Raw genomic sequence first — 288,358 nt, forward strand, 5'->3', positions numbered from 1 at the left:
GTATAGATATTGCATGCATACTGCTCAGAGCCATGGAATACTCAAATGCAAGCTGAATTCAGGAACCTACCTCATAATATTTAGAGTGGAAACGCCAGTATCTTTTTTTAGTTCTGTAAACGCTAATGTTCCATTGCGTACAAAAGGTGAGTTACTGAAAGTAACTCCTGGAATATTGGTAGCACATTGATAAAATTGGTTGCATACTACACTAAATCATATGTTAAGTAAAATAATGTTTACATCATGTTAGCTCACAGTAGTTTTCAGCAAAATTCAAATCTACTATTGAGCTGAAAGCATATTCTATGCATTTTGAGATATGGATGTGTACATAACTACGCAGGGTGAGATGGAACTGTATAGATATTGCAAGTCTTCTACTCAGAGCAATGGAATTGTCAAAGGCAAGCTGAATTCAGGAACCTACCCCACAACATTTAGAGTGGAACAGCCAGTATATTTGTTTATTTCTGTAAACGCTAATGTTCCATTGTGTACAAAAGGTGATGTTACTGGAAGTAACTTGTCCAACATTGGTAGCACACATAAAATTAGTTGCATACTACACTAAATTATATGGTGAGTAAAATAATGTATACATCAAGTTAGATAGTAGTTTTCATCAAATTTGAGCTGAATGCATTACTTTCTATTCTATGTATTTTTAGTTAAGGATATGCACATAAGTAAGGGTGAGCTGGAACTGTATTGATATTGCATGCACACTTTCAGAGACATGGAATACTCAAATGCAAGCTGAATTCAGGAACCTCCCTCATAATATTTAGAGTGGAACAGCCAATATCTTTGTTTAGTTCTGTAAACGCTAATGTTCCATTGCGTACAAAAGGTGAGTTACTGAAAGCAACTCCTGGAAAATTTGTAGCACACTGATAAAATTGGTTGCATACTATTGTAAATCATATGGTAAGTAAAATAATGTTTACATCAAGTTAGCACATACTAGTTTTCAGCAAAATTCAGATCTGCTATTGAGCTAAATGCAGATTCTATGCATTTTGAGATATGGATGTGTACATAACCAGTCAGGGTGATATGGAACTGTATAGATATTGCATTTCTTCTACTCAGAGCCGTGGAATACTCAAATGCAAGCTGAATTCAGGAACCTACCTCATAACATTTAGAGTGGCACAACCAATATCTTTAGTTCTGTAAACGCAAATGTTCCATTGTGTACAAACGGTAATGAAACTGAAAGTCAGCTCTCGGTCATTGGTAGCACACTCATAAAATTGGTTGCATACTACACTAAATCATATGGTAAGTAAAATAATGTTTACAGCAAGTTAGATAGTAGTTTTCAGCAAATTTGAGTTGAATACATTACTTTCTATTCTATGTATTTTTTAGTTAAGGATGTGCACATAAGTAAGGGAACTGTATAGATATTGCATGCACACTGTCAGAGCCATGGAATACTCAAATGCAAGCTGAATTCAGGAACCTCCTTCATAATATTTAGAGTGGAACAGCCAATATCTTTGTTTAGTTCTGTAAACGCAACAGTCCGATTGTGTTCAAAAGGCGATGTTACTGAAAGTAACTCCTGGAATATTAGTAGCACACTGATAAAATTGGTTGAATACAATATGGCAAGAAAAAGAATGTTTACATCATGTTAGCACATACTAGTTTTCAGCAAAATTCAACTCTACACTCTATTAAGCTGAATGCATTACTTTCTAATCTACGTATTTTTAGTTAAGGACGTGCACATAACTAAGGGTGAGCTGGAACTGTATGGATATTGCATGTATACTACTCAGAGCCATGGAATACTCAAATGCAAGCTGAATTCAGGAATCTACCTCGTAACATTTAGCGTGGAAACGCCAGTATCTTTTTTTAGTTCTGTAAACGCAGATGTTCCATTGTGTACAAAAGGTAATGAAACTGAAAGTCACTTCTCGCACACTCATAAAATTGGTTGCATGCTAATCTAATCATCTGGTAAGTAAAATAATAACGTTTACATCAAGTTAGCACATAGTAGTTTTCAGCAAAATTCAACACTACACTCTCTTGAGCTGAATGCATTACTTTCTATTCTATGCATTTTGAGATATGGATGTGTACATAACTACTCAGAGTGAGATGGAAATGTATAGATATTGCATGCATACTGCTCAGAGCCATGGAATACTCAAATGCAAGCTGAATTCAGGAACCTACCTCATAATATTTAGAGTGGAAACGCCAGTATCTTTTTTTAGTTCTGTAAACGCTAATGTTCCATTGCGTACAAAAGGTGAGTTACTGAAAGTAACTCCTGGAATATTGGTAGCACATTGATAAAATTGGTTGCATACTACACTAAATCATATGTTAAGTAAAATAATGTTTACATCATGTTAGCTCACAGTAGTTTTCAGCAAAATTCAAATCTACTATTGAGCTGAAAGCATATTCTATGCATTTTGAGATATGGATGTGTACATAACTACGCAGGGTGAGATGGAACTGTATAGATATTGCATGTCTTCTACTCAGAGCAATGGAATTGTCAAAGGCAAGCTGAATTCAGGAACCTACCCCACAACATTTAGAGTGGAACAGCCAGTATATTTGTTTATTTCTGTAAACGCTAATGTTCCATTGCGTACAAAAGGTGAGTTACTGAAAGCAACTCCTGGAAAATTTGTAGCACACTGGTGTGCTAATGTTCCATTGTGTACAAAAGGTGATGTTACTGGAAGTAACTTGTCCAACATTGGTAGCACACATAAAATTAGTTGCATACTACTGTAAATCATATGGTAAGTAAAATAATGTTTACATCAAGTTAACACATACTAGTTTTCAGCAAAATGCAAATCTACTATTGAGCTGAATGCATATTCTATGCATTTTGAGATATGGATGTGTACATAACCAGTCAGGGTGAGATGGAACTGTATAGATATTGCATTTCTTCTACTCAGAGCCGTGGAATACTCAAATGCAAGCTGAATTCAGGAACCTACCCCACAACATTTAGAGTGGAACAGCCAGTATATTTGTTTATTTCTGTAAACGCTAATGTTCCATTGTGTACAAAAGGTGATGTTACTGGAAGTAACTTGTCCAAAATTGGTAGCACACATAAAATTAGTTGCATACTACTCTAAATTATATGGTGAGTAAAATAATAAGGTTTACATCAAGTTAGCACATAGTAGTTTTCAGCAAAATTTCAATCTACACTCGATTGAGCTGAATGCATTATTTTCTATTCTATGCATATTGAGATATGGATGTGTACATGAGTACTCAGGGTGAGATGGAACTGTATAGATATTGCATGTCTTCTACTCAGAGCAATGGAATACTCAAATGCAAGCTGAATTCAGGAACCTACCTCACAACATCTCGTGTGGAACAGCCAATATCTTTGTTTAGTTCTGTAAACGCAACTGTTCCATTGCGTAGAAAAGGTGAGTTACTTAAAGCAACTCCTAGAAAATTGGTAGCACACTGATAAAATTGGTTTCATACTACTCTAAAGCATATGGTAAGTAAAATAATAAGGTTAACATCAAGTTAGCACATAGTAGTTTTCAGCAAAATTCAACTGTACACACTATTGAGATGAATGCATTACTTTGTATTCTATGCATTTTGGTTAAGGATGTGTACATAACTACTCAGGATCAGCTGGAATTGTATAGATATTGCATGTCTTCTACCCAGAGCAATGGAATAGTGAAAGGCAAGCTGAATTCAGGAACCTCCCTTATAATATTTAGAGTGGAACAGCCAATATCTTTGTTTCTGTAAACGCTAATGTTCCATTGTGTACAAAATTCAACTGCTCACTCTATTGAGCTGAATGCATTACTTTGTATTCTATGCATTTTGGTTAAGGATGTGTACATAACTACTCAGGATCAGCTGGAACTGTGTAGATATTGCATGTCTTCTACTCAGAGCAATGGAATAGTGAAAGGCAAGCTGAATTCAGGAACCTACCTCACAACATCTCTGGAACAGCCAATATCTTTGTTTAGTTCTGTAAACGCAACTGTTCCATTGCGTACAAAAGGTGAGTTACTTAAAGCAACTCCTAGAAAATTGGTAGCACACTGATAAAATTGGTTGCATACTACTCTAAATCATATGGAAAGTAAAATAACATGGTTTACATATAGTAGTTTTCAGCAAAATTCAAATCTACACTCGATTGAGCTGAATGCATCACTTTCTGTACTATGCATTTTGAGATATGGATGTGTACATAACTACTCAGAATCAGCTGGAACTGTGTAGATATTGCATGAATACTGCTCAGAGCCATGGAATACTCAAACGCAAGCTGAATTCAGGAACCTACCTCATAACATTTAGAGTGGAAACGCCAGTATCTTTCTATAGTTCTGTAAACGCAAATGTTCCATTGTGTACAAAAGGTAATGAAACTGAAAGTCACTTCTCGCACACTCATAAAATTGGTTGCATGCTACTCTAATCATCTGGTAAGTAAAATAATGTTTACAACAAGTTAGATAGTAGTTTTCATCAAATTTGAGCTGAATGCATTACTTTCTATTCTATGTATTTTTAGTTAAGGATGTGCACATAAGTAAGGGTGAGCTGGAACTGTATAGATATTGCATGCACACTGTCAGAGCCATGGAATACTCAAATGCAAGCTGAATTCAGGAACCTCCCTCATAATATTTAGAGTGGAACAGCCAATATCTTTGTTTAATTCTGTAAACGCTAATGTTCCATTGAGCACAAAAGGTGATGTTACTGAAAGTAACTCCTGGAATATTGGTAGCACACTGATAAAATTGGTTGAATACTATAAATCATATGGCAAGTAAAATAATGTTTACATGTTAGCACATACTAGTTTTCAGCAAAATTTAGATCTGCTATTGAGCTAAATGCATATTATATGCATTTTGAGATATGGATGTTTACATAACCAGTCAGGGTGAGATGGAACTGTATAGATAGTGCATGTTTCTACTCAGAGCAATGGAATTGTCAAATGCAAGCTGAATTCAGGAACCTCCTTCATAATATTTAGAGTGGAACAGCCAATATCTTTGTTTAGTTCTGTAAACGCTAATGTTCCATTGCGTACAAAAGGTGAGTTACTGAAAGCAACTCCTGGAAAATTTGTAGCACACTGATAAAATTGGTTGCATACTATTGTAAATCATATGGTAAGTAAAATAATGTTTACATCAAGTTAGCACATACTAGTTTTCAGCAAAATTCAGATCTGCTATTGAGCTAAATGCAGATTCTATGCATTTTGAGATATGGATGTGTACATAACCAGTCAGGGTGATATGGAACTGTATAGATATTGCATTTCTTCTACTCAGAGCCGTGGAATACTCAAATGCAAGCTGAATTCAGGAACCTACCTCATAACATTTAGAGTGGCACAACCAATATCTTTAGTTCTGTAAACGCAAATGTTCCATTGTGTACAAACGGTAATGAAACTGAAAGTCAGCTCTCGGTCATTGGTAGCACACTCATAAAATTGGTTGCATACTACACTAAATCATATGGTAAGTAAAATAATGTTTACAGCAAGTTAGATAGTAGTTTTCAGCAAATTTGAGTTGAATACATTACTTTCTATTCTATGTATTTTTTAGTTAAGGATGTGCACATAAGTAAGGGAACTGTATAGATATTGCATGCACACTGTCAGAGCCATGGAATACTCAAATGCAAGCTGAATTCAGGAACCTCCTTCATAATATTTAGAGTGGAACAGCCAATATCTTTGTTTAGTTCTGTAAACGCAACAGTCCGATTGTGTTCAAAAGGCGATGTTACTGAAAGTAACTCTTGGAATATTGGTAGCACACTGATAAAATTGGTTGAATACAATATGGCAAGAAAAAGAATGTTTACATCATGTTAGCACATACTAGTTTTCAGCAAAATTCAACTCTACACTCTATTAAGCTGAATGCATTACTTTCTAATCTACGTATTTTTAGTTAAGGACGTGCACATAACTAAGGGTGAGCTGGAACTGTATGGATATTGCATGTATACTACTCAGAGCCATGGAATACTCAAATGCAAGCTGAATTCAGGAATCTACCTCGTAACATTTAGCGTGGAAACGCCAGTATCTTTTTTTAGTTCTGTAAACGCAGATGTTCCATTGTGTACAAAAGGTAATGAAACTGAAAGTCACTTCTCGCACACTCATAAAATTGGTTGCATGCTAATCTAATCATCTGGTAAGTAAAATAATAACGTTTACATCAAGTTAGCACATAGTAGTTTTCAGCAAAATTCAACACTACACTCTCTTGAGCTGAATGCATTACTTTCTATTCTATGCATTTTGAGATATGGATGTACCGACTAGAGATGGGGCAGTGTTGGATCTCCTGTTAGGGAATGCGATAGGTCAGCTGACAGATGTATGTGTTGGGGAGCACTTCGGGTCCAGTGATCACAATAGCATTAGCTTCAATATAATTATGGAGAAGGACAGGACTGGACCTAGAGTTGAGATTTTTGATTGGAGAAAGGCTAACTTTGAGGAGATGCGCAGGGATTTAGAGAGAGTGGAATGGGTCAAGTTGTTTTATGGGAAGGATGTAATAGAGAAATGGAGGTCATTTAAGGGTGAAATTATGAGGGTACAGAATCTTTATGTTCCTGTTCGGTTGAAAGGAAAGATTAAAGGTTTGAAAGCGCCATGGTTTTCAAGGGATATTAGAAACTTGGTTCGAAAAAAGAGGGATGTCTACAATAGATATAGGCAGCATGGAGTAAAGGAATTGCTCGAGGAATATAAAGAATGTAAAAGGAAACTTAAGAAAGAGATTAGAAAAGCTAAAAGAAGTTACGAGTTTGGTTTGGCAAATAAGGTGGAAGTAAATCCGAAAGGCTTCTACAGTTATATTAAAAGCAAGAGGATAGTGAGGGATAAAATTGGTCCCTTAGAGAATCAGGGTGGTCAGCTATGTGTGGAGCCGAGGGAGATGGGAGAGATTTTGAACGATTTCTTCTCTTCGGTATTCACTAAGGAGAAGGATATCGAATTGTGTAAGGTGTGGGAAACAAGTAAGGAAGTTATGGAACCTATGACAATTAAAGAGGTGGAAGTACTGGCGCTTTTAAGAAATTTAAAAGTGGATAAATCTCCGGGTCCTGACCGGATATTCCCCAGGACCTTGAGGGAAGTTTGTGTAGAGATAGCAGGAGCTCTGACGGAGATCTTTCAGATGTCATTAGAAACAGGGATTGTGCCGGAGGATTGGCGTATTGCTCATGTGGTTCCATTGTTTAAAAAGGGTTCTAGAAGTAAGCCTGGCAATTATAGACCTGTCAGTTTGACATCAGTGGTGGGTAAATTAATGGAAAGTATTCTTAGAGATAGTATTTATAATTATCTGGATAGACAGGATCTGATTAGGAGTAGCCAGCATGGATTTGTGCGTGGAAGGTCATGTTTGACAAACCTTATTGAATTTTTTGAAGTAGTTACGAGGAATGTTGACGAGGGTAAGGCAGTGGATGTAGTCTATATGGACTTCAGCAAGGCCTTTGACAAAGTTCCACATGGAAGGTTAGTTAAGAAGGTTCAGTCGTTAGGTATTAGTGCTGGAGTAATAAAATGGATTCAACAGTGGCTAGATTGGAGATGCCAGAGAGTAGTGGTGGATAATTGTTTATCGGGATGGAGGCCGGTGACTAGCGGGGTGCCTCAGGGATCTGTTTTGGGCCCAATGTTGTTTGTAATATACATAAATGATCTGGATGATGGGGTGGTAAATTGGATTAGTAAGTATGCTGATGATACTAAGGTAGGAGGTGTTGTGGATAATGAGGTGGGTTTTCAAAGCTTGCAGGGAGATTTATGCCGGTTAGAAGAATGGGCTGAACGTTGGCAGATGGAGTTTAATGCTGAGAAGTGTGAGGTTCTACATTTTGGCAGGAATAATCCAAATAGAACATACAGGGTAAATGGTAGGGCATTGAGGAATGCAGTGGAACAGAGAGATCTAGGAATAACAGTGCATAGTTCCCTGAAGGTGGAGTCTCATGTAGATAGGGTGGTGAAGAAGGCTTTTGGAACGCTGGCCTTTATAAATCAGAGCATTGAGTACAGAAGTTGGGATGTAATGTTAAAATTGTACAAGGCATTGGTAAGGCCAAATTTGGAATATTGTGTACAGTTCTGGTCACCGAATTATAGGAAAGATATCAATAAATTAGAGAGAGTGCAGAGACGATTTACTAGGATGTTACCAGGGTTTCAGCACTTAAGTTACAGAGAAAGGTTGAACAAGTTAGGTCTCTATTCATTGGAGCGTAGAAGGTTGAGGGGGGATTTGATCGAGGTATTTAAAATGTTGAGAGGGATAGATAGAGTTGACGTGAATAGGCTGTTTCCATTGAGAGTAGGGGAGATTCAAACGAGAGGACATGATTTGAGAGTTAGGGGGCAAAAGTTTAAGGGAAACACGAGGGGGTATTTCTTTACTCAGAGAGTGATAGCTGTGTGGAATGAGCTTCCTGTAGAAGTAGTAGAGGCCAGATCAGTTGTGTCATTTAAGGTAAAATTGGATAGGTATATGGATAGGAAAGGAGTGGAGGGTTATGGGCTGAGTGCGGGTAGGTGGGACTAGGTGAGATTAAGAGTTCGGCACGGACTAGGAGGGCCGGAATGGCCTGTTTCCGTGCTGTGATTGTTATTATTATTATTATATGATGTGTACATAACTACTCAGAGTGAGATGGAAATGTATAGATATTGCATGCATACTGCTCAGAGCCATGGAATACTCAAATGCAAGCTGAATTCAGGAACCTACCTCATAATATTTAGAGTGGAAACGCCAGTATCTTTTTTTAGTTCTGTAAACGCTAATGTTCCATTGCGTACAAAAGGTGAGTTACTGAAAGTAACTCCTGGAATATTGGTAGCACATTGATAAAATTGGTTGCATACTACACTAAATCATATGTTAAGTAAAATAATGTTTACATCATGTTAGCTCACAGTAGTTTTCAGCAAAATTCAAATCTACTATTGAGCTGAAAGCATATTCTATGCATTTTGAGATATGGATGTGTACATAACTACGCAGGGTGAGATGGAACTGTATAGATATTGCAAGTCTTCTACTCAGAGCAATGGAATTGTCAAAGGCAAGCTGAATTCAGGAACCTACCCCACAACATTTAGAGTGGAACAGCCAGTATATTTGTTTATTTCTGTAAACGCTAATGTTCCATTGTGTACAAAAGGTGATGTTACTGGAAGTAACTTGTCCAACATTGGTAGCACACATAAAATTAGTTGCATACTACACTAAATTATATGGTGAGTAAAATAATGTATACATCAAGTTAGATAGTAGTTTTCATCAAATTTGAGCTGAATGCATTACTTTCTATTCTATGTATTTTTAGTTAAGGATATGCACATAAGTAAGGGTGAGCTGGAACTGTATTGATATTGCATGCACACTTTCAGAGACATGGAATACTCAAATGCAAGCTGAATTCAGGAATCTACCTCGTAACATTTAGCGTGGAAACGCCAGTATCTTTTTTTAGTTCTGTAAACGCAGATGTTCCATTGTGTACAAAAGGTAATGAAACTGAAAGTCACTTCTCGCACACTCATAAAATTGGTTGCATGCTAATCTAATCATCTGGTAAGTAAAATAATAACGTTTACATCAAGTTAGCACATAGTAGTTTTCAGCAAAATTCAAATCTACTATTGAGCTGAAAGCATATTCTATGCATTTTGAGATATGGATGTGTACATAACTACGCAGGGTGAGATGGAACTGTATAGATATTGCATGTCTTCTACTCAGAGCAATGGAATTGTCAAAGGCAAGCTGAATTCAGGAACCTACCCCACAACATTTAGAGTGGAACAGCCAGTATATTTGTTTATTTCTGTAAACGCTAATGTTCCATTGCGTACAAAAGGTGAGTTACTGAAAGCAACTCCTGGAAAATTTGTAGCACACTGGTGTGCTAATGTTCCATTGTGTACAAAAGGTGATGTTACTGGAAGTAACTTGTCCAACATTGGTAGCACACATAAAATTAGTTGCATACTACTGTAAATCATATGGTAAGTAAAATAATGTTTACATCAAGTTAACACATACTAGTTTTCAGCAAAATGCAAATCTACTATTGAGCTGAATGCATATTCTATGCATTTTGAGATATGGATGTGTACATAACCAGTCAGGGTGAGATGGAACTGTATAGATATTGCATTTCTTCTACTCAGAGCCGTGGAATACTCAAATGCAAGCTGAATTCAGGAACCTACCCCACAACATTTAGAGTGGAACAGCCAGTATATTTGTTTATTTCTGTAAACGCTAATGTTCCATTGTGTACAAAAGGTGATGTTACTGGAAGTAACTTGTCCAAAATTGGTAGCACACATAAAATTAGTTGCATACTACTCTAAATTATATGGTGAGTAAAATAATAAGGTTTACATCAAGTTAGCACATAGTAGTTTTCAGCAAAATTTCAATCTACACTCGATTGAGCTGAATGCATTATTTTCTATTCTATGCATATTGAGATATGGATGTGTACATGAGTACTCAGGGTGAGATGGAACTGTATAGATATTGCATGTCTTCTACTCAGAGCAATGGAATACTCAAATGCAAGCTGAATTCAGGAACCTACCTCACAACATCTCGTGTGGAACAGCCAATATCTTTGTTTAGTTCTGTAAACGCAACTGTTCCATTGCGTAGAAAAGGTGAGTTACTTAAAGCAACTCCTAGAAAATTGGTAGCACACTGATAAAATTGGTTTCATACTACTCTAAAGCATATGGTAAGTAAAATAATAAGGTTAACATCAAGTTAGCACATAGTAGTTTTCAGCAAAATTCAACTGTACACACTATTGAGATGAATGCATTACTTTGTATTCTATGCATTTTGGTTAAGGATGTGTACATAACTACTCAGGATCAGCTGGAATTGTATAGATATTGCATGTCTTCTACCCAGAGCAATGGAATAGTGAAAGGCAAGCTGAATTCAGGAACCTCCCTTATAATATTTAGAGTGGAACAGCCAATATCTTTGTTTCTGTAAACGCTAATGTTCCATTGTGTACAAAATTCAACTGCTCACTCTATTGAGCTGAATGCATTACTTTGTATTCTATGCATTTTGGTTAAGGATGTGTACATAACTACTCAGGATCAGCTGGAACTGTGTAGATATTGCATGTCTTCTACTCAGAGCAATGGAATAGTGAAAGGCAAGCTGAATTCAGGAACCTACCTCACAACATCTCTGGAACAGCCAATATCTTTGTTTAGTTCTGTAAACGCAACTGTTCCATTGCGTACAAAAGGTGAGTTACTTAAAGCAACTCCTAGAAAATTGGTAGCACACTGATAAAATTGGTTGCATACTACTCTAAATCATATGGAAAGTAAAATAACATGGTTTACATATAGTAGTTTTCAGCAAAATTCAAATCTACACTCGATTGAGCTGAATGCATCACTTTCTGTACTATGCATTTTGAGATATGGATGTGTACATAACTACTCAGGATCAGCTGGAACTGTGTAGATATTGCATGAATACTGCTCAGAGCCATGGAATACTCAAACGCAAGCTGAATTCAGGAACCTACCTCATAACATTTAGAGTGGAAACGCCAGTATCTTTCTATAGTTCTGTAAACGCAAATGTTCCATTGTGTACAAAAGGTAATGAAACTGAAAGTCACTTCTCGCACACTCATAAAATTGGTTGCATGCTACTCTAATCATCTGGTAAGTAAAATAATGTTTACAACAAGTTAGATAGTAGTTTTCATCAAATTTGAGCTGAATGCATTACTTTCTATTCTATGTATTTTTAGTTAAGGATGTGCACATAAGTAAGGGTGAGCTGGAACTGTATAGATATTGCATGCACACTGTCAGAGCCATGGAATACTCAAATGCAAGCTGAATTCAGGAACCTCCCTCATAATATTTAGAGTGGAACAGCCAATATCTTTGTTTAATTCTGTAAACGCTAATGTTCCATTGAGCACAAAAGGTGATGTTACTGAAAGTAACTCCTGGAATATTGGTAGCACACTGATAAAATTGGTTGAATACAATATGGCAAGAAAAAGAATGTTTACATCATGTTAGCACATACTAGTTTTCAGCAAAATTCAACTCTACACTCTATTAAGCTGAATGCATTACTTTCTAATCTACGTATTTTTAGTTAAGGACGTGCACATAACTAAGGGTGAGCTGGAACTGTATGGATATTGCATGTATACTACTCAGAGCCATGGAATACTCAAATGCAAGCTGAATTCAGGAATCTACCTCGTAACATTTAGCGTGGAAACGCCAGTATCTTTTTTTAGTTCTGTAAACGCAGATGTTCCATTGTGTACAAAAGGTAATGAAACTGAAAGTCACTTCTCGCACACTCATAAAATTGGTTGCATGCTAATCTAATCATCTGGTAAGTAAAATAATAACGTTTACATCAAGTTAGCACATAGTAGTTTTCAGCAAAATTCAACACTACACTCTCTTGAGCTGAATGCATTACTTTCTATTCTATGCATTTTGAGATATGGATGTGTACATAACTACTCAGAGTGAGATGGAAATGTATAGATATTGCATGCATACTGCTCAGAGCCATGGAATACTCAAATGCAAGCTGAATTCAGGAACCTACCTCATAATATTTAGAGTGGAAACGCCAGTATCTTTTTTTAGTTCTGTAAACGCTAATGTTCCATTGCGTACAAAAGGTGAGTTACTGAAAGTAACTCCTGGAATATTGGTAGCACATTGATAAAATTGGTTGCATACTACACTAAATCATATGTTAAGTAAAATAATGTTTACATCATGTTAGCTCACAGTAGTTTTCAGCAAAATTCAAATCTACTATTGAGCTGAAAGCATATTCTATGCATTTTGAGATATGGATGTGTACATAACTACGCAGGGTGAGATGGAACTGTATAGATATTGCAAGTCTTCTACTCAGAGCAATGGAATTGTCAAAGGCAAGCTGAATTCAGGAACCTACCCCACAACATTTAGAGTGGAACAGCCAGTATATTTGTTTATTTCTGTAAACGCTAATGTTCCATTGTGTACAAAAGGTGATGTTACTGGAAGTAACTTGTCCAACATTGGTAGCACACATAAAATTAGTTGCATACTACACTAAATTATATGGTGAGTAAAATAATGTATACATCAAGTTAGATAGTAGTTTTCATCAAATTTGAGCTGAATGCATTACTTTCTATTCTATGTATTTTTAGTTAAGGATATGCACATAAGTAAGGGTGAGCTGGAACTGTATTGATATTGCATGCACACTTTCAGAGACATGGAATACTCAAATGCAAGCTGAATTCAGGAACCTCCCTCATAATATTTAGAGTGGAACAGCCAATATCTTTGTTTAGTTCTGTAAACGCTAATGTTCCATTGCGTACAAAAGGTGAGTTACTGAAAGCAACTCCTGGAAAATTTGTAGCACACTGATAAAATTGGTTGCATACTATTGTAAATCATATGGTAAGTAAAATAATGTTTACATCAAGTTAGCACATACTAGTTTTCAGCAAAATTCAGATCTGCTATTGAGCTAAATGCAGATTCTATGCATTTTGAGATATGGATGTGTACATAACCAGTCAGGGTGATATGGAACTGTATAGATATTGCATTTCTTCTACTCAGAGCCGTGGAATACTCAAATGCAAGCTGAATTCAGGAACCTACCTCATAACATTTAGAGTGGCACAACCAATATCTTTAGTTCTGTAAACGCAAATGTTCCATTGTGTACAAACGGTAATGAAACTGAAAGTCAGCTCTCGGTCATTGGTAGCACACTCATAAAATTGGTTGCATACTACACTAAGTCATATGGTAAGTAAAATAATGTTTACAGCAAGTTAGATAGTAGTTTTCAGCAAATTTGAGTTGAATACATTACTTTCTATTCTATGTATTTTTTAGTTAAGGATGTGCACATAAGTAAGGGAACTGTATAGATATTGCATGCACACTGTCAGAGCCATGGAATACTCAAATGCAAGCTGAATTCAGGAACCTCCTTCATAATATTTAGAGTGGAACAGCCAATATCTTTGTTTAGTTCTGTAAACGCAACAGTCCGATTGTGTTCAAAAGGCGATGTTACTGAAAGTAACTCCTGGAATATTAGTAGCACACTGATAAAATTGGTTGAATACAATATGGCAAGAAAAAGAATGTTTACATCATGTTAGCACATACTAGTTTTCAGCAAAATTCAACTCTACACTCTATTAAGCTGAATGCATTACTTTCTAATCTACGTATTTTTAGTTAAGGACGTGCACATAACTAAGGGTGAGCTGGAACTGTATGGATATTGCATGTATACTACTCAGAGCCATGGAATACTCAAATGCAAGCTGAATTCAGGAATCTACCTCGTAACATTTAGCGTGGAAACGCCAGTATCTTTTTTTAGTTCTGTAAACGCAGATGTTCCATTGTGTACAAAAGGTAATGAAACTGAAAGTCACTTCTCGCACACTCATAAAATTGGTTGCATGCTAATCTAATCATCTGGTAAGTAAAATAATAACGTTTACATCAAGTTAGCACATAGTAGTTTTCAGCAAAATTCAACACTACACTCTCTTGAGCTGAATGCATTACTTTCTATTCTATGCATTTTGAGATATGGATGTGTACATAACTACTCAGAGTGAGATGGAAATGTATAGATATTGCATGCATACTGCTCAGAGCCATGGAATACTCAAATGCAAGCTGAATTCAGGAACCTACCTCATAATATTTAGAGTGGAAACGCCAGTATCTTTTTTTAGTTCTGTAAACGCTAATGTTCCATTGCGTACAAAAGGTGAGTTACTGAAAGTAACTCCTGGAATATTGGTAGCACATTGATAAAATTGGTTGCATACTACACTAAATCATATGTTAAGTAAAATAATGTTTACATCATGTTAGCTCACAGTAGTTTTCAGCAAAATTCAAATCTACTATTGAGCTGAAAGCATATTCTATGCATTTTGAGATATGGATGTGTACATAACTACGCAGGGTGAGATGGAACTGTATAGATATTGCATGTCTTCTACTCAGAGCAATGGAATTGTCAAAGGCAAGCTGAATTCAGGAACCTACCCCACAACATTTAGAGTGGAACAGCCAGTATATTTGTTTATTTCTGTAAACGCTAATGTTCCATTGCGTACAAAAGGTGAGTTACTGAAAGCAACTCCTGGAAAATTTGTAGCACACTGGTGTGCTAATGTTCCATTGTGTACAAAAGGTGATGTTACTGGAAGTAACTTGTCCAACATTGGTAGCACACATAAAATTAGTTGCATACTACTGTAAATCATATGGTAAGTAAAATAATGTTTACATCAAGTTAACACATACTAGTTTTCAGCAAAATGCAAATCTACTATTGAGCTGAATGCATATTCTATGCATTTTGAGATATGGATGTGTACATAACCAGTCAGGGTGAGATGGAACTGTATAGATATTGCATTTCTTCTACTCAGAGCCGTGGAATACTCAAATGCAAGCTGAATTCAGGAACCTACCCCACAACATTTAGAGTGGAACAGCCAGTATATTTGTTTATTTCTGTAAACGCTAATGTTCCATTGTGTACAAAAGGTGATGTTACTGGAAGTAACTTGTCCAAAATTGGTAGCACACATAAAATTAGTTGCATACTACTCTAAATTATATGGTGAGTAAAATAATAAGGTTTACATCAAGTTAGCACATAGTAGTTTTCAGCAAAATTTCAATCTACACTCGATTGAGCTGAATGCATTATTTTCTATTCTATGCATATTGAGATATGGATGTGTACATGAGTACTCAGGGTGAGATGGAACTGTATAGATATTGCATGTCTTCTACTCAGAGCAATGGAATACTCAAATGCAAGCTGAATTCAGGAACCTACCTCACAACATCTCGTGTGGAACAGCCAATATCTTTGTTTAGTTCTGTAAACGCAACTGTTCCATTGCGTAGAAAAGGTGAGTTACTTAAAGCAACTCCTAGAAAATTGGTAGCACACTGATAAAATTGGTTTCATACTACTCTAAAGCATATGGTAAGTAAAATAATAAGGTTAACATCAAGTTAGCACATAGTAGTTTTCAGCAAAATTCAACTGTACACACTATTGAGATGAATGCATTACTTTGTATTCTATGCATTTTGGTTAAGGATGTGTACATAACTACTCAGGATCAGCTGGAATTGTATAGATATTGCATGTCTTCTACCCAGAGCAATGGAATAGTGAAAGGCAAGCTGAATTCAGGAACCTCCCTTATAATATTTAGAGTGGAACAGCCAATATCTTTGTTTCTGTAAACGCTAATGTTCCATTGTGTACAAAATTCAACTGCTCACTCTATTGAGCTGAATGCATTACTTTGTATTCTATGCATTTTGGTTAAGGATGTGTACATAACTACTCAGGATCAGCTGGAACTGTGTAGATATTGCATGTCTTCTACTCAGAGCAATGGAATAGTGAAAGGCAAGCTGAATTCAGGAACCTACCTCACAACATCTCTGGAACAGCCAATATCTTTGTTTAGTTCTGTAAACGCAACTGTTCCATTGCGTACAAAAGGTGAGTTACTTAAAGCAACTCCTAGAAAATTGGTAGCACACTGATAAAATTGGTTGCATACTACTCTAAATCATATGGAAAGTAAAATAACATGGTTTACATATAGTAGTTTTCAGCAAAATTCAAATCTACACTCGATTGAGCTGAATGCATCACTTTCTGTACTATGCATTTTGAGATATGGATGTGTACATAACTACTCAGGATCAGCTGGAACTGTGTAGATATTGCATGAATACTGCTCAGAGCCATGGAATACTCAAATGCAAGCTGAATTCAGGAACCTACCTCATAACTTTTAGAGTGGAAACGCCAGTATCTTTCTATAGTTCTGTAAACGCAAATGTTCCATTGTGTACAAAAGGTAATGAAACTGAAAGTCACTTCTCGCACACTCATAAAATTGGTTGCATGCTACTCTAATCATCTGGTAAGTAAAATAATGTTTACAACAAGTTAGATAGTAGTTTTCATCAAATTTGAGCTGAATGCATTACTTTCTATTCTATGTATTTTTAGTTAAGGATGTGCACATAAGTAAGGGTGAGCTGGAACTGTATAGATATTGCATGCACACTGTCAGAGCCATGGAATACTCAAATGCAAGCTGAATTCAGGAACCTCCCTCATAATATTTAGAGTGGAACAGCCAATATCTTTGTTTAATTCTGTAAACGCTAATGTTCCATTGAGTACAAAAGGTGATGTTACTGAAAGTAACTCCTGGAATATTGGTAGCACACTGATAAAATTGGTTGAATACTATAAATCATATGGCAAGTAAAATAATGTTTACATGTTAGCACATACTAGTTTTCAGCAAAATTTAGATCTGCTATTGAGCTAAATGCATATTCTATGCATTTTGAGATATGGATGTTTACATAACCAGTCAGGGTGAGATGGAACTGTATAGATAGTGCATGTTTCTACTCAGAGCAATGGAATTGTCAAATGCAAGCTGAATTCAGGAACCTCCTTCATAATATTTAGAGTGGAACAGCCAATATCTTTGTTTAGTTCTGTAAACGCTAATGTTCCATTGCGTACAAAAGGTGAGTTACTGAAAGCAACTCCTGGAAAATTTGTAGCACACTGATAAAATTGGTTGCATACTATTGTAAATCATATGGTAAGTAAAATAATGTTTACATCAAGTTAGCACATACTAGTTTTCAGCAAAATTCAGATCTGCTATTGAGCTAAATGCAGATTCTATGCATTTTGAGATATGGATGTGTACATAACCAGTCAGGGTGATATGGAACTGTATAGATATTGCATTTCTTCTACTCAGAGCCGTGGAATACTCAAATGCAAGCTGAATTCAGGAACCTACCTCATAACATTTAGAGTGGCACAACCAATATCTTTAGTTCTGTAAACGCAAATGTTCCATTGTGTACAAACGGTAATGAAACTGAAAGTCAGCTCTCGGTCATTGGTAGCACACTCATAAAATTGGTTGCATACTACACTAAATCATATGGTAAGTAAAATAATGTTTACAGCAAGTTAGATAGTAGTTTTCAGCAAATTTGAGTTGAATACATTACTTTCTATTCTATGTATTTTTTAGTTAAGGATGTGCACATAAGTAAGGGAACTGTATAGATATTGCATGCACACTGTCAGAGCCATGGAATACTCAAATGCAAGCTGAATTCAGGAACCTCCTTCATAATATTTAGAGTGGAACAGCCAATATCTTTGTTTAGTTCTGTAAACGCAACAGTCCGATTGTGTTCAAAAGGCGATGTTACTGAAAGTAACTCCTGGAATATTGGTAGCACACTGATAAAATTGGTTGAATACAATATGGCAAGAAAAAGAATGTTTACATCATGTTAGCACATACTAGTTTTCAGCAAAATTCAACTCTACACTCTATTAAGCTGAATGCATTACTTTCTAATCTACGTATTTTTAGTTAAGGACGTGCACATAACTAAGGGTGAGCTGGAACTGTATGGATATTGCATGTATACTACTCAGAGCCATGGAATACTCAAATGCAAGCTGAATTCAGGAATCTACCTCGTAACATTTAGCGTGGAAACGCCAGTATCTTTTTTTAGTTCTGTAAACGCAGATGTTCCATTGTGTACAAAAGGTAATGAAACTGAAAGTCACTTCTCGCACACTCATAAAATTGGTTGCATGCTAATCTAATCATCTGGTAAGTAAAATAATAACGTTTACATCAAGTTAGCACATAGTAGTTTTCAGCAAAATTCAACACTACACTCTCTTGAGCTGAATGCATTACTTTCTATTCTATGCATTTTGAGATATGGATGTGTACATAACTACTCAGAGTGAGATGGAAATGTATAGATATTGCATGCATACTGCTCAGAGCCATGGAATACTCAAATGCAAGCTGAATTCAGGAACCTACCTCATAATATTTAGAGTGGAAACGCCAGTATCTTTTTTTAGTTCTGTAAACGCTAATGTTCCATTGCGTACAAAAGGTGAGTTACTGAAAGTAACTCCTGGAATATTGGTAGCACATTGATAAAATTGGTTGCATACTACACTAAATCATATGTTAAGTAAAATAATGTTTACATCATGTTAGCTCACAGTAGTTTTCAGCAAAATTCAAATCTACTATTGAGCTGAAAGCATATTCTATGCATTTTGAGATATGGATGTGTACATAACTACGCAGGGTGAGATGGAACTGTATAGATATTGCATGTCTTCTACTCAGAGCAATGGAATTGTCAAAGGCAAGCTGAATTCAGGAACCTACCCCACAACATTTAGAGTGGAACAGCCAGTATATTTGTTTATTTCTGTAAACGCTAATGTTCCATTGCGTACAAAAGGTGAGTTACTGAAAGCAACTCCTGGAAAATTTGTAGCACACTGGTGTGCTAATGTTCCATTGTGTACAAAAGGTGATGTTACTGGAAGTAACTTGTCCAACATTGGTAGCACACATAAAATTAGTTGCATACTACTGTAAATCATATGGTAAGTAAAATAATGTTTACATCAAGTTAACACATACTAGTTTTCAGCAAAATGCAAATCTACTATTGAGCTGAATGCATATTCTATGCATTTTGAGATATGGATGTGTACATAACCAGTCAGGGTGAGATGGAACTGTATAGATATTGCATTTCTTCTACTCAGAGCCGTGGAATACTCAAATGCAAGCTGAATTCAGGAACCTACCCCACAACATTTAGAGTGGAACAGCCAGTATATTTGTTTATTTCTGTAAACGCTAATGTTCCATTGTGTACAAAAGGTGATGTTACTGGAAGTAACTTGTCCAAAATTGGTAGCACACATAAAATTAGTTGCATACTACTCTAAATTATATGGTGAGTAAAATAATAAGGTTTACATCAAGTTAGCACATAGTAGTTTTCAGCAAAATTTCAATCTACACTCGATTGAGCTGAATGCATTATTTTCTATTCTATGCATATTGAGATATGGATGTGTACATGAGTACTCAGGGTGAGATGGAACTGTATAGATATTGCATGTCTTCTACTCAGAGCAATGGAATACTCAAATGCAAGCTGAATTCAGGAACCTACCTCACAACATCTCGTGTGGAACAGCCAATATCTTTGTTTAGTTCTGTAAACGCAACTGTTCCATTGCGTAGAAAAGGTGAGTTACTTAAAGCAACTCCTAGAAAATTGGTAGCACACTGATAAAATTGGTTTCATACTACTCTAAAGCATATGGTAAGTAAAATAATAAGGTTAACATCAAGTTAGCACATAGTAGTTTTCAGCAAAATTCAACTGTACACACTATTGAGATGAATGCATTACTTTGTATTCTATGCATTTTGGTTAAGGATGTGTACATAACTACTCAGGATCAGCTGGAATTGTATAGATATTGCATGTCTTCTACCCAGAGCAATGGAATAGTGAAAGGCAAGCTGAATTCAGGAACCTCCCTTATAATATTTAGAGTGGAACAGCCAATATCTTTGTTTCTGTAAACGCTAAGGTTCCATTGTGTACAAAATTCAACTGCTCACTCTATTGAGCTGAATGCATTACTTTGTATTCTATGCATTTTGGTTAAGGATGTGTACATAACTACTCAGGATCAGCTGGAACTGTGTAGATATTGCATGTCTTCTACTCAGAGCAATGGAATAGTGAAAGGCAAGCTGAATTCAGGAACCTACCTCACAACATCTCTGGAACAGCCAATATCTTTGTTTAGTTCTGTAAACGCAACTGTTCCATTGCGTACAAAAGGTGAGTTACTTAAAGCAACTCCTAGAAAATTGGTAGCACACTGATAAAATTGGTTGCATACTACTCTAAATCATATGGAAAGTAAAATAACATGGTTTACATATAGTAGTTTTCAGCAAAATTCAAATCTACACTCGATTGAGCTGAATGCATCACTTTCTGTACTATGCATTTTGAGATATGGATGTGTACATAACTACTCAGGATCAGCTGGAACTGTGTAGATATTGCATGAATACTGCTCAGAGCCATGGAATACTCAAACGCAAGCTGAATTCAGGAACCTACCTCATAACATTTAGAGTGGAAACGCCAGTATCTTTCTATAGTTCTGTAAACGCAAATGTTCCATTGTGTACAAAAGGTAATGAAACTGAAAGTCACTTCTCGCACACTCATAAAATTGGTTGCATGCTATTCTAATCATCTGGTAAGTAAAATAATGTTTACAACAAGTTAGATAGTAGTTTTCAGCAAATTTGAGCTGAATGCATTACTTTCTATTCTATGTATTTTTAGTTAAGGATGTGCACATAAGTAAGGGTGAGCTGGAACTGTATAGATATTGCATGCACACTGTCAGAGCCATGGAATACTCAAATGCAAGCTGAATTCAGGAACCTCCCTCATAATATTTAGAGTGGAACAGCCAATATCTTTGTTTAATTCTGTAAACGCTAATGTTCCATTGAGTACAAAAGGTGATGTTACTGAAAGTAACTCCTGGAATATTGGTAGCACACTGATAAAATTGGTTGAATACTATAAATCATATGGCAAGTAAAATAATGTTTACATGTTAGCACATACTAGTTTTCAGCAAAATTTAGATCTGCTATTGAGCTAAATGCATATTCTATGCATTTTGAGATATGGATGTTTACATAACCAGTCAGGGTGAGATGGAACTGTATAGATAGTGCATGTTTCTACTCAGAGCAATGGAATTGTCAAATGCAAGCTGAATTCAGGAACCTCCTTCATAATATTTAGAGTGGAACAGCCAATATCTTTGTTTAGTTCTGTAAACGCTAATGTTCCATTGCGTACAAAAGGTGAGTTACTGAAAGCAACTCCTGGAAAATTTGTAGCACACTGATAAAATTGGTTGCATACTATTGTAAATCATATGGTAAGTAAAATAATGTTTACATCAAGTTAGCACATACTAGTTTTCAGCAAAATTCAGATCTGCTATTGAGCTAAATGCAGATTCTATGCATTTTGAGATATGGATGTGTACATAACCAGTCAGGGTGATATGGAACTGTATAGATATTGCATTTCTTCTACTCAGAGCCGTGGAATACTCAAATGCAAGCTGAATTCAGGAACCTACCTCATAACATTTAGAGTGGCACAACCAATATCTTTAGTTCTGTAAACGCAAATGTTCCATTGTGTACAAACGGTAATGAAACTGAAAGTCAGCTCTCGGTCATTGGTAGCACACTCATAAAATTGGTTGCATACTACACTAAATCATATGGTAAGTAAAATAATGTTTACAGCAAGTTAGATAGTAGTTTTCAGCAAATTTGAGTTGAATACATTACTTTCTATTCTATGTATTTTTTAGTTAAGGATGTGCACATAAGTAAGGGAACTGTATAGATATTGCATGCACACTGTCAGAGCCATGGAATACTCAAATGCAAGCTGAATTCAGGAACCTACCTCACAACATCTCGAGTGGAACAGCCAATATCTTTGTTTAGTTCTGTAAACGCAACTGTTCCATTGCGTAGAAAAGGTGAGTTACTTAAAGCAACTCCTAGAAAATTGGTAGCACACTGATAAAATTGGTTTCATACTACTCTAAAGCATATGGTAAGTAAAATAATAAGGTTAACATCAAGTTAGCACATAGTAGTTTTCAGCAAAATTCAACTGTACACACTATTGAGATGAATGCATTACTTTGTATTCTATGCATTTTGGTTAAGGATGTGTACATAACTACTCAGGATCAGCTGGAATTGTATAGATATTGCATGTCTTCTACCCAGAGCAATGGAATAGTGAAAGGCAAGCTGAATTCAGGAACCTCCCTTATAATATTTAGAGTGGAACAGCCAATATCTTTGTTTCTGTAAACGCTAAGGTTCCATTGTGTACAAAATTCAACTGCTCACTCTATTGAGCTGAATGCATTACTTTGTATTCTATGCATTTTGGTTAAGGATGTGTACATAACTACTCAGGATCAGCTGGAACTGTGTAGATATTGCATGTCTTCTACTCAGAGCAATGGAATAGTGAAAGGCAAGCTGAATTCAGGAACCTACCTCACAACATCTCTGGAACAGCCAATATCTTTGTTTAGTTCTGTAAACGCAACTGTTCCATTGCGTACAAAAGGTGAGTTACTTAAAGCAACTCCTAGAAAATTGGTAGCACACTGATAAAATTGGTTGCATACTACTCTAAATCATATGGAAAGTAAAATAACATGGTTTACATATAGTAGTTTTCAGCAAAATTCAAATCTACACTCGATTGAGCTGAATGCATCACTTTCTGTACTATGCATTTTGAGATATGGATGTGTACATAACTACTCAGGATCAGCTGGAACTGTGTAGATATTGCATGAATACTGCTCAGAGCCATGGAATACTCAAACGCAAGCTGAATTCAGGAACCTACCTCATAACATTTAGAGTGGAAACGCCAGTATCTTTCTATAGTTCTGTAAACGCAAATGTTCCATTGTGTACAAAAGGTAATGAAACTGAAAGTCACTTCTCGCACACTCATAAAATTGGTTGCATGCTACTCTAATCATCTGGTAAGTAAAATAATGTTTACAACAAGTTAGATAGTAGTTTTCAGCAAATTTGAGCTGAATGCATTACTTTCTATTCTATGTATTTTTAGTTAAGGATGTGCACATAAGTAAGGGTGAGCTGGAACTGTATAGATATTGCATGCACACTGTCAGAGCCATGGAATACTCAAATGCAAGCTGAATTCAGGAACCTCCCTCATAATATTTAGAGTGGAACAGCCAATATCTTTGTTTAATTCTGTAAACGCTAATGTTCCATTGAGTACAAAAGGTGATGTTACTGAAAGTAACTCCTGGAATATTGGTAGCACACTGATAAAATTGGTTGAATACTATAAATCATATGGCAAGTAAAATAATGTTTACATGTTAGCACATACTAGTTTTCAGCAAAATTTAGATCTGCTATTGAGCTAAATGCATATTCTATGCATTTTGAGATATGGATGTTTACATAACCAGTCAGGGTGAGATGGAACTGTATAGATAGTGCATGTTTCTACTCAGAGCAATGGAATTGTCAAATGCAAGCTGAATTCAGGAACCTCCTTCATAATATTTAGAGTGGAACAGCCAATATCTTTGTTTAGTTCTGTAAACGCTAATGTTCCATTGCGTACAAAAGGTGAGTTACTGAAAGCAACTCCTGGAAAATTTGTAGCACACTGATAAAATTGGTTGCATACTATTGTAAATCATATGGTAAGTAAAATAATGTTTACATCAAGTTAGCACATACTAGTTTTCAGCAAAATTCAGATCTGCTATTGAGCTAAATGCAGATTCTATGCATTTTGAGATATGGATGTGTACATAACCAGTCAGGGTGATATGGAACTGTATAGATATTGCATTTCTTCTACTCAGAGCCGTGGAATACTCAAATGCAAGCTGAATTCAGGAACCTACCTCATAACATTTAGAGTGGCACAACCAATATCTTTAGTTCTGTAAACGCAAATGTTCCATTGTGTACAAACGGTAATGAAACTGAAAGTCAGCTCTCGGTCATTGGTAGCACACTCATAAAATTGGTTGCATACTACACTAAATCATATGGTAAGTAAAATAATGTTTACAGCAAGTTAGATAGTAGTTTTCAGCAAATTTGAGTTGAATACATTACTTTCTATTCTATGTATTTTTTAGTTAAGGATGTGCACATAAGTAAGGGAACTGTATAGATATTGCATGCACACTGTCAGAGCCATGGAATACTCAAATGCAAGCTGAATTCAGGAACCTACCTCACAACATCTCGAGTGGAACAGCCAATATCTTTGTTTAGTTCTGTAAACGCAACTGTTCCATTGCGTAGAAAAGGTGAGTTACTTAAAGCAACTCCTAGAAAATTGGTAGCACACTGATAAAATTGGTTTCATACTACTCTAAAGCATATGGTAAGTAAAATAATAAGGTTAACATCAAGTTAGCACATAGTAGTTTTCAGCAAAATTCAACTGTACACACTATTGAGATGAATGCATTACTTTGTATTCTATGCATTTTGGTTAAGGATGTGTACATAACTACTCAGGATCAGCTGGAATTGTATAGATATTGCATGTCTTCTACCCAGAGCAATGGAATAGTGAAAGGCAAGCTGAATTCAGGAACCTCCCTTATAATATTTAGAGTGGAACAGCCAATATCTTTGTTTCTGTAAACGCTAAGGTTCCATTGTGTACAAAATTCAACTGCTCACTCTATTGAGCTGAATGCATTACTTTGTATTCTATGCATTTTGGTTAAGGATGTGTACATAACTACTCAGGATCAGCTGGAACTGTGTAGATATTGCATGTCTTCTACTCAGAGCAATGGAATAGTGAAAGGCAAGCTGAATTCAGGAACCTACCTCACAACATCTCTGGAACAGCCAATATCTTTGTTTAGTTCTGTAAACGCAACTGTTCCATTGCGTACAAAAGGTGAGTTACTTAAAGCAACTCCTAGAAAATTGGTAGCACACTGATAAAATTGGTTGCATACTACTCTAAATCATATGGAAAGTAAAATAACATGGTTTACATATAGTAGTTTTCAGCAAAATTCAAATCTACACTCGATTGAGCTGAATGCATCACTTTCTGTACTATGCATTTTGAGATATGGATGTGTACATAACTACTCAGGATCAGCTGGAACTGTGTAGATATTGCATGAATACTGCTCAGAGCCATGGAATACTCAAACGCAAGCTGAATTCAGGAACCTACCTCATAACATTTAGAGTGGAAACGCCAGTATCTTTCTATAGTTCTGTAAACGCAAATGTTCCATTGTGTACAAAAGGTAATGAAACTGAAAGTCACTTCTCGCACACTCATAAAATTGGTTGCATGCTACTCTAATCATCTGGTAAGTAAAATAATGTTTACAACAAGTTAGATAGTAGTTTTCAGCAAATTTGAGCTGAATGCATTACTTTCTATTCTATGTATTTTTAGTTAAGGATGTGCACATAAGTAAGGGTGAGCTGGAACTGTATAGATATTGCATGCACACTGTCAGAGCCATGGAATACTCAAATGCAAGCTGAATTCAGGAACCTCCCTCATAATATTTAGAGTGGAACAGCCAATATCTTTGTTTAATTCTGTAAACGCTAATGTTCCATTGAGTACAAAAGGTGATGTTACTGAAAGTAACTCCTGGAATATTGGTAGCACACTGATAAAATTGGTTGAATACTATAAATCATATGGCAAGTAAAATAATGTTTACATGTTAGCACATACTAGTTTTCAGCAAAATTTAGATCTGCTATTGAGCTAAATGCATATTCTATGCATTTTGAGATATGGATGTTTACATAACCAGTCAGGGTGAGATGGAACTGTATAGATAGTGCATGTTTCTACTCAGAGCAATGGAATTGTCAAATGCAAGCTGAATTCAGGAACCTCCTTCATAATATTTAGAGTGGAACAGCCAATATCTTTGTTTAGTTCTGTAAACGCTAATGTTCCATTGCGTACAAAAGGTGAGTTACTGAAAGCAACTCCTGGAAAATTTGTAGCACACTGATAAAATTGGTTGCATACTATTGTAAATCATATGGTAAGTAAAATAATGTTTACATCAAGTTAGCACATACTAGTTTTCAGCAAAATTCAGATCTGCTATTGAGCTAAATGCAGATTCTATGCATTTTGAGATATGGATGTGTACATAACCAGTCAGGGTGATATGGAACTGTATAGATATTGCATTTCTTCTACTCAGAGCCGTGGAATACTCAAATGCAAGCTGAATTCAGGAACCTACCTCATAACATTTAGAGTGGCACAACCAATATCTTTAGTTCTGTAAACGCAAATGTTCCATTGTGTACAAACGGTAATGAAACTGAAAGTCAGCTCTCGGTCATTGGTAGCACACTCATAAAATTGGTTGCATACTACACTAAATCATATGGTAAGTAAAATAATGTTTACAGCAAGTTAGATAGTAGTTTTCAGCAAATTTGAGTTGAATACATTACTTTCTATTCTATGTATTTTTTAGTTAAGGATGTGCACATAAGTAAGGGAACTGTATAGATATTGCATGCACACTGTCAGAGCCATGGAATACTCAAATGCAAGCTGAATTCAGGAACCTCCTTCATAATATTTAGAGTGGAACAGCCAATATCTTTGTTTAGTTCTGTAAACGCAACAGTCCGATTGTGTTCAAAAGGCGATGTTACTGAAAGTAACTCCTGGAATATTGGTAGCACACTGATAAAATTGGTTGAATACAATATGGCAAGAAAAAGAATGTTTACATCATGTTAGCAGATACTAGTTTTCAGCAAAATTCAACTCTACACTCTATTAAGCTGAATGCATTACTTTCTAATCTACGTATTTTTAGTTAAGGACGTGCACATAACTAAGGGTGAGCTGGAACTGTATGGATATTGCATGTATACTACTCAGAGCCATGGAATACTCAAATGCAAGCTGAATTCAGGAATCTACCTCGTAACATTTAGCGTGGAAACGCCAGTATCTTTTTTTAGTTCTGTAAACGCAGATGTTCCATTGTGTACAAAAGGTAATGAAACTGAAAGTCACTTCTCGCACACTCATAAAATTGGTTGCATGCTAATCTAATCATCTGGTAAGTAAAATAATAACGTTTACATCAAGTTAGCACATAGTAGTTTTCAGCAAAATTCAACACTACACTCTCTTGAGCTGAATGCATTACTTTCTATACTATGCATTTTGAGATATGGATGTGTACATAACTACTCAGAGTGAGATGGAAATGTATAGATATTGCATGCATACTGCTCAGAGCCATGGAATACTCAAATGCAAGCTGAATTCAGGAACCTACCTCATAATATTTAGAGTGGAAACGCCAGTATCTTTTTTTAGTTCTGTAAACGCTAATGTTCCATTGCGTACAAAAGGTGAGTTACTGAAAGTAACTCCTGGAATATTGGTAGCACATTGATAAAATTGGTTGCATACTACACTAAATCATATGTTAAGTAAAATAATGTTTACATCATGTTAGCTCACAGTAGTTTTCAGCAAAATTCAAATCTACTATTGAGCTGAAAGCATATTCTATGCATTTTGAGATATGGATGTGTACATAACTACGCAGGGTGAGATGGAACTGTATAGATATTGCATGTCTTCTACTCAGAGCAATGGAATTGTCAAAGGCAAGCTGAATTCAGGAACCTACCCCACAACATTTAGAGTGGAACAGCCAGTATATTTGTTTATTTCTGTAAACGCTAATGTTCCATTGCGTACAAAAGGTGAGTTACTGAAAGCAACTCCTGGAAAATTTGTAGCACACTGGTGTGCTAATGTTCCATTGTGTACAAAAGGTGATGTTACTGGAAGTAACTTGTCCAACATTGGTAGCACACATAAAATTAGTTGCATACTACTGTAAATCATATGGTAAGTAAAATAATGTTTACATCAAGTTAACACATACTAGTTTTCAGCAAAATGCAAATCTACTATTGAGCTGAATGCATATTCTATGCATTTTGAGATATGGATGTGTACATAACCAGTCAGGGTGAGATGGAACTGTATAGATATTGCATTTCTTCTACTCAGAGCCGTGGAATACTCAAATGCAAGCTGAATTCAGGAACCTACCCCACAACATTTAGAGTGGAACAGCCAGTATATTTGTTTATTTCTGTAAACGCTAATGTTCCATTGTGTACAAAAGGTGATGTTACTGGAAGTAACTTGTCCAAAATTGGTAGCACACATAAAATTAGTTGCATACTACTCTAAATTATATGGTGAGTAAAATAATAAGGTTTACATCAAGTTAGCACATAGTAGTTTTCAGCAAAATTTCAATCTACACTCGATTGAGCTGAATGCATTATTTTCTATTCTATGCATATTGAGATATGGATGTGTACATGAGTACTCAGGGTGAGATGGAACTGTATAGATATTGCATGTCTTCTACTCAGAGCAATGGAATACTCAAATGCAAGCTGAATTCAGGAACCTCCCTCATAATATTTAGAGTGGAACAGCCAATATCTTTGTTTAGTTCTGTAAACGCTAATGTTCCATTGCGTACAAAAGGTGAGTTACTGAAAGCAACTCCTGGAAAATTTGTAGCACACTGATAAAATTGGTTGCATACTATTGTAAATCATATGGTAAGTAAAATAATGTTTACATCAAGTTAGCACATACTAGTTTTCAGCAAAATTCAGATCTGCTATTGAGCTAAATGCAGATTCTATGCATTTTGAGATATGGATGTGTACATAACCAGTCAGGGTGATATGGAACTGTATAGATATTGCATTTCTTCTACTCAGAGCCGTGGAATACTCAAATGCAAGCTGAATTCAGGAACCTACCTCATAACATTTAGAGTGGCACAACCAATATCTTTAGTTCTGTAAACGCAAATGTTCCATTGTGTACAAACGGTAATGAAACTGAAAGTCAGCTCTCGGTCATTGGTAGCACACTCATAAAATTGGTTGCATACTACACTAAATCATATGGTAAGTAAAATAATGTTTACAGCAAGTTAGATAGTAGTTTTCAGCAAATTTGAGTTGAATACATTACTTTCTATTCTATGTATTTTTTTGTTAAGGATGTGCACATAAGTAAGGGAACTGTATAGATATTGCATGCACACTGTCAGAGCCATGGAATACTCAAATGCAAGCTGAATTCAGGAACCTACCTCACAACATCTCGAGTGGAACAGCCAATATCTTTGTTTAGTTCTGTAAACGCAACTGTTCCATTGCGTAGAAAAGGTGAGTTACTTAAAGCAACTCCTAGAAAATTGGTAGCACACTGATAAAATTGGTTTCATACTACTCTAAAGCATATGGTAAGTAAAATAATAAGGTTAACATCAAGTTAGCACATAGTAGTTTTCAGCAAAATTCAACTGTACACACTATTGAGATGAATGCATTACTTTGTATTCTATGCATTTTGGTTAAGGATGTGTACATAACTACTCAGGATCAGCTGGAATTGTATAGATATTGCATGTCTTCTACCCAGAGCAATGGAATAGTGAAAGGCAAGCTGAATTCAGGAACCTCCCTTATAATATTTAGAGTGGAACAGCCAATATCTTTGTTTCTGTAAACGCTAAGGTTCCATTGTGTACAAAATTCAACTGCTCACTCTATTGAGCTGAATGCATTACTTTGTATTCTATGCATTTTGGTTAAGGATGTGTACATAACTACTCAGGATCAGCTGGAACTGTGTAGATATTGCATGTCTTCTACTCAGAGCAATGGAATAGTGAAAGGCAAGCTGAATTCAGGAACCTACCTCACAACATCTCTGGAACAGCCAATATCTTTGTTTAGTTCTGTAAACGCAACTGTTCCATTGCGTACAAAAGGTGAGTTACTTAAAGCAACTCCTAGAAAATTGGTAGCACACTGATAAAATTGGTTGCATACTACTCTAAATCATATGGAAAGTAAAATAACATGGTTTACATATAGTAGTTTTCAGCAAAATTCAAATCTACACTCGATTGAGCTGAATGCATCACTTTCTGTACTATGCATTTTGAGATATGGATGTGTACATAACTACTCAGGATCAGCTGGAACTGTGTAGATATTGCATGAATACTGCTCAGAGCCATGGAATACTCAAACGCAAGCTGAATTCAGGAACCTACCTCATAACATTTAGAGTGGAAACGCCAGTATCTTTCTATAGTTCTGTAAACGCAAATGTTCCATTGTGTACAAAAGGTAATGAAACTGAAAGTCACTTCTCGCACACTCATAAAATTGGTTGCATGCTATTCTAATCATCTGGTAAGTAAAATAATGTTTACAACAAGTTAGATAGTAGTTTTCAGCAAATTTGAGCTGAATGCATTACTTTCTATTCTATGTATTTTTAGTTAAGGATGTGCACATAAGTAAGGGTGAGCTGGAACTGTATAGATATTGCATGCACACTGTCAGAGCCATGGAATACTCAAATGCAAGCTGAATTCAGGAACCTCCCTCATAATATTTAGAGTGGAACAGCCAATATCTTTGTTTAATTCTGTAAACGCTAATGTTCCATTGAGTACAAAAGGTGATGTTACTGAAAGTAACTCCTGGAATATTGGTAGCACACTGATAAAATTGGTTGAATACTATAAATCATATGGCAAGTAAAATAATGTTTACATGTTAGCACATACTAGTTTTCAGCAAAATTTAGATCTGCTATTGAGCTAAATGCATATTCTATGCATTTTGAGATATGGATGTTTACATAACCAGTCAGGGTGAGATGGAACTGTATAGATAGTGCATGTTTCTACTCAGAGCAATGGAATTGTCAAATGCAAGCTGAATTCAGGAACCTCCTTCATAATATTTAGAGTGGAACAGCCAATATCTTTGTTTAGTTCTGTAAACGCTAATGTTCCATTGCGTACAAAAGGTGAGTTACTGAAAGCAACTCCTGGAAAATTTGTAGCACACTGATAAAATTGGTTGCATACTATTGTAAATCATATGGTAAGTAAAATAATGTTTACATCAAGTTAGCACATACTAGTTTTCAGCAAAATTCAGATCTGCTATTGAGCTAAATGCAGATTCTATGCATTTTGAGATATGGATGTGTACATAACCAGTCAGGGTGATATGGAACTGTATAGATATTGCATTTCTTCTACTCAGAGCCGTGGAATACTCAAATGCAAGCTGAATTCAGGAACCTACCTCATAACATTTAGAGTGGCACAACCAATATCTTTAGTTCTGTAAACGCAAATGTTCCATTGTGTACAAACGGTAATGAAACTGAAAGTCAGCTCTCGGTCATTGGTAGCACACTCATAAAATTGGTTGCATACTACACTAAATCATATGGTAAGTAAAATAATGTTTACAGCAAGTTAGATAGTAGTTTTCAGCAAATTTGAGTTGAATACATTACTTTCTATTCTATGTATTTTTTAGTTAAGGATGTGCACATAAGTAAGGGAACTGTATAGATATTGCATGCACACTGTCAGAGCCATGGAATACTCAAATGCAAGCTGAATTCAGGAACCTACCTCACAACATCTCGTGTGGAACAGCCAATATCTTTGTTTAGTTCTGTAAACGCAACTGTTCCATTGCGTAGAAAAGGTGAGTTACTTAAAGCAACTCCTAGAAAATTGGTAGCACACTGATAAAATTGGTTTCATACTACTCTAAAGCATATGGTAAGTAAAATAATAAGGTTAACATCAAGTTAGCACATAGTAGTTTTCAGCAAAATTCAACTGTACACACTATTGAGATGAATGCATTACTTTGTATTCTATGCATTTTGGTTAAGGATGTGTACATAACTACTCAGGATCAGCTGGAATTGTATAGATATTGCATGTCTTCTACCCAGAGCAATGGAATAGTGAAAGGCAAGCTGAATTCAGGAACCTCCCTTATAATATTTAGAGTGGAACAGCCAATATCTTTGTTTCTGTAAACGCTAAGGTTCCATTGTGTACAAAATTCAACTGCTCACTCTATTGAGCTGAATGCATTACTTTGTATTCTATGCATTTTGGTTAAGGATGTGTACATAACTACTCAGGATCAGCTGGAACTGTGTAGATATTGCATGTCTTCTACTCAGAGCAATGGAATAGTGAAAGGCAAGCTGAATTCAGGAACCTACCTCACAACATCTCTGGAACAGCCAATATCTTTGTTTAGTTCTGTAAACGCAACTGTTCCATTGCGTACAAAAGGTGAGTTACTTAAAGCAACTCCTAGAAAATTGGTAGCACACTGATAAAATTGGTTGCATACTACTCTAAATCATATGGAAAGTAAAATAACATGGTTTACATATAGTAGTTTTCAGCAAAATTCAAATCTACACTCGATTGAGCTGAATGCATCACTTTCTGTACTATGCATTTTGAGATATGGATGTGTACATAACTACTCAGGATCAGCTGGAACTGTGTAGATATTGCATGAATACTGCTCAGAGCCATGGAATACTCAAACGCAAGCTGAATTCAGGAACCTACCTCATAACATTTAGAGTGGAAACGCCAGTATCTTTCTATAGTTCTGTAAACGCAAATGTTCCATTGTGTACAAAAGGTAATGAAACTGAAAGTCACTTCTCGCACACTCATAAAATTGGTTGCATGCTACTCTAATCATCTGGTAAGTAAAATAATGTTTACAACAAGTTAGATAGTAGTTTTCAGCAAATTTGAGCTGAATGCATTACTTTCTATTCTATGTATTTTTAGTTAAGGATGTGCACATAAGTAAGGGTGAGCTGGAACTGTATAGATATTGCATGCACACTGTCAGAGCCATGGAATACTCAAATGCAAGCTGAATTCAGGAACCTCCCTCATAATATTTAGAGTGGAACAGCCAATATCTTTGTTTAATTCTGTAAACGCTAATGTTCCATTGAGTACAAAAGGTGATGTTACTGAAAGTAACTCCTGGAATATTGGTAGCACACTGATAAAATTGGTTGAATACTATAAATCATATGGCAAGTAAAATAATGTTTACATGTTAGCACATACTAGTTTTCAGCAAAATTTAGATCTGCTATTGAGCTAAATGCATATTCTATGCATTTTGAGATATGGATGTTTACATAACCAGTCAGGGTGATATGGAACTGTATAGATATTGCATTTCTTCTACTCAGAGCCGTGGAATACTCAAATGCAAGCTGAATTCAGGAACCTACCTCATAACATTTAGAGTGGCACAACCAATATCTTTAGTTCTGTAAACGCAAATGTTCCATTGTGTACAAACGGTAATGAAACTGAAAGTCAGCTCTCGGTCATTGGTAGCACACTCATAAAATTGGTTGCATACTACACTAAATCATATGGTAAGTAAAATAATGTTTACAGCAAGTTAGATAGTAGTTTTCAGCAAATTTGAGTTGAATACATTACTTTCTATTCTATGTATTTTTTAGTTAAGGATGTGCACATAAGTAAGGGAACTGTATAGATATTGCATGCACACTGTCAGAGCCATGGAATACTCAAATGCAAGCTGAATTCAGGAACCTACCTCACAACATCTCGAGTGGAACAGCCAATATCTTTGTTTAGTTCTGTAAACGCAACTGTTCCATTGCGTAGAAAAGGTGAGTTACTTAAAGCAACTCCTAGAAAATTGGTAGCACACTGATAAAATTGGTTTCATACTACTCTAAAGCATATGGTAAGTAAAATAATAAGGTTAACATCAAGTTAGCACATAGTAGTTTTCAGCAAAATTCAACTGTACACACTATTGAGATGAATGCATTACTTTGTATTCTATGCATTTTGGTTAAGGATGTGTACATAACTACTCAGGATCAGCTGGAATTGTATAGATATTGCATGTCTTCTACCCAGAGCAATTGAATAGTGAAAGGCAAGCTGAATTCAGGAACCTCCCTTATAATATTTAGAGTGGAACAGCCAATATCTTTGTTTCTGTAAACGCTAAGGTTCCATTGTGTACAAAATTCAACTGCTCACTCTATTGAGCTGAATGCATTACTTTGTATTCTATGCATTTTGGTTAAGGATGTGTACATAACTACTCAGGATCAGCTGGAACTGTGTAGATATTGCATGTCTTCTACTCAGAGCAATGGAATAGTGAAAGGCAAGCTGAATTCAGGAACCTACCTCACAACATCTCTGGAACAGCCAATATCTTTGTTTAGTTCTGTAAACGCAACTGTTCCATTGCGTACAAAAGGTGAGTTACTTAAAGCAACTCCTAGAAAATTGGTAGCACACTGATAAAATTGGTTGCATACTACTCTAAATCATATGGAAAGTAAAATAACATGGTTTACATATAGTAGTTTTCAGCAAAATTCAAATCTACACTCGATTGAGCTGAATGCATCACTTTCTGTACTATGCATTTTGAGATATGGATGTGTACATAACTACTCAGGATCAGCTGGAACTGTGTAGATATTGCATGAATACTGCTCAGAGCCATGGAATACTCAAACGCAAGCTGAATTCAGGAACCTACCTCATAACATTTAGAGTGGAAACGCCAGTATCTTTCTATAGTTCTGTAAACGCAAATGTTCCATTGTGTACAAAAGGTAATGAAACTGAAAGTCACTTCTCGCACACTCATAAAATTGGTTGCATGCTACTCTAATCATCTGGTAAGTAAAATAATGTTTACAACAAGTTAGATAGTAGTTTTCAGCAAATTTGAGCTGAATGCATTACTTTCTATTCTATGTATTTTTAGTTAAGGATGTGCACATAAGTAAGGGTGAGCTGGAACTGTATAGATATTGCATGCACACTGTCAGAGCCATGGAATACTCAAATGCAAGCTGAATTCAGGAACCTCCCTCATAATATTTAGAGTGGAACAGCCAATATCTTTGTTTAATTCTGTAAACGCTAATGTTCCATTGAGTACAAAAGGTGATGTTACTGAAAGTAACTCCTGGAATATTGGTAGCACACTGATAAAATTGGTTGAATACTATAAATCATATGGCAAGTAAAATAATGTTTACATGTTAGCACATACTAGTTTTCAGCAAAATTTAGATCTGCTATTGAGCTAAATGCATATTCTATGCATTTTGAGATATGGATGTTTACATAACCAGTCAGGGTGAGATGGAACTGTATAGATAGTGCATGTTTCTACTCAGAGCAATGGAATTGTCAAATGCAAGCTGAATTCAGGAACCTCCCTCATAATATTTAGAGTGGAACAGCCAATATCTTTGTTTAGTTCTGTAAACGCTAATGTTCCATTGCGTACAAAAGGTGAGTTACTGAAAGCAACTCCTGGAAAATTTGTAGCACACTGATAAAATTGGTTGCATACTATTGTAAATCATATGGTAAGTAAAATAATGTTTACATCAAGTTAGCACATACTAGTTTTCAGCAAAATTCAGATCTGCTATTGAGCTAAATGCAGATTCTATGCATTTTGAGATATGGATGTGTACATAACCAGTCAGGGTGATATGGAACTGTATAGATATTGCATTTCTTCTACTCAGAGCCGTGGAATACTCAAATGCAAGCTGAATTCAGGAACCTACCTCATAACATTTAGAGTGGCACAACCAATATCTTTAGTTCTGTAAACGCAAATGTTCCATTGTGTACAAACGGTAATGAAACTGAAAGTCAGCTCTCGGTCATTGGTAGCACACTCATAAAATTGGTTGCATACTACACTAAATCATATGGTAAGTAAAATAATGTTTACAGCAAGTTAGATAGTAGTTTTCAGCAAATTTGAGTTGAATACATTACTTTCTATTCTATGTATTTTTTAGTTAAGGATGTGCACATAAGTAAGGGAACTGTATAGATATTGCATGCACACTGTCAGAGCCATGGAATACTCAAATGCAAGCTGAATTCAGGAACCTACCTCACAACATCTCGAGTGGAACAGCCAATATCTTTGTTTAGTTCTGTAAACGCAACTGTTCCATTGCGTAGAAAAGGTGAGTTACTTAAAGCAACTCCTAGAAAATTGGTAGCACACTGATAAAATTGGTTTCATACTACTCTAAAGCATATGGTAAGTAAAATAATAAGGTTAACATCAAGTTAGCACATAGTAGTTTTCAGCAAAATTCAACTGTACACACTATTGAGATGAATGCATTACTTTGTATTCTATGCATTTTGGTTAAGGATGTGTACATAACTACTCAGGATCAGCTGGAATTGTATAGATATTGCATGTCTTCTACCCAGAGCAATGGAATAGTGAAAGGCAAGCTGAATTCAGGAACCTCCCTTATAATATTTAGAGTGGAACAGCCAATATCTTTGTTTCTGTAAACGCTAAGGTTCCATTGTGTACAAAATTCAACTGCTCACTCTATTGAGCTGAATGCATTACTTTGTATTCTATGCATTTTGGTTAAGGATGTGTACATAACTACTCAGGATCAGCTGGAACTGTGTAGATATTGCATGTCTTCTACTCAGAGCAATGGAATAGTGAAAGGCAAGCTGAATTCAGGAACCTACCTCACAACATCTCTGGAACAGCCAATATCTTTGTTTAGTTCTGTAAACGCAACTGTTCCATTGCGTACAAAAGGTGAGTTACTTAAAGCAACTCCTAGAAAATTGGTAGCACACTGATAAAATTGGTTGCATACTACTCTAAATCATATGGAAAGTAAAATAACATGGTTTACATATAGTAGTTTTCAGCAAAATTCAAATCTACACTCGATTGAGCTGAATGCATCACTTTCTGTACTATGCATTTTGAGATATGGATGTGTACATAACTACTCAGGATCAGCTGGAACTGTGTAGATATTGCATGAATACTGCTCAGAGCCATGGAATACTCAAACGCAAGCTGAATTCAGGAACCTACCTCATAACATTTAGAGTGGAAACGCCAGTATCTTTCTATAGTTCTGTAAACGCAAATGTTCCATTGTGTACAAAAGGTAATGAAACTGAAAGTCACTTCTCGCACACTCATAAAATTGGTTGCATGCTACTCTAATCATCTGGTAAGTAAAATAATGTTTACAACAAGTTAGATAGTAGTTTTCAGCAAATTTGAGCTGAATGCATTACTTTCTATTCTATGTATTTTTAGTTAAGGATGTGCACATAAGTAAGGGTGAGCTGGAACTGTATAGATATTGCATGCACACTGTCAGAGCCATGGAATACTCAAATGCAAGCTGAATTCAGGAACCTCCCTCATAATATTTAGAGTGGAACAGCCAATATCTTTGTTTAATTCTGTAAACGCTAATGTTCCATTGAGTACAAAAGGTGATGTTACTGAAAGTAACTCCTGGAATATTGGTAGCACACTGATAAAATTGGTTGAATACTATAAATCATATGGCAAGTAAAATAATGTTTACATGTTAGCACATACTAGTTTTCAGCAAAATTTAGATCTGCTATTGAGCTAAATGCATATTCTATGCATTTTGAGATATGGATGTTTACATAACCAGTCAGGGTGAGATGGAACTGTATAGATAGTGCATGTTTCTACTCAGAGCAATGGAATTGTCAAATGCAAGCTGAATTCAGGAACCTCCTTCATAATATTTAGAGTGGAACAGCCAATATCTTTGTTTAGTTCTGTAAACGCTAATGTTCCATTGCGTACAAAAGGTGAGTTACTGAAAGCAACTCCTGGAAAATTTGTAGCACACTGATAAAATTGGTTGCATACTATTGTAAATCATATGGTAAGTAAAATAATGTTTACATCAAGTTAGCACATAGTAGTTTTCAGCAAAATTCAACACTACACTCTCTTGAGCTGAATGCATTACTTTCTATACTATGCATTTTGAGATATGGATGTGTACATAACTACTCAGAGTGAGATGGAAATGTATAGATATTGCATGCATACTGCTCAGAGCCATGGAATACTCAAATGCAAGCTGAATTCAGGAACCTACCTCATAATATTTAGAGTGGAAACGCCAGTATCTTTTTTTAGTTCTGTAAACGCTAATGTTCCATTGCGTACAAAAGGTGAGTTACTGAAAGTAACTCCTGGAATATTGGTAGCACATTGATAAAATTGGTTGCATACTACACTAAATCATATGTTAAGTAAAATAATGTTTACATCATGTTAGCTCACAGTAGTTTTCAGCAAAATTCAAATCTACTATTGAGCTGAAAGCATATTCTATGCATTTTGAGATATGGATGTGTACATAACTACGCAGGGTGAGATGGAACTGTATAGATATTGCATGTCTTCTACTCAGAGCAATGGAATTGTCAAAGGCAAGCTGAATTCAGGAACCTACCCCACAACATTTAGAGTGGAACAGCCAGTATATTTGTTTATTTCTGTAAACGCTAATGTTCCATTGCGTACAAAAGGTGAGTTACTGAAAGCAACTCCTGGAAAATTTGTAGCACACTGGTGTGCTAATGTTCCATTGTGTACAAAAGGTGATGTTACTGGAAGTAACTTGTCCAACATTGGTAGCACACATAAAATTAGTTGCATACTACTGTAAATCATATGGTAAGTAAAATAATGTTTACATCAAGTTAACACATACTAGTTTTCAGCAAAATGCAAATCTACTATTGAGCTGAATGCATATTCTATGCATTTTGAGATATGGATGTGTACATAACCAGTCAGGGTGAGATGGAACTGTATAGATATTGCATTTCTTCTACTCAGAGCCGTGGAATACTCAAATGCAAGCTGAATTCAGGAACCTACCCCACAACATTTAGAGTGGAACAGCCAGTATATTTGTTTATTTCTGTAAACGCTAATGTTCCATTGTGTACAAAAGGTGATGTTACTGGAAGTAACTTGTCCAAAATTGGTAGCACACATAAAATTAGTTGCATACTACTCTAAATTATATGGTGAGTAAAATAATAAGGTTTACATCAAGTTAGCACATAGTAGTTTTCAGCAAAATTTCAATCTACACTCGATTGAGCTGAATGCATTATTTTCTATTCTATGCATATTGAGATATGGATGTGTACATGAGTACTCAGGGTGAGATGGAACTGTATAGATATTGCATGTCTTCTACTCAGAGCAATGGAATACTCAAATGCAAGCTGAATTCAGGAACCTCCCTCATAATATTTAGAGTGGAACAGCCAATATCTTTGTTTAGTTCTGTAAACGCTAATGTTCCATTGCGTACAAAAGGTGAGTTACTGAAAGCAACTCCTGGAAAATTTGTAGCACACTGATAAAATTGGTTGCATACTATTGTAAATCATATGGTAAGTAAAATAATGTTTACATCAAGTTAGCACATACTAGTTTTCAGCAAAATTCAGATCTGCTATTGAGCTAAATGCAGATTCTATGCATTTTGAGATATGGATGTGTACATAACCAGTCAGGGTGATATGGAACTGTATAGATATTGCATTTCTTCTACTCAGAGCCGTGGAATACTCAAATGCAAGCTGAATTCAGGAACCTACCTCATAACATTTAGAGTGGCACAACCAATATCTTTAGTTCTGTAAACGCAAATGTTCCATTGTGTACAAACGGTAATGAAACTGAAAGTCAGCTCTCGGTCATTGGTAGCACACTCATAAAATTGGTTGCATACTACACTAAATCATATGGTAAGTAAAATAATGTTTACAGCAAGTTAGATAGTAGTTTTCAGCAAATTTGAGTTGAATACATTACTTTCTATTCTATGTATTTTTTTGTTAAGGATGTGCACATAAGTAAGGGAACTGTATAGATATTGCATGCACACTGTCAGAGCCATGGAATACTCAAATGCAAGCTGAATTCAGGAACCTACCTCACAACATCTCGAGTGGAACAGCCAATATCTTTGTTTAGTTCTGTAAACGCAACTGTTCCATTGCGTAGAAAAGGTGAGTTACTTAAAGCAACTCCTAGAAAATTGGTAGCACACTGATAAAATTGGTTTCATACTACTCTAAAGCATATGGTAAGTAAAATAATAAGGTTAACATCAAGTTAGCACATAGTAGTTTTCAGCAAAATTCAACTGTACACACTATTGAGATGAATGCATTACTTTGTATTCTATGCATTTTGGTTAAGGATGTGTACATAACTACTCAGGATCAGCTGGAATTGTATAGATATTGCATGTCTTCTACCCAGAGCAATGGAATAGTGAAAGGCAAGCTGAATTCAGGAACCTCCCTTATAATATTTAGAGTGGAACAGCCAATATCTTTGTTTCTGTAAACGCTAAGGTTCCATTGTGTACAAAATTCAACTGCTCACTCTATTGAGCTGAATGCATTACTTTGTATTCTATGCATTTTGGTTAAGGATGTGTACATAACTACTCAGGATCAGCTGGAACTGTGTAGATATTGCATGTCTTCTACTCAGAGCAATGGAATAGTGAAAGGCAAGCTGAATTCAGGAACCTACCTCACAACATCTCTGGAACAGCCAATATCTTTGTTTAGTTCTGTAAACGCAACTGTTCCATTGCGTACAAAAGGTGAGTTACTTAAAGCAACTCCTAGAAAATTGGTAGCACACTGATAAAATTGGTTGCATACTACTCTAAATCATATGGAAAGTAAAATAACATGGTTTACATATAGTAGTTTTCAGCAAAATTCAAATCTACACTCGATTGAGCTGAATGCATCACTTTCTGTACTATGCATTTTGAGATATGGATGTGTACATAACTACTCAGGATCAGCTGGAACTGTGTAGATATTGCATGAATACTGCTCAGAGCCATGGAATACTCAAACGCAAGCTGAATTCAGGAACCTACCTCATAACATTTAGAGTGGAAACGCCAGTATCTTTCTATAGTTCTGTAAACGCAAATGTTCCATTGTGTACAAAAGGTAATGAAACTGAAAGTCACTTCTCGCACACTCATAAAATTGGTTGCATGCTATTCTAATCATCTGGTAAGTAAAATAATGTTTACAACAAGTTAGATAGTAGTTTTCAGCAAATTTGAGCTGAATGCATTACTTTCTATTCTATGTATTTTTAGTTAAGGATGTGCACATAAGTAAGGGTGAGCTGGAACTGTATAGATATTGCATGCACACTGTCAGAGCCATGGAATACTCAAATGCAAGCTGAATTCAGGAACCTCCCTCATAATATTTAGAGTGGAACAGCCAATATCTTTGTTTAATTCTGTAAACGCTAATGTTCCATTGAGTACAAAAGGTGATGTTACTGAAAGTAACTCCTGGAATATTGGTAGCACACTGATAAAATTGGTTGAATACTATAAATCATATGGCAAGTAAAATAATGTTTACATGTTAGCACATACTAGTTTTCAGCAAAATTTAGATCTGCTATTGAGCTAAATGCATATTCTATGCATTTTGAGATATGGATGTTTACATAACCAGTCAGGGTGAGATGGAACTGTATAGATAGTGCATGTTTCTACTCAGAGCAATGGAATTGTCAAATGCAAGCTGAATTCAGGAACCTCCTTCATAATATTTAGAGTGGAACAGCCAATATCTTTGTTTAGTTCTGTAAACGCTAATGTTCCATTGCGTACAAAAGGTGAGTTACTGAAAGCAACTCCTGGAAAATTTGTAGCACACTGATAAAATTGGTTGCATACTATTGTAAATCATATGGTAAGTAAAATAATGTTTACATCAAGTTAGCACATACTAGTTTTCAGCAAAATTCAGATCTGCTATTGAGCTAAATGCAGATTCTATGCATTTTGAGATATGGATGTGTACATAACCAGTCAGGGTGATATGGAACTGTATAGATATTGCATTTCTTCTACTCAGAGCCGTGGAATACTCAAATGCAAGCTGAATTCAGGAACCTACCTCATAACATTTAGAGTGGCACAACCAATATCTTTAGTTCTGTAAACGCAAATGTTCCATTGTGTACAAACGGTAATGAAACTGAAAGTCAGCTCTCGGTCATTGGTAGCACACTCATAAAATTGGTTGCATACTACACTAAATCATATGGTAAGTAAAATAATGTTTACAGCAAGTTAGATAGTAGTTTTCAGCAAATTTGAGTTGAATACATTACTTTCTATTCTATGTATTTTTTAGTTAAGGATGTGCACATAAGTAAGGGAACTGTATAGATATTGCATGCACACTGTCAGAGCCATGGAATACTCAAATGCAAGCTGAATTCAGGAACCTACCTCACAACATCTCGTGTGGAACAGCCAATATCTTTGTTTAGTTCTGTAAACGCAACTGTTCCATTGCGTAGAAAAGGTGAGTTACTTAAAGCAACTCCTAGAAAATTGGTAGCACACTGATAAAATTGGTTTCATACTACTCTAAAGCATATGGTAAGTAAAATAATAAGGTTAACATCAAGTTAGCACATAGTAGTTTTCAGCAAAATTCAACTGTACACACTATTGAGATGAATGCATTACTTTGTATTCTATGCATTTTGGTTAAGGATGTGTACATAACTACTCAGGATCAGCTGGAATTGTATAGATATTGCATGTCTTCTACCCAGAGCAATGGAATAGTGAAAGGCAAGCTGAATTCAGGAACCTCCCTTATAATATTTAGAGTGGAACAGCCAATATCTTTGTTTCTGTAAACGCTAAGGTTCCATTGTGTACAAAATTCAACTGCTCACTCTATTGAGCTGAATGCATTACTTTGTATTCTATGCATTTTGGTTAAGGATGTGTACATAACTACTCAGGATCAGCTGGAACTGTGTAGATATTGCATGTCTTCTACTCAGAGCAATGGAATAGTGAAAGGCAAGCTGAATTCAGGAACCTACCTCACAACATCTCTGGAACAGCCAATATCTTTGTTTAGTTCTGTAAACGCAACTGTTCCATTGCGTACAAAAGGTGAGTTACTTAAAGCAACTCCTAGAAAATTGGTAGCACACTGATAAAATTGGTTGCATACTACTCTAAATCATATGGAAAGTAAAATAACATGGTTTACATATAGTAGTTTTCAGCAAAATTCAAATCTACACTCGATTGAGCTGAATGCATCACTTTCTGTACTATGCATTTTGAGATATGGATGTGTACATAACTACTCAGGATCAGCTGGAACTGTGTAGATATTGCATGAATACTGCTCAGAGCCATGGAATACTCAAACGCAAGCTGAATTCAGGAACCTACCTCATAACATTTAGAGTGGAAACGCCAGTATCTTTCTATAGTTCTGTAAACGCAAATGTTCCATTGTGTACAAAAGGTAATGAAACTGAAAGTCACTTCTCGCACACTCATAAAATTGGTTGCATGCTACTCTAATCATCTGGTAAGTAAAATAATGTTTACAACAAGTTAGATAGTAGTTTTCAGCAAATTTGAGCTGAATGCATTACTTTCTATTCTATGTATTTTTAGTTAAGGATGTGCACATAAGTAAGGGTGAGCTGGAACTGTATAGATATTGCATGCACACTGTCAGAGCCATGGAATACTCAAATGCAAGCTGAATTCAGGAACCTCCCTCATAATATTTAGAGTGGAACAGCCAATATCTTTGTTTAATTCTGTAAACGCTAATGTTCCATTGAGTACAAAAGGTGATGTTACTGAAAGTAACTCCTGGAATATTGGTAGCACACTGATAAAATTGGTTGAATACTATAAATCATATGGCAAGTAAAATAATGTTTACATGTTAGCACATACTAGTTTTCAGCAAAATTTAGATCTGCTATTGAGCTAAATGCATATTCTATGCATTTTGAGATATGGATGTTTACATAACCAGTCAGGGTGATATGGAACTGTATAGATATTGCATTTCTTCTACTCAGAGCCGTGGAATACTCAAATGCAAGCTGAATTCAGGAACCTACCTCATAACATTTAGAGTGGCACAACCAATATCTTTAGTTCTGTAAACGCAAATGTTCCATTGTGTACAAACGGTAATGAAACTGAAAGTCAGCTCTCGGTCATTGGTAGCACACTCATAAAATTGGTTGCATACTACACTAAATCATATGGTAAGTAAAATAATGTTTACAGCAAGTTAGATAGTAGTTTTCAGCAAATTTGAGTTGAATACATTACTTTCTATTCTATGTATTTTTTAGTTAAGGATGTGCACATAAGTAAGGGAACTGTATAGATATTGCATGCACACTGTCAGAGCCATGGAATACTCAAATGCAAGCTGAATTCAGGAACCTACCTCACAACATCTCGAGTGGAACAGCCAATATCTTTGTTTAGTTCTGTAAACGCAACTGTTCCATTGCGTAGAAAAGGTGAGTTACTTAAAGCAACTCCTAGAAAATTGGTAGCACACTGATAAAATTGGTTTCATACTACTCTAAAGCATATGGTAAGTAAAATAATAAGGTTAACATCAAGTTAGCACATAGTAGTTTTCAGCAAAATTCAACTGTACACACTATTGAGATGAATGCATTACTTTGTATTCTATGCATTTTGGTTAAGGATGTGTACATAACTACTCAGGATCAGCTGGAATTGTATAGATATTGCATGTCTTCTACCCAGAGCAATTGAATAGTGAAAGGCAAGCTGAATTCAGGAACCTCCCTTATAATATTTAGAGTGGAACAGCCAATATCTTTGTTTCTGTAAACGCTAAGGTTCCATTGTGTACAAAATTCAACTGCTCACTCTATTGAGCTGAATGCATTACTTTGTATTCTATGCATTTTGGTTAAGGATGTGTACATAACTACTCAGGATCAGCTGGAACTGTGTAGATATTGCATGTCTTCTACTCAGAGCAATGGAATAGTGAAAGGCAAGCTGAATTCAGGAACCTACCTCACAACATCTCTGGAACAGCCAATATCTTTGTTTAGTTCTGTAAACGCAACTGTTCCATTGCGTACAAAAGGTGAGTTACTTAAAGCAACTCCTAGAAAATTGGTAGCACACTGATAAAATTGGTTGCATACTACTCTAAATCATATGGAAAGTAAAATAACATGGTTTACATATAGTAGTTTTCAGCAAAATTCAAATCTACACTCGATTGAGCTGAATGCATCACTTTCTGTACTATGCATTTTGAGATATGGATGTGTACATAACTACTCAGGATCAGCTGGAACTGTGTAGATATTGCATGAATACTGCTCAGAGCCATGGAATACTCAAACGCAAGCTGAATTCAGGAACCTACCTCATAACATTTAGAGTGGAAACGCCAGTATCTTTCTATAGTTCTGTAAACGCAAATGTTCCATTGTGTACAAAAGGTAATGAAACTGAAAGTCACTTCTCGCACACTCATAAAATTGGTTGCATGCTACTCTAATCATCTGGTAAGTAAAATAATGTTTACAACAAGTTAGATAGTAGTTTTCAGCAAATTTGAGCTGAATGCATTACTTTCTATTCTATGTATTTTTAGTTAAGGATGTGCACATAAGTAAGGGTGAGCTGGAACTGTATAGATATTGCATGCACACTGTCAGAGCCATGGAATACTCAAATGCAAGCTGAATTCAGGAACCTCCCTCATAATATTTAGAGTGGAACAGCCAATATCTTTGTTTAATTCTGTAAACGCTAATGTTCCATTGAGTACAAAAGGTGATGTTACTGAAAGTAACTCCTGGAATATTGGTAGCACACTGATAAAATTGGTTGAATACTATAAATCATATGGCAAGTAAAATAATGTTTACATGTTAGCACATACTAGTTTTCAGCAAAATTTAGATCTGCTATTGAGCTAAATGCATATTCTATGCATTTTGAGATATGGATGTTTACATAACCAGTCAGGGTGAGATGGAACTGTATAGATAGTGCATGTTTCTACTCAGAGCAATGGAATTGTCAAATGCAAGCTGAATTCAGGAACCTCCTTCATAATATTTAGAGTGGAACAGCCAATATCTTTGTTTAGTTCTGTAAACGCTAATGTTCCATTGCGTACAAAAGGTGAGTTACTGAAAGCAACTCCTGGAAAATTTGTAGCACACTGATAAAATTGGTTGCATACTATTGTAAATCATATGGTAAGTAAAATAATGTTTACATCAAGTTAGCACATACTAGTTTTCAGCAAAATTCAGATCTGCTATTGAGCTAAATGCAGATTCTATGCATTTTGAGATATGGATGTGTACATAACCAGTCAGGGTGATATGGAACTGTATAGATATTGCATTTCTTCTACTCAGAGCCGTGGAATACTCAAATGCAAGCTGAATTCAGGAACCTACCTCATAACATTTAGAGTGGCACAACCAATATCTTTAGTTCTGTAAACGCAAATGTTCCATTGTGTACAAACGGTAATGAAACTGAAAGTCAGCTCTCGGTCATTGGTAGCACACTCATAAAATTGGTTGCATACTACACTAAATCATATGGTAAGTAAAATAATGTTTACAGCAAGTTAGATAGTAGTTTTCAGCAAATTTGAGTTGAATACATTACTTTCTATTCTATGTATTTTTTAGTTAAGGATGTGCACATAAGTAAGGGAACTGTATAGATATTGCATGCACACTGTCAGAGCCATGGAATACTCAAATGCAAGCTGAATTCAGGAACCTACCTCACAACATCTCGAGTGGAACAGCCAATATCTTTGTTTAGTTCTGTAAACGCAACTGTTCCATTGCGTAGAAAAGGTGAGTTACTTAAAGCAACTCCTAGAAAATTGGTAGCACACTGATAAAATTGGTTTCATACTACTCTAAAGCATATGGTAAGTAAAATAATAAGGTTAACATCAAGTTAGCACATAGTAGTTTTCAGCAAAATTCAACTGTACACACTATTGAGATGAATGCATTACTTTGTATTCTATGCATTTTGGTTAAGGATGTGTACATAACTACTCAGGATCAGCTGGAATTGTATAGATATTGCATGTCTTCTACCCAGAGCAATGGAATAGTGAAAGGCAAGCTGAATTCAGGAACCTCCCTTATAATATTTAGAGTGGAACAGCCAATATCTTTGTTTCTGTAAACGCTAAGGTTCCATTGTGTACAAAATTCAACTGCTCACTCTATTGAGCTGAATGCATTACTTTGTATTCTATGCATTTTGGTTAAGGATGTGTACATAACTACTCAGGATCAGCTGGAACTGTGTAGATATTGCATGTCTTCTACTCAGAGCAATGGAATAGTGAAAGGCAAGCTGAATTCAGGAACCTACCTCACAACATCTCTGGAACAGCCAATATCTTTGTTTAGTTCTGTAAACGCAACTGTTCCATTGCGTACAAAAGGTGAGTTACTTAAAGCAACTCCTAGAAAATTGGTAGCACACTGATAAAATTGGTTGCATACTACTCTAAATCATATGGAAAGTAAAATAACATGGTTTACATATAGTAGTTTTCAGCAAAATTCAAATCTACACTCGATTGAGCTGAATGCATCACTTTCTGTACTATGCATTTTGAGATATGGATGTGTACATAACTACTCAGGATCAGCTGGAACTGTGTAGATATTGCATGAATACTGCTCAGAGCCATGGAATACTCAAACGCAAGCTGAATTCAGGAACCTACCTCATAACATTTAGAGTGGAAACGCCAGTATCTTTCTATAGTTCTGTAAACGCAAATGTTCCATTGTGTACAAAAGGTAATGAAACTGAAAGTCACTTCTCGCACACTCATAAAATTGGTTGCATGCTACTCTAATCATCTGGTAAGTAAAATAATGTTTACAACAAGTTAGATAGTAGTTTTCAGCAAATTTGAGCTGAATGCATTACTTTCTATTCTATGTATTTTTAGTTAAGGATGTGCACATAAGTAAGGGTGAGCTGGAACTGTATAGATATTGCATGCACACTGTCAGAGCCATGGAATACTCAAATGCAAGCTGAATTCAGGAACCTCCCTCATAATATTTAGAGTGGAACAGCCAATATCTTTGTTTAATTCTGTAAACGCTAATGTTCCATTGAGTACAAAAGGTGATGTTACTGAAAGTAACTCCTGGAATATTGGTAGCACACTGATAAAATTGGTTGAATACTATAAATCATATGGCAAGTAAAATAATGTTTACATGTTAGCACATACTAGTTTTCAGCAAAATTTAGATCTGCTATTGAGCTAAATGCATATTCTATGCATTTTGAGATATGGATGTTTACATAACCAGTCAGGGTGAGATGGAACTGTATAGATAGTGCATGTTTCTACTCAGAGCAATGGAATTGTCAAATGCAAGCTGAATTCAGGAACCTCCTTCATAATATTTAGAGTGGAACAGCCAATATCTTTGTTTAGTTCTGTAAACGCTAATGTTCCATTGCGTACAAAAGGTGAGTTACTGAAAGCAACTCCTGGAAAATTTGTAGCACACTGATAAAATTGGTTGCATACTATTGTAAATCATATGGTAAGTAAAATAATGTTTACATCAAGTTAGCACATACTAGTTTTCAGCAAAATTCAGATCTGCTATTGAGCTAAATGCAGATTCTATGCATTTTGAGATATGGATGTGTACATAACCAGTCAGGGTGATATGGAACTGTATAGATATTGCATTTCTTCTACTCAGAGCCGTGGAATACTCAAATGCAAGCTGAATTCAGGAACCTACCTCATAACATTTAGAGTGGCACAACCAATATCTTTAGTTCTGTAAACGCAAATGTTCCATTGTGTACAAACGGTAATGAAACTGAAAGTCAGCTCTCGGTCATTGGTAGCACACTCATAAAATTGGTTGCATACTACACTAAATCATATGGTAAGTAAAATAATGTTTACAGCAAGTTAGATAGTAGTTTTCAGCAAATTTGAGTTGAATACATTACTTTCTATTCTATGTATTTTTTAGTTAAGGATGTGCACATAAGTAAGGGAACTGTATAGATATTGCATGCACACTGTCAGAGCCATGGAATACTCAAATGCAAGCTGAATTCAGGAACCTCCTTCATAATATTTAGAGTGGAACAGCCAATATCTTTGTTTAGTTCTGTAAACGCAACAGTCCGATTGTGTTCAAAAGGCGATGTTACTGAAAGTAACTCCTGGAATATTGGTAGCACACTGATAAAATTGGTTGAATACAATATGGCAAGAAAAAGAATGTTTACATCATGTTAGCAGATACTAGTTTTCAGCAAAATTCAACTCTACACTCTATTAAGCTGAATGCATTACTTTCTAATCTACGTATTTTTAGTTAAGGACGTGCACATAACTAAGGGTGAGCTGGAACTGTATGGATATTGCATGTATACTACTCAGAGCCATGGAATACTCAAATGCAAGCTGAATTCAGGAATCTACCTCGTAACATTTAGCGTGGAAACGCCAGTATCTTTTTTTAGTTCTGTAAACGCAGATGTTCCATTGTGTACAAAAGGTAATGAAACTGAAAGTCACTTCTCGCACACTCATAAAATTGGTTGCATGCTAATCTAATCATCTGGTAAGTAAAATAATAACGTTTACATCAAGTTAGCACATAGTAGTTTTCAGCAAAATTCAACACTACACTCTCTTGAGCTGAATGCATTACTTTCTATACTATGCATTTTGAGATATGGATGTGTACATAACTACTCAGAGTGAGATGGAAATGTATAGATATTGCATGCATACTGCTCAGAGCCATGGAATACTCAAATGCAAGCTGAATTCAGGAACCTACCTCATAATATTTAGAGTGGAAACGCCAGTATCTTTTTTTAGTTCTGTAAACGCTAATGTTCCATTGCGTACAAAAGGTGAGTTACTGAAAGTAACTCCTGGAATATTGGTAGCACATTGATAAAATTGGTTGCATACTACACTAAATCATATGTTAAGTAAAATAATGTTTACATCATGTTAGCTCACAGTAGTTTTCAGCAAAATTCAAATCTACTATTGAGCTGAAAGCATATTCTATGCATTTTGAGATATGGATGTGTACATAACTACGCAGGGTGAGATGGAACTGTATAGATATTGCATGTCTTCTACTCAGAGCAATGGAATTGTCAAAGGCAAGCTGAATTCAGGAACCTACCCCACAACATTTAGAGTGGAACAGCCAGTATATTTGTTTATTTCTGTAAACGCTAATGTTCCATTGCGTACAAAAGGTGAGTTACTGAAAGCAACTCCTGGAAAATTTGTAGCACACTGGTGTGCTAATGTTCCATTGTGTACAAAAGGTGATGTTACTGGAAGTAACTTGTCCAACATTGGTAGCACACATAAAATTAGTTGCATACTACTGTAAATCATATGGTAAGTAAAATAATGTTTACATCAAGTTAACACATACTAGTTTTCAGCAAAATGCAAATCTACTATTGAGCTGAATGCATATTCTATGCATTTTGAGATATGGATGTGTACATAACCAGTCAGGGTGAGATGGAACTGTATAGATATTGCATTTCTTCTACTCAGAGCCGTGGAATACTCAAATGCAAGCTGAATTCAGGAACCTACCCCACAACATTTAGAGTGGAACAGCCAGTATATTTGTTTATTTCTGTAAACGCTAATGTTCCATTGTGTACAAAAGGTGATGTTACTGGAAGTAACTTGTCCAAAATTGGTAGCACACATAAAATTAGTTGCATACTACTCTAAATTATATGGTGAGTAAAATAATAAGGTTTACATCAAGTTAGCACATAGTAGTTTTCAGCAAAATTTCAATCTACACTCGATTGAGCTGAATGCATTATTTTCTATTCTATGCATATTGAGATATGGATGTGTACATGAGTACTCAGGGTGAGATGGAACTGTATAGATATTGCATGTCTTCTACTCAGAGCAATGGAATACTCAAATGCAAGCTGAATTCAGGAACCTCCCTCATAATATTTAGAGTGGAACAGCCAATATCTTTGTTTAGTTCTGTAAACGCTAATGTTCCATTGCGTACAAAAGGTGAGTTACTGAAAGCAACTCCTGGAAAATTTGTAGCACACTGATAAAATTGGTTGCATACTATTGTAAATCATATGGTAAGTAAAATAATGTTTACATCAAGTTAGCACATACTAGTTTTCAGCAAAATTCAGATCTGCTATTGAGCTAAATGCAGATTCTATGCATTTTGAGATATGGATGTGTACATAACCAGTCAGGGTGATATGGAACTGTATAGATATTGCATTTCTTCTACTCAGAGCCGTGGAATACTCAAATGCAAGCTGAATTCAGGAACCTACCTCATAACATTTAGAGTGGCACAACCAATATCTTTAGTTCTGTAAACGCAAATGTTCCATTGTGTACAAACGGTAATGAAACTGAAAGTCAGCTCTCGGTCATTGGTAGCACACTCATAAAATTGGTTGCATACTACACTAAATCATATGGTAAGTAAAATAATGTTTACAGCAAGTTAGATAGTAGTTTTCAGCAAATTTGAGTTGAATACATTACTTTCTATTCTATGTATTTTTTAGTTAAGGATGTGCACATAAGTAAGGGAACTGTATAGATATTGCATGCACACTGTCAGAGCCATGGAATACTCAAATGCAAGCTGAATTCAGGAACCTACCTCACAACATCTCGAGTGGAACAGCCAATATCTTTGTTTAGTTCTGTAAACGCAACTGTTCCATTGCGTAGAAAAGGTGAGTTACTTAAAGCAACTTCTAGAAAATTGGTAGCACACTGATAAAATTGGTTTCATACTACTCTAAAGCATATGGTAAGTAAAATAATAAGGTTAACATCAAGTTAGCACATAGTAGTTTTCAGCAAAATTCAACTGTACACACTATTGAGATGAATGCATTACTTTGTATTCTATGCATTTTGGTTAAGGATGTGTACATAACTACTCAGGATCAGCTGGAATTGTATAGATATTGCATGTCTTCTACCCAGAGCAATGGAATAGTGAAAGGCAAGCTGAATTCAGGAACCTCCCTTATAATATTTAGAGTGGAACAGCCAATATCTTTGTTTCTGTAAACGCTAAGGTTCCATTGTGTACAAAATTCAACTGCTCACTCTATTGAGCTGAATGCATTACTTTGTATTCTATGCATTTTGGTTAAGGATGTGTACATAACTACTCAGGATCAGCTGGAACTGTGTAGATATTGCATGTCTTCTACTCAGAGCAATGGAATAGTGAAAGGCAAGCTGAATTCAGGAACCTACCTCACAACATCTCTGGAACAGCCAATATCTTTGTTTAGTTCTGTAAACGCAACTGTTCCATTGCGTACAAAAGGTGAGTTACTTAAAGCAACTCCTAGAAAATTGGTAGCACACTGATAAAATTGGTTGCATACTACTCTAAATCATATGGAAAGTAAAATAACATGGTTTACATATAGTAGTTTTCAGCAAAATTCAAATCTACACTCGATTGAGCTGAATGCATCACTTTCTGTACTATGCATTTTGAGATATGGATGTGTACATAACTACTCAGGATCAGCTGGAACTGTGTAGATATTGCATGAATACTGCTCAGAGCCATGGAATACTCAAACGCAAGCTGAATTCAGGAACCTACCTCATAACATTTAGAGTGGAAACGCCAGTATCTTTCTATAGTTCTGTAAACGCAAATGTTCCATTGTGTACAAAAGGTAATGAAACTGAAAGTCACTTCTCGCACACTCATAAAATTGGTTGCATGCTACTCTAATCATCTGGTAAGTAAAATAATGTTTACAACAAGTTAGATAGTAGTTTTCAGCAAATTTGAGCTGAATGCATTACTTTCTATTCTATGTATTTTTAGTTAAGGATGTGCACATAAGTAAGGGTGAGCTGGAACTGTATAGATATTGCATGCACACTGTCAGAGCCATGGAATACTCAAATGCAAGCTGAATTCAGGAACCTCCCTCATAATATTTAGAGTGGAACAGCCAATATCTTTGTTTAATTCTGTAAACGCTAATGTTCCATTGAGTACAAAAGGTGATGTTACTGAAAGTAACTCCTGGAATATTGGTAGCACACTGATAAAATTGGTTGAATACTATAAATCATATGGCAAGTAAAATAATGTTTACATGTTAGCACATACTAGTTTTCAGCAAAATTTAGATCTGCTATTGAGCTAAATGCATATTCTATGCATTTTGAGATATGGATGTTTACATAACCAGTCAGGGTGAGATGGAACTGTATAGATAGTGCATGTTTCTACTCAGAGCAATGGAATTGTCAAATGCAAGCTGAATTCAGGAACCTCCTTCATAATATTTAGAGTGGAACAGCCAATATCTTTGTTTAGTTCTGTAAACGCTAATGTTCCATTGCGTACAAAAGGTGAGTTACTGAAAGCAACTCCTGGAAAATTTGTAGCACACTGATAAAATTGGTTGCATACTATTGTAAATCATATGGTAAGTAAAATAATGTTTACATCAAGTTAGCACATACTAGTTTTCAGCAAAATTCAGATCTGCTATTGAGCTAAATGCAGATTCTATGCATTTTGAGATATGGATGTGTACATAACCAGTCAGGGTGATATGGAACTGTATAGATATTGCATTTCTTCTACTCAGAGCCGTGGAATACTCAAATGCAAGCTGAATTCAGGAACCTACCTCATAACATTTAGAGTGGCACAACCAATATCTTTAGTTCTGTAAACGCAAATGTTCCATTGTGTACAAACGGTAATGAAACTGAAAGTCAGCTCTCGGTCATTGGTAGCACACTCATAAAATTGGTTGCATACTACACTAAATCATATGGTAAGTAAAATAATGTTTACAGCAAGTTAGATAGTAGTTTTCAGCAAATTTGAGTTGAATACATTACTTTCTATTCTATGTATTTTTTAGTTAAGGATGTGCACATAAGTAAGGGAACTGTATAGATATTGCATGCACACTGTCAGAGCCATGGAATACTCAAATGCAAGCTGAATTCAGGAACCTCCTTCATAATATTTAGAGTGGAACAGCCAATATCTTTGTTTAGTTCTGTAAACGCAACAGTCCGATTGTGTTCAAAAGGCGATGTTACTGAAAGTAACTCCTGGAATATTGGTAGCACACTGATAAAATTGGTTGAATACAATATGGCAAGAAAAAGAATGTTTACATCATGTTAGCAGATACTAGTTTTCAGCAAAATTCAACTCTACACTCTATTAAGCTGAATGCATTACTTTCTAATCTACGTATTTTTAGTTAAGGACGTGCACATAACTAAGGGTGAGCTGGAACTGTATGGATATTGCATGTATACTACTCAGAGCCATGGAATACTCAAATGCAAGCTGAATTCAGGAATCTACCTCGTAACATTTAGCGTGGAAACGCCAGTATCTTTTTTTAGTTCTGTAAACGCAGATGTTCCATTGTGTACAAAAGGTAATGAAACTGAAAGTCACTTCTCGCACACTCATAAAATTGGTTGCATGCTAATCTAATCATCTGGTAAGTAAAATAATAACGTTTACATCAAGTTAGCACATAGTAGTTTTCAGCAAAATTCAACACTACACTCTCTTGAGCTGAATGCATTACTTTCTATACTATGCATTTTGAGATATGGATGTGTACATAACTACTCAGAGTGAGATGGAAATGTATAGATATTGCATGCATACTGCTCAGAGCCATGGAATACTCAAATGCAAGCTGAATTCAGGAACCTACCTCATAATATTTAGAGTGGAAACGCCAGTATCTTTTTTTAGTTCTGTAAACGCTAATGTTCCATTGCGTACAAAAGGTGAGTTACTGAAAGTAACTCCTGGAATATTGGTAGCACATTGATAAAATTGGTTGCATACTACACTAAATCATATGTTAAGTAAAATAATGTTTACATCATGTTAGCTCACAGTAGTTTTCAGCAAAATTCAAATCTACTATTGAGCTGAAAGCATATTCTATGCATTTTGAGATATGGATGTGTACATAACTACGCAGGGTGAGATGGAACTGTATAGATATTGCATGTCTTCTACTCAGAGCAATGGAATTGTCAAAGGCAAGCTGAATTCAGGAACCTACCCCACAACATTTAGAGTGGAACAGCCAGTATATTTGTTTATTTCTGTAAACGCTAATGTTCCATTGCGTACAAAAGGTGAGTTACTGAAAGCAACTCCTGGAAAATTTGTAGCACACTGGTGTGCTAATGTTCCATTGTGTACAAAAGGTGATGTTACTGGAAGTAACTTGTCCAACATTGGTAGCACACATAAAATTAGTTGCATACTACTGTAAATCATATGGTAAGTAAAATAATGTTTACATCAAGTTAACACATACTAGTTTTCAGCAAAATGCAAATCTACTATTGAGCTGAATGCATATTCTATGCATTTTGAGATATGGATGTGTACATAACCAGTCAGGGTGAGATGGAACTGTATAGATATTGCATTTCTTCTACTCAGAGCCGTGGCATACTCAAATGCAAGCTGAATTCAGGAACCTACCCCACAACATTTAGAGTGGAACAGCCAGTATATTTGTTTATTTCTGTAAACGCTAATGTTCCATTGTGTACAAAAGGTGATGTTACTGGAAGTAACTTGTCCAAAATTGGTAGCACACATAAAATTAGTTGCATACTACTCTAAATTATATGGTGAGTAAAATAATAAGGTTTACATCAAGTTAGCACATAGTAGTTTTCAGCAAAATTTCAATCTACACTCGATTGAGCTGAATGCATTATTTTCTATTCTATGCATATTGAGATATGGATGTGTACATGAGTACTCAGGGTGAGATGGAACTGTATAGATATTGCATGTCTTCTACTCAGAGCAATGGAATACTCAAATGCAAGCTGAATTCAGGAACCTCCCTTATAATATTTAGAGTGGAACAGCCAATATCTTTGTTTCTGTAAACGCTAATGTTCCATTGTGTACAAAATTCAACTGCTCACTCTATTGAGCTGAATGCATTACTTTGTATTCTATGCATTTTGGTTATGGATGTGTACATAACTACTCAGGATCAGCTGGAACTGTGTAGATATTGCATGTCTTCTACTCAGAGCAATGGAATAGTGAAAGGCAAGCTGAATTCAGGAACCTACCTCACAACATCTCTGGAACAGCCAATATCTTTGTTTAGTTCTGTAAACGCAACTGTTCCATTGCGTACAAAAGGTGAGTTACTTAAAGCAACTCCTAGAAAATTGGTAGCACACTGATAAAATTGGTTGCATACTACTCTAAATCATATGGAAAGTAAAATAACATGGTTTACATATAGTAGTTTTCAGCAAAATTCAAATCTACACTCGATTGAGCTGAATGCATCACTTTCTGTACTATGCATTTTGAGATATGGATGTGTACATAACTACTCAGGATCAGCTGGAATTGCATGAATACTGCTCAGAGCCATGGAATACTCAAACGCAAGCTGAATTCAGGAACCTACCTCATAACATTTAGAGTGGAAACGCCAGTATCTTTCTATAGTTCTGTAAACGCAAATGTTCCATTGTGTACAAAAGGTAATGAAACTGAAAGTCACTTCTCGCACACTCATAAAATTGGTTGCATGCTACTCTAATCATCTGGTAAGTAAAATAATGTTTACAACAAGTTAGATAGTAGTTTTCAGCAAATTTGAGCTGAATGCATTACTTTCTATTCTATGTATTTTTAGTTAAGGATGTGCACATAAGTAAGGGTGAGCTGGAACTGTATAGATATTGCATGCACACTGTCAGAGCCATGGAATACTCAAATGCAAGCTGAATTCAGGAACCTCCCTCATAATATTTAGAGTGGAACAGCCAATATCTTTGTTTAATTCTGTAAACGCTAATGTTCCATTGAGTACAAAAGGTGATGTTACTGAAAGTAACTCCTGGAATATTGGTAGCACACTGATAAAATTGGTTGAATACTATAAATCATATGGCAAGTAAAATAATGTTTACATGTTAGCACATACTAGTTTTCAGCAAAATTTAGATCTGCTATTGAGCTAAATGCATATTCTATGCATTTTGAGATATGGATGTTTACATAACCAGTCAGGGTGAGATGGAACTGTATAGATAGTGCATGTTTCTACTCAGAGCAATGGAATTGTCAAATGCAAGCTGAATTCAGGAACCTCCTTCATAATATTTAGAGTGGAACAGCCAATATCTTTGTTTAGTTCTGTAAACGCTAATGTTCCATTGCGTACAAAAGGTGAGTTACTGAAAGCAACTCCTGGAAAATTTGTAGCACACTGATAAAATTGGTTGCATACTATTGTAAATCATATGGTAAGTAAAATAATGTTTACATCAAGTTAGCACATACTAGTTTTCAGCAAAATTCAGATCTGCTATTGAGCTAAATGCAGATTCTATGCATTTTGAGATATGGATGTGTACATAACCAGTCAGGGTGATATGGAACTGTATAGATATTGCATTTCTTCTACTCAGAGCCGTGGAATACTCAAATGCAAGCTGAATTCAGGAACCTACCTCATAACATTTAGAGTGGCACAACCAATATCTTTAGTTCTGTAAACGCAAATGTTCCATTGTGTACAAACGGTAATGAAACTGAAAGTCAGCTCTCGGTCATTGGTAGCACACTCATAAAATTGGTTGCATACTACACTAAATCATATGGTAAGTAAAATAATGTTTACAGCAAGTTAGATAGTAGTTTTCAGCAAATTTGAGTTGAATACATTACTTTCTATTCTATGTATTTTTTAGTTAAGGATGTGCACATAAGTAAGGGAACTGTATAGATATTGCATGCACACTGTCAGAGCCATGGAATACTCAAATGCAAGCTGAATTCAGGAACCTCCTTCATAATATTTAGAGTGGAACAGCCAATATCTTTGTTTAGTTCTGTAAACGCAACAGTCCGATTGTGTTCAAAAGGCGATGTTACTGAAAGTAACTCCTGGAATATTGGTAGCACACTGATAAAATTGGTTGAATACAATATGGCAAGAAAAAGAATGTTTACATCATGTTAGCACATACTAGTTTTCAGCAAAATTCAACTCTACACTCTATTAAGCTGAATGCATTACTTTCTAATCTACGTATTTTTAGTTAAGGACGTGCACATAACTAAGGGTGAGCTGGAACTGTATGGATATTGCATGTATACTACTCAGAGCCATGGAATACTCAAATGCAAGCTGAATTCAGGAATCTACCTCGTAACATTTAGCGTGGAAACGCCAGTATCTTTTTTTAGTTCTGTAAACGCAGATGTTCCATTGTGTACAAAAGGTAATGAAACTGAAAGTCAGTTCTCGCACACTCATAAAATTGGTTGCATGCTAATCTAATCATCTGGTAAGTAAAATAATAACGTTTACATCAAGTTAGCACATAGTAGTTTTCAGCAAAATTCAACACTACACTCTCTTGAGCTGAATGCATTACTTTCTATTCTATGCATTTTGAGATATGGATGTGTACATAACTACTCAGAGTGAGATGGAAATGTATAGATATTGCATGCATACTGCTCAGAGCCATGGAATACTCAAATGCAAGCTGAATTCAGGAACCTACCTCATAATATTTAGAGTGGAAACGCCAGTATCTTTTTTTAGTTCTGTAAACGCTAATGTTCCATTGCGTACAAAAGGTGAGTTACTGAAAGTAACTCCTGGAATATTGGTAGCACATTGATAAAATTGGTTGCATACTACACTAAATCATATGTTAAGTAAAATAATGTTTACATCATGTTAGCTCACAGTAGTTTTCAGCAAAATTCAAATCTACTATTGAGCTGAAAGCATATTCTATGCATTTTGAGATATGGATGTGTACATAACTACGCAGGGTGAGATGGAACTGTATAGATATTGCATGTCTTCTACTCAGAGCAATGGAATTGTCAAAGGCAAGCTGAATTCAGGAACCTACCTCATAACATTTAGAGTGGAAACGCCAGTATCTTTCTATAGTTCTGTAAACGCAAATGTTCCATTGTGTACAAAAGGTAATGAAACTGAAAGTCACTTCTCGCACACTCATAAAATTGGTTGCATGCTACTCTAATCATCTGGTAAGTAAAATAATGTTTACAACAAGTTAGATAGTAGTTTTCAGCAAATTTGAGCTGAATGCATTACTTTCTATTCTATGTATTTTTAGTTAAGGATGTGCACATAAGTAAGGGTGAGCTGGAACTGTATAGATATTGCATGCACACTGTCAGAGCCATGGAATACTCAAATGCAAGCTGAATTCAGGAACCTCCCTCATAATATTTAGAGTGGAACAGCCAATATCTTTGTTTAATTCTGTAAACGCTAATGTTCCATTGAGTACAAAAGGTGATGTTACTGAAAGTAACTCCTGGAATATTGGTAGCACACTGATAAAATTGGTTGAATACTATAAATCATATGGCAAGTAAAATAATGTTTACATGTTAGCACATACTAGTTTTCAGCAAAATTTAGATCTGCTATTGAGCTAAATGCATATTCTATGCATTTTGAGATATGGATGTTTACATAACCAGTCAGGGTGAGATGGAACTGTATAGATAGTGCATGTTTCTACTCAGAGCAATGGAATTGTCAAATGCAAGCTGAATTCAGGAACCTCCTTCATAATATTTAGAGTGGAACAGCCAATATCTTTGTTTAGTTCTGTAAACGCTAATGTTCCATTGCGTACAAAAGGTGAGTTACTGAAAGCAACTCCTGGAAAATTTGTAGCACACTGATAAAATTGGTTGCATACTATTGTAAATCATATGGTAAGTAAAATAATGTTTACATCAAGTTAGCACATACTAGTTTTCAGCAAAATTCAGATCTGCTATTGAGCTAAATGCAGATTCTATGCATTTTGAGATATGGATGTGTACATAACCAGTCAGGGTGATATGGAACTGTATAGATATTGCATTTCTTCTACTCAGAGCCGTGGAATACTCAAATGCAAGCTGAATTCAGGAACCTACCTCATAACATTTAGAGTGGCACAACCAATATCTTTAGTTCTGTAAACGCAAATGTTCCATTGTGTACAAACGGTAATGAAACTGAAAGTCAGCTCTCGGTCATTGGTAGCACACTCATAAAATTGGTTGCATACTACACTAAATCATATGGTAAGTAAAATAATGTTTACAGCAAGTTAGATAGTAGTTTTCAGCAAATTTGAGTTGAATACATTACTTTCTATTCTATGTATTTTTTAGTTAAGGATGTGCACATAAGTAAGGGAACTGTATAGATATTGCATGCACACTGTCAGAGCCATGGAATACTCAAATGCAAGCTGAATTCAGGAACCTCCTTCATAATATTTAGAGTGGAACAGCCAATATCTTTGTTTAGTTCTGTAAACGCAACAGTCCGATTGTGTTCAAAAGGCGATGTTACTGAAAGTAACTCCTGGAATATTGGTAGCACACTGATAAAATTGGTTGAATACAATATGGCAAGAAAAAGAATGTTTACATCATGTTAGCACATACTAGTTTTCAGCAAAATTCAACTCTACACTCTATTAAGCTGAATGCATTACTTTCTAATCTACGTATTTTTAGTTAAGGACGTGCACATAACTAAGGGTGAGCTGGAACTGTATGGATATTGCATGTATACTACTCAGAGCCATGGAATACTCAAATGCAAGCTGAATTCAGGAATCTACCTCGTAACATTTAGCGTGGAAACGCCAGTATCTTTTTTTAGTTCTGTAAACGCAGATGTTCCATTGTGTACAAAAGGTAATGAAACTGAAAGTCAGTTCTCGCACACTCATAAAATTGGTTGCATGCTAATCTAATCATCTGGTAAGTAAAATAATAACGTTTACATCAAGTTAGCACATAGTAGTTTTCAGCAAAATTCAACACTACACTCTCTTGAGCTGAATGCATTACTTTCTATTCTATGCATTTTGAGATATGGATGTGTACATAACTACTCAGAGTGAGATGGAAATGTATAGATATTGCATGCATACTGCTCAGAGCCATGGAATACTCAAATGCAAGCTGAATTCAGGAACCTACCTCATAATATTTAGAGTGGAAACGCCAGTATCTTTTTTTAGTTCTGTAAACGCTAATGTTCCATTGCGTACAAAAGGTGAGTTACTGAAAGTAACTCCTGGAATATTGGTAGCACATTGATAAAATTGGTTGCATACTACACTAAATCATATGTTAAGTAAAATAATGTTTACATCATGTTAGCTCACAGTAGTTTTCAGCAAAATTCAAATCTACTATTGAGCTGAAAGCATATTCTATGCATTTTGAGATATGGATGTGTACATAACTACGCAGGGTGAGATGGAACTGTATAGATATTGCATGTCTTCTACTCAGAGCAATGGAATTGTCAAAGGCAAGCTGAATTCAGGAACCTACCTCATAACATTTAGAGTGGAAACGCCAGTATCTTTCTATAGTTCTGTAAACGCAAATGTTCCATTGTGTACAAAAGGTAATGAAACTGAAAGTCACTTCTCGCACACTCATAAAATTGGTTGCATGCTACTCTAATCATCTGGTAAGTAAAATAATGTTTACAACAAGTTAGATAGTAGTTTTCAGCAAATTTGAGCTGAATGCATTACTTTCTATTCTATGTATTTTTAGTTAAGGATGTGCACATAAGTAAGGGTGAGCTGGAACTGTATAGATATTGCATGCACACTGTCAGAGCCATGGAATACTCAAATGCAAGCTGAATTCAGGAACCTCCCTCATAATATTTAGAGTGGAACAGCCAATATCTTTGTTTAATTCTGTAAACGCTAATGTTCCATTGAGTACAAAAGGTGATGTTACTGAAAGTAACTCCTGGAATATTGGTAGCACACTGATAAAATTGGTTGAATACTATAAATCATATGGCAAGTAAAATAATGTTTACATGTTAGCACATACTAGTTTTCAGCAAAATTTAGATCTGCTATTGAGCTAAATGCATATTCTATGCATTTTGAGATATGGATGTTTACATAACCAGTCAGGGTGAGATGGAACTGTATAGATAGTGCATGTTTCTACTCAGAGCAATGGAATTGTCAAATGCAAGCTGAATTCAGGAACCTCCTTCATAATATTTAGAGTGGAACAGCCAATATCTTTGTTTAGTTCTGTAAACGCTAATGTTCCATTGCGTACAAAAGGTGAGTTACTGAAAGCAACTCCTGGAAAATTTGTAGCACACTGATAAAATTGGTTGCATACTATTGTAAATCATATGGTAAGTAAAATAATGTTTACATCAAGTTAGCACATACTAGTTTTCAGCAAAATTCAGATCTGCTATTGAGCTAAATGCAGATTCTATGCATTTTGAGATATGGATGTGTACATAACCAGTCAGGGTGATATGGAACTGTATAGATATTGCATTTCTTCTACTCAGAGCCGTGGAATACTCAAATGCAAGCTGAATTCAGGAACCTACCTCATAACATTTAGAGTGGCACAACCAATATCTTTAGTTCTGTAAACGCAAATGTTCCATTGTGTACAAACGGTAATGAAACTGAAAGTCAGCTCTCGGTCATTGGTAGCACACTCATAAAATTGGTTGCATACTACACTAAATCATATGGTAAGTAAAATAATGTTTACAGCAAGTTAGATAGTAGTTTTCAGCAAATTTGAGTTGAATACATTACTTTCTATTCTATGTATTTTTTAGTTAAGGATGTGCACATAAGTAAGGGAACTGTATAGATATTGCATGCACACTGTCAGAGCCATGGAATACTCAAATGCAAGCTGAATTCAGGAACCTCCTTCATAATATTTAGAGTGGAACAGCCAATATCTTTGTTTAGTTCTGTAAACGCAACAGTCCGATTGTGTTCAAAAGGCGATGTTACTGAAAGTAACTCCTGGAATATTGGTAGCACACTGATAAAATTGGTTGAATACAATATGGCAAGAAAAAGAATGTTTACATCATGTTAGCACATACTAGTTTTCAGCAAAATTCAACTCTACACTCTATTAAGCTGAATGCATTACTTTCTAATCTACGTATTTTTAGTTAAGGACGTGCACATAACTAAGGGTGAGCTGGAACTGTATGGATATTGCATGTATACTACTCAGAGCCATGGAATACTCAAATGCAAGCTGAATTCAGGAATCTACCTCGTAACATTTAGCGTGGAAACGCCAGTATCTTTTTTTAGTTCTGTAAACGCAGATGTTCCATTGTGTACAAAAGGTAATGAAACTGAAAGTCACTTCTCGCACACTCATAAAATTGGTTGCATGCTAATCTAATCATCTGGTAAGTAAAATAATAACGTTTACATCAAGTTAGCACATAGTAGTTTTCAGCAAAATTCAACACTACACTCTCTTGAGCTGAATGCATTACTTTCTATTCTATGCATTTTGAGATATGGATGTGTACATAACTACTCAGAGTGAGATGGAAATGTATAGATATTGCATGCATACTGCTCAGAGCCATGGAATACTCAAATGCAAGCTGAATTCAGGAACCTACCTCATAATATTTAGAGTGGAAACGCCAGTATCTTTTTTTAGTTCTGTAAACGCTAATGTTCCATTGCGTACAAAAGGTGAGTTACTGAAAGTAACTCCTGGAATATTGGTAGCACATTGATAAAATTGGTTGCATACTACACTAAATCATATGTTAAGTAAAATAATGTTTACATCATGTTAGCTCACAGTAGTTTTCAGCAAAATTCAAATCTACTATTGAGCTGAAAGCATATTCTATGCATTTTGAGATATGGATGTGTACATAACTACGCAGGGTGAGATGGAACTGTATAGATATTGCATGTCTTCTACTCAGAGCAATGGAATTGTCAAAGGCAAGCTGAATTCAGGAACCTACCTCATAACATTTAGAGTGGAAACGCCAGTATCTTTCTATAGTTCTGTAAACGCAAATGTTCCATTGTGTACAAAAGGTAATGAAACTGAAAGTCACTTCTCGCACACTCATAAAATTGGTTGCATGCTACTCTAATCATCTGGTAAGTAAAATAATGTTTACAACAAGTTAGATAGTAGTTTTCAGCAAATTTGAGCTGAATGCATTACTTTCTATTCTATGTATTTTTAGTTAAGGATGTGCACATAAGTAAGGGTGAGCTGGAACTGTATAGATATTGCATGCACACTGTCAGAGCCATGGAATACTCAAATGCAAGCTGAATTCAGGAACCTCCCTCATAATATTTAGAGTGGAACAGCCAATATCTTTGTTTAATTCTGTAAACGCTAATGTTCCATTGAGTACAAAAGGTGATGTTACTGAAAGTAACTCCTGGAATATTGGTAGCACACTGATAAAATTGGTTGAATACTATAAATCATATGGCAAGTAAAATAATGTTTACATGTTAGCACATACTAGTTTTCAGCAAAATTTAGATCTGCTATTGAGCTAAATGCATATTCTATGCATTTTGAGATATGGATGTTTACATAACCAGTCAGGGTGAGATGGAACTGTATAGATAGTGCATGTTTCTACTCAGAGCAATGGAATTGTCAAATGCAAGCTGAATTCAGGAACCTCCTTCATAATATTTAGAGTGGAACAGCCAATATCTTTGTTTAGTTCTGTAAACGCTAATGTTCCATTGCGTACAAAAGGTGAGTTACTGAAAGCAACTCCTGGAAAATTTGTAGCACACTGATAAAATTGGTTGCATACTATTGTAAATCATATGGTAAGTAAAATAATGTTTACATCAAGTTAGCACATACTAGTTTTCAGCAAAATTCAGATCTGCTATTGAGCTAAATGCAGATTCTATGCATTTTGAGATATGGATGTGTACATAACCAGTCAGGGTGATATGGAACTGTATAGATATTGCATTTCTTCTACTCAGAGCCGTGGAATACTCAAATGCAAGCTGAATTCAGGAACCTACCTCATAACATTTAGAGTGGCACAACCAATATCTTTAGTTCTGTAAACGCAAATGTTCCATTGTGTACAAACGGTAATGAAACTGAAAGTCAGCTCTCGGTCATTGGTAGCACACTCATAAAATTGGTTGCATACTACACTAAATCATATGGTAAGTAAAATAATGTTTACAGCAAGTTAGATAGTAGTTTTCAGCAAATTTGAGTTGAATACATTACTTTCTATTCTATGTATTTTTTAGTTAAGGATGTGCACATAAGTAAGGGAACTGTATAGATATTGCATGCACACTGTCAGAGCCATGGAATACTCAAATGCAAGCTGAATTCAGGAACCTCCTTCATAATATTTAGAGTGGAACAGCCAATATCTTTGTTTAGTTCTGTAAACGCAACAGTCCGATTGTGTTCAAAAGGCGATGTTACTGAAAGTAACTCCTGGAATATTGGTAGCACACTGATAAAATTGGTTGAATACAATATGGCAAGAAAAAGAATGTTTACATCATGTTAGCACATACTAGTTTTCAGCAAAATTCAACTCTACACTCTATTAAGCTGAATGCATTACTTTCTAATCTACGTATTTTTAGTTAAGGACGTGCACATAACTAAGGGTGAGCTGGAACTGTATGGATATTGCATGTATACTACTCAGAGCCATGGAATACTCAAATGCAAGCTGAATTCAGGAATCTACCTCGTAACATTTAGCGTGGAAACGCCAGTATCTTTTTTTAGTTCTGTAAACGCAGATGTTCCATTGTGTACAAAAGGTAATGAAACTGAAAGTCACTTCTCGCACACTCATAAAATTGGTTGCATGCTAATCTAATCATCTGGTAAGTAAAATAATAACGTTTACATCAAGTTAGCACATAGTAGTTTTCAGCAAAATTCAACACTACACTCTCTTGAGCTGAATGCATTACTTTCTATTCTATGCATTTTGAGATATGGATGTGTACATAACTACTCAGAGTGAGATGGAAATGTATAGATATTGCATGCATACTGCTCAGAGCCATGGAATACTCAAATGCAAGCTGAATTCAGGAACCTACCTCATAATATTTAGAGTGGAAACGCCAGTATCTTTTTTTAGTTCTGTAATCGCTAATGTTCCATTGCGTACAAAAGGTGAGTTACTGAAAGTAACTCCTGGAATATTGGTAGCACATTGATAAAATTGGTTGCATACTACACTAAATCATATGTTAAGTAAAATAATGTATACATCATGTTAGCTCACAGTAGTTTTCAGCAAAATTCAAATCTACTATTGAGCTGAAAGCATATTCTATGCATTTTGAGATATGGATGTGTACATAACTACGCAGGGTGAGATGGAACTGTATAGATATTGCATGTCTTCTACTCAGAGCAATGGAATTGTCAAAGGCAAGCTGAATTCAAGAACCTACCCCACAACATTTAGAGTGGAACAGCCAGTATATTTGTTTATTTCTGTAAACGCTAATGTTCCATTGTGTACAAAAGGTGATGTTACTGGAAGTAACTTGTCCAACATTGGTAGCACACATAAAATTAGTTGCATACTACACTAAATTATATGGTGAGTAAAATAAGGTATACATCAAGTTAGATAGTAGTTTTCATCAAATTTGAGCTGAATGCATTACTTTCTATTCTATGTATTTTTAGTTAAGGATATGCACATAAGTAAGGGTGAGCTGGAACTGTATTGATATTGCATGCACACTTTCAGAGACATGGAATACTCAAATGCAAGCTGAATTCAGGAACCTCCCTCATAATATTTAGAGTGGAACAGCCAATATCTTTGTTTAGTTCTGTAAACGCTAATGTTCCATTGCGTACAAAAGGTGAGTTACTGAAAGCAACTCCTGGAAAATTTGTAGCACACTGGTGTGCTAATGTTCCATTGTGTACAAAAGGTGATGTTACTGGAAGTAACTTGTCCAACATTGGTAGCACACATAAAATTAGTTGCATACTACTGTAAATCATATGGTAAGTAAAATAATGTTTACATCAAGTTAACACATACTAGTTTTCAGCAAAATGCAAATCTACTATTGAGCTGAATGCATATTCTATGCATTTTGAGATATGGATGTGTACATAACCAGTCAGGGTGAGATGGAACTGTATAGATATTGCATTTCTTCTACTCAGAGCCGTGGAATACTCAAATGCAAGCTGAATTCAGGAACCTACCCCACAACCTTTAGAGTGGAACAGCCAGTATATTTGTTTATTTCTGTAAACGCTAATGTTCCATTGTGTACAAAAGGTGATGTTACTGGAAGTAACTTGTCCAAAATTGGTAGCACACATAAAATTAGTTGCATACTACTCTAAATTATATGGTGAGTAAAATAATAAGGTTTACATCAAGTTAGCACATAGTAGTTTTCAGCAAAATTTCAATCTACACTCGATTGAGCTGAATGCATTATTTTCTATTCTATGCATATTGAGATATGGATGTGTACATGAGTACTCAGGGTGAGATGGAACTGTATAGATATTGCATGTCTTCTACTCAGAGCAATGGAATACTCAAATGCAAGCTGAATTCAGGAACCTACCTCACAACATCTCGTGTGGAACAGCCAATATCTTTGTTTAGTTCTGTAAACGCAACTGTTCCATTGCGTAGAAAAGGTGAGTTACTTAAAGCAACTCCTAGAAAATTGGTAGCACACTGATAAAATTGGTTTCATACTACTCTAAAGCATATGGTAAGTAAAATAATAAGGTTAACATCAAGTTAGCACATAGTAGTTTTCAGCAAAATTCAACTGTACACACTATTGAGATGAATGCATTACTTTGTATTCTATGCATTTTGGTTAAGGATGTGTACATAACTACTCAGGATCAGCTGGAATTGTATAGATATTCTACCCAGAGCAATGGAATAGTGAAAGGCAAGCTGAATTCAGGAACCTCCCTTATAATATTTAGAGTGGAACAGCCAATATCTTTGTTTCTGTAAACGCTAATGTTCCATTGTGTACAAAATTCAACTGCTCACTCTATTGAGCTGAATGCATTACTTTGTATTCTATGCATTTTGGTTATGGATGTGTACATAACTACTCAGGATCAGCTGGAACTGTGTAGATATTGCATGTCTTCTACTCAGAGCAATGGAATAGTGAAAGGCAAGCTGAATTCAGGAACCTACCTCACAACATCTCTGGAACAGCCAATATCTTTGTTTAGTTCTGTAAACGCAACTGTTCCATTGCGTACAAAAGGTGAGTTACTTAAAGCAACTCCTAGAAAATTGGTAGCACACTGATAAAATTGGTTGCATACTACTCTAAATCATATGGAAAGTAAAATAACATGGTTTACATATAGTAGTTTTCAGCAAAATTCAAATCTACACTCGATTGAGCTGAATGCATCACTTTCTGTACTATGCATTTTGAGATATGGATGTGTACATAACTACTCAGGATCAGCTGGAACTGTGTAGATATTGCATGAATACTGCTCAGAGCCATGGAATACTCAAACGCAAGCTGAATTCAGGAACCTACCTCATAACATTTAGAGTGGAAACGCCAGTATCTTTCTATAGTTCTGTAAACGCAAATGTTCCATTGTGTACAAAAGGTAATGAAACTGAAAGTCACTTCTCGCACACTCATAAAATTGGTTGCATGCTACTCTAATCATCTGGTAAGTAAAATAATGTTTACAACAAGTTAGATAGTAGTTTTCAGCAAATTTGAGCTGAATGCATTACTTTCTATTCTATGTATTTTTAGTTAAGGATGTGCACATAAGTAAGGGTGAGCTGGAACTGTATAGATATTGCATGCACACTGTCAGAGCCATGGAATACTCAAATGCAAGCTGAATTCAGGAACCTCCCTCATAATATTTAGAGTGGAACAGCCAATATCTTTGTTTAATTCTGTAAACGCTAATGTTCCATTGAGTACAAAAGGTGATGTTACTGAAAGTAACTCCTGGAATATTGGTAGCACACTGATAAAATTGGTTGAATACTATAAATCATATGGCAAGTAAAATAATGTTTACATGTTAGCACATACTAGTTTTCAGCAAAATTTAGATCTGCTATTGAGCTAAATGCATATTCTATGCATTTTGAGATATGGATGTTTACATAACCAGTCAGGGTGAGATGGAACTGTATAGATAGTGCATGTTTCTACTCAGAGCAATGGAATTGTCAAATGCAAGCTGAATTCAGGAACCTCCTTCATAATATTTAGAGTGGAACAGCCAATATCTTTGTTTAGTTCTGTAAACGCTAATGTTCCATTGCGTACAAAAGGTGAGTTACTGAAAGCAACTCCTGGAAAATTTGTAGCACACTGATAAAATTGGTTGCATACTATTGTAAATCATATGGTAAGTAAAATAATGTTTACATCAAGTTAGCACATACTAGTTTTCAGCAAAATTCAGATCTGCTATTGAGCTAAATGCAGATTCTATGCATTTTGAGATATGGATGTGTACATAACCAGTCAGGGTGATATGGAACTGTATAGATATTGCATTTCTTCTACTCAGAGCCGTGGAATACTCAAATGCAAGCTGAATTCAGGAACCTACCTCATAACATTTAGAGTGGCACAACCAATATCTTTAGTTCTGTAAACGCAAATGTTCCATTGTGTACAAACGGTAATGAAACTGAAAGTCAGCTCTCGGTCATTGGTAGCACACTCATAAAATTGGTTGCATACTACACTAAATCATATGGTAAGTAAAATAATGTTTACAGCAAGTTAGATAGTAGTTTTCAGCAAATTTGAGTTGAATACATTACTTTCTATTCTATGTATTTTTTAGTTAAGGATGTGCACATAAGTAAGGGAACTGTATAGATATTGCATGCACACTGTCAGAGCCATGGAATACTCAAATGCAAGCTGAATTCAGGAACCTCCCTCATAATATTTAGAGTGGAACAGCCAATATCTTTGTTTAATTCTGTAAACGCTAATGTTCCATTGAGTACAAAAGGTGATGTTACTGAAAGTAACTCCTGGAATATTGGTAGCACACTGATAAAATTGGTTGAATACTATAAATCATATGGCAAGTAAAATAATGTTTACATGTTAGCACATACTAGTTTTCAGCAAAATTTAGATCTGCTATTGAGCTAAATGCATATTCTATGCATTTTGAGATATGGATGTTTACATAACCAGTCAGGGTGAGATGGAACTGTATAGATAGTGCATGTTTCTACTCAGAGCAATGGAATTGTCAAATGCAAGCTGAATTCAGGAACCTCCTTCATAATATTTAGAGTGGAACAGCCAATATCTTTGTTTAGTTCTGTAAACGCTAATGTTCCATTGCGTACAAAAGGTGAGTTACTGAAAGCAACTCCTGGAAAATTTGTAGCACACTGATAAAATTGGTTGCATACTATTGTAAATCATATGGTAAGTAAAATAATGTTTACATCAAGTTAGCACATACTAGTTTTCAGCAAAATTCAGATCTGCTATTGAGCTAAATGCAGATTCTATGCATTTTGAGATATGGATGTGTACATAACCAGTCAGGGTGATATGGAACTGTATAGATATTGCATTTCTTCTACTCAGAGCCGTGGAATACTCAAATGCAAGCTGAATTCAGGAACCTACCTCATAACATTTAGAGTGGCACAACCAATATCTTTAGTTCTGTAAACGCAAATGTTCCATTGTGTACAAACGGTAATGAAACTGAAAGTCAGCTCTCGGTCATTGGTAGCACACTCATAAAATTGGTTGCATACTACACTAAATCATATGGTAAGTAAAATAATGTTTACAGCAAGTTAGATAGTAGTTTTCAGCAAATTTGAGTTGAATACATTACTTTCTATTCTATGTATTTTTTAGTTAAGGATGTGCACATAAGTAAGGGAACTGTATAGATATTGCATGCACACTGTCAGAGCCATGGAATACTCAAATGCAAGCTGAATTCAGGAACCTCCTTCATAATATTTAGAGTGGAACAGCCAATATCTTTGTTTAGTTCTGTAAACGCAACAGTCCGATTGTGTTCAAAAGGCGATGTTACTGAAAGTAACTCCTGGAATATTGGTAGCACACTGATAAAATTGGTTGAATACAATATGGCAAGAAAAAGAATGTTTACATCATGTTAGCACATACTAGTTTTCAGCAAAATTCAACTCTACACTCTATTAAGCTGAATGCATTACTTTCTAATCTACGTATTTTTAGTTAAGGACGTGCACATAACTAAGGGTGAGCTGGAACTGTATGGATATTGCATGTATACTACTCAGAGCCATGGAATACTCAAATGCAAGCTGAATTCAGGAATCTACCTCGTAACATTTAGCGTGGAAACGCCAGTATCTTTTTTTAGTTCTGTAAACGCAGATGTTCCATTGTGTACAAAAGGTAATGAAACTGAAAGTCACTTCTCGCACACTCATAAAATTGGTTGCATGCTAATCTAATCATCTGGTAAGTAAAATAATAACGTTTACATCAAGTTAGCACATAGTAGTTTTCAGCAAAATTCAACACTACACTCTCTTGAGCTGAATGCATTACTTTCTATTCTATGCATTTTGAGATATGGATGTGTACATAACTACTCAGAGTGAGATGGAAATGTATAGATATTGCATGCATACTGCTCAGAGCCATGGAATACTCAAATGCAAGCTGAATTCAGGAACCTACCTCATAATATTTAGAGTGGAAACGCCAGTATCTTTTTTTAGTTCTGTAAACGCTAATGTTCCATTGCGTACAAAAGGTGAGTTACTGAAAGTAACTCCTGGAATATTGGTAGCACATTGATAAAATTGGTTGCATACTACACTAAATCATATGTTAAGTAAAATAATGTTTACATCATGTTAGCTCACAGTAGTTTTCAGCAAAATTCAAATCTACTATTGAGCTGAAAGCATATTCTATGCATTTTGAGATATGGATGTGTACATAACTACGCAGGGTGAGATGGAACTGTATAGATATTGCATGTCTTCTACTCAGAGCAATGGAATTGTCAAAGGCAAGCTGAATTCAGGAACCTACCCCACAACATTTAGAGTGGAACAGCCAGTATATTTGTTTATTTCTGTAAACGCTAATGTTCCATTGTGTACAAAAGGTGATGTTACTGGAAGTAACTTGTCCAACATTGGTAGCACACATAAAATTAGTTGCATACTACACTAAATTATATGGTGAGTAAAATAATGTATACATCAAGTTAGATAGTAGTTTTCATCAAATTTGAGCTGAATGCATTACTTTCTATTCTATGTATTTTTAGTTAAGGATATGCACATAAGTAAGGGTGAGCTGGAACTGTATTGATATTGCATGCACACTTTCAGAGACATGGAATACTCAAATGCAAGCTGAATTCAGGAACCTCCCTCATAATATTTAGAGTGGAACAGCCAATATCTTTGTTTAGTTCTGTAAACGCTAATGTTCCATTGCGTACAAAAGGTGAGTTACTGAAAGCAACTGCTGGAAAATTTGTAGCACACTGATAAAATTGGTTGCATACTACTGTAAATCATATGGTAAGTAAAATAATGTTTACATCAAGTTAACACATACTAGTTTTCAGCAAAATGCAAATCTACTATTGAGCTGAATGCATATTCTATGCATTTTGAGATATGGATGTGTACATAACCAGTCAGGGTGAGATGGAACTGTATAGATATTGCATGTCCTCTACCCAGAGCAATGGAATAGTGAAAGGCAAGCTGAATTCAGGAACCTCCCTTATAATATTTAGAGTGGAACAGCCAATATCTTTGTTTCTGTAAACGCTAATGTTCCATTGTGTACAAAATTCAACTGCTCACTCTATTGAGCTGAATGCATTACTTTGTATTCTATGCATTTTGGTTAAGGATGTGTACATAACTACTCAGGATCAGCTGGAACTGTGTAGATATTGCATGTCTTCTACTCAGAGCAATGGAATAGTGAAAGGCAAGCTGAATTCAGGAACCTACCTCACAACATCTCTGGAACAGCCAATATCTTTGTTTAGTTCTGTAAACGCAACTGTTCCATTGCGTACAAAAGGTGAGTTACTTAAAGCAACTCCTAGAAAATTGGTAGCACACTGATAAAATTGGTTGCATACTACTCTAAATCATATGGAAAGTAAAATAACATGGTTTACATATAGTAGTTTTCAGCAAAATTCAAATCTACACTCGATTGAGCTGAATGCATCACTTTCTGTACTATGCATTTTGAGATATGGATGTGTACATAACTACTCAGGATCAGCTGGAACTGTGTAGATATTGCATGAATACTGCTCAGAGCCATGGAATACTCAAACGCAAGCTGAATTCAGGAACCTACCTCATAACATTTAGAGTGGAAACGCCAGTATCTTTCTATAGTTCTGTAAACGCAAATGTTCCATTGTGTACAAAAGGTAATGAAACTGAAAGTCACTTCTCGCACACTCATAAAATTGGTTGCATGCTACTCTAATCATCTGGTAAGTAAAATAATGTTTACAACAAGTTAGATAGTAGTTTTCAGCAAATTTGAGCTGAATGCATTACTTTCTATTCTATGTATTTTTAGTTAAGGATGTGCACATAAGTAAGGGTGAGCTGGAACTGTATAGATATTGCATGCACACTGTCAGAGCCATGGAATACTCAAATGCAAGCTGAATTCAGGAACCTCCCTCATAATATTTAGAGTGGAACAGCCAATATCTTTGTTTAATTCTGTAAACGCTAATGTTCCATTGAGTACAAAAGGTGATGTTACTGAAAGTAACTCCTGGAATATTGGTAGCACACTGATAAAATTGGTTGAATACTATAAATCATATGGCAAGTAAAATAATGTTTACATGTTAGCACATACTAGTTTTCAGCAAAATTTAGATCTGCTATTGAGCTAAATGCATATTCTATGCATTTTGAGATATGGATGTTTACATAACCAGTCAGGGTGAGATGGAACTGTATAGATAGTGCATGTTTCTACTCAGAGCAATGGAATTGTCAAATGCAAGCTGAATTCAGGAACCTCCTTCATAATATTTAGAGTGGAACAGCCAATATCTTTGTTTAGTTCTGTAAACGCTAATGTTCCATTGCGTACAAAAGGTGAGTTACTGAAAGCATCTCCTGGAAAATTTGTAGCACACTGATAAAATTGGTTGCATACTATTGTAAATCATATGGTAAGTAAAATAATGTTTACATCAAGTTAGCACATACTAGTTTTCAGCAAAATTCAGATCTGCTATTGAGCTAAATGCAGATTCTATGCATTTTGAGATATGGATGTGTACATAACCAGTCAGGGTGATATGGAACTGTATAGATATTGCATTTCTTCTACTCAGAGCCGTGGAATACTCAAATGCAAGCTGAATTCAGGAACCTACCCCACAACATTTAGAGTGGCACAACCAATATCTTTAGTTCTGTAAACGCAAATGTTCCATTGTGTACAAAAGGTGATGTTACTGGAAGTAACTTGTCCAAAATTGGTAGCACACATAAAATTAGTTGCATACTACTCTAAATTATATGGTGAGTAAAATAATAAGGTTTACATCAAGTTAGCACATAGTAGTTTTCAGCAAAATTTCAATCTACACTCGATTGAGCTGAATGCATTATTTTCTATTCTATGCATATTGAGATATGGATGTGTACATGAGTACTCAGGGTGAGATGGAACTGTATAGATATTGCATGTCTTCTACTCAGAGCAATGGAATACTCAAATGCAAGCTGAATTCAGGAACCTACCCCACAACATTTAGAGTGGAACAGCAAGTATATTTGTTTATTTCTGTAAACACTAATGTTCCATTGCGTACAAAAGGTGAGTTACTGAAAGCAACTCCTGGAAAATTTGTAGCACACTGATAAAATTGGTTGCATACTATTGTAAATCATATGGTAAGTAAAATAATGTTTACATCAAGTTAGCACATACTAGTTTTCAGCAAAATTCAGATCTGCTATTGAGCTAAATGCAGATTCTATGCATTTTGAGATATGGATGTGTACATAACCAGTCAGGGTGATATGGAACTGTATAGATATTGCATTTCTTCTACTCAGAGCCGTGGAATACTCAAATGCAAGCTGAATTCAGGAACCTACCTCATAACATTTAGAGTGGCACAACCAATATCTTTAGTTCTGTAAACGCAAATGTTCCATTGTGTACAAACGGTAATGAAACTGAAAGTCAGCTCTCGGTCATTGGTAGCACACTCATAAAATTGGTTGCATACTACACTAAATCATATGGTAAGTAAAATAATGTTTACAGCAAGTTAGATAGTAGTTTTCAGCAAATTTGAGTTGAATACATTACTTTCTATTCTATGTATTTTTTAGTTAAGGATGTGCACATAAGTAAGGGAACTGTATAGATATTGCATGCACACTGTCAGAGCCATGGAATACTCAAATGCAAGCTGAATTCAGGAACCTCCCTCATAATATTTAGAGTGGAACAGCCAATATCTTTGTTTAATTCTGTAAACGCTAATGTTCCATTGAGTACAAAAGGTGATGTTACTGAAAGTAACTCCTGGAATATTGGTAGCACACTGATAAAATTGGTTGAATACTATAAATCATATGGCAAGTAAAATAATGTTTACATGTTAGCACATACTAGTTTTCAGCAAAATTTAGATCTGCTATTGAGCTAAATGCATATTCTATGCATTTTGAGATATGGATGTTTACATAACCAGTCAGGGTGAGATGGAACTGTATAGATAGTGCATGTTTCTACTCAGAGCAATGGAATTGTCAAATGCAAGCTGAATTCAGGAACCTCCTTCATAATATTTAGAGTGGAACAGCCAATATCTTTGTTTAGTTCTGTAAACGCTAATGTTCCATTGCGTACAAAAGGTGAGTTACTGAAAGCAACTCCTGGAAAATTTGTAGCACACTGATAAAATTGGTTGCATACTATTGTAAATCATATGGTAAGTAAAATAATGTTTACATCAAGTTAGCACATACTAGTTTTCAGCAAAATTCAGATCTGCTATTGAGCTAAATGCAGATTCTATGCATTTTGAGATATGGATGTGTACATAACCAGTCAGGGTGATATGGAACTGTATAGATATTGCATTTCTTCTACTCAGAGCCGTGGAATACTCAAATGCAAGCTGAATTCAGGAACCTACCTCATAACATTTAGAGTGGCACAACCAATATCTTTAGTTCTGTAAACGCAAATGTTCCATTGTGTACAAACGGTAATGAAACTGAAAGTCAGCTCTCGGTCATTGGTAGCACACTCATAAAATTGGTTGCATACTACACTAAATCATATGGTAAGTAAAATAATGTTTACAGCAAGTTAGATAGTAGTTTTCAGCAAATTTGAGTTGAATACATTACTTTCTATTCTATGTATTTTTTAGTTAAGGATGTGCACATAAGTAAGGGAACTGTATAGATATTGCATGCACACTGTCAGAGCCATGGAATACTCAAATGCAAGCTGAATTCAGGAACCTCCCTCATAATATTTAGAGTGGAACAGCCAATATCTTTGTTTAATTCTGTAAACGCTAATGTTCCATTGAGTACAAAAGGTGATGTTACTGAAAGTAACTCCTGGAATATTGGTAGCACACTGATAAAATTGGTTGAATACTATAAATCATATGGCAAGTAAAATAATGTTTACATGTTAGCACATACTAGTTTTCAGCAAAATTTAGATCTGCTATTGAGCTAAATGCATATTCTATGCATTTTGAGATATGGATGTTTACATAACCAGTCAGGGTGAGATGGAACTGTATAGATAGTGCATGTTTCTACTCAGAGCAATGGAATTGTCAAATGCAAGCTGAATTCAGGAACCTCCTTCATAATATTTAGAGTGGAACAGCCAATATCTTTGTTTAGTTCTGTAAACGCTAATGTTCCATTGCGTACAAAAGGTGAGTTACTGAAAGCAACTCCTGGAAAATTTGTAGCACACTGATAAAATTGGTTGCATACTATTGTAAATCATATGGTAAGTAAAATAATGTTTACATCAAGTTAGCACATACTAGTTTTCAGCAAAATTCAGATCTGCTATTGAGCTAAATGCAGATTCTATGCATTTTGAGATATGGATGTGTACATAACCAGTCAGGGTGATATGGAACTGTATAGATATTGCATTTCTTCTACTCAGAGCCGTGGAATACTCAAATGCAAGCTGAATTCAGGAACCTACCTCATAACATTTAGAGTGGCACAACCAATATCTTTAGTTCTGTAAACGCAAATGTTCCATTGTGTACAAACGGTAATGAAACTGAAAGTCAGCTCTCGGTCATTGGTAGCACACTCATAAAATTGGTTGCATACTACACTAAATCATATGGTAAGTAAAATAATGTTTACAGCAAGTTAGATAGTAGTTTTCAGCAAATTTGAGTTGAATACATTACTTTCTATTCTATGTATTTTTTAGTTAAGGATGTGCACATAAGTAAGGGAACTGTATAGATATTGCATGCACACTGTCAGAGCCATGGAATACTCAAATGCAAGCTGAATTCAGGAACCTCCTTCATAATATTTAGAGTGGAACAGCCAATATCTTTGTTTAGTTCTGTAAACGCAACAGTCCGATTGTGTTCAAAAGGCGATGTTACTGAAAGTAACTCCTGGAATATTGGTAGCACACTGATAAAATTGGTTGAATACAATATGGCAAGAAAAAGAATGTTTACATCATGTTAGCACATACTAGTTTTCAGCAAAATTCAACTCTACACTCTATTAAGCTGAATGCATTACTTTCTAATCTACGTATTTTTAGTTAAGGACGTGCACATAACTAAGGGTGAGCTGGAACTGTATGGATATTGCATGTATACTACTCAGAGCCATGGAATACTCAAATGCAAGCTGAATTCAGGAATCTACCTCGTAACATTTAGCGTGGAAACGCCAGTATCTTTTTTTAGTTCTGTAAACGCAGATGTTCCATTGTGTACAAAAGGTAATGAAACTGAAAGTCACTTCTCGCACACTCATAAAATTGGTTGCATGCTAATCTAATCATCTGGTAAGTAAAATAATAACGTTTACATCAAGTTAGCACATAGTAGTTTTCAGCAAAATTCAACACTACACTCTCTTGAGCTGAATGCATTACTTTCTATTCTATGCATTTTGAGATATGGATGTGTACATAACTACTCAGAGTGAGATGGAAATGTATAGATATTGCATGCATACTGCTCAGAGCCATGGAATACTCAAATGCAAGCTGAATTCAGGAACCTACCTCATAATATTTAGAGTGGAAACGCCAGTATCTTTTTTTAGTTCTGTAAACGCTAATGTTCCATTGCGTACAAAAGGTGAGTTACTGAAAGTAACTCCTGGAATATTGGTAGCACATTGATAAAATTGGTTGCATACTACACTAAATCATATGTTAAGTAAAATAATGTTTACATCATGTTAGCTCACAGTAGTTTTCAGCAAAATTCAAATCTACTATTGAGCTGAAAGCATATTCTATGCATTTTGAGATATGGATGTGTACATAACTACGCAGGGTGAGATGGAACTGTATAGATATTGCATGTCTTCTACTCAGAGCAATGGAATTGTCAAAGGCAAGCTGAATTCAGGAACCTACCCCACAACATTTAGAGTGGAACAGCCAGTATATTTGTTTATTTCTGTAAACGCTAATGTTCCATTGTGTACAAAAGGTGATGTTACTGGAAGTAACTTGTCCAACATTGGTAGCACACATAAAATTAGTTGCATACTACACTAAATTATATGGTGAGTAAAATAATGTATACATCAAGTTAGATAGTAGTTTTCATCAAATTTGAGCTGAATGCATTACTTTCTATTCTATGTATTTTTAGTTAAGGATATGCACATAAGTAAGGGTGAGCTGGAACTGTATTGATATTGCATGCACACTTTCAGAGACATGGAATACTCAAATGCAAGCTGAATTCAGGAACCTCCCTCATAATATTTAGAGTGGAACAGCCAATATCTTTGTTTAGTTCTGTAAACGCTAATGTTCCATTGCGTACAAAAGGTGAGTTACTGAAAGCAACTGCTGGAAAATTTGTAGCACACTGATAAAATTGGTTGCATACTACTGTAAATCATATGGTAAGTAAAATAATGTTTACATCAAGTTAACACATACTAGTTTTCAGCAAAATGCAAATCTACTATTGAGCTGAATGCATATTCTATGCATTTTGAGATATGGATGTGTACATAACCAGTCAGGGTGAGATGGAACTGTATAGATATTGCATGTCCTCTACCCAGAGCAATGGAATAGTGAAAGGCAAGCTGAATTCAGGAACCTACCCCACAACATTTAGAGTGGAACAGCCAGTATATTTGTTTATTTCTGTAAACGCTAATGTTCCATTGCGTACAAAAGGTGAGTTACTGAAAGCAACTGCTGGAAAATTGGTAGCACACTGATAAAATTGGTTTCATACTACTCTAAAGCATATGGTAAGTAAAATAATAAGGTTAACATCAAGTTAGCACATAGTAGTTTTCAGCAAAATTCAACTGTACACACTATTGAGATGAATGCATTACTTTGTATTCTATGCATTTTGGTTAAGGATGTGTACATAACTACTCAGGATCAGCTGGAATTGTATAGATATTGCATGTCTTCTACCCAGAGCAATGGAATAGTGAAAGGCAAGCTGAATTCAGGAACCTCCCTTATAATATTTAGAGTGGAACAGCCAATATCTTTGTTTCTGTAAACGCTAATGTTCCATTGTGTACAAAATTCAACTGCTCACTCTATTGAGCTGAATGCATTACTTTGTATTCTATGCATTTTGGTTAAGGATGTGTACATAACTACTCAGGATCAGCTGGAACTGTGTAGATATTGCATGTCTTCTACTCAGAGCAATGGAATAGTGAAAGGCAAGCTGAATTCAGGAACCTACCTCACAACATCTCTGGAACAGCCAATATCTTTGTTTAGTTCTGTAAACGCAACTGTTCCATTGCGTACAAAAGGTGAGTTACTTAAAGCAACTCCTAGAAAATTGGTAGCACACTGATAAAATTGGTTGCATACTACTCTAAATCATATGGAAAGTAAAATAACATGGTTTACATATAGTAGTTTTCAGCAAAATTCAAATCTACACTCGATTGAGCTGAATGCATCACTTTCTGTACTATGCATTTTGAGATATGGATGTGTACATAACTACTCAGGATCAGCTGGAACTGTGTAGATATTGCATGAATACTGCTCAGAGCCATGGAATACTCAAACGCAAGCTGAATTCAGGAACCTACCTCATAACATTTAGAGTGGAAACGCCAGTATCTTTCTATAGTTCTGTAAACGCAAATGTTCCATTGTGTACAAAAGGTAATGAAACTGAAAGTCACTTCTCGCACACTCATAAAATTGGTTGCATGCTACTCTAATCATCTGGTAAGTAAAATAATGTTTACAACAAGTTAGATAGTAGTTTTCAGCAAATTTGAGCTGAATGCATTACTTTCTATTCTATGTATTTTTAGTTAAGGATGTGCACATAAGTAAGGGTGAGCTGGAACTGTATAGATATTGCATGCACACTGTCAGAGCCATGGAATACTCAAATGCAAGCTGAATTCAGGAACCTCCCTCATAATATTTAGAGTGGAACAGCCAATATCTTTGTTTAATTCTGTAAACGCTAATGTTCCATTGAGTACAAAAGGTGATGTTACTGAAAGTAACTCCTGGAATATTGGTAGCACACTGATAAAATTGGTTGAATACTATAAATCATATGGCAAGTAAAATAATGTTTACATGTTAGCACATACTAGTTTTCAGCAAAATTTAGATCTGCTATTGAGCTAAATGCATATTCTATGCATTTTGAGATATGGATGTTTACATAACCAGTCAGGGTGAGATGGAACTGTATAGATAGTGCATGTTTCTACTCAGAGCAATGGAATTGTCAAATGCAAGCTGAATTCAGGAACCTCCTTCATAATATTTAGAGTGGAACAGCCAATATCTTTGTTTAGTTCTGTAAACGCTAATGTTCCATTGCGTACAAAAGGTGAGTTACTGAAAGCATCTCCTGGAAAATTTGTAGCACACTGATAAAATTGGTTGCATACTATTGTAAATCATATGGTAAGTAAAATAATGTTTACATCAAGTTAGCACATACTAGTTTTCAGCAAAATTCAGATCTGCTATTGAGCTAAATGCAGATTCTATGCATTTTGAGATATGGATGTGTACATAACCAGTCAGGGTGATATGGAACTGTATAGATATTGCATTTCTTCTACTCAGAGCCGTGGAATACTCAAATGCAAGCTGAATTCAGGAACCTACCCCACAACATTTAGAGTGGCACAACCAATATCTTTAGTTCTGTAAACGCAAATGTTCCATTGTGTACAAAAGGTGATGTTACTGGAAGTAACTTGTCCAAAATTGGTAGCACACATAAAATTAGTTGCATACTACTCTAAATTATATGGTGAGTAAAATAATAAGGTTTACATCAAGTTAGCACATAGTAGTTTTCAGCAAAATTTCAATCTACACTCGATTGAGCTGAATGCATTATTTTCTATTCTATGCATATTGAGATATGGATGTGTACATGAGTACTCAGGGTGAGATGGAACTGTATAGATATTGCATGTCTTCTACTCAGAGCAATGGAATACTCAAATGCAAGCTGAATTCAGGAACCTACCCCACAACATTTAGAGTGGAACAGCAAGTATATTTGTTTATTTCTGTAAACGCTAATGTTCCATTGTGTACAAAAGGTGATGTTACTGGAAGTAACTTGTCCAAAATTGGTAGCACACATAAAATTAGTTGCATACTACTCTAAATTATATGGTGAGTAAAATAATAAGGTTTACATCAAGTTAGCACATAGTAGTTTTCAGCAAAATTTCAATCTACACTCGATTGAGCTGAATGCATCATTTTCTATTCTATGCATATTGAGATATGGATGTGTACATGAGTACTCAGGGTGAGATGGAACTGTATAGATATTGCATGTCTTCTACTCAGAGCAATGGAATACTCAAATGCAAGCTGAATTCAGGAACCTACCTCACAACATCTCGTGTGGAACAGCCAATATCTTTGTTTAGTTCTGTAAACGCAACTGTTCCATTGCGTAGAAAAGGTGAGTTACTTAAAGCAACTCCTAGAAAATTGGTAGCACACTGATAAAATTGGTTTCATACTACTCTAAAGCATATGGTAAGTAAAATAATAAGATTAACATCAAGTTAGCACATAGTAGTTTTCAGCAAAATTCAACTGTACACACTATTGAGATGAATGCATTACTTTGTATTCTATGCAGTTTGGTTAAGGATGTGTACATAACTACTCAGGATCAGCAGGAATTGTATAGATATTGCATGTCTTCTACCCAGAGCAATGGAATAGTGAAAGGCAAGCTGAATTCAGGAACCTCCCTTATAATATTTAGAGTGGAACAGCCAATATCTTTGTTTCTGTAAACGCTAATGTTCCATTGTGTACAAAATTCAACTGCTCACTCTATTGAGCTGAATGCATTACTTTGTATTCTATGCATTTTGGTTAAGGATGTGTACATAACTACTCAGGATCAGCTGGAACTGTGTAGCACACTGATAAAATTGGTTGCATACTACTCTAAATCATATGGAAAGTAAAATAACATGGTTTACATATAGTAGTTTTCAGCAAAATTCAAATCTACACTCGATTGAGCTGAATGCATCACTTTCTGTACTATGCATTTTGAGATATGGATGTGTACATAACTACTCAGGATCAGCTGGAACTGTATAGATATTGCATGAATACTGCTCAGAGCCATGGAATACTCAAACGCAAGCTGAATTCAGGAACCTACCTCATAACATTTAGAGTGGAAACGCCAGTATCTTTCTATAGTTCTGTAAACGCAAATGTTCCATTGTGTACAAAAGGTAATGAAACTGAAAGTCACTTCTCGCACACTCATAAAATTGGTTGCATGCTACTTTAATCATCTGGTAAGTAAAATAATGTTTACAACAAGTTAGATAGTAGTTTTCATCAAATTTGAGCTGAATGCATTACTTTCTATTCTATGTATTTTTAGTTAAGGATATGCACATAACTAAGGGTGAGCTGGAACTGTATAGATATTGCATGCACACTGTCAGAGCCATGGAATACTCAAATGCAAGCTGAATTCAGGAACCTCCCTCATAATATTTAGAGTGGAACAGCCAATATCTTTGTTTAATTCTGTAAACGCTAATGTTCCATTGAGTACAAAAGGTGATGTTACTGAAAGTAACTCCTGGAATATTGGTAGCACACTGATAAAATTGGTTGAATACTATAAATCATATGGCAAGTAAAATAATGTTTACATGTTAGCACATACTAGTTTTCAGCAAAATTTAGATCTGCTATTGAGCTAAATGCATATTCTATGCATTTTGAGATATGGATGTTTACATAACCAGTCAGGGTGAGATGGAACTGTATAGATAGTGCATGTTTCTACTCAGAGCAATGGAATTGTCAAATGCAAGCTGAATTCAGGAACCTCCTTCATAATATTTAGAGTGGAACAGCCAATATCTTTGTTTAGTTCTGTAAACGCTAATGTTCCATTGCGTACAAAAGGTGAGTTACTGAAAGCAACTCCTGGAAAATTTGTAGCACACTGATAAAATTGGTTGCATACTATTGTAAATCATATGGTAAGTAAAATAATGTTTACATCAAGTTAGCACATACTAGTTTTCAGCAAAATTCAGATCTGCTATTGAGCTAAATGCAGATTCTATGCATTTTGAGATATGGATGTGTACATAACCAGTCAGGGTGATATGGAACTGTATAGATATTGCATTTCTTCTACTCAGAGCCGTGGAATACTCAAATGCAAGCTGAATTCAGGAACCTACCTCATAACATTTAGAGTGGCACAACCAATATCTTTAGTTCTGTAAACGCAAATGTTCCATTGTGTACAAACGGTAATGAAACTGAAAGTCAGCTCTCGGTCATTGGTAGCACACTCATAAAATTGGTTGCATACTACACTAAATCATATGGTAAGTAAAATAATGTTTACAGCAAGTTAGATAGTAGTTTTCAGCAAATTTGAGTTGAATACATTACTTTCTATTCTATGTATTTTTTAGTTAAGGATGTGCACATAAGTAAGGGAACTGTATAGATATTGCATGCACACTGTCAGAGCCATGGAATACTCAAATGCAAGCTGAATTCAGGAACCTCCTTCATAATATTTAGAGTGGAACAGCCAATATCTTTGTTTAGTTCTGTAAACGCAACAGTCCGATTGTGTTCAAAAGGCGATGTTACTGAAAGTAACTCCTGGAATATTGGTAGCACACTGATAAAATTGGTTGAATACAATATGGCAAGAAAAAGAATGTTTACATCATGTTAGCACATACTAGTTTTCAGCAAAATTCAACTCTACACTCTATTAAGCTGAATGCATTACTTTCTAATCTACGTATTTTTAGTTAAGGACGTGCACATAACTAAGGGTGAGCTGGAACTGTATGGATATTGCATGTATACTACTCAGAGCCATGGAATACTCAAATGCAAGCTGAATTCAGGAATCTACCTCGTAACATTTAGCGTGGAAACGCCAGTATCTTTTTTTAGTTCTGTAAACGCAGATGTTCCATTGTGTACAAAAGGTAATGAAACTGAAAGTCACTTCTCGCACACTCATAAAATTGGTTGCATGCTAATCTAATCATCTGGTAAGTAAAATAATAACGTTTACATCAAGTTAGCACATAGTAGTTTTCAGCAAAATTCAACACTACACTCTCTTGAGCTGAATGCATTACTTTCTATTCTATGCATTTTGAGATATGGATGTGTACATAACTACTCAGAGTGAGATGGAAATGTATAGATATTGCATGCATACTGCTCAGAGCCATGGAATACTCAAATGCAAGCTGAATTCAGGAACCTACCTCATTATATTTAGAGTGGAAACGCCAGTATCTTTTTTTAGTTCTGTAAACGCTAATGTTCCATTGCGTACAAAAGGTGAGTTACTGAAAGTAACTCCTGGAATATTGGTAGCACATTGATAAAATTGGTTGCATACTACACTAAATCATATGTTAAGTAAAATAATGTTTACATCATGTTAGCTCACAGTAGTTTTCAGCAAAATTCAAATCTACTATTGAGCTGAAAGCATATTCTATGCATTTTGAGATATGGATGTGTACATAACTACGCAGGGTGAGATGGAACTGTATAGATATTGCATGTCTTCTACTCAGAGCAATGGAATTGTCAAAGGCAAGCTGAATTCAGGAACCTACCCCACAACATTTAGAGTGGAACAGCCAGTATATTTGTTTATTTCTGTAAACGCTAATGTTCCATTGTGTACAAAAGGTGATGTTACTGGAAGTAACTTGTCCAACATTGGTAGCACACATAAAATTAGTTGCATACTACACTAAATTATATGGTGAGTAAAATAATGTATACATCAAGTTAGATAGTAGTTTTCATCAAATTTGAGCTGAATGCATTACTTTCTATTCTATGTATTTTTAGTTAAGGATATGCACATAAGTAAGGGTGAGCTGGAACTGTATTGATATTGCATGCACTCTTTCAGAGACATGGAATACTCAAATGCAAGCTGAATTCAGGAACCTCCCTCATAATATTTAGAGTGGAACAGCCAATATCTTTGTTTAGTTCTGTAAACGCTAATGTTCCATTGCGTACAAAAGGTGAGTTACTGAAAGCAACTGCTGGAAAATTTGTAGCACACTGATAAAATTGGTTGCATACTACTGTAAATCATATGGTAAGTAAAATAATGTTTACATCAAGTTAACACATACTAGTTTTCAGCAAAATGCAAATCTACTATTGAGCTGAATGCATATTCTATGCATTTTGAGATATGGATGTGTACATAACCAGTCAGGGTGAGATGGAACTGTATAGATATTGCATTTCTTCTACTCAAATGCAAGCTGAATTCAGGAACCTACCCCACAACATTTAGAGTGGAACAGCCAGTATATTTGTTTATTTCTGTAAACGCTAATGTTCCATTGTGTACAAAAGGTGATGTTACTGGAAGTAACTTGTCCAAAATTGGTAGCACACATAAAATTAGTTGCATACTACTCTAAATTATATGGTGAGTAAAATAATAAGGTTTACATCAAGTTAGCACATAGTAGTTTTCAGCAAAATTTCAATCTACACTCGATTGAGCTGAATGCATTATTTTCTATTCTATGCATATTGAGATATGGATGTGTACATGAGTACTCAGGGTGAGATGGAACTGTATAGATATTGCATGTCTTCTACTCAGAGCAATGGAATACTCAAATGCAAGCTGAATTCAGGAACCTACCTCACAACATCTCGTGTGGAACAGCCAATATCTTTGTTTAGTTCTGTAAACGCAACTGTTCCATTGCGTAGAAAAGGTGAGTTACTTAAAGCAACTCCTAGAAAATTGGTAGCACACTGATAAAATTGGTTTCATACTACTCTAAAGCATATGGTAAGTAAAATAATAAGGTTAACATCAAGTTAGCACATAGTAGTTTTCAGCAAAATTCAACTGTACACACTATTGAGATGAATGCATTACTTTGTATTCTATGCATTTTGGTTAAGGATGTGTACATAACTACTCAGGATCAGCTGGAATTGTATAGATATTGCATGTCTTCTACCCAGAGCAATGGAATAGTGAAAGGCAAGCTGAATTCAGGAACCTCCCTTATAATATTTAGAGTGGAACAGCCAATATCTTTGTTTCTGTAAACGCTAATGTTCCATTGTGTACAAAATTCAACTGCTCACTCTATTGAGCTGAATGCATTACTTTGTATTCTATGCATTTTGGTTAAGGATGTGTACATAACTACTCAGGATCAGCTGGAACTGTGTAGATATTGCATGTCTTCTACTCAGAGCAATGGAATAGTGAAAGGCAAGCTGAATTCAGGAACCTACCTCACAACATCTCTGGAACAGCCAATATCTTTGTTTAGTTCTGTAAACGCAACTGTTCCATTGCGTACAAAAGGTGAGTTACTTAAAGCAACTCCTAGAAAATTGGTAGCACACTGATAAAATTGGTTGCATACTACTCTAAATCATATGGAAAGTAAAATAACATGGTTTACATATAGTAGTTTTCAGCAAAATTCAAATCTACACTCGATTGAGCTGAATGCATCACTTTCTGTACTATGCATTTTGAGATATGGATGTGTACATAACTACTCAGGATCAGCTGGAACTGTGTAGATATTGCATGAATACTGCTCAGAGCCATGGAATACTCAAACGCAAGCTGAATTCAGGAACCTACCTCATAACATTTAGAGTGGAAACGCCAGTATCTTTCTATAGTTCTGTAAACGCAAATGTTCCATTGTGTACAAAAGGTAATGAAACTGAAAGTCACTTCTCGCACACTCATAAAATTGGTTGCATGCTACTTTAATCATCTGGTAAGTAAAATAATGTTTACAACAAGTTAGATAGTAGTTTTCATCAAATTTGAGCTGTATGCATTACTTTCTATTCTATGTATTTTTAGTTAAGGATATGCACATAAGTAAGGGTGAGCTGGAACTGTATAGATATTGCATGCACACTGTCAGAGCCATGGAATACTCAAATGCAAGCTGAATTCAGGAACCTCCCTCATAATATTTAGAGTGGAACAGCCAATATCTTTGTTTAATTCTGTAAACGCTAATGTTCCATTGAGTACAAAAGGTGATGTTACTGAAAGTAACTCCTGGAATATTGGTAGCACACTGATAAAATTGGTTGAATACTATAAATCATATGGCAAGTAAAATAATGTTTACATGTTAGCACATACTAGTTTTCAGCAAAATTTAGATCTGCTATTGAGCTAAATGCATATTCTATGCATTTTGAGATATGGATGTTTACATAACCAGTCAGGGTGAGATGGAACTGTATAGATAGTGCATGTTTCTACTCAGAGCAATGGAATTGTCAAATGCAAGCTGAATTCAGGAACCTCCTTCATAATATTTAGAGTGGAACAGCCAATATCTTTGTTTAGTTCTGTAAACGCTAATGTTCCATTGCGTACAAAAGGTGAGTTACTGAAAGCAACTCCTGGAAAATTTGTAGCACACTGATAAAATTGGTTGCATACTATTGTAAATCATATGGTAAGTAAAATAATGTTTACATCAAGTTAGCACATACTAGTTTTCAGCAAAATTCAGATCTGCTATTGAGCTAAATGCAGATTCTATGCATTTTGAGATATGGATGTGTACATAACCAGTCAGGGTGATATGGAACTGTATAGATATTGCATTTCTTCTACTCAGAGCCGTGGAATACTCAAATGCAAGCTGAATTCAGGAACCTACCTCATAACATTTAGAGTGGCACAACCAATATCTTTAGTTCTGTAAACGCAAATGTTCCATTGTGTACAAACGGTAATGAAACTGAAAGTCAGCTCTCGGTCATTGGTAGCACACTCATAAAATTGGTTGCATACTACACTAAATCATATGGTAAGTAAAATAATGTTTACAGCAAGTTAGATAGTAGTTTTCAGCAAATTTGAGTTGAATACATTACTTTCTATTCTATGTATTTTTTAGTTAAGGATGTGCACATAAGTAAGGGAACTGTATAGATATTGCATGCACACTGTCAGAGCCATGGAATACTCAAATGCAAGCTGAATTCAGGAACCTCCTTCATAATATTTAGAGTGGAACAGCCAATATCTTTGTTTAGTTCTGTAAACGCAACAGTCCGATTGTGTTCAAATGGCGATGTTACTGAAAGTAACTCCTGGAATATTGGTAGCACACTGATAAAATTGGTTGAATACAATATGGCAAGAAAAATAATGTTTACATCATGTTAGCACATACTAGTTTTCAGCAAAATTCAACTCTACACTCTATTAAGCTGAATGCATTACTTTCTAATCTACGTATTTTTAGTTAAGGACGTGCACATAACTAAGGGTGAGCTGGAACTGTATGGATATTGCATGTATACTACTCAGAGCCATGGAATACTCAAATGCAAGCTGAATTCAGGAATCTACCTCGTAACATTTAGAGTGGAAACGCCAGTATCTTTTTTTAGTTCTGTAAACGCAGATGTTCCATTGTGTACAAAAGGTAATGAAACTGAAAGTCACTTCTCGCACACTCATAAAATTGGTTGCATGCTAATCTAATCATCTGGTAAGTAAAATAATAACGTTTACATCAAGTTAGCACATAGTAGTTTTCAGCAAAATTCAACACTACACTCTCTTGAGCTGAATGCATTACTTTCTATTCTATGCATTTTGAGATATGGATGTGTACATAACTACTCAGTGTGAGATGGAAATGTATAGATATTGCATGCATACTGCTCAGAGCCATGGAATACTCAAATGCAAGCTTAATTCAGGAACCTACCTCATAATATTTAGAGTGGAAACGCCAGTATCTTTTTTTAGTTCTGTAAACGCTAATGTTCCATTGCGTACAAAAGGTGAGTTACTGAAAGTAACTCCTGGAATATTGGTAGCACATTGATAAAATTGGTTGCATACTACACTAAATCATATGTTAAGTAAAATAATGTTTACATCATGTTAGCTCACAGTAGTTTTCAGCAAAATTCAGATCTGCTATTGAGCTGAAAGCATATTCTATGCATTTTGAGATATGGATGTGTACATAACTACGCAGGGTGAGATGGAACTGTATAGATATTGCATGTCTTCTACTCAGAGCAATGGAATTGTCAAAGGCAAGCTGAATTCAGGAACCTACCCCACAACATTTAGAGTGGAACAGCCAGTATATTTGTTTATTTCTGTAAACGCTAATGTTCCATTGTGTACAAAAGGTGATGTTACTGGAAGTAACTTGTCCAAAATTGGTAGCACACATAAAATTAGTTGCATGCTACTCTAAATTATATGGTGAGTAAAATAATGTATACATCAAGTTAGATAGTAGTTTTCATCAAATTTGAGCTGAATGCATTACTTTCTATTCTATGTATTTTTAGTTAAGGATATGCACATAAGTAAGGGTGAGCTGGAACTGTATAGATATTGCATGCACACTGTCAGAGCCATGGAATACTCAAATGCAAGCTGAATTCAGGAACCTCCCTCATAATATTTAGAGTGGAACAGCCAATATCTTTGTTTAATTCTGTAAACGCTAATGTTCCATTGAGTACAAAAGGTGATGTTACTGAAAGTAACTCCTGGAATATTGGTAGCACACTGATAAAATTGGTTGAATACTATAAATCATATGGCAAGTAAAATAATGTTTACATGTTAGCACATACTAGTTTTCAGCAAAATTTAGATCTGCTATTGAGCTAAATGCATATTCTATGCATTTTGAGATATGGATGTTTACATAACCAGTCAGGGTGAGATGGAACTGTATAGATAGTGCATGTTTCTACTCAGAGCAATGGAATTGTCAAATGCAAGCTGAATTCAGGAACCTCCTTCATAATATTTAGAGTGGAACAGCCAATATCTTTGTTTAGTTCTGTAAACGCTAATGTTCCATTGCGTACAAAAGGTGAGTTACTGAAAGCAACTCCTGGAAAATTTGTAGCACACTGATAAAATTGGTTGCATACTATTGTAAATCATATGGTAAGTAAAATAATGTTTACATCAAGTTAGCACATACTAGTTTTCAGCAAAATTCAGATCTGCTATTGAGCTAAATGCAGATTCTATGCATTTTGAGATATGGATGTGTACATAACCAGTCAGGGTGATATGGAACTGTATAGATATTGCATTTCTTCTACTCAGAGCCGTGGAATACTCAAATGCAAGCTGAATTCAGGAACCTACCTCATAACATTTAGAGTGGCACAACCAATATCTTTAGTTCTGTAAACGCAAATGTTCCATTGTGTACAAACGGTAATGAAACTGAAAGCTCTCGGTCATTGGTAGCACACTCATAAAATTGGTTGCATACTACACTAAATCATATGGTAAGTAAAATAATGTTTACAGCAAGTTAGATAGTAGTTTTCAGCAAATTTGAGTTGAATACATTACTTTCTATTCTATGTATTTTTTAGTTAAGGATGTGCACATAAGTAAGGGAACTGTATAGATATTGCATGCACACTGTCAGAGCCATGGAATACTCAAATGCAAGCTGAATTCAGGAACCTCCTTCATAATATTTAGAGTGGAACAGCCAATATCTTTGTTTAGTTCTGTAAACGCAACAGTCCGATTGTGTTCAAATGGCGATGTTACTGAAAGTAACTCCTGGAATATTGGTAGCACACTGATAAAATTGGTTGAATACAATATGGCAAGAAAAAGAATGTTTACATCATGTTAGCACATACTAGTTTTCAGCAAAATTCAACTCTACACTCTATTAAGCTGAATGCATTACTTTCTAATCTACGTATTTTTAGTTAAGGACGTGCACATAACTAAGGGTGAGCTGGAACTGTATGGATATTGCATGTATACTACTCAGAGCCATGGAATACTCAAATGCAAGCTGAATTCAGGAATCTACCTCGTAACATTTAGAGTGGAAACGCCAGTATCTTTTTTTAGTTCTGTAAACGCAGATGTTCCATTGTGTACAAAAGGTAATGAAACTGAAAGTCACTTCTCGCACACTCATAAAATTGGTTGCATGCTAATCTAATCATCTGGTAAGTAAAATAATAACGTTTACATCAAGTTAGCACATAGTAGTTTTCAGCAAAATTCAACACTACACTCTCTTGAGCTGAATGCATTACTTTCTATTCTATGCATTTTGAGATATGGATGTGTACATAACTACTCAGTGTGAGATGGAAATGTATAGATATTGCATGCATACTGCTCAGAGCCATGGAATACTCAAATGCAAGCTTAATTCAGGAACCTACCTCATAATATTTAGAGTGGAAACGCCAGTATCTTTTTTTAGTTCTGTAAACGCTAATGTTCCATTGCGTACAAAAGGTGAGTTACTGAAAGTAACTCCTGGAATATTGGTAGCACATTGATAAAATTGGTTGCATACTACACTAAATCATATGTTAAGTAAAATAATGTTTACATCATGTTAGCTCACAGTAGTTTTCAGCAAAATTCAAATCTACTATTGAGCTGAAAGAATATTCTATGCATTTTGAGATATGGATGTGTACATAACTACGTAGGGTGAGATGGAACTGTATAGATATTGCATGTCTTCTACTCAGAGCAATGGAATTGTCAAAGGCAAGCTGAATTCAGGAACCTACCCCACAACATTTAGAGTGGAACAGCCAGTATATTTGTTTATTTCTGTAAACGCTAATGTTCCATTGTGTACAAAAGGTGATGTTACTGGAAGTAACTTGTCCAACATTGGTAGCACACATAAAATTAGTTGCATACTACACTAAATTATATGGTGAGCAAAATAATGTATACATCAAGTTAGATAGTAGTTTTCATCAAATTTGAGCTGAATGCATTACTTTCTATTCTATGTATTTTTAGTTAAGGATATGCACATAAGTAAGGGTGAGCTGGAACTGTATTGATATTGCATGCACTCTTTCAGAGACATGGAATACTCAAATGCAAGCTGAATTCAGGAACCTCCCTCATAATATTTAGAGTGGAACAGCCAATATCTTTGTTTAGTTCTGTAAACGCTAATGTTCCATTGCGTACAAAAGGTGAGTTACTGAAAGCAACTGCTGGAAAATTTGTAGCACACTGATAAAATTGGTTGCATACTACTGTAAATCATATGGTAAGTAAAATAATGTTTACATCAAGTTAACACATACTAGTTTTCAGCAAAATGCAAATCTACTATTGAGCTGAATGCATATTCTATGCATTTTGAGATATGGATGTGTACATAACCAGTCAGGGTGAGATGGAACTGTATAGATATTGCATTTCTTCTACTCAGAGCCGTGGAATACTCAAATGCAAGCTGAATTCAGGAACCTACCCCACAACATTTAGAGTGGAACAGCCAGTATATTTGTTTATTTCTGTAAACGCTAATGTTCCATTGTGTACAAAAGGTGATGTTACTGGAAGTAACTTGTCCAAAATTGGTAGCACACATAAAATTAGTTGCATACTACTCTAAATTATATGGTGAGTAAAATAATAAGGTTTACATCAAGTTAGCACATAGTAGTTTTCAGCAAAATTTCAATCTACACTCGATTGAGCTGAATGCATTATTTTCTATTCTATGCATATTGAGATATGGATGTGTACATGAGTACTCAGGGTGAGATGGAACTGTATAGATATTGCATGTCTTCTACTCAGAGCAATGGAATACTCAAATGCAAGCTGAATTCAGGAACCTACCTCACAACATCTCGTGTGGAACAGCCAATATCTTTGTTTAGTTCTGTAAACGCAACTGTTCCAATGCGTAGAAAAGGTGAGTTACTTAAAGCAACTCCTAGAAAATTGGTAGCACACTGATAAAATTGGTTTCATACTACTCTAAAGCATATGGAAAGTAAAATAACATGGTTTACATATAGTAGTTTTCAGCAAAATTCAAATCTACACTCGATTGAGCTGAATGCATCACTTTCTGTACTATGCATTTTGAGATATGGATGTGTACATAACTACTCAGGATCAGCTGGAACTGTGTAGATATTGCATGAATACTGCTCAGAGCCATGGAATACTCAAACGCAAGCTGAATTCAGGAACCTACCTCATAACATTTAGAGTGGAAACGCCAGTATCTTTCTATAGTTCTGTAAACGCAAATGTTCCATTGTGTACAAAAGGTAATGAAACTGAAAGTCACTTCTCGCACACTCATAAAATTGGTTGCATGCTACTCTAATCATCTGGTAAGTAAAATAATGTTTACAACAAGTTAGATAGTAGTTTTCAGCAAATTTGAGCTGTATGCATTACTTTCTATTCTATGTATTTTTAGTTAAGGATATGCACATAAGTAAGGGTGAGCTGGAACTGTATAGATATTGCATGCACACTGTCAGAGCCATGGAATACTCAAATGCAAGCTGAATTCAGGAACCTCCCTCATAATATTTAGAGTGGAACAGCCAATATCTTTGTTTAATTCTGTAAACGCTAATGTTCCATTGAGTACAAAAGGTGATGTTACTGAAAGTAACTCCTGGAATATTGGTAGCACACTGATAAAATTGGTTGAATACTATAAATCATATGGCAAGTAAAATAATGTTTACATGTTAGCACATACTAGTTTTCAGCAAAATTTAGATCTGCTATTGAGCTAAATGCATATTCTATGCATTTTGAGATATGGATGTTTACATAACCAGTCAGGGTGAGATGGAACTGTATAGATAGTGCATGTTTCTACTCAGAGCAATGGAATTGTCAAATGCAAGCTGAATTCAGGAACCTCCTTCATAATATTTAGAGTGGAACAGCCAATATCTTTGTTTAGTTCTGTAAACGCTAATGTTCCATTGCGTACAAAAGGTGAGTTACTGAAAGCAACTCCTGGAAAATTTGTAGCACACTGATAAAATTGGTTGCATACTATTGTAAATCATATGGTAAGTAAAATAATGTTTACATCAAGTTAGCACATACTAGTTTTCAGCAAAATTCAGATCTGCTATTGAGCTAAATGCAGATTCTATGCATTTTGAGATATGGATGTGTACATAACCAGTCAGGGTGATATGGAACTGTATAGATATTGCATTTCTTCTACTCAGAGCCGTGGAATACTCAAATGCAAGCTGAATTCAGGAACCTACCTCATAACATTTAGAGTGGCACAACCAATATCTTTAGTTCTGTAAACGCAAATGTTCCATTGAGTACAAACGGTAATGAAACTGAAAGTCAGCTCTCGGTCATTGGTAGCACACTCATAAAATTGGTTGCATACTACACTAAATCATATGGTAAGTAAAATAATGTTTACAGCAAGTTAGATAGTAGTTTTCAGCAAATTTGAGTTGAATACATTACTTTCTATTCTATGTATTTTTTAGTTAAGGATGTGCACATAAGTAAGGGAACTGTATAGATATTGCATGCACACTGTCAGAGCCATGGAATACTCAAATGCAAGCTGAATTCAGGAACCTCCTTCATAATATTTAGAGTGGAACAGCCAATATCTTTGTTTAGTTCTGTAAACGCAACAGTCCGATTGTGTTCAAAAGGCGATGTTACTGAAAGTAACTCCTGGAATATTGGTAGCACACTGATAAAATTGGTTGAATACAATATGGCAAGAAAAAGAATGTTTACATCATGTTAGCACATACTAGTTTTCAGCAAAATTCAACTCTACACTCTATTAAGCTGAATGCATTACTTTCTAATCTACGTATTTTTAGTTAAGGACGTGCACATAACTAAGGGTGAGCTGGAACTGTATGGATATTGCATGTATACTACTCAGAGCCATGGAATACTCAAATGCAAGCTGAATTCAGGAATCTACCTCGTAACATTTAGAGTGGAAACGCCAGTATCTTTTTTTAGTTCTGTAAACGCAGATGTTCCATTGTGTACAAAAGGTAATGAAACTGAAAGTCACTTCTCGCACACTCATAAAATTGGTTGCATGCTAATCTAATCATCTGGTAAGTAAAATAATAACGTTTACATCAAGTTAGCACATAGTAGTTTTCAGCAAAATTCAACACTACACTCTCTTGAGCTGAATGCATTACTTTCTATTCTATGCATTTTGAGATATGGATGTGTACATAACTACTCAGTGTGAGATGGAAATGTATAGATATTGCATGCATACTGCTCAGAGCCATGGAATACTCAAATGCAAGCTTAATTCAGGAACCTACCTCATAATATTTAGAGTGGAAACGCCAGTATCTTTTTTTAGTTCTGTAAACGCTAATGTTCCATTGCGTACAAAAGGTGAGTTACTGAAAGTAACTCCTGGAATATTGGTAGCACATTGATAAAATTGGTTGCATACTACACTAAATCATATGTTAAGTAAAATAATGTTTACATCATGTTAGCTCACAGTAGTTTTCAGCAAAATTCAAATCTACTATTGAGCTGAAAGCATATTCTATGCATTTTGAGATATGGATGTGTACATAACTACGCAGGGTGAGATGGAACTGTATAGATATTGCATGTCTTCTACTCAGAGCAATGGAATTGTCAAAGGCAAGCTGAATTCAGGAACCTACCCCACAACATTTAGAGTGGAACAGCCAGTATATTTATTTATTTCTGTAAACGCTAATGTTCCATTGTGTACAAAAGGTGATGTTACTGGAAGTAACTTGTCCAACATTGGTAGCACACATAAAATTAGTTGCATACTACACTAAATTATATGGTGAGTAAAATAATGTATACATCAAGTTAGATAGTAGTTTTCATCAAATTTGAGCTGAATGCATTACTTTCTATTCTATGTATTTTTAGTTAAGGATATGCACATAAGTAAGGGTGAGCTGGAACTGTATTGATATTGCATGCACACTTTCAGAGACATGGAATACTCAAATGCAAGCTGAATTCAGGAACCTCCCTCATAATATTTAGAGTGGAACAGCCAATATCTTTGTTTAGTTCTGTAAACGCTAATGTTCCATTGCGTACAAAAGGTGAGTTACTGAAAGCAACTCCTGGAAAATTTGTAGCACACTGATAAAATTGGTTGCATACTACTGTAAATCATATGGTAAGTAAAATAATGTTTACATCAAGTTAACACATACTAGTTTTCAGCAAAATGCAAATCTACTATTGAGCTGAATGCATATTCTATGCATTTTGAGATATGGATGTGTACATAACCAGTCAGGGTGAGATGGAACTGTATAGATATTGCATTTCTTCTACTCAGAGCCGTGGAATACTCAAATGCAAGCTGAATTCAGGAACCTACCCCACAACATTTAGAGTGGAACAGCCAGTATATTTGTTTATTTCTGTAAACGCTAATGTTCCATTGTGTACAAAAGGTGATGTTACTGGAAGTAACTTGTCCAAAATTGGTAGCACACATAAAATTAGTTGCATACTACTCTAAATTATATGGTGAGTAAAATAATAAGGTTTACATCAAGTTAGCACATAGTAGTTTTCAGCAAAATTTCAATCTACACTCGATTGAGCTGAATGCATTATTTTCTATTCTATGCATATTGAGATATGGATGTGTACATGAGTACTCAGGGTGAGATGGAACTGTATAGATATTGCATGTCTTCTACTCAGAGCAATGGAATACTCAAATGCAAGCTGAATGAAGGAACCTACCTCACAACATCTCGTGTGGAACAGCCAATATCTTTGTTTAGTTCTGTAAACGCAACTGTTCCATTGCGTAGAAAAGGTGAGTTACTTAAAGCAACTCCTAGAAAATTGGTAGCACACTGATAAAATTGGTTTCATACTACTCTAAAGCATATGGTAAGTAAAATAATAAGGTTAACATCAAGTTAGCACATAGTAGTTTTCAGCAAAATTCAACTGTACACACTATTGAGATGAATGCATTACTTTGTATTCTATGCATTTTGGTTAAGGATGTGTACATAACTACTCAGGATCAGCTGGAATTGTATAGATATTGCATGTCTTCTACCCAGAGCAATGGAATAGTGAAAGGCAAGCTGAATTCAGGAACCTCCCTTATAATATTTAGAGTGGAACAGCCAATATCTTTGTTTCTGTAAACGCTAATGTTCCATTGTGTACAAAATTCAACAGCTCACTCTATTGAGCTGAATGCATTACTTTGTATTCTATGTATTTTGGTTAAGGATGTGTACATAACTACTAAGGATCAGCTGGAACTGTGTAGATATTGCATGTCTTCTACTCAGAGCAATGGAATAGTGAAAAGCAAGCTGAATTCAGGAACCTACCTCACAACATCTCTGGAACAGCCAATATCTTTCATTAGTTCTGTAAACGCAACTGTTCCATTGCGTACAAAAGGTGAGTTACTTAAAGCAACTCCTAGAAAATTGGTAGCACACTGATAAAATTGGTTGCATACTACTCTAAATCATATGGAAAGTAAAATAACATGGTTTACATATAGTAGTTTTCAGCAAAATTCAAATCTACACTCGATTGAGCTGAATGCATCACTTTCTGTACTATGCATTTTGAGATATGGATGTGTACATAACTACTCAGGATCAGCTGGAACTGTGTAGATATTGCATGAATACTGCTCAGAGCCATGGAATACTCAAACGCAAGCTGAATTCAGGAACCTACCTCATAACATTTAGAGTGGAAACGCCAGTATCTTTCTATAGTTCTGTAAACGCAAATGTTCCATTGTGTACAAAAGATAATGAAACTGAAAGTCACTTCTCGCACACTCATAAAATTGGTTGCATGCTACTCTAATCATCTGGTAAGTAAAATAATGTTTACAACAAGTTAGATAGTAGTTTTCAGCAAATTTGAGCTGAATGCATTACTTTCTATTCTATGTATTTTTAGTTAAGGATATGCACATAAGTAAGGGTGAGCTGGAACTGTATAGATATTGCTTGCACACTGTCAGAGCCATGGAATACTCAAATGCAAGCTGAATTCAGGAACCTCCCTCATAATATTTAGAGTGGAACAGCCAATATCTTTGTTTAATTCTGTAAACGCTAATGTTCCATTGCGTACAAAAGGTGATGTTACTGAAAGTAACTCCTGGAATATTGGTAGAACACTGATAAAATTGGTTGCATACTACACTAAATCATATGGTATGTAAAATAATGTTTACAGCAAGTTAGATAGTAGTTTTCAGCAAATTTGAGCTGAATACATTACTTTCTATCCTATGTATTTTTTAGTTAAGGATGTGCACATAAGTAAGGGAACTGTATAGATATTGCATGCACACTGTCAGAGCCATGGAATACTCAAAGGCAAGCTGAATTCAGGAACATCCCTCATAATATTTAGAGTGGAACAACCAATATCTTTGTTTAGTTCTGTAAACGCTAATGTTCCATTGCGTACAAAAGGTGAGTTACTGAAAGTAACTCCTCGAATATTGGTAGCACACTGATAAAATTGGTTGCAGACTACACTAAATCATATGTTAAGTAAAATAATGTTTACATCAAGTTAGCACATACTAGTTTTCAGCAAAATTCAGATCTGCTATTGAGCTGAAAGCATATTCTATGCATTTTGAGATATGGATGTGTACATAACTACGCAGGGTGAGATGGAACTGTATAGATATTGCATGTCTTCTACTCAGAGCAATGGAATTGTCAAAGGCAAGCTGAATTCAGGAACCTACCCCACAACATTTAGAGTGGAACAGCCAGTATATTTGTTTATTTCTGTAAACGCTAATGTTCCATTGTGTACAAAAGGTGATGTTACTGGAAGTAACTTGTCCAAAATTGGTAGCACACATAAAATTAGTTGCATGCTACTCTAAATTATATGGTGAGTAAAATAATGTATACATCAAGTTAGATAGTAGTTTTCATCAAATTTGAGCTGAATGCATTACTTTCTATTCTATGTATTTTTAGTTAAGGATATGCACATAAGTAAGGGTGAGCTGGAACTGTATAGATATTGCATGCACACTGTCAGAGCCATGGAATACTCAAATGCAAGCTGAATTCAGGAACCTCCCTCATAATATTTAGAGTGGAACAGCCAATATCTTTGTTTAATTCTGTAAACGCTAATGTTCCATTGAGTACAAAAGGTGATGTTACTGAAAGTAACTCCTGGAATATTGGTAGCACACTGATAAAATTGGTTGAATACTATAAATCATATGGCAAGTAAAATAATGTTTACATGTTAGCACATACTAGTTTTCAGCAAAATTTAGATCTGCTATTGAGCTAAATGCATATTCTATGCATTTTGAGATATGGATGTTTACATAACCAGTCAGGGTGAGATGGAACTGTATAGATAGTGCATGTTTCTACTCAGAGCAATGGAATTGTCAAATGCAAGCTGAATTCAGGAACCTCCTTCATAATATTTAGAGTGGAACAGCCAATATCTTTGTTTAGTTCTGTAAACGCTAATGTTCCATTGCGTACAAAAGGTGAGTTACTGAAAGCAACTCCTGGAAAATTTGTAGCACACTGATAAAATTGGTTGCATACTATTGTAAATCATATGGTAAGTAAAATAATGTTTACATCAAGTTAGCACATACTAGTTTTCAGCAAAATTCAGATCTGCTATTGAGCTAAATGCAGATTCTATGCATTTTGAGATATGGATGTGTACATAACCAGTCAGGGTGATATGGAACTGTATAGATATTGCATTTCTTCTACTCAGAGCCGTGGAATACTCAAATGCAAGCTGAATTCAGGAACCTACCTCATAACATTTAGAGTGGCACAACCAATATCTTTAGTTCTGTAAACGCAAATGTTCCATTGTGTACAAACGGTAATGAAACTGAAAGTCAGCTCTCGGTCATTGGTAGCACACTCATAAAATTGGTTGCATACTACACTAAATCATATGGTAAGTAAAATAATGTTTACAGCAAGTTAGATAGTAGTTTTCAGCAAATTTGAGTTGAATACATTACTTTCTATTCTATGTATTTTTTAGTTAAGGATGTGCACATAAGTAAGGGAACTGTATAGATATTGCATGCACACTGTCAGAGCCATGGAATACTCAAATGCAAGCTGAATTCAGGAACCTCCTTCATAATATTTAGAGTGGAACAGCCAATATCTTTGTTTAGTTCTGTAAACGAAACAGTCCGATTGTGTTCAAATGGCGATGTTACTGAAAGTAACTCCTGGAATATTGGTAGCACACTGATAAAATTGGTTGAATACAATATGGCAAGAAAAAGAATGTTTACATCATGTTAGCACATACTAGTTTTCAGCAAAATTCAACTCTACACTCTATTAAGCTGAATGCATTACTTTCTAATCTACGTATTTTTAGTTAAGGACGTGCACATAACTAAGGGTGAGCTGGAACTGTATGGATATTGCATGTATACTACTCAGAGCCATGGAATACTCAAATGCAAGCTGAATTCAGGAATCTACCTCGTAACATTTAGAGTGGAAACGCCAGTATCTTTTTTTAGTTCTGTAAACGCAGATGTTCCATTGTGTACAAAAGGTAATGAAACTGAAAGTCACTTCTCGCACACTCATAAAATTGGTTGCATGCTAATCTAATCATCTGGTAAGTAAAATAATAACGTTTACATCAAGTTAGCACATAGTAGTTTTCAGCAAAATTCAACACTACACTCTCTTGAGCTGAATGCATTACTTTCTATTCTATGCATTTTGAGATATGGATGTGTACATAACTACTCAGTGTGAGATGGAAATGTATAGATATTGCATGCATACTGCTCAGAGCCATGGAATACTCAAATGCAAGCTTAATTCAGGAACCTACCTCATAATATTTAGAGTGGAAACGCCAGTATCTTTTTTTAGTTCTGTAAACGCTAATGTTCCATTGCGTACAAAAGGTGAGTTACTGAAAGTAACTCCTGGAATATTGGTAGCACATTGATAAAATTGGTTGCATACTACACTAAATCATATGTTAAGTAAAATAATGTTTACATCATGTTAGCTCACAGTAGTTTTCAGCAAAATTCAAATCTACTATTGAGCTGAAAGCATATTCTATGCATTTTGAGATATGGATGTGTACATAACTACGCAGGGTGAGATGGAACTGTATAGATATTGCATGTCTTCTACTCAGAGCAATGGAATTGTCAAAGGCAAGCTGAATTCAGGAACCTACCCCACAACATTTAGAGTGGAACAGCCAGTATATTTGTTTATTTCTGTAAACGCTAATGTTCCATTGTGTACAAAAGGTGATGTTACTGGAAGTAACTTGTCCAACATTGGTAGCACACATAAAATTAGTTGCATACTACACTAAATTATATGGTGAGTAAAATAATGTATACATCAAGTTAGATAGTAGTTTTCATCAAATTTGAGCTGAATGCATTACTTTCTATTCTATGTATTTTTAGTTAAGGATATGCACATAAGTAAGGGTGAGCTGGAACTGTATTGATATTGCATGCACTCTTTCAGAGACATGGAATACTCAAATGCAAGCTGAATTCAGGAACCTCCCTCATAATATTTAGAGTGGAACAGCCAATATCTTTGTTTAGTTCTGTAAACGCTAATGTTCCATTGCGTACAAAAGGTGAGTTACTGAAAGCAACTGCTGGAAAATTTGTAGCACACTGATAAAATTGGTTGCATACTACTGTAAATCATATGGTAAGTAAAATAATGTTTACATCAAGTTAACACATACTAGTTTTCAGCAAAATGCAAATCTACTATTGAGCTGAATGCATATTCTATGCATTTTGAGATATGGATGTGTACATAACCAGTCAGGGTGAGATGGAACTGTATAGATATTGCATTTCTTCTACTCAGAGCCGTGGAATACTCAAATGCAAGCTGAATTCAGGAACCTACCCCACAACATTTAGAGTGGAACAGCCAGTATATTTGTTTATTTCTGTAAACGCTAATGTTCCATTGTGTACAAAAGGTGATGTTACTGGAAGTAACTTGTCCAAAATTGGTAGCACACATAAAATTAGTTGCATACTACTCTAAATTATATGGTGAGTAAAATAATAAGGTTTACATCAAGTTAGCACATAGTAGTTTTCAGCAAAATTTCAATCTACACTCGATTGAGCTGAATGCATTATTTTCTATTCTATGCATATTGAGATATGGATGTGTACATGAGTACTCAGGGTGAGATGGAACTGTATAGATATTGCAAGTCTTCTACTCAGAGCAATGGAATACTCAAATGCAAGCTGAATTCAGGAACCTACCTCACAACATCTCGTGTGGAACAGCCAATATCTTTGTTTAGTTCTGTAAACGCAACTGTTCCATTGCGTAGAAAAGGTGAGTTACTTAAAGCAACTCCTAGAAAATTGGTAGCACACTGATAAAATTGGTTTCATACTACTCTAAAGCATATGGAAAGTAAAATAACATGGTTTACATATAGTAGTTTTCAGCAAAATTCAAATCTACACTCGATTGAGCTGAATGCATCACTTTCTGTACTATGCATTTTGAGATATGGATGTGTACATAACTACTCAGGATCAGCTGGAACTGTGTAGATATTGCATGAATACTGCTCAGAGCCATGGAATACTCAAACGCAAGCTGAATTCAGGAACCTACCTCATAACATTTAGAGTGGAAACGCCAGTATCTTTCTATAGTTCTGTAAACGCAAATGTTCCATTGTGTACAAAAGGTAATGAAACTGAAAGTCACTTCTCGCACACTCATAAAATTGGTTGCATGCTACTCTAATCATCTGGTAAGTAAAATAATGTTTACAACAAGTTAGATAGTAGTTTTCAGCAAATTTGAGCTGTATGCATTACTTTCTATTCTATGTATTTTTAGTTAAGGATATGCACATAAGTAAGGGTGAGCTGGAACTGTATAGATATTGCATGCACACTGTCAGAGCCATGGAATACTCAAATGCAAGCTGAATTCAGGAACCTCCCTCATAATATTTAGAGTGGAACAGCCAATATCTTTGTTTAATTCTGTAAACGCTAATGTTCCATTGAGTACAAAAGGTGATGTTACTGAAAGTAACTCCTGGAATATTGGTAGCACACTGATAAAATTGGTTGAATACTATAAATCATATGGCAAGTAAAATAATGTTTACATGTTAGCACATACTAGTTTTCAGCAAAATTTAGATCTGCTATTGAGCTAAATGCATATTCTATGCATTTTGAGATATGGATGTTTACATAACCAGTCAGGGTGAGATGGAACTGTATAGATAGTGCATGTTTCTACTCAGAGCAATGGAATTGTCAAATGCAAGCTGAATTCAGGAACCTCCTTCATAATATTTAGAGTGGAACAGCCAATATCTTTGTTTAGTTCTGTAAACGCTAATGTTCCATTGCGTACAAAAGGTGAGTTACTGAAAGCAACTCCTGGAAAATTTGTAGCACACTGATAAAATTGGTTGCATACTATTGTAAATCATATGGTAAGTAAAATAATGTTTACATCAAGTTAGCACATACTAGTTTTCAGCAAAATTCAGATCTGCTATTGAGCTAAATGCAGATTCTATGCATTTTGAGATATGGATGTGTACATAACCAGTCAGGGTGATATGGAACTGTATAGATATTGCATTTCTTCTACTCAGAGCCGTGGAATACTCAAATGCAAGCTGAATTCAGGAACCTACCTCATAACATTTAGAGTGGCACAACCAATATCTTTAGTTCTGTAAACGCAAATGTTCCATTGAGTACAAACGGTAATGAAACTGAAAGTCAGCTCTCGGTCATTGGTAGCACACTCATAAAATTGGTTGCATACTACACTAAATCATATGGTAAGTAAAATAATGTTTACAGCAAGTTAGATAGTAGTTTTCAGCAAATTTGAGTTGAATACATTACTTTCTATTCTATGTATTTTTTAGTTAAGGATGTGCACATAAGTAAGGGAACTGTATAGATATTGCATGCACACTGTCAGAGCCATGGAATACTCAAATGCAAGCTGAATTCAGGAACCTCCTTCATAATATTTAGAGTGGAACAGCCAATATCTTTGTTTAGTTCTGTAAACGCAACAGTCCGATTGTGTTCAAAAGGCGATGTTACTGAAAGTAACTCCTGGAATATTGGTAGCACACTGATAAAATTGGTTGAATACAATATGGCAAGAAAAAGAATGTTTACATCATGTTAGCACATACTAGTTTTCAGCAAAATTCAACTCTACACTCTATTAAGCTGAATGCATTACTTTCTAATCTACGTATTTTTAGTTAAGGACGTGCACATAACTAAGGGTGAGCTGGAACTGTATGGATATTGCATGTATACTACTCAGAGCCATGGAATACTCAAATGCAAGCTGAATTCAGGAATCTACCTCGTAACATTTAGAGTGGAAACGCCAGTATCTTTTTTTAGTTCTGTAAACGCAGATGTTCCATTGTGTACAAAAGGTAATGAAACTGAAAGTCACTTCTCGCACACTCATAAAATTGGTTGCATGCTAATCTAATCATCTGGTAAGTAAAATAATAACGTTTACATCAAGTTAGCACATAGTAGTTTTCAGCAAAATTCAACACTACACTCTCTTGAGCTGAATGCATTACTTTCTATTCTATGCATTTTGAGATATGGATGTGTACATAACTACTCAGTGTGAGATGGAAATGTATAGATATTGCATGCATACTGCTCAGAGCCATGGAATACTCAAATGCAAGCTTAATTCAGGAACCTACCTCATAATATTTAGAGTGGAAACGCCAGTATCTTTTTTTAGTTCTGTAAACGCTAATGTTCCATTGCGTACAAAAGGTGAGTTACTGAAAGTAACTCCTGGAATATTGGTAGCACATTGATAAAATTGGTTGCATACTACACTAAATCATATGTTAAGTAAAATAATGTTTACATCATGTTAGCTCACAGTAGTTTTCAGCAAAATTCAAATCTACTATTGAGCTGAAAGCATATTCTATGCATTTTGAGATATGGATGTGTACATAACTACGCAGGGTGAGATGGAACTGTATAGATATTGCATGTCTTCTACTCAGAGCAATGGAATTGTCAAAGGCAAGCTGAATTCAGGAACCTACCCCACAACATTTAGAGTGGAACAGCCAGTATATTTATTTATTTCTGTAAACGCTAATGTTCCATTGTGTACAAAAGGTGATGTTACTGGAAGTAACTTGTCCAACATTGGTAGCACACATAAAATTAGTTGCATACTACTCTAAATTATATGGTGAGTAAAATAATAAGGTTTACATCAAGTTAGCACATAGTAGTTTTCAGCAAAATTTCAATCTACACTCGATTGAGCTGAATGCATTATTTTCTATTCTATGCATATTGAGATATGGATGTGTACATGAGTACTCAGGGTGAGATGGAACTGTATAGATATTGCAAGTCTTCTACTCAGAGCAATGGAATACTCAAATGCAAGCTGAATTCAGGAACCTACCTCACAACATCTCGTGTGGAACAGCCAATATCTTTGTTTAGTTCTGTAAACGCAACTGTTCCATTGCGTAGAAAAGGTGAGTTACTTAAAGCAACTCCTAGAAAATTGGTAGCACACTGATAAAATTGGTTTCATACTACTCTAAAGCATATGGAAAGTAAAATAACATGGTTTACATATAGTAGTTTTCAGCAAAATTCAAATCTACACTCGATTGAGCTGAATGCATCACTTTCTGTACTATGCATTTTGAGATATGGATGTGTACATAACTACTCAGGATCAGCTGGAACTGTGTAGATATTGCATGAATACTGCTCAGAGCCATGGAATACTCAAACGCAAGCTGAATTCAGGAACCTACCTCATAACATTTAGAGTGGAAACGCCAGTATCTTTCTATAGTTCTGTAAACGCAAATGTTCCATTGTGTACAAAAGGTAATGAAACTGAAAGTCACTTCTCGCACACTCATAAAATTGGTTGCATGCTACTCTAATCATCTGGTAAGTAAAATAATGTTTACAACAAGTTAGATAGTAGTTTTCAGCAAATTTGAGCTGTATGCATTACTTTCTATTCTATGTATTTTTAGTTAAGGATATGCACATAAGTAAGGGTGAGCTGGAACTGTATAGATATTGCATGCACACTGTCAGAGCCATGGAATACTCAAATGCAAGCTGAATTCAGGAACCTCCCTCATAATATTTAGAGTGGAACAGCCAATATCTTTGTTTAATTCTGTAAACGCTAATGTTCCATTGAGTACAAAAGGTGATGTTACTGAAAGTAACTCCTGGAATATTGGTAGCACACTGATAAAATTGGTTGAATACTATAAATCATATGGCAAGTAAAATAATGTTTACATGTTAGCACATACTAGTTTTCAGCAAAATTTAGATCTGCTATTGAGCTAAATGCATATTCTATGCATTTTGAGATATGGATGTTTACATAACCAGTCAGGGTGAGATGGAACTGTATAGATAGTGCATGTTTCTACTCAGAGCAATGGAATTGTCAAATGCAAGCTGAATTCAGGAACCTCCTTCATAATATTTAGAGTGGAACAGCCAATATCTTTGTTTAGTTCTGTAAACGCTAATGTTCCATTGCGTACAAAAGGTGAGTTACTGAAAGCAACTCCTGGAAAATTTGTAGCACACTGATAAAATTGGTTGCATACTATTGTAAATCATATGGTAAGTAAAATAATGTTTACATCAAGTTAGCACATACTAGTTTTCAGCAAAATTCAGATCTGCTATTGAGCTAAATGCAGATTCTATGCATTTTGAGATATGGATGTGTACATAACCAGTCAGGGTGATATGGAACTGTATAGATATTGCATTTCTTCTACTCAGAGCCGTGGAATACTCAAATGCAAGCTGAATTCAGGAACCTACCTCATAACATTTAGAGTGGCACAACCAATATCTTTAGTTCTGTAAACGCAAATGTTCCATTGAGTACAAACGGTAATGAAACTGAAAGTCAGCTCTCGGTCATTGGTAGCACACTCATAAAATTGGTTGCATACTACACTAAATCATATGGTAAGTAAAATAATGTTTACAGCAAGTTAGATAGTAGTTTTCAGCAAATTTGAGTTGAATACATTACTTTCTATTCTATGTATTTTTTAGTTAAGGATGTGCACATAAGTAAGGGAACTGTATAGATATTGCATGCACACTGTCAGAGCCATGGAATACTCAAATGCAAGCTGAATTCAGGAACCTCCTTCATAATATTTAGAGTGGAACAGCCAATATCTTTGTTTAGTTCTGTAAACGCAACAGTCCGATTGTGTTCAAAAGGCGATGTTACTGAAAGTAACTCCTGGAATATTGGTAGCACACTGATAAAATTGGTTGAATACAATATGGCAAGAAAAAGAATGTTTACATCATGTTAGCACATACTAGTTTTCAGCAAAATTCAACTCTACACTCTATTAAGCTGAATGCATTACTTTCTAATCTACGTATTTTTAGTTAAGGACGTGCACATAACTAAGGGTGAGCTGGAACTGTATGGATATTGCATGTATACTACTCAGAGCCATGGAATACTCAAATGCAAGCTGAATTCAGGAATCTACCTCGTAACATTTAGAGTGGAAACGCCAGTATCTTTTTTTAGTTCTGTAAACGCAGATGTTCCATTGTGTACAAAAGGTAATGAAACTGAAAGTCACTTCTCGCACACTCATAAAATTGGTTGCATGCTAATCTAATCATCTGGTAAGTAAAATAATAACGTTTACATCAAGTTAGCACATAGTAGTTTTCAGCAAAATTCAACACTACACTCTCTTGAGCTGAATGCATTACTTTCTATTCTATGCATTTTGAGATATGGATGTGTACATAACTACTCAGTGTGAGATGGAAATGTATAGATATTGCATGCATACTGCTCAGAGCCATGGAATACTCAAATGCAAGCTTAATTCAGGAACCTACCTCATAATATTTAGAGTGGAAACGCCAGTATCTTTTTTTAGTTCTGTAAACGCTAATGTTCCATTGCGTACAAAAGGTGAGTTACTGAAAGTAACTCCTGGAATATTGGTAGCACATTGATAAAATTGGTTGCATACTACACTAAATCATATGTTAAGTAAAATAATGTTTACATCATGTTAGCTCACAGTAGTTTTCAGCAAAATTCAAATCTACTATTGAGCTGAAAGCATATTCTATGCATTTTGAGATATGGATGTGTACATAACTACGCAGGGTGAGATGGAACTGTATAGATATTGCATGTCTTCTACTCAGAGCAATGGAATTGTCAAAGGCAAGCTGAATTCAGGAACCTACCCCACAACATTTAGAGTGGAACAGCCAGTATATTTATTTATTTCTGTAAACGCTAATGTTCCATTGTGTACAAAAGGTGATGTTACTGGAAGTAACTTGTCCAACATTGGTAGCACACATAAAATTAGTTGCATACTACTCTAAATTATATGGTGAGTAAAATAATAAGGTTTACATCAAGTTAGCACATAGTAGTTTTCAGCAAAATTTCAATCTACACTCGATTGAGCTGAATGCATTATTTTCTATTCTATGCATATTGAGATATGGATGTGTACATGAGTACTCAGGGTGAGATGGAACTGTATAGATATTGCAAGTCTTCTACTCAGAGCAATGGAATACTCAAATGCAAGCTGAATTCAGGAACCTACCTCACAACATCTCGTGTGGAACAGCCAATATCTTTGTTTAGTTCTGTAAACGCAACTGTTCCATTGCGTAGAAAAGGTGAGTTACTTAAAGCAACTCCTAGAAAATTGGTAGCACACTGATAAAATTGGTTTCATACTACTCTAAAGCATATGGAAAGTAAAATAACATGGTTTACATATAGTAGTTTTCAGCAAAATTCAAATCTACACTCGATTGAGCTGAATGCATCACTTTCTGTACTATGCATTTTGAGATATGGATGTGTACATAACTACTCAGGATCAGCTGGAACTGTGTAGATATTGCATGAATACTGCTCAGAGCCATGGAATACTCAAACGCAAGCTGAATTCAGGAACCTACCTCATAACATTTAGAGTGGAAACGCCAGTATCTTTCTATAGTTCTGTAAACGCAAATGTTCCATTGTGTACAAAAGGTAATGAAACTGAAAGTCACTTCTCGCACACTCATAAAATTGGTTGCATGCTACTCTAATCATCTGGTAAGTAAAATAATGTTTACAACAAGTTAGATAGTAGTTTTCAGCAAATTTGAGCTGTATGCATTACTTTCTATTCTATGTATTTTTAGTTAAGGATATGCACATAAGTAAGGGTGAGCTGGAACTGTATAGATATTGCATGCACACTGTCAGAGCCATGGAATACTCAAATGCAAGCTGAATTCAGGAACCTCCCTCATAATATTTAGAGTGGAACAGCCAATATCTTTGTTTAATTCTGTAAACGCTAATGTTCCATTGAGTACAAAAGGTGATGTTACTGAAAGTAACTCCTGGAATATTGGTAGCACACTGATAAAATTGGTTGAATACTATAAATCATATGGCAAGTAAAATAATGTTTACATGTTAGCACATACTAGTTTTCAGCAAAATTTAGATCTGCTATTGAGCTAAATGCATATTCTATGCATTTTGAGATATGGATGTTTACATAACCAGTCAGGGTGAGATGGAACTGTATAGATAGTGCATGTTTCTACTCAGAGCAATGGAATTGTCAAATGCAAGCTGAATTCAGGAACCTCCTTCATAATATTTAGAGTGGAACAGCCAATATCTTTGTTTAGTTCTGTAAACGCTAATGTTCCATTGCGTACAAAAGGTGAGTTACTGAAAGCAACTCCTGGAAAATTTGTAGCACACTGATAAAATTGGTTGCATACTATTGTAAATCATATGGTAAGTAAAATAATGTTTACATCAAGTTAGCACATACTAGTTTTCAGCAAAATTCAGATCTGCTATTGAGCTAAATGCAGATTCTATGCATTTTGAGATATGGATGTGTACATAACCAGTCAGGGTGATATGGAACTGTATAGATATTGCATTTCTTCTACTCAGAGCCGTGGAATACTCAAATGCAAGCTGAATTCAGGAACCTACCTCATAACATTTAGAGTGGCACAACCAATATCTTTAGTTCTGTAAACGCAAATGTTCCATTGAGTACAAACGGTAATGAAACTGAAAGTCAGCTCTCGGTCATTGGTAGCACACTCATAAAATTGGTTGCATACTACACTAAATCATATGGTAAGTAAAATAATGTTTACAGCAAGTTAGATAGTAGTTTTCAGCAAATTTGAGTTGAATACATTACTTTCTATTCTATGTATTTTTTAGTTAAGGATGTGCACATAAGTAAGGGAACTGTATAGATATTGCATGCACACTGTCAGAGCCATGGAATACTCAAATGCAAGCTGAATTCAGGAACCTCCTTCATAATATTTAGAGTGGAACAGCCAATATCTTTGTTTAGTTCTGTAAACGCAACAGTCCGATTGTGTTCAAAAGGCGATGTTACTGAAAGTAACTCCTGGAATATTGGTAGCACACTGATAAAATTGGTTGAATACAATATGGCAAGAAAAAGAATGTTTACATCATGTTAGCACATACTAGTTTTCAGCAAAATTCAACTCTACACTCTATTAAGCTGAATGCATTACTTTCTAATCTACGTATTTTTAGTTAAGGACGTGCACATAACTAAGGGTGAGCTGGAACTGTATGGATATTGCATGTATACTACTCAGAGCCATGGAATACTCAAATGCAAGCTGAATTCAGGAATCTACCTCGTAACATTTAGAGTGGAAACGCCAGTATCTTTTTTTAGTTCTGTAAACGCAGATGTTCCATTGTGTACAAAAGGTAATGAAACTGAAAGTCACTTCTCGCACACTCATAAAATTGGTTGCATGCTAATCTAATCATCTGGTAAGTAAAATAATAACGTTTACATCAAGTTAGCACATAGTAGTTTTCAGCAAAATTCAACACTACACTCTCTTGAGCTGAATGCATTACTTTCTATTCTATGCATTTTGAGATATGGATGTGTACATAACTACTCAGTGTGAGATGGAAATGTATAGATATTGCATGCATACTGCTCAGAGCCATGGAATACTCAAATGCAAGCTTAATTCAGGAACCTACCTCATAATATTTAGAGTGGAAACGCCAGTATCTTTTTTTAGTTCTGTAAACGCTAATGTTCCATTGCGTACAAAAGGTGAGTTACTGAAAGTAACTCCTGGAATATTGGTAGCACATTGATAAAATTGGTTGCATACTACACTAAATCATATGTTAAGTAAAATAATGTTTACATCATGTTAGCTCACAGTAGTTTTCAGCAAAATTCAAATCTACTATTGAGCTGAAAGCATATTCTATGCATTTTGAGATATGGATGTGTACATAACTACGCAGGGTGAGATGGAACTGTATAGATATTGCATGTCTTCTACTCAGAGCAATGGAATTGTCAAAGGCAAGCTGAATTCAGGAACCTACCCCACAACATTTAGAGTGGAACAGCCAGTATATTTGTTTATTTCTGTAAACGCTAATGTTCCATTGTGTACAAAAGGTGATGTTACTGGAAGTAACTTGTCCAACATTGGTAGCACACATAAAATTAGTTGCATACTACACTAAATTATATGGTGAGTAAAATAATGTATACATCAAGTTAGATAGTAGTTTTCATCAAATTTGAGCTGAATGCATTACTTTCTATTCTATGTATTTTTAGTTAAGGATATGCACATAAGTAAGGGTGAGCTGGAACTGTATTGATATTGCATGCACACTTTCAGAGACATGGAATACTCAAATGCAAGCTGAATTCAGGAACCTCCCTCATAATATTTAGAGTGGAACAGCCAATATCTTTGTTTAGTTCTGTAAACGCTAATGTTCCATTGCGTACAAAAGGTGAGTTACTGAAAGCAACTCCTGGAAAATTTGTAGCACACTGATAAAATTGGTTGCATACTACTGTAAATCATATGGTAAGTAAAATAATGTTTACATCAAGTTAACACATACTAGTTTTCAGCAAAATGCAAATCTACTATTGAGCTGAATGCATATTCTATGCATTTTGAGATATGGATGTGTACATAACCAGTCAGGGTGAGATGGAACTGTATAGATATTGCATTTCTTCTACTCAGAGCCGTGGAATACTCAAATGCAAGCTGAATTCAGGAACCTACCCCACAACATTTAGAGTGGAACAGCCAGTATATTTGTTTATTTCTGTAAACGCTAATGTTCCATTGTGTACAAAAGGTGATGTTACTGGAAGTAACTTGTCCAAAATTGGTAGCACACATAAAATTAGTTGCATACTACTCTAAATTATATGGTGAGTAAAATAATAAGGTTTACATCAAGTTAGCACATAGTAGTTTTCAGCAAAATTTCAATCTACACTCGATTGAGCTGAATGCATTATTTTCTATTCTATGCATATTGAGATATGGATGTGTACATGAGTACTCAGGGTGAGATGGAACTGTATAGATATTGCATGTCTTCTACTCAGAGCAATGGAATACTCAAATGCAAGCTGAATTCAGGAACCTACCTCACAACATCTCGTGTGGAACAGCCAATATCTTTGTTTAGTTCTGTAAACGCAACTGTTCCATTGCGTAGAAAAGGTGAGTTACTTAAAGCAACTCCTAGAAAATTGGTAGCACACTGATAAAATTGGTTTCATACTACTCTAAAGCATATGGTAAGTAAAATAATAAGGTTAACATCAAGTTAGCACATAGTAGTTTTCAGCAAAATTCAACTGTACACACTATTGAGATGAATGCATTACTTTGTATTCTATGCATTTTGGTTAAGGATGTGTACATAACTACTCAGGATCAGCTGGAATTGTATAGATATTGCATGTCTTCTACCCAGAGCAATGGAATAGTGAAAGGCAAGCTGAATTCAGGAACCTCCCTTATAATATTTAGAGTGGAACAGCCAATATCTTTGTTTCTGTAAACGCTAATGTTCCATTGTGTACAAAATTCAACAGCTCACTCTATTGAGCTGAATGCATTACTTTGTATTCTATGTATTTTGGTTAAGGATGTGTACATAACTACTAAGGATCAGCTGGAACTGTGTAGATATTGCATGTCTTCTACTCAGAGCAATGGAATAGTGAAAAGCAAGCTGAATTCAGGAACCTACCTCACAACATCTCTGGAACAGCCAATATCTTTCATTAGTTCTGTAAACGCAACTGTTCCATTGCGTACAAAAGGTGAGTTACTTAAAGCAACTCCTAGAAAATTGGTAGCACACTGATAAAATTGGTTGCATACTACTCTAAATCATATGGAAAGTAAAATAACATGGTTTACATATAGTAGTTTTCAGCAAAATTCAAATCTACACTCGATTGAGCTGAATGCATCACTTTCTGTACTATGCATTTTGAGATATGGATGTGTACATAACTACTCAGGATCAGCTGGAACTGTGTAGATATTGCATGAATACTGCTCAGAGCCATGGAATACTCAAACGCAAGCTGAATTCAGGAACCTACCTCATAACATTTAGAGTGGAAACGCCAGTATCTTTCTATAGTTCTGTAAACGCAAATGTTCCATTGTGTACAAAAGATAATGAAACTGAAAGTCACTTCTCGCACACTCATAAAATTGGTTGCATGCTACTCTAATCATCTGGTAAGTAAAATAATGTTTACAACAAGTTAGATAGTAGTTTTCAGCAAATTTGAGCTGAATGCATTACTTTCTATTCTATGTATTTTTAGTTAAGGATATGCACATAAGTAAGGGTGAGCTGGAACTGTATAGATATTGCTTGCACACTGTCAGAGCCATGGAATACTCAAATGCAAGCTGAATTCAGGAACCTCCCTCATAATATTTAGAGTGGAACAGCCAATATCTTTGTTTAATTCTGTAAACGCTAATGTTCCATTGCGTACAAAAGGTGATGTTACTGAAAGTAACTCCTGGAATATTGGTAGAACACTGATAAAATTGGTTGCATACTACACTAAATCATATGGTATGTAAAATAATGTTTACAGCAAGTTAGATAGTAGTTTTCAGCAAATTTGAGCTGAATACATTACTTTCTATCCTATGTATTTTTTAGTTAAGGATGTGCACATAAGTAAGGGAACTGTATAGATATTGCATGCACACTGTCAGAGCCATGGAATACTCAAAGGCAAGCTGAATTCAGGAACATCCCTCATAATATTTAGAGTGGAACAACCAATATCTTTGTTTAGTTCTGTAAACGCTAATGTTCCATTGCGTACAAAAGGTGAGTTACTGAAAGTAACTCCTCGAATATTGGTAGCACACTGATAAAATTGGTTGCAGACTACACTAAATCATATGTTAAGTAAAATAATGTTTACATCAAGTTAGCACATACTAGTTTTCAGCAAAATTCAGATCTGCTATTGAGCTGAAAGCATATTCTATGCATTTTGAGATATGGATGTGTACATAACTACGCAGGGTGAGATGGAACTGTATAGATATTGCATGTCTTCTACTCAGAGCAATGGAATTGTCAAAGGCAAGCTGAATTCAGGAACCTACCCCACAACATTTAGAGTGGAACAGCCAGTATATTTGTTTATTTCTGTAAACGCTAATGTTCCATTGTGTACAAAAGGTGATGTTACTGGAAGTAACTTGTCCAAAATTGGTAGCACACATAAAATTAGTTGCATGCTACTCTAAATTATATGGTGAGTAAAATAATGTATACATCAAGTTAGATAGTAGTTTTCATCAAATTTGAGCTGAATGCATTACTTTCTATTCTATGTATTTTTAGTTAAGGATATGCACATAAGTAAGGGTGAGCTGGAATTGTATAGATATTGCATGCACACTGTCAGAGACATGGAATACTCAAATGCAAGCTGAATTCAGGAACCTCCCTCATAATATTTAGAGTGGAACAGCCAATATCTTTGTTTAGTTCTGTAAACGCTAATGTTCCATTGAGTACAAAAGGTGATGTTACTGAAAGTAACTCCTGGAATATTGGTAGCACACTGATAAAATTGGTTGAATACTATAAATCATATGGCAAGTAAAATAATGTTTACATGTTAGCACAAACTAGTTTTCAGCAAAATTTAGATCTGCTATTGAGCTAAATGCATATTCTATGCATTTTGAGATATGGATGTTTACATAACCAGTCAGGGTGAGATGGAACTGTATAGATAGTGCATGTTTCTACTCAGAGCAATGGAATTGTCAAATGCAAGCTGAATTCAGGAACCTCCTTCATAATATTTAGAGTGGAACAGCCAATATCTTTGTTTAGTTCTGTAAACGCTAATGTTCCATTGCGTACAAACGGTGAGTTACTGAAAGCAACTCCTGGAAAATTTGTAGCACACTGATAAAATTGGTTGCATACTATTGTAAATCATATGGTAAGTAAAATAATGTTTACATCAAGTTAGCACATACTAGTTTTCAGCAAAATTCAGATCTGCTATTGAGCTAAATGCAGATTCTATGCATTTTGAGATATGGATGTGTACATAACCAGTCAGGGTGATATGGAACTGTATAGATATTGCATTTCTTCTACTCAGAGCCGTGGAATACTCAAATGCAAGCTGAATTCAGGAACCTACCTCATAACATTTAGAGTGGCACAACCAATATCTTTAGTTCTGTAAACGCAAATGTTCCATTGTGTACAAACGGTAATGAAACTGAAAGTCAGCTCTCGGTCATTGGTAGCACACTCATAAAATTGGTTGCATACTACACTAAATCATATGGTAAGTAAAATAATGTTTACAGCAAGTTAGATAGTAGTTTTCAGCAAATTTGAGTTGAATACATTACTTTCTATTCTATGTATTTTTTAGTTAAGGATGTGCACATAAGTAAGGGAACTGTATAGATATTGCATGCACACTGTCAGAGCCATGGAATACTCAAATGCAAGCTGAATTCAGGAACCTCCTTCATAATATTTAGAGTGGAACAGCCAATATCTTTGTTTAGTTCTGTAAACGCAACAGTCCGATTGTGTTCAAAAGGCGATGTTACTGAAAGTAACTCCTGGAATATTGGTAGCACACTGATAAAATTGGTTGAATACAATATGGCAAGAAAAAGAATGTTTACATCATGTTAGCACATACTAGTTTTCAGCAAAATTCAACTCTACACTCTATTAAGCTGAATGCATTACTTTCTAATCTACGTATTTTTAGTTAAGGACGTGCACATAACTAAGGGTGAGCTGGAACTGTATGGATATTGCATGTATACTACTCAGAGCCATGGAATACTCAAATGCAAGCTGAATTCAGGAATCTACCTCGTAACATTTAGAGTGGAAACGCCAGTATCTTTTTTTAGTTCTGTAAACGCAGATGTTCCATTGTGTACAAAAGGTAATGAAACTGAAAGTCACTTCTCGCACACTCATAAAATTGGTTGCATGCTAATCTAATCATCTGGTAAGTAAAATAATAACGTTTACATCAAGTTAGCACATAGTAGTTTTCAGCAAAATTCAACACTACACTCTCTTGAGCTGAATGCATTACTTTCTATTCTATGCATTTTGAGATATGGATGTGTACATAACTACTCAGTGTGAGATGGAAATGTATAGATATTGCATGCATACTGCTCAGAGCCATGGAATACTCAAATGCAAGCTTAATTCAGGAACCTACCTCATAATATTTAGAGTGGAAACACCAGTATCTTTTTTTAGTTCTGTAAACGCTAATGTTCCATTGCGTACAAAAGGTGAGTTACTGAAAGTAACTCCTGGAATATTGGTAGCACATTGATAAAATTGGTTGCATACTACACTAAATCATATGTTAAGTAAAATAATGTTTACATCATGTTAGCTCACAGTAGTTTTCAGCAAAATTCAAATCTACTATTGAGCTGAAAGCATATTCTATGCATTTTGAGATATGGATGTGTACATAACTACGCAGGGTGAGATGGAACTGTATAGATATTGCATGTCTTCTACTCAGAGCAATGGAATTGTCAAAGGCAAGCTGAATTCAGGAACCTACCCCACAACATTTAGAGTGGAACAGCCAGTATATTTGTTTATTTCTGTAAACGCTAATGTTCCATTGTGTACAAAAGGTGATGTTACTGGAAGTAACTTGTCCAACATTGGTAGCACACATAAAATTAGTTGCATACTACACTAAATTATATGGTGAGCAAAATAATGTATACATCAAGTTAGATAGTAGTTTTCATCAAATTTGAGCTGAATGCATTACTTTCTATTCTATGTATTTTTAGTTAAGGATATGCACATAAGTAAGGGTGAGCTGGAACTGTATTGATATTGCATGCACTCTTTCAGAGACATGGAATACTCAAATGCAAGCTGAATTCAGGAACCTCCCTCATAATATTTAGAGTGGAACAGCCAATATCTTTGTTTAGTTCTGTAAACGCTAATGTTCCATTGCGTACAAAAGGTGAGTTACTGAAAGCAACTGCTGGAAAATTTGTAGCACACTGATAAAATTGGTTGCATACTACTGTAAATCATATGGTAAGTAAAATAATGTTTACATCAAGTTAACACATACTAGTTTTCAGCAAAATGCAAATCTACTATTGAGCTGAATGCATATTCTATGCATTTTGAGATATGGATGTGTACATAACCAGTCAGGGTGAGATGGAACTGTATAGATATTGCATTTCTTCTACTCAGAGCCGTGGAATACTCAAATGCAAGCTGAATTCAGGAACCTACCCCACAACATTTAGAGTGGAACAGCCAGTATATTTGTTTATTTCTGTAAACGCTAATGTTCCATTGTGTACAAAAGGTGATGTTACTGGAAGTAACTTGTCCAAAATTGGTAGCACACATAAAATTAGTTGCATACTACTCTAAATTATATGGTGAGTAAAATAATAAGGTTTACATCAAGTTAGCACATAGTAGTTTTCAGCAAAATTTCAATCTACACTCGATTGAGCTGAATGCATTACTTTCTATTCTATGTATTTTTAGTTAAGGATATGCACATAAGTAAGGGTGAGCTGGAATTGTATAGATATTGCATGCACACTGTCAGAGACATGGAATACTCAAATGCAAGCTGAATTCAGGAACCTCCCTCATAATATTTAGAGTGGAACAGCCAATATCTTTGTTTAGTTCTGTAAACGCTAATGTTCCATTGAGTACAAAAGGTGATGTTACTGAAAGTAACTCCTGGAATATTGGTAGCACACTGATAAAATTGGTTGAATACTATAAATCATATGGCAAGTAAAATAATGTTTACATGTTAGCACATACTAGTTTTCAGCAAAATTTAGATCTGCTATTGAGCTAAATGCATATTCTATGCATTTTGAGATATGGATGTTTACATAACCAGTCAGGGTGAGATGGAACTGTATAGATAGTGCATGTTTCTACTCAGAGCAATGGAATTGTCAAATGCAAGCTGAATTCAGGAACCTCCTTCATAATATTTAGAGTGGAACAGCCAATATCTTTGTTTAGTTCTGTAAACGCTAATGTTCCATTGCGTACAAACGGTGAGTTACTGAAAGCAACTCCTGGAAAATTTGTAGCACACTGATAAAATTGGTTGCATACTATTGTAAATCATATGGTAAGTAAAATAATGTTTACATCAAGTTAGCACATACTAGTTTTCAGCAAAATTCAGATCTGCTATTGAGCTAAATGCAGATTCTATGCATTTTGAGATATGGATGTGTACATAACCAGTCAGGGTGATATGGAACTGTATAGATATTGCATTTCTTCTACTCAGAGCCGTGGAATACTCAAATGCAAGCTGAATTCAGGAACCTACCTCATAACATTTAGAGTGGCACAACCAATATCTTTAGTTCTGTAAACGCAAATGTTCCATTGTGTACAAACGGTAATGAAACTGAAAGTCAGCTCTCGGTCATTGGTAGCACACTCATAAAATTGGTTGCATACTACACTAAATCATATGGTAAGTAAAATAATGTTTACAGCAAGTTAGATAGTAGTTTTCAGCAAATTTGAGTTGAATACATTACTTTCTATTCTATGTATTTTTTAGTTAAGGATGTGCACATAAGTAAGGGAACTGTATAGATATTGCATGCACACTGTCAGAGCCATGGAATACTCAAATGCAAGCTGAATTCAGGAACCTCCTTCATAATATTTAGAGTGGAACAGCCAATATCTTTGTTTAGTTCTGTAAACGCAACAGTCCGATTGTGTTCAAAAGGCGATGTTACTGAAAGTAACTCCTGGAATATTGGTAGCACACTGATAAAATTGGTTGAATACAATATGGCAAGAAAAAGAATGTTTACATCATGTTAGCACATACTAGTTTTCAGCAAAATTCAACTCTACACTCTATTAAGCTGAATGCATTACTTTCTAATCTACGTATTTTTAGTTAAGGACGTGCACATAACTAAGGGTGAGCTGGAACTGTATGGATATTGCATGTATACTACTCAGAGCCATGGAATACTCAAATGCAAGCTGAATTCAGGAATCTACCTCGTAACATTTAGAGTGGAAACGCCAGTATCTTTTTTTAGTTCTGTAAACGCAGATGTTCCATTGTGTACAAAAGGTAATGAAACTGAAAGTCACTTCTCGCACACTCATAAAATTGGTTGCATGCTAATCTAATCATCTGGTAAGTAAAATAATAACGTTTACATCAAGTTAGCACATAGTAGTTTTCAGCAAAATTCAACACTACACTCTCTTGAGCTGAATGCATTACTTTCTATTCTATGCATTTTGAGATATGGATGTGTACATAACTACTCAGTGTGAGATGGAAATGTATAGATATTGCATGCATACTGCTCAGAGCCATGGAATACTCAAATGCAAGCTTAATTCAGGAACCTACCTCATAATATTTAGAGTGGAAACACCAGTATCTTTTTTTAGTTCTGTAAACGCTAATGTTCCATTGCGTACAAAAGGTGAGTTACTGAAAGTAACTCCTGGAATATTGGTAGCACATTGATAAAATTGGTTGCATACTACACTAAATCATATGTTAAGTAAAATAATGTTTACATCATGTTAGCTCACAGTAGTTTTCAGCAAAATTCAAATCTACTATTGAGCTGAAAGCATATTCTATGCATTTTGAGATATGGATGTGTACATAACTACGCAGGGTGAGATGGAACTGTATAGATATTGCATGTCTTCTACTCAGAGCAATGGAATTGTCAAAGGCAAGCTGAATTCAGGAACCTACCCCACAACATTTAGAGTGGAACAGCCAGTATATTTGTTTATTTCTGTAAACGCTAATGTTCCATTGTGTACAAAAGGTGATGTTACTGGAAGTAACTTGTCCAACATTGGTAGCACACATAAAATTAGTTGCATACTACACTAAATTATATGGTGAGCAAAATAATGTATACATCAAGTTAGATAGTAGTTTTCATCAAATTTGAGCTGAATGCATTACTTTCTATTCTATGTATTTTTAGTTAAGGATATGCACATAAGTAAGGGTGAGCTGGAACTGTATTGATATTGCATGCACTCTTTCAGAGACATGGAATACTCAAATGCAAGCTGAATTCAGGAACCTCCCTCATAATATTTAGAGTGGAACAGCCAATATCTTTGTTTAGTTCTGTAAACGCTAATGTTCCATTGCGTACAAAAGGTGAGTTACTGAAAGCAACTGCTGGAAAATTTGTAGCACACTGATAAAATTGGTTGCATACTACTGTAAATCATATGGTAAGTAAAATAATGTTTACATCAAGTTAACACATACTAGTTTTCAGCAAAATGCAAATCTACTATTGAGCTGAATGCATATTCTATGCATTTTGAGATATGGATGTGTACATAACCAGTCAGGGTGAGATGGAACTGTATAGATATTGCATTTCTTCTACTCAGAGCCGTGGAATACTCAAATGCAAGCTGAATTCAGGAACCTACCCCACAACATTTAGAGTGGAACAGCCAGTATATTTGTTTATTTCTGTAAACGCTAATGTTCCATTGTGTACAAAAGGTGATGTTACTGGAAGTAACTTGTCCAAAATTGGTAGCACACATAAAATTAGTTGCATACTACTCTAAATTATATGGTGAGTAAAATAATAAGGTTTACATCAAGTTAGCACATAGTAGTTTTCAGCAAAATTTCAATCTACACTCGATTGAGCTGAATGCATTACTTTCTATTCTATGTATTTTTAGTTAAGGATATGCACATAAGTAAGGGTGAGCTGGAATTGTATAGATATTGCATGCACACTGTCAGAGACATGGAATACTCAAATGCAAGCTGAATTCAGGAACCTCCCTCATAATATTTAGAGTGGAACAGCCAATATCTTTGTTTAGTTCTGTAAACGCTAATGTTCCATTGAGTACAAAAGGTGATGTTACTGAAAGTAACTCCTGGAATATTGGTAGCACACTGATAAAATTGGTTGAATACTATAAATCATATGGCAAGTAAAATAATGTTTACATGTTAGCACATACTAGTTTTCAGCAAAATTTAGATCTGCTATTGAGCTAAATGCATATTCTATGCATTTTGAGATATGGATGTTTACATAACCAGTCAGGGTGAGATGGAACTGTATAGATAGTGCATGTTTCTACTCAGAGCAATGGAATTGTCAAATGCAAGCTGAATTCAGGAACCTCCTTCATAATATTTAGAGTGGAACAGCCAATATCTTTGTTTAGTTCTGTAAACGCTAATGTTCCATTGCGTACAAACGGTGAGTTACTGAAAGCAACTCCTGGAAAATTTGTAGCACACTGATAAAATTGGTTGCATACTATTGTAAATCATATGGTAAGTAAAATAATGTTTACATCAAGTTAGCACATACTAGTTTTCAGCAAAATTCAGATCTGCTATTGAGCTAAATGCAGATTCTATGCATTTTGAGATATGGATGTGTACATAACCAGTCAGGGTGATATGGAACTGTATAGATATTGCATTTCTTCTACTCAGAGCCGTGGAATACTCAAATGCAAGCTGAATTCAGGAACCTACCTCATAACATTTAGAGTGGCACAACCAATATCTTTAGTTCTGTAAACGCAAATGTTCCATTGTGTACAAACGGTAATGAAACTGAAAGTCAGCTCTCGGTCATTGGTAGCACACTCATAAAATTGGTTGCATACTACACTAAATCATATGGTAAGTAAAATAATGTTTACAGCAAGTTAGATAGTAGTTTTCAGCAAATTTGAGTTGAATACATTACTTTCTATTCTATGTATTTTTTAGTTAAGGATGTGCACATAAGTAAGGGAACTGTATAGATATTGCATGCACACTGTCAGAGCCATGGAATACTCAAATGCAAGCTGAATTCAGGAACCTCCTTCATAATATTTAGAGTGGAACAGCCAATATCTTTGTTTAGTTCTGTAAACGCAACAGTCCGATTGTGTTCAAAAGGCGATGTTACTGAAAGTAACTCCTGGAATATTGGTAGCACACTGATAAAATTGGTTGAATACAATATGGCAAGAAAAAGAATGTTTACATCATGTTAGCACATACTAGTTTTCAGCAAAATTCAACTCTACACTCTATTAAGCTGAATGCATTACTTTCTAATCTACGTATTTTTAGTTAAGGACGTGCACATAACTAAGGGTGAGCTGGAACTGTATGGATATTGCATGTATACTACTCAGAGCCATGGAATACTCAAATGCAAGCTGAATTCAGGAATCTACCTCGTAACATTTAGAGTGGAAACGCCAGTATCTTTTTTTAGTTCTGTAAACGCAGATGTTCCATTGTGTACAAAAGGTAATGAAACTGAAAGTCACTTCTCGCACACTCATAAAATTGGTTGCATGCTAATCTAATCATCTGGTAAGTAAAATAATAACGTTTACATCAAGTTAGCACATAGTAGTTTTCAGCAAAATTCAACACTACACTCTCTTGAGCTGAATGCATTACTTTCTATTCTATGCATTTTGAGATATGGATGTGTACATAACTACTCAGTGTGAGATGGAAATGTATAGATATTGCATGCATACTGCTCAGAGCCATGGAATACTCAAATGCAAGCTGAATTCAGGAACCTACCTCATAATATTTAGAGTGGAAACGCCAGTATCTTTTTTTAGTTCTGTAAACGCTAATGTTCCATTGCGTACAAAAGGTGAGTTACTGAAAGTAACTCCTGGAATATTGGTAGCACATTGATAAAATTGGTTGCATACTACACTAAATCATATGTTAAGTAAAATAATGTTTACATCATGTTAGCTCACAGTAGTTTTCAGCAAAATTCAAATCTACTATTGAGCTGAAAGCATATTCTATGCATTTTGAGATATGGATGTGTACATAACTACGCAGGGTGAGATGGAACTGTATAGATATTGCATGTCTTCTACTCAGAGCAATGGAATTGTCAAAGGCAAGCTGAATTCAGGAACCTACCCCACAACATTTAGAGTGGAACAGCCAGTATATTTGTTTATTTCTGTAAACGCTAATGTTCCATTGTGTACAAAAGGTGATGTTACTGGAAGTAACTTGTCCAACATTGGTAGCACACATAAAATTAGTTGCATACTACACTAAATTATATGGTGAGCAAAATAATGTATACATCAAGTTAGATAGTAGTTTTCATCAAATTTGAGCTGAATGCATTACTTTCTATTCTATGTATTTTTAGTTAAGGATATGCACATAAGTAAGGGTGAGCTGGAACTGTATTGATATTGCATGCACTCTTTCAGAGACATGGAATACTCAAATGCAAGCTGAATTCAGGAACCTCCCTCATAATATTTAGAGTGGAACAGCCAATATCTTTGTTTAGTTCTGTAAACGCTAATGTTCCATTGCGTACAAAAGGTGAGTTACTGAAAGCAACTGCTGGAAAATTTGTAGCACACTGATAAAATTGGTTGCATACTACTGTAAATCATATGGTAAGTAAAATAATGTTTACATCAAGTTAACACATACTAGTTTTCAGCAAAATGCAAATCTACTATTGAGCTGAATGCATATTCTATGCATTTTGAGATATGGATGTGTACATAACCAGTCAGGGTGAGATGGAACTGTATAGATATTGCATTTCTTCTACTCAGAGCCGTGGAATACTCAAATGCAAGCTGAATTCAGGAACCTACCCCACAACATTTAGAGTGGAACAGCCAGTATATTTGTTTATTTCTGTAAACGCTAATGTTCCATTGTGTACAAAAGGTGATGTTACTGGAAGTAACTTGTCCAAAATTGGTAGCACACATAAAATTAGTTGCATACTACTCTAAATTATATGGTGAGTAAAATAATAAGGTTTACATCAAGTTAGCACATAGTAGTTTTCAGCAAAATTTCAATCTACACTCGATTGAGCTGAATGCATTATTTTCTATTCTATGCATATTGAGATATGGATGTGTACATGAGTACTCAGGGTGAGATGGAACTGTATAGATATTGCATGTCTTCTACTCAGAGCAATGGAATACTCAAATGCAAGCTGAATTCAGGAACCTACCTCACAACATCTCGTGTGGAACAGCCAATATCTTTGTTTAGTTCTGTAAACGCAACTGTTCCATTGCGTAGAAAAGGTGAGTTACTTAATGCAACTCCTAGAAAATTGGTAGCACACTGATAAAATTGGTTTCATACTACTCTAAAGCATATGGTAAGTAAAATAATAAGGTTAACATCAAGTTAGCACATAGTAGTTTTCAGCAAAATTCAACTGTACACACTATTGAGATGAATGCATTACTTTGTATTCTATGCATTTTGGTTAAGGATGTGTACATAACTACTCAGGATCAGCTGGAATTGTATAGATATTGCATGTCTTCTACCCAGAGCAATGGAATAGTGAAAGGCAAGCTGAATTCAGGAACCTCCCTTATAATATTTAGAGTGGAACAGCCAATATCTTTGTTTCTGTAAACGCTAATGTTCCATTGTGTACAAAATTCAACAGCTCACTCTATTGAGCTGAATGCATTACTTTGTATTCTATGTATTTTGGTTAAGGATGTGTACATAACTACTAAGGATCAGCTGGAACTGTGTAGATATTGCATGTCTTCTACTCAGAGCAATGGAATAGTGAAAAGCAAGCTGAATTCAGGAACCTACCTCACAACATCTCTGGAACAGCCAATATCTTTGTTTAGTTCTGTAAACGCAACTGTTCCATTGCGTACAAAAGGTGATGTTACTGAAAGTAACTCCTGGAATATTGGTAGCACACTGATAAAATTGGTTGAATACTATAAATCATATGGCAAGTAAAATAATGTTTACATGTTAGCACATACTAGTTTTCAGCAAAATTTAGATCTGCTATTGAGCTAAATGCATATTCTATGCATTTTGAGATATGGATGTGTACATAAATACGCAGGGTGAGATGGAACTGTATAGATATTGCATGTCTTCTACTCAGAGCAATGGAATTGTCAAAGGCAAGCTGAATTCAGGAACCTACCCCACAACATTTAGAGTGGAACAGCCAGTATATTTGTTTATTTCTGTAAACGCTAATGTTCCATTGTGTACAAAAGGTGATGTTACTGGAAGTAACTTGTCCAACATTGGTAGCACACATAAAATTAGTTGCATACTACACTAAATTATATGGTGAGCAAAATAATGTATACATCAAGTTAGATAGTAGTTTTCATCAAATTTGAGCTGAATGCATTACTTTGTATTCTATGTATTTTGGTTAAGGATCTGTACATAACTACTAAGGATCAGCTGGAACTGTGTAGATATAGCATGTCTTCTACTCAGAGCAATGGAATAGTGAAAAGCAAGCTGAATTCAGGAACCTACCTCACAACATCTCTGGAACAGCCAATATCTTTCATTAGTTCTGTAAACGCAACTGTTCCATTGCGTACAAAAGGTGAGTTACTTAAAGCAACTCCTAGAAAATTGGTAGCACACTGATAAAATTGGTTGCATACTACTCTAAATCATATGGAAAGTAAAATAACATGGTTTACATATAGTAGTTTTCAGCAAAATTCAAATCTACACTCGATTGAGCTGAATGCATCACTTTCTGTACTATGCATTTTGAGATATGGATGTGTACATAACTACTCAGGATCAGCTGGAACTGTGTAGATATTGCATGAATACTGCTCAGAGCCATGGAATACTCAAACGCAAGCTGAATTCAGGAACCTACCTCATAACATTTAGAGTGGAAACGCCAGTATCTTTCTATAGTTCTGTAAACGCAAATGTTCCATTGTGTACAAAAGGTAATGAAACTGAAAGTCACTTCTCGCACACTCATAAAATTGGTTGCATGCTACTCTAATCATCTGGTAAGTAAAATAATGTTTACAACAAGTTAGATAGTAGTTTTCAGCAAATTTGAGCTGTATGCATTACTTTCTATTCTATGTATTTTTAGTTAAGGATATGCACATAAGTAAGGGTGAGCTGGAACTGTATAGATATTGCTTGCACACTGTCAGAGCCATGGAATACTCAAATGCAAGCTGAATTCAGGAACCTCCCTCATAATATTTAGAGTGGAACAGCCAATATCTTTGTTTAATTCTGTAAACGCTAATGTTCCATTGCGTACAAAAGGTGATGTTACTGAAAGTAACTCCTGGAATATTGGTAGAACACTGATAAAATTGGTTGCATACTACACTAAATCATATGGTATCTAAAATAATGTTTACAGCAAGTTAGATAGTAGTTTTCAGCAAATTTGAGCTGAATACATTACTTTCTATCCTATGTATTTTTTAGTTAAGGATGTGCACATAAGTAAGGGAACTGTATAGATATTGCATGCACACTGTCAGAGCCATGGAATACTCAAAGGCAAGCTGAATTCAGGAACATCCCTCATAATATTTAGAGTGGAACAACCAATATCTTTGTTTAGTTCTGTAAACGCTAATGTTCCATTGCGTACAAAAGGTGAGTTACTGAAAGTAACTCCTCGAATATTGGTAGCACACTGATAAAATTGGTTGCATACTACACTAAATCATATGGCAAGTAAAATAATGTTTACATGTTAGCACATACTAGTTTTCAGCAAAATTTAGATCTGCTATTGAGCTAAATGCATATTCTATGCATTTTGAGATATGGATGTGTACATAAATACGCAGGGTGAGATGGAACTGTATAGATATTGCATGTCTTCTACTCAGAGCAATGGAATTGTCAAAGGCAAGCTGAATTCAGGAACCTACCCCACAACATTTAGAGTGGAACAGCCAGTATATTTGTTTATTTCTGTAAACGCTAATGTTCCATTGTGTACAAAAGGTGATGTTACTGGAAGTAACTTGTCCAACATTGGTAGCACACATAAAATTAGTTGCATACTACACTAAATTATATGGTGAGCAAAATAATGTATACATCAAGTTAGATAGTAGTTTTCATCAAATTTGAGCTGAATGCATTACTTTGTATTCTATGTATTTTGGTTAAGGATCTGTACATAACTACTAAGGATCAGCTGGAACTGTGTAGATATAGCATGTCTTCTACTCAGAGCAATGGAATAGTGAAAAGCAAGCTGAATTCAGGAACCTACCTCACAACATCTCTGGAACAGCCAATATCTTTCATTAGTTCTGTAAACGCAACTGTTCCATTGCGTACAAAAGGTGAGTTACTTAAAGCAACTCCTAGAAAATTGGTAGCACACTGATAAAATTGGTTGCATACTACTCTAAATCATATGGAAAGTAAAATAACATGGTTTACATATAGTAGTTTTCAGCAAAATTCAAATCTACACTCGATTGAGCTGAATGCATCACTTTCTGTACTATGCATTTTGAGATATGGATGTGTACATAACTACTCAGGATCAGCTGGAACTGTGTAGATATTGCATGAATACTGCTCAGAGCCATGGAATACTCAAACGCAAGCTGAATTCAGGAACCTACCTCATAACATTTAGAGTGGAAACGCCAGTATCTTTCTATAGTTCTGTAAACGCAAATGTTCCATTGTGTACAAAAGGTAATGAAACTGAAAGTCACTTCTCGCACACTCATAAAATTGGTTGCATGCTACTCTAATCATCTGGTAAGTAAAATAATGTTTACAACAAGTTAGATAGTAGTTTTCAGCAAATTTGAGCTGAATACATTACTTTCTATCCTATGTATTTTTTAGTTAAGGATGTGCACATAAGTAAGGGAACTGTATAGATATTGCATGCACACTGTCAGAGCCATGGAATACTCAAAGGCAAGCTGAATTCAGGAACATCCCTCATAATATTTAGAGTGGAACAACCAATATCTTTGTTTAGTTCTGTAAACGCTAATGTTCCATTGCGTACAAAAGGTGAGTTACTGAAAGTAACTCCTCGAATATTGGTAGCACACTGATAAAATTGGTTGCATACTACACTAAATCATATGTTAAGTAAAATAATGTTTACATCAAGTTAGCACATACTAGTTTTCAGCAAAATTCAGATCTGCTATTGAGCTAAATGCAGATTCTATGCATTTTGAGATATGGATGTGTACATAACTACGCAGGGTGAGATGGAACTGTATAGATATTGCATGTGTTCTACTCAGAGCAATGGAATTGTCAAAGGCAAGCTGAATTCAGGAACCTACCCCACAACATTTAGAGTGGAACAGCCAGTATATTTGTTTATTTCTGTAAACGCTAATGTTCCATTGTGTACAAAAGGTGATGTTACTGGAAGTAACTTGTCCAAAATTGGTAGCACACATAAAATTAGTTGCATGCTACTCTAAATTATATGGTATGTAAAATAATGTTTACAGCAAGTTAGATAGTAGTTTTCAGCAAATTTGAGCTGAATACATTACTTTCTATCCTATGTATTTTTTAGTTAAGGATGTGCACATAAGTAAGGGAACTGTATAGATATTGCATGCACACTGTCAGAGCCATGGAATACTCAAAGGCAAGCTGAATTCAGGAACATCCCTCATAATATTTAGAGTGGAACAACCAATATCTTTGTTTAGTTCTGTAAACGCTAATGTTCCATTGCGTACAAAAGGTGAGTTACTGAAAGTAACTCCTCGAATATTGGTAGCACACTGATAAAATTGGTTGCATACTACACTAAATCATATGTTAAGTAAAATAATGTTTACATCAAGTTAGCACATACTAGTTTTCAGCAAAATTCAGATCTGCTATTGAGCTAAATGCAGATTCTATGCATTTTGAGATATGGATGTGTACATAACTACGCAGGGTGAGATGGAACTGTATAGATATTGCATGTGTTCTACTCAGAGCAATGGAATTGTCAAAGGCAAGCTGAATTCAGGAACCTACCCCACAACATTTAGAGTGGAACAGCCAGTATATTTGTTTATTTCTGTAAACGCTAATGTTCCATTGTGTACAAAAGGTGATGTTACTGGAAGTAACTTGTCCAAAATTGGTAGCACACATAAAATTAGTTGCATGCTACTCTAAATTATATGGTGAGTAAAATAATGTATACATCAAGTTAGATAGTAGTTTTCATCAAATTTGAGCTGAATGCATTACTTTCTATTCTATGTATTTTTAGTTAAGGATATGCACATAAGTAAGGGTGAGCTGGAATTGTATAGATATTGCATGCACACTGTCAGAGACATGGAATACTCAAATGCAAGCTGAATTCAGGAACCTCCCTCATAATATTTAGAGTGGAACAGCCAATATCTTTGTTTAGTTCTGTAAACGCTAATGTTCCATTGAGTACAAAAGGTGATGTTACTGAAAGTAACTCCTGGAATATTGGTAGCACACTGATAAAATTGGTTGAATACTATAAATCATATGGCAAGTAAAATAATGTTTACATGTTAGCACATACTAGTTTTCAGCAAAATTTAGATCTGCTATTGAGCTAAATGCATATTCTATGCATTTTGAGATATGGATGTTTACATAACCAGTCAGGGTGAGATGGAACTGTATAGATAGTGCATGTTTCTACTCAGAGCAATGGAATTGTCAAATGCAAGCTGAATTCAGGAACCTCCTTCATAATATTTAGAGTGGAACAGCCAATATCTTTGTTTAGTTCTGTAAACGCTAATGTTCCATTGCGTACAAACGGTGAGTTACTGAAAGCAACTCCTGGAAAATTTGTAGCACACTGATAAAATTGGTTGCATACTATTGTAAATCATATGGTAAGTAAAATAATGTTTACATCAAGTTAGCACATACTAGTTTTCAGCAAAATTCAGATCTGCTATTGAGCTAAATGCAGATTCTATGCATTTTGAGATATGGATGTGTACATAACCAGTCAGGGTGATATGGAACTGTATAGATATTGCATTTCTTCTACTCAGAGCCGTGGAATACTCAAATGCAAGCTGAATTCAGGAACCTACCTCATAACATTTAGAGTGGCACAACCAATATCTTTAGTTCTGTAAACGCAAATGTTCCATTGTGTACAAACGGTAATGAAACTGAAAGTCAGCTCTCGGTCATTGGTAGCACACTCATAAAATTGGTTGCATACTACACTAAATCATATGGTAAGTAAAATAATGTTTACAGCAAGTTAGATAGTAGTTTTCAGCAAATTTGAGTTGAATACATTACTTTCTATTCTATGTATTTTTTAGTTAAGGATGTGCACATAAGTAAGGGAACTGTATAGATATTGCATGCACACTGTCAGAGCCATGGAATACTCAAATGCAAGCTGAATTCAGGAACCTCCTTCATAATATTTAGAGTGGAACAGCCAATATCTTTGTTTAGTTCTGTAAACGCAACAGTCCGATTGTGTTCAAAAGGCGATGTTACTGAAAGTAACTCCTGGAATATTGGTAGCACACTGATAAAATTGGTTGAATACAATATGGCAAGAAAAAGAATGTTTACATCATGTTAGCACATACTAGTTTTCAGCAAAATTCAACTCTACACTCTATTAAGCTGAATGCATTACTTTCTAATCTACGTATTTTTAGTTAAGGACGTGCACATAACTAAGGGTGAGCTGGAACTGTATGGATATTGCATGTATACTACTCAGAGCCATGGAATACTCAAATGCAAGCTGAATTCAGGAATCTACCTCGTAACATTTAGAGTGGAAACGCCAGTATCTTTTTTTAGTTCTGTAAACGCAGATGTTCCATTGTGTACAAAAGGTGATGTTACTGGAAGTAACTTGTCCAACATTGGTAGCACACATAAAATTGGTTGCATGCTACACTAAATTATATGGTGAGCAAAATAATGTATACATCAAGTTAGATAGTAGTTTTCATCAAATTTGAGCTGAATGCATTACTTTCTATTCTATGTATTTTTAGTTAAGGATATGCACATAAGTAAGGGTGAGCTGGAACTGTATTGATATTGCATGCACTCTTTCAGAGACATGGAATACTCAAATGCAAGCTGAATTCAGGAACCTCCCTCATAATATTTAGAGTGGAACAGCCAATATCTTTGTTTAGTTCTGTAAACGCTAATGTTCCATTGCGTACAAAAGGTGAGTTACTGAAAGCAACTGCTGGAAAATTTGTAGCACACTGATAAAATTGGTTGCATACTACTGTAAATCATATGGTAAGTAAAATAATGTTTACATCAAGTTAACACATACTAGTTTTCAGCAAAATGCAAATCTACTATTGAGCTGAATGCATATTCTATGCATTTTGAGATATGGATGTGTACATAACCAGTCAGGGTGAGATGGAACTGTATAGATATTGCATTTCTTCTACTCAGAGCCGTGGAATACTCAAATGCAAGCTGAATTCAGGAACCTACCCCACAACATTTAGAGTGGAACAGCCAGTATATTTGTTTATTTCTGTAAACGCTAATGTTCCATTGTGTACAAAAGGTGATGTTACTGGAAGTAACTTGTCCAAAATTGGTAGCACACATAAAATTAGTTGCATACTACTCTAAATTATATGGTGAGTAAAATAATAAGGTTTACATCAAGTTAGCACATAGTAGTTTTCAGCAAAATTTCAATCTACACTCGATTGAGCTGAATGTATTATTTTCTATTCTATGCATATTGAGATATGGATGTGTACATGAGTACTCAGGGTGAGATGGAACTGTATAGATATTGCATGTCTTCTACTCAGAGCAATGGAATACTCAAATGCAAGCTGAATTCAGGAACCTACCTCACAACATCTCGTGTGGAACAGCCAATATCTTTGTTTAGTTCTGTAAACGCAACTGTTCCATTGCGTAGAAAAGGTGAGTTACTTAAAGCAACTCCTAGAAAATTGGTAGCACACTGATAAAATTGGTTTCATACTACTCTAAAGCATATGGTAAGTAAAATAATAAGGTTAACATCAAGTTAGCACATAGTAGTTTTCAGCAAAATTCAACTGTACACACTATTGAGATGAATGCATTACTTTGTATTCTATGCATTTTGGTTAAGGATGTGTACATAACTACTCAGGATCAGCTGGAATTGTATAGATATTGCATGTCTTCTACCCAGAGCAATGGAATAGTGAAAGGCAAGCTGAATTCAGGAACCTCCCTTATAATATTTAGAGTGGAACAGCCAATATCTTTGTTTCTGTAAACGCTAATGTTCCATTGTGTACAAAATTCAACTGCTCACTCTATTGAGCTGAATGCATTACTTTGTATTCTATGTATTTTGGTTAAGGATCTGTACATAACTACTAAGGATCAGCTGGAACTGTGTAGATATAGCATGTCTTCTACTCAGAGCAATGGAATAGTGAAAAGCAAGCTGAATTCAGGAACCTACCTCACAACATCTCTGGAACAGCCAATATCTTTCATTAGTTCTGTAAACGCAACTGTTCCATTGCGTACAAAAGGTGAGTTACTTAAAGCAACTCCTAGAAAATTGGTAGCACACTGATAAAATTGGTTGCATACTACTCTAAATCATATGGAAAGTAAAATAACATGGTTTACATATAGTAGTTTTCAGCAAAATTCAAATCTACACTCGATTGAGCTGAATGCATCACTTTCTGTACTATGCATTTTGAGATATGGATGTGTACATAACTACTCAGGATCAGCTGGAACTGTGTAGATATTGCATGAATACTGCTCAGAGCCATGAAATACTCAAACGCAAGCTGAATTCAGGAACCTACCTCATAACATTTAGAGTGGAAACGCCAGTATCTTTCTATAGTTCTGTAAACGCAAATGTTCCATTGTGTACAAAAGGTAATGAAACTGAAAGTCACTTCTCGCACACTCATAAAATTGGTTGCATGCTACTCTAATCATCTGGTAAGTAAAATAATGTTTACAACAAGTTAGATAGTAGTTTTCAGCAAATTTGAGCTGTATGCATTACTTTCTATTCTATGTATTTTTAGTTAAGGATATGCACATAAGTAAGGGTGAGCTGGAACTGTATAGATATTGCTTGCACACTGTCAGAGCCATGGAATACTCAAATGCAAGCTGAATTCAGGAACCTCCCTCATAATATTTAGAGTGGAACAGCCAATATCTTTGTTTAATTCTGTAAACGCTAATGTTCCATTGCGTACAAAAGGTGATGTTACTGAAAGTAACTCCTGGAATATTGGTAGAACACTGATAAAATTGGTTGCATACTACACTAAATCATATGGTATGTAAAATAATGTTTACAGCAAGTTAGATAGTAGTTTTCAGCAAATTTGAGCTGAATACATTACTTTCTATCCTATGTATTTTTTAGTTAAGGATGTGCACATAAGTAAGGGAACTGTATAGATATTGCATGCACACTGTCAGAGCCATGGAATACTCAAAGGCAAGCTGAATTCAGGAACATCCCTCATAATATTTAGAGTGGAACAACCAATATCTTTGTTTAGTTCTGTAAACGCTAATGTTCCATTGCGTACAAAAGGTGAGTTACTGAAAGTAACTCCTCGAATATTGGTAGCACACTGATAAAATTGGTTGCATACTACACTAAATCATATGTTAAGTAAAATAATGTTTACATCAAGTTAGCACATACTAGTTTTCAGCAAAATTCAGATCTGCTATTGAGCTAAATGCAGATTCTATGCATTTTGAGATATGGATGTGTACATAACTACGCAGGGTGAGATGGAACTGTATAGATATTGCATGTGTTCTACTCAGAGCAATGGAATTGTCAAAGGCAAGCTGAATTCAGGAACCTACCCCACAACATTTAGAGTGGAACAGCCAGTATATTTGTTTATTTCTGTAAACGCTAATGTTCCATTGTGTACAAAAGGTGATGTTACTGGAAGTAACTTGTCCAAAATTGGTAGCACACATAAAATTAGTTGCATGCTACTCTAAATTATATGGTATGTAAAATAATGTTTACAGCAAGTTAGATAGTAGTTTTCAGCAAATTTGAGCTGAATACATTACTTTCTATCCTATGTATTTTTTAGTTAAGGATGTGCACATAAGTAAGGGAACTGTATAGATATTGCATGCACACTGTCAGAGCCATGGAATACTCAAAGGCAAGCTGAATTCAGGAACATCCCTCATAATATTTAGAGTGGAACAACCAATATCTTTGTTTAGTTCTGTAAACGCTAATGTTCCATTGCGTACAAAAGGTGAGTTACTGAAAGTAACTCCTGGAATATTGGTAGCACATTGATAAAATTGGTTGCATACTACACTAAATCATATGTTAAGTAAAATAATGTTTACATCATGTTAGCTCACAGTAGTTTTCAGCAAAATTCAAATCTACTATTGAGCTGAAAGCATATTCTATGCATTTTGAGATATGGATGTGTACATAACTACGCAGGGTGAGATGGAACTGTATAGATATTGCATGTCTTCTACTCAGAGCAATGGAATTGTCAAAGGCAAGCTGAATTCAGGAACCTACCCCACAACATTTAGAGTGGAACAGCCAGTATATTTGTTTATTTCTGTAAACGCTAATGTTCCATTGTGTACAAAAGGTGATGTTACTGGAAGTAACTTGTCCAACATTGGTAGCACACATAAAATTAGTTGCATACTACACTAAATTATATGGTGAGCAAAATAATGTATACATCAAGTTAGATAGTAGTTTTCATCAAATTTGAGCTGAATGCATTACTTTCTATTCTATGTATTTTTAGTTAAGGATATGCACATAAGTAAGGGTGAGCTGGAACTGTATTGATATTGCATGCACTCTTTCAGAGACATGGAATACTCAAATGCAAGCTGAATTCAGGAACCTCCCTCATAATATTTAGAGTGGAACAGCCAATATCTTTGTTTAGTTCTGTAAACGCTAATGTTCCATTGCGTACAAAAGGTGAGTTACTGAAAGCAACTGCTGGAAAATTTGTAGCACACTGATAAAATTGGTTGCATACTACTGTAAATCATATGGTAAGTAAAATAATGTTTACATCAAGTTAACACATACTAGTTTTCAGCAAAATGCAAATCTACTATTGAGCTGAATGCATATTCTATGCATTTTGAGATATGGATGTGTACATAACCAGTCAGGGTGAGATGGAACTGTATAGATATTGCATTTCTTCTACTCAGAGCCGTGGAATACTCAAATGCAAGCTGAATTCAGGAACCTACCCCACAACATTTAGAGTGGAACAGCCAGTATATTTGTTTATTTCTGTAAACGCTAATGTTCCATTGTGTACAAAAGGTGATGTTACTGGAAGTAACTTGTCCAAAATTGGTAGCACACATAAAATTAGTTGCATACTACTCTAAATTATATGGTGAGTAAAATAATAAGGTTTACATCAAGTTAGCACATAGTAGTTTTCAGCAAAATTTCAATCTACACTCGATTGAGCTGAATGCATTATTTTCTATTCTATGCATATTGAGATATGGATGTGTACATGAGTACTCAGGGTGAGATGGAACTGTATAGATATTGCATGTCTTCTACTCAGAGCAATGGAATACTCAAATGCAAGCTGAATTCAGGAACCTACCTCACAACATCTCGTGTGGAACAGCCAATATCTTTGTTTAGTTCTGTAAACGCAACTGTTCCATTGCGTAGAAAAGGTGAGTTACTTAAAGCAACTCCTAGAAAATTGGTAGCACACTGATAAAATTGGTTTCATACTACTCTAAAGCATATGGTAAGTAAAATAATAAGGTTAACATCAAGTTAGCACATAGTAGTTTTCAGCAAAATTCAACTGTACACACTATTGAGATGAATGCATTACTTTGTATTCTATGCATTTTGGTTAAGGATGTGTACATAACTACTCAGGATCAGCTGGAATTGTATAGATATTGCATGTCTTCTACCCAGAGCAATGGAATAGTGAAAGGCAAGCTGAATTCAGGAACCTCCCTTATAATATTTAGAGTGGAACAGCCAATATCTTTGTTTCTGTAAACGCTAATGTTCCATTGTGTACAAAATTCAACAGCTCACTCTATTGAGCTGAATGCATTACTTTGTATTCTATGTATTTTGGTTAAGGATGTGTACATAACTACTAAGGATCAGCTGGAACTGTGTAGATATTGCATGTCTTCTACTCAGAGCAATGGAATAGTGAAAAGCAAGCTGAATTCAGGAACCTACCTCACAACATCTCTGGAACAGCCAATATCTTTGTTTAGTTCTGTAAACGCAACTGTTCCATTGCGTACAAAAGGTGATGTTACTGAAAGTAACTCCTGGAATATTGGTAGCACACTGATAAAATTGGTTGAATACTATAAATCATATGGCAAGTAAAATAATGTTTACATGTTAGCACATACTAGTTTTCAGCAAAATTTAGATCTGCTATTGAGCTAAATGCATATTCTATGCATTTTGAGATATGGATGTGTACATAACTACGCAGGGTGAGATGGAACTGTATAGATATTGCATGTCTTCTACTCAGAGCAATGGAATTGTCAAAGGCAAGCTGAATTCAGGAACCTACCCCACAACATTTAGAGTGGAACAGCCAGTATATTTGTTTATTTCTGTAAACGCTAATGTTCCATTGTGTACAAAAGGTGATGTTACTGGAAGTAACTTGTCCAACATTGGTAGCACACATAAAATTAGTTGCATACTACACTAAATTATATGGTGAGCAAAATAATGTATACATCAAGTTAGATAGTAGTTTTCATCAAATTTGAGCTGAATGCATTACTTTGTATTCTATGTATTTTGGTTAAGGATCTGTACATAACTACTAAGGATCAGCTGGAACTGTGTAGATATTGCATGTCTTCTACTCAGAGCAATGGAATAGTGAAAAGCAAGCTGAATTCAGGAACCTACCTCACAACATCTCTGGAACAGCCAATATCTTTCATTAGTTCTGTAAACGCAACTGTTCCATTGCGTACAAAAGGTGAGTTACTTAAAGCAACTCCTAGAAAATTGGTAGCACACTGATAAAATTGGTTGCATACTACTCTAAATCATATGGAAAGTAAAATAACATGGTTTACATATAGTAGTTTTCAGCAAAATTCAAATCTACACTCGATTGAGCTGAATGCATCACTTTCTGTACTATGCATTTTGAGATATGGATGTGTACATAACTACTCAGGATCAGCTGGAACTGTGTAGATATTGCATGAATACTGCTCAGAGCCATGGAATACTCAAACGCAAGCTGAATTCAGGAACCTACCTCATAACATTTAGAGTGGAAACGCCAGTATCTTTCTATAGTTCTGTAAACGCAAATGTTCCATTGTGTACAAAAGGTAATGAAACTGAAAGTCACTTCTCGCACACTCATAAAATTGGTTGCATGCTACTCTAATCATCTGGTAAGTAAAATAATGTTTACAACAAGTTAGATAGTAGTTTTCAGCAAATTTGAGCTGTATGCATTACTTTCTATTCTATGTATTTTTAGTTAAGGATATGCACATAAGTAAGGGTGAGCTGGAACTGTATAGATATTGCTTGCACACTGTCAGAGCCATGGAATACTCAAATGCAAGCTGAATTCAGGAACCTCCCTCATAATATTTAGAGTGGAACAGCCAATATCTTTGTTTAATTCTGTAAACGCTAATGTTCCATTGCGTACAAAAGGTGATGTTACTGAAAGTAACTCCTGGAATATTGGTAGAACACTGATAAAATTGGTTGCATACTACACTAAATCATATGGTATGTAAAATAATGTTTACAGCAAGTTAGATAGTAGTTTTCAGCAAATTTGAGCTGAATACATTACTTTCTATCCTATGTATTTTTTAGTTAAGGATGTGCACATAAGTAAGGGAACTGTATAGATATTGCATGCACACTGTCAGAGCCATGGAATACTCAAAGGCAAGCTGAATTCAGGAACATCCCTCATAATATTTAGAGTGGAACAACCAATATCTTTGTTTAGTTCTGTAAACGCTAATGTTCCATTGCGTACAAAAGGTGAGTTACTGAAAGTAACTCCTCGAATATTGGTAGCACACTGATAAAATTGGTTGCATACTACACTAAATCATATGTTAAGTAAAATAATGTTTACATCAAGTTAGCACATACTAGTTTTCAGCAAAATTCAGATCTGCTATTGAGCTAAATGCAGATTCTATGCATTTTGAGATATGGATGTGTACATAACTACGCAGGGTGAGATGGAACTGTATAGATATTGCATGTGTTCTACTCAGAGCAATGGAATTGTCAAAGGCAAGCTGAATTCAGGAACCTACCCCACAACATTTAGAGTGGAACAGCCAGTATATTTGTTTATTTCTGTAAACGCTAATGTTCCATTGTGTACAAAAGGTGATGTTACTGGAAGTAACTTGTCCAAAATTGGTAGCACACATAAAATTAGTTGCATGCTACTCTAAATTATATGGTATGTAAAATAATGTTTACAGCAAGTTAGATAGTAGTTTTCAGCAAATTTGAGCTGAATACATTACTTTCTATCCTATGTATTTTTTAGTTAAGGATGTGCACATAAGTAAGGGAACTGTATAGATATTGCATGCACACTGTCAGAGCCATGGAATACTCAAAGGCAAGCTGAATTCAGGAACATCCCTCATAATATTTAGAGTGGAACAACCAATATCTTTGTTTAGTTCTGTAAACGCTAATGTTCCATTGCGTACAAAAGGTGAGTTACTGAAAGTAACTCCTCGAATATTGGTAGCACACTGATAAAATTGGTTGCATACTACACTAAATCATATGTTAAGTAAAATAATGTTTACATCAAGTTAGCACATACTAGTTTTCAGCAAAATTCAGATCTGCTATTGAGCTAAATGCAGATTCTATGCATTTTGAGATATGGATGTGTACATAACTACGCAGGGTGAGATGGAACTGTATAGATATTGCATGTGTTCTACTCAGAGCAATGGAATTGTCAAAGGCAAGCTGAATTCAGGAACCTACCCCACAACATTTAGAGTGGAACAGCCAGTATATTTGTTTATTTCTGTAAACGCTAATGTTCCATTGTGTACAAAAGGTGATGTTACTGGAAGTAACTTGTCCAAAATTGGTAGCACACATAAAATTAGTTGCATGCTACTCTAAATTATATGGTGAGTAAAATAATGTATACATCAAGTTAGATAGTAGTTTTCATCAAATTTGAGCTGAATGCATTACTTTCTATTCTATGTATTTTTAGTTAAGGATATGCACATAAGTAAGGGTGAGCTGGAATTGTATAGATATTGCATGCACACTGTCAGAGACATGGAATACTCAAATGCAAGCTGAATTCAGGAACCTCCCTCATAATATTTAGAGTGGAACAGCCAATATCTTTGTTTAGTTCTGTAAACGCTAATGTTCCATTGAGTACAAAAGGTGATGTTACTGAAAGTAACTCCTGGAATATTGGTAGCACACTGATAAAATTGGTTGAATACTATAAATCATATGGCAAGTAAAATAATGTTTACATGTTAGCACATACTAGTTTTCAGCAAAATTTAGATCTGCTATTGAGCTAAATGCATATTCTATGCATTTTGAGATATGGATGTTTACATAACCAGTCAGGGTGAGATGGAACTGTATAGATAGTGCATGTTTCTACTCAGAGCAATGGAATTGTCAAATGCAAGCTGAATTCAGGAACCTCCTTCATAATATTTAGAGTGGAACAGCCAATATCTTTGTTTAGTTCTGTAAACGCTAATGTTCCATTGCGTACAAACGGTGAGTTACTGAAAGCAACTCCTGGAAAATTTGTAGCACACTGATAAAATTGGTTGCATACTATTGTAAATCATATGGTAAGTAAAATAATGTTTACATCAAGTTAGCACATACTAGTTTTCAGCAAAATTCAGATCTGCTATTGAGCTAAATGCAGATTCTATGCATTTTGAGATATGGATGTGTACATAACCAGTCAGGGTGATATGGAACTGTATAGATATTGCATTTCTTCTACTCAGAGCCGTGGAATACTCAAATGCAAGCTGAATTCAGGAACCTACCTCATAACATTTAGAGTGGCACAACCAATATCTTTAGTTCTGTAAACGCAAATGTTCCATTGTGTACAAACGGTAATGAAACTGAAAGTCAGCTCTCGGTCATTGGTAGCACACTCATAAAATTGGTTGCATACTACACTAAATCATATGGTAAGTAAAATAATGTTTACAGCAAGTTAGATAGTAGTTTTCAGCAAATTTGAGTTGAATACATTACTTTCTATTCTATGTATTTTTTAGTTAAGGATGTGCACATAAGTAAGGGAACTGTATAGATATTGCATGCACACTGTCAGAGCCATGGAATACTCAAATGCAAGCTGAATTCAGGAACCTCCTTCATAATATTTAGAGTGGAACAGCCAATATCTTTGTTTAGTTCTGTAAACGCAACAGTCCGATTGTGTTCAAAAGGCGATGTTACTGAAAGTAACTCCTGGAATATTGGTAGCACACTGATAAAATTGGTTGAATACAATATGGCAAGAAAAAGAATGTTTACATCATGTTAGCACATACTAGTTTTCAGCAAAATTCAACTCTACACTCTATTAAGCTGAATGCATTACTTTCTAATCTACGTATTTTTAGTTAAGGACGTGCACATAACTAAGGGTGAGCTGGAACTGTATGGATATTGCATGTATACTACTCAGAGCCATGGAATACTCAAATGCAAGCTGAATTCAGGAATCTACCTCGTAACATTTAGAGTGGAAACGCCAGTATCTTTTTTTAGTTCTGTAAACGCAGATGTTCCATTGTGTACAAAAGGTAATGAAACTGAAAGTCACTTCTCGCACACTCATAAAATTGGTTGCATGCTAATCTAATCATCTGGTAAGTAAAATAATAACGTTTACATCAAGTTAGCACATAGTAGTTTTCAGCAAAATTCAACACTACACTCTCTTGAGCTGAATGCATTACTTTCTATTCTATGCATTTTGAGATATGGATGTGTACATAACTACTCAGTGTGAGATGGAAATGTATAGATATTGCATGCATACTGCTCAGAGCCATGGAATACTCAAATGCAAGCTGAATTCAGGAACCTACCTCATAATATTTAGAGTGGAACAGCCAATATCTTTGTTTAGTTCTGTAAACGCTAATGTTCCATTGAGTACAAAAGGTGATGTTACTGAAAGTAACTCCTGGAATATTGGTAGCACACTGATAAAATTGGTTGAATACTATAAATCATATGGCAAGTAAAATAATGTTTACATGTTAGCACATACTAGTTTTCAGCAAAATTTAGATCTGCTATTGAGCTAAATGCATATTCTATGCATTTTGAGATATGGATGTGTACATAACTACGCAGGGTGAGATGGAACTGTATAGATATTGCATGTCTTCTACTCAGAGCAATGGAATTGTCAAAGGCAAGCTGAATTCAGGAACCTACCCCACAACATTTAGAGTGGAACAGCCAGTATATTTGTTTATTTCTGTAAACGCTAATGTTCCATTGTGTACAAAAGGTGATGTTACTGGAAGTAACTTGTCCAACATTGGTAGCACACATAAAATTAGTTGCATACTACACTAAATTATATGGTGAGCAAAATAATGTATACATCAAGTTAGATAGTAGTTTTCATCAAATTTGAGCTGAATGCATTACTTTGTATTCTATGTATTTTGGTTAAGGATCTGTACATAACTACTAAGGATCAGCTGGAACTGTGTAGATATTGCATGTCTTCTACTCAGAGCAATGGAATAGTGAAAAGCAAGCTGAATTCAGGAACCTACCTCACAACATCTCTGGAACAGCCAATATCTTTCATTAGTTCTGTAAACGCAACTGTTCCATTGCGTACAAAAGGTGAGTTACTTAAAGCAACTCCTAGAAAATTGGTAGCACACTGATAAAATTGGTTGCATACTACTCTAAATCATATGGAAAGTAAAATAACATGGTTTACATATAGTAGTTTTCAGCAAAATTCAAATCTACACTCGATTGAGCTGAATGCATCACTTTCTGTACTATGCATTTTGAGATATGGATGTGTACATAACTACTCAGGATCAGCTGGAACTGTGTAGATATTGCATGAATACTGCTCAGAGCCATGGAATACTCAAACGCAAGCTGAATTCAGGAACCTACCTCATAACATTTAGAGTGGAAACGCCAGTATCTTTCTATAGTTCTGTAAACGCAAATGTTCCATTGTGTACAAAAGGTAATGAAACTGAAAGTCACTTCTCGCACACTCATAAAATTGGTTGCATGCTACTCTAATCATCTGGTAAGTAAAATAATGTTTACAACAAGTTAGATAGTAGTTTTCAGCAAATTTGAGCTGTATGCATTACTTTCTATTCTATGTATTTTTAGTTAAGGATATGCACATAAGTAAGGGTGAGCTGGAACTGTATAGATATTGCTTGCACACTGTCAGAGCCATGGAATACTCAAATGCAAGCTGAATTCAGGAACCTCCCTCATAATATTTAGAGTGGAACAGCCAATATCTTTGTTTAATTCTGTAAACGCTAATGTTCCATTGCGTACAAAAGGTGATGTTACTGAAAGTAACTCCTGGAATATTGGTAGAACACTGATAAAATTGGTTGCATACTACACTAAATCATATGGTATGTAAAATAATGTTTACAGCAAGTTAGATAGTAGTTTTCAGCAAATTTGAGCTGAATACATTACTTTCTATCCTATGTATTTTTTAGTTAAGGATGTGCACATAAGTAAGGGAACTGTATAGATATTGCATGCACACTGTCAGAGCCATGGAATACTCAAAGGCAAGCTGAATTCAGGAACATCCCTCATAATATTTAGAGTGGAACAACCAATATCTTTGTTTAGTTCTGTAAACGCTAATGTTCCATTGCGTACAAAAGGTGAGTTACTGAAAGTAACTCCTCGAATATTGGTAGCACACTGATAAAATTGGTTGCATACTACACTAAATCATATGTTAAGTAAAATAATGTTTACATCAAGTTAGCACATACTAGTTTTCAGCAAAATTCAGATCTGCTATTGAGCTAAATGCAGATTCTATGCATTTTGAGATATGGATGTGTACATAACTACGCAGGGTGAGATGGAACTGTATAGATATTGCATGTGTTCTACTCAGAGCAATGGAATTGTCAAAGGCAAGCTGAATTCAGGAACCTACCCCACAACATTTAGAGTGGAACAGCCAGTATATTTGTTTATTTCTGTAAACGCTAATGTTCCATTGTGTACAAAAGGTGATGTTACTGGAAGTAACTTGTCCAAAATTGGTAGCACACATAAAATTAGTTGCATGCTACTCTAAATTATATGGTATGTAAAATAATGTTTACAGCAAGTTAGATAGTAGTTTTCAGCAAATTTGAGCTGAATACATTACTTTCTATCCTATGTATTTTTTAGTTAAGGATGTGCACATAAGTAAGGGAACTGTATAGATATTGCATGCACACTGTCAGAGCCATGGAATACTCAAAGGCAAGCTGAATTCAGGAACATCCCTCATAATATTTAGAGTGGAACAACCAATATCTTTGTTTAGTTCTGTAAACGCTAATGTTCCATTGCGTACAAAAGGTGAGTTACTGAAAGTAACTCCTCGAATATTGGTAGCACACTGATAAAATTGGTTGCATACTACACTAAATCATATGTTAAGTAAAATAATGTTTACATCAAGTTAGCACATACTAGTTTTCAGCAAAATTCAGATCTGCTATTGAGCTAAATGCAGATTCTATGCATTTTGAGATATGGATGTGTACATAACTACGCAGGGTGAGATGGAACTGTATAGATATTGCATGTGTTCTACTCAGAGCAATGGAATTGTCAAAGGCAAGCTGAATTCAGGAACCTACCCCACAACATTTAGAGTGGAACAGCCAGTATATTTGTTTATTTCTGTAAACGCTAATGTTCCATTGTGTACAAAAGGTGATGTTACTGGAAGTAACTTGTCCAAAATTGGTAGCACACATAAAATTAGTTGCATGCTACTCTAAATTATATGGTGAGTAAAATAATGTATACATCAAGTTAGATAGTAGTTTTCATCAAATTTGAGCTGAATGCATTACTTTCTATTCTATGTATTTTTAGTTAAGGATATGCACATAAGTAAGGGTGAGCTGGAATTGTATAGATATTGCATGCACACTGTCAGAGACATGGAATACTCAAATGCAAGCTGAATTCAGGAACCTCCCTCATAATATTTAGAGTGGAACAGCCAATATCTTTGTTTAGTTCTGTAAACGCTAATGTTCCATTGAGTACAAAAGGTGATGTTACTGAAAGTAACTCCTGGAATATTGGTAGCACACTGATAAAATTGGTTGAATACTATAAATCATATGGCAAGTAAAATAATGTTTACATGTTAGCACATACTAGTTTTCAGCAAAATTTAGATCTGCTATTGAGCTAAATGCATATTCTATGCATTTTGAGATATGGATGTTTACATAACCAGTCAGGGTGAGATGGAACTGTATAGATAGTGCATGTTTCTACTCAGAGCAATGGAATTGTCAAATGCAAGCTGAATTCAGGAACCTCCTTCATAATATTTAGAGTGGAACAGCCAATATCTTTGTTTAGTTCTGTAAACGCTAATGTTCCATTGCGTACAAACGGTGAGTTACTGAAAGCAACTCCTGGAAAATTTGTAGCACACTGATAAAATTGGTTGCATACTATTGTAAATCATATGGTAAGTAAAATAATGTTTACATCAAGTTAGCACATACTAGTTTTCAGCAAAATTCAGATCTGCTATTGAGCTAAATGCAGATTCTATGCATTTTGAGATATGGATGTGTACATAACCAGTCAGGGTGATATGGAACTGTATAGATATTGCATTTCTTCTACTCAGAGCCGTGGAATACTCAAATGCAAGCTGAATTCAGGAACCTACCTCATAACATTTAGAGTGGCACAACCAATATCTTTAGTTCTGTAAACGCAAATGTTCCATTGTGTACAAACGGTAATGAAACTGAAAGTCAGCTCTCGGTCATTGGTAGCACACTCATAAAATTGGTTGCATACTACACTAAATCATATGGTAAGTAAAATAATGTTTACAGCAAGTTAGATAGTAGTTTTCAGCAAATTTGAGTTGAATACATTACTTTCTATTCTATGTATTTTTTAGTTAAGGATGTGCACATAAGTAAGGGAACTGTATAGATATTGCATGCACACTGTCAGAGCCATGGAATACTCAAATGCAAGCTGAATTCAGGAACCTCCTTCATAATATTTAGAGTGGAACAGCCAATATCTTTGTTTAGTTCTGTAAACGCAACAGTCCGATTGTGTTCAAAAGGCGATGTTACTGAAAGTAACTCCTGGAATATTGGTAGCACACTGATAAAATTGGTTGAATACAATATGGCAAGAAAAAGAATGTTTACATCATGTTAGCACATACTAGTTTTCAGCAAAATTCAACTCTACACTCTATTAAGCTGAATGCATTACTTTCTAATCTACGTATTTTTAGTTAAGGACGTGCACATAACTAAGGGTGAGCTGGAACTGTATGGATATTGCATGTATACTACTCAGAGCCATGGAATACTCAAATGCAAGCTGAATTCAGGAATCTACCTCGTAACATTTAGAGTGGAAACGCCAGTATCTTTTTTTAGTTCTGTAAACGCAGATGTTCCATTGTGTACAAAAGGTAATGAAACTGAAAGTCACTTCTCGCACACTCATAAAATTGGTTGCATGCTAATCTAATCATCTGGTAAGTAAAATAATAACGTTTACATCAAGTTAGCACATAGTAGTTTTCAGCAAAATTCAACACTACACTCTCTTGAGCTGAATGCATTACTTTCTATTCTATGCATTTTGAGATATGGATGTGTACATAACTACTCAGTGTGAGATGGAAATGTATAGATATTGCATGCATACTGCTCAGAGCCATGGAATACTCAAATGCAAGCTGAATTCAGGAACCTACCTCATAATATTTAGAGTGGAAACGCCAGTATCTTTTTTTAGTTCTGTAAACGCTAATGTTCCATTGCGTACAAAAGGTGAGTTACTGAAAGTAACTCCTGGAATATTGGTAGCACATTGATAAAATTGGTTGCATACTACACTAAATCATATGTTAAGTAAAATAATGTTTACATCATGTTAGCTCACAGTAGTTTTCAGCAAAATTCAAATCTACTATTGAGCTGAAAGCATATTCTATGCATTTTGAGATATGGATGTGTACATAACTACGCAGGGTGAGATGGAACTGTATAGATATTGCATGTCTTCTACTCAGAGCAATGGAATTGTCAAAGGCAAGCTGAATTCAGGAACCTACCCCACAACATTTAGAGTGGAACAGCCAGTATATTTGTTTATTTCTGTAAACGCTAATGTTCCATTGTGTACAAAAGGTGATGTTACTGGAAGTAACTTGTCCAACATTGGTAGCACACATAAAATTAGTTGCATACTACACTAAATTATATGGTGAGCAAAATAATGTATACATCAAGTTAGATAGTAGTTTTCATCAAATTTGAGCTGAATGCATTACTTTCTATTCTATGTATTTTTAGTTAAGGATATGCACATAAGTAAGGGTGAGCTGGAACTGTATTGATATTGCATGCACTCTTTCAGAGACATGGAATACTCAAATGCAAGCTGAATTCAGGAACCTCCCTCATAATATTTAGAGTGGAACAGCCAATATCTTTGTTTAGTTCTGTAAACGCTAATGTTCCATTGCGTACAAAAGGTGAGTTACTGAAAGCAACTGCTGGAAAATTTGTAGCACACTGATAAAATTGGTTGCATACTACTGTAAATCATATGGTAAGTAAAATAATGTTTACATCAAGTTAACACATACTAGTTTTCAGCAAAATGCAAATCTACTATTGAGCTGAATGCATATTCTATGCATTTTGAGATATGGATGTGTACATAACCAGTCAGGGTGAGATGGAACTGTATAGATATTGCATTTCTTCTACTCAGAGCCGTGGAATACTCAAATGCAAGCTGAATTCAGGAACCTACCCCACAACATTTAGAGTGGAACAGCCAGTATATTTGTTTATTTCTGTAAACGCTAATGTTCCATTGTGTACAAAAGGTGATGTTACTGGAAGTAACTTGTCCAAAATTGGTAGCACACATAAAATTAGTTGCATACTACTCTAAATTATATGGTGAGTAAAATAATAAGGTTTACATCAAGTTAGCACATAGTAGTTTTCAGCAAAATTTCAATCTACACTCGATTGAGCTGAATGCATTATTTTCTATTCTATGCATATTGAGATATGGATGTGTACATGAGTACTCAGGGTGAGATGGAACTGTATAGATATTGCATGTCTTCTACTCAGAGCAATGGAATACTCAAATGCAAGCTGAATTCAGGAACCTACCTCACAACATCTCGTGTGGAACAGCCAATATCTTTGTTTAGTTCTGTAAACGCAACTGTTCCATTGCGTAGAAAAGGTGAGTTACTTAAAGCAACTCCTAGAAAATTGGTAGCACACTGATAAAATTGGTTTCATACTACTCTAAAGCATATGGTAAGTAAAATAATAAGGTTAACATCAAGTTAGCACATAGTAGTTTTCAGCAAAATTCAACTGTACACACTATTGAGATGAATGCATTACTTTGTATTCTATGCATTTTGGTTAAGGATGTGTACATAACTACTCAGGATCAGCTGGAATTGTATAGATATTGCATGTCTTCTACCCAGAGCAATGGAATAGTGAAAGGCAAGCTGAATTCAGGAACCTCCCTTATAATATTTAGAGTGGAACAGCCAATATCTTTGTTTCTGTAAACGCTAATGTTCCATTGTGTACAAAATTCAACTGCTCACTCTATTGAGCTGAATGCATTACTTTGTATTCTATGTATTTTGGTTAAGGATCTGTACATAACTACTAAGGATCAGCTGGAACTGTGTAGATATAGCATGTCTTCTACTCAGAGCAATGGAATAGTGAAAAGCAAGCTGAATTCAGGAACCTACCTCACAACATCTCTGGAACAGCCAATATCTTTCATTAGTTCTGTAAACGCAACTGTTCCATTGCGTACAAAAGGTGAGTTACTTAAAGCAACTCCTAGAAAATTGGTAGCACACTGATAAAATTGGTTGCATACTACTCTAAATCATATGGAAAGTAAAATAACATGGTTTACATATAGTAGTTTTCAGCAAAATTCAAATCTACACTCGATTGAGCTGAATGCATCACTTTCTGTACTATGCATTTTGAGATATGGATGTGTACATAACTACTCAGGATCAGCTGGAACTGTGTAGATATTGCATGAATACTGCTCAGAGCCATGAAATACTCAAACGCAAGCTGAATTCAGGAACCTACCTCATAACATTTAGAGTGGAAACGCCAGTATCTTTCTATAGTTCTGTAAACGCAAATGTTCCATTGTGTACAAAAGGTAATGAAACTGAAAGTCACTTCTCGCACACTCATAAAATTGGTTGCATGCTACTCTAATCATCTGGTAAGTAAAATAATGTTTACAACAAGTTAGATAGTAGTTTTCAGCAAATTTGAGCTGTATGCATTACTTTCTATTCTATGTATTTTTAGTTAAGGATATGCACATAAGTAAGGGTGAGCTGGAACTGTATAGATATTGCTTGCACACTGTCAGAGCCATGGAATACTCAAATGCAAGCTGAATTCAGGAACCTCCCTCATAATATTTAGAGTGGAACAGCCAATATCTTTGTTTAATTCTGTAAACGCTAATGTTCCATTGCGTACAAAAGGTGATGTTACTGAAAGTAACTCCTGGAATATTGGTAGAACACTGATAAAATTGGTTGCATACTACACTAAATCATATGGTATGTAAAATAATGTTTACAGCAAGTTAGATAGTAGTTTTCAGCAAATTTGAGCTGAATACATTACTTTCTATCCTATGTATTTTTTAGTTAAGGATGTGCACATAAGTAAGGGAACTGTATAGATATTGCATGCACACTGTCAGAGCCATGGAATACTCAAAGGCAAGCTGAATTCAGGAACATCCCTCATAATATTTAGAGTGGAACAACCAATATCTTTGTTTAGTTCTGTAAACGCTAATGTTCCATTGCGTACAAAAGGTGAGTTACTGAAAGTAACTCCTCGAATATTGGTAGCACACTGATAAAATTGGTTGCATACTACACTAAATCATATGTTAAGTAAAATAATGTTTACATCAAGTTAGCACATACTAGTTTTCAGCAAAATTCAGATCTGCTATTGAGCTAAATGCAGATTCTATGCATTTTGAGATATGGATGTGTACATAACTACGCAGGGTGAGATGGAACTGTATAGATATTGCATGTGTTCTACTCAGAGCAATGGAATTGTCAAAGGCAAGCTGAATTCAGGAACCTACCCCACAACATTTAGAGTGGAACAGCCAGTATATTTGTTTATTTCTGTAAACGCTAATGTTCCATTGTGTACAAAAGGTGATGTTACTAGAAGTAACTTGTCCAAAATTGGTAGCACACATAAAATTAGTTGCATGCTACTCTAAATTATATGGTATGTAAAATAATGTTTACAGCAAGTTAGATAGTAGTTTTCAGCAAATTTGAGCTGAATACATTACTTTCTATCCTATGTATTTTTTAGTTAAGGATGTGCACATAAGTAAGGGAACTGTATAGATATTGCATGCACACTGTCAGAGCCATGGAATACTCAAAGGCAAGCTGAATTCAGGAACATCCCTCATAATATTTAGAGTGGAACAACCAATATCTTTGTTTAGTTCTGTAAACGCTAATGTTCCATTGCGTACAAAAGGTGAGTTACTGAAAGTAACTCCTCGAATATTGGTAGCACACTGATAAAATTGGTTGCATACTACACTAAATCATATGTTAAGTAAAATAATGTTTACATCAAGTTAGCACATACTAGTTTTCAGCAAAATTCAGATCTGCTATTGAGCTAAATGCAGATTCTATGCATTTTGAGATATGGATGTGTACATAACTACGCAGGGTGAGATGGAACTGTATAGATATTGCATGTGTTCTACTCAGAGCAATGGAATTGTCAAAGGCAAGCTGAATTCAGGAACCTACCCCACAACATTTAGAGTGGAACAGCCAGTATATTTGTTTATTTCTGTAAACGCTAATGTTCCATTGTGTACAAAAGGTGATGTTACTGGAAGTAACTTGTCCAAAATTGGTAGCACACATAAAATTAGTTGCATGCTACTCTAAATTATATGGTGAGTAAAATAATGTATACATCAAGTTAGATAGTAGTTTTCATCAAATTTGAGCTGAATGCATTACTTTCTATTCTATGTATTTTTAGTTAAGGATATGCACATAAGTAAGGGTGAGCTGGAATTGTATAGATATTGCATGCACACTGTCAGAGACATGGAATACTCAAATGCAAGCTGAATTCAGGAACCTCCCTCATAATATTTAGAGTGGAACAGCCAATATCTTTGTTTAGTTCTGTAAACGCTAATGTTCCATTGAGTACAAAAGGTGATGTTACTGAAAGTAACTCCTGGAATATTGGTAGCACACTGATAAAATTGGTTGAATACTATAAATCATATGGCAAGTAAAATAATGTTTACATGTTAGCACATACTAGTTTTCAGCAAAATTTAGATCTGCTATTGAGCTAAATGCATATTCTATGCATTTTGAGATATGGATGTTTACATAACCAGTCAGGGTGAGATGGAACTGTATAGATAGTGCATGTTTCTACTCAGAGCAATGGAATTGTCAAATGCAAGCTGAATTCAGGAACCTCCTTCATAATATTTAGAGTGGAACAGCCAATATCTTTGTTTAGTTCTGTAAACGCTAATGTTCCATTGCGTACAAACGGTGAGTTACTGAAAGCAACTCCTGGAAAATTTGTAGCACACTGATAAAATTGGTTGCATACTATTGTAAATCATATGGTAAGTAAAATAATGTTTACATCAAGTTAGCACATACTAGATTTCAGCAAAATTCAGATCTGCTATTGAGCTAAATGCAGATTCTATGCATTTTGAGATATGGATGTGTACATAACCAGTCAGGGTGATATGGAACTGTATAGATATTGCATTTCTTCTACTCAGAGCCGTGGAATACTCAAATGCAAGCTGAATTCAGGAACCTACCTCATAACATTTAGAGTGGCACAACCAATATCTTTAGTTCTGTAAACGCAAATGTTCCATTGTGTACAAACGGTAATGAAACTGAAAGTCAGCTCTCGGTCATTGGTAGCACACTCATAAAATTGGTTGCATACTACACTAAATCATATGGTAAGTAAAATAATGTTTACAGCAAGTTAGATAGTAGTTTTCAGCAAATTTGAGTTGAATACATTACTTTCTATTCTATGTATTTTTTAGTTAAGGATGTGCACATAAGTAAGGGAACTGTATAGATATTGCATGCACACTGTCAGAGCCATGGAATACTCAAATGCAAGCTGAATTCAGGAACCTCCTTCATAATATTTAGAGTGGAACAGCCAATATCTTTGTTTAGTTCTGTAAACGCTAATGTTCCATTGCGTACAAAAGGTGAGTTACTGAAAGCAACTCCTGGAAAATTTGTAGCACACTGATAAAATTGGTTGCATACTATTGTAAATCATATGGTAAGTAAAATGATGTTCATATCAAGTTAGCACATACTAGTTTTCAGCAAAATTCAGATCTGCTATTGAGCTAAATGCAGATTCTATGCATTTTGAGATATGGATGTGTACATAACCAGTCAGGCTGATATGGAACTGTATAGATATTGCATTTCTTCTACTCAGAGCCGTGGAATACTCAAAGGCAAGCTGAATTCAGGAACCTACCCCACAACATTTAGAGTGGAACAGCCAGTATATTTGTTTATTTCTGTAAACGCTAATGTTCCATTGTGTACAAAAGGTGATGTTACTGGAAGTAACTTGTCCAAAATTGGTAGCACACATAAAATTAGTTGCATACTACTCTAAATTATATGGTGAGTAAAATAATAAGGTTTACATCAAGTTAGCACATAGTAGTTTTCAGCAAAACTTCAATCTACACTCGATTGAGCTGAATGCATTATTTTCTATTCTATGCATATTGAGATATGGATGTGTACATGAGTACTCAGGGTGAGATGGAACTGTATAGATATTGCATGTCTTCTACTCAGAGCAATGGAATACTCAAATGCAAGCTGAATTCAGGAACCTACCTCACAACATCTCGTGTGGAACAGCCAATATCTTTGTTTAGTTCTGTAAACGCAACTGTTCCATTGCGTAGAAAAGGTGAGTTACTTAAAGCAACTCCTAGAAAATTGGTAGCACACTGATAAAATTGGTTTCATACTACTCTAAAGCATATGGTAAGTAAAATAATAAGGTTAACATCAAGTTAGCACATAGTAGTTTTCAGCAAAATTCAACTGTACACACTATTGAGATGAATGCATTACTTTGTATTCTATGCATTTTGGTTAAGGATGTGTACATAACTACTCAGGATCAGCTGGAACTGTGTAGATATTGCATGTCTTCTACCCAGAGCAATGGAATAGTGAAAGGCAAGCTGAATTCAGGAACCTCCCTTATAATATTTAGAGTGGAACAGCCAATATCTTTGTTTCTGTAAACGCTAATGTTCCATTGTGTACAAAATTCAACTGCTCACTCTATTGAGCTGAATGCATTACTTTGTATTCTATGTATTTTGGTTAAGGATCTGTACATAACTACTCAGGATCAGCTGGAACTGTGTAGATATTGCATGTCTTCTACTCAGAGCAATGGAATAGTGAAAAGCAAGCTGAATTCAGGAACCTACCTCACAACATCTCTGGAACAGCCAATATCTTTCATTAGTTCTGTAAACGCAACTGTTCCATTGCGTACAAAAGGTGAGTTACTTAAAGCAACTCCTAGAAAATTGGTAGCACACTGATAAAATTGGTTGCATACTACTCTAAATCATATGGAAAGTAAAATAACATGGTTTACATATAGTAGTTTTCAGCAAAATTCAAATCTACACTCGATTGAGCTGAATGCATCACTTTCTGTACTATGCATTTTGAGATATGGATGTGTACATAACTACTCAGGATCAGCTGGAACTGTGTAGATATTGCATGAATACTGCTCAGAGCCATGGAATACTCAAACGCAAGCTGAATTCAGGAACCTACCTCATAACATTTAGAGTGGAAACGCCAGTATCTTTCTATAGTTCTGTAAACGCAAATGTTCCATTGTGTACAAAAGATAATGAAACTGAAAGTCACTTCTCGCACACTCATAAAATTGGTTGCATGCTACTCTAATCATCTGGTAAGTAAAATAATGTTTACAACAAGTTAGATAGTAGTTTTCAGCAAATTTGAGCTGAATGCATTACTTTCTATTCTATGTATTTTTAGTTAAGGATATGCACATAAGTAAGGGTGAGCTGGAACTGTATAGATATTGCTTGCACACTGTCAGAGCCATGGAATACTCAAATGCAAGCTGAATTCAGGAACCTCCCTCATAATATTTAGAGTGGAACAGCCAATATCTTTGTTTAATTCTGTAAACGCTAATGTTCCATTGCGTACAAAAGGTGATGTTACTGAAAGTAACTCCTGGAATATTGGTAGAACACTGATAAAATTGGTTGCATACTACACTAAATCATATGGTATGTAAAGTAATGTTTACAGCAAGTTAGATAGTAGTTTTCAGCAAATTTGAGCTGAATACATTACTTTCTATCCTATGTATTTTTTAGTTAAGGATGTGCACATAAGTAAGGGAACTGTATAGATATTGCATGCACACTGTCAGAGCCATGGAATACTCAAAGGCAAGCTGAATTCATGAACATCCCTCATAATATTTAGAGTGGAACAACCAATATCTTTGTTTAGTTCTGTAAACGCTAATGTTCCATTGCGTACAAAAGGTGAGTTACTGAAAGTAACTCCTCGAATATTGGTAGCACACTGATAAAATTGGTTGCATACTACACTAAATCATATGTTAAGTAAAATAATGTTTACATCAAGTTAGCACATACTAGTTTTCAGCAAAATTCAGATCTGCGATTGAGCTAAATGCAGATTCTATGCATTTTGAGATATGGATGTGTACATAACTACGCAGGGTGAGATGGAACTGTATAGATATTGCATGTGTTCTACTCAGAGCAATGGAATTGTCAAAGGCAAGCTGAATTCAGGAACCTACCCCACAACATTTAGAGTGGAACAGCCAGTATATTTGTTTATTTCTGTAAACGCTAATGTTCCATTGTGTACAAAAGGTGATGTTACTGGAAGTAACTTGTCCAAAATTGGTAGCACACATAAAATTAGTTGCATGCTACTCTAAATTATATGGTGAGTAAAATAATGTATACATCAAGTTAGATAGTAGTTTTCATCAAATTTGAGCTGAATGCATTACTTTCTATTCTATGTATTTTTAGCTAAGGATGTGCACATAAGTAATGGTGAGCTGGAACTGTATAGATATTGCATGCACACTGTCAGAGCCATGGAATACTCAAATGCAAGCTGAATTCAGGAACCTCCCTCATAATATTTAGAGTGGAACAGCCAATATCTTTGTTTAGTTCTGTAAACGCTAATGTTCCATTGAGTACAAAAGGTGATGTTACTGAAAGTAACTCCTGGAATATTGGTAGCACACTGATAAAATTGGTTGAATACTATAAATCATATGGCAAGTAAAATAATGTTTACATGTTAGCACATACTAGTTTTCAGCAAAATTTAGATCTGCTATTGAGCTAAATGCATATTCTATGCATTTTGAGATATGGATGTTTACATAACCAGTCAGGGTGAGATGGAACTGTATAGATAGTGCATGTTTCTACTCAGAGCAATGGAATTGTCAAATGCAAGCTGAATTCAGGAACCTCCTTCATAATATTTAGAGTGGAACAGCCAATATCTTTGTTTAGTTCTGTAAACGCTAATGTTCCATTGCGTACAAACGGTGAGTTACTGAAAGCAACTCCTGGAAAATTTGTAGCACACTGATAAAATTGGTTGCATACTATTGTAAATCATATGGTAAGTAAAATAATGTTTACATCAAGTTAGCACATACTAGTTTTCAGCAAAATTCAGATCTGCTATTGAGCTAAATGCAGATTCTATGCATTTTGAGATATGGATGTGTACATAACCAGTCAGGGTGATATGGAACTGTATAGATATTGCATTTCTTCTACTCAGAGCCGTGGAATACTCAAATGCAAGCTGAATTCAGGAACCTACCTCATAACATTTAGAGTGGCACAACCAATATCTTTAGTTCTGTAAACGCAAATGTTCCATTGTGTACAAACGGTAATGAAACTGAAAGTCAGCTCTCGGTCATTGGTAGCACACTCATAAAATTGGTTGCATACTACACTAAATCATATGGTAAGTAAAATAATGTTTACAGCAAGTTAGATAGTAGTTTTCAGCAAATTTGAGTTGAATACATTACTTTCTATTCTATGTATTTTTTAGTTAAGGATGTGCACATAAGTAAGGGAACTGTATAGATATTGCATGCACACTGTCAGAGCCATGGAATACTCAAATGCAAGCTGAATTCAGGAACCTCCTTCATAATATTTAGAGTGGAACAGCCAATATCTTTGTTTAGTTCTGTAAACGCTAATGTTCCATTGCGTACAAAAGGTGAGTTACTGAAAGCAACTCCTGGAAAATTTGTAGCACACTGATAAAATTGGTTGCATACTATTGTAAATCATATGGTAAGTAAAATGATGTTCATATCAAGTTAGCACATACTAGTTTTCAGCAAAATTCAGATCTGCTATTGAGCTAAATGCAGATTCTATGCATTTTGAGATATGGATGTGTACATAACCAGTCAGGCTGATATGGAACTGTATAGATATTGCATTTCTTCTACTCAGAGCCGTGGAATACTCAAATGCAAGCTGAATTCAGGAACCTACCTCATAACATTTAGAGTGGCACAACCAATATCTTTAGTTCTGTAAACGCAAATGTTCCATTGTGTACAAACGGTAATGAAACTGAAAGTCAGCTCTCGGTCATTGGTAGCACACTCATAAAATTGGTTGCATACTACACTAAATCATATGGTAAGTAAAATAATGTTTACAGCAAGTTAGATAGTAGTTTTCAGCAAATTTGAGTTGAATACATTACTTTCTATTCTATGTATTTTTTAGTTAAGGATGTGCACATAAGTAAGGGAACTGTATAGATATTGCATGCACACTGTCAGAGCCATGGAATACTCAAATGCAAGCTGAATTCAGGAAACTCCTTCATAATATTTAGAGTGGAAACGCCAGTATCTTTTTTTAGTTCTGTAAACGCTAATGTTCCATTGCGTACAAAAGGTGAGTTACTGAAAGTAACTCCTGGAATATTGGTAGCACATTGATAAAATTGGTTGCATACTACACTAAATCATATGTTAAGTAAAATAATGTTTACATCATGTTAGCTCACAGTAGTTTTCAGCAAAATTCAAATCTACTATTGAGCTGAAAGCATATTCTATGCATTTTGAGATATGGATGTGTACATAACTACGCAGGGTGAGATGGAACTGTATAGATATTGCATGTCTTCTACTCAGAGCAATGGAATTGTCAAAGGCAAGCTGAATTCAGGAACCTACACCACAACATTTAGAGTGGAACAGCCAGTATATTTGTTTATTTCTGTAAACGCTAATGTTCCATTGTGTACAAAAGGTGATGTTACTGGAAGTAACTTGTCCAACATTGGTAGCACACATAAAATTAGTTGCATACTACACTAAATTATATGGTGAGTAAAATAATGTATACATCAAGTTAGATAGTAGTTTTCATCAAATTTGAGCTGAATGCATTACTTTCTATTCTATGTATTTTTAGTTAAGGATATGCACTATCCTTAAGGGTGAGCTGGAACTGTATTGATATTGCATGCACACTTTCAGAGACATGGAATACTCAAATGCAAGCTGAATTCAGGAACCTCCCTCATAATATTTAGAGTGGAACAGCCAATATCTTTGTTTAGTTCTGTAAACGCTAATGTTCCATTGCGTACAAAAGGTGAGTTACTGAAAGCAACTCCTGGAAAATTTGTAGCACACTGATAAAATTGGTTGCATACTACTGTAAATCATATGGTAAGTAAAATAATGTTTACATCAAGTTAACACATACTAGTTTTCAGCAAAATGCAAATCTACTATTGAGCTGAATGCATATTCTATGCATTTTGAGATATGGATGTGTACATAACCAGTCAGGGTGAGATGGAACTGTATAGATATTGCATTTCTTCTACTCAGAGCCGTGGAATACTCAAATGCAAGCTGAATTCAGGAACCTACCCCACAACATTTAGAGTGGAACAGCCAGTATATTTGTTTATTTCTGTAAACGCTAATGTTCCATTGTGTACAAAAGGTGATGTTACTGGAAGTAACTTGTCCAAAATTGGTAGCACACATAAAATTAGTTGCATACTACTCTAAATTATATGGTGAGTAAAATAATAAGGTTTACATCAAGTTAGCACATAGTAGTTTTCAGCAAAATTTCAATCTACACTCGATTGAGCTGAATGCATTATTTTCTATTCTATGCATATTGAGATATGGATGTGTACATGAGTACTCAGGGTGAGATGGAACTGTATAGATATTGCATTTCTTCTACTCAGAGCCGTGGAATACTCAAATGCAAGCTGAATTCAGGAACCTACCTCATAACATTTAGAGTGGCACAACCAATATCTTTAGTTCTGTAAACGCAAATGTTCCATTGTGTACAAACGGTAATGAAACTGAAAGTCAGCTCTCGGTCATTGGTAGCACACTCATAAAATTGGTTGCATACTACACTAAATCATATGGTGAGTAAAATAATGTTTACAGCAAATTAGATAGTAATTTTCATCAAATTTGAGCTGAATGCATTACTTTCTATTCTATGTATTTTTAGTTAAGGATATGCACATAAGTAAGGGTGAGCTGGAACTGTATTGATATTGCATGAATACTGCTCAGAGCCATGGAATACACAAACGCAAGCTGAATTCAGGAACCTACCTCATAACATTTAGAGTGGAAACGCCAGTATCTTTCTATAGTTCTGTAAACGCAAATGTTCCATTGTGTACAAAAGGTAATGAAACTGAAAGTCACTTCTCGCAAACTCATAAAATTGGTTGCATGCTACTCTAATCATCTGGTAAGTAAAATAATGTTTACATCAAGTTAGATAGTAGTTTTCAGCAAATTTGAGCTGAATGCATTACTTTCTATTCTATGTATTTTTAGTTAAGGATGTGCACATAAGTAAGGGTGAGCGTTCCCTAAACGCTAATGTTCCATTGTGTACAAAAGGTGATGTTACAGGAAGTAAATTGTCGAACATTGATAGCACACTCAAATTGGTTGCATACTACTCTAAATCATATGGTAAGTAAAATAATAAGGTTTACATCAAGTTAGCACATAGTAGTTTTCAGCATAATTCAAATCTACACTATTGAGCTGAATGCATTACTTTCTATTCTATGCATTTTGAGTTAAGGATGTGTGCATCACTACTCGCGGTGAGTTGGAACTGTATAGATATTGCATGCATACTGTCAGAGCCATGGAATACTCAAATGCAAGCTGAATTCAGGAACCTCCCTCATAATATTTAGAGTGGAACAGCCAATATCTTTGTTTATTTCTGTAAACACTAATGTTCCATTGTGTACAAAAGGTGATGTTACTGGAAGTAACGTCCAAAATTGGTAGCACACATAAAATTAGTTGCATGCTACACTAAATTATATGGTGAGTAAAATAATGTATACATCAAGTTAGATAGTAGTTTTCATCAAATTTGAGCTGAATGCATTACTTTCTATTCAATGTATTTTTAGTTAAGGATATGCACATAAGTAAGGGTGAGCTGGAACTGTATTGATATTGCATGCACACTTTCAGAGACATGGAATACTCAAATGCAAGCTGAATTCAGGAACCTCCCTCATAATATTTAGAGTGGAACAGCCAATATCTTTGTTTAGTTCTGTAAACGCTAATGTTCCATTGCGTACAAAAGGTGAGTTACTGAAAGCAACTGCTGGAAAATTTGTAGCACACTGATAAAATTGGTTGCATACTACTGTAAATCATATGGTAAGTAAAATAATGTTTACATCAAGTTAACACATACTAGTTTTCAGCAAAATGCAAATCTACTATTGAGCTGAATGCATATTCTATGCATTTTGAGATATGGATGTGTACATAACCAGTCAGGGTGAGATGGAACTGTATAGATATTGCATGTCTTCTACTCAGAGCCGTGGAATACTCAAATGCAAGCTGAATTCAGGAACCTACCTCACAACATCTCGAGTGGAACAGCCAATATCTTTGTTTAGTTCTGTAAACGCAACTGTTCCATTGCGTAGAAAAGGTGAGTTACTTAAAGCAACTCCTACAAAATTGGTAGCACACTGATAAAATTGGTTTCATACTACTCTAAAGCATATGGTAAGTAAAATAATAAGGTTAACATCAAGTTAGCACATAGTAGTTTTCAGCAAAATTCAACTGTACACACTATTGAGATGAATGCATTACTTTGTATTCTATGCATTTTGGTTAAGGATGTGTACATAACTACTCAGGATCAGCTGGAATTGTATAGATATTGCATGTCTTCTACCCAGAGCAATGGAATAGTGAAAGGCAAGCTGAATTCAGGAACCTCCCTTATAATATTTAGAGTGGAACAGCCAATATCTTTGTTTCTGTAAACGCTAATGTTCCATTGTGTACAAAATTCAACTGTTCACTCCATTGAGCTGAATGCATTACTTTGTATTCTATGCATTTTGGTTAAGCATGTGTAAATAACTACTCAGGATCAGCTGGAACTGTGTAGATATTGCATGTCTTCTACTCAGAGCAATGGAATAGTGAAAGGCAAGCTGAATTCAGGAACCTACCTCACAACATCTCTGGAACAGCCAATATCTTTGTTTAGTTCTGTAAACGCAACTGTTCCATTGCGTACAAAAGGTGAGTTACTTAAAGCAACTCCTAGAAAATTGGTAGCACACTGATAAAATTGGTTGCATACTACTCTAAATCATATGGAAAGTAAAATAACATGCATCACTTTCTGTACTATGCATTTTGAGATATGGATGTGTACATAACTACTCAGGATCAGCTGGAACTGTGTAGATATTGCATGAATACTGCTCAGAGCCATGGAATACACAAACGCAAGCTGAATTCAGGAACCTACCTCATAACATTTAGAGTGGAAACGCCAGTATCTTTCTATAGTTCTGTAAACGCAAATGTTCCATTGTGTACAAAAGGTAATGAAACTGAAAGTCACTTCTCGCAAACTCATAAAATTGGTTGCATGCTACTCTAATCATCTGGTAAGTAAAATAATGTTTACATCAAGTTAGATAGTAGTTTTCAGCAAATTTGAGCTGAATGCATTACTTTCTATTCTATGTATGTTTAGTTAAGGATGTGCACATAAGTAAGGGTGAGCGTTCCCTAAACGCTAATGTTCCATTGTGTACAAAAGGTGATGTTACAGGAAGTAAATTGTCGAACATTGATAGCACACTCAAATTGGTTGCATACTACTCTAAATCATATGGTAAGTAAAATAATAAGGTTTACATCAAGTTAGCACATAGTAGTTTTCAGCATAATTCAAATCTACACTATTGAGCTGAATGCATTACTTTCTATTCTATGCATTTTGAGTTAAGGATGTGTGCATCACTACTCGCGGTGAGTTGGAACTGTATAGATATTGCATGCATACTGTCAGAGCCATGGAATACTCAAATGCAAGCTGAATTCAGGAACCTCCCTCATAATATTTAGAGTGGAACAGCCAATATCTTTGTTTATTTCTGTAAACACTAATGTTCCATTGTGTACAAAAGGTGATGTTACTGGAAGTAACGTCCAAAATTGGTAGCACACATAAAATTAGTTGCATGCTACACTAAATTATATGGTGAGTAAAATAATGTATACATCAAGTTAGATAGTAGTTTTCATCAAATTTGAGCTGAATGCATTACTTTCTATTCTATGTATTTTTAGTTAAGGATATGCACATAAGTAAGGGTGAGCTGGAACTGTATTGATATTGCATGCACACTTTCAGAGACATGGAATACTCAAATGCAAGCTGAATTCAGGAACCTCCCTCATAATATTTAGAGTGGAACAGCCAATATCTTTGTTTAGTTCTGTAAACGCTAATGTTCCATTGCGTACAAAAGGTGAGTTACTGAAAGCAACTGCTGGAAAATTTGTAGCACACTGATAAAATTGGTTGCATACTACTGTAAATCATATGGTAAGTAAAATAATGTTTACATCAAGTTAACACATACTAGTTTTCAGCAAAATGCAAATCTACTATTGAGCTGAATGCATATTCTATGCATTTTGAGATATGGATGTGTACATAACCAGTCAGGGTGAGATGGAACTGTATAGATATTGCATGTCTTCTACTCAGAGCCGTGGAATACTCAAATGCAAGCTGAATTCAGGAACCTACCTCACAACATCTCGAGTGGAACAGCCAATATCTTTGTTTAGTTCTGTAAACGCAACTGTTCCATTGCGTAGAAAAGGTGAGTTACTTAAAGCAACTCCTACAAAATTGGTAGCACACTGATAAAATTGGTTTCATACTACTCTAAAGCATATGGTAAGTAAAATAATAAGGTTAACATCAAGTTAGCACATAGTAGTTTTCAGCAAAATTCAACTGTACACACTATTGAGATGAATGCATTACTTTGTATTCTATGCATTTTGGTTAAGGATGTGTACATAACTACTCAGGATCAGCTGGAATTGTATAGATATTGCATGTCTTCTACCCAGAGCAATGGAATAGTGAAAGGCAAGCTGAATTCAGGAACCTCCCTTATAATATTTAGAGTGGAACAGCCAATATCTTTGTTTCTGTAAACGCTAATGTTCCATTGTGTACAAAATTCAACTGTTCACTCCATTGAGCTGAATGCATTACTTTGTATTCTATGCATTTTGGTTAAGCATGTGTAAATAACTACTCAGGATCAGCTGGAACTGTGTAGATATTGCATGTCTTCTACTCAGAGCAATGGAATAGTGAAAGGCAAGCTGAATTCAGGAACCTACCTCACAACATCTCTGGAACAGCCAATATCTTTGTTTAGTTCTGTAAACGCAACTGTTCCATTGCGTACAAAAGGTGAGTTACTTAAAGCAACTCCTAGAAAATTGGTAGCACACTGATAAAATTGGTTGCATACTACTCTAAATCATATGGAAAGTAAAATAACATGCATCACTTTCTGTACTATGCATTTTGAGATATGGATGTGTACATAACTACTCAGGATCAGCTGGAACTGTGTAGATATTGCATGAATACTGCTCAGAGCCATGGAATACACAAACGCAAGCTGAATTCAGGAACCTACCTCATAACATTTAGAGTGGAAACGCCAGTATCTTTCTATAGTTCTGTAAACGCAAATGTTCCATTGTGTACAAAAGGTAATGAAACTGAAAGTCACTTCTCGCAAACTCATAAAATTGGTTGCATGCTACTCTAATCATCTGGTAAGTAAAATAATGTTTACATCAAGTTAGATAGTAGTTTTCAGCAAATTTGAGCTGAATGCATTACTTTCTATTCTATGTATGTTTAGTTAAGGATGTGCACATAAGTAAGGGTGAGCGTTCCCTAAACGCTAATGTTCCATTGTGTACAAAAGGTGATGTTACAGGAAGTAAATTGTCGAACATTGATAGCACACTCAAATTGGTTGCATACTACTCTAAATCATATGGTAAGTAAAATAATAAGGTTTACATCAAGTTAGCACATAGTAGTTTTCAGCATAATTCAAATCTACACTATTGAGCTGAATGCATTACTTTCTATTCTATGCATTTTGAGTTAAGGATGTGTGCATCACTACTCGCGGTGAGTTGGAACTGTATAGATATTGCATGCATACTGTCAGAGCCATGGAATACTCAAATGCAAGCTGAATTCAGGAACCTCCCTCATAATATTTAGAGTGGAACAGCCAATATCTTTGTTTATTTCTGTAAACACTAATGTTCCATTGTGTACAAAAGGTGATGTTACTGGAAGTAACGTCCAAAATTGGTAGCACACATAAAATTAGTTGCATGCTACACTAAATTATATGGTGAGTAAAATAATGTATACATCAAGTTAGATAGTAGTTTTCATCAAATTTGAGCTGAATGCATTACTTTCTATTCTATGTATTTTTAGTTAAGGATATGCACATAAGTAAGGGTGAGCTGGAACTGTATTGATATTGCATGCACACTTTCAGAGACATGGAATACTCAAATGCAAGCTGAATTCAGGAACCTCCCTCATAATATTTAGAGTGGAACAGCCAATATCTTTGTTTAGTTCTGTAAACGCTAATGTTCCATTGCGTACAAAAGGTGAGTTACTGAAAGCAACTGCTGGAAAATTTGTAGCACACTGATAAAATTGGTTGCATACTACTGTAAATCATATGGTAAGTAAAATAATGTTTACATCAAGTTAACACATACTAGTTTTCAGCAAAATGCAAATCTACTATTGAGCTGAATGCATATTCTATGCATTTTGAGATATGGATGTGTACATAACCAGTCAGGGTGAGATGGAACTGTATAGATATTGCATTTCTTCTACTCAGAGCCGTGGAATACTCAAATGCAAGCTGAATTCAGGAACCTACCTCACAACATCTCGAGTGGAACAGCCAATATCTTTGTTTAGTTCTGTAAACGCAACTGTTCCATTGCGTAGAAAAGGTGAGTTACTTAAAGCAACTCCTAGAAAATTGGTAGCACACTGATAAAATTGGTTTCATACTACTCTAAAGCATATGGTAAGTAAAATAATAAGGTTAACATCAAGTTAGCACATAGTAGTTTTCAGCAAAATTCAACTGTACACACTATTGAGATGAATGCATTACTTTGTATTCTATGCATTTTGGTTAAGGATGTGTACATAACTACTCAGGATCAGCTGGAATTGTATAGATATTGCATGTCTTCTACCCAGAGCAATGGAATAGTGAAAGGCAAGCTGAATTCAGGAACCTACCTCACAACATCTCTGGAACAGCCAATATCTTTGTTTAGTTCTGTAAACGCAACTGTTCCATTGCGTACAAAAGGTGAGTTACTTAAAGCAACTCCTAGAAAATTGGTAGCACACTGATAAAATTGGTTGCATACTACTCTAAATCATATGGAAAGTAAAATAACATGGTTTACATATAGTAGTTTTCAGCAAAATTCAAATCTACACTCGATTGAGCTGAATAAATCACTTTCTGTACTATGCATTTTGAGATATGGATGTGTACATAACTACTCAGGATCAGCTGGAACTGTGTAGATATTACATGAATACTGCTCAGAGCCATGGAATACTGAAACGCAAGCTGAATTCAGGAACCTACCTCATAACATTTAGAGTGGAAACGCCAGTATCTTTCTATAGTTCTGTAAACGCAAATGTTCCATTGTGTACAAAAGGTAATGAAACTGAAAGTCACTTCTCGCACACTCATAAAATTGGTTGCATGCTACTCTAATCATCTGGTAAGTAAAATAATGTTTACATCAAGTTAGATAGTAGTTTTCAGCAAATTTGAGCTGAATGCATTACTTTCTATTCTATGTATTTTTAGTTAAGGATGTGCACATAAGTAAGGGTGAGCTGGAACAGTATATATATTGCATGCACACTGTCAGAGCCATGGAATACTCAAATGCAAGCTGAACTCAGGAACCTACCTCATAACATTTAGCGTGGAACAGCTAATGTCTTTGATTAGTTCCCTAAACGCTAATGTTCCATTGTGTACAAAAGGTGATGTTACAGGAAGTAAATTGTCGAACATTGATAGCACACTCAAATTGGTTGCATACTACTCTAAATCATATGGTAAGTAAAATAATAAGGTTTACATCAAGTTAGCACATAGTAGTTTTCAGCATAATTCAAATCTACACTATTGAGCTGAATGCATTACTTTCTATTCTATGCATTTTGAGTTAAGGATGTGTGCATCACTATTCGCGGTGAGTTGGAACTGTATAGATATTGCATGCATACTGTCAGAGCCATGGAATACTCAAATGCAAGCTGAATTCAGGAACCTCCCTCATAATATTTAGAGTGGAACAGCCAATATCTTTGTTTATTTCTGTAAACACTAATGTTCCATTGTGTACAAAAGGTGATGTTACTGGAAGTAACTTGTCCAAAATTGGTAGCACACATAAAATTAGTTGCATGCTACTCTAAATTATATGGTGAGTAAAATAATGTATACATCAAGTTAGATAGTAGTTTTCATCAAATTTGAGCTGAATGCATTACTTTCTATTCTACGTATTTTTAGTTAAGGATATGCACATAAGTAAGGGTGAGCTGGAACTGTATAGATATTGCATGCACACTGTCAGAGACATGGAATACTCAAATGCAAGCTGAATTCAGGAACCTCCCTCATAATATTTAGAGTGGAACAGCCAATATCTTTGTTTAGTTCTGTAAACGCTAATGTTCCATTGCGTACAAAAGGTGATGTTACTGAAAGTAACTCCTCGAATATTGGTAGCACACTGATAAAATTGGTTGCATACTACACTAAATCATATGTTAAGTAAAATAATGTTTACATCAAGTTAGCGCACAGTAGTTTTCAGCAAAATTCAAATCTACTATTGAGCTGAATGCATATTCTATGCATTTTGAGATATGGATGTGTACATAACTACGCAGGGTGAGATGGAACTGTATAGATATTGCATGTGTTCTACTCAGAGCAATGGAATTGTCAAAGGCAAGCTGAATTCAGGAACCTACCCCACAACATTTAGAGTGGAACAGCCAGTATATTTGTTTATTTCTGTAAACGCTAATGTTCCATTGTGTACAAAAGGTGATGTTACTGGAAGTAACTTGTCCAAAATTGGTAGCACACATAAAATTAGTTGCATGCTACTCTAAATTATATGGTGAGTAAAATAATGTATACATCAAGTTAGATAGTAGTTTTCATCAAATTTGAGCTGAATGCATTACTTTCTATTCTATGTATTTTTAGTTAAGGATATGCACATAAGTAAGGGTGAGCTGGAACTGTATAGATATTGCATGCACACTGTCAGAGACATGGAATACTCAAATGCAAGCTGAATTCAGGAACCTCCCTCATAATATTTAGAGTGGAACAGCCAATATCTTTGTTTAGTTCTGTAAACGCTAATGTTCCATTGAGTACAAAAGGTGATGTTACTGAAAGTAACTCCTGGAATATTGGTAGCACACTGATAAAATTGGTTGAATACTATAAATCATATGGCAAGTAAAATAATGTTTACATGTTAGCACATACTAGTTTTCAGCAAAATATAGATCTGCTATTGAGCTAAATGCATATTCTATGCATTTTGAGATATGGATGTTTACATAACCAGTCAGGGTGAGATGGAACTGTATAGATAGTGCATGTTTCTACTCAGAGCAATGGAATTGTCAAATGCAAGCTGCATTCAGGAACCTCCTTCATAATATTTAGAGTGGAACAGCCAATATCTTTGTTTAGTTCTGTAAACGCTAATGTTCCATTCCGTACAAAAGGTGAGTTACTGAAAGCAACTCCTGGAAAATTTGTAGCACACTGATAAAATTGGTTGCATACTATTGTAAATCATATGGTAAGTAAAATAATGTTTACATCAAGTTAGCACATACTAGTTTTCAGCAAAATTCAGATCTGCTATTGAGCTAAATGCAGATTCTATGCATTTTGGTTAAGGATGTGTACATAACTACTCAGGATCAGCTGGAATTGTATAGATATTGCATGTCTTCTACCCAGAGCAATGGAATAGTGAAAGGCAAGCTGAATTCAGGAACCTACCTCACAACATCTCTGGAACAGCCAATATCTTTGTTTAGTTCTGTAAACGCAACTGTTCCATTGCGTACAAAAGGTGAGTTACTTAAAGCAACTCCTAGAAAATTGGTAGCACACTGATAAAATTGGTTGCATACTACTCTAAATCATATGGAAAGTAAAATAACATGGTTTACATATAGTAGTTTTCAGCAAAATTCAAATCTACACTCGATTGAGCTGAATGCACTTTCTGTACTATGCATTTTGAGATATGGATGTGTACATAACTACTCAGGATCAGCTGGAACTGTGTAGATATTGCATGAATACTGCTCAGAGCCATGGAATACTCAAACGCAAGCTGAATTCAGGAACCTACCTCATAACATTTAGAGTGGAAACGCCAGTATCTTTCTATAGTTCTGTAAACGCAGATGCTCCATTGTGTACAAAAGGTAATGAAACTGAAAGTCAGTTCTCGCACACTCATAAAATTGGTTGCATGCTAATCTAATCATCTGGTAAGTAAAATAATAACGTTTACATCAAGTTAGCACATAGTAGTTTTCAGCAAAATTCAACACTACACTCTCTTGAGCTGAATGCATTACTTTCTATTCTATGCATTTTGAGATATGGATGTGTACATAACTACTCAGTGTGAGATGGAAATGTATAGATATTGCATGCATACTGCTCAGAGCCATGGAATACTCAAATGCAAGCTGAATTCAGGAACTTACCTCATAACATTTAGAGTGGTACAGCCAATATCTTTGTTTAGTTCTGTAAAGGCAAATGTTCCATTGTGTACAAACGGTAATGAAACTGAAAGTCAGCTCTCGATCATTGGTAGCACACTTATAAAATTGGTTGCATACTGTTCTAAATCATCTGGTAAGTAAAATAATAAGGTTTACATCAAGTTAGCACATAGTAGTTTTCAGCAAAATTCAACTCTACACTCTGAGCTGAATGCATTACTTTCTATTCTATGCATTTTGAGTTAAGGATGTGTGCCTCACTACTCAGTGTGAGATGGAAATGTATAGATATTGCATGCATACTGCTCAGAGCCATGGAATACTCAAACGCAAGCTGAATTCAGGAACCTACCTCATAACATTTAGAGTGGAAACGCCAGTATCTTTCTATAGTTCTGTAAACGCAAATGTTCCATTGTGTACAAAAGGTAATGAAACTGAAAGTCACTTCTCGCACACTCATAAAATTGGTTGCATGCTACTCTAATCATCTGGTAAGTAAAATAATGTTTACATCAAGTTAGATAGTAGTTTTCAGCAAATTTGAGCTGAATGCATTACTTTCTATTCTATGTATTTTTAGTTAAGGATGTGCACATAAGTAAGGGTGAGCTGGAACAGTATATATATTGCATGCACACTGTCAGAGCCATGGAATACTCAAATGCAAGCTGAACTCAGGAACCTACCTCATAACATTTAGCGTGGAACAGCTAATGTCTTTGATTAGTTCCCTAAACGCTAATGTTCCATTGTGTACAAAAGGTGATGTTACAGGAAGTAAATTGTCGAACATTGATAGCACACTCAAATTGGTTGCATACTACTCTAAATCATATGGTAAGTAAAATAATAAGGTTTACATCAAGTTAGCACATAGTAGTTTTCAGCATAATTCAAATCTACACTATTGAGCTGAATGCATTACTTTCTATTCTATGCATTTTGAGTTAAGGATGTGTGCATCACTATTCGCGGTGAGTTGGAACTGTATAGATATTGCATGCATACTGTCAGAGCCATGGAATACTCAAATGCAAGCTGAATTCAGGAACCTCCCTCATAATATTTAGAGTGGAACAGCCAATATCTTTGTTTATTTCTGTAAACACTAATGTTCCATTGTGTACAAAAGGTGATGTTACTGGAAGTAACTTGTCCAAAATTGGTAGCACACATAAAATTAGTTGCATGCTACTCTAAATTATATGGTGAGTAAAATAATGTATACATCAAGTTAGATAGTAGTTTTCATCAAATTTGAGCTGAATGCATTACTTTCTATTCTACGTATTTTTAGTTAAGGATATGCACATAAGTAAGGGTGAGCTGGAACTGTATAGATATTGCATGCACACTGTCAGAGACATGGAATACTCAAATGCAAGCTGAATTCAGGAACCTCCCTCATAATATTTAGAGTGGAACAGCCAATATCTTTGTTTAGTTCTGTAAACGCTAATGTTCCATTGCGTACAAAAGGTGATGTTACTGAAAGTAACTCCTCGAATATTGGTAGCACACTGATAAAATTGGTTGCATACTACACTAAATCATATGTTAAGTAAAATAATGTTTACATCAAGTTAGCGCACAGTAGTTTTCAGCAAAATTCAAATCTACTATTGAGCTGAATGCATATTCTATGCATTTTGAGATATGGATGTGTACATAACTACGCAGGGTGAGATGGAACTGTATAGATATTGCATGTCTTCTACTCAGAGCAATGGAATTGTCAAAGGCAAGCTGAATTCAGGAACCTACCTCACAACATTTAGAGTGGAACAGCCAGTATATTTGTTTATTTCTGTAAACGCTAATGTTCCATTGTGTACAAAAGGTGATGTTACTGGAAGTAACTTGTCCAATATTGGTAGCACACATAAAATTAGTTGCATCCTACACTAAATTATATGGTGAGTAAAATAATGTATACATCAAGTTAGATAGTAGTTTTCATCAAATTTGAGCTGAATGCATTACTTTCTATTCTATGTATTTTTAGTTAAGGATATGCACATAAGTAAGGGTGAGCTGGAACTGTATAGATATTGCATGCACACTGTCAGAGCCATGGAATACTCAAATGCAAGCTGAATTCAGGAAACTACCTCACAACAGCCAATATCTTTGTTTAGTTCTGTAAACGCAACAGTCCCATTGTGTTCAAAAGGCGATGTTACTGAAAGTAACTCCTGGAATATTGGTAGCACACTGATAAAATTGGTTGAATACAATATGGCAAGAAAAAGAATGTTTACATCATGTTAGCACATAGTAGTTTTCAGCAAAATTCAACTCTACACTCTATTAAGCTGAATGCATTACTTTCTAATCTACGTATTTTTAGTTAAGGACGTGCACATAACTAATGGTGAGCTGGAACTGTATGGATATTGCATGTATACTACTCAGAGCCATGGAATACTCAAATGCAAGCTGAATTCAGGAACCAACCTCAACTTTTAGAGTGGAACAGCCAATATCTTTGTTTAGTTCTGTAAACGCTAATGTTCCTTTGTGTACAAAAGGTGATTTTACTGGAAGTGACTTGTCGAACATTGGTAGCACACTCATAAAATTGGTTGCATACTGTTCTAAATCATATGGTAAGTAAAATAATAAGGTTTACATCAAGTTAGCACATAGTAGTTTTCAGCAAAATTCAACACTACACTCTCTTGAGCTGAATGCATTACTTTCTATTCTATGCATTTTGAGTTAAGGATGTGTGCCTCACTACTCAGGGTGAGCTGGAACTGTATAGATATTGCATCAATACTGCTCAGAGCCATGGAATACTCAAACGCAAGCTGAATTCAGGAACCTACCTCATAACATTTAGAGTGGAAACGCCAGTATCTTTCTATAGTTCTGTAAACGCAAATGTTCCATTGTGTACAAAAGGTAATGAAACTGAAAGTCACTTCTCGCACACTCATAAAATTGGTTGCATGCTACTCTAATCATCTGGTAAGTAAAATAATGTTTACATCAAGTTAGATAGTAGTTGTCATCAAATTTGAGCTGAATGCATTACTTTCTATTCTATGTATTTTTAGTTAAGGATGTGCACATAAGTAAGGGTGAGCTGGAACAGTATATATATTGCATGCACACTGTCAGAGCCATGGAATACTCAAATGCAAGCTGAATTCAGGAACCTACCTCATAACATTTAGCGTGGAACAGCTAATGTCTTTGATTAGTTCCCTAAACGCTAATGTTCCATTGTGTACAAAAGGTGATGTTACAGGAAGTAAATTGTCGAACATTGATAGCACACTCAAATTGGTTGCATACTACTCTAAATCATATGGTAAGTAAAATAATAAGGTTTACATCAAGTTAGCACATAGTAGTTTTCAGCATAATTCAAATCTACACTATTGAGCTGAATGCATTACTTTCTATTCTATGCATTTTGAGTTAAGGATGTGTGCATCACTACTCGGGGTGAGTTGGAACTGTATAGATATTGCATGCATACTGTCAGAGCCATGGAATACTCAAATGCAAGCTGAATTCAGGAACCAACCTCATAACATTTAGAGTGGTACAGCCAATATCTTTGTTTAGTTCTGTAAAGGCAAATGTTCCATTGTGTACAAACGGTAATGAAACTGAAAGTCAGTTCTCGATCATTGGTAGCACACTTATAAAATTGGTTGCATACTGTTCTAAATCATCTGGTAAGTAAAATAATAAGGTTTACATCAAGTTAGCACATAGTAGTTTTCAGCAAAATTCAAATCTACACTATTGAGCTGAATGCATTACTTTCTATTCTATGCATTTTGAGTTAAGGATGTGTGCCTCACTACTCAGGGTGAGCTGGAACTGTATAGATATTGCATGAATACTGCTCAGAGCCATGGAATACTCAAATGCAAGCTGAATTCAGGAACCTACCTCATAACATTTAGAGTGGAAACGCCAGTATCTTTTTTTAGTTCTGTAAACGCAGATGCTCCATTGTGTACAAAAGGTAATGAAACTGAAAGTCAGTTCTCGCACACTCATAAAATTGGTTGCATGCTAATCTAATCATCTGGTAAGTAAAATAATAACGTTTACATCAAGTTAGCACATAGTAGTTTTCAGCAAAATTCAACACTACACTCTCTTGAGCTGAATGCATTACTTTCTATTCTATGCATTTTGAGATATGGATGTGTACATAACTACTCAGTGTGAGATGGAAATGTATAGATATTGCATGCATACTGCTCAGAGCCATGGAATACTCAAACGCAAGCTGAATTCAGGAACCTACCTCATAACATTTAGAGTGGAAACGCCAGTATCTTTCTATAGTTCTGTAAACGCAAATGTTCCATTGTGTACAAAAGGTAATGAAACTGAAAGTCACTTCTCGCACACTCATAAAATTGGTTGCATGCTACTCTAATCATCTGGTAAGTAAAATAATGTTTACATCAAGTTAGATAGTAGTTTTCAGCAAATTTGAGCTGAATGCATTACTTTCTATTCTATGTATTTTTAGTTAAGGATATGCACATAAGTAAGGGTGAGCTGGAACTGTATAGATATTGCATGCACACTTTCAGAGACATGGAATACTCAAATGCAAGCTGAATTCAGGAACCTCCCTCATAATATTTAGAGTGGAACAGCCAATATCTTTGTTTAGTTCTGTAAACGCTAATGTTCCATTGCGTACAAAAGGTGATGTTACTGAAAGTAACTCCTGGAATATTGGTAGCACACTGATAAAATTGGTTGCATACTACACTAAATCATATGGTAAGTAAAATAATGTTTACAGCAAGTTAGATAGTAGTTTTCAGCAAATTTGAGCTGAATACATTACTTTCTATCCTATGTATTTTTTAGTTAAGGATGTGCACATAAGTAAGGGAACTGTATAGATATTGCATGCACACTGTCAGAGCCATGGAATACTCAAAGGCAAGCTGAATTCAGGAACATCCCTCATAATATTTAGAGTGGAACAACCAATATCTTTGTTTAGTTCTGTAAACGCTAATGTTCCATTGCGTACAAAAGGTGAGTTACTGAAAGTAACTCCTCGAATATTGGTAGCACACTGATAAAATTGGTTGCATACTACACTAAATCATATGTTAAGTAAAATAATGTTTACATCAAGTTAGCGCACAGTAGTTTTCAGCAAAATTCAAATCTACTATTGAGCTGAATGCATATTCTATGCATTTTGAGATATGGATGTGTACATAACTACGCAGGGTGAGATGGAACTGTATAGATATTGCATGTGTTCTACTCAGAGCAATGGAATTGTCAAAGGCAAGCTGAATTCAGGAACCTACCCCACAACATTTAGAGTGGAACAGCCAGTATATTTGTTTATTTCTGTAAACGCTAATGTTCCATTGTGTACAAAAGGTGATGTTACTGGAAGTAACTTGTCCAAAATTGGTAGCACACATAAAATTAGTTGCATGCTACTCTAAATTATATGGTGAGTAAAATAATGTATACATCAAGTTAGATAGTAGTTTTCATCAAATTTGAGCTGAATGCATTACTTTCTATTCTATGTATTTTTAGTTAAGGATATGCACATAAGTAAGGGTGAGCTGGAACTGTATAGATATTGCATGCACACTGTCAGAGACATGGAATACTCAAATGCAAGCTGAATTCAGGAACCTCCCTCATAATATTTAGAGTGGAACAGCCAATATCTTTGTTTAGTTCTGTAAACGCAGATGCTCCATTGTGTACAAAAGGTAATGAAACTGAAAGTCAGTTCTCGCACACTCATAAAATTGGTTGCATGCTAATCTAATCATCTGGTAAGTAAAATAATAACGTTTACATCAAGTTAGCACATAGTAGTTTTCAGCAAAATTCAACACTACACTCTCTTGAGCTGAATGCATTACTTTCTATTCTATGCATTTTGAGATATGGATGTGTACATAACTACTCAGTGTGAGATGGAAATGTATAGATATTGCATGCATACTGCTCAGAGCCATGGAATACTCAAATGCAAGCTGAATTCAGGAACTTACCTCATAACATTTAGAGTGGTACAGCCAATATCTTTGTTTAGTTCTGTAAAGGCAAATGTTCCATTGTGTACAAACGGTAATGAAACTGAAAGTCAGCTCTCGATCATTGGTAGCACACTTATAAAATTGGTTGCATACTGTTCTAAATCATCTGGTAAGTAAAATAATAAGGTTTACATCAAGTTAGCACATAGTAGTTTTCAGCAAAATTCAACTCTACACTCTGAGCTGAATGCATTACTTTCTATTCTATGCATTTTGAGTTAAGGATGTGTGCCTCACTACTCAGTGTGAGATGGAAATGTATAGATATTGCATGCATACTGCTCAGAGCCATGGAATACTCAAACGCAAGCTGAATTCAGGAACCTACCTCATAACATTTAGAGTGGAAACGCCTGTATCCTTTTTTAGTTCTGTAAACGCAGATGTTCCATTGTGTACAAAAGGTAATGAAACTGAAAGTCACTTCTCGCACACTCATAAAATTGGTTGCATACTACACTAAATCATATGGTGAGTAAAATAATGTTTACAGCAACTTAGTAGTTTTCATCAAATTTGAGCTGAATGCATTACTTTCTATTCTATGTATTTTTAGTTAAGGATATGCACATAAGTAAGGGTGAGCTGGAACTGTATTGATATTGCATGCTCACTTTCAGAGACATGGAATACTCAAATGCAAGCTGAATTCAGGAACCTCCCTCATAATATTTAGAGTGGAACAGCCAATATCTTTGTTTAGTTCTGTAAACGCTAATGTTCCATTGAGTACAAAAGGTGATGTTACTGAAAGTAACTCCTGGAATATTGGTAGCACACTGATAAAATTGGTTGAATACTATAAATCATATGGCAAGTAAAATAATGTTTACATGTTAGCACATACTAGTTTTCAGCAAAATATAGATCTGCTATTGAGCTAAATGCATATTATATGCATTTTGAGATATGGATGTTTACATAACCAGTCAGGGTGAGATGGAACTGTATAGATAGTGCATGTTTCTACTCAGAGCAATGGAATTGTCAAATGCAAGCTGAATTCAGGAACCTCCTTCATAATATTTAGAGTGGAACAGCCAATATCTTTGTTTAGTTCTGTAAACGCTAATGTTCCATTCCGTACAAAAGGTGAGTTACTGAAAGCAACTCCTGGAAAATTTGTAGCACACTGATAAAATTGGTTGCATACTATTGTAAATCATATGGTAAGTAAAATAATGTTTACATCAAGTTAGCACATACTAGTTTTCAGCAAAATTCAGATCTGCTATTGAGCTAAATGCAGATTCTATGCATTTTGGTTAAGGATGTGTACATAACTACTCAGGATCAGCTGGAATTGTATAGATATTGCATGTCTTCTACCCAGAGCAATGGAATAGTGAAAGGCAAGCTGAATTCAGGAACCTACCTCACAACATCTCTGGAACAGCCAATATCTTTGTTTAGTTCTGTAAACGCAACTGTTCCATTGCGTACAAAAGGTGAGTTACTTAAAGCAACTGCTAGAAAATTGGTAGCACACTGATAAAATTGGTTGCATACTACTCTAAATCATATGGAAAGTAAAATAACATGGTTTACATATAGTAGTTTTCAGCAAAATTCAAATCTACACTCGATTGAGCTGAATGCACTTTCTGTACTATGCATTTTGAGATATGGATGTGTACATAACTACTCAGGATCAGCTGGAACTGTGTAGATATTGCATGAATACTGCTCAGAGCCATGGAATACTCAAACGCAAGCTGAATTCAGGAACCTACCTCATAACATTTAGAGTGGAAACGCCAGTATCTTTCTATAGTTCTGTAAACGCAGATGCTCCATTGTGTACAAAAGGTAATGAAACTGAAAGTCAGTTCTCGCACACTCATAAAATTGGTTGCATGCTAATCTAATCATCTGGTAAGTAAAATAATAACGTTTACATCAAGTTAGCACATAGTAGTTTTCAGCAAAATTCAACACTACACTCTCTTGAGCTGAATGCATTACTTTCTATTCTATGCATTTTGAGATATGGATGTGTACATAACTACTCAGTGTGAGATGGAAATGTATAGATATTGCATGCATACTGCTCAGAGCCATGGAATACTCAAATGCAAGCTGAATTCAGGAACTTACCTCATAACATTTAGAGTGGTACAGCCAATATCTTTGTTTAGTTCTGTAAAGGCAAATGTTCCATTGTGTACAAACGGTAATGAAACTGAAAGTCAGCTCTCGATCATTGGTAGCACACTTATAAAATTGGTTGCATACTGTTCTAAATCATCTGGTAAGTAAAATAATAAGGTTTACATCAAGTTAGCACATAGTAGTTTTCAGCAAAATTCAACTCTACACTCTGAGCTGAATGCATTACTTTCTATTCTATGCATTTTGAGTTAAGGATGTGTGCCTCACTACTCAGTGTGAGATGGAAATGTATAGATATTGCATGCATACTGCTCAGAGCCATGGAATACTCAAACGCAAGCTGAATTCAGGAACCTACCTCATAACATTTAGAGTGGAAACGCCAGTATCCTTTTTTAGTTCTGTAAACGCAGATGTTCCATTGTGTACAAAAGGTAATGAAACTGAAAGTCACTTCTCGCACACTCATAAAATTGGTTGCATACTACACTAAATCATATGGTGAGTAAAATAATGTTTACAGCAACTTAGATAGTAGTTTTCATCAAATTTGAGCTGAATGCATTACTTTCTATTCTATGTATTTTTAGTTAAGGATATGCACATAAGTAAGGGTGAGCTGAACTGTATTGATATTGCATGCACACTTTCAGAGACATGGAATACTCAAATGCAAGCTGAATTCAGGAACCTACCTCACAACATCTCGAGTGGAACAGCCAATATCTTTGTTTAGTTCTGTAAACGCAACTGTTCCATTGCGTAGAAAAGGTGAGTTACTTAAAAGCAACTCCTAGAAAATTGGTAGCACACTGATAAAATTGGTTTCATACTACTCTAAAGCATATGGTAAGTAAAATAATAAGGTTAACATCAAGTTAGCACATAGTAGTTTTCAGCAAAATTCAACTGTACACACTATTGAGATGAATGCATTACTTTGTATTCTATGCATTTTGGTTAAGGATGTGTACATAACTACTCAGGATCAGCTGGAATTGTATAGATATTGCATGTCTTCTACCCAGAGCAATGGAATAGTGAAAGGCAAGCTGAATTCAGGAACCTCCCTTATAATATTTAGAGTGGAACAGCCAGTATCTTTGTTTCTGTAAACGCTAATGTTCCATTGTGTACAAAATTCAACTGTTCACTCCATTGAGCTGAATGCATTACTTTGTATTCTATGCATTTTGGTTAAGGATGTGTACATAACTACTCAGGATCAGCTGGAACTGTGTAGATATTGCATGTCTTCTACTCAGAGCAATGGAATAGTGAAAGGCAAGCTGAATTCAGGAACCTACCTCACAACATCTCTGGAACAGCCAATATCTTTGTTTAGTTCTGTAAACGCAACTGTTCCATTGCGTACAAAAGGTGAGTTACTTAAAGCAACTCCTAGAAAATTGGTAGCACACTGATAAAATTGGTTGCATACTACTCTAAATCATATGGAAAGTAAAATAACATGGTTTACATATAGTAGTTTTCAGCAAAATTCAAATCTACACTCGATTGAGCTGAATGCATCACTTTCTGTACTATGCATTTTGAGATATGGATGTGTACATAACTACTCAGGATCAGCTGGAACTGTGTAGATATTGCATGAATACTGCTCAGAGCCATGGAATACTCAAACGCAAGCTGAATTCAGGAACCTACCTCATAACATTTAGAGTGGAAACGCCAGTATCTTTTTTTAGTTCTGTAAACGCAGATGCTCCATTGTGTACAAAAGGTAATGAAACTGAAAGTCAGTTCTCGCACACTCATAAAATTGGTTGCATGCTAATCTAATCATCTGGTAAGTAAAATAATAACGTTTACATCAAGTTAGCACATAGTAGTTTTCAGCAAAATTCAACACTACACTCTCTTGAGCTGAATGCATTACTTTCTATTCTATGCATTTTGAGATATGGATGTGTACATAACTACTCAGTGTGAGATGGAAATGTATAGATATTGCATGCATACTGCTCAGAGCCATGGAATACTCAAATGCAAGCTGAATTCAGGAACTTACCTCATAACATTTAGAGTGGTACAGCCAATATCTTTGTTTAGTTCTGTAAAGGCAAATGTTCCATTGTGTACAAACGGTAATGAAACTGAAAGTCAGCTCTCGATCATTGGTAGCACACTTATAAAATTGGTTGCATACTGTTCTAAATCATCTGGTAAGTAAAATAATAAGGTTTACATCAAGTTAGCACATAGTAGTTTTCAGCAAAATTCAACTCTACACTCTGAGCTGAATGCATTACTTTCTATTCTATGCATTTTGAGTTAAGGATGTGTGCCTCACTACTCAGTGTGAGATGGAAATGTATAGATATTGCATGCATACTGCTCAGAGCCATGGAATACTCAAATGCAAGCTGAATTCAGGAACTTACCTCATAACATTTAGAGTGGTACAGCCAATATCTTTGTTTAGTTCTGTAAAGGCAAATGTTCCATTGTGTACAAACGGTAATGAAACTGAAAGTCAGCTCTCGATCATTGGTAGCACACTTATAAAATTGGTTGCATACTGTTCTAAATCATCTGGTAAGTAAAATAATAAGGTTTACATCAAGTTAGCACATAGTAGTTTTCAGCAAAATTCAACTCTACACTCTGAGCTGAATGCATTACTTTCTATTCTATGCATTTTGAGTTAAGGATGTGTGCCTCACTACTCAGTGTGAGATGGAAATGTATAGATATTGCATGCATACTGCTCAGAGCCATGGAATACTCAAACGCAAGCTGAATTCAGGAACCTACCTCATAATATTTAGAGTGGAACAGCCAATATCTTTGTTTAGTTCTGTAAACGCTAATGTTCCATTGCGTACAAAAGGTGATGTTACTGAAAGTAACTCCTGGAATATTGGTAGCACACTGATAAAATTGGTTGCATACTACACTAAATCATATGGTAAGTAAAATAATGTTTACAGCAAGTTAGATAGTAGTTTTCAGCAAATTTGAGCTGAATACATTACTTTCTATCCTATGTATTTTTTAGTTAAGGATGTGCACATAAGTAAGGGAACTGTATAGATATTGCATGCACACTGTCAGAGCCATGGAATACTCAAAGGCAAGCTGAATTCAGGAACATCCCTCATAATATTTAGAGTGGAACAACCAATATCTTTGTTTAGTTCTGTAAACGCTAATGTTCCATTGCGTACAAAAGGTGAGTTACTGAAAGCAACTCCTGGAAAATTTGTAGCACACTGATAAAATTGGTTGCATACTATTGTAAATCATATGGTAAGTAAAATAATGTTTACATCAAGTTAGCACATACTAGTTTTCAGCAAAATTCAGATCTGCTATTGAGCTAAATGCAGATTCTATGCATTTTGGTTAAGGATGTGTACATAACTACTCAGGATCAGCTGGAATTGTATAGATATTGCATGTCTTCTACCCAGAGCAATGGAATAGTGAAAGGCAAGCTGAATTCAGGAACCTCCCTTATAATATTTAGAGTGGAACAGCCAATATCTTTGTTTCTGTAAACGCTAATGTTCCATTGTGTACAAAATTCAACTGTTCACTCCATTGAGCTGAATGCATTACTTTGTATTCTATGCATTTTGGTTAAGGATGTGTACATAACTACTCAGGATCAGCTGGAACTGTGTAGATATTGCATGTCTTCTACTCAGAGCAATGGAATAGTGAAAGGCAAGCTGAATTCAGGAACCTACCTCACAACATCTCTGGAACAGCCAATATCTTTGTTTAGTTCTGTAAACGCAACTGTTCCATTGCGTACAAAAGGTGAGTTACTTAAAGCAACTCCTAGAAAATTGGTAGCACACTGATAAAATTGGTTGCATACTACTCTAAATCATATGGAAAGTAAAATAACATGGTTTACATATAGTAGTTTTCAGCAAAATTCAAATCTACACTCGATTGAGCTGAATGCATCACTTTCTGTACTATGCATTTTGAGATATGGATGTGTACATAACTACTCAGGATCAGCTGGAACTGTGTAGATATTGCATGAATACTGCTCAGAGCCATGGAATACTCAAACGCAAGCTGAATTCAGGAACCTACCTCATAACATTTAGAGTGGAAACGCCAGTATCTTTCTATAGTTCTGTAAACGCAAATGTTCCATTGTGTACAAATGGTAATGAAACTGAAAGTCACTTCTCGCACACTCATAAAATTGGTTGCATGCTACTCTAATCATCTGGTAAGTAAAATAATGTTTACATCAAGTTAGATAGTAGTTTTCAGCAAATTTGAGCTGAATGCATTACTTTCTATTCTATGTATTTTTAGTTAAGGATGTGCACATAAGTAAGGGTGAGCTGGAACAGTATATATATTGCATGCACACTGTCAGAGCCATGGAATACTCAAATGCAAGCTGAATTCAGGAACCTACCTCATAACATTTAGCGTGGAACAGCTAATGTCTTTGATTAGTTCCCTAAACGCTAATGTTCCATTGTGTACAAAAGGTGATGTTACAGGAAGTAAATTGTCGAACATTGATAGCACACTCAAATTGGTTGCATACTACTCTAAATCATATGGTAAGTAAAATAATAAGGTTTACATCAAGTTAGCACATAGTAGTTTTCAGCAAAATTCAACTCTAGACTCTGAGCTGAATGCATTACTTTCTATTCTATGCATTTTGAGTTAAGGATGTGTGCCTCACTACTCAGTGTGAGCTGGAACTGTATAGATATTGCATGAATACTGCTGAGAGCCATGGAATACTCAAATGCAAGCTGAATTCAGGAATCTACCTCATAACATTTAGAGTGGAAACGCCAGTATCTTTTTTTAGTTCTGTAAACGCAGATGTTCCATTGTGTACAAAAGGTAATGAAACTGAAAGTCACTTCTCGCACACTCATAAAATTGGTTGCATGCTAATCTAATCATCTGGTAAGTAAAATAATAACGTTTACATCAAGTTAGCACATAGTAGTTTTCAGCAAAATTCAACACTACACTCTCTTGAGCTGAATGCATTACTTTCTATTCTATGCATTTTGAGATATGGATGTGTACATAACTACTCAGTGTGAGATGGAAATGTATAGATATTGCATGCATACTGCTCAGAGCCATGGAATACTCAAATGCAAGCTGAATTCAGGAACCTACCTCACAACATTTAGAGTGGAACAGCCAATATCTTTGTTTAGTTCTGTAAACGCAACTGTCCCATTGTGTTCAAAAGGCGATGTTACTGAAAGTAACTCCTGGAATATTGGTAGCACACTGATAAAATTGGTTGAATACAATATGGCAAGAAAAAGAATGTTTACATCATGTTAGCACATACTAGTTTTCAGCAAAATGCAAATCTACTATTGAGATGAATGCATATTCTATGCATTTTGAGATATGGATGTGTACACAACTACTCAGGATCAGCTGGAATTGTATAGATATAGCATGTATACTACAGAGCAATGGAATACCCAAAGGCAAGCTGAATTCAGGAACCTACCTCACAACATTTAGAGTGGAACAGCCAATATCGTTATTTCGTTCTGTAAGCGCTAATGATCCATTGCGTACAAAAGGTGATGTCACTGAAAGTAACTCCTGGAATATTGGTAGCACACTGATAAAATTGGTTGCATACTACACTAAATCATATGTTAAGTAAAATAATGTTTACATCAAGTTAGCTCACAGTAGTTTTCAGCAAATTTCAAATCTACTATTGAGCTGAATGCATATTCTATGCATTTTGAGATATGGATGTGTACATAACTACGCAGGGTGAGATGGAACTGTATAGATATTGCATGTCTTCTACTCAGAGCAATGGAATACTCAAATGCAAGCTGAATTCAGGAACCAACCTCATAACATTTAGAGTGGTACAGCCAATATCTTTGTTTAGTTCTGTAAAGGCAAATGTTCCATTGTGTACAAACAGTAATGAAACTGAAAGTCAGTTCTCGATCATTGGTAGCACACTTATAAAATTGGTTGCATACTGTTCTAAATCATCTGGTAAGTAAAATAATAAGGTTTACATCAAGTTAGCACATAGTAGTTTTCAGCAAAATTCAAATCTACACTATTGAGCTGAATGCATTACTTTCTATTCTATGCATTTTGAGATATGGATGTGTACAACTACTCAGGATCAGCTGGAACTGTGTAGATATTGCATGAATACTGCTCAGAGCCATGGAATACTCAAACGCAAGCTGAATTCAGGAACCTACCTCATAACCTTTAGAGTGGAAACGCCAGTATCTTTCTATAGTTCTGTAAACGCAAATGTTCCATTGTGTACAAAAGGTAATGAAACTGAAAGTCACTTCTCGCACACTCATAAAATTGGTTGCATGCTACTCTAATCATCTGGTAAGTAAAATAATGTTTACATCAAGTTAGATAGTAGTTTTCAGCAAATTTGAGCTGAATGCATTACTTTCTATTCTATGTATTTTTAGTTAAGGATGTGCACATAAGTAAGGGTGAGCTGGAACAGTATATATATTGCATGCACACTGTCAGAGCCATGGAATACTCAAATGCAAGCTGAATTCAGGAACCTACCTCATAACATTTAGCGTGGAACAGCTAATGTCTTTGATTAGTTCCCTAAACGCTAATGTTCCATTGTGTACAAAAGGTGATGTTTCAGGAAGTAAATTGTCGAACATTGATAGCACACTCAAATTGGTTGCATACTACTCTAAATCATATGGTAAGTAAAATAATAAGGTTTACATCAAGTTAGCACATAGTAGTTTTCAGCAAAATTCAAATCTACACTATTGAGCTGAATGCATTACTTTCTATTCTATGCATTTTGAGTTAAGGATGTGTGCCTCACTACTCAGGGTGAGCTGGAACTGTATAGATATTGCATGAATACTGCTCAGAGCCATGGAATACTCAAATGCAAGCTGAATTCAGGAACCTACCTCATAACATTTAGAGTGGAAACGCCAGTATCTTTTTTTTAGTTCTGTAAACGCAGATGCTCCATTGTGTACAAAAGGTAATGAAACTGAAAGTCAGTTCTCGCACACTCATAAAATTGGTTGCATGCTAATCTAATCATCTGGTAAGTAAAATAATAACGTTTACATCAAGTTAGCACATAGTAGTTTTCAGCAAAATTCAACACTACACTCTCTTGAGCTGAATGCATTACTTTCTATTCTATGCATTTTGAGATATGGATGTGCACATAACTACTCAGTGTGAGATGGAAATGTATAGATATTGCATGCATACTGCTCAGAGCCATGGAATACTCAAATGCAAGCTGAATTCAGGAACTTACCTCATAACATTTAGAGTGGAAACGCCAGTATCTTTCTATAGTTCTGTAAACGCAAATGTTCCATTGTGTACAAAAGGTAATGAAACTGAAAGTCACTTCTCGCAAACTCATAAAATTGGTTGCATGCTACTCTAATCATCTGGTAAGTAAAATAATGTTTACATCAAGTTAGATAGTAGTTTTCAGCAAATTTGAGCTGAATGCATTACTTTCTATTCTATGTATTTTTAGTTAAGGATGTGCACATAAGTAAGGGTGAGCGTTCCCTAAACGCTAATGTTCCATTGTGTACAAAAGGTGATGTTACAGGAAGTAAATTGTCGAACATTGATAGCACACTCAAATTGGTTGCATACTACTCTAAATCATATGGTAAGTAAAATAATAAGGTTTACATCAAGTTAGCACATAGTAGTTTTCAGCATAATTCAAATCTACACTATTGAGCTGAATGCATTACTTTCTATTCTATGCATTTTGAGTTAAGGATGTGTGCATCACTACTCGCGGTGAGTTGGAACTGTATAGATATTGCATGCATACTGTCAGAGCCATGGAATACTCAAATGCAAGCTGAATTCAGGAACCTCCCTCATAATATTTAGAGTGGAACAGCCAATATCTTTGTTTATTTCTGTAAACACTAATGTTCCATTGTGTACAAAAGGTGATGTTACTGGAAGTAACGTCCAAAATTGGTAGCACACATAAAATTAGTTGCATGCTACACTAAATTATATGGTGAGTAAAATAATGTATACATCAAGTTAGATAGTAGTTTTCATCAAATTTGAGCTGAAAGCATTACTTTCTATTCTATGTATTTTTAGTTAAGGATATGCACATAAGTAAGGGTGAGCTGGAACTGTATTGATATTGCATGCACACTTTCAGAGACATGGAATACTCAAATGCAAGCTGAATTCAGGAACCTCCCTCATAATATTTAGAGTGGAACAGCCAATATCTTTGTTTAGTTCTGTAAACGCTAATGTTCCATTGCGTACAAAAGGTGAGTTACTGAAAGCAACTGCTGGAAAATTTGTAGCACACTGATAAAATTGGTTGCATACTACTGTAAATCATATGGTAAGTAAAATAATGTTTACATCAAGTTAACACATACTAGTTTTCAGCAAAATGCAAATCTACTATTGAGCTGAATGCATATTCTATGCATTTTGAGATATGGATGTGTACATAACCAGTCAGGGTGAGATGGAACTGTATAGATATTGCATGTCTTCTACTCAGAGCCGTGGAATACTCAAATGCAAGCTGAATTCAGGAACCTACCTCACAACATCTCGAGTGGAACAGCCAATATCTTTGTTTAGTTCTGTAAACGCAACTGTTCCATTGCGTAGAAAAGGTGAGTTACTTAAAGCAACTCCTAGAAAATTGGTAGCACACTGATAAAATTGGTTTCATACTACTCTAAAGCATATGGTAAGTAAAATAATAAGGTTAACATCAAGTTAGCACATAGTAGTTTTCAGCAAAATTCAACTGTACACACTATTGAGATGAATGCATTACTTTGTATTCTATGCATTTTGGTTAAGGATGTGTACATAACTACTCAGGATCAGCTGGAATTGTATAGATATTGCATGTCTTCTACCCAGAGCAATGGAATAGTGAAAGGCAAGCTGAATTCAGGAACCTCCCTTATAATATTTAGAGTGGAACAGCCAATATCTTTGTTTCTGTAAACGCTAATGTTCCATTGTGTACAAAATTCAACTGTTCACTCCATTGAGCTGAATGCATTACTTTGTATTCTATGCATTTTGGTTAAGCATGTGTAAATAACTACTCAGGATCAGCTGGAACTGTGTAGATATTGCATGTCTTCTACTCAGAGCAATGGAATAGTGAAAGGCAAGCTGAATTCAGGAACCTACCTCACAACATCTCTGGAACAGCCAATATCTTTGTTTAGTTCTGTAAACGCAACTGTTCCATTGCGTACAAAAGGTGAGTTACTTAAAGCAACTCCTAGAAAATTGGTAGCACACTGATAAAATTGGTTGCATACTACTCTAAATCATATGGAAAGTAAAATAACATGCATCACTTTCTGTACTATGCATTTTGAGATATGGATGTGTACATAACTACTCAGGATCAGCTGGAACTGTGTAGATATTGCATGAATACTGCTCAGAGCCATGGAATACTCAAACGCAAGCTGAATTCAGGAACCTACCTCATAACATTTAGAGTGGAAACGCCAGTATCTTTCTATAGTTCTGTAAACGCAAATGTTCCATTGTGTACAAAAGGTAATGAAACTGAAAGTCACTTCTCGCAAACTCATAAAATTGGTTGCATGCTACTCTAATCATCTGGTAAGTAAAATAATGTTTACATCAAGTTAGATAGTAGTTTTCAGCAAATTTGAGCTGAATGCATTACTTTCTATTCTATGTATTTTTAGTTAAGGATGTGCACATAAGTAAGGGTGAGCGTTCCCTAAACGCTAATGTTCCATTGTGTACAAAAGGTGATGTTACAGGAAGTAAATTGTCGAACATTGATAGCACACTCAAATTGGTTGCATACTACTCTAAATCATATGGTAAGTAAAATAATAAGGTTTACATCAAGTTAGCACATAGTAGTTTTCAGCATAATTCAAATCTACACTATTGAGCTGAATGCATTACTTTCTATTCTATGCATTTTGAGTTAAGGATGTGTGCATCACTACTCGCGGTGAGTTGGAACTGTATAGATATTGCATGCATACTGTCAGAGCCATGGAATACTCAAATGCAAGCTGAATTCAGGAACCTCCCTCATAATATTTAGAGTGGAACAGCCAATATCTTTGTTTATTTCTGTAAACACTAATGTTCCATTGTGTACAAAAGGTGATGTTACTGGAAGTAACGTCCAAAATTGGTAGCACACATAAAATTAGTTGCATGCTACACTAAATTATATGGTGAGTAAAATAATGTATACATCAAGTTAGATAGTAGTTTTCATCAAATTTGAGCTGAATGCATTACTTTCTATTCTATGTATTTTTAGTTAAGGATATGCACATAAGTAAGGGTGAGCTGGAACTGTATTGATATTGCATGCACACTTTCAGAGACATGGAATACTCAAATGCAAGCTGAATTCAGGAACCTCCCTCATAATATTTAGAGTGGAACAGCCAATATCTTTGTTTAGTTCTGTAAACGCTAATGTTCCATTGCGTACAAAAGGTGAGTTACTGAAAGCAACTGCTGGAAAATTTGTAGCACACTGATAAAATTGGTTGCATACTACTGTAAATCATATGGTAAGTAAAATAATGTTTACATCAAGTTAACACATACTAGTTTTCAGCAAAATGCAAATCTACTATTGAGCTGAATGCATATTCTATGCATTTTGAGATATGGATGTGTACATAACCAGTCAGGGTGAGATGGAACTGTATAGATATTGCATTTCTTCTACTCAGAGCCGTGGAATACTCAAATGCAAGCTGAATTCAGGAACCTACCTCACAACATCTCGAGTGGAACAGCCAATATCTTTGTTTAGTTCTGTAAACGCAACTGTTCCATTGCGTAGAAAAGGTGAGTTACTTAAAGCAACTCCTAGAAAATTGGTAGCACACTGATAAAATTGGTTTCATACTACTCTAAAGCATATGGTAAGTAAAATAATAAGGTTAACATCAAGTTAGCACATAGTAGTTTTCAGCAAAATTCAACTGTACACACTATTGAGATGAATGCATTACTTTGTATTCTATGCATTTTGGTTAAGGATGTGTACATAACTACTCAGGATCAGCTGGAATTGTATAGATATTGCATGTCTTCTACCCAGAGCAATGGAATAGTGAAAGGCAAGCTGAATTCAGGAACCTACCTCACAACATCTCTGGAACAGCCAATATCTTTGTTTAGTTCTGTAAACGCAACTGTTCCATTGCGTACAAAAGGTGAGTTACTTAAAGCAACTCCTAGAAAATTGGTAGCACACTGATAAAATTGGTTGCATACTACTCTAAATCATATGGAAAGTAAAATAACATGGTTTACATATAGTAGTTTTCAGCAAAATTCAAATCTACACTCGATTGAGCTGAATAAATCACTTTCTGTACTATGCATTTTGAGATATGGATGTGTACATAACTACTCAGGATCAGCTGGAACTGTGTAGATATTACATGAATACTGCTCAGAGCCATGGAATACTCAAACGCAAGCTGAATTCAGGAACCTACCTCATAACATTTAGAGTGGAAACGCCAGTATCTTTCTATAGTTCTGTAAACGCAAATGTTCCATTGTGTACAAAAGGTAATGAAACTGAAAGTCACTTCTCGCACACTCATAAAATTGGTTGCATGCTACTCTAATCATCTGGTAAGTAAAATAATGTTTACATCAAGTTAGATAGTAGTTTTCAGCAAATTTGAGCTGAATGCATTACTTTCTATTCTATGTATTTTTAGTTAAGGATGTGCACATAAGTAAGGGTGAGCTGGAACAGTATATATATTGCATGCACACTGTCAGAGCCATGGAATACTCAAATGCAAGCTGAACTCAGGAACCTACCTCATAACATTTAGCGTGGAACAGCTAATGTCTTTGATTAGTTCCCTAAACGCTAATGTTCCATTGTGTACAAAAGGTGATGTTACAGGAAGTAAATTGTCGAACATTGATAGCACACTCAAATTGGTTGCATACTACTCTAAATCATATGGTAAGTAAAATAATAAGGTTTACATCAAGTTAGCACATAGTAGTTTTCAGCATAATTCAAATCTACACTATTGAGCTGAATGCATTACTTTCTATTCTATGCATTTTGAGTTAAGGATGTGTGCATCACTATTCGCGGTGAGTTGGAACTGTATAGATATTGCATGCATACTGTCAGAGCCATGGAATACTCAAATGCAAGCTGAATTCAGGAACCTCCCTCATAATATTTAGAGTGGAACAGCCAATATCTTTGTTTATTTCTGTAAACACTAATGTTCCATTGTGTACAAAAGGTGATGTTACTGGAAGTAACTTGTCCAAAATTGGTAGCACACATAAAATTAGTTGCATGCTACTCTAAATTATATGGTGAGTAAAATAATGTATACATCAAGTTAGATAGTAGTTTTCATCAAATTTGAGCTGAATGCATTACTTTCTATTCTACGTATTTTTAGTTAAGGATATGCACATAAGTAAGGGTGAGCTGGAACTGTATAGATATTGCATGCACACTGTCAGAGACATGGAATACTCAAATGCAAGCTGAATTCAGGAACCTCCCTCATAATATTTAGAGTGGAACAGCCAATATCTTTGTTTAGTTCTGTAAACGCTAATGTTCCATTGCGTACAAAAGGTGATGTTACTGAAAGTAACTCCTCGAATATTGGTAGCACACTGATAAAATTGGTTGCATACTACACTAAATCATATGTTAAGTAAAATAATGTTTACATCAAGTTAGCGCACAGTAGTTTTCAGCAAAATTCAAATCTACTATTGAGCTGAATGCATATTCTATGCATTTTGAGATATGGATGTGTACATAACTACGCAGGGTGAGATGGAACTGTATAGATATTGCATGTCTTCTACTCAGAGCAATGGAATTGTCAAAGGCAAGCTGAATTCAGGAACCTACCCCACAACATTTAGAGTGGAACAGCCAGTATATTTGTTTATTTCTGTAAACGCTAATGTTCCATTGTGTACAAAAGGTGATGTTACTGGAAGTAACTTGTCCAATATTGGTAGCACACATAAAATTAGTTGCATACTACACTAAATTATATGGTGAGTAAAATAATGTATACATCAAGTTAGATAGTAGTTTTCATCAAATTTGAGCTGAATGCATTACTTTCTATTCTATGTATTTTTAGTTAAGGATATGCACATAAGTAAGGGTGAGCTGGAACTGTATAGATATTGCATGCACACTGTCAGAGCCATGGAATACTCAAATGCAAGCTGAATTCAGGAAACTACCTCACAACAGCCAATATCTTTGTTTAGTTCTGTAAACGCAACAGTCCCATTGTGTTCAAAAGGCGATGTTACTGAAAGTAACTCCTGGAATATTGGTAGCACACTGATAAAATTGGTTGAATACAATATGGCAAGAAAAAGAATGTTTACATCATGTTAGCACATAGTAGTTTTCAGCAAAATTCAACTCTACACTCTATTAAGCTGAATGCATTACTTTCTAATCTACGTATTTTTAGTTAAGGACGTGCACATAACTAATGGTGAGCTGGAACTGTATGGATATTGCATGTATACTACTCAGAGCCATGGAATACTCAAATGCAAGCTGAATTCAGGAACCAACCTCAACTTTTAGAGTGGAACAGCCAATATCTTTGTTTAGTTCTGTAAACGCTAATGTTCCTTTGTGTACAAAAGGTGATTTTACTGGAAGTGACTTGTCGAACATTGGTAGCACACTCATAAAATTGGTTGCATACTGTTCTAAATCATATGGTAAGTAAAATAATAAGGTTTACATCAAGTTAGCACATAGTAGTTTTCAGCAAAATTCAAATCTACACTCTATTGAGCTGAATGCATTACTTTCTATTCTATGCATTTTGAGTTAAGGATGTGTGCCTCACTACTCAGGGTGAGCTGGAACTGTATAGATATTGCATCAATACTGCTCAGAGCCATGGAATACTCAAACGCAAGCTGAATTCAGGAACCTACCTCATAACATTTAGAGTGGAAACGCCAGTATCTTTCTATAGTTCTGTAAACGCAAATGTTCCATTGTGTACAAAAGGTAATGAAACTGAAAGTCACTTCTCGCACACTCATAAAATTGGTTGCATGCTACTCTAATCATCTGGTAAGTAAAATAATGTTTACATCAAGTTAGATAGTAGTTGTCATCAAATTTGAGCTGAATGCATTACTTTCTATTCTATGTATTTTTAGTTAAGGATGTGCACATAAGTAAGGGTGAGCTGGAACAGTATATATATTGCATGCACACTGTCAGAGCCATGGAATACTCAAATGCAAGCTGAATTCAGGAACCTACCTCATAACATTTAGCGTGGAACAGCTAATGTCTTTGATTAGTTCCCTAAACGCTAATGTTCCATTGTGTACAAAAGGTGATGTTACAGGAAGTAAATTGTCGAACATTGATAGCACACTCAAATTGGTTGCATACTACTCTAAATCATATGGTAAGTAAAATAATAAGGTTTACATCAAGTTAGCACATAGTAGTTTTCAGCATAATTCAAATCTACACTATTGAGCTGAATGCATTACTTTCTATTCTATGCATTTTGAGTTAAGGATGTGTGCATCACTACTCGGGGTGAGTTGGAACTGTATAGATATTGCATGCATACTGTCAGAGCCATGGAATACTCAAATGCAAGCTGAATTCAGGAACCAACCTCATAACATTTAGAGTGGTACAGCCAATATCTTTGTTTAGTTCTGTAAAGGCAAATGTTCCATTGTGTACAAACGGTAATGAAACTGAAAGTCAGTTCTCGATCATTGGTAGCACACTTATAAAATTGGTTGCATACTGTTCTAAATCATCTGGTAAGTAAAATAATAAGGTTTACATCAAGTTAGCACATAGTAGTTTTCAGCAAAATTCAAATCTACACTATTGAGCTGAATGCATTACTTTCTATTCTATGCATTTTGAGTTAAGGATGTGTGCCTCACTACTCAGGGTGAGCTGGAACTGTATAGATATTGCATGAATACTGCTCAGAGCCATGGAATACTCAAATGCAAGCTGAATTCAGGAACCTACCTCATAACATTTAGAGTGGAAACGCCAGTATCTTTTTTTAGTTCTGTAAACGCAGATGCTCCATTGTGTAGAAAAGGTAATGAAACTGAAAGTCAGTTCTCGCACACTCATAAAATTGGTTGCATGCTAATCTAATCATCTGGTAAGTAAAATAATAACGTTTACATCAAGTTAGCACATAGTAGTTTTCAGCAAAATTCAACACTACACTCTCTTGAGCTGAATGCATTACTTTCTATTCTATGCATTTTGAGATATGGATGTGTACATAACTACTCAGTGTGAGATGGAAATGTATAGATATTGCATGCATACTGCTCAGAGCCATGGAATACTCAAACGCAAGCTGAATTCAGGAACCTACCTCATAACATTTAGAGTGGAAACGCCAGTATCTTTCTATAGTTCTGTAAACGCAAATGTTCCATTGTGTACAAAAGGTAATGAAACTGAAAGTCACTTCTCGCACACTCATAAAATTGGTTGCATGCTACTCTAATCATCTGGTAAGTAAAATAATGTTTACATCAAGTTAGATAGTAGTTTTCAGCAAATTTGAGCTGAATGCATTACTTTCTATTCTATGTATTTTTAGTTAAGGATATGCACATAAGTAAGGGTGAGCTGGAACTGTATAGATATTGCATGCACACTTTCAGAGACATGGAATACTCAAATGCAAGCTGAATTCAGGAACCTCCCTCATAATATTTAGAGTGGAACAGCCAATATCTTTGTTTAGTTCTGTAAACGCTAATGTTCCATTGCGTACAAAAGGTGATGTTACTGAAAGTAACTCCTGGAATATTGGTAGCACACTGATAAAATTGGTTGCATACTACACTAAATCATATGGTAAGTAAAATAATGTTTACAGCAAGTTAGATAGTAGTTTTCAGCAAATTTGAGCTGAATACATTACTTTCTATCCTATGTATTTTTTAGTTAAGGATGTGCACATAAGTAAGGGAACTGTATAGATATTGCATGCACACTGTCAGAGCCATGGAATACTCAAAGGCAAGCTGAATTCAGGAACATCCCTCATAATATTTAGAGTGGAACAACCAATATCTTTGTTTAGTTCTGTAAACGCTAATGTTCCATTGCGTACAAAAGGTGAGTTACTGAAAGTAACTCCTCGAATATTGGTAGCACACTGATAAAATTGGTTGCATACTACACTAAATCATATGTTAAGTAAAATAATGTTTACATCAAGTTAGCGCACAGTAGTTTTCAGCAAAATTCAAATCTACTATTGAGCTGAATGCATATTCTATGCATTTTGAGATATGGATGTGTACATAACTACGCAGGGTGAGATGGAACTGTATAGATATTGCATGTGTTCTACTCAGAGCAATGGAATTGTCAAAGGCAAGCTGAATTCAGGAACCTACCCCACAACATTTAGAGTGGAACAGCCAGTATATTTGTTTATTTCTGTAAACGCTAATGTTCCATTGTGTACAAAAGGTGATGTTACTGGAAGTAACTTGTCCAAAATTGGTAGCACACATAAAATTAGTTGCATGCTACTCTAAATTATATGGTGAGTAAAATAATGTATACATCAAGTTAGATAGTAGTTTTCATCAAATTTGAGCTGAATGCATTACTTTCTATTCTATCTATTTTTAGTTAAGGATATGCACATAAGTAAGGGTGAGCTGGAACTGTATAGATATTGCATGCACACTGTCAGAGACATGGAATACTCAAATGCAAGCTGAATTCAGGAACCTCCCTCATAATATTTAGAGTGGAACAGCCAATATCTTTGTTTAGTTCTGTAAACGCTAATGTTCCATTGAGTACAAAAGGTGATGTTACTGAAAGTAACTCCTGGAATATTGGTAGCTCACTGATAAAATTGGTTGAATACTATAAATCATATGGCAAGTAAAATAATGTTTACATGTTAGCACATACTAGTTTTCAGCAAAATATAGATCTGCTATTGAGCTAAATGCATATTCTATGCATTTTGAGATATGGATGTTTACATAACCAGTCAGGGTGAGATGGAACTGTATAGATAGAGCATGTTTCTACTCAGAGCAATGGAATTGTCAAATGCAAGCTGAATTCAGGAACCTCCTTCATAATATTTAGAGTGGAACAGCCAATATCTTTGTTTAGTTCTGTAAACGCTAATGTTCCATTGCGTACAAAAGGTGAGTTACTGAAAGCAACTCCTGGAAAATTTGTAGCACACTGATAAAATTGGTTGCATACTATTGTAAATCATATGGTAAGTAAAATAATGTTTACATCAAGTTAGCACATACTAGTTTTCAGCAAAATTCAGATCTGCTATTGAGCTAAATGCAGATTCTATGCATTTTGGTTAAGGATGTGTACATAACTACTCAGGATCAGCTGGAATTGTATAGATATTGCATGTCTTCTACCCAGAGCAATGGAATAGTGAAAGGCAAGCTGAATTCAGGAACCTACCTCACAACATCTCTGGAACAGCCAATATCTTTGTTTAGTTCTGTAAACGCAACTGTTCCATTGCGTACAAAAGGTGAGTTACTTAAAGCAACTCCTAGAAAATTGGTAGCACACTGATAAAATTGGTTGCATACTACTCTAAATCATATGGAAAGTAAAATAACATGGTTTACATATAGTAGTTTTCAGCAAAATTCAAATCTACACTCGATTGAGCTGAATGCACTTTCTGTACTATGCATTTTGAGATATGGATGTGTACATAACTACTCAGGATCAGCTGGAACTGTGTAGATATTGCATGAATACTGCTCAGAGCCATGGAATACTCAAATGCAAGCTGAATTCAGGAACTTACCTCATAACATTTAGAGTGGTACAGCCAATACCTTTGTTTAGTTCTGCAAAGGCAAATGTTCCATTGTGTACAAACGGTAATGAAACTGAAAGGCAGCTCTCGATCATTGGTAGCACACTTATACAATTGGTTGCATACTGTTCTAAATCATCTGGTAAGTAAAATAATAAGGTTTACATCAAGTTAGCACATAGTAGTTTTCAGCAAAATTCAACTCTACACTCTGAGCTGAATGCATTACCTTCTATTCTATGCATTTTGAGTTAAGGATGTGTGCCTCACTACTCAGTGTGAGATGGAAATGTATAGATATTGCATGCATTCTGCTCAGAGCCATGGAATACTCAAACGCAAGCTGAATTCAGGAACCTACCTCATAACATTTAGAGTGGAAACGCCAGTATCCTTTTTTAGTTCTGTAAACGCAGATGTTCCATTGTGTACAAAAGGTAATGAAACTGAAAGTCACTTCTCGCACACTCATAAAATTGGTTGCATGCTAATCTAATCATCTGGTAAGTAAAATAATAACGTTTACATCAAGTTAGCACATAGTAGTTTTCAGCAAAATTCAACACTACACTCTCTTGAGCTGAATGCATTACTTTCTATTCTATGCATTTTGAGATATGGATGTGTACATAACTACTCAGTGTGAGATGGAAATGTATAGATATTGCATGCATACTGCTCAGAGCCATGGAATACTCAAATGCAAGCTGAATTCAGGAACCTACCTCACAACATTTAGAGTGGAACAGCCAATATCGTTATTTCGTTCTGTAAGCGCTAATGTTCCATTGCGTACAAAAGGTGATGTTACTGAAAGTATCTCCTCGAATATTGGTAGCACACTGATAAAATTGGTTGAATACAATAAATCATATGGCAAGAAAAAGAATGTTTACATCATGTTAGCACATACTAGTATTCAGCAAAATGCAAATCTACTATTGAGCTGAATGCATATTCTATGCATTTTGAGATATGGATGTGTACATAACTACGCAGGGTGAGATGGAACTGTATAGATATTGCATGTCTTCTACTCAGAGCAATGGAATTGTCAAAAGCAAGCTGAATTCAGGAACCTACCCCACAACATTTAGAGTGGAACAGCCAGTATATTTGTTTATTTCTGTAAACGCTAATGTTCCATTGTGTACAAAAGGTGATGTTACTGGAAGTAACTTGTCCAACATTGGTAGCACACATAAGATTAGTTGCATACTACACTAAATTATATGGTGAGTAAAATAATGTATACATCAAGTTAGATAGTAGTTTTCATCAAATTTGAGCTGAATGCATTACTTTCTATTCTATGTATTTTTAGTTAAGGATATGCACATAAGTAAGGGTGAGCTGGAACTGTATAGATATTGCATGCACACTTTCAGAGACATGGAATACTCAAATGCAAGCTGAATTCAGGAACCTCCCTCATAATATATAGAGTGGAACAGCCAATATCTTTGTTTAGTTCTGTAAACGCTAATGTTCCATTGCGTACAAAAGGTGATGTCACTGAAAGTAACTCCTGGAATATTGGTAGCACACTGATAAAATTGGTTGCATACTACACTAAATCATATGTTAAGTAAAATAATGTTTACATCAAGTTAGCTCACAGTAGTTTTCAGCAAAATTCAAATCTACTATTGAGCTGAATGCATATTCTATGCATTTTGAGATATGGATGTGTACATAACTACGCAGGGTGAGATGGAACTGTATAGATATTGCATGTCTTCTACTCAGAGCAATGGAATACTCAAATGCAAGCTGAATTCAGGAACCAACCTCATAACATTTAGAGTGGTACAGCCAATATCTTTGTTTAGTTCTGTAAAGGCAAATGTTCCATTGTGTACAAACGGTAATGAAACTGAAAGTCAGTTCTCGATCATTGGTAGCACACTTATAAAATTGGTTGCATACTGTTCTAAATCATCTGGTAAGTAAAATAATAAGGTTTACATCAAGTTAGCACATAGTAGTTTTCAGCAAAATTCAAATCTACACTATTGAGCTGAATGCATTACTTTCTATTCTATGCATTTTGAGATATGGATGTGTACATAACTACTCAGGATCAGCTGGAACTGTGTAGATATTGCATGAATACTGCTCAGAGCCATGGAATACTCAAACGCAAGCTGAATTCAGGAACCTACCTCATAACATTTAGAGTGGAAACGCCAGTATCTTTCTATAGTTCTGTAAACGCAAATGTTCCATTGTGTACAAAAGGTAATGAAACTGAAAGTCACTTCTCGCACACTCATAAAATTGGTTGCATGCTACTCTAATCATCTGGTAAGTAAAATAATGTTTACATCAAGTTAGATAGTAGTTTTCAGCAAATTTGAGCTGAATGCATTACTTTCTATTCTATGTATTTTTAGTTAAGGATGTGCACATAAGTAAGGGTGAGCTGGAACAGTATATATATTGCATGCACACTGTCAGAGCCATGGAATACTCAAATGCAAGCTGAATTCAGGAACCTACCTCATAACATTTAGCGTGGAACAGCTAATGTCTTTGATTAGTTCCCTAAACGCTAATGTTCCATTGTGTACAAAAGGTGATGTTTCAGGAAGTAAATTGTCGAACATTGATAGCACACTCAAATTGGTTGCATACTACTCTAATCATCTGGTAAGTAAAATAATGTTTACATCAAGTTAGATAGTAGTTTTCAGCAAATTTGAGCTGAATGCATTACTTTCTATTCTATGTATTTTTAGTTAAGGATGTGCACATAAGTAAGGGTGAGATGGAACTGTATAGATATTGCATGTCTTCTACTCAGAGCAATGGAATTGTCAAAAGCAAGCTGAATTCAGGAACCTACCCCACAACATTTAGAGTGGAACAGCCAGTATATTTGTTTATTTCTGTAAACGCTAATGTTCCATTGTGTACAAAAGGTGATGTTACTGGAAGTAACTTGTCCAACATTGGTAGCACACATAAGATTAGTTGCATACTACACTAAATTATATGGTGAGTAAAATAATGTATACATCAAGTTAGATAGTAGTTTTCATCAAATTTGAGCTGAATGCATTACTTTCTATTCTATGTATTTTTAGTTAAGGATATGCACATAAGTAAGGGTGAGCTGGAACTGTATAGATATTGCATGCACACTTTCAGAGACATGGAATACTCAAATGCAAGCTGAATTCAGGAACCTCCCTCATAATATATAGAGTGGAACAGCCAATATCTTTGTTTAGTTCTGTAAACGCTAATGTTCCATTGCGTACAAAAGGTGATGTCACTGAAAGTAACTCCTGGAATATTGGTAGCACACTGATAAAATTGGTTGCATACTACACTAAATCATATGTTAAGTAAAATAATGTTTACATCAAGTTAGCTCACAGTAGTTTTCAGCAAAATTCAAATCTACTATTGAGCTGAATGCATATTCTATGCATTTTGAGATATGGATGTGTACATAACTACGCAGGGTGAGATGGAACTGTATAGATATTGCATGTCTTCTACTCAGAGCAATGGAATACTCAAATGCAAGCTGAATTCAGGAACCAACCTCATAACATTTAGAGTGGTACAGCCAATATCTTTGTTTAGTTCTGTAAAGGCAAATGTTCCATTGTGTACAAACGGTAATGAAACTGAAAGTCAGTTCTCGATCATTGGTAGCACACTTATAAAATTGGTTGCATACTGTTCTAAATCATCTGGTAAGTAAAATAATAAGGTTTACATCAAGTTAGCACATAGTAGTTTTCAGCAAAATTCAAATCTACACTATTGAGCTGAATGCATTACTTTCTATTCTATGCATTTTGAGATATGGATGTGTACATAACTACTCAGGATCAGCTGGAACTGTGTAGATATTGCATGAATACTGCTCAGAGCCATGGAATACTCAAACGCAAGCTGAATTCAGGAACCTACCTCATAACATTTAGAGTGGAAACGCCAGTATCTTTCTATAGTTCTGTAAACGCAAATGTTCCATTGTGTACAAAAGGTAATGAAACTGAAAGTCACTTCTCGCACACTCATAAAATTGGTTGCATGCTACTCTAATCATCTGGTAAGTAAAATAATGTTTACATCAAGTTAGATAGTAGTTTTCAGCAAATTTGTGCTGAATGCATTACTTTCTATTCTATGTATTTTTAGTTAAGGATGTGCACATAAGTAAGGGTGAGCTGGAACAGTATATATATTGCATGCACACTGTCAGAGCCATGGAATACTCAAATGCAAGCTGAATTCAGGAACCTACCTCATAACATTTAGCGTGGAACAGCTAATGTCTTTGATTAGTTCCCTAAACGCTAATGTTCCATTGTGTACAAAAGGTGATGTTTCAGGAAGTAAATTGTCGAACATTGATAGCACACTCAAATTGGTTGCATACTACTCTAAATCATATGGTAAGTAAAATAATAAGGTTTACATCAAGTTAGCACATAGTAGTTTTCAGCAAAATTCAAATCTACACTATTGAGCTGAATGCATTACTTTCTATTCTATGCATTTTGAGTTACGGATGTGTGCCTCACTACTCAGGGTGAGCTGGAACTGTATAGATATTGCATGAATACTGCTCAGAGCCATGGAATACTCAAATGCAAGCTGAATTCAGGAACCTACCTCATAACATTTAGAGTGGAAACGCCAGTATCTTTCTATAGTTCTGTAAACGCAAATGTTCCATTGTGTACAAAAGGTAATGAAACTGAAAGTCACTTCTCGCACACTCATAAAATTGGTTGCATGCTAATCTAATCATCTGGTAAGTAAAATAATAACGTTTACATCAAGTTAGCACATAGTAGTTTTCAGCAAAATTCAACACTACACTCTCTTGAGCCGAATGCATTACTTTCTATTCTATGCATTTTGAGATATGGATGTGCACATAACTACTCAGTGTGAGATGGAAATGTATAGATATTGCATGCATACTGCTCAGAGCCATGGAATACTCAAATGCAAGCTGAATTCAGGAACTTACCTCATAACATTTAGAGTGGTACAGCCAATACCTTTGTTTAGTTCTGTAAAGGCAAATGTTCCATTGTGTACAAACGGTAATGAAACTGAAAGGCAGCTCTCGATCATTGGTAGCACACTTATACAATTGGTTGCATACTGTTCTAAATCATCTGGTAAGTAAAATAATAAGGTTTACATCAAGTTAGCACATAGTAGTTTTCAGCAAAATTCAACTCTACACTGAGCTGAATGCATTACTTTCTATTCTATGCATTTTGAGTTAAGGATGTGTGCCTCACTACTCAGTGTGAGATGGAAATGTATAGATATTGCATGCATACTGCTCAGAGCCATGGAATACTCAAACGCAAGCTGAATTCAGGAATCTACCTCATAACATTTAGAGTGGAAACGCCAGTATCTTTCTATAGTTCTGTAAACGCAAATGTTCCATTGTGTACAAAAGGTAATGAAACTGAAAGTCACTTCTCGCACACTCATAAAATTGGTTGCATACTGTTCTAATCATCTGGTAAGTAAAATAATAACGTTTACATCAAGTTAGCACATAGTAGTTTTCAGCAAAATTCAACACTACACTCTCTTGAGCTGAATGCATTACTTTCTATTCTATGCATTTTGAGATATGGATGTGTACATAACTACTCAGTGTGAGATGGAAATGTATAGATATTGCATGCATACTGCTCAGAGCCATGGAATACTCAAATGCAAGCTGAATTCAGGAACCTACCTCACAACATTTAGAGTGGAACAGCCAATATCTTTGTTTAGTTCTGTAAACGCAACTGTCCCATTGTGTTCAAAAGGCGATGTTACTGAAAGTAACTCCTGGAATATTGGTAGCACACTGATAAAATTGGTTGAATACAATATGGCAAGAAAAAGAATGTTTACATCATGTTAGCACATACTAGTTTTCAGCAAAATGCAAATCTACTATTGAGCTGAATGCATATTCTATGCATTTTGAGATATGGATGTGTACATAACTACGCAGGGTGAGATGGAACTGTATAGATATTGCATGTCTTCTACTCAGAGCAATGGAATTGTCAAAGGCAAGCTGAATTCAGGAACCTACCTCATAACATTTAGAGTGGAAACGCCAGTATCTTTCTATAGTTCTGTAAACGCAAATGTTCCATTGTGTACAAAAGGTAATGAAACTGAAAGTCACTTCTCGCACACTCATAAAATTGGTTGCATGCTACTCTAATCATCTGGTAAGTAAAATAATGTTTACATCAAGTTAGATAGTAGTTTTCAGCAAATTTGAGCTGAATGCATTACTTTCTATTCTATGTATTTTTAGTTAAGGATGTGCACATAAGTAAGGGTGAGCTGGAACAGTATATATATTGCATGCACACTGTCAGAGCCATGGAATACTCAAATGCAAGCTGAATTCAGGAACCTACCTCATAACATTTAGCGTGGAACAGCTAATGTCTTTGATTAGTTCCCTAAACGCTAATGTTCCATTGTGTACAAAAGGTGATGTTACAGGAAGTAAATTGTCGAACATTGATAGCACACTCAAATTGGTTGCATACTACTCTAAATCATATGGTAAGTAAAATAATAAGGTTTACATCAAGTTAGCACATAGTAGTTTTCAGCATAATTCAAATCTACACTATTGAGCTGAATGCATTACTTTCTATTCTATGCATTTTGAGTTAAGGATGTGTGCATCACTACTCGGGGTGAGTTGGAACTGTATAGATATTGCATGCATACTGTCAGAGCCATGGAATACTCAAATGCAAGCTGAATTCAGGAACCAACCTCATAACATTTAGAGTGGTACAGCCAATATCTTTGTTTAGTTCTGTAAAGGCAAATGTTCCATTGTGTACAAGCGGTAATGAAACTGAAAGTCAGTTCTCGATCATTGGTAGCACACTTATAAAATTGGTTGCATACTGTTCTAAATCATCTGGTAAGTAAAATAATAAGGTTTACATCAAGTTAGCACATAGTAGTTTTCAGCAAAATTCCAATCTACACTATTGAGCTGAATGCATTACTTTCTATTCTATGCATTTTGTTAAGGATGTGTGCCTCACTACTCAGGGTGAGCTGGAACTGTATAGATATTGCATGAATACAGCTCAGAGCCATGGAATACTCAAATGCAAGCTGAATTCAGGAACCTACCTCATAACATTTAGAGTGGAAACGCCAGTATCTTTTTTTAGTTCTGTAAACGCAGATGCTCCATTGTGTAGAAAAGGTAATGAAACTGAAAGTCAGTTCTCGCACACTCATAAAATTGGTTGCATGCTAATCTAATCATCTGGTAAGTAAAATAATAACGTTTACATCAAGTTAGCACATAGTAGTTTTCAGCAAAATTCAACACTACACTCTCTTGAGCTGAATGCATTACTTTCTATTCTATGCATTTTGAGATATGGATGTGTACATAACTACTCAGGATCAGCTGGAACTGTGTAGATATTGCATGAATACTGCTCAGAGCCATGGAATACTCAAACGCAAGCTGAATTCAGGAACCTACCTCATAACATTTAGAGTGGAAACGCCAGTATCTTTCTATAGTTCTGTAAACGCAAATGTTCCATTGTGTACAAAAGGTAATGAAACTGAAAGTCACTTCTCGCACACTCATAAAATTGGTTGCATGCTACTCTAATCATCTGGTAAGTAAAATAATGTTTACATCAAGTTAGATAGTAGTTTTCAGCAAATTTGAGCTGAATGCATTACTTTCTATTCTATGTATTTTTAGTTAAGGATGTGCACATAAGTAAGGGTGAGCTGGAACAGTATATATATTGCATGCACACTGTCAGAGCCATGGAATACTCAAATGCAAGCTGAATTCAGGAACCTACCTCATAACATTTAGCGTGGAACAGCTAATGTCTTTGATTAGTTCCCTAAACGCTAATGTTCCATTGTGTACAAAAGGTGATGTTACAGGAAGTAAATTGTCGAACATTGATAGCACACTCAAATTGGTTGCATACTACTCTAAATCATATGGTAAGTAAAATAATAAGGTTTACATCAAGTTAGCACATAGTAGTTTTCAGCATAATTCAAATCTACACTATTGAGCTGAATGCATTACTTTCTATTCTATGCATTTTGAGTTAAGGATGTGTGCATCACTACTCGGGGTGAGTTGGAACTGTATAGATATTGCATGCATACTGTCAGAGCCATGGAATACTCAAATGCAAGCTGAATTCAGGAACCAACCTCATAACATTTAGAGTGGTACAGCCAATATCTTTGTTTAGTTCTGTAAAGGCAAATGTTCCATTGTGTACAAACGGTAATGAAACTGAAAGTCAGTTCTCGATCATTGGTAGCACACTTATAAAATTGGTTGAATACAATATGGCAAGAAAAAGAATGTTTACATCATGTTAGCACATACTAGTTTTCAGCAAAATTCAACACTACACTCTCTTGAGCTGAATGCATTACTTTCTATTCTATGCATTTTGAGATATGGATGTGTACATAACTACTCAGTGTGAGATGGAAATGTATAGATATTGCATGCATACTGCTCAGAGCCATGGAATACTCAAATGCAAGCTGAATTCAGGAACCTACCTCACAACATTTAGAGTGGAACAGCCAATATCTTTGTTTAGTTCTGTAAACGCAACTGTCCCATTGTGTTCAAAAGGCGATGTTACTGAAAGTAACTCCTGGAATATTGGTAGCACACTGATAAAATTGGTTGAATACAATATGGCAAGAAAAAGAATGTTTACATCATGTTAGCACATACTAGTTTTCAGCAAAATGCAAATCTACTATTGAGCTGAATGCATATTCTATGCATTTTGAGATATGGATGTATACACAACTACTCAGGATCAGCTGGAATTGTATAGATATAGCATGTATACTACAGAGCAATGGAATACCCAAAGGCAAGCTGAATTCAGGAACCTACCTCACAACATTTAGAGTGGAACAGCCAATATCGTTATTTCGTTCTGTAAGCGCTAATGATCCATTGCGTACAAAAGGTGATGTCACTGAAAGTAACTCCTGGAATATTGGTAGCACACTGATAAAATTGGTTGCATACTACACTAAATCATATGTTAAGTAAAATAATGTTTACATCAAGTTAGCTCACAGTAGTTTTCAGCAAAATTCAAATCTACTATTGAGCTGAATGCATATTCTATGCATTTTGAGATATGGATGTGTACATAACTACGCAGGGTGAGATGGAACTGTATAGATATTGCATGTCTTCTACTCAGAGCAATGGAATACTCAAATGCAAGCTGAATTCAGGAACCAACCTCATAACATTTAGAGTGGTACAGCCAATATCTTTGTTTAGTTCTGTAAAGGCAAATGTTCCATTGTGTACAAACAGTAATGAAACTGAAAGTCAGTTCTCGATCATTGGTAGCACACTTATAAAATTGGTTGCATACTGTTCTAAATCATCTGGTAAGTAAAATAATAAGGTTTACATCAAGTTAGCTCACAGTAGTTTTCAGCAAAATTCAAATCTACTATTGAGCTGAATGCATATTCTATGCATTTTGAGATATGGATGTGTACAACTACTCAGGATCAGCTGGAACTGTGTAGATATTGCATGAATACTGCTCAGAGCCATGGAATACTCAAACGCAAGCTGAATTCAGGAACCTACCTCATAACATTTAGAGTGGAAACGCCAGTATCTTTTTTTTAGTTCTGTAAACGCAGATGCTCCATTGTGTACAAAAGGTAATGAAACTTAAAGTCAGTTCTCGCACACTCATAAAATTGGTTGCATGCTAATCTAATCATCTGGTAAGTAAAATAATAACGTTTACATCAAGTTAGCACATAGTAGTTTTCAGCAAAATTCAACACTACACTCTCTTGAGCTGAATGCATTACTTTCTATTCTATGCATTTTGAGATATGGATGTGCACATAACTACTCAGTGTGAGATGGAAATGTATAGATATTGCATGCATACTGCTCAGAGCCATGGAATACTCAAATGCAAGCTGAATTCAGGAACTTACCTCAAAACATTTAGAGTGGTACAGCCAATACCTTTGTTTAGTTCTGTAAAGGCAAATGTTCCATTGTGTACAAACGGTAATGAAACTGAAAGGCAGCTCTCGATCATTGGTAGCACACTTATACAATTGGTTGCATACTGTTCTAAATCATCTGGTAAGTAAAATAATAAGGTTTACATCAAGTTAGCACATAGTAGTTTTCAGCAAAATTCAACTCTACACTCTGAGCTGAATGCATTACTTTCTATTCTATGCATTTTGAGTTAAGGATGTGTGCCTCACTACTCAGTGTGAGATGGAAATGTATAGATATTGCATGCATACTGCTCAGAGCCATGGAATGCTCAAACGCAAGCTGAATTCAGGAACCTACCTCATAACATTTAGAGTGGAAACGCCAGTATCTTTTTTTAGTTCTGTAAACGCAGATGTTCCATTGTGTACAAAAGGTAATGAAACTGAAAGTCACTTCTCGCACACTCATAAAATTGGTTGCATGCTAATCTAATCATCTGGTAAGTAAAATAATAACGTTTACATCAAGTTAGCACATAGTAGTTTTCAGCAAAATTCAACACTACACTCTCTTGAGCTGAATGCATTACTTTCTATTCTATGCATTTTGAGATATGGATGTGTACATAACTACTCAGTGTGAGATGGAAATGTATAGATATTGCATGCATACTGCTCAGAGCCATGGAATACTCAAATGCAAGCTGAATTCAGGAACCTACCTCACAACATTTAGAGTGGAACAGCCAATATCGTTATTTCGTTCTGTAAGCGCTAATGTTCCATTGCGTACAAAAGGTGATGTTACTGAAAGTATCTCCTCGAATATTGGTAGCACACTGATAAAATTGGTTGAATACAATAAATCATATGGCAAGAAAAAGAATGTTTACATCATGTTAGCACATACTAGTATTCAGCAAAATGCAAATCTACTATTGAGCTGAATGCATATTCTATGCATTTTGAGATATGGATGTGTACATAACTACGCAGGGTGAGATGGAACTGTATAGATATTGCATGTCTTCTACTCAGAGCAATGGAATTATCAAAAGCAAGCTGAATTCAGGAACCTACCCCACAACATTTAGAGTGGAACAGCCAGTATATTTGTTTATTTCTGTAAACGCTAATGTTCCATTGTGTACAAAAGGTGATGTTACTGGAAGTAACTTGTCCAACATTGGTAGCACACATAAGATTAGTTGCATACTACACTAAATTATATGGTGAGTAAAATAATGTATACATCAAGTTAGATAGTAGTTTTCATCAAATTTGAGCTGAATGCATTACTTTCTATTCTATGTATTTTTAGTTAAGGATATGCACATAAGTAAGGGTGAGCTGGAACTGTATAGATATTGCATGCACACTTTCAGAGACATGGAATACTCAAATGCAAGCTGAATTCAGGAACCTTCCTCATAATATATAGAGTGGAACAGCCAATATCTTTGTTTAGTTCTGTAAACGCTAATGTTCCATTGCGTACAAAAGGTGATGTCACTGAAAGTAACTCCTGGAATATTGGTAGCACACTGATAAAATTGGTTGAATACAATATGGCAAGAAAAAGAATGTTTACATCATGTTAGCACATACTAGTTTTCAGCAAAATGCAAATCTACTATTGAGCTGAATGCATATTCTATGCATTTTGAGATATGGATGTGTACACAACTACTCAGGATCAGCTGGAATTGTATAGATATAGCATGTATACTACAGAGCAATGGAATACCCAAAGGCAAGCTGAATTCAGGAACCTACCTCACAACATTTAGAGTGGAACAGCCAATATCGTTATTTCGTTCTGTAAGCGCTAATGTTCCATTGCGTACAAAAGGTGATGTTACTGAAAGTATCTCCTCGAATATTGGTAGCACACTGATAAAATTGGTTGAATACAATATGGCAAGAAAAAGAATGTTTACATCATGTTAGCACATACTAGTTTTCAGCAAAATGCAAATCTACTATTGAGCTGAATGCATATTCTATGCATTTTGAGATATGGATGTGTACATAACTACGCAGGGTGAGATGGAACTGTATAGATATTGCATGTCTTCTACTCAGAGCAATGGAATTGTCAAAGGCAAGCTGAATTCAGGAACCTACCTCATAACATTTAGAGTGGAAACGCCAGTATCTTTCTATAGTTCTGTAAACGCAAATGTTCCATTGTGTACAAAAGGTAATGAAACTGAAAGTCACTTCTCGCACACTCATAAAATTGGTTGCATGCTACTCTAATCATCTGGTAAGTAAAATAATGTTTACATCAAGTTAGATAGTAGTTTTCAGCAAATTTGAGCTGAATGCATTACTTTCTATTCTATGTATTTTTAGTTAAGGATGTGCACATAAGTAAGGGTGAGCTGGAACAGTATATATATTGCATGCACACTGTCAGAGCCATGGAATACTCAAATGCAAGCTGAATTCAGGAACCTACCTCATAACATTTAGCGTGGAACAGCTAATGTCTTTGATTAGTTCCCTAAACGCTAATGTTCCATTGTGTACAAAAGGTGATGTTACAGGAAGTAAATTGTCGAACATTGATAGCACACTCAAATTGGTTGCATACTACTCTAAATCATATGGTAAGTAAAATAATAAGGTTTACATCAAGTTAGCACATAGTAGTTTTCAGCATAATTCAAATCTACACTATTGAGCTGAATGCATTACTTTCTATTCTATGCATTTTGAGTTAAGGATGTGTGCATCACTACTCGGGGTGAGTTGGAACTGTATAGATATTGCATGCATACTGTCAGAGCCATGGAATACTCAAATGCAAGCTGAATTCAGGAACCAACCTCATAACATTTAGAGTGGTACAGCCAATATCTTTGTTTAGTTCTGTAAAGGCAAATGTTCCATTGTGTACAAGCGGTAATGAAACTGAAAGTCAGTTCTCGATCATTGGTAGCACACTTATAAAATTGGTTGCATACTGTTCTAAATCATCTGGTAAGTAAAATAATAAGGTTTACATCAAGTTAGCACATAGTAGTTTTCAGCAAAATTCAAATCTACACTATTGAGCTGAATGCATTACTTTCTATTCTATGCATTTTGTTAAGGATGTGTGCCTCACTACTCAGGGTGAGCTGGAACTGTATAGATATTGCATGAATACAGCTCAGAGCCATGGAATACTCAAATGCAAGCTGAATTCAGGAACCTACCTCATAACATTTAGAGTGGAAACGCCAGTATCTTTTTTTAGTTCTGTAAACGCAGATGCTCCATTGTGTACAAAAGGTAATGAAACTGAAAGTCAGTTCTCGCACACTCATAAAATTGGTTGCATGCTAATCTAATCATCTGGTAAGTAAAATAATAACGTTTACATCAAGTTAGCACATAGTAGTTTTCAGCAAAATTCAACACTACACTCTCTTGAGCTGAATGCATTACTTTCTATTCTATGCATTTTGAGATATGGATGTGTACATAACTACTCAGGATCAGCTGGAACTGTGTAGATATTGCATGAATACTGCTCAGAGCCATGGAATACTCAAACGCAAGCTGAATTCAGGAACCTACCTCATAACATTTAGAGTGGAAACGCCAGTATCTTTCTATAGTTCTGTAAACGCAAATGTTCCATTGTGTACAAAAGGTAATGAAACTGAAAGTCACTTCTCGCACACTCATAAAATTGGTTGCATGCTACTCTAATCATCTGGTAAGTAAAATAATGTTTACATCAAGTTAGATAGTAGTTTTCAGCAAATTTGAGCTGAATGCATTACTTTCTATTCTATGTATTTTTAGTTAAGGATGTGCACATAAGTAAGGGTGAGCTGGAACAGTATATATATTGCATGCACACTGTCAGAGCCATGGAATACTCAAATGCAAGCTGAATTCAGGAACCTACCTCATAACATTTAGCGTGGAACAGCTAATGTCTTTGATTAGTTCCCTAAACGCTAATGTTCCATTGTGTACAAAAGGTGATGTTACAGGAAGTAAATTGTCGAACATTGATAGCACACTCAAATTGGTTGCATACTACTCTAAATCATATGGTAAGTAAAATAATAAGGTTTACATCAAGTTAGCACATAGTAGTTTTCAGCATAATTCAAATCTACACTATTGAGCTGAATGCATTACTTTCTATTCTATGCATTTTGAGTTAAGGATGTGTGCATCACTACTCGGGGTGAGTTGGAACTGTATAGATATTGCATGCATACTGTCAGAGCCATGGAATACTCAAATGCAAGCTGAATTCAGGAACCAACCTCATAACATTTAGAGTGGTACAGCCAATATCTTTGTTTAGTTCTGTAAAGGCAAATGTTCCATTGTGTACAAACGGTAATGAAACTGAAAGTCAGTTCTCGATCATTGGTAGCACACTTATAAAATTGGTTGAATACAATATGGCAAGAAAAAGAATGTTTACATCATGTTAGCACATACTAGTTTTCAGCAAAATTCAACACTACACTCTCTTGAGCTGAATGCATTACTTTCTATTCTATGCATTTTGAGATATGGATGTGTACATAACTACTCAGTGTGAGATGGAACTGTATAGATATTGCATGCATACTGCTCAGAGCCATGGAATACTCAAATGCAAGCTGAATTCAGGAACCTACCTCACAACATTTAGAGTGGAACAGCCAATATCTTTGTTTAGTTCTGTAAACGCAACTGTCCCATTGTGTTCAAAAGGCGATGTTACTGAAAGTAACTCCTGGAATATTGGTAGCACACTGATAAAATTGGTTGAATACAATATGGCAAGAAAAAGAATGTTTACATCATGTTAGCACATACTAGTTTTCAGCAAAATGCAAATCTACTATTGAGCTGAATGCATATTCTATGCATTTTGAGATATGGATGTGTACACAACTACTCAGGATCAGCTGGAATTGTATAGATATAGCATGTATACTACAGAGCAATGGAATACCCAAAGGCAAGCTGAATTCAGGAACCTACCTCACAACATTTAGAGTGGAACAGCCAATATCGTTATTTCGTTCTGTAAGCGCTAATGATCCATTGCGTACAAAAGGTGATGTCACTGAAAGTAACTCCTGGAATATTGGTAGCACACTGATAAAATTGGTTGCATACTACACTAAATCATATGTTAAGTAAAATAATGTTTACATCAAGTTAGCTCACAGTAGTTTTCAGCAAAATTCAAATCTACTATTGAGCTGAATGCATATTCTATGCATTTTGAGATATGGATGTGTACATAACTACGCAGGGTGAGATGGAACTGTATAGATATTGCATGTCTTCTACTCAGAGCAATGGAATACTCAAATGCAAGCTGAATTCAGGAACCAACCTCATAACATTTAGAGTGGTACAGCCAATATCTTTGTTTAGTTCTGTAAAGGCAAATGTTCCATTGTGTACAAACAGTAATGAAACTGAAAGTCAGTTCTCGATCATTGGTAGCACACTTATAAAATTGGTTGCATACTGTTCTAAATCATCTGGTAAGTAAAATAATAAGGTTTACATCAAGTTAGCACATAGTAGTTTTCAGCAAAATTCAAATCTACACTATTGAGCTGAATGCATAACTTTCTATTCTATGCATTTTGAGATATGGATGTGTACAACTACTCAGGATCAGCTGGAACTGTGTAGATATTGCATGAATACTGCTCAGAGCCATGGAATACTCAAACGCAAGCTGAATTCAGGAACCTACCTCATAACATTTAGAGTGGAAACGCCAGTATCTTTCTATAGTTCTGTAAACGCAAATGTTCCATTGTGTACAAAAGGTAATGAAACTGAAAGTCACTTCTCGCACACTCATAAAATTGGTTGCATGCTACTCTAATCATCTGGTAAGTAAAATAATGTTTACATCAAGTTAGATAGTAGTTTTCAGCAAATTTGAGCTGAATGCATTACTTTCTATTCTATGTATTTTTAGTTAAGGATGTGCACATAAGTAAGGGTGAGCTGGAACAGTATATATATTGCATGCACACTGTCAGAGCCATGGAATACTCAAATGCAAGCTGAATTCAGGAACCTACCTCATAACATTTAGCGTGGAACAGCTAATGTCTTTGATTAGTTCCCTAAACGCTAATGTTCCATTGTGTACAAAAGGTGATGTTTCAGGAAGTAAATTGTCGAACATTGATAGCACACTCAAATTGGTTGCATACTACTCTAAATCATATGGTAAGTAAAATAATAAGGTTTACATCAAGTTAGCACATAGTAGTTTTCAGCAAAATTCAAATCTACACTATTGAGCTGAATGCATTACTTTCTATTCTATGCATTTTGAGTTAAGGATGTGTGCCTCACTACTCAGGGTGAGCTGGAACTGTATAGATATTGCATGAATACTGCTCAGAGCCATGGAATACTCAAATGCAAGCTGAATTCAGGAACCTACCTCATAACATTTAGAGTGGAAACGCCAGTATCTTTTTTTTAGTTCTGTAAACGCAGATGCTCCATTGTGTACAAAAGGTAATGAAACTGAAAGTCAGTTCTCGCACACTCATAAAATTGGTTGCATGCTAATCTAATCATCTGGTAAGTAAAATAATAACGTTTACATCAAGTTAGCACATAGTAGTTTTCAGCAAAATTCAACACTACACTCTCTTGAGCTGAATGCATTACTTTCTATTCTATGCATTTTGAGATATGGATGTGCACATAACTACTCAGTGTGAGATGGAAATGTATAGATATTGCATGCATACTGCTCAGAGCCATGGAATACTCAAATGCAAGCTGAATTCAGGAACTTACCTCATAACATTTAGAGTGGTACAGCCAATACCTTTGTTTAGTTCTGTAAAGGCAAATGTTCCATTGTGTACAAACGGTAATGAAACTGAAAGGCAGCTCTCGATCATTGGTAGCACACTTATACAATTGGTTGCATACTGTTCTAAATCATCTGGTAAGTAAAATAATAAGGTTTACATCAAGTTAGCACATAGTAGTTTTCAGCAAAATTCAACTCTACACTCTGAGCTGAATGCATTACTTTCTATTCTATGCATTTTGAGTTAAGGATGTGTGCCTCACTACTCAGTGTGAGATGGAAATGTATAGATATTGCATGCATACTGCTCAGAGCCATGGAATACTCAAACGCAAGCTGAATTCAGGAACCTACCTCATAACATTTAGAGTGGAAACGCCAGTATCTTTTTTTAGTTCTGTAAACGCAGATGTTCCATTGTGTACAAAAGGTAATGAAACTGAAAGTCACTTCTCGCACACTCATAAAATTGGTTGCATGCTAATCTAATCATCTCGTAAGTAAAATAATAACGTTTACATCAAGTTAGCACATGGTAGTTTTCAGCAAAATTCAACACTACACTCTCTTGAGCTGAATGCATTACTTTCTATTCTATGCATTTTGAGATATGGATGTGTACATAACTACTCAGTGTGAGATGGAAATGTATAGATATTGCATGCACACTTTCAGAGACATGGAATACTCAAATGCAAGCTGAATTCAGGAACCTCCCTCATAATATATAGAGTGGAACAGCCAATATCTTTGTTTAGTTCTGTAAACGCTAATGTTCCATTGCGTACAAAAGGTGATGTCACTGAAAGTAACTCCTGGAATATTGGTAGCACACTGATAAAATTGGTTGCATACTACACTAAATCATATGTTAAGTAAAATAATGTTTACATCAAGTTAGCTCACAGTAGTTTTCAGCAAAATTCAAATCTACTATTGAGCTGAATGCATATTCTATGCATTTTGAGATATGGATGTGTACATAACTACGCAGGGTGAGATGGAACTGTATAGATATTGCATGTCTTCTACTCAGAGCAATGGAATACTCAAATGCAAGCTGAATTCAGGAACCAACCTCATAACATTTAGAGTGGTACAGCCAATATCTTTGTTTAGTTCTGTAAACGCAACTGTCCCATTGTGTTCAAAAGGCGATGTTACTGAAAGTAACTCCTGGAATATTGGTAGCACACTGATAAAATTGGTTGAATACAATATGGCAAGAAAAAGAATGTTTACATCATGTTAGCACATACTAGTTTTCAGCAAAATGCAAATCTACTATTGAGCTGAATGCATATTCTATGCATTTTGAGATATGGATGTCTACACAACTACTCAGGATCAGCTGGAATTGTATAGATATAGCATGTATACTACAGAGCAATGGAATACCCAAAGGCAAGCTGAATTCAGGAACCTACCTCACAACATTTAGAGTGGAACAGCCAATATCGTTATTTCGTTCTGTAAGCGCTAATGTTCGATTGCGTACAAAAGGTGATGTTACTGAAAGTATCTCCTCGAATATTGGTAGCACACTGATAAAATTGGTTGAATACAATAAATCATATGGCAAGAAAAAGAATGTTTACATCATGTTAGCACATACTAGTTTTCAGCAAAATGCAAATCTACTATTGAGCTGAATGCATATTCTATGCATTTTGAGATATGGATGTGTACATAACTACGCAGGGTGAGATGGAACTGTATAGATATTGCATGTCTTCTACTCAGAGCAATGGAATTGTCAAAGGCAAGCTGAATTCAGGAACCTACCTCATAACATTTAGAGTGGAAACGCCAGTATCTTTTTTTTAGTTCTGTAAACGCAGATCCTCCATTGTGTACAAAAGGTAATGAAACTGAAAGTCAGTTCTCGCACACTCATAAAATTGGTTGCATGCTAATCTAATCATCTGGTAAGTAAAATAATAACGTTTACATCAAGTTAGCACATAGTAGTTTTCAGCAAAATTCAACACTACACTCTCTTGAGCTGAATGCATTACTTTCTATTCTATGCATTTTGAGATATGGATGTGCACATAACTACTCAGTGTGAGATGGAAATGTATAGATATTGCATGCATACTGCTCAGAGCCATGGAATACTCAAATGCAAGCTGAATTCAGGAACTTACCTCATAACATTTAGAGTGGTACAGCCAATACCTTTGTTTAGTTCTGTAAAGGCAAATGTTCCATTGTGTACAAACGGTAATGAAACTGAAAGGCAGCTCTCGATCATTGGTAGCACACTTATACAATTGGTTGCATACTGTTCTAATCATCTGGTAAGTAAAATAATAAGGTTTACATCAAGTTAGCACATAGTAGTTTTCAGCAAAATTCATCTCTACACTCTGAGCTGAATGCATTACTTTCTATTCTATGCATTTTGAGTTAAGGATGTTTGCCTCACTACTCAGTGTGAGATGGAAATGTATAGATATTGCATGCATACTGCTCAGAGCCATGGAATACTCAAACGCAAGCTGAATTCAGGAACCTACCTCATAACATTTAGAGTGGAAACGCCAGTATCTTTCTATAGTTCTGTAAACGCAAATGTTCCATTGTGTACAAAAGGTAATGAAACTGAAAGTCACTTCTCGCACACTCATAAAATTGGTTGCATACTGTTCTAATCATCTGGTAAGTAAAATAATAACGTTTACATCAAGTTAGCACATAGTAGTTTTCAGCAAAATTCAACACTACACTCTCTTGAGCTGAATGCATTACTTTCTATTCTATGCATTTTGAGATATGGATGTGTACATAACTACTCAGTGTGAGATGGAAATGTATAGATATAGCATAGTAACTCCTGGAATATTGGTAGCACACTGATAAAATTGGTTGAATACAATATGGCAAGAAAACGAATGTTTACATCATGTTAGCACATACTAGTTTTCAGCAAAATGCAAATCTACTATTGAGCTGAATGCATATTCTATGCATTTTGAGATTTGGATGTGTACACAACTACTCAGGATCAGCTGGAATTGTATAGATATAGCATGTATACTACAGAGCAATGGAATACCCAAAGGCAAGCTGAATTCAGGAACCTACCTCACAACATTTTGAGTGGAACAGCCAATATCGTTATTTCGTTCTGTAAGCGCTAATGTTCCATTGCGTACAAAAGGTGATGTTACTGAAAGTATCTCCTCGAATATTGGTAGCACACTGATAAAATTGGTTGAATACAATAAATCATATGGCAAGAAAAAGAATGTTTACATCATGTTAGCACATACTAGTTTTCAGCAAAATGCAAATCTACTATTGAGCTGAATGCATATTCTATGCATTTTGAGATATGGATGTGTACATAACTACGCAGGGTGAGATGGAACTGTATAGATATTGCATGTCTTCTACTCAGAGCAATGGAATTGTCAAAGGCAAGCTGAATTCAGGAACCTACCTCATAACATTTAGAGTGGAAACGCCAGTATCTTTCTATAGTTCTGTAAACGCAAATGTTCCATTGTGTACAAAAGGTAATGAAACTGAAAGTCAGTTCTCGCACACTCATAAAATTGGTTGCATGCTACTCTAATCATCTGGTAAGTAAAATAATGTTTACATCAAGTTAGATAGTAGTTTTCAGCAAATTTGAGCTGAATGCATTACTTTCTATTCTATGTATTTTTAGTTAAGGATGTGCACATAAGTAAGGGTGAGCTGGAACAGTATATATATTGCATGCACACTGTCAGAGCCATGGAATACTCAAATGCAAGCTGAATTCAGGAACCTACCTCATAACATTTAGCGTGGAACAGCTAATGTCTTTGATTAGTTCCCTAAACGCTAATGTTCCATTGTGTACAAAAGGTGATGTTACAGGAAGTAAATTGTCGAACATTGATAGCACACTCAAATTGGTTGCATACTACTCTAAATCATATGGTAAGTAAAATAATAAGGTTTACATCAAGTTAGCACATAGTAGTTTTCAGCATAATTCAAATCTACACTATTGAGCTGAATGCATTACTTTCTATTCTATGCATTTTGAGTTAAGGATGTGTGCATCACTACTCGGGGTGAGTTGGAACTGTATAGATATTGCATGCATACTGTCAGAGCCATGGAATACTCAAATGCAAGCTGAATTCAGGAACCAACCTCATAACATTTAGAGTGGTACAGCCAATATCTTTGTTTAGTTCTGTAAAGGCAAATGTTCCATTGTGTACAAGCGGTAATGAAACTGAAAGTCAGTTCTCGATCATTGGTAGCACACTTATAAAATTGGTTGCATACTGTTCTAAATCATCTGGTAAGTAAAATAATAAGGTTTACATCAAGTTAGCACATAGTAGTTTTCAGCAAAATTCAAATCTACACTATTGAGCTGAATGCATTACTTTCTATTCTATGCATTTTGTTAAGGATGTGTGCCTCACTACTCAGGGTGAGCTGGAACTGTATAGATATTGCATGAATACAGCTCAGAGCCATGGAATACTCAAATGCAAGCTGAATTCAGGAACCTACCTCATAACATTTAGAGTGGAAACGCCAGTATCTTTTTTTAGTTCTTTAAACGCAGATGCTCCATTGTGTACAAAAGGTAATGAAACTGAAAGTCACTTCTCGCACACTCATAAAATTGGTTGCATGCTAATCTAATCATCTGGTAAGTAAAATAATAACGTTTACATCAAGTTAGCACATAGTAGTTTTCAGCAAAATTCAACACTACACTCTCTTGAGCTGAATGCATTACTTTCTATTCTATGCATTTTGAGATATGGATGTGTACATAACTACTCAGGATCAGCTGGAACTGTGTAGATATTGCATGAATACTGCTCAGAGCCATGGAATACTCAAACGCAAGCTGAATTCAGGAACCTACCTCATAACATTTAGAGTGGAAACGCCAGTATCTTTCTATAGTTCTGTAAACGCAAATGTTCCATTGTGTACAAAAGGTAATGAAACTGAAAGTCACTTCTCGCACACTCATAAAATTGGTTGCATGCTACTCTAATCATCTGGTAAGTAAAATAATGTTTACATCAAGTTAGATAGTAGTTTTCAGCAAATTTGAGCTGAATGCATTACTTTCTATTCTATGTATTTTTAGTTAAGGATGTGCACATAAGTAAGGGTGAGCTGGAACAGTATATATATTGCATGCACACTGTCAGAGCCATGGAATACTCAAATGCAAGCTGAATTCAGGAACCTACCTCATAACATTTAGCGTGGAACAGCTAATGTCTTTGATTAGTTCCCTAAACGCTAATGTTCCATTGTGTACAAAAGGTGATGTTACAGGAAGTAAATTGTCGAACATTGATAGCACACTCAAATTGGTTGCATACTACTCTAAATCATATGGTAAGTAAAATAATAAGGTTTACATCAGGTTAGCACATAGTAGTTTTCAGCATAATTCAAATCTACACTATTGAGCTGAATGCATTACTTTCTATTCTATGCATTTTGAGTTAAGGATGTGTGCATCACTACTCGGGGTGAGTTGGAACTGTATAGATATTGCATGCATACTGTCAGAGCCATGGAATACTCAAATGCAAGCTGAATTCAGGAACCAACCTCATAACATTTAGAGTGGAAACGCCAGTATCTTTTTTTAGTTCTGTAAACGCAGATGCTCCATTGTGTACAAAAGGTAATGAAACTGAAAGTCAGTTCTCGCACACTCATAAAATTGGTTGCATGCTAATCTAATCATCTGGTAAGTAAAATAATAACGTTTACATCAAGTTAGCACATAGTAGTTTTCAGCAAAATTCAACACTACACTCTCTTGAGCTGAATGCATTACTTTCCATTCTATGCATTTTGAGATATGGATGTGTACATAACTACTCAGTGTGAGATAGAAATGTATAGATATTGCATGCATACTGCTCAGAGCCATGGAATACTCAAATGCAAGCTGAATTCAGGAACTTACCTCATAACATTTAGAGTGGTACAGCCAATATCTTTGTTTAGTTCTGTAAAGGCAAATGTTCCATTGTGTACAAACGGTAATGAAACTGAAAGTCAGTTCTCGATCATTGGTAGCACACTTATAAAATTGGTTGCATACTGTTCTAAATCATCTGGTAAGTAAAATAATAAGGTTTACATCAAGTTAGCACATAGTAGTTTTCAGCAAAATTCAAATCTACACTATTCAGCTGAATGCATTACTTTCTATTCTATGCATTTTGAGTTAAGGATGTGTGCCTCACTACTCAGGGTGAGCTGGAACTGTATAGATATTGCATGAATACTGCTCAGAGCCATGGAATACTCAAATGCAAGCTGAATTCAGGAACCTACCTCATAACATTTAGAGTGGAAACGCCAGTATCTTTTTTTAGTTCTGTAAACGCAGATGCTCCATTGTGTACAAAAGGTAATGAAACTGAAAGTCAGTTCTCGCACACTCATAAAATTGGTTGCATGCTAATCTAATCATCTGGTAAGTAAAATAATAACGTTTACATCAAGTTAGCACATAGTAGTTTTCAGCAAAATTCAACACTACACTCTCTTGAGCTGAATGCATTACTTTCCATTCTATGCATTTTGAGATATGGATGTGTACATAACTACTCAGTGTGAGATAGAAATGTATAGATATTGCATGCATACTGCTCAGAGCCATGGAATACTCAAATGCAAGCTGAATTCAGGAACTTACCTCATAACATTTAGAGTGGTACAGCCAATATCTTTGTTTAGTTCTGTAAAGGCAAATGTTCCATTGTGTACAAACGGTAATGAAACTGAAAGTCAGCTCTGGATCATTGGTAGCACTCTTATAAAATTGGTTGCATACTGTTCTAAATCATCTGGTAAGTAAAATAATAAGGTTTACATCAAGTTAGCACATAGTAGTTTTCAGCAAAATTCAACTCTACACTCTCTTGAGCTGAATGCATTACTTTCTATTCTATGCATTTTGAGATATGGATGTGTACATAACTACTCAGTGTGAGATGGAAATGTATAGATATTGCATGCATACTGCTCAGAGCCATGGAATACTCAAATGCAAGCTGAATTCAGGAACCTACCTCACAACATTTAGAGTGGAACAGCCAATATCTTTGTTTAGTTCTGTAAACGCAACTGTCCCATTGTGTTCAAAAGGAGATGTTACTGAAAGTAACTCCTGGAATATTGGTAGCACACTGATAAAATTGGTTGAATACAATATGGCAAGAAAAAGAATGTTTACATCATGTTAGCACATACTAGTTTTCAGCAAAATGCAAATCTACTATTGAGCTGAATGCATATTCTATGCATTTTGAGATATGGATGTGTACACAACTACTCAGGATCAGCTGGAATTGTATAGATATAGCATGTATACTACAGAGCAATGGAATACCCAAAGGCAAGCTGAATTCAGGAACCTACCTCACAACATTTAGAGTGGAACAGCCAATATCGTTATTTCGTTCTGTCAGCGCTAATGTTCCATTGCGTACAAAAGGTGATGTTACTGAAAGTATCTCCTCGAATATTGGTAGCACACTGATAAAATTGGTTGAATACAATAAATCATATGGCAAGAAAAAGAATGTTTACATCATGTTAGCACATACTAGTTTTCAGCAAAATGCAAATCTACTATTGAGCTGAATGCATATTCTATGCATTTTGAGATATGGATGTGTACATAACTACGCAGGGTGAGATTGAACTGTATAGATATTGCATGTCTTCTACTCAGAGCAATGGAATTGTCAAAAGCAAGCTGAATTCAGGAACCTACCCAACAACATTTAGAGTGGAACAGCCAGTATATTTGTTTATTTCTGTAAACGCTAATGTTCCATTGTGTACAAAAGGTGATGTTACTGGAAGTAACTTGTCCAACATTGGTAGCACACATAAGATTAGTTGCATACTACACTAAATTATATGGTGAGTAAAATAATGTATACATCAAGTTAGATAGTAGTTTTCATCAAATTTGAGCTGAATGCATTACTTTCTATTCTATGTATTTTTAGTTAAGGATATGCACATAAGTAAGGGTGAGCTGGAACTGTATAGATATTGCATGCACACTTTCAGAGACATGGAATACTCAAATGCAAGCTGAATTCAGGAACCTCCCTCATAATATTTAGAGTGGAACAGCCAATATCTTTGTTTAGTTCTGTAAACGCTAATGTTCCATTGCGTACAAAAGGTGATGTCACTGAAAGTAACTCCTGGAATATTGGTAGCACACTGATAAAATTGGTTGCATACTACACTAAATCATATGTTAAGTAAAATAATGTTTACATCAAGTTAGCTCACAGTAGTTTTCAGCAAAATTCAAATCTACTATTGAGCTGAATGCATATTCTATGCATTTTGAGATATGGATGTGTACATAACTACGCAGGGTGAGATGGAACTGTATAGATATTGCATGTCTTCTACTCAGAGCAATGGAATACTCAAATGCAAGCTGAATTCAGGAACCAACCTCATAACATTTAGAGTGGTACAGCCAATATCTTTGTTTAGTTCTGTAAAGGCAAATGTTCCATTGTGTACAAACGGTAATGAAACTGAAAGTCAGTTCTCGATCATTGGTAGCACACTTATAAAATTGGTTGCATACTGTTCTAAATCATCTGGTAAGTAAAATAATAAGGTTTACATCAAGTTAGCACATAGTAGTTTTCAGCAAAATTCAAATCTACACTATTGAGCTGAATGCATTACTTTCTATTCTATGCATTTTGAGATATGGATGTGTACATAACTACTCAGGATCAGCTGGAACTGTGTAGATATTGCATGAATACTGCTCAGAGCCATGGAATACTCAAACGCAAGCTGAATTCAGGAACCTACCTCATAACATTTAAAGTGGAAACGCCAGTATCTTTCTATAGTTCTGTAAACGCAAATGTTCCATTGTGTACAAAAGGTAATGAAACTGAAAGTCACTTCTCGCACACTCATAAAATTGGTTGCATGCTAATCTAATCATCTGGTAAGTAAAATAATAACGTTTACATCAAGTTAGCACATAGTAGTTTTCAGCAAAATTCAACACTACACTCTCTTGAGCTGAATGCATTACTTTCCATTCTATGCATTTTGAGATATGGATGTGTACATAACTACTCAGTGTGAGATAGAAATGTATAGATATTGCATGCATACTGTCAGAGCCATGGAATACTCAAATGCAAGCTGAATTCAGGAACTTACCTCATAACATTTAGAGTGGTACAGCCAATATCTTTGTTTAGTTCTGTAAAGGCAAATGTTCCATTGTGTACAAACGGTAATGAAACTGAAAGTCTGTTCTCGATCATTGGTAGCACACTTATAAAATTGGTTGCATACTGTTCTAAATCATCTGGTAAGTAAAATAATAAGGTTTACATCAAGTTAGCACATAGTAGTTTTCAGCAAAATTCAAATCTACACTATTCAGCTGAATGCATTACTTTCTATTCTATGCATTTTGAGTTAAGGATGTGTGCCTCACTACTCAGGGTGAGCTGGAACTGTATAGATATTGCATGAATACTGCTCAGAGCCATGGAATACTCAAATGCAAGCTGAATTCAGGAACCTACCTCATAACATTTAGAGTGGAAACGCCAGTATCTTTTTTTAGTTCTGTAAACGCAGATGCTCCATTGTGTACAAAAGGTAATGAAACTGAAAGTCAGTTCTCGCACACTCATAAAATTGGTTGCATGCTAATCTAATCATCTGGTAAGTAAAATAATAACGTTTACATCAAGTTAGCACATAGTAGTTTTCAGCAAAATTCAACACTACACTCTCTTGAGCTGAATGCATTACTTTCCATTCTATGCATTTTGAGATATGGATGTGTACATAACTACTCAGTGTGAGATGGAAATGTATAGATATTGCATGCATACTGCTCAGAGCCATGGAATACTCAAATGCAAGCTGAATTCAGGAACTTACCTCATAACATTTAGAGTGGTACAGCCAATATCTTTGTTTAGTTCTGTAAAGGCAAATGTTCCATTGTGTACAAACGGTAATGAAACTGAAAGTCAGCTCTGGATCATTGGTAGCACTCTTATAAAATTGGTTGCATACTGTTCTAAATCATCTGGTAAGTAAAATAATAAGGTTTACATCAAGTTAGCACATAGTAGTTTTCAGCAAAATTCAACTCTACACTCTCTTGAGCTGAATGCATTACTTTCTATTCTATGCATTTTGAGATATGGATGTGTACATAACTACTCAGTGTGAGATGGAAATGTATAGATATTGCATGCATACTGCTCAGAGCCATGGAATACTCAAATGCAAGCTGAATTCAGGAACTTACCTCATAACATTTAGAGTGGTACAGCCAATATCTTTGTTTAGTTCTGTAAAGGCAAATGTTCCATTGTGTACAAACGGTAATGAAACTGAAAGGCAGCTCTCGATCATTGGTAGCACACTTATAAAATTGGTTGCATACTGTTCTAATCATCTGGTAAGTAAAATAATAAGGTTTACATCAAGTTAGCACATAGTAGTTTTCAGCAAAATTCAACTCTACACTCTGAGCTGAATGCATTACTTTCTATTCTATGCATTTTGAGTTAAGGATGTGTGCCTCACTACTCAGTGTGAGATGGAAATGTATAGATATTGCATGCATACTGCTCAGAGCCATGGAATACTCAAACGCAAGCTGAATTCAGGAACCTACCTCATAACATTTAGAGTGGAAACGCCAGTATCTTTCTATAGTTCTGTAAACGCAAATGTTCCATTGTGTACAAAAGGTAATGAAACTGAAAGTCACTTCTCGCACACTCATAAAATTGGTTGCATGCTACTCTAATCATCTGGTAAGTAAAATAATGTTTACATCAAGTTAGATAGTAGTTTTCAGCAAATTTGAGCTGAATGCATTACTTTCTATTCTATGTATTTTTAGTTAAGGATATGCACATAAGTAAGGGTGAGCTGGAACTGTATAGATATTGCATGCACACTTTCAGAGACATGGAATACTCAAATGCAAGCTGAATTCAGGAACCTCCCTCATAATATTTAGAGTGGAACAGCCAATATCTTTGTTTAGTTCTGTAAACGCTAATGTTCCATTGCGTACAAAAGGTGATGTCACTGAAAGTAACTCCTGGAATATTGGTAGCACACTGATAAAATTGGTTGCATACTACACTAAATCATATGTTAAGTAAAATAATGTTTACATCAAGTTAGCTCACAGTAGTTTTCAGCAAAATTCAAATCTACTATTGAGCTGAATGCATATTCTATGCATTTTGAGATATGGATGTGTACATAACTACGCAGGGTGAGATGGAACTGTATAGATATTGCATGTCTTCTACTCAGAGCAATGGAATACTCAAATGCAAGCTGAATTCAGGAACGAACCTCATAACATTTAGAGTGGTACAGCCAATATCTTTGTTTAGTTCTGTAAAGGCAAATGTTCCATTGTGTACAAACGGTAATGAAACTGAAAGTCAGTTCTCGATCATTGGTAGCACACTTATAAAATTGGTTGCATACTGTTCTAAATCATCTGGTAAGTAAAATAATAAGGTTTACATCAAGTTAGCACATAGTAGTTTTCAGCAAAATTCAAATCTACACTATTGAGCTGAATGCATTACTTTCTATTCTATGCATTTTGAGATATGGATGTGTACATAACTACGCAGGGTGAGATGGAACTGTATAGATATTGCATGTCTTCTACTCAGAGCAATGGAATACTCAAATGCAAGCTGAATTCAGGAACCAACCTCATAACATTTAGAGTGGTACAGCCAATATCTTTGTTTAGTTCTGTAAAGGCAAATGTTCCATTGTGTACAAACGGTAATGAAACTGAAAGTCAGTTCTCGATCATTGGTAGCACACTTATAAAATTGGTTGCATACTGTTCTAAATCATCTGGTAAGTAAAATAATAAGGTTTACATCAAGTTAGCACATAGTAGTTTTCAGCAAAATTCAAATCTACACTATTGAGCTGAATGCATTACTTTCTATTCTATGCATTTTGAGATATGGATGTGTACATAACTACTCAGGATCAGCTGGAACTGTGTAGATATTGCATGAATACTGCTCAGAGCCATGGAATACTCAAACGCAAGCTGAATTCAGGAACCTACCTCATAACATTTAAAGTGGAAACGCCAGTATCTTTCTATAGTTCTGTAAACGCAAATGTTCCATTGTGTACAAAAGGTAATGAAACTGAAAGTCACTTCTCGCACACTCATAAAATTGGTTGCATGCTACTCTAATCATCTGGTAAGTAAAATAATGTTTACATCAAGTTAGATAGTAGTTTTCAGCAAATTTGAGCTGAATGCATTACTTTCTATTCTATGTATTTTTAGTTAAGGATGTGCACATAAGTAAGGGTGAGCTGGAACAGAATATATATTGCATGCACACTGTCAGAGCCATGGAATACTCAAATGCAAGCTGAATTCAGGAACCTACCTCATAACATTTAGCGTGGAACAGCTAATGTCTTTGATTAGTTCCCTAAACGCTAATGTTCCATTGTGTACAACAGGTGATGTTTCAGGAAGTAAATTGTCGAACATTGATAGCACACTCAAATTGGTTGCATACTACTCTAAATCATATGGTAAGTAAAATAATAAGGTTTACATCAAGTTAGCACATAGTAGTTTTCAGCAAAATTCAAATCTACACTATTGAGCTGAATGCATTACTTTCTATTCTATGCATTTTGAGTTACGGATGTGTGCCTCACTACTCAGGGTGAGCTGGAACTGTATAGATATTGCATGAATACTGCTCAGAGCCATGGAATACTCAAATGCAAGCTGAATTCAGGAACCTACCTCACAACATTTAGAGTGGAACAGCCAATATCGTTATTTCGTTCTGTCAGCGCTAATGTTCCATTGCGTACAAAAGGTGATGTTACTGAAAGTATCTCCTCGAATATTGGTAGCACACTGATAAAATTGGTTGAATACAATAAATCATATGGCAAGAAAAAGAATGTTTACATCATGTTAGCACATACTAGTTTTCAGCAAAATGCAAATCTACTATTGAGCTGAATGCATATTCTATGCATTTTGAGATATGGATGTGTACATAACTACGCAGGGTGAGATTGAACTGTATAGATATTGCATGTCTTCTACTCAGAGCAATGGAATTGTCAAAAGCAAGCTGAATTCAGGAACCTACCCCACAACATTTAGAGTGGAACAGCCAGTATATTTGTTTATTTCTGTAAACGCTAATGTTCCATTGTGTACAAAAGGTGATGTTACTGGAAGTAACTTGTCCAACATTGGTAGCACACATAAGATTAGTTGCATACTACACTAAATTATATGGTGAGTAAAATAATGTATACATCAAGTTAGATAGTAGTTTTCATCAAATTTGAGCTGAATGCATTACTTTCTATTCTATGTATTTTTAGTTAAGGATATGCACATAAGTAAGGGTGAGCTGGAACTGTATAGATATTGCATGCACACTTTCAGAGACATGGAATACTCAAATGCAAGCTGAATTCAGGAACCTCCCTCATAATATTTAGAGTGGAACAGCCAATATCTTTGTTTAGTTCTGTAAACGCTAATGTTCCATTGCGTACAAAAGGTGATGTCACTGAAAGTAACTCCTGGAATATTGGTAGCACACTGATAAAATTGGTTGCATACTACACTAAATCATATGTTAAGTAAAATAATGTTTACATCAAGTTAGCTCACAGTAGTTTTCAGCAAAATTCAAATCTACTATTGAGCTGAATGCATATTCTATGCATTTTGAGATATGGATGTGTACATAACTACGCAGGGTGAGATGGAACTGTATAGATATTGTATGTCTTCTACTCAGAGCAATGGAATACTCAAATGCAAGCTGAATTCAGGAACCAACCTCATAACATTTAGAGTGGTACAGCCAATATCTTTGTTTAGTTCTGTAAAGGCAAATGTTCCATTGTGTACAAACGGTAATGAATCTGAAAGTCAGTTCTCGATCATTGGTAGCACACTTATAAAATTGGTTGCATACTGTTCTAAATCATCTGGTAAGTAAAATAATAAGGTTTACATCAAGTTAGCACATAGTAGTTTTCAGCAAAATTCAAATCTACACTATTGAGCTGAATGCATTACTTTCTATTCTATGCATTTTGAGATATGGATGTGTACATAACTACTCAGGATCAGCTGGAACTGTGTAGATATTGCATGAATACTGCTCAGAGCCATGGAATACTCAAACGCAAGCTGAATTCAGGAACCTACCTCATAACATTTAGAGTGGAAACGCCAGTATCTTTCTATAGTTCTGTAAACGCAAATGTTCCATTGTGTACAAAAGGTAATGAAACTGAAAGTCACTTCTCGCACACTCATAAAATTGGTTGCATGCTACTCTAATCATCTGGTAAGTAAAATAATGTTTACATCAAGTTAGATAGTAGTTTTCAGCAAATTTGAGCTGAATGCATTACTTTCTATTCTATGTATTTTTAGTTAAGGATGTGCACATAAGTAAGGGTGAGCTGGAACAGTATATATATTGCATGCACACTGTCAGAGCCATGGAATACTCAAATGCAAGCTGAATTCAGGAACCTACCTCATAACATTTAGCGTGGAACAGCTAATGTCTTTGATTAGTTCCCTAAACGCTAATGTTCCATTGTGTACAAAAGGTGATGTTTCAGGAAGTAAATTGTCGAACATTGATAGCACACTCAAATTGGTTGCATACTACTCTAAATCATATGGTAAGTAAAATAATAAGGTTTACATCAAGTTAGCACATAGTAGTTTTCAGCAAAATTCAAATCTACACTATTGAGCTGAATGCATTACTTTCTATTCTATGCATTTTGAGTTAAGGATGTGTGCCTCACTACTCAGGGTGAGCTGGAACTGTATAGATATTGCATGAATACTGCTCAGAGCCATGGAATACTCAAATGCAAGCTGAATTCAGGAACCTACCTCATAACATTTAGAGTGGAAACGCCAGTATCTTTTTTTTAGTTCTGTAAACGCAGATGCTCCATTGTGTACAAAAGGTAATGAAACTGAAAGTCAGTTCTCGCACACTCATAAAATTGGTTGCATGCTAATCTAATCATCTGGTAAGTAAAATAATAACGTTTACATCAAGTTAGCACATAGTAGTTTTCAGCAAAATTCAACACTACACTCTCTTGAGCTGAATGCATTACTTTCTATTCTATGCATTTGAGATATGGATGTGCACATAACTACTCAGTGTGAGATTGAACTGTATAGATATTGCATGTCTTCTACTCAGAGCAATGGAATTGTCAAAAGCAAGCTGAATTCAGGAACCTACCCCACAACATTTAGAGTGGAACAGCCAGTATATTTGTTTATTTCTGTAAACGCTAATGTTCCATTGTGTACAAAAGGTGATGTTACTGGAAGTAACTTGTCCAACATTGGTAGCACACATAAGATTAGTTGCATACTACACTAAATTATATGGTGAGTAAAATAATGTATACATCAAGTTAGATAGTAGTTTTCATCAAATTTGAGCTGAATGCATTACTTTCTATTCTATGTATTTTTAGTTAAGGATATGCACATAAGTAAGGGTGAGCTGGAACTGTATAGATATTGCATGCACACTTTCAGAGACATGGAATACTCAAATGCAAGCTGAATTCAGGAACCTCCCTCATAATATTTAGAGTGGAACAGCCAATATCTTTGTTTAGTTCTGTAAACGCTAATGTTCCATTGCGTACAAAAGGTGATGTCACTGAAAGTAACTCCTGGAATATTGGTAGCACACTGATAAAATTGGTTGCATACTACACTAAATCATATGTTAAGTAAAATAATGTTTACATCAAGTTAGCTCACAGTAGTTTTCAGCAAAATTCAAATCTACTATTGAGCTGAATGCATATTCTATGCATTTTGAGATATGGATGTGTACATAACTACGCAGGGTGAGATGGAACTGTATAGATATTGCATGTCTTCTACTCAGAGCAATGGAATACTCAAATGCAAGCTGAATTCAGGAACCAACCTCATAACATTTAGAGTGGTACAGCCAATATCTTTGTTTAGTTCTGTAAAGGCAAATGTTCCATTGTGTACAAACGGTAATGAAACTGAAAGTCAGTTCTCGATCATTGGTAGCACACTTATAAAATTGGTTGCATACTGTTCTAAATCATCTGGTAAGTAAAATAATAAGGTTTACATCAAGTTAGCACATAGTAGTTTTCAGCAAAATTCAAATCTACACTATTGAGCTGAATGCATTACTTTCTATTCTATGCATTTTGAGATATGGATGTGTACATAACTACTCAGGATCAGCTGGAACTGTGTAGATATTGCATGAATACTGCTCAGAGCCATGGAATACTCAAACGCAAGCTGAATTCAGGAACCTACCTCATAACATTTAAAGTGGAAACGCCAGTATCTTTCTATAGTTCTGTAAACGCAAATGTTCCATTGTGTACAAAAGGTAATGAAACTGAAAGTCACTTCTCGCACACTCATAAAATTGGTTGCATGCTACTCTAATCATCTGGTAAGTAAAATAATGTTTACATCAAGTTAGATAGTAGTTTTCAGCAAATTTGAGCTGAATGCATTACTTTCTATTCTATGTATTTTTAGTTAAGGATGTGCACATAAGTAAGGGTGAGCTGGAACAGTATATATATTGCATGCACACTGTCAGAGCCATGGAATACTCAAATGCAAGCTGAATTCAGGAACCTACCTCATAACATTTAGCGTGGAACAGCTAATGTCTTTGATTAGTTCCCTAAACGCTAATGTTCCATTGTGTACAAAAGGTGATGTTTCAGGAAGTAAATTGTCGAACATTGATAGCACACTCAAATTGGTTGCATACTACTCTAAATCATATGGTAAGTAAAATAATAAGGTTTACATCAAGTTAGCACATAGTAGTTTTCAGCAAAATTCAAATCTACACTATTGAGCTGAATGCATTACTTTCTATTCTATGCATTTTGAGTTACGGATGTGTGCCTCACTACTCAGGGTGAGCTGGAACTGTATAGATATTGCATGAATACTGCTCAGAGCCATGGAATACTCAAATGCAAGCTGAATTCAGGAACCTACCTCACAACATTTAGAGTGGAACAGCCAATATCTTTGTTTAGTTCTGTAAACGCAACTGTCCCATTGTGTTCAAAAGGAGATGTTACTGAAAGTAACTCCTGGAATATTGGTAGCACACTGATAAAATTGGTTGAATACAATATGGCAAGAAAAAGAATGTTTACATCATGTTAGCACATACTAGTTTTCAGCAAAATGCAAATCTACTATTGAGCTGAATGCATATTCTATGCATTTTGAGATATGGATGTGTACACAACTACTCAGGATCAGCTGGAATTGTATAGATATAGCATGTATACTACAGAGCAATGGAATACCCAAAGGCAAGCTGAATTCAGGAACCTACCTCACAACATTTAGAGTGGAACAGCCAATATCGTTATTTCGTTCTGTCAGCGCTAATGTTCCATTGCGTACAAAAGGTGATGTTACTGAAAGTATCTCCTCGAATATTGGTAGCACACTGATAAAATTGGTTGAATACAATAAATCATATGGCAAGAAAAAGAATGTTTACATCATGTTAGCACATACTAGTTTTCAGCAAAATGCAAATCTACTATTGAGCTGAATGCATATTCTATGCATTTTGAGATATGGATGTGTACATAACTACGCAGGGTGAGATTGAACTGTATAGATATTGCATGTCTTCTACTCAGAGCAATGGAATTGTCAAAAGCAAGCTGAATTCAGGAACCTACCCCACAACATTTAGAGTGGAACAGCCAGTATATTTGTTTATTTCTGTAAACGCTAATGTTCCATTGTGTACAAAAGGTGATGTTACTGGAAGTAACTTGTCCAACATTGGTAGCACACATAAGATTAGTTGCATACTACACTAAATTATATGGTGAGTAAAATAATGTATACATCAAGTTAGATAGTAGTTTTCATCAAATTTGAGCTGAATGCATTACTTTCTATTCTATGTATTTTTAGTTAAGGATATGCACATAAGTAAGGGTGAGCTGGAACTGTATAGATATTGCATGCACACTTTCAGAGACATGGAATACTCAAATGCAAGCTGAATTCAGGAACCTCCCTCATAATATTTAGAGTGGAACAGCCAATATCTTTGTTTAGTTCTGTAAAGGCAAATGTTCCATTGTGTACAAACGGTAATGAAACTGAAAGTCAGTTCTCGATCATTGGTAGCACACTTATAAAATTGGTTGCATACTGTTCTAAATCATCTGGTAAGTAAAATAATAAGGTTTACATCAAGTTAGCACATAGTAGTTTTCAGCAAAATTCAAATCTACACTATTGAGCTGAATGCATTACTTTCTATTCTATGCATTTTGAGATATGGATGTGTACATAACTACTCAGGATCAGCTGGAACTGTGTAGATATTGCATGAATACTGCTCAGAGCCATGGAATACTCAAACGCAAGCTGAATTCAGGAACCTACCTCATAACATTTAAAGTGGAAACGCCAGTATCTTTCTATAGTTCTGTAAACGCAAATGTTCCATTGTGTACAAAAGGTAATGAAACTGAAAGTCACTTCTCGCACACTCATAAAATTGGTTGCATGCTACTCTAATCATCTGGTAAGTAAAATAATGTTTACATCAAGTTAGATAGTAGTTTTCAGCAAATTTGAGCTGAATGCATTACTTTCTATTCTATGTGTTTTTAGTTAAGGATGTGCACATAAGTAAGGGTGAGCTGGAACAGTATATATATTGCATGCACACTGTCAGAGCCATGGAATACTCAAATGCAAGCTGAATTCAGGAACCTACCTCATAACATTTAGCGTGGAACAGCTAATGTCTTTGATTAGTTCCCTAAACGCTAATGTTCCATTGTGTACAAAAGGTGATGTTTCAGGAAGTAAATTGTCGAACATTGATAGCACACTCAAATTGGTTGCATACTACTCTAAATCATATGGTAAGTAAAATAATAAGGTTTACATCAAGTTAGCACATAGTAGTTTTCAGCAAAATTCAAATCTACACTATTGAGCTGAATGCATTACTTTCTATTCTATGCATTTTGAGTTACGGATGTGTGCCTCACTACTCAGGGTGAGCTGGAACTATATAGATATTGCATGAATACTGCTCAGAGCCATGGAATACTCAAATGCAAGCTGAATTCAGGAACCTACCTCACAACATTTAGAGTGGAACAGCCAATATCTTTGTTTAGTTCTGTAAACGCAACTGTCCCATTGTGTTCAAAAGGAGATGTTACTGAAAGTAACTCCTGGAATATTGGTAGCACACTGATAAAATTGGTTGAATACAATATGGCAAGAAAAAGAATGTTTACATCATGTTAGCACATACTAGTTTTCAGCAAAATGCAAATCTACTATTGAGCTGAATGCATATTCTATGCATTTTGAGATATGGATGTGTACACAACTACTCAGGATCAGCTGGAATTGTATAGATATAGCATGTATACTACAGAGCAATGGAATACCCAAAGGCAAGCTGAATTCAGGAACCTACCTCACAACATTTAGAGTGGAACAGCCAATATCGTTATTTCGTTCTGTCAGCGCTAATGTTCCATTGCGTACAAAAGGTGATGTTACTGAAAGTATCTCCTCGAATATTGGTAGCACACTGATAAAATTGGTTGAATACAATAAATCATATGGCAAGAAAAAGAATGTTTACATCATGTTAGCACATACTAGTTTTCAGCAAAATGCAAATCTACTATTGAGCTGAATGCATATTCTATGCATTTTGAGATATGGATGTGTACATAACTACGCAGGGTGAGATTGAACTGTATAGATATTGCATGTCTTCTACTCAGAGCAATGGAATTGTCAAAAGCAAGCTGAATTCAGGAACCTACCCCACAACATTTAGAGTGGAACAGCCAGTATATTTGTTTATTTCTGTAAACGCTAATGTTCCATTGTGTACAAAAGGTGATGTTACTGGAAGTAACTTGTCCAACATTGGTAGCACACATAAGATTAGTTGCATACTACACTAAATTATATGGTGAGTAAAATAATGTATACATCAAGTTAGATAGTAGTTTTCATCAAATTTGAGCTGAATGCATTACTTTCTATTCTATGTATTTTTAGTTAAGGATATGCACATAAGTAAGGGTGAGCTGGAACTGTATAGATATTGCATGCACACTTTCAGAGACATGGAATACTCAAATGCAAGCTGAATTCAGGAACCTCCCTCATAATATTTAGAGTGGAACAGCCAATATCTTTGTTTAGTTCTGTAAACGCTAATGTTCCATTGCGTACAAAAGGTGATGTCACTGAAAGTAACTCCTGGAATATTGGTAGCACACTGATAAAATTGGTTGCATACTACACTAAATCATATGTTAAGTAAAATAATGTTTACATCAAGTTAGCTCACAGTAGTTTTCAGCAAAATTCAAATCTACTATTGAGCTGAATGCATATTCTATGCATTTTGAGATATGGATGTGTACATAACTACGCAGGGTGAGATGGAACTGTATAGATATTGTATGTCTTCTACTCAGAGCAATGGAATACTCAAATGCAAGCTGAATTCAGGAACCAACCTCATAACATTTAGAGTGGTACAGCCAATATCTTTGTTTAGTTCTGTAAAGGCAAATGTTCCATTGTGTACAAACGGTAATGAAACTGAAAGTCAGTTCTCGATCATTGGTAGCACACTTATAAAATTGGTTGCATACTGTTCTAAATCATCTGGTAAGTAAAATAATAAGGTTTACATCAAGTTAGCACATAGTAGTTTTCAGCAAAATTCAAATCTACACTATTGAGCTGAATGCATTACTTTCTATTCTATGCATTTTGAGATATGGATGTGTACATAACTACTCAGGATCAGCTGGAACTGTGTAGATATTGCATGAATACTGCTCAGAGCCATGGAATACTCAAACGCAAGCTGAATTCAGGAACCTACCTCATAACATTTAGAGTGGAAACGCCAGTATCTTTCTATAGTTCTGTAAACGCAAATGTTCCATTGTGTACAAAAGGTAATGAAACTGAAAGTCACTTCTCGCACACTCATAAAATTGGTTGCATGCTACTCTAATCATCTGGTAAGTAAAATAATGTTTACATCAAGTTAGATAGTAGTTTTCAGCAAATTTGAGCTGAATGCATTACTTTCTATTCTATGTATTTTTAGTTAAGGATGTGCACATAAGTAAGGGTGAGCTGGAACAGTATATATATTGCATGCACACTGTCAGAGCCATGGAATACTCAAATGCAAGCTGAATTCAGGAACCTACCTCATAACATTTAGCGTGGAACAGCTAATGTCTTTGATTAGTTCCCTAAACGCTAATGTTCCATTGTGTACAAAAGGTGATGTTTCAGGAAGTAAATTGTCGAACATTGATAGCACACTCAAATTGGTTGCATACTACTCTAAATCATATGGTAAGTAAAATAATAAGGTTTACATCAAGTTAGCACATAGTAGTTTTCAGCAAAATTCAAATCTACACTATTGAGCTGAATGCATTACTTTCTATTCTATGCATTTTGAGTTAAGGATGTGTGCCTCACTACTCAGGGTGAGCTGGAACTGTATAGATATTGCATGAATACTGCTCAGAGCCATGGAATACTCAAATGCAAGCTGAATTCAGGAACCTACCTCATAACATTTAGAGTGGAAACGCCAGTATCTTTTTTTTAGTTCTGTAAACGCAGATGCTCCATTGTGTACAAAAGGTAATGAAACTGAAAGTCAGTTCTCGCACACTCATAAAATTGGTTGCATGCTAATCTAATCATCTGGTAAGTAAAATAATAACGTTTACATCAAGTTAGCACATAGTAGTTTTCAGCAAAATTCAACACTACACTCTCTTGAGCTGAATGCATTACTTTCTATTCTATGCATTTGAGATATGGATGTGCACATAACTACTCAGTGTGAGATTGAACTGTATAGATATTGCATGTCTTCTACTCAGAGCAATGGAATTGTCAAAAGCAAGCTGAATTCAGGAACCTACCCCACAACATTTAGAGTGGAACAGCCAGTATATTTGTTTATTTCTGTAAACGCTAATGTTCCATTGTGTACAAAAGGTGATGTTACTGGAAGTAACTTGTCCAACATTGGTAGCACACATAAGATTAGTTGCATACTACACTAAATTATATGGTGAGTAAAATAATGTATACATCAAGTTAGATAGTAGTTTTCATCAAATTTGAGCTGAATGCATTACTTTCTATTCTATGTATTTTTAGTTAAGGATATGCACATAAGTAAGGGTGAGCTGGAACTGTATAGATATTGCATGCACACTTTCAGAGACATGGAATACTCAAATGCAAGCTGAATTCAGGAACCTCCCTCATAATATTTAGAGTGGAACAGCCAATATCTTTGTTTAGTTCTGTAAACGCTAATGTTCCATTGCGTACAAAAGGTGATGTCACTGAAAGTAACTCCTGGAATATTGGTAGCACACTGATAAAATTGGTTGCATACTACACTAAATCATATGTTAAGTAAAATAATGTTTACATCAAGTTAGCTCACAGTAGTTTTCAGCAAAATTCAAATCTACTATTGAGCTGAATGCATATTCTATGCATTTTGAGATATGGATGTGTACATAACTACGCAGGGTGAGATGGAACTGTATAGATATTGCATGCACACTTTCAGAGACATGGAATACTCAAATGCAAGCTGAATTCAGGAACCAACCTCATAACATTTAGAGTGGTACAGCCAATATCTTTGTTTAGTTCTGTAAAGGCAAATGTTCCATTGTGTACAAACGGTAATGAAACTGAAAGTCAGTTCTCGATCATTGGTAGCACACTTATAAAATTGGTTGCATACTGTTCTAAATCATCTGGTAAGTAAAATAATAAGGTTTACATCAAGTTAGCACATAGTAGTTTTCAGCAAAATTCAAATCTACACTATTGAGCTGAATGCATTACTTTCTATTCTATGCATTTTGAGATATGGATGTGTACATAACTACTCAGGATCAGCTGGAACTGTGTAGATATTGCATGAATACTGCTCAGAGCCATGGAATACTCAAACGCAAGCTGAATTCAGGAACCTACCTCATAACATTTAAAGTGGAAACGCCAGTATCTTTCTATAGTTCTGTAAACGCAAATGTTCCATTGTGTACAAAAGGTAATGAAACTGAAAGTCACTTCTCGCACACTCATAAAATTGGTTGCATGCTACTCTAATCATCTGGTAAGTAAAATAATGTTTACATCAAGTTAGATAGTAGTTTTCAGCAAATTTGAGCTGAATGCATTACTTTCTATTCTATGTATTTTTAGTTAAGGATGTGCACATAAGTAAGGGTGAGCTGGAACAGTATATATATTGCATGCACACTGTCAGAGCCATGGAATACTCAAATGCAAGCTGAATTCAGGAACCTACCTCATAACATTTAGCGTGGAACAGCTAATGTCTTTGATTAGTTCCCTAAACGCTAATGTTCCATTGTGTACAAAAGGTGATGTTTCAGGAAGTAAATTGTCGAACATTGATAGCACACTCAAATTGGTTGCATACTACTCTAAATCATATGGTAAGTAAAATAATAAGGTTTACATCAAGTTAGCACATAGTAGTTTTCAGCAAAATTCAAATCTACACTATTGAGCTGAATGCATTACTTTCTATTCTATGCATTTTGAGTTACGGATGTGTGCCTCACTACTCAGGGTGAGCTGGAACTATATAGATATTGCATGAATACTGCTCAGAGCCATGGAATACTCAAATGCAAGCTGAATTCAGGAACCTACCTCACAACATTTAGAGTGGAACAGCCAATATCTTTGTTTAGTTCTGTAAACGCAACTGTCCCATTGTGTTCAAAAGGAGATGTTACTGAAAGTAACTCCTGGAATATTGGTAGCACACTGATAAAATTGGTTGAATACAATATGGCAAGAAAAAGAATGTTTACATCATGTTAGCACATACTAGTTTTCAGCAAAATGCAAATCTACTATTGAGCTGAATGCATATTCTATGCATTTTGAGATATGGATGTGTACACAACTACTCAGGATCAGCTGGAATTGTATAGATATAGCATGTATACTACAGAGCAATGGAATACCCAAAGGCAAGCTGAATTCAGGAACCTACCTCACAACATTTAGAGTGGAACAGCCAATATCGTTATTTCGTTCTGTCAGCGCTAATGTTCCATTGCGTACAAAAGGTGATGTTACTGAAAGTATCTCCTCGAATATTGGTAGCACACTGATAAAATTGGTTGAATACAATAAATCATATGGCAAGAAAAAGAATGTTTACATCATGTTAGCACATACTAGTTTTCAGCAAAATGCAAATCTACTATTGAGCTGAATGCATATTCTATGCATTTTGAGATATGGATGTGTACATAACTACGCAGGGTGAGATTGAACTGTATAGATATTGCATGTCTTCTACTCAGAGCAATGGAATTGTCAAAAGCAAGCTGAATTCAGGAACCTACCCCACAACATTTAGAGTGGAACAGCCAGTATATTTGTTTATTTCTGTAAACGCTAATGTTCCATTGTGTACAAAAGGTGATGTTACTGGAAGTAACTTGTCCAACATTGGTAGCACACATAAGATTAGTTGCATACTACACTAAATTATATGGTGAGTAAAATAATGTATACATCAAGTTAGATAGTAGTTTTCATCAAATTTGAGCTGAATGCATTACTTTCTATTCTATGTATTTTTAGTTAAGGATATGCACATAAGTAAGGGTGAGCTGGAACTGTATAGATATTGCATGCACACTTTCAGAGACATGGAATACTCAAATGCAAGCTGAATTCAGGAACCTCCCTCATAATATTTAGAGTGGAACAGCCAATATCTTTGTTTAGTTCTGTAAACGCTAATGTTCCATTGCGTACAAAAGGTGATGTCACTGAAAGTAACTCCTGGAATATTGGTAGCACACTGATAAAATTGGTTGCATACTACACTAAATCATATGTTAAGTAAAATAATGTTTACATCAAGTTAGCTCACAGTAGTTTTCAGCAAAATTCAAATCTACTATTGAGCTGAATGCATATTCTATGCATTTTGAGATATGGATGTGTACATAACTACGCAGGGTGAGATGGAACTGTATAGATATTGTATGTCTTCTACTCAGAGCAATGGAATACTCAAATGCAAGCTGAATTCAGGAACCAACCTCATAACATTTAGAGTGGTACAGCCAATATCTTTGTTTAGTTCTGTAAAGGCAAATGTTCCATTGTGTACAAACGGTAATGAAACTGAAAGTCAGTTCTCGATCATTGGTAGCACACTTATAAAATTGGTTGCATACTGTTCTAAATCATCTGGTAAGTAAAATAATAAGGTTTACATCAAGTTAGCACATAGTAGTTTTCAGCAAAATTCAAATCTACACTATTGAGCTGAATGCATTACTTTCTATTCTATGCATTTTGAGATATGGATGTGTACATAACTACTCAGGATCAGCTGGAACTGTGTAGATATTGCATGAATACTGCTCAGAGCCATGGAATACTCAAACGCAAGCTGAATTCAGGAACCTACCTCATAACATTTAGAGTGGAAACGCCAGTATCTTTCTATAGTTCTGTAAACGCAAATGTTCCATTGTGTACAAAAGGTAATGAAACTGAAAGTCACTTCTCGCACACTCATAAAATTGGTTGCATGCTACTCTAATCATCTGGTAAGTAAAATAATGTTTACATCAAGTTAGATAGTAGTTTTCAGCAAATTTGAGCTGAATGCATTACTTTCTATTCTATGTATTTTTAGTTAAGGATGTGCACATAAGTAAGGGTGAGCTGGAACAGTATATATATTGCATGCACACTGTCAGAGCCATGGAATACTCAAATGCAAGCTGAATTCAGGAACCTACCTCATAACATTTAGCGTGGAACAGCTAATGTCTTTGATTAGTTCCCTAAACGCTAATGTTCCATTGTGTACAAAAGGTGATGTTTCAGGAAGTAAATTGTCGAACATTGATAGCACACTCAAATTGGTTGCATACTACTCTAAATCATATGGTAAGTAAAATAATAAGGTTTACATCAAGTTAGCACATAGTAGTTTTCAGCAAAATTCAAATCTACACTATTGAGCTGAATGCATTACTTTCTATTCTATGCATTTTGAGTTAAGGATGTGTGCCTCACTACTCAGGGTGAGCTGGAACTGTATAGATATTGCATGAATACTGCTCAGAGCCATGGAATACTCAAATGCAAGCTGAATTCAGGAACCTACCTCATAACATTTAGAGTGGAAACGCCAGTATCTTTTTTTTAGTTCTGTAAACGCAGATGCTCCATTGTGTACAAAAGGTAATGAAACTGAAAGTCAGTTCTCGCACACTCATAAAATTGGTTGCATGCTAATCTAATCATCTGGTAAGTAAAATAATAACGTTTACATCAAGTTAGCACATAGTAGTTTTCAGCAAAATTCAACACTACACTCTCTTGAGCTGAATGCATTACTTTCTATTCTATGCATTTGAGATATGGATGTGCACATAACTACTCAGTGTGAGATGGAAATGTATAGATATTGCATGCATACTGCTCAGAGCCATGGAATACTCAAATGCAAGCTGAATTCAGGAACTTACCTCATAACATTTAGAGTGGTACAGCCAATACCTTTGTTTAGTTCTGTAAAGGCAAATGTTCCAATGTGTACAAACGGTAATGAAACTGAAAGGCAGCTCTCGATCATTGGTAGCACACTTATACAATTGGTTGCATACTGTTCTAATCATCTGGTAAGTAAAATAATAAGGATTACATCAAGTTAGCACATAGTAGTTTTCAGCAAAATTCAACTCTACACTCTGAGCTGAATGCATTACTTTCTATTCTATGCATTTTGAGTTAAGGATGTGTGCCTCACTACTCAGTGTGAGATGGAAATGTATAGATATTGCATGCATACTGCTCAGAGCCATGGAATACTCAAACGCAAGCTGAATTCAGGAACCTACCTCATAACATTTAGAGTGGAAACGCCAGTATCTTTCTATAGTTCTGTAAACGCAAATGTTCCATTGTGTACAAAAGGTAATGAAACTGAAAGTCACTTCTCGCACACTCATAAAATTGGTTGCATGCTACTCTAATCATCTGGTAAGTAAAATAATGTTTACATCAAGTTAGATAGTAGTTTTCAGCAAATTTGAGCTGAATGCATTACTTTCTATTCTATGTATTTTTCGTTAAGGATATGCACATAAGTAAGGGTGAGCTGGAACTGTATAGATATTGCATGCACACTGTCAGAGACATGGAATACTCAAGTGCAAGCTGAATTCAGGAACCTACCCCAGAACATTTAGAGTGGAACAGCCAGTATATTTGTTTATTTCTGTAAACGCTAATGTTCCATTGTGTACAAAAGGTGATGTTACTGGAAGTAACTTGTCCAAAATTGGTAGCGCACATAAAATTAGTTGCATACTACTCTAAATTATATGGTGAGTAAAATAATGTATACATCAAGTTAGATAGTAGTTTTCATCAAATTTGAGCTGAATGCATTACTTTCTATTCTATGTATTTTTCGTTAAGGATATGCACATAAGTAAGGGTGAGCTGGAACTGTATAGATATTGCATGCACACTGTCAGAGACATGGAATACTCAAGTGCAAGCTGAATTCAGGAACCTCCCTCATAATATTTAGAGTGGAACAGCCAATATCTTTGTTTAGTTCTGTAAACGCTAATGTTCCATTGCGTACAAAAGGTGATGTTACTGAAAGTAACTCCTGGAATATTGGTAGCACACTGATAAAATTGGTTGAATACTATAAATCATATGGCAAGTAAAATAATGTTTACATCAAGTTAGCACATACTAGTTTTCAGCAAAATGCAGATCTGCTATTGAGCTAAATGCAGATTCTATGCATTTTGAGATATGGATGTGTACATAACCAGTCAGGGTGATATGGAACTGTATAGATATTGCATTTCTTCTACTCAGAGCCGTGGAATACTCAAATGCAAGCTAATTCAGGAACCTACCTCATAACATTTAGAGTGGCACAACCAATATCTTTAGTTCTGTAAACACAAATGTTCCATTGTGTACAAACGGTAATGAAACTGAAAGTCAGCTCTCGGTCATTGGTAGCACACTCATAAAATTGGTTGCATACTACACTAAATCATATGGTAAGTAAAATAATGTTTACAGCAAGTTAGATAGTAGTTTTCAGCAAATTTGAGTTGAATACATTACTTTCTATTCTATGTATTTTTTAGTTAAGGATGTGCACATAAGTAAGGGAACTGTATAGATATTGCATGCACACTGTCAGAGCCATGGAATACTCAAATGCAAGCTGAATTCAGGAAACTACCTCACAACAGCCAATATCTTTGTTTAGTTCTGTAAACGCTAATGTTCCGTTGAGTACAAAAGGTGATGTTACTGAAAGTAACTCCTGGAATATTGGTAGCACACTGATAAAATTGGTTGAATACTATAAATCATATGGCAAGTAAAATAATGTTTACATGTTAGCACATACTAGTTTTCAGCAAAATTTAGATCTGCTATTGAGCTAAATGCATATTCTATGCATTTTGAGATATGGATGTTTACATAACCAGTCAGGGTGAGATGGAAGTGTATAGATAGTGCATGTTTCTACTCAGAGCAATGGAATTGTCAAATGCAAGCTGAATTCAGGAACCTCCTTCATAATATTTAGAGTGGAACAGCCAATATCTTTGTTTAGTTCTGTAAACGCTAATGTTCCATTGCGTACAAAAGGTGAGTTACTGAAAGCAACTCCTGGAAAATTTGTAGCACACTGATAAAATTGGTTGCATACTATTGTAAATCATATGGTAAGTAAAATAATGTTTACATCAAGTTAGCACATACTAGTTTTCAGCAAAATTCAGATCTGCTATTGAGCTAAATGCAGATTCTATGCATTTTGAGATATGGATGTGTACATAACCAGTCAGGGTGATATGGAACTGTATAGATATTGCATTTCTTCTACTCAGAGCCGTGGAATACTCAAATGCAAGCTGAATTCAGGAACCTACCCCACAACATTTAGAGTGGAACAGCCAGTATATTTGTTTATTTCTGTAAACGCTAATGTTCCATTGTGTACAAAAGGTGATGTTACTGGAAGTTACTCCAACATTGGTAGCACACATAAAATTAGTTGCATACTACACTAAATTATATGGTGAGTAAAATAATGTATACATCAAGTTAGATAGTAGTTTTCAGCAAATTTGAGCTGAATACATTACTTTCTATCCTATGTATGTTTTAGTTAAGGATGTGCACATAAGTACGGGAACTGTATAGATATTGCATGCACACTGTCAGAGCCATGGAATACTCAAAGGCAAGCTGAATTCAGGAACATCCCTCATAATATTTAGAGTGGAACAGCCAATATCTTTGTTTAGTTCTGTAAACGCAACTGTTCCATTGCGTACAAAAGGTGAGTTACTTAAAGCAACTCCTAGAAAATTGATAGCACACTGATAAAATTGGTTGCATACTGTTCTAAATCATATGGTAAGTAAAATAATAAGGTTTACATCAAGTTAGCACATAGTAGTTTTCAGCAAAATTCAAATCTACACTCTATTGAGCTGAATGCATTACTTTCTATTCTATGCATTTTGAGTTAAGGATGTGTGCCTCACTACTCAGGGTGAGCTGGAACTGTATAGATATTGCATCAATACTGCTCAGAGCCATGGAATACTCAAACGCAAGCTGAATTCAGGAACCTACCTCATAACATTTAGAGTGGAAACGCCAGTATCTTTCTATAGTTCTGTAAACGCAAATGTTCCATTGTGTACAAAAGGTAATGAAACTGAAAGTCACTTCTCGCACACTCATAAAATTGGTTGCATGCTACTCTAATCATCTGGTAAGTAAAATAATGTTTACATCAAGTTAGATAGTAGTTTTCAGCAAATTTGAGCTGAATGCATTACTTTCTATTCTATGTATTTTTCGTTAAGGATATGCACATAAGTAAGGGTGAGCTGGATCTGTATAGATATTGCATGCACACTGTCAGAGACATGGAATACTCAAGTGCAAGCTGAATTCAGGAACCTCCCTCATAATATTTAGAGTGGAACAGCCAATATCTTTGTTTAGTTCTGTAAACGCTAATGTTCCATTGCGTACAAAAGGTGATGTTACTGAAAGTAACTCCTGGAATATTGGTAGCACACTGATAAAATTGGTTGAATACTATAAATCATATGGCAAGTAAAATAATGTTTACATCAAGTTAGCACATACTAGTTTTCAGCAAAATGCAGATCTGCTATTGAGCTAAATGCAGATTCTATGCATTTTGAGATATGGATGTGTACATAACCAGTCAGGGTGATATGGAACTGTATAGATATTGCATTTCTTCTACTCAGAGCCGTGGAATACTCAAATGCAAGCTAATTCAGGAACCTACCTCATAACATTTAGAGTGGCACAACCAATATCTTTAGTTCTGTAAACACAAATGTTCCATTGTGTACAAACGGTAATGAAACTGAAAGTCAGCTCTCGGTCATTGGTAGCACACTCATAAAATTGGTTGCATACTACACTAAATCATATGGTAAGTAAAATAATGTTTACAGCAAGTTAGATAGTAGTTTTCAGCAAATTTGAGTTGAATACATTACTTTCTATTCTATGTATTTTTTAGTTAAGGATGTGCACATAAGTAAGGGAACTGTATAGATATTGCATGCACACTGTCAGAGCCATGGAATACTCAAATGCAAGCTGAATTCAGGAAACTACCTCACAACAGCCAATATCTTTGTTTAGTTCTGTAAACGCTAATGTTCCGTTGAGTACAAAAGGTGATGTTACTGAAAGTAACTCCTGGAATATTGGTAGCACACTGATAAAATTGGTTGAATACTATAAATCATATGGCAAGTAAAATAATGTTTACATGTTAGCACATACTAGTTTTCAGCAAAATTTAGATCTGCTATTGAGCTAAATGCATATTCTATGCATTTTGAGATATGGATGTTTACATAACCAGTCAGGGTGAGATGGAAGTGTATAGATAGTGCATGTTTCTACTCAGAGCAATGGAATTGTCAAATGCAAGCTGAATTCAGGAACCTCCTTCATAATATTTAGAGTGGAACAGCCAATATCTTTGTTTAGTTCTGTAAACGCTAATGTTCCATTGCGTACAAAAGGTGAGTTACTGAAAGCAACTCCTGGAAAATTTGTAGCACACTGATAAAATTGGTTGCATACTATTGTAAATCATATGGTAAGTAAAATAATGTTTACATCAAGTTAGCACATACTAGTTTTCAGCAAAATTCAGATCTGCTATTGAGCTAAATGCAGATTCTATGCATTTTGAGATATGGATGTGTACATAACCAGTCAGGGTGATATGGAACTGTATAGATATTGCATTTCTTCTACTCAGAGCCGTGGAATACTCAAATGCAAGCTGAATTCAGGAACCTACCCCACAACATTTAGAGTGGAACAGCCAGTATATTTGTTTATTTCTGTAAACGCTAATGTTCCATTGTGTACAAAAGGTGATGTTACTGGAAGTTACTCCAACATTGGTAGCACACATAAAATTAGTTGCATACTACACTAAATTATATGGTGAGTAAAATAATGTATACATCAAGTTAGATAGTAGTTTTCAGCAAATTTGAGCTGAATACATTACTTTCTATCCTATGTATGTTTTAGTTAAGGATGTGCACATAAGTACGGGAACTGTATAGATATTGCATGCACACTGTCAGAGCCATGGAATACTCAAAGGCAAGCTGAATTCAGGAACATCCCTCATAATATTTAGAGTGGAACAGCCAATATCTTTGTTTAGTTCTGTAAACGCAACTGTTCCATTGCGTACAAAAGGTGAGTTACTTAAAGCAACTCCTAGAAAATTGATAGCACACTGATAAAATTGGTTGCATACTGTTCTAAATCATATGGTAAGTAAAATAATAAGGTTTACATCAAGTTAGCACATAGTAGTTTTCAGCAAAATTCAAATCTACACTCTATTGAGCTGAATGCATTACTTTCTATTCTATGCATTTTGAGTTAAGGATGTGTGCCTCACTACTCAGGGTGAGCTGGAACTGTATAGATATTGCATCAATACTGCTCAGAGCCATGGAATACTCAAACGCAAGCTGAATTCAGGAACCTACCTCATAACATTTAGAGTGGAAACGCCAGTATCTTTCTATAGTTCTGTAAACGCAAATGTTCCATTGTGTACAAAAGGTAATGAAACTGAAAGTCACTTCTCGCACACTCATAAAATTGGTTGCATGCTACTCTAATCATCTGGTAAGTAAAATAATGTTTACATCAAGTTAGATAGTAGTTTTCAGCAAATTTGAGCTGAATGCATTACTTTCTATTCTATGTATTTTTAGTTAAGGATGTGCACATAAGTAAGGGTGAGCTGGAACAGTATATATATTGCATGCACACTGTCAGAGCCATGGAATACTCAAATGCAAGCTGAATTCAGGAACCTACCTCATAACATTTAGCGTGGAACAGCTAATGTCTTTGATTAGTTACCTAAACGCTAATGTTCCATTGTGTACAAAAGGTGATGTTACAGGAAGTAAATTGTCGAACATTGATAGCACACTCAAATTGGTTGCATACTACTCTAAATCATATGGTAAGTAAAATAATAAGGTTTACATCAAGTTAGCACATAGTAGTTTTCAGCATAATTCAAATCTACACTATTGAGCTGAATGCATTACTTTCTATTCTATGCATTTTGAGTTAAGGATGTGTGCCTCACTACTCAGGGTGAGCTGGAACTGTATAGATATTGCATGAATACTGCTCAGAGCCATGGAATACTCAAATGCAAGCTGAATTCAGGAACCTACCTCATAACATTTAGAGTGGAAACGCCAGTATCTTTTTTTAGTTCTGTAAACGCAGATGCTCCATTGTGTACAAAAGGTAATGAAACTGAAAGTCAGTTCTCGCACACTCATAAAATTGGTTGCATGCTAATCTAATCATCTGGTAAGTAAAATAATAACGTTTACATCAAGTTAGCACATAGTAGTTTTCAGCAAAATTCAACACTACACTCTCTTGAGCTGAATGCATTACTTTCTATTCTATGCATTTTGAGATATGGATGTGTACATAACTACTCAGTGTGAGATGGAAATGTATAGATATTGCATGCATACTGCTCAGAGCCATGGAATACTCAAATGCAAGCTGAATTCAGGAACCTACCTCACAACATTTAGAGTGGAACAGCCAATATCTTTGTTTAGTTCTGTAAAGGCAAATGTTCCATTGTGTACAAAAGGTAATGAAACTGAAAGTCACCTCTCGATCATTGGTAGCACATCATAAAATTGATTGCATGCTACTCTAATCGTCTGGTAAGTAAAATAATAAGGTTTACATCAAGTTAGCACATAGTAGTTTTCAGCAAAATTCAAATCTACACTATTGAGCTGAATGCATTACTTTCTATTCTATGCATTTTGAGTAACGGATGTGTGCCTCACTACTCATGGTGAGCTGGAACTGTATAGATATTGCATGAATACTGCTCAGAGCCATGGAATACTCAAATGCAAGCTGAATTCAGGAACCTACCTCATAACATTTAGAGTGGAAACGCCAGTATCTTTTTTTAGTTCTGTGAACGCAGATGCTCCATTGTGTACAAAAGGTAATGAAACTGAAAGTCAGTTCTCGCACACTCATAAAATTGGTTGCATGCTAACCTAATCATCTGGTAAGTAAAATAATAACGTTTACATCAAGTTAGCACATAGTAGTTTGCAGCAAAATTCAACACTACACTCTCTTGAGCTGAATGCATTACTTTCTATTCTATGCATTTTGAGATATGGATGTGTACATAACTACTCAGTGTGAGATGGAAATGTATAGATATTGCATGCATACTGCTCAGAGCCATGAAATACTCAAATGCAAGCTGAATTCAGGAACCTACCTCACAACATTTAGAGTGGAACAGCCAATATCTTTGTTTAGTTCTGTAAAGGCAAATGTTCCATTGTGTACAAACGGTAATGAAACTGAAAGTCACCTCTCGATCATTAGTAGCACACTTATAAAATTGGTTGCTTACTGTTCTAAATCATCTGGTAAGTAAAATAATAAGGTTTACATCAAGTTAGCACATAGTAGTTTTCAGCAAAATTCAACACTACACTCTCTTGAGCTGAATGCATTACTTTCTATTCTATGCATTTTGAGATATGGATGTGTACATAACTACTCAGTGTGAGATGGAAATGTATAGATATTGCATGCATACTGCTCAGAGCCATGGAATACTCAAATGCAAGCTGAATTCAAGAACCTACCTCACAACATTTAGAGTGGAACAGCCAATATCTTTGTTTAGTTCTGTAAACGCAACTGTCCCATTGTGTTCAAAAGGCGATGTTACTGAAAGTAACTCCTGGAATATTGGTAGCACACTGATAAAATTGGTTGAATACAATATGGCAAGAAAAAGAATGTTTACATCATGTTAGCACATACTAGTTTTCAGCAAAATGCAAATCTACTATTGAGCTGAATGCATATTCTATGCATTTTGAGATATGGATGTGTACACAACTACTCAGGATCAGCTGGAATTGTATAGATATAGCATGTATACTACAGAGCAATGGAATACCCAAAGGCAAGCTGAATTCAGGAACCTACCTCACAACATTTAGAGTGGAACAGCCAATATCGTTATTTCGTTCTGTAAGCGCTAATGATCCATTGCGTACAAAAGGTGATGTTACTGAAAGTATCTCCTCGAATATTGGTAGCACACTGATAAAATTGGTTGAATACAATAAATCATATGGCAAGAAAAAGAATGTTTACATCATGTTAGCACATACTAGTTTTCAGCAAAATGCAAATCTACTATTGAGCTGAATGCATATTCTATGCATTTTGAGATATGGATGTGTACATGACTACTCAGGGTGAGATGGAACTGTATAGATATTGCATGTCTTCTACTCAGAGCAATGGAATACTCAAATGCAAGCTGAATTCAGGAACCTACCTCACAACATTTAGAGTGGAACAGCCAATATCTTTGTTTAGTTCTGTAAAGGCAAATGTTCCATTGTGTACAAAAGGTAATGAAACTGAAAGTCACCTCTCGATCATTGGTAGCACATCATAAAATTGATTGCATGCTACTCTAATCGTCTGGTAAGTAAAATAATAAGGTTTACATCAAGTTAGCACATAGTAGTTTTCAGCAAAATTTCAATCTACACTCGATTGAGCTGAATGCATTATTTTCTATTCTATGCATTTTGAGATATGGATGTGTACATGACTACTCAGGGTGAGATGGAACTGTATAGATATTGCATGTCTTCTACTCAGAGCAATGGAATACTCAAATGCAAGCTGAATTCAGGAACCTACCTCACAACATCTCGAGTGGAACAGCCAATATCTTTGTTTAGTTCTGTAAACGCTAATGTTCCATTGCGTACAAAAGGTGATGTTACTGAAAGTAACTCCTGGAATATTGGTAGCACACTGATAAAATTGGTTGCATACTACACTAAATCATATGGTAAGTAAAATAATGTTTACAGCAAGTTAGATAGTAGTTTTCAGCAAATTTGAGCTGAATACATTACTTTCTATCCTATGTATGTTTTAGTTAAGGATGTGCACATAAGTACGGGAACTGTATAGATATTGCATGCACACTGTCAGAGCCATGGAATACTCAAAGGCAAGCTGAATTCAGGAACATCCCTCATAATATTTAGAGTGGAACAGCCAATATCTTTGTTTAGTTCTGTAAACGCAACTGTTCCATTGCGTACAAAAGGTGAGTTACTTAAAGCAACTCCTAGAAAATTGATAGCACACTGATAAAATTGGTTGCATACTGTTCTAAATCATATGGTAAGTAAAATAATAAGGTTTACATCAAGTTAGCACATAGTAGTTTTCAGCAAAATTCAAATCTACACTCTATTGAGCTGAATGCATTACTTTCTATTCTATGCATTTTGAGTTAAGGATGTGTGCCTCACTACTCAGGGTGAGCTGGAACTGTATAGATATTGCATCAATACTGCTCAGAGCCATGGAATACTCAAACGCAAGCTGAATTCAGGAACCTACCTCATAACATTTAGAGTGGAAACGCCAGTATCTTTCTATAGTTCTGTAAACGCAAATGTTCCATTGTGTACAAAAGGTAATGAAACTGAAAGTCACTTAACGCACACTCATAAAATTGGTTGCATGCTACTCTAATCATCTGGTAAGTAAAATAATGTTTACATCAAGTTAGATAGTAGTTTTCAGCAAATTTGAGCTGAATGCATTACTTTCTATTCTATGTATTTTTAGTTAAGGATGTGCACATAAGTAAGGGTGAGCTGGAACAGTATATATATTGCATGCACACTGTCAGAGCCATGGAATACTCAAATGCAAGCTGAATTCAGGAACCTACCTCATAACATTTAGCGTGGAACAGCTAATGTCTTTGATTAGTTCCCTAAACGCTAATGTTCCATTGTGTACAAAAGGTGATGTTACAGGAAGTAAATTGTCGAACATTGATAGCACACTCAAATTGGTTGCATACTACTCTAAATCATATGGTAAGTAAAATAATAAGGTTTACATCAAGTTAGCACATAGTAGTTTTCAGCATAATTCAAATCTACACTATTGAGCTGAATGCATTACTTTCTATTCTATGCATTTTGAGTTAAGGATGTGTGCATCACTACTCGGGGTGAGTTGGAACTGTATAGATATTGCATGCATACTGTCAGAGCCATGGAATACTCAAATGCAAGCTGAATTCAGGAACCAACCTCATAACATTTAGAGTGGTACAGCCAATATCTTTGTTTAGTTCTGTAAAGGCAAATGTTCCATTGTGTACAAACGGTAATGAAACTGAAAGTCAGTTCTCGATCATTGGTAGCACACTTATAAAATTGGTTGCATACTGTTCTAAATCATCTGGTAAGTAAAATAATAAGGTTTACATCAAGTTAGCACATAGTAGTTTTCAGCAAAATTCAAATCTACACTATTGAGCTGAATGCATTACTTTCTATTCTATGCATTTTGAGTTAAGGATGTGTGCCTCACTACTCAGGGTGAGCTGGAACTGTATAGATATTGCATGAATACTGCTCAGAGCCATGGAATACTCAAATGCAAGCTGAATTCAGGAACCTACCTCATAACATTTAGAGTGGAAACGCCAGTATCTTTTTTTAGTTCTGTAAACGCAGATGCTCCATTGTGTACAAAAGGTAATGAAACTGAAAGTCAGTTCTCGCACACTCATAAAATTGGTTGCATGCTAATCTAATCATCTGGTAAGTAAAATAATAACGTTTACATCAAGTTAGCACATAGTAGTTTTCAGCAAAATTCAACACTACACTCTCTTGAGCTGAATGCATTACTTTCTATTCTATGCATTTTGAGATATGGATGTGTACATAACTACTCAGTGTGAGATGGAAATGTATAGATATTGCATGCATACTGCTCAGAGCCATGGAATACTCAAATGCAAGCTGAATTCAGGAACTTACCTCATAACATTTAGAGTGGTACAGCCAATATCTTTGTTCAGTTCTGTAAAGGCAAATGTTCCATTGTGTACAAACGGTAATGAAACTGAAAGGCAGCTCTCGATCATTGGTAGCACATTTATAAAATTGGTTGCATACTGTTCTAATCATCTGGTAAGTAAAATAATAAGGTTTACATCAAGTTAGCACATAGTAGTTTTCAGCAAAATTCAACTCTACACTCTGAGCTGAATGCATTACTTTCTATTCTATGCATTTTGAGTTAAGGATGTGTGCCTCACTACTCAGTGTGAGATGGAAATGTATAGATATTGCATGCATACTGCTCAGAGCCATGGAATACTCAAACGCAAGCTGAATTCAGGAACCTACCTCATAACATTTAGAGTGGAAACGCCAGTATCTTTCTATAGTTCTGTAAACGCAAATGTTCCATTGTGTACAAAAGGTAATGAAACTGAAAGTCACTTCTCGCACACTCATAAAATTGGTTGCATGCTACTCTAATCATCTGGTAAGTAAAATAATGATTACATCAAGTTAGATAGTAGTTTTCAGCAAATTTGAGCTGAATGCATTACTTTCTATTCTATGTATTTTTAGTTAAGGATATGCACATAAGTAAGGGTGAGCTGGAACTGTATAGATATTGCATGCACACTTTCAGAGACATGGAATACTCAAATGCAAGCTGAATTCAGGAACCTCCCTCATAATATTTAGAGTGGAACAGCCAATATCTTTGTTTAGTTCTGTAAACGCTAATGTTCCATTGCGTACAAAAGGTGATGTTACTGAAAGTAACTCCTGGAATATTGGTAGCACACTGATAAAATTGGTTGCATACTACACTAAATCATATGGTAAGTAAAATAATGTTTACAGCAAGTTAGATAGTAGTTTTCAGCAAATTTGAGCTGAATACATTACTTTCTATCCTATGTATTTTTTAGTTAAGGATGTGCACATAAGTAAGGGAACTGTATAGATATTGCATGCACACTGTCAGAGCCATGGAATACTCAAAGGCAAGCTGAATTCAGGAACATCCCTCATAATATTTAGAGTGGAACAACCAATATCTTTGTTTAGTTCTGTAAACGCTAATGTTCCATTGCGTACAAAAGGTGAGTTACTGAAAGTAACTCCTCGAATATTGGTAGCACACTGATAAAATTGGTTGCATACTACACTAAATCATATGTTAAGTAAAATAATGTTTACATCAAGTTAGCGCACAGTAGTTTTCAGCAAACTTCAATTCTACTATTGAGCTGAATGCATATTCTATGCATTTTGAGATATTGATGTGTACATAACTACGCAGGGTGAGATGGAACTGTATAGATATTGCATGTCTTCTACTCAGAGCAATGGAATTGTCAAAGGCAAGCTGAATTCAGGAACCTACCCCACAACATTTAGAGTGGAACAGCCAGTATATTTGTTTATTTCTGTAAACGCTAATGTTCCATTGTGTACAAAAGGTGATGTTACTGGAAGTAACTTGTCCAAAATTGGTAGCACACATAAAATTAGTTGCATACTACTCTAAATTATATGGTGAGTAAAATAATGTATACATCAAGTTAGATAGTAGTTTTCATCAAATTTGAGCTGAATGCATTACTTTCTATTCTATGTATTTTTCGTTAAGGATATGCACATAAGTAAGGGTGAGCTGGAACTGTATAGATATTGCATGCACACTGTCAGAGACATGGAATACTCAAGTGCAAGCTGAATTCAGGAACCTCCCTCATAATATTTAGAGTGGAACAGCCAATATCTTTGTTTAGTTCTGTAAACGCTAATGTTCCATTGCGTACAAAAGGTGATGTTACTGAAAGTAACTCCTGGAATATTGGTAGCACACTGATAAAATTGGTTGAATACTATAAATCATATGGCAAGTAAAATAATGTTTACATCAAGTTAGCACATACTAGTTTTCAGCAAAATGCAGATCTGCTATTGGGCTAAATGCAGATTCTATGCATTTTGAGATATGGATGTGTACATAACCAGTCAGGGTGATATGGAACTGTATAGATATTGCATTTCTTCTACTCAGAGCCGTGGAATACTCAAATGCAAGCTAATTCAGGAACCTACCTCATAACATTTAGAGTGGCACAACCAATATCTTTAGTTCTGTAAACGCAAATGTTCCATTGTGTACAAACGGTAATGAAACTGAAAGTCAGCTCTCGGTCATTGGTAGCACACTCATAAAATTGGTTGCATACTACACTAAATCATATGGTAAGTAAAATAATGTTTACAGCAAGTTAGATAGTAGTTTTCAGCAAATTTGAGTTGAATACATTACTTTCTATTCTATGTATTTTTTAGTTAAGGATGTGCACATAAGTAAGGGAACTGTATAGATATTGCATGCACACTGTCAGAGCCATGGAATACTCAAATGCAAGCTGAATACAGGAAACTACCTCACAACAGCCAATATCTTTGTTTAGTTCTGTAAACGCAACAGTCCGATTGTGTTCAATAGGCGATGTTACTGAAAGTAACTCCTGGAATATTGGTAGCACACTGATAAAATTGGTTGAATACAATATGGCAAGAAAAAGAATGTTTACATCATGTTAGCACATACTAGTTTTCAGCAAAATGCAAATCTACTATTGAGCTGAATGCATATTCTATGCATTTTGAGATATGGATGTGTACACAACCAGTCAGGGTTAGATGGAACTGTATAGATATTGCATTTCTTCTACTCAGAGCCGTGGAATACTCAAATGCAAGCTGAATTCAGGAACCTACCCCACAACATTTAGAGTGGAACAGCCAGTATATTTGTTTATTTCTGTAAACGCTAATGTTCCATTGTGTACAAAAGGTGATGTTACTGGAAGTAACTTGTCCAAAATTGGTAGCACACATAAAATTAGTTGCATACTACTCTAAATTATATGGTGAGTAAAATAATGTATACATCAAGTTAGATAGTAGTTTTCATCAAATTTGAGCTGAATGCATTACTTTCTATTCTATGTATTTTTAGCTAAGGATATGCACATAAGTAATGGTGAGCTGGAACTGTATAGATATTGCATGCACACTGTCAGAGCCATGGAATACTCAAATGCAAGCTGAATTCAGGAACCTACCTCACAACATTTAGAGTGGAACAGCCAATATCTTTGTTTAGTTCTGTAAAGGCAAATGTTCCATTGTGTACAAAAGGTAATGAAACTGAAAGTCACCTCTCGATCATTGGTAGCACATCATAAAATTGATTGCATGCTACTCTAATCGTCTGGTAAGTAAAATAATAATGTTTACATCAAGTTAGCACATAGTAGTTTTCAGCAAAATTCAAATCTACACTATTGAGCTGAATGCATTACTTTCTATTCTATGCATTTTGAGTTACGGATGTGTGCCTCACTACTCATGGTGAGCTGGAACTGTATAGATATTGCATGAATACTGCTCAGAGCCATGGAATACTCAAATGCAAGCTGAATTCAGGAACCTACCTCATAACATTTAGAGTGGAAACGCCAGTATCTTTTTTTAGTTCTGTGAACGCAGATGCTCCATTGTGTACAAAAGGTAATGAAACTGAAAGTCAGTTCTCGCACACTCATAAAATTGGTTGCATGCTAATCTAATCATCTGGTAAGTAAAATAATAACGTTTACATCAAGTTAGCACATAGTAGTTTGCAGCAAAATTCAACACTACACTCTCTTGAGCTGAATGCATTAATTTTCTATTCTATGCATTTTGAGATATGGATGTGTACATAACTACTCAGGGTGAGCTGGAACTGTATAGATATTGCATGAATACTGCTCAGAGCCATGGAATACTCAAATGCAAGCTGAATTCAGGAATCTACCTCATAACATTTAGAGTGGAAACGCCAGTATCTTTTCTTAGTTCTGTAAACGCAGATGTTCCATTGTGTACAAAAGGTAATGAAACTGAAAGTCACTTCTCGCACACTCATAAAATTGGTTGCATGCTAATCTAACCATCTGGTAAGTAAAATAATAAGGTTTACATCAAGTTAGCACATAGTAGTTTTCAGCAAAATTCAACACTACACTCTCTTGAGCTGAATGCATTACTTTCTATTCTATGCATTTTGAGATATGGATGTGTACATAACTACTCAGTGTGAGATGGAAATGTATAGATATTGCATGCATACTGCTCAGAGCCATGGAATACTCAAATGCAAGCTGAATTCAAGAACCTACCTCACAACATTTAGAGTGGAACAGCCAATATCTTTGTTTAGTTCTGTAAACGCAACTGTCCCATTGTGTTCAAAAGGCGATGTTACTGAAAGTAACTCCTGGAATATTGGTAGCACACTGATAAAATTGGTTGAATACAATATGGCAAGAAAAAGAATGTTTACATCATGTTAGCACATACTAGTTTTCAGCAAAATGCAAATCTACTATTGAGCTGAATGCATATTCTATGCATTTTGAGATATGGATGTGTACACAACTACTCAGGATCAGCTGGAATTGTATAGATATAGCATGTATACTACAGAGCAATGGAATACCCAAAGGCAAGCTGAATTCAGGAACCTACCTCACAACATTTAGAGTGGAACAGCCAATATCGTTATTTCGTTCTGTAAGCGCTAATGATCCATTGCGTACAAAAGGTGATGTTACTGAAAGTATCTCCTCGAATATTGGTAGCACACTGATAAAATTGGTTGAATACAATAAATCATATGGCAAGAAAAAGAATGTTTACATCATGTTAGCACATACTAGTTTTCAGCAAAATGCAAATCTACTATTGAGCTGAATGCATATTCTATGCATTTTGAGATATGGATGTGTACATGACTACTCAGGGTGAGATGGAACTGTATAGATATTGCATGTCTTCTACTCAGAGCAATGGAATACTCAAATGCAAGCTGAATTCAGGAACCTACCTCACAACATTTAGAGTGGAACAGCCAATATCTTTGTTTAGTTCTGTAAAGGCAAATGTTCCATTGTGTACAAAAGGTAATGAAACTGAAAGTCACCTCTCGATCATTGGTAGTACATCATAAAATTGATTGCATGCTACTTTAATCGTCTGGTAAGTAAAATAATAAGGTTTACATCAAGTTAGCACATAGTAGTTTTCAGCAAAATTTCAATCTACACTCGATTGAGCTGAATGCATTATTTTCTATTCTATGCATTTTGAGATATGGATGTGTACATGACTACTCAGGTTGAGATGGAACTGTATAGATATTGCATGTCTTCTAATCAGAGCAATGGAATACTCAAATGCAAGCTGAATTCAGGAACCTACCTCACAACATCTCGAGTGGAACAGCCAATATCTTTGTTTAGTTCTGTAAACGCTAATGTTCCATTGCGTACAAAAGGTGATGTTACTGAAAGTAACTCCTGGAATATTGGTAGCACACTGATAAAATTGGTTGAATACTATAAATCATATGGCAAGTAAAATAATGTTTACATGTTAGCACATACTAGTTTTCAGCAAAATTTAGATCTGCTATTGAGCTAAATGCATATTCTATGCATTTTGAGATATGGATGTTTACATAACCAGTCAGGGTGAGATGGAACTGTATAGATAGTGCATGTTTCTACTCAGAGCAATGGAATTGTCAAATGCAAGCTGAATTCAGGAACCTCCTTCATAATATTTAGAGTGGAACAGCCAATATCTTTGTTTAGTTCTGTAAACGCTAATGTTCCATTGCGTACAAAAGGTGAGTTACTGAAAGCAACTCCTGGAAAATTTGTAGCACACTGATAAAATTGGTTGCATACTATTGTAAATCATATGGGAAGTAAAATAATGTTTACATCAAGTTAGCACATACTAGTTTTCAGCAAAATTCAGATCTGCTATTGAGCTAAATGCAGATTCTATGCATTTTGAGATATGGATGTGTACATAACCAGTCAGGGTGATATGGAACTGTATAGATATTGCATTTCTTCTACTCAGAGCCGTGGAATACTCAAATGCAAGCTAATTCAGGAACCTACCTCATAACATTTAGAGTGGCACAACCAATATCTTTAGTTCTGTAAACGCAAATGTTCCATTGTGTACAAACGGTAATGAAACTGAAAGTCAGCTCTCGGTCATTGGTAGCACACTCATAAAATTGGTTGCTTACTACACTAAATCATATGGTAAGTAAAATAATGTTTACAGCAAGTTAGATAGTAGTTTTCAGCAAATTTGAGTTGAATACATTACTTTCTATTCTATGTATTTTTTAGTTAAGGATGTGCACATAAGTAAGGGAACTGTATAGATATTGCATGCACACTGTCAGAGCCATGGAATACTCAAATGCAAGCTGAATTCAGGAAACTACCTCACAACAGCCAATATCTTTGTTTAGTTCTGTAAACGCAACAGTCCGATTGTGTTCAAAAGGCGATGTTACTGAAAGTAACTCCTGGAATATTGGTAGCACACTGATAAAATTGGTTGAATACAATATGGCAAGAAAAAGAATGTTTACATCATGTTAGCACATACTAGTTTTCAGCAAAATGCAAATCTACTATTGAGCTGAATGCATATTCTATGCATTTTGAGATATGGATGTGTACACAACTACTCAGGATCAGCTGGAATTGTATAGATATAGCATGTATACTACAGAGCAATGGAATACCCAAAGGCAAGCTGAATTCAGGAACCTACCTCACAACATTTAGCGTGGAACAGCCAATATCTTTGTTTAGTTCTGTAAACGCTAATGTTCCATTGCGTACAAAAGGTGAGTTACTGAAAGTAACTCCTGGAATATTGGTAGCACATTGATAAAATTGGTTGCATACTACACTAAATCATATGTTAAGTAAAATAATGTTTACATCATGTTAGCTCACAGTAGTTTTCAGCAAAATTCAAATCTACTATTGAGCTGAAAGCATATTCTATGCATTTTGAGATATGGATGTGTACATAACTACGCAGGGTGAGATGGAACTGTATAGATATTGCATGTCTTCTACTCAGAGCAATGGAATTGTCAAAGGCAAGCTGAATTCAGGAACCTACCCCACAACATTTAGAGTGGAACAGCCAGTATATTTGTTTATTTCTGTAAACGCTAATGTTCCATTGTGTACAAAAGGTGATGTTACTGGAAGTAACTTGTCCAACATTGGTAGCACACATAAAATTAGTTGCATACTACACTAAATTATATGGTGAGTAAAATAATGTATACATCAAGTTAGATAGTAGTTTTCATCAAATTTGAGCTGAATGCATTACTTTCTATTCTATGTATATTTAGTTAAGTATATGCACATAAGTAAGGGTGAGCTGGAACTGTATAGATATTGCATGCACACTTTCAGAGACATGGAATACTCAAATGCAAGCTGAATTCAAGAACCTCCCTCATAATATTTAGAGTGGAACAGCCAATATCTTTGTTTAGTTCTGTAAACGCTAATGTTCCATTGCGTACAAAAGGTGAGTTACTTAAAGCAAGTCCTAGAAAATTGGTAGCACACTGATAAAATTGGTTGCATACTACTCTAAATCATATGGTAAGTAAAATAATGTTTACATCAAGTTAACACATACTAGTTTTCAGCAAAATGCAAATCTACTATTGAGCTGAATGCATATTCTATGCATTTTGAGATATGGATGTGTACACAACCAGTCAGGGTGAGATGGAACTGTATAGATATTGCATTACTTCTACTCAGAGCCGTGGAATACTCAAATGCAAGCTGAATTCAGGAACCTACCCCACAACATTTAGAGTGGAACAGCCAGTATATTTGTTTATTTCTGTAAACGCTAATGTTCCATTGTGTACAAAAGGTGATGTTACTGGAAGTAACTTGTCCAAAATTGGTAGCACACATAAAATTAGTTGCATACTACTCTAAATTATATGGTGAGTAAAATAATGTATACATCAAGTTAGATAGTAGTTTTCATCAAATTTGAGCTGAATGCATTACTTTCTATTCTATGTATTTTTAGCTAAGGATATGCACATAAGTAATGGTGAGCTGGAACTGTATAGATATTGCATGCCCACTGTCAGAGCCATGGAATACTCAAATGCAAGCTGAATTCAGGAACCTACCTCACAACATTTAGAGTGGAACAGCCAATATCTTTGTTTAGTTCTGTAAAGGCAAATGTTCCATTGTGTACAAAAGGTAATGAAACTGAAAGTCACCTCTCGATCATTGGTAGCACATCATAAAATTGATTGCATGCTACTCTAATCGTCTGGTAAGTAAAATAATAAGGTTTACATCAAGTTAGCACATAGTAGTTTTCAGCAAAATTTCAATCTACACTCGATTGAGCTGAATGCATTATTTTCTATTCTATGCATTTTGAGATATGGATGTGTACATGACTACTCAGGGTGAGATGGAACTGTATAGATATTGCATGTCTTCTACTCAGAGCAATGGAATACTCAAATGCAAGCTGAATTCAGGAACCTACCTCACAACATCTCGAGTGGAACAGCCAATATCTTTGTTTAGTTCTGTAAACGCTAATGTTCCATTGCGTACAAAAGGTGATGTTACTGAAAGTAACTCCTGGAATATTGGTAGCACACTGATAAAATTGGTTGAATACTATAAATCATATGGCAAGTAAAATAATGTTTACATGTTAACACATACTAGTTTTCAGCAAAATTTAGATCTGCTATTGAGCTAAATGCATATTCTATGCATTTTGAGATATGGATGTTTACATAACCAGTCAGGGTGAGATGGAACTGTATAGATAGTGCATGTTTCTACTCAGAGCAATGGAATTGTCAAATGCAAGCTGAATTCAGGAACCTCCTTCATAATATTTAGAGTGGAACAGCCAATATCTTTGTTTAGTTCTGTAAACGCTAATGTTCCATTGCGTACAAAAGGTGAGTTACTGAAAGCAACTCCTGGAAAATTTGTAGCACACTGATAAAATTGGTTGCATACTATTGTAAATCATATGGTAAGTAAAATAATGTTTACATCAAGTTAGCACATACTAGTTTTCAGCAAAATTCAGATCTGCTATTGAGCTAAATGCAGATTCTATGCATTTTGAGATATGGATGTGTACATAACCAGTCAGGGTGATATGGAACTGTATAGATATTGCATTTCTTCTACTCAGAGCCGTGGAATACTCAAATGCAAGCTAATTCAGGAACCTACCTCATAACATTTAGAGTGGCACAACCAATATCTTTAGTTCTGTAAACGCAAATGTTCCATTGTGTACAAACGGTAATGAAACTGAAAGTCAGCTCTCGGTCATTGGTAGCACACTCATAAAATTGGTTGCTTACTACACTAAATCATATGGTAAGTAAAATAATGTTTACAGCAAGTTAGATAGTAGTTTTCAGCAAATTTGAGTTGAATACATTACTTTCTATTCTATGTATTTTTTAGTTAAGGATGTGCACATAAGTAAGGGAACTGTATAGATATTGCATGCACACTGTCAGAGCCATGGAATACTCAAATGCAAGCTGAATTCAGGAAACTACCTCACAACAGCCAATATCTTTGTTTAGTTCTGTAAACGCAACAGTCCGATTGTGTTCAAAAGGCGATGTTACTGAAAGTAACTCCTGCAATATTGGTAGCACACTGATAATATTGGTTGAATACAATATGGCAAGAAAAAGAATGTTTACATCATGTTAGCACATACTAGTTTTCAGCAAAATGCAAATCTACTATTGAGCTGAATGCATATTCTATGCATTTTGAGATATGGATGTGTACACAACTACTCAGGATCAGCTGGAATTGTATAGATATAGCATGTATACTACAGAGCAATGGAATACCCAAAGGCAAGCTGAATTCAGGAACCTATCTCACAACATTTAGCGTGGAACAGCCAATATCTTTGTTTAGTTCTGTAAACGCTAATGTTCCATTGAGTACAAAAGGTGATGTTACTGAAAGTAACTCCTGGAATATTGGTAGCACACTGATAAAATTGGTTGAATACTATAAATCATATGGCAAGTAAAATAATGTTTACATGTTAGCACATACTAGTTTTCAGCAAAATTTAGATCTGCTATTGAGCTAAATGCATATTCTATGCATTTTGAGATATGGATGTTTACATAACCAGTCAGGGTGAGATGGAACTGTATAGATAGTGCATGTTTCTACTCAGAGCAATGGAATTGTCAAATGCAAGCTGAATTCAGGAACCTCCTTCATAATATTTAGAGTGGAACAGCCAATATCTTTGTTTAGTTCTCTAAACGCTAATGTTCCATTGCGTACAAAAGGTGAGTTACTGAAAGCAACTCCTGGAAAATTTGTAGCACACTGATAAAATTGGTTGCATACTATTGTAAATCATATGGTAAGTAAAATAATGTTTACATCAAGTTAGCACATACTAGTTTTCAGCAAAATTCAGATCTGCTATTGAGCTAAATGCAGATTCTATGCATTTTGGTTAAGGATGTGTACATAACTACTCAGGATCAGCTGGAATTGTATAGATATTGCATGTCTTCTACCCAGAGCAATGGAATAGTGAAAGGCAAGCTGAATTCAGGAACCTCCCTTATAATATTTAGAGTGGAACAGACAGTATCTTTGTTTCTGTAAACGCTAATGTTCCATTGTGTACAAAATTCAACTGTTCACTCCATTGAGCTGAATGCATTACTTTGTATTCTATGCATTTTGGTTAAGGATGTGTACATAACTACTCAGGATCAGCTGGAACTGTGTAGATATTGCATGTCTTCTACTCAGAGCAATGGAATAGTGAAAGGCAAGCTGAATTCAGGAACCTACCTCACAACATCTCTGGAACAGCCAATATCTTTGTTTAGTTCTGTAAACGCAACTGTTCCATTGCGTACAAAAGGTGAGTTACTTAAAGCAACTCCTAGAAAATTGGTAGCACACTGATAAAATTGGTTGCATACTACTCTAAATCATATGGAAAGTAAAATAACATGGTTTACATATAGTAGTTTTCAGCAAAATTCAAATCTACACTCGATTGAGCTGAATGCATCACTTTCTGTACTATGCATTTTGAGATATGGATGTGTACATAACTACTCAGGATCAGCTGGAACTGTGTAGATATTGCATGAATACTGCTCAGAGCCATGGAATACTCAAACGCAAGCTGAATTTAGGAACCTACCTCATAACATTTAGAGTGGAAACGCCAGTATCTTTCTATAGTTCTGTAAACGCAAATGTTCCATTGTGTACAAATGGTAATGAAACTGAAAGTCACTTCTCGCACACTCATAAAATTGGTTGCATGCTACTCTAATCATCTGGTAAGTAAAATAATGTTTACATCAAGTTAGATAGTAGTTTTCAGCAAATTTGAGCTGAATGCATTACTTTCTATTCTATGTATTTTTAGTTAAGGATGTGCACATAAGTAAGGGTGAGCTGGAACAGTATATATATTGCATGCACACTGTCAGAGCCATGGAATACTCAAATGCAAGCTGAATTCAGGAAACTACCTCACAACAGCCAATATCTTTGTTTAGTTCTGTAAACGCAACAGTCCGATTGTGTTCAAAAGGCGATGTTACTGAAAGTAACTCCTGCAATATTGGTAGCACACTGATAATATTGGTTGAATACAATATGGCAAGAAAAAGAATGTTTACATCATGTTAGCACATACTAGTTTTCAGCAAAATGCAAATCTACTATTGAGCTGAATGCATATTCTATGCATTTTGAGATATGGATGTGTACACAACTACTCAGGATCAGCTGGAATTGTATAGATATAGCATGTATACTACAGAGCAATGGAATACCCAAAGGCAAGCTGAATTCAGGAACCTATCTCACAACATTTAGCGTGGAACAGCCAATATCTTTGTTTAGTTCTGTAAACGCTAATGTTCCATTGAGTACAAAAGGTGATGTTACTGAAAGTAACTCCTGGAATATTGGTAGCACACTGATAAAATTGGTTGAATACTATAAATCATATGGCAAGTAAAATAATGTTTACATGTTAGCACATACTAGTTTTCAGCAAAATTTAGATCTGCTATTGAGCTAAATGCATATTCTATGCATTTTGAGATATGGATGTTTACATAACCAGTCAGGGTGAGATGGAACTGTATAGATAGTGCATGTTTCTACTCAGAGCAATGGAATTGTCAAATGCAAGCTGAATTCAGGAACCTCCTTCATAATATTTAGAGTGGAACAGCCAATATCTTTGTTTAGTTCTCTAAACGCTAATGTTCCATTGCGTACAAAAGGTGAGTTACTGAAAGCAACTCCTGGAAAATTTGTAGCACACTGATAAAATTGGTTGCATACTATTGTAAATCATATGGTAAGTAAAATAATGTTTACATCAAGTTAGCACATACTAGTTTTCAGCAAAATTCAGATCTGCTATTGAGCTAAATGCAGATTCTATGCATTTTGGTTAAGGATGTGTACATAACTACTCAGGATCAGCTGGAATTGTATAGATATTGCATGTCTTCTACCCAGAGCAATGGAATAGTGAAAGGCAAGCTGAATTCAGGAACCTCCCTTATAATATTTAGAGTGGAACAGCCAGTATCTTTGTTTCTGTAAACGCTAATGTTCCATTGTGTACAAAATTCAACTGTTCACTCCATTGAGCTGAATGCATTACTTTGTATTCTATGCATTTTGGTTAAGGATGTGTACATAACTACTCAGGATCAGCTGGAACTGTGTAGATATTGCATGTCTTCTACTCAGAGCAATGGAATAGTGAAAGGCAAGCTGAATTCAGGAACCTACCTCACAACATCTCTGGAACAGCCAATATCTTTGTTTAGTTCTGTAAACGCAACTGTTCCATTGCGTACAAAAGGTGAGTTACTTAAAGCAACTCCTAGAAAATTGGTAGCACACTGATAAAATTGGTTGCATACTACTCTAAATCATATGGAAAGTAAAATAACATGGTTTACATATAGTAGTTTTCAGCAAAATTCAAATCTACACTCGATTGAGCTGAATGCATCACTTTCTGTACTATGCATTTTGAGATATGGATGTGTACATAACTACTCAGGATCAGCTGGAACTGTGTAGATATTGCATGAATACTGCTCAGAGCCATGGAATACTCAAACGCAAGCTGAATTTAGGAACCTACCTCATAACATTTAGAGTGGAAACGCCAGTATCTTTCTATAGTTCTGTAAACGCAAATGTTCCATTGTGTACAAATGGTAATGAAACTGAAAGTCACTTCTCGCACACTCATAAAATTGGTTGCATGCTACTCTAATCATCTGGTAAGTAAAATAATGTTTACATCAAGTTAGATAGTAGTTTTCAGCAAATTTGAGCTGAATGCATTACTTTCTATTCTATGTATTTTTAGTTAAGGATGTGCACATAAGTAAGGGTGAGCTGGAACAGTATATATATTGCATGCACACTGTCAGAGCCATGGAATACTCAAATGCAAGCTGAATTCAGGAACCTACCTCATAACATTTAGCGTGGAACAGCTAATGTCTTTGATTAGTTCCCTAAACGCTAATGTTCCATTGTGTACAAAAGGTGATGTTACAGGAAGTAAATTGTCGAACATTGATAGCACACTCAAATTGGTTGCATACTACTCTAAATCATATGGCAAGTAAAATAATAAGGTTTACATCAAGTTAGCACATAGTAGTTTTCAGCATAATTCAAATCTACACTATTGAGCTGAATGCATTACTTTCTATTCTATGCATTTTGAGTTAAGGATGTGTGCATCACTACTCGGGGTGAGTTGGAACTGTATAGATATTGCATGCATACTGTCAGAGCCATGGAATACTCAAATGCAAGCTGAATTCAGGAACCAACCTCATAACATTTAGAGTGGTACAGCCAATATCTTTGTTTAGTTCTGTAAAGGCAAATGTTCCATTGTGTACAAACGGTAATGAAACTGAAAGTCAGTTCTCGATCATTGGTAGCACACTTATAAAATTGGTTGCATACTGTTCTAAATCATCTGGTAAGTAAAATAATAAGGTTTACATCAAGTTAGCACATAGTAGTTTTCAGCAAAATTCAAATCTACACTATTGAGCTGAATGCATTACTTTCTATTCTATGCATTTTGAGTTAAGGATGTGTGCCTCACTACTCAGGGTGAGCTGGAACTGTATAGATATTGCATGCATACTGTCAGAGCCATGGAATACTCAAATGCAAGCTGAATTCAGGAACCTACCTCATAACATTTAGAGTGGAAACGCCAGTATCTTTTTTTAGTTCTGTAAACGCAGATGCTCCATTGTGTACAAAAGGTAATGAAACTGAAAGTCACTTCTCGCACACTCATAAAATTGGTTGCATGCTAATCTAATCATCTGGTAAGTAAAATAATAACGTTTACATCAAGTTAGCACATAGTAGTTTTCAGCAAAATTCAACACTACACTCTCTTGAGCTGAATGCATTACTTTCTATTCTATGCATTTTGAGATATGGATGTGTACATAACTACTCAGTGTGAGATGGAAATGTATAGATATTGCATGCATACTGCTCAGAGCCATGGAATACTCAAATGCAAGCTGAATTCAGGAACCTACCTCACAACATTTAGAGTGGAACAGCCAATATCTTTGTTTAGTTCTGTAAACGCAACTGTCCCATTGTGTTCAAAAGGCGATGTTACTGAAAGTAACTCCTGGAATATTGGTAGCACACTGATAAAATTGGTTGAATACAATATGGCAAGAAAAAGAATGTTTACATCATGTTAGCACATACTAGTTTTCAGCAAAATGCAAATCTACTATTGAGCTGAATGCATATTCTATGCATTTTGAGATATGGATGTGTACACAACTACTCAGGATCAGCTGGAATTGTATAGATATAGCATGTATACTACAGAGCAATGGAATACCCAAAGGCAAGCTGAATTCAGGAACCTACCTCACAACATTTAGAGTGGAACAGCCAATATCGTTATTTCGTTCTGTAAGCGCTAATGTTCCATTGCGTACAAAAGGTGATGTTACTGAAAGTATCTCCTCGAATATTGGTAGCACACTGATAAAATTGGTTGAATACAATAAATCATATGGCAAGAAAAAGAATGTTTACATCATGTTAGCACATACTAGTTTTCAGCAAAATGCAAATCTACTATTGAGCTGAATGCATATTCTATGCATTTTGAGATATGGATGTGTACATAACTACGCAGGGTGAGATGGAACTGTATAGATATTGCATGTCTTCTACTCAGAGCAATGGAATTGTCAAAAGCAAGCTGAATTCAGGAACCTACCCCACAACATTTAGAGTGGAACAGCCAATATCGTTATTTCGTTCTGTAAGCGCTAATGTTCCATTGTGTACAAAAGGTGATGTTACTGGAAGTAACTTGACCAACATTGGTAGCACACATAAGATTAGTTGCATACTACACTAAATTATATGGTGAGTAAAATAATGTATACATCAAGTTAGATAGTAGTTTTCATCAAATTTGAGCTGAATGCATTACTTTCTATTCTATGTATTTTTAGTTAAGGATATGCACATAAGTAAGGGTGAGCTGGAACTGTATAGATATTGCATGCACACTGTCAGAGCCATGGAATACTCAAATGCAAGCTGAATTCAGGAAACTACCTCACAACAGCCAATATCTTTGTTTAGTTCTGTAAACGCAACAGTCCCATTGTGTTCAAAAGGCGATGTTACTGAAAGTAACTCCTGGAATATTGGTAGCACACTGATAAAATTGGTTGAATACAATATGGCAAGAAAAAGAATGTTTACATCATGTTAGCACATAGTAGTTTTCAGCAAAATTCAACTCTACACTCTATTAAGCTGAATGCATTACTTTCTAATCTACGTATTTTTAGTTAAGGACGTGCACATAACTAAGGGTGAGCTGGAACTGTATGGATATTGCATGTATACTACTCAGAGCCATGGAATACTCAAATGCAAGCTGAATTCAGGAACCAACCTCAACTTTTAGAGTGGAAACGCCAGTATCTTTCTATAGTTCTGTAAACGCTAATGTTCCATTGTGTACAAAAGGTAATGAAACTGAAAGTCACTTCTCGCACACTCATAAAATTGGTTGCATGCTACTCTAATCATCTGGTAAGTAAAATAATGTTTACATCAAGTTAGATAGTAGTTTTCAGCAAATTTGAGCTGAATGCATTACTTTCTATTCTATGTATTTTTAGTTAAGGATGTGCACATAAGTAAGGGTGAGCTGGAACAGTATATATATTGCATGCACACTGTCAGAGCCATGGAATACTCAAATGCAAGCTGAATTCAGGAACCTACCTCATAACATTTAGCGTGGAACAGCTAATGTCTTTGATTAGTTCCCTAAACGCTAATGTTCCATTGTGTACAAAAGGTGATGTTACAGGAAGTAAATTGTCGAACATTGATAGCACACTCAAATTGGTTGCATACTACTCTAAATCATATGGTAAGTAAAATAATAAGGTTTACATCAAGTTAGCACATAGTAGTTTTCAGCATAATTCAAATCTACACTATTGAGCTGAATGCATTACTTTCTATTCTATGCATTTTGAGTTAAGGATGTGTGCATCACTACTCGGGGTGAGTTGGAACTGTATAGATATTGCATGCATACTGTCAGAGCCATGGAATACTCAAATGCAAGCTGAATTCAGGAACCAACCTCATAACATTTAGAGTGGTACAGCCAATATCTTTGTTTAGTTCTGTAAAGGCAAATGTTCCATTGTGTACAAACGGTAATGAAACTGAAAGTCAGTTCTCGATCATTGGTAGCACACTTATAAAATTGGTTGCATACTGTTCTAAATCATCTGGTAAGTAAAATAATAAGGTTTACATCAAGTTAGCACATAGTAGTTTTCAGCAAAATTCAAATCTACACTATTGAGCTGAATGTATTACTTTCTATTCTATGCATTTTGAGTTAAGGATGTGTGCCTCACTACTCAGGGTGAGCTGGAACTGTATAGATATTGCATGCATACTGTCAGAGCCATGGAATACTCAAATGCAAGCTGAATTCAGGAACCTACCTCATAACATTTAGAGTGGAAACGCCAGTATCTTTTTTTAGTTCTGTAAACGCAGATGCTCCATTGTGTACAAAAGGTAATGAAACTGAAAGTCAGTTCTCGCACACTCATAAAATTGGTTGCATGCTAATCTAATCATCTGGTAAGTAAAATAATAACGTTTACATCAAGTTAGCACATAGTAGTTTTCAGCAAAATTCAACACTACACTCTCTTGAGCTGAATGCATTACTTTCCATTCTATGCATTTTGAGATATGGATGTGTACATAACTACTCAGTGTGAGATAGAAATGTATAGATATTGCATGCATACTGCTCAGAGCCATGGAATACTCAAATGCAAGCTGAATTCAGGAACTTACCTCATAACATTTAGAGTGGTACAGCCAATATCTTTGTTTAGTTCTGTAAAGGCAAATGTTCCATTGTGTACAAACGGTAATGAAACTGAAAGGCAGCTCTGGATCATTGGTAGCACTCTTATAAAATTGGTTGCATACTGTTCTAAATCATCTGGTAAGTAAAATAATAAGGTTTACATCAAGTTAGCACATAGTAGTTTTCAGCAAAATTCAACTCTACACTCTGAGCTGAATGCATTACTTTCTATTCTATGCATTTTGAGTTAAGGATGTGTGCCTCACTACTCAGGGTGAGCTGGAACTGTATAGATATTGCATGAATACTGCTCAGAGCCATGGAATACTCAAATGCAAGCTGAATTCAGGAATCTACCTCATAACATTTAGAGTGGAAACGCCGGTATCTTTTTTTAGTTCTGTAAACGCAGATGTTCCATTGTGTACAAAAGGTAATGAAACTGAAACTCACTTCTCGCACACTCATAAAATTGGTTGCATGCTAATCTAATCATCAGGTAAGTAAAATAATAACGTTTACATCAAGTTAGCACATAGTAGTTTTCAGCAAAATTCAACACTACACTCTCTTGAGCTGAATGCATTACTTTCTATTCTATGCATTTTGAGATATGGATGTGTACATAACTACTCAGTGTGAGATGGAAATGTATAGATATTGCATGCATACTGCTCAGAGCCATGGAATACTCAAATGCAAGCTGAATTCAGGAACCTACCTCACAACATTTAGAGTGGAACAGCCAATATCTTTGTTTAGTTCTGTAAACGCAACTGTCCCATTGTGTTCAAAAGGCGATGTTACTGAAAGTAACTCCTGGAATATTGGTAGCACACTGATAAAATTGGTTGAATACAATATGGCAAGAAAAAGAATGTTTACATCATGTTAGCACATACTAGTTTTCAGCAAAATGCAAATCTACTATTGAGCTAAATGCATATTCTATGCATTTTGAGATATGGATGTGTACACAACTACTCAGGATCAGCTGGAATTGTATAGATATAGCATGTATACTACAGAGCAATGGAATACCCAAAGGCAAGCTGAATTCAGGAACCTACCTCACAACATTTAGAGTGGAACAGCCAATATCGTTATTTCGTTCTGTAAGCGCTAATGTTCCATTGCGTACAAAAGGTGATGTTACTGAAAGTATCTCCTCGAATATTGGTAGCACATTGATAAAATTGGTTGCATACTACACTAAATCATATGTTAAGTAAAATAATGTTTACATCATGTTAGCTCACAGTAGTTTTCAGCAAAATTCAAATCTACTATTGAGCTGAAAGCATATTCTATGCATTTTGAGATATGGATGTGTACATAACTACGCAGGGTGAGATGGAACTGTATAGATATTGCATGTCTTCTACTCAGAGCAATGGAATTGTCAAAGGCAAGCTGAATTCAGGAACCTACCCCACAACATTTAGAGTGGAACAGCCAGTATATTTGTTTATTTCTGTAAACGCTAATGTTCCATTGTGTACAAAAGGTGATGTTACTGGAAGTTACTCCAACATTGGTAGCACACATAAAATTAGTTGCATACTACACTAAATTATATGGTGAGTAAAATAATGTATACATCAAGTTAGATAGTAGTTTTCATCAAATTTGAGCTGAATGCATTACTTTCTATTCTATGTATTTTTAGTTAAGGATATGCACATAAGTAAGGGTGAGCTGGAACTGTATAGATATTGCATGCACACTTTCAGAGACATGGAATACTCAAATGCAAGCTGAATTCAGGAACCTCCCTCATAATATTTAGAGTGGAACAGCCAATATCTTTGTTTAGTTCTGTAAACGCTAATGCTCCATTGCGTACAAAAGGTGATGTTACTGAAAGTAACTCCTGAAATATTGGTAGCACACTGATAAAATTGGTTGCATACTACACTAAATCATATGGTAAGTAAAATAATGTTTACAGCAAGTTAGATAGTAGTTTTCAGCAAATTTGAGCTGAATACATTACTTTCTATCCTATGTATGTTTTAGTTAAGGATGTGCACATAAGTACGGGAACTGTATAGATATTGCATGCACACTGTCAGAGCCATGGAATACTCAAAGGCAAGCTGAATTCAGGAACATCCCTCATAATATTTAGAGTGGAACAGCCAATATCTTTGTTTAGTTCTGTAAACGCAACTGTTCCATTGCGTACAAAAGGTGAGTTACTTAAAGCAACTCCTAGAAAATTGATAGCACACTGATAAAATTGGTTGCATACTGTTCTAAATCATATGGTAAGTAAAATAATAAGGTTTACATCAAGTTAGCACATAGTAGTTTTCAGCAAAATTCAAATCTACACTCTATTGAGCTGAATGCATTACTTTCTATTCTATGCATTTTGAGTTAAGGATGTGTGCCTCACTACTCAGGGTGAGCTGGAACTGTATAGATATTGCATCAATACTGCTCAGAGCCATGGAATACTCAAACGCAAGCTGAATTCAGGAACCTACCTCATAACATTTAGAGTGGAAACGCCAGTATCTTTCTATAGTTCTGTAAACGCAAATGTTCCATTGTGTACAAAAGGTAATGAAACTGAAAGTCACTTCTCGCACACTCATAAAATTGGTTGCATGCTACTCTAATCATCTGGTAAGTAAAATAATGTTTACATCAAGTTAGATAGTAGTTTTCAGCAAATTTGAGCTGAATGCATTACTTTCTATTCTATGTATTTTTAGTTAAGGATGTGCACATAAGTAAGGGTGAGCTGGAACAGTATATATATTGCATGCACACTGTCAGAGCCATGGAATACTCAAATGCAAGCTGAATTCAGGAACCTACCTCATAACATTTAGCGTGGAACAGCTAATGTCTTTGATTAGTTCCCTAAACGCTAATGTTCCATTGTGTACATAAGGTGATGTTACAGGAAGTAAATTGTCGAACATTGATAGCACACTCAAATTGGTTGCATACTACTCTAAATCATATGGTAAGTAAAATAATGTTTACATCAAGTTAGCACATAGTAGTTTTCAGCATAATTCAAATCTACACTATTGAGCTGAATGCATTACTTTCTATTCTATGCATTTTGAGTTAAGGATGTGTGCATCACTACTCGGGGTGAGTTGGAACTGTATAGATATTGCATGCATACTGTCAGAGCCATGGAATACTCAAATGCAAGCTGAATTCAGGAACCAACCTCATAACATTTAGAGTGGTACAGCCAATATCTTTGTTTAGTTCTGTAAAGGCAAATGTTCCATTGTGTACAAACGGTAATGAAACTGAAAGTCAGTTCTCGATCATTGGTAGCACACTTATAAAATTGGTTGCATACTGTTCTAATCATCTGGTAAGTAAAATAATAAGGTTTACATCAAGTTAGCACATAGTAGTTTTCAGCAAAATTCAACTCTACACTCTGAGCTGAATGCATTACTTTCTATTCTATGCATTTTGAGTTAAGGATGTGTGCCTCACTACTCAGTGTGAGATGGAAATGTATAGATATTGCATGCATACTGCTCAGAGCCATGGAATACTCAAACGCAAGCTGAATTCAGGAACCTACCTCATAACATTTAGAGTGGAAACGCCAGTATCTTTCTATAGTTCTGTAAACGCAAATGTTCCATTGTGTACAAAAGGTAATGAAACTGAAAGTCACTTCTCGCACACTCATAAAATTGGTTGCATGCTACTCTAATCATCTGGTAAGTAAAATAATGTTTACATCAAGTTAGATAGTAGTTTTCAGCAAATTTGAGCTGAATGCATTACTTTCTATTCTATGTATTTTTAGTTAAGGATATGCACATAAGTAAGGGTGAGCTGGAACTGTATAGATATTGCATGCACACTTTCAGAGACATGGAATACTCAAATGCAAGCTGAATTCAGGAACCTCCCTCATAATATTTAGAGTGGAACAGCCAATATCTTTGTTTAGTTCTGTAAACGCTAATGTTCCATTGCGTACAAAAGGTGATGTTACTGAAAGTAACTCCTGGAATATTGGTAGCACACTGATAAAATTGGTTGCATACTACACTAAATCATATGGTAAGTAAAATAATGTTTACAGCAAGTTAGATAGTAGTTTTCAGCAAATTTGAGCTGAATACATTACTTTCTATCCTATGTATTTTTTAGTTAAGGATGTGCACATAAGTAAGGGAACTGTATAGATATTGCATGCACACTGTCAGAGCCATGGAATACTCAAAGGCAAGCTGAATTCAGGAACATCCCTCATAATATTTAGAGTGGAACAACCAATATCTTTGTTTAGTTCTGTAAACGCTAATGTTCCATTGCGTACAAAAGGTGAGTTACTGAAAGTAACTCCTCGAATATTGGTAGCACACTGATAAAATTGGTTGCATACTACACTAAATCATATGTTAAGTAAAATAATGTTTACATCAAGTTAGCGCACAGTAGTTTTCAGCAAACTTCAATTCCACTATTGAGCTGAATGCATATTCTATGCATTTTGAGATATGGATGTGTACATAACTACGCAGGGTGAGATGGAACTGTATAGATATTGCATGTCTTCTACTCAGAGCAATGGAATTGTCAAAGGCAAGCTGAATTCAGGAACCTACCCCATAACATTTAGAGTGGAACAGCCAGTATATTTGTTTATTTCTGTAAACGCTAATGTTCCATTGTGTACAAAAGGTGATGTTACTGGAAGTAACTTGTCCAACATTGGTAGCACACATAAGATTAGTTGCATACTACACTAAATTATATGGTGAGTAAAATAATGTATACATCAAGTTAGATAGTAGTTTTCATCAAATTTGAGCTGAATGCATTACTTTCTATTCTATGTATTTTTAGTTAAGGATGTGCACATAAGTAAGGGTGAGCTGGAACAGTATATATATTGCATGCACACTGTCAGAGCCATGGAATACTCAAATGCAAGCTGAATTCAGGAACCTACCTCATAACATTTAGCGTGGAACAGCTAATGTCTTTGATTAGTTCCCTAAACGCTAATGTTCCATTGTGTACAAAAGGTGATGTTACAGGAAGTAAATTGTCGAACATTGATAGCACACTCAAATTGGTTGCATACTACTCTAAATCATATGGTAAGTAAAATAATAAGGTTTACATCAAGTTAGCACATAGTAGTTTTCAGCATAATTCAAATCTACACTATTGAGCTGAATGCATTACTTTCTATTCTATGCATTTTGAGTTAAGGATGTGTGCATCACTACTCGGGGTGAGTTGGAACTGTATAGATATTGCATGCATACTGTCAGAGCCATGGAATACTCAAATGCAAGCTGAATTCAGGAACCAACCTCATAACATTTAGAGTGGTACAGCCAATATCTTTGTTTAGTTCTGTAAAGGCAAATGTTCCATTGTGTACAAACGGTAATGAAACTGAAAGTCAGTTCTCGATCATTGGTAGCACACTTATAAAATTGGTTGCATACTGTTCTAAATCATCTGGTAAGTAAAATAATAAGGTTTACATCAAGTTAGCACATAGTAGTTTTCAGCAAAATTCAAATCTACACTATTGAGCTGAATGCATTACTTTCTATTCTATGCATTTTGAGTTAAGGATGTGTGCCTCACTACTCAGGGTGAGCTGGAACTGTATAGATATTGCATGAATACTGCTCAGAGCCATGGAATACTCAAATGCAAGCTGAATTCAGGAACCTACCTCATAACATTTAGAGTGGAAACGCCAGTATCTTTTTTTAGTTCTGTAAACGCAGATGCTCCATTGTGTACAAAAGGTAATGAAACTGAAAGTCAGTTCTCGCACACTCATAAAATTGGTTGCATGCTAATCTAATCATCTGGTAAGTAAAATAATAACGTTTACATCAAGTTAGCACATAGTAGTTTTCAGCAAAATTCAACACTACACTCTCTTGAGCTGAATGCATTACTTTCTATTCTATGCATTTTGAGATATGGATGTGTACATAACTACTCAGTGTGAGATGGAAATGTATAGATATTGCATGCATACTGCTCAGAGCCATGGAATACTCAAATGCAAGCTGAATTCAGGAACTTACCTCATAACATTTAGAGTGGTACAGCCAATATCTTTGTTCAGTTCTGTAAAGGCAAATGTTCCATTGTGTACAAACGGTAATGAAACTGAAAGGCAGCTCTCGATCATTGGTAGCACATTTATAAAATTGGTTGCATACTGTTCTAATCATCTGGTAAGTAAAATAATAAGGTTTACATCAAGTTAGCACATAGTAGTTTTCAGCAAAATTCAACTCTACACTCTGAGCTGAATGCATTACTTTCTATTCTATGTATTTTTAGTTAAGGATATGCACATAAGTAAGGGTGAGCTGGAACTGTATAGATATTGCATGCACACTGTCAGAGCCATGGAATACTCAAATGCAAGCTGAATTCAGGAAACTACCTCACAACAGCCAATATCTTTGTTTAGTTCTGTAAACGCAACAGTCCCATTGTGTTCAAAAGGCGATGTTACTGAAAGTAACTCCTGGAATATTGGTAGCACACTGATAAAATTGGTTGAATACAATATGGCAAGAAAAAGAATGTTTACATCATGTTAGCACATAGTAGTTTTCAGCAAAATTCAACTCTACACTCTATTAAGCTGAATGCATTACTTTCTAATCTACGTATTTTTAGTTAAGGACGTGCACATAACTAAGGGTGAGCTGGAACTGTATGGATATTGCATGTATACTACTCAGAGCCATGGAATACTCAAATGCAAGCTGAATTCAGGAACCAACCTCAACTTTTAGAGTGGAAACGCCAGTATCTTTCTATAGTTCTGTAAACGCTAATGTTCCATTGTGTACAAAAGGTAATGAAACTGAAAGTCACTTCTCGCACACTCATAAAATTGGTTGCATGCTACTCTAATCATCTGGTAAGTAAAATAATGTTTACATCAAGTTAGATAGTAGTTTTCAGCAAATTTGAGCTGAATGCATTACTTTCTATTCTATGTATTTTTAGTTAAGGATGTGCACATAAGTAAGGGTGAGCTGGAACAGTATATATATTGCATGCACACTGTCAGAGCCATGGAATACTCAAATGCAAGCTGAATTCAGGAACCTACCTCATAACATTTAGCGTGGAACAGCTAATGTCTTTGATTAGTTCCCTAAACGCTAATGTTCCATTGTGTACAAAAGGTGATGTTACAGGAAGTAAATTGTCGAACATTGATAGCACACTCAAATTGGTTGCATACTACTCTAAATCATATGGTAAGTAAAATAATAAGGTTTACATCAAGTTAGCACATAGTAGTTTTCAGCATAATTCAAATCTACACTATTGAGCTGAATGCATTACTTTCTATTCTATGCATTTTGAGTTAAGGATGTGTGCATCACTACTCGGGGTGAGTTGGAACTGTATAGATATTGCATGCATACTGTCAGAGCCATGGAATACTCAAATGCAAGCTGAATTCAGGAACCAACCTCATAACATTTAGAGTGGTACAGCCAATATCTTTGTTTAGTTCTGTAAAGGCAAATGTTCCATTGTGTACAAACGGTAATGAAACTGAAAGTCAGTTCTCGATCATTGGTAGCACACTTATAAAATTGGTTGCATACTGTTCTAAATCATCTGGTAAGTAAAATAATAAGGTTTACATCAAGTTAGCACATAGTAGTTTTCAGCAAAATTCAAATCTACACTATTGAGCTGAATGTATTACTTTCTATTCTATGCATTTTGAGTTAAGGATGTGTGCCTCACTACTCAGGGTGAGCTGGAACTGTATAGATATTGCATGCATACTGTCAGAGCCATGGAATACTCAAATGCAAGCTGAATTCAGGAACCTACCTCATAACATTTAGAGTGGAAACGCCAGTATCTTTTTTTAGTTCTGTAAACGCAGATGCTCCATTGTGTACAAAAGGTAATGAAACTGAAAGTCAGTTCTCGCACACTCATAAAATTGGTTGCATGCTAATCTAATCATCTGGTAAGTAAAATAATAACGTTTACATCAAGTTAGCACATAGTAGTTTTCAGCAAAATTCAACACTACACTCTCTTGAGCTGAATGCATTACTTTCCATTCTATGCATTTTGAGATATGGATGTGTACATAACTACTCAGTGTGAGATAGAAATGTATAGATATTGCATGCATACTGCTCAGAGCCATGGAATACTCAAATGCAAGCTGAATTCAGGAACTTACCTCATAACATTTAGAGTGGTACAGCCAATATCTTTGTTTAGTTCTGTAAAGGCAAATGTTCCATTGTGTACAAACGGTAATGAAACTGAAAGGCAGCTCTGGATCATTGGTAGCACTCTTATAAAATTGGTTGCATACTGTTCTAAATCATCTGGTAAGTAAAATAATAAGGTTTACATCAAGTTAGCACATAGTAGTTTTCAGCAAAATTCAACTCTACACTCTGAGCTGAATGCATTACTTTCTATTCTATGCATTTTGAGTTAAGGATGTGTGCCTCACTACTCAGGGTGAGCTGGAACTGTATAGATATTGCATGAATACTGCTCAGAGCCATGGAATACTCAAATGCAAGCTGAATTCAGGAATCTACCTCATAACATTTAGAGTGGAAACGCCGGTATCTTTTTTTAGTTCTGTAAACGCAGATGTTCCATTGTGTACAAAAGGTAATGAAACTGAAACTCACTTCTCGCACACTCATAAAATTGGTTGCATGCTAATCCAATCATCAGGTAAGTAAAATAATAACGTTTACATCAAGTTAGCACATAGTAGTTTTCAGCAAAATTCAACACTACACTCTCTTGAGCTGAATGCATTACTTTCTATTCTATGCATTTTGAGATATGGATGTGTACATAACTACTCAGTGTGAGATGGAAATGTATAGATATTGCATGCATACTGCTCAGAGCCATGGAATACTCAAATGCAAGCTGAATTCAGGAACCTACCTCACAACATTTAGAGTGGAACAGCCAATATCTTTGTTTAGTTCTGTAAACGCAACTGTCCCATTGTGTTCAAAAGGCGATGTTACTGAAAGTAACTCCTGGAATATTGGTAGCACACTGATAAAATTGGTTGAATACAATATGGCAAGAAAAAGAATGTTTACATCATGTTAGCACATACTAGTTTTCAGCAAAATGCAAATCTACTATTGAGCTAAATGCATATTCTATGCATTTTGAGATATGGATGTGTACACAACTACTCAGGATCAGCTGGAATTGTATAGATATAGCATGTATACTACAGAGCAATGGAATACCCAAAGGCAAGCTGAATTCAGGAACCTACCTCACAACATTTAGAGTGGAACAGCCAATATCGTTATTTCGTTCTGTAAGCGCTAATGTTCCATTGCGTACAAAAGGTGATGTTACTGAAAGTATCTCCTCGAATATTGGTAGCACATTGATAAAATTGGTTGCATACTACACTAAATCATATGTTAAGTAAAATAATGTTTACATCATGTTAGCTCACAGTAGTTTTCAGCAAAATTCAAATCTACTATTGAGCTGAAAGCATATTCTATGCATTTTGAGATATGGATGTGTACATAACTACGCAGGGTGAGATGGAACTGTATAGATATTGCATGTCTTCTACTCAGAGCAATGGAATTGTCAAAGGCAAGCTGAATTCAGGAACCTACCCCACAACATTTAGAGTGGAACAGCCAGTATATTTGTTTATTTCTGTAAACGCTAATGTTCCATTGTGTACAAAAGGTGATGTTACTGGAAGTTACTCCAACATTGGTAGCACACATAAAATTAGTTGCATACTACACTAAATTATATGGTGAGTAAAATAATGTATACATCAAGTTAGATAGTAGTTTTCATCAAATTTGAGCTGAATGCATTACTTTCTATTCTATGTATTTTTAGTTAAGGATATGCACATAAGTAAGGGTGAGCTGGAACTGTATAGATATTGCATGCACACTTTCAGAGACATGGAATACTCAAATGCAAGCTGAATTCAGGAACCTCCCTCATAATATTTAGAGTGGAACAGCCAATATCTTTGTTTAGTTCTGTAAACGCTAATGCTCCATTGCGTACAAAAGGTGATGTTACTGAAAGTAACTCCTGAAATATTGGTAGCACACTGATAAAATTGGTTGCATACTACACTAAATCATATGGTAAGTAAAATAATGTTTACAGCAAGTTAGATAGTAGTTTTCAGCAAATTTGAGCTGAATACATTACTTTCTATCCTATGTATGTTTTAGTTAAGGATGTGCACATAAGTACGGGAACTGTATAGATATTGCATGCACACTGTCAGAGCCATGGAATACTCAAAGGCAAGCTGAATTCAGGAACATCCCTCATAATATTTAGAGTGGAACAGCCAATATCTTTGTTTAGTTCTGTAAACGCAACTGTTCCATTGCGTACAAAAGGTGAGTTACTTAAAGCAACTCCTAGAAAATTGATAGCACACTGATAAAATTGGTTGCATACTGTTCTAAATCATATGGTAAGTAAAATAATAAGGTTTACATCAAGTTAGCACATAGTAGTTTTCAGCAAAATTCAAATCTACACTCTATTGAGCTGAATGCATTACTTTCTATTCTATGCATTTTGAGTTAAGGATGTGTGCCTCACTACTCAGGGTGAGCTGGAACTGTATAGATATTGCATCAATACTGCTCAGAGCCATGGAATACTCAAACGCAAGCTGAATTCAGGAACCTACCTCATAACATTTAGAGTGGAAACGCCAGTATCTTTCTATAGTTCTGTAAACGCAAATGTTCCATTGTGTACAAAAGGTAATGAAACTGAAAGTCACTTCTCGCACACTCATAAAATTGGTTGCATGCTACTCTAATCATCTGGTAAGTAAAATAATGTTTACATCAAGTTAGATAGTAGTTTTCAGCAAATTTGAGCTGAATGCATTACTTTCTATTCTATGTATTTTTAGTTAAGGATGTGCACATAAGTAAGGGTGAGCTGGAACAGTATATATATTGCATGCACACTGTCAGAGCCATGGAATACTCAAATGCAAGCTGAATTCAGGAACCTACCTCATAACATTTAGCGTGGAACAGCTAATGTCTTTGATTAGTTCCCTAAACGCTAATGTTCCATTGTGTACATAAGGTGATGTTACAGGAAGTAAATTGTCGAACATTGATAGCACACTCAAATTGGTTGCATACTACTCTAAATCATATGGTAAGTAAAATAATGTTTACATCAAGTTAGCACATAGTAGTTTTCAGCATAATTCAAATCTACACTATTGAGCTGAATGCATTACTTTCTATTCTATGCATTTTGAGTTAAGGATGTGTGCATCACTACTCGGGGTGAGTTGGAACTGTATAGATATTGCATGCATACTGTCAGAGCCATGGAATACTCAAATGCAAGCTGAATTCAGGAACCAACCTCATAACATTTAGAGTGGTACAGCCAATATCTTTGTTTAGTTCTGTAAAGGCAAATGTTCCATTGTGTACAAACGGTAATGAAACTGAAAGTCAGTTCTCGATCATTGGTAGCACACTTATAAAATTGGTTGCATACTGTTCTAATCATCTGGTAAGTAAAATAATAAGGTTTACATCAAGTTAGCACATAGTAGTTTTCAGCAAAATTCAACTCTACACTCTGAGCTGAATGCATTACTTTCTATTCTATGCATTTTGAGTTAAGGATGTGTGCCTCACTACTCAGTGTGAGATGGAAATGTATAGATATTGCATGCATACTGCTCAGAGCCATGGAATACTCAAACGCAAGCTGAATTCAGGAACCTACCTCATAACATTTAGAGTGGAAACGCCAGTATCTTTCTATAGTTCTGTAAACGCAAATGTTCCATTGTGTACAAAAGGTAATGAAACTGAAAGTCACTTCTCGCACACTCATAAAATTGGTTGCATGCTACTCTAATCATCTGGTAAGTAAAATAATGTTTACATCAAGTTAGATAGTAGTTTTCAGCAAATTTGAGCTGAATGCATTACTTTCTATTCTATGTATTTTTAGTTAAGGATATGCACATAAGTAAGGGTGAGCTGGAACTGTATAGATATTGCATGCACACTTTCAGAGACATGGAATACTCAAATGCAAGCTGAATTCAGGAACCTCCCTCATAATATTTAGAGTGGAACAGCCAATATCTTTGTTTAGTTCTGTAAACGCTAATGTTCCATTGCGTACAAAAGGTGATGTTACTGAAAGTAACTCCTGGAATATTGGTAGCACACTGATAAAATTGGTTGCATACTACACTAAATCATATGGTAAGTAAAATAATGTTTACAGCAAGTTAGATAGTAGTTTTCAGCAAATTTGAGCTGAATACATTACTTTCTATCCTATGTATTTTTTAGTTAAGGATGTGCACATAAGTAAGGGAACTGTATAGATATTGCATGCACACTGTCAGAGCCATGGAATACTCAAAGGCAAGCTGAATTCAGGAACATCCCTCATAATATTTAGAGTGGAACAACCAATATCTTTGTTTAGTTCTGTAAACGCTAATGTTCCATTGCGTACAAAAGGTGAGTTACTGAAAGTAACTCCTCGAATATTGGTAGCACACTGATAAAATTGGTTGCATACTACACTAAATCATATGTTAAGTAAAATAATGTTTACATCAAGTTAGCGCACAGTAGTTTTCAGCAAACTTCAATTCCACTATTGAGCTGAATGCATATTCTATGCATTTTGAGATATGGATGTGTACATAACTACGCAGGGTGAGATGGAACTGTATAGATATTGCATGTCTTCTACTCAGAGCAATGGAATTGTCAAAGGCAAGCTGAATTCAGGAACCTACCCCATAACATTTAGAGTGGAACAGCCAGTATATTTGTTTATTTCTGTAAACGCTAATGTTCCATTGTGTACAAAAGGTGATGTTACTGGAAGTAACTTGTCCAACATTGGTAGCACACATAAGATTAGTTGCATACTACACTAAATTATATGGTGAGTAAAATAATGTATACATCAAGTTAGATAGTAGTTTTCATCAAATTTGAGCTGAATGCATTACTTTCTATTCTATGTATTTTTAGTTAAGGATGTGCACATAAGTAAGGGTGAGCTGGAACAGTATATATATTGCATGCACACTGTCAGAGCCATGGAATACTCAAATGCAAGCTGAATTCAGGAACCTACCTCATAACATTTAGCGTGGAACAGCTAATGTCTTTGATTAGTTCCCTAAACGCTAATGTTCCATTGTGTACAAAAGGTGATGTTACAGGAAGTAAATTGTCGAACATTGATAGCACACTCAAATTGGTTGCATACTACTCTAAATCATATGGTAAGTAAAATAATAAGGTTTACATCAAGTTAGCACATAGTAGTTTTCAGCATAATTCAAATCTACACTATTGAGCTGAATGCATTACTTTCTATTCTATGCATTTTGAGTTAAGGATGTGTGCATCACTACTCGGGGTGAGTTGGAACTGTATAGATATTGCATGCATACTGTCAGAGCCATGGAATACTCAAATGCAAGCTGAATTCAGGAACCAACCTCATAACATTTAGAGTGGTACAGCCAATATCTTTGTTTAGTTCTGTAAAGGCAAATGTTCCATTGTGTACAAACGGTAATGAAACTGAAAGTCAGTTCTCGATCATTGGTAGCACACTTATAAAATTGGTTGCATACTGTTCTAAATCATCTGGTAAGTAAAATAATAAGGTTTACATCAAGTTAGCACATAGTAGTTTTCAGCAAAATTCAAATCTACACTATTGAGCTGAATGCATTACTTTCTATTCTATGCATTTTGAGTTAAGGATGTGTGCCTCACTACTCAGGGTGAGCTGGAACTGTATAGATATTGCATGCATACTGTCAGAGCCATGGAATACTCAAATGCAAGCTGAATTCAGGAACCTACCTCATAACATTTAGAGTGGAAACGCCAGTATCTTTTTTTAGTTCTGTAAACGCAGATGCTCCATTGTGTACAAAAGGTAATGAAACTGAAAGTCAGTTCTCGCACACTCATAAAATTGGTTGCATGCTAATCTAATCATCTGGTAAGTAAAATAATAACGTTTACATCAAGTTAGCACATAGTAGTTTTCAGCAAAATTCAACACTACACTCTCTTGAGCTGAATGCATTACTTTCCATTCTATGCATTTTGAGATATGGATGTGTACATAACTACTCAGTGTGAGATAGAAATGTATAGATATTGCATGCATACTGCTCAGAGCCATGGAATACTCAAATGCAAGCTGAATTCAGGAACTTACCTCATAACATTTAGAGTGGTACAGCCAATATCTTTGTTTAATTCTGTAAAGGCAAATGTTCCATTGTGTACAAACGGTAATGAAACTGAAAGGCAGCTCTGGATCATTGGTAGCACTCTTATAAAATTGGTTGCATACTGTTCTAAATCATCTGGTAAGTAAAATAATAAGGTTTACATCAAGTTAGCACATAGTAGTTTTCAGCAAAATTCAACTCTACACTCTGAGCTGAATGCATTACTTTCTATTCTATGCATTTTGAGTTAAGGATGTGTGCCTCACTACTCAGGGTGAGCTGGAACTGTATAGATATTGCATGAATACTGCTCAGAGCCATGGAATACTCAAATGCAAGCTGAATTCAGGAATCTACCTCATAACATTTAGAGTGGAAACGCCGGTATCTTTTTTTAGTTCTGTAAACGCAGATGTTCCATTGTGTACAAAAGGTAATGAAACTGAAAGTCACTTCTCGCACACTCATAAAATTGGTTGCATGCTAATCTAATCATCTGGTAAGTAAAATAATAACGTTTACATCAAGTTAGCACATAGTAGTTTTCAGCAAAATTCAACACTACACTCTCTTGAGCTGAATGCATTACTTTCTATTCTATGCATTTTGAGATATGGATGTGTACATAACTACTCAGTGTGAGATGGAAATGTATAGATATTGCATGCATACTGCTCAGAGCCATGGAATACTCAAATGCAAGCTGAATTCAGGAACCTACCTCACAACATTTAGAGTGGAACAGCCAATATCTTTGTTTAGTTCTGTAAACGCAACTGTCCCATTGTGTTCAAAAGGCGATGTTACTGAAAGTAACTCCTGGAATATTGGTAGCACACTGATAAAATTGGTTGAATACAATATGGCAAGAAAAAGAATGTTTACATCATGTTAGCACATACTAGTTTTCAGCAAAATGCAAATCTACTATTGAGCTAAATGCATATTCTATGCATTTTGAGATATGGATGTGTACACAACTACTCAGGATCAGCTGGAATTGTATAGATATAGCATGTATACTACAGAGCAATGGAATACCCAAAGGCAAGCTGAATTCAGGAACCTACCTCACAACATTTAGAGTGGAACAGCCAATATCGTTATTTCGTTCTGTAAGCGCTAATGTTCCATTGCGTACAAAAGGTGATGTTACTGAAAGTATCTCCTCGAATATTGGTAGCACATTGATAAAATTGGTTGCATACTACACTAAATCATATGTTAAGTAAAATAATGTTTACATCATGTTAGCTCACAGTAGTTTTCAGCAAAATTCAAATCTACTATTGAGCTGAAAGCATATTCTATGCATTTTGAGATATGGATGTGTACATAACTACGCAGGGTGAGATGGAACTGTATAGATATTGCATGTCTTCTACTCAGAGCAATGGAATTGTCAAAGGCAAGCTGAATTCAGGAACCTACCCCACAACATTTAGAGTGGAACAGCCAGTATATTTGTTTATTTCTGTAAACGCTAATGTTCCATTGTGTACAAAAGGTGATGTTACTGGAAGTTACTCCAACATTGGTAGCACACATAAAATTAGTTGCATACTACACTAAATTATATGGTGAGTAAAATAATGTATACATCAAGTTAGATAGTAGTTTTCATCAAATTTGAGCTGAATGCATTACTTTCTATTCTATGTATTTTTAGTTAAGGATATGCACATAAGTAAGGGTGAGCTGGAACTGTATAGATATTGCATGCACACTTTCAGAGACATGGAATACTCAAATGCAAGCTGAATTCAGGAACCTCCCTCATAATATTTAGAGTGGAACAGCCAATATCTTTGTTTAGTTCTGTAAACGCTAATGTTCCATTGCGTACAAAAGGTGATGTTACTGAAAGTAACTCCTGAAATATTGGTAGCACACTGATAAAATTGGTTGCATACTACACTAAATCATATGGTAAGTAAAATAATGTTTACAGCAAGTTAGATAGTAGTTTTCAGCAAATTTGAGCTGAATACATTACTTTCTATCCTATGTATGTTTTAGTTAAGGATGTGCACATAAGTACGGGAACTGTATAGATATTGCATGCACACTGTCAGAGCCATGGAATACTCAAAGGCAAGCTGAATTCAGGAACATCCCTCATAATATTTAGAGTGGAACAGCCAATATCTTTGTTTAGTTCTGTAAACGCAACTGTTCCATTGCGTACAAAAGGTGAGTTACTTAAAGCAACTCCTAGAAAATTGATAGCACACTGATAAAATTGGTTGCATACTGTTCTAAATCATATGGTAAGTAAAATAATAAGGTTTACATCAAGTTAGCACATAGTAGTTTTCAGCAAAATTCAAATCTACACTCTATTGAGCTGAATGCATTACTTTCTATTCTATGCATTTTGAGTTAAGGATGTGTGCCTCACTACTCAGGGTGAGCTGGAACTGTATAGATATTGCATCAATACTGCTCAGAGCCATGGAATACTCAAACGCAAGCTGAATTCAGGAACCTACCTCATAACATTTAGAGTGGAAACGCCAGTATCTTTCTATAGTTCTGTAAACGCAAATGTTCCATTGTGTACAAAAGGTAATGAAACTGAAAGTCACTTCTCGCACACTCATAAAATTGGTTGCATGCTACTCTAATCATCTGGTAAGTAAAATAATGTTTACATCAAGTTAGATAGTAGTTTTCAGCAAATTTGAGCTGAATGCATTACTTTCTATTCTATGTATTTTTAGTTAAGGATGTGCACATAAGTAAGGGTGAGCTGGAACAGTATATATATTGCATGCACACTGTCAGAGCCATGGAATACTCAAATGCAAGCTGAATTCAGGAACCTACCTCATAACATTTAGCGTGGAACAGCTAATGTCTTTGATTAGTTCCCTAAACGCTAATGTTCCATTGTGTACATAAGGTGATGTTACAGGAAGTAAATTGTCGAACATTGATAGCACACTCAAATTTGTTGCATACTACTCTAAATCATATGGTAAGTAAAATAATGTTTACATCAAGTTAGCACATAGTAGTTTTCAGCATAATTCAAATCTACACTATTGAGCTGAATGCATTACTTTCTATTCTATGCATTTTGAGTTAAGGATGTGTGCATCACTACTCGGGGTGAGTTGGAACTGTATAGATATTGCATGCATACTGTCAGAGCCATGGAATACTCAAATGCAAGCTGAATTCAGGAACCAACCTCATAACATTTAGAGTGGTACAGCCAATATCTTTGTTTAGTTCTGTAAAGGCAAATGTTCCATTGTGTACAAACGGTAATGAAACTGAAAGTCAGTTCTCGATCATTGGTAGCACACTTATAAAATTGGTTGCATACTGTTCTAAATCATCTGGTAAGTAAAATAATAAGGTTTACATCAAGTTAGCACATAGTAGTTTTCAGCAAAATTCAAATCTACACTATTGAGCTGAATGCATTACTTTCTATTCTATGCATTTTGAGTTAAGGATGTGTGCCTCACTACTCAGGGTGAGCTGGAACTGTATAGATATTGCATGAATACTGCTCAGAGCCATGGAATACTCAAATGCAAGCTGAATTCAGGAACCTACCTCATAACATTTAGAGTGGAAACGCCAGTATCTTTTTTTAGTTCTGTAAACGCAGATGCTCCATTGTGTACAAAAGGTAATGAAACTGAAAGTCAGTTCTCGCACACTCATAAAATTGGTTGCATGCTAATCTAATCATCTGGTAAGTAAAATAATGTTTACATCAAGTTAGATAGTAGTTTTCAGCAAATTTGAGCTGAATGCATTACTTTCTATTCTATGTATTTTTAGTTAAGGATATGCACATAAGTAAGGGTGAGCTGGAACTGTATAGATATTGCATGCACACTTTCAGAGACATGGAATACTCAAATGCAAGCTGAATTCAGGAACCTCCCTCATAATATTTAGAGTGGAACAGCCAATATCTTTGTTTAGTTCTGTAAACGCTAATGTTCCATTGCGTACAAAAGGTGATGTTACTGAAAGTAACTCCTGGAATATTGGTAGCACACTGATAAAATTGGTTGCATACTACACTAAATCATATGGTAAGTAAAATAATGTTTACAGCAAGTTAGATAGTAGTTTTCAGCAAATTTGAGCTGAATACATTACTTTCTATCCTATGTATTTTTTAGTTAAGGATGTGCACATAAGTAAGGGAACTGTATAGATATTGCATGCACACTGTCAGAGCCATGGAATACTCAAAGGCAAGCTGAATTCAGGAACATCCCTCATAATATTTAGAGTGGAACAACCAATATCTTTGTTTAGTTCTGTAAACGCTAATGTTCCATTGCGTACAAAAGGTGAGTTACTGAAAGTAACTCCTCGAATATTGGTAGCACACTGATAAAATTGGTTGCATACTACACTAAATCATATGTTAAGTAAAATAATGTTTACATCAAGTTAGCGCACAGTAGTTTTCAGCAAACTTCAATTCCACTATTGAGCTGAATGCATATTCTATGCATTTTGAGATATGGATGTGTACATAACTACGCAGGGTGAGATGGAACTGTATAGATATTGCATGTCTTCTACTCAGAGCAATGGAATTGTCAAAGGCAAGCTGAATTCAGGAACCTACCCCACAACATTTAGAGTGGAACAGCCAGTATATTTGTTTATTTCTGTAAACGCTAATGTTCCATTGTGTACAAAAGGTGATGTTACTGGAAGTAACTTGTCCAAAATTGGTAGCACACATAAAATTAGTTGCATACTACTCTAAATTATATGGTGAGTAAAATAATGTATACATCAAGTTAGATAGTAGTTTTCATCAAATTTGAGCTGAATGCATTACTTTCTATTCTATGTATTTTTCGTTAAGGATATGCACATAAGTAAGGGTGAGCTGGAACTGTATAGATATTGCATGCACACTGTCAGAGACATGGAATACTCAAGTGCAAGCTGAATTCAGGAACCTCCCTCATAATATTTAGAGTGGAACAGCCAATATCTTTGTTTAGTTCTGTAAATGCTAATGTTCCATTGCGTACAAAAGGTGATGTTACTGAAAGTAACTCCTGGAATATTGGTAGCACACTGATAAAATTGGTTGAATACTATAAATCATATGGCAAGTAAAATAATGTTTACATCAAGTTAGCACATACTAGTTTTCAGCAAAATGCAGATCTGCTATTGAGCTAAATGCAGATTCTATGCATTTTGAGATATGGATGTGTACATAACCAGTCAGGGTGATATGGAACTGTATAGATATTGCATTTCTTCTACTCAGAGCCGTGGAATACTCAAATGCAAGCTAATTCAGGAACCTACCTCATAACATTTAGAGTGGCACAACCAATATCTTTAGTTCTGTAAACGCAAATGTTCCATTGTGTACAAACGGTAATGAAACTGAAAGTCAGCTCTCGGTCATTGGTAGCACACTCATAAAAAAATGGTTGCGTACTACACTAAATCATATGGTAAGTAAAATAATGTTTACAGCAAGTTAGATAGTAGTTTTCAGCAAATTTGAGTTGAATACATTACTTTCTATTCTATGTATTTTTTAGTTAAGGATGTGCTCATAAGTAAGGGAACTGTATAGATATTGCATGCACACTGTCAGAGCCATGGAATACTCAAATGCAAGCTGAATTCAGGAAACTACCTCACAACAGCCAATATCTTTGTTTAGTTCTGTAAACGCTAATGTTCCGTTGAGTACAAAAGGTGATGTTACTGAAAGTAACTCCTGGAATATTGGTAGCACACTGATAAAATTGGTTGAATACTATAAATCATATGGCAAGTAAAATAATGTTTACATGTTAGCACATACTAGTTTTCAGCAAAATTTAGATCTGCTATTGAGCTAAATGCATATTCTATGCATTTTGAGATATGGATGTTTACATAACCAGTCAGGGTGAGATGGAACTGTATAGATAGTGCATGTTTCTACTCAGAGCAATGGAATTGTCAAATGCAAGCTGAATTCAGGAACCTCCTTCATAATATTTAGAGTGGAACAGCCAATATCTTTGTTTAGTTCTGTAAACGCTAATGTTCCATTGCGTACAAAAGGTGAGTTACTGAAAGCAACTCCTGGAAAATTTGTAGCACACTGAT

The sequence above is a fragment of the Hemitrygon akajei genome, chromosome 27, assembly GCF_048418815.1.
Source record: "Hemitrygon akajei chromosome 27, sHemAka1.3, whole genome shotgun sequence".
NCBI classification, from domain to species: domain Eukaryota; kingdom Metazoa; phylum Chordata; class Chondrichthyes; order Myliobatiformes; family Dasyatidae; genus Hemitrygon; species Hemitrygon akajei.